Genomic DNA, 249,527 nt, shown 5'->3' with positions numbered 1-249,527 from the left:
ACACACACACACACACACACACACACACACACACACACGCATGCTAGAAATAGACAATCAGAAAACCTGCACAGTGATCTAAGCCACAAGCAAACATAACTGTGTACTTGTTATGACACAATGAAAAGATGAAGTCTTTGGAATCAGGCAGCTCTCCTTTTGCAGTATGTCTCCAGGCCTTATAGCTACTTAGCTTCTCAGAGCACAGTTGATAGGGACATTTGCTTTGTCTGTGATCATCAGAGGGAAAACTTTGTCCTTATCCAATAACTGTCTGAAATCAAAGGGGGGGAGTGGGAGATTGTCACACTGGGAATTCACATGCTTCCTAGATTTTGCCCACCAATCATTCCCTCTCAATAGAAAACTCTACTTTCCTAGAACTGAAAAACTTTGTAGGTACACATACATAAGAGATGTTTGCTGGGTAGTTTTCATGGCTTTTATTATTGAGCTTTCTTCACAGTACAAACCAAATGACACAAGAGTAAGAAATGGCATTTGTGTTCTGGGGTGCAGTTCAAGCATTCGCATTAACCCTTCCCAGGCCACAGTGCTGCCACCGCCCCAGGGGTCACACCTGGAGAGCCACTGGAACAAAGTATTCACCAGATGGGGAGAGGAGGGCACAAGAGGTCAACCAAAAGACATCAGGTCACATTTTGCTCTCAAATAAGCCAAAACCACCTCTGTTATGCTTCCCCAGAGGCAGCATCTTAGCAGGTGCCGAGATGCCCTCTTTCTGTCTGCTGCTAAGGACATGGCAGTCAGTCCCTTCCCTTGCGCTTTCAAGGTCTCGAGGCAGTCCTTTGTTATCTCATGGCTACAGCCATCGTTTGCTTTCGTGATGGTGAAATGCTGGAGCGAGGGCTGCTAGGTGCTTGAAAGATGCGGGGCTGGAGAGATGGCTCAGAGGTCAGAGCACTGGCTGCTGATTCAGAGGAACCGGGTTTGATTCCCAACACCCACATGGGGACTCACAACTGTCTGTAACTCCATTTTCATGGGATCTAGCCTCTCCAACACACACACACACACACACACACACACACAGAGTGCTTCAGGGTGTGGTGATGCATACCTGTAATCCAAGCCCTTCAGGATGCTGAAGTAAAAAGATTCTGAGTTTGAGGCCAGCCTGGGCCTAGTAAGACCATATTTAAAAAGAAAGTGTCAATAGAGCGAATAAATGATGTTTGGGGCCCTGAACACACTAATTCAAAAAGAGATATCAATTACACTGGAAATTATTTTTTAAAAAATCAAGCAAAACAAAAACAATTGGTTCTCAATTGGAACTCATTATAATTTATAACAGGAAGGGCTAAATATCCATCTTGATCTTAGAAATCTACCTTTCAATCAATATAGATATTATTACTTAAACAGTGGATTAAAAGTATGACTCAACAAATAAAACAGATTCAGTGTTCTTATAATGCTGGCCCCAGAGAATGTCCTTATTTCAATTTTTTATTTTGGGAAACTTCAAATATATAAAAATGTGAAGAGGACAGTAAGAATAAACCTTAATGAACCAACCAATCAAATTCATTGATTACTAACTTCCGGGCTATTTTGTTTCTTGTATAACAACGCACTTTCCCAACCCATCTGTCTTGAAAAATTACCAGTGAGATAGTCTTTTATCCATATACATGTTGTGCATATTTCTACCATATATTCTTTTAGAAAATAAATATGCTTCCATTATCATATCTAAATAATAATTCCTTAGTGTCATCAAATATCTGACAACTGTTTACATTTCCTATTACCCCATAAATTTTTAGTGTATTTGTTTAAATTAGAATACAAATAGGATAAGTCCCAACTTGCTAATATGCTCCTTAAGTCTCCTTTAAAAAATCATTAGGTTCCCTTTTCATTTCCTTTACATTTTATTTGTAGAATGAAAAACCAGAGTCAAGCTTAGAAGTACACACCTATAATCCCAGCACTCGCGAGGGTGAGGCAGGAGGATCGAGAGCTTAAGTATGCATTTATGTAGCCTGATCTTCTACAGGAGACTGTCTCAAAACAAAAACAACAGCTAAGCAAACCTGAGGACATAGGTTCAAATCCACAGCACCCATGTGAGAGCCTAAAGCAGTGCTGCATGGGGGAGCAGAGAGAGGTGAACCCCTAGAGCTCACTGGTGAGTCAGATTCACTGAATTGATGAATCCCAGGTTCAGTGAGAGATCCTGTCACAAGGTGGAGAGTGATCAAGGAAGACACATGATTTTGACACTGGCCTCACACACCTGTGTACCCACTTCTCCCCCAACACAAGCCTACACACACAACACGCACGTATGACATATGCACGCATGCACGCACGCGCACACACAGGCCTGCACACATGGAATGTATCTCTTTACTTCTGCCAGGGTATCTTTGGCATAGATTCCTAGAATGAAAATTATAAAACCAAGGAATAATTACCTTTATAATTCTGCTTTGGTTTTAAAGTGCAGTGTGTTTCTGAAACTTATGTCTTCAGAGCAATCTTGAAACAGACTCTTTCAGAGCTATCCTGGTGTCTGACAAATCACCCCTCCCCAAAGTAGTAGCTTAAAACCCAAAGTATCATTATTTCCCAGATTTGCACACTTTGCATGGGAATGTTCAGGGGTGGCTTGCTCCTTCATCATGTGATTGATTGGGACAACTTGGATGGGAATAGAGAATCTAAGAATGTTTTATTCATATTTCGTATGTCACAGCAGCTAGAATGGAGCACAACTCGGTGACTTCCCTCTCTCCGTGTAGTTTCACATATAACCTTCTTTTTTAATTTTTTATTAGACATGCATTTTTAAATGTATTTTGACTGCATGTATGTCTGTAAAGGTGTTAAATCCCCTGGAACTGGAGTTACAGGCAGTTGTGAGCTGCCATGTGGGTGCTGGGAAATGAATCCAGGTCCTCTGGAAGAGCAATCAGTGCTCCCAACCACTAAGTAGTCTCTCTGGGTCCTCACATCTAAGTTTCTTAAGCATGGTGCCTAATCCTGTTGTGTAGTTGGTTTTTATTATTCTTTTCTATTTGGGGGCCCATCACCCAGCTCCCAAACAGATACATGGAAACTTATTCTTACTTATGAATGCCCGCCGTTAGCTTGGCTTGTTTCTAGCCAGTTTTTCTTAAATTATCCCATCTACCTTTTGCCTCTGCGCTTTTTTTTTCTCTATCCTATATATCTTTTTTTACCTCTTACTCCATGATTTACTGTGTAGATGGCTAGGTGGCCCCTGGTGTCCTCTCTCCTCCTTTTCTCAATCCTTGATCTTCTCTTTTTCTCCTTCTGTTTAGTCTCTCTGCATGGCAGGCCTGATGGGGGATATTCTTTGGTATATATGTTTCTCTTCCTGGTTGATGAATAAAACACTGATTGGCCAGTAGCCAGGCAAGAAGTATAGGTGGGGCTACCAGACAAGGAGAATTCTGGGGAGAGGAAGCAGAGAGAGGCCGCCAGGGAGACACCATGTAACAGCTGAAGGAGTAACATGCTGGAGTATTCCTGGTAAGATGAGGCCATGCAGAAATACATAGATTAATAGTTCTGGGTTAATAACTAAGAGAGAGCTGGCCAATAAGCAGCCTGAGCCATTGACCAAACAGTTTACAATTAATATAAGCCTCTGTGTGTTTATTTGGGACCAAACGGCTGCAGGACCCAGTGGGACAGAAAAACTCCCGACTACAAAACAGCCCCACCTGTCCCTCTCCTGCCTAGCTATTGGCCATTCAGCTCTTTATTAGACCAATCAGGTGTTTTAGACAGGCAAAGCAGCACAGACTTATAGAATTAAACAAATGCACCGTAAAAAATGCAACACATCTTTGCATCATTGAACAAATGTTTCACAGAATACACAAATGTAACCTATTTCTAATATTCTACAACACTGTTGTGGGGTATTCAGAAGTCCCAAGGTCTTTGAAGGATCAGGACTTCTACCACATTCTTTTGGTCAAAGCTAACCATGAGGGTGCTCTTGAAATGGCTCAGTGGGTAAAGGCACTTGCCTGGCTGTCTGAGTTCGATTCCTGAGCAGGTAGGGAGAACCAGCTATTGTAGACAGCCCTCTCACCTTTATACACATGTCACCTCCATCCCTGCTGTTACCACATCCTCATACACAAACTAAATAAATGTTATCTTTTTAAAAGCTAGATACAAAACTGTTCAGATTTAAAGGTGGATGGGTAGGGATAGACTCAATAGGAATGAAATAAAATTATTTATTTAAGTAAACAAAACTCCTTTGGAGTTATTTCTCCACAGATCTCAACTATCTTTTATGCAATTATATGCACTTGTCCTTACAAGTGTCCTAAGAATGTAGTTGAACCTCAAATGAAATTGAAAACGTGTGACTGAATGTTCTTTTATATATTTAAAAATACAGGCCTAAAATTGCAATTACAAAGAGATAAATGTTAAAGTATCTCCTTTACTTGCATTATATCCTTCCAAATCTTGATTTTCAATCCAATCTCAACATTATTTTAGACAAGAATTTGTTTCTTTTCTTTTTGTTGTAGTGCTGGGTATTGAAGTCAGGTCTTGTGCATGGTTATCTAGTATTCAACTACTGAACTACATAACCCCAGCCACCAACATGCTAATGTTAAGGGTCAGTGGACCCATTCATTAAGTTAACTGCCAAGGCGTAATTATACCAGAGCAGCGAATGGTTTCTGAATTGAAACACCCATCTTTGCTTCCTGGAAAAATGTATTATTTGGGATTGGATTGATGGCTCGGTGGTTAACAACACTTGCTGCTTTTCCAGAGGACCTAAGTTTGGTTCCCCAAAACTGGAATCTGTAACTCCAGCTCCAGGGGCGCAGATGCCTTTGGCCTTCTCAGGTACCTGAACTCATGTGCACGAACCAACCAACCCACACACACGCTTGCACCCCTGCATTTAATTAAAAATAATAAAAAAGAAACCTTTTTAAAATGTATCATTTCAAGCATGTGTTACCCACTGATGCTCCCATAATGGTTTGCAGTGGTGTCTTCCGTTTCTGCTTCGCCATGCTGTAACATTTCCTTTACTGAACATTTTTTATTATTATTTAAAGTCTTTATCTTCTCGTGTGTGGATTATGAGAGAGAGAAAGGGAGGAAGCGTGGACCTGGAGGACGACCTTGGCTGTCGGTCCTCGTGTTTCCCCTCATTCCGAACACGGTCTTTTGGTTGTTACCGCGGGTCTGTTATTCGAGGAATCTGGTCTGAGAGGTTCCAGGGATTCTCCTCTGCCCGCCTCCCGGTCTCGCAGTGGGAATGCTGGTATTACAGACACGTTTGCCCCACTTGGCTTTACATGAACGCTGGAGATGGAGAGTCACACTCGCATAACAAGCTCCTACCCAGCCCCTGTCACTTACTTTGAATGCGTGCACACATTATCTTCTAGCTAGCGCATTGATTCTTGAGGTTGTTACTGTTTCTTGAAGCGCTGTTCAAACACAAATGCTTATTAGCTGCAGCATTGGTCTTCTATGGCACCATTCTTTGCTGGACTAGTCTCCTAACTTGGCAGTTACTTCCACTCCCTCATAGAAAGCCCTAGAACTTGTTTTGTTTTGTTTTAAATATTTTATTTATTTATTATGTATGCTGTCTTCTGCCTGCATGCCAGAAGAGGGCACCAGGTCTCATTCAAGGTGGTTGTGAGCCACCATGTGGTTGCTGGGAATTGAACTCAGGACCTCTGGAAGAACAGTCAGTGCTCTTAACCTCTGAGCCATCTCTCCAGCCCCTAGAACTTGTTTTGTTGTGGTCTTTCTCTCCACTTTGATCTGTGGCTCGCAGTGTCTTCAACACACACCAAGTAATCTCACTGATGTTTTGCCCACTCCATTCCCTGGTGTTCTCACCTCCAGTATTCTTTTTCTCCGCTCCTTCCCAGCTACCTACTCCCATGCTCTCTCTTTCTTACCCCACGCTCTGACATCCTCTCCTTTCATTATAAAGAGTATTTCCTTCTTTCCTACTTTACCTACTCTTATGAGTCTGTAGTCCCAACAGACCTGGATCTTTTGGCTCCCATCCATTTTCCCCTGACCTTCCTCTCTGCACTCCCCTCCTTATCCAGCTTCTAGTCTACCTCCATCACAGTCATTCTTCCCTTCTGTTCACCCACAAGGCCTCGCCATTGTCTCACATAGCTCCTTTGCTGGCTCTTCTACTAAGAACATATTCCACCAGCTTCCTCTTATTGCAATAATATTTCGTATTATGTAAGTTGATTTTGAGGTATTAAATTCACCTTGTATTCCTTTAATATATCCTATTTGATTAGAACACACATTTGTTTTATGTCACTGATTTCAATTTGATAATATTTGGGAGAATCTTTCTGCAACTTTCCTCATGAGAAATGTTGGTGTATAGTCTTCTGGTTATACTCTCTGCCTTGGATTATCAAGGTAATCCTAGCCTTATAAAGCAAGCTGGGAAATGTCCTATTTTCTGAAAGAGTTTAAGAAGGAGTGTCATGGTTTATTTTTTAAATATTTCATAGATTCACCAGTAAAGCCATTTGGTGTTGGCTTTTCTTCATGAGAAGATTTTGGATCAAAAATTGATGTCTTTTCTCATTATAAGTTTGCTCACTTATTTTGTTTCTTACTGTGTCCATGTAGTGACATACATAATTCTATAAATTTCCTCTAAGTTGCTTAATCTGTTACCATTAAACTATCCATAATATCCCATTGCAATACTTTAAAGGTGTGTTGAGTTGACAGCGATACTCCTGGTTTCATTGGTGCCATTTCTCCAGGGCGTTGACGTGTTTGTTGTGTGTCGTTGCTTTGGGTCTGTCTAGAGAAAGGCATTCGATTTTGTGTCTATGTATTTTGAATATCTGAAATTTCATTTTATCTATCTGCTGGCTTCCTGCTGCACACAGTATTAATTCTTTCATCTGTGTCTCGTGGTTCTTCCGGTTGGACTGGCACCTGGCCCTCTATATCTTGTGTGCAGGTGCAGGTACTGATTTACGGCCTTTCTTGCTTCTGGCACAGGGCTCCCCAGTTTCGAGTTCCCTGCAGGCACTGCTTCCTCTCACCACCCGCATGCTGCTGTGTTCAGTTTGTGTTCAGCCTCATTCATTCCACTCGAGACCTCTTCCACTCACGGGCTACTCAGACATGCTTTAAAATGTCCAAGTACTTGGTGTTTTCCCAGATTTCTCTCTCTGACATGCTTTTGCTTAATTCCATTGTAATCGGAGAATGTGCTTTATATAATGCGTTCTTCTTTATTTTATTGAGATTTATTTGGGGATCTGACATATGGTCTATCCTAGATGATTTTCTATGTACGTTTGAAACGATGTGTTGAGTCTTCGGTGAAATGTTCTATAAAAAACAGCTAAATTGATGGTGGTGTTGTCACTCTCGAATTCCTTAACTCTTCAATCAATTGGGAATGGAATGCTGAAATCACTCCTTCTAAAAATAAATTTTAAGCCAAGTTGTGGTAGCCCACACTTTTAATCCCAGCACTTGGGAGGCAGAGACAGGCGGATCTCTGTGAGTTTGAGGCCAGCCTGGTCTACAAACTGAGTTCCAAGACAGCTTATACTGTTATACAGAGAAACCCTGTCTTGAAAAACCAAATAAATAAAATTTAAAATATATTTAAAATCTAAAACATAATACCAGGACACACATATACAGTAAAATATAGGGAAGCAAATATTTTAATACATTTATCACCTCACATAACTATCTTTTTTTGTGACAAGAACAGCTACAATACTCATCTAGTAAAAGGTCTGAGTACAGTGCTTTCTTACTAATTTCGTACATTCAATTTCTAGGCATACTAATCCTATACATTTGCTCCTTTGTAGTGACTAACTTTCCCATTCTCTCCCCCTCCTGCCTCAGGTAGGTAATGTATTATTTATGTCTATGTATATGTATTTGGCTGGGTTTTGTTGTTGTTTGTATGTTTTTTAGACTCCATTTGAAGGGAAATAATGAAATACTTTTTTCTGTGTCTGGCTTATTTCTCTTAGCATAATGTCTTTCAAGTTCATGCACTGCAAACAGTAGAATCTTCTTAAACTGGTGGTAATGGTGGTGGTGGAGTGTGTGTGTGACTGTGAGTGTGTGTGTGTGAGAGTGTGTGTGTGACTGTGAGTGTGTGTGTAGAGAGAAGCCTTTTCCTTGCCAGCAGCTTTGGTTTATGCCAGTCGCGTGGGCTCTGCCGCGTTGTAGTCCCCAAATAACACACAAGACGCTGTATTAATTATGAAGCTGTTGGCCTTGCTTGTTTCTTACTGGCTAGCTCTGACTTACGTAGTTATCCCATAATTGTTCATCTAAGTATTTCTCTTACCGGAGAAGTTTCCGGGCTTCTTATCCCTATGGCGGTTACATCTTGACTCCCTGTGTTTCTCCTACCCAGAGTCCTCCTGGACTCCTAGTCCCACCTATCTTGCTTCCCTATTGTCCAACAGTGCTTTATTGACATATACACAGGACTCCCCCCATCATGTGTGTGTGTGAGTGTGTGAGTGTGTGTGTGTGTGTGTCCACGCGCATCTGCATGTGGAGGTCAGAGAAGTTAATTGTCCTCTTCAACCACTCTGCATTTTACCTCTTGAGACAGGGTCTCTCACTGAACCCAGAGCTCACTGATTTGGCTAATCTGGGATCCTCCTGTTTCTATGATTTTAAGTGTCCATTGCCCTGGGTGTTTTCACTTTTTAAGTTTGAACACTGGGGTGCCTGAACTCAAGTCTTCATTCTTGCCGAGCAAGCACTTTACTAACAGTACTATCTCCTCAGCCTGAACTCAGTCTTCATTCTTGCCAAGCACGCACTTTACTAACAGTAGTGTCTCCTCAGCCATCTTGCTCATTGAAACACTCCCGTTATTTGTTTTCTTGTGAGTTGTGCAAACTCTTTAAACACCCCTTCATCAGATCATAGCCTATAGATTATGTTTCTGTTAATTTTTTTCCATGAAGAAATGTCTTAGTTGGGTGTAGTTCCATTTATTTCTGCTTTGGTAGACTGAACTTATTGATGGGTCATCCAAATCATTGTCAGTATCAGGGCCAAGGAATTCTCTCTTGTTTTCATCTAACAGTTTTAGGTCTTTTCTCCATTTTGAGTTGATTTTCATATGTGGAATAAGATAGGGAATCAATTTCATTAATTTGGAAATAGAATTACAGTTTCCTCATTATTTATTGAGAAAGTCATCTGTTTCTAATGTGTCTTTTTGGTGCCCCTGTCAGGAATAAGTTGGTCACATGTCTTTAGATTTATCTCTGAGTCCTTCACTCTATTCCACATGCCTGTAGCTGTGCTTATGGGAGTGCCGTACTTCTTTGATTACCATAGCTTTATAATATAACTTTAAATCAGTATGTGTGAGGCCTTGGATGATACTTTCCTTCTTCAGAATCACATATACTGTTTAACATTGTTTTGGTACCACAAAAATTTAGGATTTCAGAAACAATCTCTGTGATGTGTCCTTGGAATTTTGATAAGGATTGTACTGAGTCTGTCTATTGCTTGGGGTAGCATGGAGATTTTTGACAACATTAATCTTTATGATTCACCAGCACATTCTATCTTTCTATTTATTTGTGCCTTTAATTTAATTCAACATCTAATAGTTCACAGTGTATAAGTCTTTCACTCCTTTGGTCAAATTTATTCCAAAGTATTCTATAAGATTTATTTATTTTTAATTATATGTAGGTGTGTGTGTCTGCCTGTGGGTATGTGCAAATGAATGCAGATTGGAGTTGTAGATAGTTACGAGCCAACCTGCCTGACATGGGAACTGGGAACTGAACTCGGGTCCTTTGGAAGAACAGGAAGCATGTTTAACCTCTGAGCCATTTCTCCAGCCACCCAAATACTTTGATACTTTGATGCTATCATAAGTAAGATTGTCTTATGAAATCCCTTCCTCACTGTGTGTGTGTGTGTGTGTGGTGTGTGTGTGTGCATGTGTGTGTATATATGTGTGTGTGGTATGTGTATGTGTGTGTGGTGTGTGTGTGTAAGTGTGTGGTGTGTGTGTATGTGTGTGTGGTGTGTGTGTATGTGTGTGTGTGTGTGTGTGCCTGAACAAGGCATCTTCCACCACTCTGTCCTTTTTTTTTTTTTTTTTTTTGACGTATTGTCTCCATGAACATGTGGTTGAAGGTTTTAACCCCCTTCTCCTCTGTCCATCCTTGAAGCTGTGGTCTATGTGTGCTTTGGATTCGCTTGTTATGTGACTGTTGGGGTCCAAATTCCAGTCTTTAGGGTGCACATCAAGCATCCTGACTGCTGAACGGTACCCCGAGCCTTCCCCTGTCCTTCAGATGAGGACTGAACCTGCTGCAGTCCACAAGCTGTGCAGATGCTCTGCCACTGGTCAGTTCTGGGTCTCCACTTCTACTTTAATTTGCCAGTTTCTGTAGTGGAGCATTTGTTTAACTAGGCAAAAAGGTGTTACTTTTGTTTGTGCTGCATTTGTTTAACTATGTAAAGATGCCCTGCATTTGTGTTAATTAAATTAACCTGGGCTCAGAGAGGCAGGGTTAGCAACCAGTTGACAGGAAGGAGCAGGGAGGAGAGTAGTGTGGGTTTTTCAGTTGGGGTGGTGTGGAAGTGAGTGGCTTCCAGGTATGCCGGAAGAGAGAAAGTTAGCCAGTTGCTATTCCAATTCTTTGAGCAGGCAGGTTTTCACCCTAGCCTTTGAATCTCAGAATTTTATTAGGCTAACAGAGATTTAGTTAAAGCTGCCTTTAATGATAGCAACAGAGCCATTGTCTGGAGGAACAGAATTCCCCCCAGGCTACATCCAGCCTTGGTAGCCTGACCACTAGTAGTTTAAAGTGCAGTCACTTCGAGGAAGGTGAAGCAGCAAGTTTCCTTTAGTCTGTTTTAAAGCTAATTCTTAATATTTACAGTGGTTATGCCTTCTGAGTATATTAACCTTTTATCAGAATGTACAGTGATATTTCTAGTTTTAAGCTTATTTTGTCTGCCATACAATCATCCCAGATCTTATACAGTTACTACTGTATCTTTTCTTCTGCTTTCAGCCTATTTATGTCTGTTATCTTAGGTATTTATGTCAATGTCTTTGCTGTGGGGGCTTTGTTTTGTTGAGATAGAGCCTTGTTATGTAGCCCAGGCTAGTCTTGATTATACTAGCTTCTTGCCTTGGACTTCTAAGTGCTGGGATTACAGGCATGTGCCACTATGCACAATTTAGGTGTTTTTCTGTAGGCAACATAAAATAGGGTCTTGCTGTTTCACTAGTCTGAAAGAATGTACTTAGTGTGTGTGAAGTCATAGGTTTAATTTCCAGGACTTAAAAAAATGTGGGCTAAAATAAATTGTAATTGTAAGCATGTTAGCTATAGGTAGGCTGAATATTCAAAGTATATTCTCTACCTGTGCTATACTCTCTAACCCCTCTTTTTCCATTATAATAGTTTGTTTTATCTTTCCTTATTCTAGTGGATATGATAATTGAATAATATAAATGTACATAGAATCTTGATATATTAAGGAAAATTTGCAAGATAAGGTTTTTCATTAAAAATGTGCAAAATATAGAAAACAAATGGTTCATTTCTGTCATTCATTCATAACTCCAGTTAATATCAGCATACTTTCTGTTTTGTCTTCCCAAAATATTTGCTTGCTTTCTTAGTTTATATCGTATTTGTGTATATAAACATGCAATGTTTATCTCATACAGTCTACTACATGTATTGCTTACGTGTGTCAAACACAGAAGTGCCATCATTATCAGAGGGGAAGCAGTTATGCAAACCCCCTCAGAAGAACTTTGAGTAAATGAAGCAATTCTGAATAGTCTGTTGTTGATACAGGTGGTCACTGGCCAAGAGCAGGATGTCTGCTGGGTAAAACCCTCTGAAACTGTGAGCCCAAAGAGACCTTCTGCCCTCTATAGTCTTCTCTCAAGTATTCGCCAAAGCGATCGAAAGTCTAACACAGCTATTCTAACTCAGCTAAACCTACTGACTTAATGGGGTCAGATCCTTGTGTTAACTTGTACATTAGTTTTGCATGTTGTCTTTGCTGATTTCCTTAAGCAATTCCATAAAATTTTGCTGTAAGTAGTTAAACACACCCATTTTCACAACCATGTATCTTTAAAAATTTTTTTAAACTATGGTGTTTATTGAGTATGGTGTGTACATGTGAGTGCAGTTGCCTGCTGAGGCCAGAGGCCTCAGATCCCTCTAGAGCTGGAATGAAGGCAGTTGTGAGCCGCCCAACATGGGTGTTAAGGATTGAATTTGGGTTCTCTGCAAAAAAGTGCTCTTAACCACCAAGCCATCCCTCCAGCCTACAACTGTATATCTTCTTGACTAATTAATGGTGTCTTTTACTATGATAACGTATTTCATATTTTTTCCTATCGATGTTTATCTTAAATATCTGATGCTGGTATCTAGATGAGCAATCTTTTGTTTAGTATTTTCTTAGTATATAATTCTTTTTCCTTTTCCAAACTTTTTTGATCATGGGTTTTAGCCATACATCTCATGAATAACCCATGGCTATTGTTTTTTATATTGAACCTGAACATGGATGTGTGTGATGTCACTTTTTATAGACAGGTTTGACCTGTTAACTTTTATTATGACTAATTATATACTTGGACTTCTTACCATCATCTTGAGCTAAATATTTGTCTTGGTGTTAATTTGCCCTCCCCACCATGTTTCCCTGTCTTTGTCTTTCTCTCTCTCTCTCCTCTTGATTTATTAGTTAAGTGTTCTTTAGTCCTTGTCTGTCCTTTACAGGTTTGGAAGTTACACATTTTATTTTCCTTATTTTGGTGAGTATCTCCCAGTGTTCCGCATACATTGTTAGTAACAGCTTACTATATTGAAGTCTGTCATCTATTTCAAATAGTCCGATTATAGGATACCTTCCTGGTTATAAATCCTACCTCCCTGGAGTAGAATTCAGAACTCTCGACTCAGTCCAGGAGGGTGGAAGTCACCCACAGGCCAGCCCGTGTCCTCAAGACCTGGGCTGGTAGGGAGACATCCAGAGGCCTGACTGATACCACTCGGCTTAGGTGGGTAGAAGCCACCCACAGGCCACCGTGGGTCCTCAAGGCTTGAGCTGGCCGAAGACATTCACTGGCTCACCTGGCACTGGGCAGAAGGGTGACATGATGAGAAGCACGTGTGTGGTGGAGAAATGGGGGAGAAGGACGCCGGAGGGTTCACGCGCTGTGGAGAGACCGTGGAGCTGATAAGAGAAGGTGGTGAGGAGCAGGATGGTACGGGTAGCCTGTTGTGGGAAATGTGTGCACTGTGTGGAGATATATTGCTGTGATCGGTTGAATAAAGAGCTGAGGGGACAATAGTTAGGCAGGAAGAGGCTAGGTGGGGTTTCTGGGGACAGAGAGGACCCTGGGAAGAAGAACGGCAAAGTCACCAACCAGACACAGAGGAAGCACCATGGACAGTATGGAGAGGTAAGGTAACAAGTCACGCAACAGAATGTAGACTAAAATAAATGGATTAACTTAGCTTTTCTTTCTTTTCTTTTTTTTTTTTTTTTTTTTGGTTTTTATGAGACAGGGTTTCTCTGTATTGTTTCGGAGGCTATCGGTCCAGCCGGGCCTCGAACTCACAGAGATCCGCCTGCCTCTGCCTCCCGAGTGCTGGGATTAAAGGCGTGCGCCACCACCGCCCGGCTGTTAACTTAGCTTTTAAGAGCTAGTGGGACAAGCCTAAGCCAAGGCTAAGCTTTCATAATTAACAAGAAGTCTCCTTGTTGTTATTTGGGAGAAAGACTTGTTACAGTAGCCTGCCTGCCACCCAGGGCCATGGTGATATTCAAGCCTGGGCTGCTGCCAAGGGTCATAAGTGGATCCATGGTCCTATCATAGCCAGGGTCTGTGTTGACATCTGTGGCCCATGTTGCCACCAAAGGCTACAAAGATGCCCAGTGTCTGGACCGTCACCTGGGGCCATGTAGGTGTTGGAGGGTCATGCTGCTGCAGGGGCCTTACTTATCTGTGTGGCTTGCACTGGCACCCAGTGCATGGTAATATCCAGGACTGAGCTATGCCTGAGGGGCATGTCTGGGTTCATGACCCTATTTCAGCCAGGATCTGAGTTGATGTCTTTGGTTCTTGCTACCACCAAGGGCTGTTCTGATGCCTGGGGTCTGGTCTTCCTCCTGAGACCATGTTGGTGTCTGAGAACCATGCTCCATCAGGGCCATACTGATCTGTGTGACCTCAGCTGAGCTGCCACAGGGGCTGCCCCTGTGGGCCATGTCTGGATTTGTGGTCTGTGTTGATGTCTGTGGCTGTGTTACCACAGGGGGCCATAAGAATCATACAAAACAAAAAATCTAGGTTGAGCCTGCCCTGCCCTTCACAGGCCCTGGGAAAGCTGGCTCTGTCTCTTGATGGACACCGCAACGAGAGAGGCCGGGAGAGCTGGTTCTGCCCCAAGCCTGAGGCGGGCAGCTCCAACAGCCAGGCCTGACCAGCTCAACTACCACCCAGGCCCATGTCCAGGGCCTTAGGTTGGTCCACCCTGACATCTACCCCCTCTGTGACCTGCTGGAGCATGTGGAGAGACTGGTCCTGTGGAACAAAACCCAGAGGGTCTCCATGACTCAGGCCAGTCGCCAGATATCCCAGAGAAGTTTCGGTGAGGATCCAGTGATGATGGTGTGCCAGAAACCAAAAGCCTTGAACCAGACTCATTGCAATGAACATTTGCAAGTTAAGCTAACAGGACAAAAGGGTATATTGCATGACACACAGCAACTCCCAATGCCGTAAGACAAATGAAGAGATGTTGGAGAGCTGAAAAAAAAAAAAAAACAGAGGACAAAAGTGGTTTGTTCTAGTTTGGTTTAAATTGTTTTTTCATTTTCTTTTTTTGGGGGTGGGGAGATGTTACAAGGGTGAAGGGAAGATATGGAGAGACTGGGAAATGAATGGAATTGGGGTATATGATGTGAAATTCCCAAAGAATCAATAAATTATGCTGAGAAAAAAATTCAGAATTCTCATTTTCTACTTTTCTTGCAGCTAGCCTGAGGGTTCTGGCATAGGCTATGCAAACCAGAAAGAGCAATGGAAACAGGAGAAACAGACACACATAAGCTGTGCACACAACATCCATTCTGATGGTCTCTGTCAGGGAAATCATCACTGATTCTGAAAGCAGAGGTATTTGATGCTTGACAGAAATAGCAGTGTACCACATCAGTTCTGTTGTGTGGGCTAGGAAGTTTTTTTTCTTCAAAAGCCCAACCATTGTTTTTTTTTTCTAGCTCTCCCAATGACTCTGTACTATTCTCATTTTAAGAAACCCCTGTATGGTACCCTGCCCCCCAAGGAACTTAATGTATATAACTTGTCAAAGTCTAAAGTCATGAATATTTCCATTTTGAGTAAATCCAAAACATCTTAACTACGATCTGTTTCCTAGTATAATCTATTGTATTCCAAAGGTTAGTGGTTTAATTGCATCTCATTTTCAGGTTCTAAAATATTAGAATTTAAAACAAAACAAAAAAACAACAACAAAAAAAACCAAAGCAAAACAAAAACTACAGCTTTAGATTGATCATTTCTTTCTTGGGATTTAACCTCTTTTTTTCTTGTTAGGCTATATTCTTCAGGATTTCTTTCTTCCTTCTTTTTAAGATACAGTTTATAGCCTAGGCTACCCCTGACTCCATAAGTAGCTGGGGATGATCCACTGAAGCTAATCCTCCTGTCTGTACATCCCAAGGACTGGGAGTCTGAATTTTAAAATGTGCTTATTCTTTCTCTTGAAAGATAATTTAACCAAGCCTGGTGGTGGCTGTGGCACAAGACTTTAATCCCAGCATGCAGGAAGCAGAGGCAGGTGTAGGTTTGAATTCGAGGCCAGCCTGGTGTACAGAGTGAGTTCCAAGACAGCCAGGACCACATAGGAAAACCCTAACTCAAGGAAAAAAAAAAAGGAAGGAAGAAAGACAGAGATAGATAGATAAATAGATAGATAGAAAATTTAGCTAGTTTTTCAGTTATGGATGCTCAGTACTTCAGAGACCTTTCCCATCATCTTCATTGTTGCTAAAATGCCTGCTGACAAGTGCACCGCCATGCTCTTAGGTCAGCCTGACTCTCCTCAGTGTGAGCTCTAGCTTGTACACACTCTTGGCTCGCTTTTCTAAACTTTCACTACTACCTGCTTCACTGTATGCTGACTTCTATTGAGACTCAGTTTCTTCCTTTAATTCATGGTTTTCAAGTCTGAAACACTCAGGCATTTTTTTATGCATATTACCCTTCATTCACTCTCTATTCCCTCCCTTCTAAACTCCTTTAATGAAACACTTTGGCACCCAACGCATCTCCTGGGCCTCTGAACTCACCTTTGCTGCTTTAGTAGTCTACTGTTTGAGTCTTATTGGTAGTTCGGGTTCTTCAGAAAAATCATTTTTATGTGATAGGGATTATTTGGCTAAAAAAAAAAAAAAACCTTGTAATTGTTTCCTACCATAACACTGCTTTTCTGATTTTTAAGGGCATTACACATCAGGTCCGCCAGTGGCAAGTTGGGTGACTCTGGGCACAGTTAGCTTCCTTAGGTGGCAATATAAAGAAGTTAATGAAAATTACATTAGGTAAAGAATATAGGGAAGATGCTGCGTGTCTAACATATAGTAGTTAGGAAGTAAACTTTTGTGTGGCTGCTCAGCTATGTAACTTCCCTGGTGACTCTATCTGTGCCACTTATTTCAGACAGCGGTTCTGATGGACACTGCTATCAATTCTTACACTTGGCCGTAGTGAATGGGTTTAAGCCAACCAGCCAGGCTTTACTTGACTCTTGTTAGGAATACTGACTATTTTATGACTGGAAAGAGCTTGTGCAGCAGGCTTGCTGGGCAGTGTCAGTGGTGCACAGGAAAGAGACACAGGATTGGGAGATGGATCGGCGGGTAAAGTGCCGGCTGCACAAGCATGAGAACCTGGGTTTAGATCCCAGACCCTGCTGGCCACACTGTTTAGCCAAGTCAGGGTGCCCCACTTTCTGTGAGAGACCTTGTCTGAAAAAATAAGGTGCAGAGTGATTGAGGAAGACATGCTGTCAAGTCACCAAAGGATGCACACACACACACACACACGCACACACACGTGAATGTACACACACATGCACATACGCACACACGCTCGCGTGCACATGTACACACACAAGCACACAGATGCACACACGCACACAGATTCATGCACACACATGCACACACGTGCATGCACACACACGCGTGCGCACACACAATGCGGGGTGGGGACCATTATGGGTCTCATTTTAGTACTTGGTCCCACTGGTTACTTATGAAGTTAGGAATTTTCAGGAATACAGACTTATTTTTGGAAACAGAGTCTCACTATGTAGCCTCCTGGGCAACCTGGAAGTTACTATGTAGATGAGGATGGCTTCAAACTCCCAGAGCTCCACCTGCCTACTTCCAAGTGCTATGAGTAAAGTCAGATGCTGCCAAACTCCCAGAGCTCCACCTGCCTACTCCCAAGTGCTAGGAGTAAAGTCAGATGCTGCCACAACTGGCTGAGGTCTTTAAAATTTTAACATGAAGGAATTTTAATGTTAATAGAACTTGAATATGAATATTTTCATTTTATTGATAACTGTATAGAAGTTTTATTTCTATTTTTCCAGAATTAACAGTTGTTACTATCTCAACAGCTACAGAAATATAGTTGTTAAAACACTAACATTAAATTTAGATGGCCCTTCAGAATTTCCACAGCCTTTCATACTATTATCCTGCTTTTCTCTTCTCCCTTCCTTCTTTCTTTCGTTTCTCTTTCTCTCTTTCTTTCTAAATAAAGGGTGAGCAAGAGACACAAGACGTTAAACAGTGTTCAAAATCGGAGGAAGGTGAGCCCACGTGGGGCTGAAGCCACCCCTGCGCAGGTAACACCCACTATACTGCAGAGATGGCACGCTGTAAAACACTTCGTCAGTTATTCCTAATTAAAGTTTCATCAGTTCAGTGAAATGCACATTTGGTCCATTCTCTCCATCCACATCCTCAAGACCACTCGTATGCCCCCAAAGTCAATCTGTGCTGTATGCTATACTACTTCCTGTTGGGCTTCCCAGAGAGATTACCGAGGACAGGTGTTTGTTCAGGTGTGTTAATGTCTGGGCCAACCTCCAGTGTTAAACGGGCACGCATCTAACAATGGAGAGCAAGATCTTGCATTCTGGAGGAAGGAAAAGCAGGACTGGAGGCAGTGCTTGGGAAACTGCTGTCCCAAAGCACTGTGGTGATGCTGTCACAACACCTTTGTCTTGGAGAAGTCAGAGGCCTTCATACCATCAACTCATTCACCATCAATGCACTGAACAGGAGGGACGGGCTGAGAGAATCTTTATCTCATCTCCAGAGTTAATGAAGAAAGCATCGGGTACGGAAGAAAATGCAAACCAAGAACCATTTGTCTCTTTGAAGGCCCTTCCATCAGTCAGGAGAACTCCTTCATTTTAAAGTGGTAAATACCATTCATGGTGGAAGATGTAATTTTAGAAAAGAGATTCTTTCAATAAGATTATGGTATGGTTACGTTAAGAGATATCAGAAGCTCATATAGTATTAGTGTGTTTGACCGTGCACTTTGATATTTTCTGTTCTTATGGGGCTAAAGAATTGTTTTTTTTTAAAGTGCAGTATTACAATAAACTGACAGTCCTGACACAGATCCTCGTTTCTCTAGACTGCCATTAGGTTCAGATCGATTCTCTAAATAAAGCCTGTCCCAAGAGACACGCTCATGCAGGGAAAAGGGGAGTTTTGTTTTGTTTTTTTCAAATCAAGCCTGATGTCTCACGTTTGTGTTCTAACTATCTGTACCTTTTATTAACCATGGCCTGGAGCCGCCCAGGCGGACAGACATAGGCGAACTACAATTTTCTCCCACACAAGCCTGGAATGGTAAGTGTGTGGCTGCCTAAGAAAGAAAAGCCTCTTCTGAGCTGTGGGTTGGCGTGGGTGTGTGTGTCATGGTGAGGGAGTCATCCTCTTCTCCATCCAAGGATGCTATTTATTGGCAATCTTGCACATCCTTTTGCAAAAAAAAAGAAAAAATTGATTCCCCTCGAGTGGGAGGCAAAACCCTTTTTATGATAAAGAAAGGGGGGAAATGCATGCAAGATTGAAAAGAGGGCTTTGGAGAGAAATGCTCTGTGTCACAACCTGTTCAGGCTCTGAAGGCCACGCCCTTCCGTTCGTAATGCCAGTAGTCCCCCGTGACCACCTCGCCCCCAGTGCCGCGAAGGCATTCATTCCGGCTCCACGTGCGAGCCCGGCTCCCCAGAGCCTTCGCTACTCTCACGGAAGCAGCACCGGCCCCGAGGCCCCCCCCCTCCGCCCCGCACCCGCTCCTTTATTCACACCTGGCTGCGCGGAACCTGTGCGCTCCGCCTCCACGTGCCATCCCGGGCCGTTACCCGGGTCCCCGGCTGCGGCCCCTCCCCACCTCCCGCCCCGGCCCCGCCCACCGCGCCCGGGGCGCGCGCCCAGCCGCCCCGCCACCTGGCCCGCCCCGCTCCGCGCGCCGCCGCTTCCTGTGCCCCGCCCCTCCCTGGGCGGGGGGGCGGGGCCGGGACGCGAGCGAGCGCGGCGGCGTGGCCAATAGGCGCTCGTCTTACTCTGGCCTCTCCCCCCGCGCGGCCGCCAATCGCGGCGGGCGGTGGTGGTAATATTGTGGAGTGGAGTTTGGATGCCGCCGCTGCCGCGGGCTGGAGCGGCGCGGCGCGGCGGGGCGGCGGGGCTACCGGGGGCTCTCTCGGGCGGGAGGGCGTGAGGCGACGGCGAAGGCTGCGGCTGCGTGCGGAGGCGTCGGAGACGGAGAGAAAGGAAGGAAGAGGGCGGGAGTCCTCGGTGGAGGAGGCGGGACCGGCGGGCTCGCGGCGGCGGCGGCGGCGGCGGCGGGCGGCCGGGGAGGCGGCGCCGCCCCCTGCCCGCGCTCTCCTTAGCGAAGCCGGCCACCGAGCCGCCGGCCCCGGGCAGCGGCCGGACGGCGGCGACCGCCATGGCGTTCCTCAAACTCCGCGACCAGGTAGGTGAGGGGCGGCGGAGCGGGATCGCGGCCACTGCGGAGCCGGAGGAGGAGGAGGAGGAGGGCGGACCGGCGGCGTGGGCCGCCCCGGGCGCTCGCTCAGCGCCGCGGCCGCCAGGGAAGCGGGTGTCCCGGGCCGGGAGCGGCGCGAGGCTGCAGCCTGGGACCGCGGGGCCGGCCGCCTGTCAGTGCAGCCCGGGCCCCGGGAAACCCACGTGCCGCCGGGGGAGCGCGGCCGCCGCCGCCGCACGGGCGGGTTCCGCGCTCGCCGCCCTCGCGCTGCCGGGGAGGCGCCGTCTCTTTCCTGCCAGGTGAGGCTCGGGCCTAACAGGTGGCTCTGCGAGGTGCGGTGGCGGCCGCGGGCGGCCGTGACCCGGGGTCACGACCTTGCTCTCGGGTTTGTGTCCTAGGGTGGCTCACGGCCCCGCGCGCTGCCTCGCCTCTGGAGTGGTGGTGGCGGAAGAAAGCAAACCCCCCGCTCGTGATTGAATCTGCTTGGAGAGACTAGTTGTGACTGTGCAGATCCCCGGACTTGCTTTCTGTTGACATTTTCTGCACCATCTTGGTTAGTTTTCTTGACTTAGGAAGAGCTTGTCAAAGAACACTTGAATCGCTCAAAAGACTCGTTCCGTGGGGCCTGAAAAACAACTTTGTATCTGCCAGTGAGATTGCAACTGTGTCTGGATGCTTGTTACCTTTAAAAAGGAGAGATGAACTATAAAACTTTATAATCTGCATCACGAGATAAACTCTCCCCCCACTGTTCTATGTCTTTTAAGGAAAAGGGAAATTAACGTGTGAAATTTAGGAGTCGTGGGAATCTATTAATGCTGAGTGCTTATTTTGCCATTGTTTGCCTGAATAGGAGATACTGAAGGGAAAGATTCTTGAATGCATTGGGAAACCATTCAAAAAGTGAGCATGGGCTTAGTAAAAATGACAGGGAACAACTTAATATGCACTACATTATTTTCTACTAGTTAAAATTTAAGTTCTGAATCCAGCTAATATCAGTTTTCATTTCAAAACTGAGTATTCCATTTAGGTTGATGGCTGGCTTCATGTATCATTTGGTATCACCATAGTTTTAACTGATATTAGCATTAAGATATGGTCCATTGAAAATCTTTGATAGTTTGTATTTCAAATTATGTGAGTAGCTTTACTGTCCAACATGTTACCATTAGTCACATATAGAATCTTCAATTAAATTAAGAAAACCCATTTTCTTAGTTGCGCCCGTCACTTTTCAAGTGCTCACTAGCCACAGGTAGCTCTTGGTTACTGTGTTAAATACAACAAAACCTTTCATTGTACTGTCAGAAAAAAAAAGCACCGTTAAAGCCTATGTCATCTAATTCTTATATAGTTAATACCATGAAACTCAAGGTCTAGATTTTCCACTAATCTTTATTTTTCTAGTAGCATTTTGTACCTGCGTATTTGGTTCTAGCTCTTCACTTTTGGAAAGATTATTTTGTGATTTGATCATTGTGTGCATTAGGAATCTGGTAGACTTTTAAAATCTTAGTTTATAAAAACCATGAAATACAAATAATCATTTGCAGTTTTGCATTTGAGTATTTAGGAACTACAATTTTGAAGCCTTTGTAATACTGATCCATTGTAATATCCTTTACTACTCAGTGGTGATATTGATTTTTAACATAGCACCTGAAAACTTGAGAATATTTGAGTAAGTTAATGAGATGGCATTGCTGGCGAAAACTTACTGTACTACGAAATAATTGTCTCATCTAGTTTTTGTTTGGTTTTTGTTTTGAAAGACTTTAAGAACTGAGTTTAGTTTGCCTAATTTAAAGGAAATTGCCCTTTTTAGAAATTGGCTTATGGGCCGGGCGTTGGTGACACACTCCTTTAATCCCAGCACTCAGGAGGCAGATGCAGGCGGATCTCTGTGAGTTCAAGGCCAGCCTGGTCTACAGAGCAAGTTCCAGGACAGCTTCCAAAACAATACAGAGAAACCCTGTCTCGAAAAAACAAAACAAAACAAAAAAAAGAAATTGGTTTATGTGTTGATATGTGACAAGCCATTAGAAGTGATGACAGAAACAGTAGAATGCAAGCAGTTTAACCTTTTCCATTTGTAGTAAAAGCACTTCAGCTAATGAAATGCTTTTTGGAGGAAGGATGAGAAGATCTGGATAGGATTTTAAACTTGGAAGGTAGTTGACATAGCTTCGAACTCAAAAGCTTTACATTTGAGCTAGGAAGTAAAGTAATTTGTTGTTGTGTTTTTCCTAACCTTGCAAAGCATAGTACATAGAAGCTAGAAATGAGTAAGGGTTTTTCTTCAGGTTTCTATGTGGTATAGATAGACAATTAGAAATGGAGAGATGGCCCAGTCAGTTAATTGTTTGCCGCCCACATAAGTATGAGGATCTGAGTTTGATCCCCAGAATTCCTATAAAAAACTTGGGCACAATGACACATGCTTGTAATCCCAGTTCCTGGGAGTCAGAGACACATAGATCCCTGGGCTTCCTAATCAGTCAGGCTAGCCTGCTTGGCTTATTCCTGAGGAATGACACTGCAGGTTGACTTCTGGCCTCCACATGTACATATGCACCCATAGGTACAGAAACCAACAATATACACACAAGACACACAGAGAAGACAGATAGAAAATCAGTAAGCAAATAAATGAAATTGTTTTCATCCATTCACTAATCAGAATAGGACATCATTCTCATTTTGTGCCAGTAAGAGGATAAGAAATAATATTTGTGTTACTTTCTGTCTATGAGTAGATGAAAATACTTTTTGAATTGTAAGAAAGTGAGGGCTAGAGAGATTGCTCATTGGTTAAGAGCTCCTGCTGCTCTTCAGAGGACCCAAGTTCAATTTCGAGGACCCATAGATTCAGTTCCCAGAACCCATATAGCAGCTTCCAACTGTCTTTAGCTTCAGTTCAAGGGTATCCAACACCCTTCTGATTTCCTAGGACACTAGACATACATATGGGTACATGCAGGTAAAACACTGAGACACATAAAATATTGTTAGTAAAATGAAGCTTTTGTTTTCTGTTGATAACAGTAGACATGAATTTTCTTTCTTAATTTCTTTGCCTTATATAACATTCATCTGTAACAATGGCAGGATTCTTCCCCCTTAGGTATCACTGTTTATCTCTTTAGCTGATAAAAATTGTTCATTTATGGCTACTTTCTAAGTCATAATCATTATATTCTATTAATAAAGGTGGTTGGTCTTTGTTTAGATTTCCCATTTCAGAAGCTACTGACAGTGGATTCAATCTATAGAACATGAGGAGTGGTGGAGATCATGACCTTGGTATCAGCATGTTAGTAGCTGCTGATCCCCAAACCTTTGTTGTTTTGCAGGCATGTCTAGTATTTATGGAATTCCATTTTCCTTTAAGATGCTAGAAGTCAGCCGGGTGTTAGTGGTGCACGCCTTTAATCCCAGCACTGGGGAGGCAGAGGCAGGGGGATGTCTGTGAGTTCGAGGCCAGCCTGGTCTACAAAGCGAGTTTCAGGACAGTCTCCAAGACAATACAGAGAAACCCTGTCTTGAAAAACAAAACAAAGCAACAACAACAAAGAAAAGATGCTAGAAGTCCAGATTGTTAGGTAAGATCTATTTATAAAAGTTGGTAAATTGGTAGCTACCATAAGAACAATGAATACTCAGGTTATAAGAAAAAAAAACTAGTATGAAACTAGTTTACAGCTGCTAAGTTAGATGTGTTGGAGAAAAGCTACAAAAATGATACTCATTAAACCTAGTGTTCTTTAACATAAAGGGGCTAAAGTGGTCATAAACTCTCTCCTCTCTCCCCTCTCCCTCAGATATGATCAAAATGCTTTGTATATGGATATTCTTGGTTTGCTTTAGAGAGTTTGTTATGTAGCCCTGGTTGCCCTGGAACTTGATGTGCAGACAAGTCTGTCCTTAAACTCACATGCATCTAAGTGATGGAATTAAAGGTGTGCACCACCATGCCATATCCAGCAACTTTGTGAGAGGGTTGCTTGAGACAAGGTCTCTTTCTGTGTCCCTGGATATCCTGGAAATTGGTTTGTAGTCTAGGCTGCCCTATGGTTACAAAGTATAAAAAGAATAGATTAAGAAATCTACATAAAAAATGAAAAACTAACTTTTATTTTGGATAGTAAAAATTCTCACTTAATCAAGGATCTACTAAGAGTGGAACATAAGTTGTCCTTTCATGAATAGGAAAAAAGGAAGATACATTTGTGGAGTAGTTTGAATAAGAATGTCCCCTAGGGCTATATTTGAAAGCTTATTTAAATCATCAGAGAGTGGGACTGTTTGAAAAAAGATTACAAGGATGAGGAGGTGTGGCATTGTTGGAGTTTTGTGGCCCTGTTGGAAGAAGTATGTCACTGAGGGTGGACTTTGAGGTTTCAAAAACCCATGCCAGCTCCAGTCTCTCTCTCTGCCTGTGGATCAGAATGTAGCTCTCAACTCCTGCTCCAGTGCCAGGCTCCCTGCCATGCTGATAAAGGACTAAGCCTCTGAAGCTGCAAACAGCCCCAATAAATGTTTTCTTTTATAAGAGTTGTCTTGGTCATGGTGTCTCTTCCCAGCAGTAGAACAGTGACTGTGGTACTTTGAAATGCCTTGTAATCATGTTTATAAAATATATTAAATGCTGAAGAACACTGATGCTCTTATATTCAATACTCTGTCAGAATTCTCTTTGCTTTGTGTTGAACAGTAACAGTACAGAAGGAAGAGATAGGCATAATCTCTGCCCTTAAGGGTAATATTAGCTAAAAGAGGAGAAAAGGCAACATGAATACACAGTATACTGTATGTGAATTACTTCAAGTGCAAAATTTAGGAGTTGAAGGAAAACATGATATTAAGTGGAAATGTAGCTCATGTACAGTTGAAAATTAAGCTCATCTGTACCAGTGGCTTTTGAATAACTTCTGACATACAAAGTAGCACTTGTTGAGTTCCATAAGAGATGAAGATAACATGTTACAGAATACAGAAAGGATTAGATTGTAGTTAGATAGAAACTCTTGGGGCAAGGGAATGATATTAGGTTCACCAAAAGGATTTGTCAATGTCAAAAGCAAATAGTTATGCTTGAAAGCATCAAGAGGAAAATGAGATGGTAAGCCAGGAAAGAATGTATTAGGGTAATGAGGTTACAGTCCTGATTAGTGTAATTGCAAAGGATGGGTAGATAGATTAGCCAAGTTAAAAGTGACTACATTATGACGTGCTTTGAATATTAGGGTGAGAATTTAGTGGTGGATAGCAATAGCTGAACCCTCTTTAAATAAAGTGATAATTTCAGCAAGATTGTACATGTGTTGTATGTTTACAAAGAGTCTGTGACACTCAACATTTAAATAACAATTGCATTTTAAGTTTTAAGGGAAATGGGGCATGGTGCCTGTAATACAAGCACTTAGATTGTAGAGGCAAGTTTTAGCAGGGCATACTACAAAAGGAAGACAGGTGGACATATATCATAATCTGAGAACATTGAATATGAAAGCAGATGTTGAATGGGAAGAGTATATTTTTTCATTTCAATACTTTTCTGCAGCATGAGTTCTAATAGGTCTTAACAACAAAAGCTTGGATTCAGATGTAGGGGTAAATGCTGAGACATTAGAGAGACAAAGGAGCAAACCACAGCCACACCTTACCTCCTCAACTTCCCACTGGAAAAGAGACTGAGCTCCTACCTTATACTTCTCTCTCTGCATAGTCATATCACTTCCTGTCTGTATGTACAGACCTCCAGACCTCTATGGTTAGTTAGTGACTGGTTCCACCCTCTGATTTTCAGGTAAGCTTTATTTGTTAGAGCATAAACCAGATATCACCTCTTCCCATATACTTGCATATCTTCCTTGGATTTTATTTCCCTTCTAGGTGCCACATACAAGAAAAATATGATACTTATCTTTCTGAGTCTGGCTTCTTTGCATAACATGATATTCTCCATTTGCTGATGGGTACTTAGCCTGATTCCATAACTTAGCTGTTGAGGATAGTGCTGTGATAAACATGAATATTTGTCTGTCTCTTCTGTATGTTCTTATTCCTTTGTGAGTGTATACTTGGAAACATATAGTTTAATTATATGGTAATTCAATTTTTGAGTAGCCTCCATATTGATTTATATGGTAGCTGGACTAATTTACATTCATAACAGTGTTTTTTCCTTCTTCTACATCTTGGTCAGCTTTTTGTTGTTGTTGAGTTGTTCTTTGTTTTCTTTATGATAGTCATTCTGACTGGTTAAGATAGAATTTTACTGTAGATTTGACTTCATTTCCCAGGTGGCCAAAGATGTTCAACATTTTTTCCCATGTATTTATTGGTCATTTGTGCTTCTTTGAGAAATTAATGTTCTGTTTATTTGCCCATTTATTGATTGTATGTTGCCTGGAATCAGGATTCACTAGACTCAGTACAGGTTAAGTGAAGTTTATTTGGGGAGAATGCATTTACATATGAAACACTCTGTAGTTTCCCTCTCTAAGGATCTACACTGGCTGCTCTCTGTGACCCGACTGGCAGCAGCAGAGAGCGAGCTGGGCTCCAGGATACCATATCTAGCCCTCCCTCCGTCACAGCCACACCTCTGACCACGCTGCAGGTGCGGGTTGGGGGTGGCTTGGGATAGGGTGGATATCTCACTATAATTCCCCTTTTGGTCTAACAAAAAGGGATTTAGGCTTGATACAAAACTATATACAAAGATAGCAAATATCAAGTCTGCTCCAGGAGAAGGAAAAGTAAGAACAAACACACTTAAGACCTATCTCCAGTGAAGCAACAAGAGCAAAAGGCAAGAACTACATATCCAGTCCTAGGGTAAAGACATCACAGAGATTGTTATAGAGCTGTCCTAAGCTGGAAAGTTTTAAGTCGTGTACCTAATATTTCTATCTAGGGAGAGAGAACAATAATTGTGAATCTGATCTTCAACCTCATCAAAGATCTGAGAAGGAGGATAACAATACCAGGGTAGGCAGGAAGTGCAGGTGAGCAGCTTCCAAAAGGTGCATGGAAGACAGAAACAGCAGGCTACCTGGGCAGTCACACAGCAATGTAGGGCCAGCCAGCTTTGGCTAAGGCCTAGAGCATCAGAGTGACCAACACAGAAGCAAGGAGGCAGAAAGGCTGTCTTACCCTGACGTGGCAAGGGTTCAGCAGTCTCCTAAGTTTATTTCCTGCAAGCACAGTAGGACAGCATGTCTCAAGTCAGTGCTCAAAGTGGGGGCAGTTCTTTGCCCAAGAGGCCACTAGCCGAGGAGAGAATGGACCCCAGAAGGAGTGACATCAGTGCCCAACATTTTCTCGGAATAGCTTGATGGTGCCAGGAGCAATTGTGCCTCATGTCAACGGAATACTAGTAGTAAAACATTTAAATGCCATATTCTGCAGGTCTATGAAGTGTTTGAAGATCAAATATCTGTGTCTGACTAATCTCCTATGTATAAGAAACTTGGGTGATAATAATATGTAATTCTCAGGAACATAGTTGTACAATGGCTGAAGCTTCCCAAAATAATTTAACAAGGGCAATGACTTCAAAAAATGTAACCATATATATATATATATATATATATATATTATATATATATAATTCTCAATAACAGAACTGAAATGTCTTGACTAGAGGTAGAACTCTAAAGTGCAGTATGATAAAATATCCAAAGTTGTATCAATATGCAAAATGTGTATACATCAAGATAGTTTTATATTTGTGTGCAGAACATCGTAAACAGAAAGAAGACCCAAAACAGTCAACATACAATAATCTAACAATTTAAGGTATCTATAGCTAAGAGTTGCTAAAGTTAGTTCACTAGAAAATATGTTAATCTACCTATTTCCCATCCTAACCATACCTTTCCCATCCATACCCTTAAACTTATCTAAGAGAGATACCCGAGTCTGAACATCACCTTCTTCCCAACCCTAAACAACAAAATACCAACCCTATGTAGGTGAATTGTCCCTTTTTTAGTGATGAGAGAAAGGAAAAAACCCAAAATACTCTTAATGCCAACAGTATGGAAGGAGACGTTGTTTTCTTAGGATTACTTCCTGCTGAAATGGGGCAATGATAACTCCATGGGATCTCGTAGGAAAAAAAAAATAGAGCAACAGAAAGAATTGAGAAGACCAGCTGTAACATTTGTAGCGAGTCTCTGCAGGGTGGAAGATGCTTGACTGAAATTCTTACCTGAAGCTCTGACCAGTGTGTAATAAGAAGGTGCACCATTTCAGCTAGCTAGTCTGGAGTAGTCTAGAGTATTGTAGTCCCAAACCGGTTTTAGGGTGGTGTTTGCCAGTTCAAAGGCATCAAGTTGAGTCGAGTGGAATCGATGAGGTGGGTCCCCATCTTCTTTCCAGGGAGTTCAAAGATTGCTGTTAGGAAATTTTTTGTTCACTGTGGAGGACTTAAACATTAATATCAGCACAGAAAGTTTAACTTCCATAGGCAAACATACAGGGAAAGGTAACAATGAGGATGAAATTAAGAATGAGGAAAATTAGGATTTTAGACAATAGTAGTTTTCTTCTGTCTTACACCAATGGTCTTTTGATATGAGACAGAAACTCTCAATTTTATTTTAACAGCATGTATGAAATTGGAGAAGAAGGGCCAAGTCCAACTCCAAAGTCAGGTTTGATTTTTATGTGAATTGGAACTACAATTGTGCTGGGAAGTAAGAAGACAAGAGTTTAGTATAAATACTTTACCATACATCAGATTCTTCTTTTGTATGATAGTTTTTTTCTGGATATCTATCCTCTCTTCTTTAGGCATCTACGTGTTCAGTGTCTTTTGACTATTTGGAGATGAATTTTTTCTGTTTTCCTGTAAAGACAAGAACAAACATTCCCCCTACCTCTGTGAGGTCTCCATACAGCTCCTGGGATATACCTTGGTGAATGACCTATCATTTCTCCTCATGAACAGGTTTCTCCTGTTCAAACTGGATCTTGATCAGCTTTGATGGTATCCAAAGCTTTCCTTCTCCTGTAGAAAGTAGAAAGAAAGGCAAAACCCTTATCCCAATGTAACGCATAGCCTGGTTTCCATACTGAGATCAATACATCCTTGAAGTACACCGGCTGATTTAGTTCAGAAGCTTTTTTCTATTGTCCAGTGTCTTTCTATGGCTGTTTTTCATTCTCAGCACTGAGAAAGTTAAAAGCATTATGTAATTTGTGTTTGGGGGTATTTGTTCCCCCTGCCTGTTTATAGAGCATTTCCTTTAAAGTGCGATTAGATCTTTTAACCACTGCTTGTCCTATAGGATTGTGTGGTATGTCAGTTATATGCTTTATGTTATAATATTTAAAAAACTTAAAAATTGCTGGAGACATGCTGGAACATTGTCAGTTGTTTTGTTTTTGGTTTTACGAGACAAGGTTTCTCTGTATTGTTTTGGAGGCTGTCGGTCCAGCCTGGCCTCGAACTCACAGAGATCCGCCTGCCTCTGCCAACCGAGTGCCGGGATTAAAGGCATGTGCCACCACCGCCCGGCGGAACATTGTCAGTTTTTATTTGTGCAGGTATACCCATAATAACCATTACCTCTAATAGGTGTGTGATAACAGAATCAGCCTTTTCAGAGCTCAGAGCAGTGGCCCATTGATACCCTGAAAATGGGTCTCTTGTATGGTGCACAAATTTTAATTTTCCAAATTCTGCAAAGTGAAACACATCCATTTGCCAGATTTCATTCCTATGTATACCTTTAGGGTTACTACCTGCTGGTAAAGGATTTTGGCTATAGAAGGAACAAGTAGGACATTTCTTTACTATTTCCTTAGTTTGTTGCCAAGTGATAGAAAAATCCTTTTTTAAACCTTTGCTATTCACATGATTTTTTTTAATGAAGTTCTGAGGCCTCCAGCACACTTCCTATTAATAAACAATCAATTTCATCATTGCCTTGTGCTAGAGTACCTGGCATACCCGTATGGGATCTGATGTATGTTATATATATAGGATGGGTCCTATTCCTGATTGTTTCTTGTAATTGTATAAACAATGAAGATAATTCTGTATCCTCAGGAATGAATTCAGCAGTCTCAATGTGTAAGACGACTGTCTATTGAGAGTCGGTAACTATATTGAGAAGCTCTGTAAAATCTGTAAGTACCATGAGAATGGCATACATTTCTGCCTTTTATACAGTTATAAGGGCTTTGAACTACTTGTATTTCCTGACTTATATCCTGACTTACCTATTTTGTTTGCATCAGTATAGAATTCATAAAGAAAACAAATTGGATCCTTCCACACGTTGTAAGACAAATACCAATCTCTGGAGGGATTCAAGTTGTTTTCCTTATGAATTGTATTCTCTCACTTTTGGGATAATTGTTGTCAATATTCATTATCTTTCCATGAGGACATTTCCTCATTAGTTAAAGGTACTATAATTTCTGCTGGATTCCTTCCTATCAGTTGATAAAGTATTAATTTACCTTTTAAAATAAAATCAGAAGTCTTTTCTATATATGTTTTTAGTTTTTTTATTCTGTTTATGTGGTAAAAATATCCATTCTAATATGCCATCTTCCCTCTGCATCCAAATCCCTGAAGGGTATTCTCTAGATGGTAATATAACCAGAAATCTCTTCTAGTAATTTTTGAAGATCATTAAGAGTCTGCTATCGTTCTCTCCTGATCTGTACTTTTTGTGATATAATTTTCTGTAGACCTATTTTATATCCTAAATAATTGATAGAATCTCCTCTTTGTGTTTTTTCTGGGGCAATTTATAATCCCCAGCGAAGCAAAACTTCCTTTACTTCCTCATACATTTTTTTTCTAACATTTCTGCCTTAGAATCAGCCAACAAGGGCTGGAGAAATGGCTCAGAGGATAAGAGCACTGCCTGCTCTTCCAGAGGTCCTGAGTTCAATTCCCAGCAACCACATGGTGGCTCTCAACCATCTGTAATGAGATCTGGTGCCCTCTTCTGGCCTGTAGGCATACAGATATATGCTGTGTACATAATAAATAAATAAATAAATAAATGTTAAAAAAAAAAGAATCAGCCAACAATATGTCATCCATATAATGGTAAAGTATGTATTGTAGAAATTGTTTATGAATTATTTCTAATGATTTTTGCATAAAATATTGGCACAGGGTTGGACTATTTAACATTTCCTGTGGCAAGACCTTCCATTGATATCTTTTGATTGGCTGAGAATTGTAAGTAGGCGCTATGAAGGCAAATTTTTCCCTGTCTTGTTCTTGTTAAGGTATTGTGAAGAAGCATCTGTTTAAATCAGTAACTATAATAGGCCTATCTTTATGTATCAGAGAAGGCTGAATTACTTTATTGATGGCTCTCAGGTCTGTAAGCATTCTCCATATTCCATATTTCTTTTTGATAATGAATGCAGGAGAATTCCAAGAGCTGTTAGATTCTTTGATATGTCTAGCATGTTCCTGAACCAGCTTTTCTAGAGTCTCTACCTTCTTAGAGGTCATAGGCCATTGCCCTACCCAGACAGGTTAATCTGTTAGCCACTTTAAGGGTAGGACTTTTGGTTCCTCTGTTAGTTTGGCACTTGTATTCTTTTTGTACATCCTGGATATTTGGTATCTCTCTTACAATATTTTCTCCACAACCATGACTTTGTTTATGGTTCCTATCTAATACTGTAGGAATGTGAATCTGGGTATTCCATTGCTGCAATAGATCACATCCCCATAGAATTATCATGATGTCTGTGACATGTGGCCTCAGTCTTCCTCTTTGTCCTTCTGGTCCTATACATTTAACCCATCTCATTCTTCGTTTTCCTTGAGATAGGGTTCCAATTCCTAAGAATTGAGCATTTACCTCCTGCAGGGGCCATTTTGGGGGCCAAGATTTTTGAGTTATAATGCTCATTTTTCTTTTTTATTTGTCGAAATCACTAGATGTGGAACAAAGTTTTTCTGTTAGTTGGTCATTTTTATTTCCCATATTTTGCATTCTGTTTGTCAGATCTCCATTGCCATTTCAATATCCTGAATCCTTTTTTCTAAGTTCTCTTTATTTGTTTGTGAAATCTGTATGGTTTCTATGAATTCCTTATTCTTTGCTCTATTCTCAAACCCTTTATTTAAGAATATTACATGGATTATGAAACTAGTTTGCCATCATTAAGAATAAGTATATTCCAGGTAGGTCATAATCCTATCTAAAATCCAATCCATATAAGAAAGAAAAAGATTCCTCATGTCCTGCATTGTAAGATTATCAGCTATTGGTATAGAATAGTTAATCTTTTTATTATTAGCTTAAAATACAAAGAATGTAGTAATTATCTTCAGTAATATCCTTGTCCCAGAATTTTGTTTGGTGTTCCCTTTCACTTGTAGATCTCAAATTTTAGTAACTGTGTTTGGCCAGCAGATGGCACAGGTGTACTGCCAAATAGAGTCAGTCCAGCAACAGGATATTCTTTTTCTGCCTGAATGGTTTCTAATTTGTTAGAGTCTGTAAATTCTAAGCAAAACTTTAAGCAAATTCAAACTAAGTGAAATTTTGTTAGAAAAGGAGAAAGGCGAGGCTTGCATTAATCGTGGGGACCGTGAGTACATGCGCAGTAATGGAGTAGATCTCAGTAGCTGTCAAATCAAAGCTTAAACTGCAGCTGCGCTTGCCTTTGCGCATGTGCAAGCAAGCGATTGCCGATGTGCAGGGGAACGGGGGCAGGTAGAGCTAGCTGAGTGCCGCATCAGGGGCCAGAATGCGCTAGCAGGAGGATGGGATGCCAACACTAGTGTGCATGCTGGGCGCTGCTAAGCCCCGACTGCTGCAGTTACCAGGGCCAGGGCATGCCAGGTCGGCAGCGACTGTAATGGGAGTAGAGAAATTGCAACGCAGATGCATGGGTTAGCTGTAGGTCCAGTGAATTTGTCCATGTGGGTGCCAGCTGTTGGGTGAGAATCAGGATTCACTAGACTAGTAGAGTTTAAGTGAAATTTGGGGGATGCACTTACACATGAAAGAGATGACTGCGCGGGTTCCTCTCCAAGGATCCACACCGACTGCTCCCCATGCGTGACCCAACTGGCAGCAACAGAGAGCGAGCTGGGCTCTGGGACCCCAGACACAGCCCTCCCTCCATCAAGTCCCAACCTGTGACCATGCCCAAACGGGTGTGGTCAGTGCTACAAGTTCAGAGGGTGGGAGGTTGGATGTCTCACTACAGTTGGATTTTGTGTTCTTGATGGTGCTTTTTGTTTTTTGTGTATATGTATGTAGATATATTTCATTTTATAGTCTGTATATTAACCTTCTGCTAGGTGTTTACCTAGCGATCCTGGAAGAGATTTTTCCTATTGTGTAGCTGTCTCTTCATTTTAATCTTTTTTAAAGTTTATTATTTTATGCGAGTGGTTTGTCCCTATGTACCTCTGTGCACCACCAGTATGCCTGGTGCTTTCAGAAGCCTGCATTGGATCCATGTGGTTGCTGGGAATTGAACTCAGGACCTCTGGAAGAGCAGGCAGTGCTCTTATCCTCTGAGCCATTTCTCCAGCCCTTGTTGGCTGATTCTAAGGCAGAAATGTTAGAGATGGTTGTGAGCCACTATGTGGGTGCTGGGAATTGAACCTGGATCCTTTGCAAAAGCAGCAAGTGCTCTTAACCACTGAACCATCTCTCCAGCACCACTCCTTTTTTTTGGAGACAGGGTTTCTCTAGGTGGTTCTCAATTTGTGAGTCATGACTTATTTGAAGATTGAATGACTCTTTCATGGGGGTCACCTAAGAACATTACAAAACACAGATATTTACATAAAGATTCATAACAGTAAAGTTATAGTTGTGGAATAGCAACCACTATATACTTCAAGACAAGCACAGAAGACAACTTTCTAAACAGGACTCCAATAGTTCAGGAAACAAAAGCAAAAATTGGTAATTGTGATTACATGAAATTAAAAAGATTGTGCACAGCAAAAGAAATAATTTTAATAGACATAGTAACTCACACCTTTAATTCTAGCACTCAGAAGGCAAAGGAAGGCATATCTCTGTGAGTTCAAGGACAACCTAGTCTACATAGCTCCAGAACAGCCAGGACTACCTAGAACAGTATTTCTCAAACTTCCCAATGCTGCGACCCTTTAATATAGTTCCTCACATTGTAGTGACCACCAACCATGGAATTATTTTTGTTGCTACCCCAACTTTTCATTATAGAGATCTAGGTTCCATTTATTATTAATTTGTTGTTGGTAATGCTTTCTTTTTGGCTATATGAGTGGGATTGTTTTCCTGATTGCTTTCTCTCAACATATTATTGATGGATATAGTTTACATTTCCCAGGTGGCTACTAGTTTTAGTATGTAGTATCGTTTTACTAATGTTTACAGTCTGCTATTTTGCTGGAAGCTGTCTCAGATCTCAAGTTTTCTGGTGGAGTCTTGGTCATCCCTTAAGTATAGGATCATGTCACCTGCAAATATGGATAATTTGACTCTTTTACTGTTTCTGTCATTTTTATTTCTTTTTGGTTTATTTATTTTTGGTTGGTTGTTTTTGAGGTAATGTGTTTGGGGACCCACCACCTAGCTCCCAAATAAATACACAGAGACTTATTCTTTCTTATGAATGCTCAGCCTTAGCTTGGCTTGCTTCTAACCAGCTTTTTTAAACTTAAAGTATTCTGTCTACTTTTATCTCTCTATTTTTGCATACCTTTCTTTACTTGCTGTGTAGCTGGGCAGCTGGCCCCTGATGTCCTCTTCTTTCTCTTGATCTTTTTTCCTAGGTTTCTCTTCTATGCATTCTCTCTGCCTGCCAGCCCCCCCGTCCTTTCTGTGCTCTCTTTCTGTTGGCCGTGCAGCTCTTTATTAGACCAGTCGGGCGTTGTATACAGGCAGAGTCACACAGCTTCACAGAGTTAAACACATGTAACATGAATGAATGCAACACATCTTTAAACAAATAATCCACAGCATAACAAATACAGCACATCATTCTACAACAGTAAGGTCTTACTGTTTAGCCCTACCTGACCTGGAACTCTGTGTAGCCACCACCGCCCGGCTGAGTTTTTAAATTTTGCTGCAAATATTTTATTGTTTTTTTAATCAAGGAAATTGGATTGTAGTTTGTTGTTGATTTTACTGTTTTTTAATCTGTGCTGGACTAGTAAAATGAGTATTGTAGTGTTCCTTCCCTTTCTGTTTTTTGGAATAGACTAAAGATCTGGTAGAATTCCGAGGAACAGTCAAGAATTCATGTGGTTGAAGCTCTCTCCTGTAGATAATTTTTATTATTGCAGTAATACTACTTGTTGTTGATCGTTCTTTTGCTTTTTATTGCTTGTTTTGTTTTTACCTTCTTGGGTCAGTTTTGATAAGTCATACATATCTAGAAGTTTGTTCTAGAATTTTCAATTTATTGGAACACAAAATTTCAAGATATTTCTACTGATCCTTTGTATGTCACTAGTATTCTTGTTTAACTTTTCAAAGAGGTAGCCCTTTGTTTTTATTGGTCCTTTTTATTGTTGCTTTAGTTTTCATTTTATTTATTTCTGCCCTGAATTTTTTCCTTCTAATTTGGTTTTACTAGATTATATGATGTATCATTAGGTTACTCTTTTATAATGTTTGGTTTTTTTGTGTGTGCACTCCCATAGCTATAAATTTTCCCATTAAAACTACTTTTGGGCCGGGCGGTGGTGGCACACGCCTTTAATCCCAGCACTCGGGAGGCAGAGGCAGGTGGATCTCTGTTGAGTTCAAGGCCGGGCTGGACCGACAGCCTCCAAAACAATACAGAGAAACCCTGTCTCGTAAAACCAAAAAAACAAAACAAAACAAGAAAAAAAAACTACTTTTGTTGTATCTCATCTACTTTAGTAATTTTTTATTGGGTTTAGGAGATTTTTAATTTCTCCCAAAAGTTTATGGGTTCATTCTCTGTATATTTTCCTGTAGTTTTACTTGGTTTTAATTTGGAAAGATAAAAGAAGCTGTTTCAATATTTTTGGATTCATTAGTAGTTTTATGTCCTAAAATGCAGTCAGTTTTCAGCATGTATTCTGCAACTCTTGGATGGTATATTCTGTAAAGGTTATTAAATTCATTTGGTCTGTGGTATAGTTCAACTCAAAGTTTCTTGATTTCTTTTTTATCTAGATAATCTGTCATGAGAGGAATATTAAAGTTATGTCTTGTAATATGTAGACAATTAGTGCTTGTTTGATAAAATTGAGTGCATGTGTATTTACAGTCATAGCTTGACAGATTGCTGTCTATTAATACTCAGGGATTTTCTTGCTTCTAATTTTGGTATAAAGTCTGCTTTTTAATATACAAGTACAATTTACTCATGCTAATTTGCTTGAGATTCATGCACAGTGAGGTGATTCTTTTGCGCACAGTTGACTCTTTTTTTTTTTTTTGTTTTGTTTTGTTGAGACAGGTTTCTCTGTATTGTTTTAGAACCTGTCCTGAAACTCGAGCTGTAGACCAGCTGTAGTCACGACTTGCTTGCACTTGTGCTTATTGCGGACATTCTTTATTTCTCAGTCTGTTTTTTCTTCATCCAGGCAGTGTTTCTCTGTGTGACCTGGCTGTCCTGTAACTCACTGTAGACCATGCTTGACTTGAACTCCGTGATCCACTTGCTTCTGCCTCCCAAGTGCTGGGATTAAAGGCATGTGCTACCACCATCCCAGTCTCCTTGAATTTTCAAAGATAATTTTGCTAGATACAGAAATCTTGGTTGGCAATTACTTTCAGGTTGTGGACTATATTAGTACATGCTCTCCTAGCTTTCAGGGTTTCTGTTGAGCTTTTTGTTGTTTTGATAGGGTCATAGTAGTAAGAATATAACTTCTGTTTTGAAGCGTTCAATATTTGTTTTGTACTCTGGGCATTGTAACTGTAAGATGATCTAGCAAGGATTTCTGGTCACTTGTGTTAGGTGTTAGGGATTTTAAATGTGTTATGTATTTGGATGTCTTTATCTCTCCTTAGGTCTGGGGAGTTTTCTGGTGTAATTTCTCCTTTCTTCCCTTCCTTCCTTTGGTGATAAGATCTTTCTGTGTATGTTAGGCTGCCTAGAACTTACTTTACCTATTTCCATATTTTTGTATTTGGTTATGGAAGATTTCTGTAGCTTTGTAGGCATTATGCTGCCTTTCTTTTTTATATTGTTTCTCTGCTGTGACTGTGCAGCTATTTGGATAGATCTGTCTTCTGGTTTATATGTGGTTTTAGTAACCTTTTCTTGAGGACTCAATTCCCAGTGCTATTCAGAGGAGAAAGCAAATGGTGGTAACAGCAGCAATACCCAAGCAAGCCAAATATAGAAATACAATAAAACTTAAAGACTGCTATATCACTGTTAACCATAGGGGAAAAAAAAAGGGCAATGTGCAATAAACTATGAAATTAAAACTATGAGGGTAAAGTTAATGAAAGTGAAAAGAAGAAGCAGTTAACAAGGAAAAAAAGGATACAGGAAAAAATACAGAGCAAGAGTTTAAAAATTTGACTACAAAGTAAAAGGATAGGCAAAAGTATTAGATCACAGGAAGAAGAGGTAGGCTTGAGAGAGAACACAGCAGTGGTAGGTCAGCACAGCATGCCAAGGCTCTGCTCTGGGTTTAATCTCCAGGACTGTTAAAACAGCAGGAACAATAAAATCAGCAGTACATAATGAAACAATTTTTTTAATTAAAAAAAAGTACGAAAAGAGGTATAAAGAAAGAAGGTAAAAGAAAGAACTAGATGACTCTTTCTGAATCTGTAATAATTACAGTCTTGCAGGTCTGGAGGGGGAACAGTTAGTTGCCATTCTTCATTGTTCTCACCATATTGGTTGGTGCTCTGAGCTGGTCCTTTAAGTCAGCCCCAATGGTAATTAGTGACAAGACCTCATTTAGTTATCATCCTTCTTTATGTTCCTGAGGCTGGTTCTGGCTCCTATAGGGAAAGGAGATTTCCACTCATACCAGTAGCCCTGAAGTCAATGTGCCTATGGGTGATAGACATCCAAACTGAGGAATGTCTCCAAGTTCACAGGAAAATAGTACTGAGATTGCTGTGGAGAGAACTGAGATACCCCATCAGTCACAGTGCCCGCAGGGTCTTAGCCCACAACAAGTAGTAAACTACCTTGTAGGTGGGAAAGCTACTTATGAGTTTACTGTTCCTTTTGTCAGTAAACTGCTTGTGGCAGTGAGGCAGCTCAGACTATAGGTGAGAATGTCCCATGAAGACAGAAGTAAGTTTACAGTGATGCAGTTCTAAGCCTAGGAATACGTAGAGCCACCACACTGGAGGAGATAAAGAATTTCTTCCCTAACATTTTTGGGGCTTTTGGATTTGAGACTGCCGGCCTCCATGACTGACAGGAAAAACTGTTGATTTTTATTTTAAGATTTATTTAGTCTTTTTGAGACAGGTTTTCTCTGTGTAATATTCTTGGCTGCTATGGAACTCTTTTTGTATAGACCAATTTGGTCTTGAACTCACAGAGATCCACCTGCTTTTGCCTTCTGTGTGCTGGGATTAAAGGTATACACCACCACCATTGCCTGGCTGATTTATTTTTATTTCTTGAGAGAGAGAGAGAGAGAGAGAGAGAGAGAGAGAGAGAGAGAGAGAGAGAGAGAGAGAGAGAGAGAGAGAGAGAGAGAGAGAGAGAGAGAGAGAGAGAGAGAGAGAGAGAGAGAGAGAGAGAGAGAGAGAGAGAGAGAGAGAGAGAGAGAGAGAGAGAGAGAGAGAGAGAGAGAGAGGGAGAGGGAGAGGGAGAGGGAGAGAGAGGGAGAGGGGGAGAGGGGGAGAGGGGGAGAGGGGGAGAGGGGGAGAGGGGGAGAGGGGGAGAGGGGGAGAGGGGGAGAGGGGAGAGAGGGAGAGAGGGGAGAGAGGGGAGAGAGGGGAGAGAGGGAGAGAGAGAGAGAGAGAGAGAGAGAGAGAGAGAGAGAGAGAGAGAGTGAGAGAGTGTGTGTGTGTGTGTGTGTGTGTGTGTGTGTGTGTGTGTGAAGATGTTTGTAAAGACCAGGCTTCAGGTGCCCCTTTAGTTGGAGTTATCAGTGATTGTGAGCTGATCAATAGGGGTACTGGAATCCAAACTTTGGTCCTGAAAGAGCTGTGCATGTTCTTAAGCACTGAGCCATTTCTTTAGCCCAAATTTCTGTCAGTTTAAGTCACTAGGTTTGCCTTCACAGTAGTCTTAAGAAACTAACAAAAAGATCTAATACATTTAGATTTGTAACCCATCTTGAGTCTTGCATATGCAATATGGTAGGAATGAAATTTCATTTTTTATACATATTTAGTTGTGCCTGTACTATTGAATTATTATTATAACATCTTTATAACAAATTAGACAACTATGAGACTTTATTCACTTTCTTTCACTGATCTTTATGTATCTGTGTACCAGTACTGTATAGGTTTGATTTTTGTAGCTTTGTAACATGCTTGAAGTTGGGGAATGAGTCCTAACTTTGTTCTTGTCTTTCAAGAATTTTTCTTTATGGGTCATTTATAATCCTATATTAGTTTTAGCAACAACTTTGAATCTATTCATAGGTATTGTATTTTATATATAAATCAGATTAAAGGCATGTGGTACTGGCCCACCCCAGCTTGTTGGTAAGTTGTTAACCATGAATGTGAATTGTTTCATCTGAGGCATTGTAAATGAGACCTTAGGAAGAAACAAGAATCTTGGTTGGATCCAAGATTGTGTTATTAATAGTTTTTTATCCTTAAGACATTTCATTAATGGCAAGCCCCAAATTTTTTATTATGGCTTTGAGTTTTTATTTAAGCACAAATCTTTCCAGCTTTTTCCTATTTGATAATTTCAGTTAGCTGCATATCACTTCAGATCTTAACGCAGCTTATTATTCCTTTGGCTGATTTTATTTTGCATCAGATTTGTAACCAGACCCTAAAGCATAAAAAATATGTTTGGAGAATTGTGGACAGGGAATGTGGCCAATCATAGTGACTTCTGCCTGCAGTCTCAGCATTTGGGGAGGTTGAGACAAGAGAGTTGCTGCAGATTCAAGGACAATAGCTACAGTTAGTAATAACACTACCTCCCTAGTCCTCTCAGCCAGAGTGCTAGACTAGATGGTTAGAACATAGGGCATATGGACTATGAAGAAGTAACTGTGTTGGAGAGGGGCTAGGTCATGAAGAATCTGTATTCTAAGGAGTTGAAACTTGGTTCTGAAATATCACCAAATAGTTCAAAACAGACAATACAAGATTTATATTTTGAATGAATTCAGAAAAATTGATAATGTTTTTGGTTAGTAAAGTGCAGGAATTGGAAGGAAAAATCCATTTTAAAATGATTTTGACCTTAGCCAGTAAGATAAATTTGATTTTGGAAATATTGATGTTCTAAACATTGAAGTGTCCTTGAGTAAGCTGTTAAACATGAGAGTGATTTCATAGAAGAGTGTTTTAGGAAGTAATCAAAGTAAATGAGCTTATTTAGGGAACGAGAAGGGCTCCATGATCAAGGAAAATGTAATGGAGAAGGTAGGGCAGGTGGAGGAAAGGAATTCTGAGAAATTGTCAGAGGTCAGAAAAAATTATCAGAGACTGCTTATCACAGTCCAAAGGGGAAAGTCTTTGCCAAGTGACAACTATATTCTCTTGGACTTTGTTTAACTTAGGCTTACATTGCTCTGATTAAAGAAATAATGTTCTGGAGTCTGGAGAATAGGAAAGCTATATCTAACATGATCTTGGTTGGAACTAGTTTTCCTTCTTAGGCTTTGATTTTATGAAAATAGTTACAAGATGGGAATTGCTATTGCATGTTGATCATGAGTCAGAACATTGTTTTAAACTTTTCTCTGGAAATGATTTTCCTGTTTGCCCCAAGCTCTTTACTACTTACGCCACTGTCTGCTTATGTTTATAACGGAATCACCTGGCAAACTTAAATACAAATAGTTGGTGTGTTGCAAGAGCACAGTTAGACCCACAAACAAGATCACCTTGGATATCGCTCTAGAATCTGAATCTTACACTTCTTGTGGTAAAGGCTGTTCTGTTCTGTTCTTAGTAGGTAGGCCCCAATTAACTGCTTTTTACTCTCTCTTCATGCATTTGGTGGTGGTGGTGGTGGGTATGTGTGTATGTGTGTGTGTGTGTGTGTGGGCGTTTGTGTTTGTGACATAGCCATAGGAAATTTAGCCCAAATGTTGAGTGTTATTTCATTTCAGGCAAATTTATTTCCTCCCTTGAACACACCTCTTATTTCCTACCTGTTGCCAGAGCAGCTTTAAAAACAATGGATTCAGATCCAGAACTTGTGTCAGCCTGAGTAGATTCCACGAGTCCTTAGTCTCCCAGGTGATCATTCATTAACGTGGAGTTTTCTGAGGGTCAAGATTTGCTAAGTGTTGCCCTCAGCTTGTGCTATTTGTGTTTAAGAACTTATTTGTATAGTATGCATATCTTGAACAGTTGACTTCCAGTTCTTGTATATTGTTTTCTTTGTAATAATTTTAATGGAAATGGGTAAAATAAACACCCAGATTGTTGGATTAAACAAATTGATGTCTACTCTCTGATGGTCCTTGATACTTAGGATATATCTGTATATAAAACAGAATGTTTCCTATTATGGGATAGAATGAAATTAAATAAGGACAGTTATACTAGCCATGAATTGGAGACATTATAGAAGTGGCTAATTGTACCCAAGGGTGAAGTTGGACGGATTCCTTGAAATTTATTTTAATAAAACTTTATTTACTGGTGTTACTTTTTACAGGTCACAGTTCTTTTACTCTCCCTTCCTTGTTGTAGGTATTGAACCCAGGATCTTGTGCATTATAAGCTCAGCCCTCTTGTCTTTATTTTGGTTCAAGGGAATTACTATTCTTTTTTTTTTTCCAGAATGTACTCCTAATCTTATATTAACTGAAATTTAGATACATCATTTATCTCTTGTTTTTGTTTGTTTTGAAAAATTCCCCCCCTTTTCACATATTGTTCCATATTAGTGTCTGGATACACTCTGCCTGTTAGCTAAAATTGCAATAATCAAGTTATACAAAAACCAGATAATGCCTTTAATCCCAGCACTAGGGAGGCAGTAAGTTGAAGGAACTCTGCAAAGTGAGTTCCAGGACAGCCAGGACTGTTACACAAATAAACCCTGTCTGGAAAAACAAACAACACCCCCCCCCCCCAATAATATTGCCCATAAGTATTCAGATTGGTTTTGTTTGGTCTGTTTTGCTTTGTTTGAGACAGGATCTTCACTATGTAGCCTGAGTTGACCTTAAACTTGAGATTCTCCTGTCTCACTGCTCAAGGGCAGTGACCACAGGCATTTCCTACCATGCTTAGCCAGAATTCAGTTTAATGCTTAATTATGCTGTGTATGTAGTACAACTTAAACATACTACTTACTTCATTGATTAATGGAAACATTTCCCACTGTCAAATAAAAAATAGTAAACGATTTGCGTTGGCTGGGAAGGGTGGGTCTGGCTTCATGTCATTTTATGTACATATTTTTTTGTTTCTTTGTTTTGTTTTTTGAGACAGGGTTTCTCTGTAGCTTTGGAGGTTGTCCTGGAATTAGCTCTTGTAGACCAGGCTGGTCTTGAACTCACAGAGATTCACCTGCCTCTGCCTCCCTAGTGCTGGGATTAAAGGCATGCGCCACCACCGCCTGACCCATTTTATATACATATTTTTAAGGTTTAATTATGTTTAAACATTATTTCTTCACTGCTGAATAGTATTCTTTTGTGTGGATATACCACATACAGTAGAGTTGATGGAAACTTGAGTGATTTTCCAATTTTGGAAATTATGAATAATATTGCTCTGAATATTCACATTTAAGTATTTGTAAAGATGTGTTTTAATGGAACTCAGGCCATCAGGTTTGTGCCACAAGTGCTTTCCACCCACTGACCCATCACACTGGCTTCAATTAGACTAAACTTTTAATGGAGTGTTTAATCCATTTGCTTATTTTAAGGTATTTGTTTTATTTTTTAATTATATGTGTATATACATATGTGTTTCTGTGTATCTGTGTGAGTCCATCAGGGGGTGCCACGCCACCTCCCTTGAAGCTGGCATTATGGATGCTTATGAGCTAGCTACTGGTGTGCATGCTGGGAACCAAATTTGGTTTCTCTGCAAGAAAAATATGACTTCTTAACCAATGAGCCTTCATCCTTTATTTTTTTTAATACATGCATGTGTGATTTCTTTCCTCTTCCTATTTTATCATTTTTATTTTTTTGATTTTCAAAAAAATATTTTTCCCAATTTTTTGTTCCACATATCATGTCTTATTTATTGTAATGTCCTTAATATGAATACTGCTAATGCCTCAGTGTAGCTAACTCCATTTCCTCTCCTCCTCTTTGTGCTATCATATATATATATATATATATATATATATATATCCATATATATATATATATAGTATAATGTTCATTAGTGTAATAACCTAATGGCAGTTTTAATTATTTGTTTAATTATTTAATTATTTGTTTCTACAGTATATACCAGTGTAAAGAATAAAACAAGGTTTATATTATTTTTATTAATCTATAGTCTTACCATTTGTAATTCTCTTTGTTCTTAGAGAGTCAAGGTAACCACATAGTGTCATTTTTTTCACTAATACAATTTTATTATATAAATCCTTTTTTTGTGTGCTGTTTCTACATAGTCTTTATTTGTGGAAGGCCCAACAGTATAATTATATTTCTTTCACTCAATAAGCTTTTAAATTAGAGAGAGAATAAAAATAGGAAATATATTTATACTTTTCTTTTATCTGCAGTTTTATATTTTCTTCATATGAATTCCAGTGATGATCTGGTTCCATTTTGAAGAATTTCCTTTACTATTTGATTGTATGTTACTTTTTGTACCTTAGCCTAAAAGGGGACATTTTTCATTGAAGTTACCACACTGGACTCCCCTGGCCCCCATAGGCCCATGGCCTGGCTTCTCATGACAGAATGTATTTAACCCAACTCCCAAAGTTCCCAAAATTTCTAACAGTCTCAGTACTATTCAAAAAGTCAAAATTTTCTTGAGACTCATCAAGTGGCCCTTCAGATTTGAGCCTTGAAGAAAGGGCCAAGCAGACTGGGTATTGAGATTGCATATTCAGAGATGGCTTACTTAGACAAGATACTCTCCCTCTTTCTTTGTGATTTACTTACTGTTTTCACCAGTCTCATCCAAGTAGTTAGTTATTTGAAGGCATAAATGATTACAGACTTGGGAACTGTGGGAAATGCTTCAGGAGGTACAGTATTGCTTTGCAGTAATGAAGATCTAAATTCTATCTCCAGAAGAACTCATGTGAAAATGCCAGGCATGGCAGAGACAGGAACATCTTAAGGGCTTGCTGGCCAGCTAGTTTATTTAGTCTTATTAATGATTTTTGTTTGTTTTGTTTTTTTGAGACAGGGTTTCTCTGTGTAGCTTTGGAAGCTGTCCTGGAATTTGTTCTGTAGACCAGGCTGGCTTCGAACACACAGAGCTCCGCCTGCCTCTGCCTCCTTAGTGCTGGGATTAAAGGCGTGTGCCACCACTGCCCAGCTTATTAATGAATTCTAAGCCAGTAAGAGACCCCATATCTAAGAGATAGGTAACATCCCTGAGGGCGACAACAGAGATTGTTTTCTGGTCTCTGTGTGCACATATGTGCACTCCCACATGGGTGTATGTACACCGGCGTGTACATAAATACATTTATACACAGTCATTAAAAATAAAATAATAAAAATAATGTTTGTATATGTGGATTGAGGGTTGTATGTATTGAAAGATATATCCTTAGATGTTTGATTTTACTCGTTTTCTGATTTAACTCTTAAAGAAAAATGAACATATTAGCAGTACCTTTCAGTAGTTTTGCCATTAACAGGGGAGTGTTACTTAAGTATTGGATGTCCATTATCTTCGCTAGTTTTTACCCATAGAAATGTTTGAGAGGCTTTTCTTTGCTAGTAAGGAAAAACTGATCAGAAAACGTATTAATTCCTAGTTTATACTACCAGTTCTTCACAAGGTAAAGTGAGAGGGGGAAGTGGGCCGTTCTCTGTCAACAGTCCATGTTAATGCTGGTTGTTTGCAGCCCTTCTCCTCCCCAGTGACCTGCAGACGCCCGTGTTCCTGACTACCCTTCTTGTCCACAGTTGCTTGTGACTACATGAGACCTTTTTATCCTTATTCATCAAACCAGTAAGCTTTCCTAGTTGTGAGTTTAGCATACTGGTTTTATTGGACTAATAAAAGTTAGACTTGAAGCTGTGGGGGAATTTGCAAGTTCAGTCCTGAGCTTAAACTTTGTTATGTCAAAGCTGAAGGCAGGTCTTAATTTTGCCCAGCACCAAATACATCACAAAGAAGTTTGAATTTAGACACATAATTATATTGTGCTTTTCCTGTATAGTAAATCAAAATAACATTTTCACCTATCACATTCAGTATTTTAAAGATACTTCTATGGAGAGGATTAAGAACATAGAGAAATATAGCCTATTGTTTTATTTCCTAGTAGCATTTTCTGAGGTGATAATATTTCTTTGACATGTGTATATATGGTCTGTTTTCCTCTCATGAAATGAACTTTCAGAGGGCTGGGACTGCCATATACCATTATCGTTCATAGTTTTATATACAGTGACATTCAGATAGTAGGTAGATGAATGGTGAGTACTTATTAGGGAAGTTTGAGATAGGACGTGGCACCTATGTTTTTTAAAAGGTACCTTGGTTTATCCAAGGATAAGGTGATGCTAGCCTTCCCTCTGTGGCTTACAGTAATGTGCCTAGGGAAAACATGATAACATAATAAACACTGTATCTTTACTAAAAGATCAGTGTTTTACTCCACTTGGAATTGGTAGCCTGTCTGTGTTTCCAGAAGGAAGAGTTAATCACTGTTAACTGAAATACTGCTTGTATGTAGGAACCCATACAATTATCTGATGTTCTCCGTTATCAGATAATTAAGTTGAGGAGAGGTAGACAGATGGACTTAAAATTAGTTTATTCACTTTATTTTTTGATTTTTATGTATATGAATGTTTTGCTTGCATGTATATAAGAGTAGTAATGCGTGCCTGGTGGCTGCAGATGCCAGTAAAGGGTGTTAGATACCCTGGAATTGCACTTACGGACAGTTGTGAGCCACCATTTAAGTGCCAGGAAACAAACCCGGGTCTTCTGCAAGAACAGCCAGTGCTCTTAACCTCTGGCTAGCTGTTAACAGCACTGGCTGCTCTTCCAGAGCCCCTGAGTTCAATTCCCCGCAACCACATGGTGGCTCGCAGCTGGTGTGCAGGCATACGCACAGATAGAGCACGCATATATAAAATAATCTTTTTTTCTAAAGAATGAAGTCAGATCCTATAGACACATTACATCAAGAACACTATTTTTCCCTCTTACTCAAATTTTGCAATATCTGGGGCATTTTTTGATTGTTAAAATGGGTAGAGGAAAAGGTGCAACTAGTATATATTAGGTGGAAGCCAGAAACACTGCTCAAATTTTGCAGTGAATGGGACATTTCCCTTTAGTAAAGAACCATCTGGGAGTGGGGAGATGGCTCAGTAGGTAAAGCGTTTACTACATAAGCATGCGTTCAGATCCCTGGCATTCACATAAAAGCTAGGTGTGGTGGTAAGCATCTATGACCCAGTGTTAAGACAAGCAGTTCCCTGGGGATTACCAGCTAGTCCAGCCAAAATAGTGAGCTAGGTTTAATGATAAATCCTGTCTCAAAAAGTAAGGTGGGCCAGGCGTTGGTGGCGCATGCCCTTAATCCCAGCATTTGGGAGGAAGAGGTAGGCGGATCTTTGTGAGTTCAAGGCCAGCCTGGTCTACAGAAGGAGTGCCAGGACAGCCAGGGCTACACAGAGAAACCCTGTCTCAAAAAACAAAAACAAAAAACAAAAACAGTAAAGTGGAAGAGTCTCTATACTAGCTTAGTGGTTAAGAGCAATGCCTGCTTTTCCAGAGGACCAGCATGCAGTTCCTAGTACGTACACCTGGCAGTTCATAGCGCTCATAACTCTAACTCCAAGGGATCTGACACAATCTTTTGGCCTCCATGGGCACCCTTACACATGGTGCATACTTATACACAGAGTGCATACATAGTCACACATGCACATAAATAAAAATAATGAAGATCTTAAAAACAACACACTTGTTGAGGGTATAGGTAACTGTTTATTTTAGAAATTACTTACAAGAGAAACCGGGCAACCCAGATAGTCAGGTCTTTTGCTACCAAACCAGAAGCCGAAAAGAGAGTGCAGCTCTGCTGCAGTCTTTTATCCTCACCTCCGTACATGCCACTAGTCACACCCAAAAGTTGGCCTGGCTTGCAGGGTAGTTCACCACCTACATCCATATGCGTCTCTAGTGCGCCACGTGGCTAATGGCGGAGTCCTAAATCTCCTCCTACAATTCCACTTTTAGTCTAAAGAAGATACTTGAACTTAAAACAAAACTAACTTGTGTCAATGAACAAAATGTCTCAAACATCTGTCCCATTTAAACCCAAGTTTGAACACCTCCTTCCAATCCCAACTCTAAAATAATTGAAAACTAACACTAACAGGTGTAAACTATCCTACAATATCAATAGGAGGGACAATGCAATCTCATGGGTACCTGTGAGAAGAAAAATGTTAGTGTAACAAAATCTTAAGTAGGTTAGACAGTCTCTGTTTGGCAGGAGATGCTTGATTGAAGTTCCTGACTGGAGTTCTAGTGTTCATTAAAGCTCTCATCTGAAGCTCTGGCCAGATTGTAGATGGTGCACTGTATCATTTCCTTGGCCTGGGGTAGTGATGAGTGCTGTGGTTCCAAGCTAGTTTCAGGATGGTGCGTGTCAGGATGAGTTGATGATGTGGAGCAGTTTAGATGCATCAAGTCGAATCAGGAGTTGTCGATAAAGTAGGGCCCCATTCCCTTTCCGAAGCAGTTGAAGATTGCTGTCAGGAAATCCCTTGTTCTCTGGAAAACTCAAACATCAATGTTAACAAAGAAATTTTCAACTTTTATATTTATGCATACTGGAAAAGGTGACAATAGGGGAGACGGTAAACATGAAGGAGATTAGACTTTTCAGAAAAAGATATCCACAGATGACAGTCCCTAATTTTGTTTTCTTCTGTCTTATATTAATGGGTCTTTGATATAATACAGAAACCCTGAATTTTATTTAAACAATACGCTTGAATTTAGAGTAGGAGAGCCAATCCAACTCCAAAGCCAGCTTCAGTTAAATGAATGGGGACTAAGGCATATTCTGAAACAAAGAGAAATGGGTATTATAAAAAACAATATAGAGAGATTTAGACTTTGATACCACACACTGAGTTATTGTTTGTTTGATGGTCCTCAGGGTAGCTATTCATTCTTCTTCAGGTATCCATATGTCCAGTATTTTTTCATTGAGTTTTCCTGTGAAGACAAAAAACAAAACACTTCTCTTTTCTTTTATGAGGTCACCTTACCCATGGTAGAGTATGACTTTGTAGATGAGCTGTTATCTTTCCTCCTCCTGAGGTGTTTTCTGTTTGGTTTGAATTAATTTCAATGGAACCCAAAGTTTTTCTTCTGTGGAAACAAAGGCAAAACCCCTTCCCCAACGTAACACATATCCTGATTTCCAGACTGAGGTCATAACATGATTAAAATACACCGGTTGGTTCAGTTCAGAAGTTTTCTCTGTAGTACAGTGTCTTTCTGCAACAGTATCCTTTTTTTATTAGCATTAAGAAAATTCAACGTTAGTAAAGCATTATGTAACCTGTGTTTGGGGGTCTTTGTTCCCCCTGGCTGTTTATGAAGCATCTCTTTTAAGGTTTGGTGGGATTGTAAGGTATACCAGTTACATGTTTTATATTATAATATTTGAAAAACTATTCCAATTGACTGGAGACTTATGCTGGAGCATTGTCAGTTTTTATTTGTGCAGGTATACCCATAATAGCCATCACCTCTAAGAGGTGTGTAATAACAGAATTAGCCTTTTCAGAGCTGAGGGCAGTAGCCCATTGGAAGCCTGAGAACATGTCTGTGGTATGGTGTATATACTTCAAACTGCCAAATTCTGGAACGTGAAGAACATCCATCTGCCAAAGTGCATTCCTGGGAATACCTTTGGGATTGCAACCTGCTTGGTAATGGAGTTTGTTTGTAGAATGAGCAGGTGGGACAATTTCTTACTATTTCCTTGGCTTGTTGCCAGGTGATAGGAAAGTCTTTCTTTAAACATGGTGTTTCTTATGAAATTCCGAAGCTTCCAACACACTTCTTATTAATAAGCGATCAATTTCATCATTGTCTTGCGCCAGAGAACATTGCAGAACTATATGGGATCTGATGTGTGTGATATATATATATATATATATATATATATATATATATATATATGAGTCCTGTTTCTGATGGTTTCCTGTAATTGTAAAAACAATGAGGTTAATTCTGTGCCATCAGGAGCAAATTTTGCAGTCTCAATGTGCAAGACAATTCTCTGCATACTGAGAATCTGTGACTATATTGAGAGGCTCTGTAACGTCTTTAAGCACCATGAGAATGGCCCATAACTCTGCCTTTTGTACAGAGTTGTAAGGGCTTTGAACTACTTTACTTATATTTCCTGATTTATACGCTACCTTATCTGATTTGTTTGCATCTGTGTAGAAGGTAAGAACTCCAGAAATAGGTGTTTGTTTCACAATACGCAAAAGAATCCAAATTGTTTTCTTTATGAATTTGATTCTGTTTTGGGAAAATTGTTACTAATAGTTCCCAAAAAGTCACTGCAAGCTATTTGCCAATACTCATTATCCTTCCATAAGGAGGAAATTTCCTCATAGTTAAAGGTACAATAATTTCTGCTGGGTCTCTTCCAGTCAGTTGACGAAGCCTTAACTTACCATTTAATATCAAATCCGAGATATTTTGTTTATGTAGCAGAAATACCCATTCTAGTATGATGTCTTCCTTCTGCATTAAAATTCCTGAGGGGTATTTTCTCGATAGTAAAATAACCAGAATGCAGTCCAGTTTTGGATCCACACGGTCCACATGTGCTTCTAATATTCTCTTTTCCACCCATTCTAATTCCTTTTCAGCCTCAGCTGATAGTACTGGTGGGCTGTTTAGGTCTTTGTCGCCTTTGAAAGTCATTTTCAGGTGTTTTAAATCATACCCTTCTACACCGATAATTGTCTGTAATTGAGAAATTTCTCCTAATAGTTTTTGAAGATCATTTAGCGTTTGGTAACAATCTCTTCTGATCTGTACTTTCTGCGGTCTAATTTTCTGTGAATCTATTTTATAACCTAAATAATTAATATAATCTCATTTTTGTATTTTTCTGGGGCAATTTGTAATCCCCAGCAATGCAAAGTTTCCTTTACTGCTTCAAACATCTTTTCCAAAGTACCTTTATTTGAATCAGACAGTAATATGTTGTGCATATGATGATATATTAACGATTGTGGAAGTTGTTTACAAATTATTTCCAGAGGTTTATGTACAAAGCGCTGACACAAAGTCGGGCTATTTAACATATCTTGAGGCAGAACCTTCCACTGGAATCTCCATACCGGTTGGGAATTATTATTGGTAGGTACTGTAAAGGAAAGCTTTTCTCTTTTTCTTGTAATGGTATAGTGAAGAAGCAATCTTTTAAATCTATAACTATAATTGGCCAATCCTTAGGTATTAGAGAAGGTAGTGGCATCCCAGGTTGTAGAGAGCCCATAGGCTGAATTACCTTGTTGATGGCTCTAAGATGAGTAACCATTCTCCACTTACCAGACTTCTTGATAATAAAAACAGGTGAATTCCATGCAGTAGTTGATTCCTCAATATGTGTAGCATCTAGCTGTTCCTCAACTAATTTCTCTAAAGCCTCTAACTTCTCAGATGTCATAGGCCATTAACCTACCTAGACAGGTTCATCTGTTAGCCATTTTAAGGGTAGAGCTTTTGGTTGTTCTGTAGGTTTGGCACTAGCATCCTGTTTTTGTACAGCCTGTATTTTTGGCATCTGTTTTCTGTAATGCCTTACAATATTCTTTCTACCACTAAGAGCTTGTTTGTAGTTCATATCTGAATGTTAATCTGGATATTCCATTGCTGTAATAGATCACGATCCCAGAGATTTATAGCAATATCTGCAACATATGGTTTTAACCTTTCTCTCTGTCCTTCTTAACCAATAAAGTCAAATCCATCTAGTGCTTTGTTTAATTTGAGATAGGGTTCCAGTCCCTAAAATTGAACGTTTGCCTCTTTTGGAGGCCATATCTGATTTATGATAGTGACATCATCTCTAGTGTCTAAAATGCCATTAATCACTGTATTATTTACTTTAACTGGTAACTTGGGCCTATGATCTTGTATATAAGTTTGCTAGAATATACGTTTTGTATTTCCTCCTGATATAATTGATTCATCCTCTGTGGCTAATTTATTATCCAGTGCCGTATTTGCAGTGGGCAGTGGATCTTCTAATTATCCTGGGAGAGACTGTCTTCTACTGTTACTGGGAATGACCGGATTACCTTGGATCTTGGGGCCTTCATGAGGCCCGTGTATCTGTTTCCCGACTGTAAAGGTCTATCTTGTCTCCATTGTATTTGACATGAATTTTCGAGCACTGCTAAGGCCAATTGGGCCCAATCTCTTGGGGTTATTCTATTTGCAGTGGCCTATGAGGTCAGGAGCTCTCTGAGATAGGGAGAATGTAAACCATATGAAACAATGGCCTCCTTGATTCTCTTTATATCCTTCATCTGTATAGGTTCCCATTGATAAGCAACGAAACTATTTTGGTGCTTTATCGTTGCTGGTTTTTTGGTTACAGATACTAGGAAGACCATAGGAGAGGGCATAACAACCTTAGGGAGGTTATTCCGGCATTTGAGAGGTGTAGGGAAACCTCTGTCCTGACTTGTTGCCTGTATGTCCGATTCTGACGTGTCAGATTAGATGCCTTCTGAGACCTGCAATCTATTTATCATTGTTTCTCTGAGCTCTTGAATTTCTTGAGTCAAATAATTTTCCAAGGATGTCATGGAATCATTTATTTTTTTGCATTCATTATTTATACATGGTCCCAAATATTTAATATTCTCATCCTTAGAAAGTATTTCAGTAGCATGTAAACTGTCTTCCAGAAATAACGTTCTATCAGCTGGTTTGTCATTGCTCTCAGACATGGAACAAATCTTTTCTGTTAGCATTTCAATCTTATGTTCCAGTCTTTGTAGTTTGGTAGTGAAATCATCAAACACGGAACAGTTTTTTTTTTTTTTTGGTTAAACGTTTCAACATTATGTTCCACTTTTTCTATTCTGTCTGTTGAATCAATAGATAAGGAACACATTTTTCCTGAAAGTAATTTAGTTTTATGTTCCGTCTCTTTAAACCTGTTTGTCAGATCCACATTATCATTTTGAATATTCTGAATATTTTTTTACCAAACCTTCCTTAATATCCTGCAATGAATTTTCCATTTTCTGAATTCATTGTACTAGGATTTCATAACCATCTTGCGATGACCGTATGATCTGTATAAGTTTGTCATTTTTTTCCCTATTCTCGAACCATGTCTTTAGTAAAATTATATGGATTATCAAGCTGATAATCACCATTGTGGGTAGAAAGTACCTTCCAGGTAGGTCCTCAACACTTTCTAATGTCCCATCCATACAAAAACCAAGAAAATTCTTAATGTCCTGCATTGCAGTGTTAGTCGCCATTGTAACAAGCGGTTAAGTTTATTACCAGTGGATTTTTATTCAGGCTAACTTCAGCAGGCTGCCAGTAAAGGAGCCAATGGCTGCTAGAGGAATCTCGGAAGACCACATAACCTTCCCGGCAGGTAGAAGGTGCTGGTTCCACGCCGTTAATCCCAGCACTCCAGAGGCAGAGGCAAGTAGATTTCCAAAGAGAAACCCTGTCTCAGAAAAATAAATAAAAGTAGAAGAAATAGAGTAATATAAGCCCCGTAAAGATGGAAAATACACAGAAAGTCTGGATACTGTCTACTTTTGTGTTTTTCAGTGGCTAAGGAAGAATCAACTGCTGAAATATACTTGATTCTCAATGCTGCTGAATTAATCCAACTTTTATATTCCAAAAATGCTTTGACTTCTAACTTTAAGTATAAGGACCGGTTACTTGGGAAAAGAATTTTTGTTTATTTTTCCACAGAAAATGGAAATCTGTGGGTTCCTTCCAGGCGTCTGTGTTTTGATGAACCAAGATCCCTGGAATCAGTGGGCCAGGTGTTCCAACAATTAAGACAGCTAAGATGATGCAGTTTTACAGACCTGGAAAATAAGGCCTTATACAGGCTTCTGTGTTTTGTCATGATCCCCATGGTATGGGCATCGCACCCTTCCAGCAGGAAGCAGTTTGGAATGAGCAACATCCAAATTCCCATATTGTTTATAAATTTTTGTTTTCATTTGAATGGGGTTGCTTATAATTGGTTAATGATCATAGCCAATATCTTTTTAATGGTAAAAGGGGTATTATAGTATGGAAATGAATACTTGGTATGGATATGGTTTTTCATTTATTGATACGGATCCAAGGTCAATTTTGTGATATGTATATTTCTCCTCTTGATTAAGTATTGCGCTTATATTGATCTTTTAAAATGTAATATATAATAAAATACAGATTATAGATAGTTACCTATAATAGTCAGAACTTATAGTTAGGGTAGTTAGGTTTTCTAGATATACAGAAATATATTTGAGATAGATAGTCTCCATACCTTTCAAAGACCTTCAGAAAATTGCATTTAAAATGGTTTAGGTTTTTTTCTTGACAATGAGAAATGTCTGCACCTGACAGCACCAGTTATGTCTGAGAGGAAGATGGGCATCGAAGAAACTCGTTATGGAGTTTGCTTTCAACATGGCAAGTTAGCCATTTGGGAAAGAAATGCTCTTGCCTAGACTGTTTGACTGTTGCTGTATAAACTGGATATGCAGGACCCACAGGAAAGTGACTGTTGAACTCAAACAGTCCTTCAGGGTTCCTGCTTCATGAAAGAGTCTACCAGACTTTCTGCAGGACACAGAAAAATGACTGACAAACTGCCAATGCAGATGGACTGCTTGAAGTTTCCTGCTTTTCTGAGAAGTCTTCCAGACACACTGTGGCCTATGGACTGAAGATAGATGCCCCAAAGTTACAGAGGAACTTCAGGTGACTCTTCAGGCAGCGAGATGTCTCTGTCAGTTCTAGGGTTTATATATTATCCTTCTGTGTTCTTTGATGGAGTTGAAGACAGATAGTTATAATTATAGTTTTCCTTAGTTTTGATAAAAGATAAGCTACATATTAAGACTTTAGACTCACACAGATAGGATAGATAATAAAATACTTTCTTTAAATCTTACTAAATGTTAATGGACAAAATATTGTAACTATGTTCTTACTTGATAACTATTCTGTTATATATAATTTGACTATGTTAAAGTTAAGACCATTCTTTTTGTTTAGACAGAAAAGAGGAGATGATGGGGAAAGTCCTGTGTATATGTCAATAAAACACTGTTGGACAATAGGGAAGCAAGATAGGTGGGACTAGGAGTCGAGGAGGATTCTGGGAAAGAGAGACACAGGCAGACAACAATGTAGCCTGCCAGAGGAGTAAGAGGTCTGGACCCATTTCTCTGGTAAGAGAAATACTTAGATTAACAATTATGGGTTAAATACTTAAGTCAGAGCTAGCCAGTAAGAAAGCAAACAAACGGCCAACAGCTTCATAATTAATATAGACTCCTGGGACTGATGCGGCTCTGGAACCAGGCTGGCGGGAAGACAACACACTACAGACAACTAAGATTTCATACTAGAACAAATACAGGGATTTGTGGACTGCTACCCAGAGATTAAATAATATGGAATCTCTGAAAAAATTAAAGATGGAAAATAATTAAGACTTGGGGCTTAGTTAGAAATGTCTGTGGATTTTCATTGTAAGTTACTAATATCAGTTACCTCAGTTAATCTGGTTGTTTTCTACAAACCTTCTATATTTAAGTGACAAGGCATCAAATATCCCAAATAGGAAATCCTTTCATGTGTACTGTGGGAATTCCTCTGGTGTGAATGCAAGTCAACTTGGGTAAATGTGTTCTTTGAAATGATCAGAAAAAGCTCCAGAAAGGAAGATGATATTTATTGGTACATGAAAGAATAGTGACTACTAAGGATAGTTAGTGACACTGACAGACATGTGATTCGGGATGTCTTGAGGGAGAACTGGAGTTCCCTAGGGGATCTGATGTCCTCTTGTAGCCTCTACAGGTGTGCGTGCGTGTGCGTGTGGGCTTGTGCACGTGCGTGCGCGCTCACACACACACTCACACACACACACGCACGCACGCACCAAACATGGCATACACATGCATAAATAAAGATCTTTTTAAAAAGTAAAATAAGAGGGAGAGGGGATTAAGAAAGATGTCACAGTGTCATGTCTGGCCTCTGTATATGCCCAAACAGGTGAGTACACCTGTTCACACACACAACACACACGAGTGGAGGACGATGACAATGACGATCATCTGGTTTACAGTTCAGTATTGCTGACTTTGAGAATCCTTTCTCTAAACACTCTGCTTGGCCACACAGTTCCCATCTCTATTATTGTGCGGGTATGTATATGGATATGTGTATTCAGGGTACATGCAGATACACTGAGTTTGGGGCCCTGAGCAAAATTGTATGTCTCATGTATACCAGCCTGTAGGTGATTAGCTTTTATATAGTGCGGAGTTCGATTGTGACCAACCTTGTTTTAGAGATGCGCAAGACCATTCAGTAATTTGATTGTGACCGACCTTGTTTTAGAGATGCCCAAGACCATTCAGTAATTTGATTGTGACCAACCTTGTTTTAGAGATGCCCAAGACCATTCAGTAATTTGATTGTGACCGACCTTGTTTTAGAGATGCCCAAGACCATTCAGTAATTTGATTGTGACCGACCTTGTTTTAGAGATGCCCAAGACCATTCAGGAATTTGATTGTGACCGACCTTGTTTTAGAGATGTCCAAGACCATTCAGGAATTTGATTGTGACCGACCTTGTTTTAGAGATGCCCAAGACCATTCAGTAATTTGATTGTGACCAACCTTGTTTTAGAGATGCCCAAGACCATTCAGGAATTTGATTGTGACCGACCTTGTTTTAGAGATGTCCAAGACCATTCAGGAATTTGATTGGACTTAGCGATCTCAGCAAAACAGGTCACTTAATAATGTGCTTTATTATATCAGGGACACGGGTTTAATCCACCACTAGGTGAAGGTGCATAGGCCTGGGTCCAGGATATTTCAGGCACAAGGTAGCAATTGTTCCCTTTTTTGGGGTAGGGTTTGTTGTTTTTGGAGACAGGGTTTTTCTGTAAACAGTCTTGGATGTCTGAAATCACTCTGTAGACCACCAGGCTTGCCTTGAACTCACAGATCTGCCTGCCTTTGCCTCCCAAGTGCTGGGAATAAAGGCATGTACTTCACCACCTGGGCATTTTTAATTTTTTTTAATTTTATATATTATTATTAATACTACCATTATCATCATTATTTTTGGTGTCCTCTTTTATAGTTATGAAATACTAATTTGGAAAAAAACATAGTCTAAGTAGTGAAGTAAGAGGGAATGGGATAGGAAAAAGAATATATGAAGGAGAAGAAAAGTATATGGGTTACAGGTATGAGAACATATTTTATGCTATGTGAAGAGAAAGAAAAGGACATTTGGGCTGAGGCAATGGCTTACAGGGTTGCTGTGCAAAACATTCGAACCTGACTTCGAATCCCTAGCAGGCACGATTATTACACCTGTAGTTTTGGCATTGGAGGGAAGAGACAGGTAGATCTTGGAGCTTACTGACTTACAACCTAGATGGTATTAAGCATCAGGTTCAAGGAGAGAGTATGTTTCAAAGGTAAGTTTTGATGGAGCAGGAAACCTGACATTTTCCTCAGGCTTCTGCATGTGTTCATTCATCCTCCTACACACACACACACACACACACAAGTATATGAAACACGTGTGCACATCACACACATGGAAAAAATTAGAAAGGGCATCCTTAAAAGCCTGTTGGAGCAAGATGCAAGTCAAAACACTAACTGAACAGTTAAAGTACAGAAATATAAATTTTAAAATAAATGAAATAATCTTAGTATTCTTTCCTACTTGTGATAATATGGTTTCTACCTCTCTTTTGTAGTATTACTTGTGAAATGTTCAAGATAAGTCAGCATCTCATGTTGAGGGGTTTACTTGTGGGAAGACTAGTAGAATTTCTAACAACCTTGTCCCTGGTGTCTTTAGAGCTGTGCTTTCCCAGTGCCTGCCTGCCTTTCCCAGTGTATTTCTCTTGTCACCGGGAAATCTTTTCCCAGCCCTGTCCATCAGGAGGTGACACCCAGTTCCCCAGGGTCCTTCTTCATTCCTGTGTAGTTCGTTTATCTAGGCAGTGAGGAGGGTTGTGGCTTTTCCAGCACTTATCTCCATGGCCTCTGTGGAGAAGCTCTCAGCTCTCACACCACACTTGTGTATCTGTCTTCAGAACCTGCTCTGTGTGAGCAGTTATCCTCACAGTGTGTCCAGGCTCTGGTTACATTCCCACAGACTGGACAGTCTTCCCCAACTCTGTCTTTTCCCATTGCCACTGTGTGTACCAAGAGAGTAAGTACCTCCTTAACTGATACCTCTGATGCAGGCTTCCCTGTTGCTTTGTTGAGAAAAACCCCACCTTGGCTTACTCCTTTTACTTTAGCTTGTTCTCTTCTTATTGGAATAGATTCTTTCACTGGGTGCCAGAGACAACTGAGGGTGGATGAAGGAAGTCCACGATCGCCTGAATAAAAGAGTAACAAATGCTTACTTGGGGAGCACTCACACCATGCAGCTAAAGAGCCACCATGGTCTTCTGTCCCTGGATGCAGGATTGCTGGGATCAGGTTTCAGACCACCACCCGACAGAGGGAGAGAGACCCCCTGCTCTTCCTTACAAGTGATCACGTTCACATACCAAAGCCATGCCCTGAGAACCATACCCCAAAACTATTGGTGGAAACAAATTCCCACTACAGACAGCTAATAACCTGCCATCTTACCTGGCACATTCCATTATTACACTTTCTGTTTTGGATTGCTTTAGCCTTATTTAAGATCTTTTGTGTTTCTTTTTGAGTTTTTGTTGTTTGTTTTGTTCTCTAGTTCTGTTGCTATAATCTTGATGCTAATACATTGAATCTGTGAATCACTTTCAATAATGTAGCTATTTTCATAGTATCAATGTAGTATATAACTTAGTACCTGAGCATAGGAGATACTCATTTCATCTAAATGCCTTCAGTGTTTTAAGGCCGTCACTGTAGAGATTTTCTACCTATTTGCTTAATTTATTCCTAGGTCTGTCTTTTTTTTTTTAAGCTAACACAAATGGGATTTGTTTCTTGATTTTTTTTTTTTAAGAAAACCATGAAAGTTTTACATTGATTCTGCACCCAACTACTCTTGCTGAAAGTGTGTTTAATTCTAAAAGTTCTGCTAAGTCTTTAGGCTCTTTTAAATGCAATGTTATGTCTGCAAGTAGGGATTTGACTTATTTTATATTTGTCTATCATGGTTTTTCCTCTCTTGCTGTTTGAGCACTCTGTTAATTTAAGTGGAAAAAGTGGACATCCTTGACAAGCTCCTGATTTGAGAAGAAATGCTTTTAGTCTCCCCCATTTGCTGTAATATTGACGACAGGTCACATGCAACTTTATTATGTTAATTTCTGCTTTTAAGTTCTTAAGTGCTCATATTCTGAAGGAATGTTGAGGTTTGTCAAAGACCTTTTCTGCATTAATTGAGATGGCCATATGATTTCTATCCTTAAGTCACTTACTGATGTATGTATGTTGGACCATCTTTTTGTCTCTGGAATGCAACTGACTTACTCATGGTATATATTATAATATTTTTTATTCAGTATTTTAAATTTTAAATATTTAAGTATTTTAAATATTTTATTGAGACTTTTTTTTTTGGAGTAAGGTCTGTGACCTGGCTATCCTGGAGATTACTATGTAGACCAGGCTGACCTCTAACTCACAGAGGTCTTCCTGCCTCCCAAGGCCTAGTTTGAGGAACACTGGTGTTAGCTCTTCTCTAAAGCTTTGATAGCCTTGACAGTGACTGCTTAGGCAAGGGCCCTTGTTGTGTTACTGCTTCATGTCTAGATCTGAGTTGTTTATCATCTTTATTTCACTTTAGTAGATCCTGTGTGTAGGAATTTATCCATTTCATTTAGATTTTCTAGTTTGGGATAATATATGTTTTCGAAGCATTCCTTTGGATTTCTGTGGTATTTGTTACAATATCCCCCTTCTCAGCTGCTCATTAAGTTGTTGAGTGCTTCTCTTTGTTTTGGTTTGTTTGGTTAGAGTGTGCCAATCATGTTTGTTTTCATAGAGCCAACTATATTGAGTCTTTTATATTCTTTTAGTCTCTATTTTTTTAAATTTCTACCCTGATTTACTTCTGTCTACTGATAATGGATTTGGTTTGTTTTTCTAAGACCTCAAAGTAAATCATGGAGCTATCTATTTCAGATTGTCCTGCTTTTGAATTGTAAGCACGCAAAGCTATTCACTTCCTGTTAGGAAATGCCTTTGCTATATCTAAAAGATTCTGATGATTTGTGCTTTTAATCTAGGAGTTTATAATTGTTTTTCCTTAATTTCAAATATTTGAGAAGTCAGAGAAAATTCCATGAGCTGCTAAGAAGATATTCCCCAGCTGCTGAGTGGAATCTTCTGTAAATATCTGTTAAGTGCATTTAGCATATGGTGTGATTAACTCTGAATTTCTTTTATTGATTTTTTTTAAGCCCTGGAGCAACTATTGATGAGAACAAGATGTTGACCTCACAGACTATTAATGTATCTGTTCTCTTACATTTAGTAGCACTACCTTTATGAAATTGGGAACCCCATCATTTAGTGCATATGCAATTCAAAATGCTCAGTACTAAAAAAAAAATTCAATTTTGTGTGAATGGCTGTTTTGCCCACATGTATGTGTGTATGACTTCTTTGCCTGTCTACTGCCCACAGAGTCTGGAAGAGACAGAGCCCCTGGAACAGGTTGTGAGCTACTTTGTGGGTGCAAGAACAGCCGATGCTCTTAACCACTGAGCCATCTCCCCAGCCCAGTAAAATGTTCTATCTTCTTAATGCTTGTAGTGGCTTTGTCTTTTAATCTCTTGACTAGTTGTGGGTTGAGTTTTTTTATTTTATTGGGGAGCCTTCAGTGAACTTCGTATTTTTCAGGGAGGGCTGGATCTCTAATTCCATTGAGAAGAGAAAACTGCTGTAATGTATAGAAATATAGTATCATCAAACTGAGTAATATATAGAAATAGATTTAAACATTGGTTAAAGGCAAACTTTGTCAGTGATTAAGAGCATGAATGCTGCTCTTGCCGAGGACCCAAGTTTGTTTCCCAGTACCTACATCAGGTAATTCCAGCTCTAGGAAATCCCATACATTTTTTTTTTTTGACCTCCACGGCACCAGCATACAAGTTTGAGTTCACACACATGCAAGCATGAGCCAAATTTAAAAAGAAAAAAATCATATGAAGCTCATTAAGAGATCCCCCAGTGGCCATATAACAGAAAATGACAGTTTATTACTCTAACACTGTAATTTGTAGTGTTTAGTTTTGAGCAAATAGTTCTATAATAGAAATTCTGGTGTATTTTATCTTCAGTATTTCTGAGATTGATATGAAGAAGCAAAGTTATTGGCATATCTATATAAATAGATCTTTATTTAGTTTAAAAGATTTATATATATTTATATAATTATTTTCTTCAAAGTATTATAACAATTATATTGCTATAAAGTGCAGATTCTTTGGCAGACAAGGTTGACTGAGGTGGGGGTGGGGAGGTGATGGGGGGGGTGGACAACAGACAAACATGCCAGGCAGACAGAGCTTAAGTGAGAAGTTTTATGAGAAGAGGGAAGGAAAGAGAAAAAGCAGTAAAGAGACAGAGAGAGGACAGAGGAGAAGAGGAAGGCAGGAAAAGTCCTGCCTGCCCCAGGGGAACAGCAGGAAAGAAGAGGGGGGGAAGAGAGTAAGTGATCCCGGGTTTTTCTTTTAGAAGGGTCCTTTGCACCTGTGGGCAGACTAGTGCTCATGGAACCCTGGGCTGACCAGGATACTGCCTGAGTGCATTCTGCCAGGTGACAGGGGCAGGCTAGCATAATGCCTGAATCCTTACAATAGCCAGTTGTTAATTTCTCTTTACCATTTTTAACTACTTCTGATTTCTTGTAACCATTTGTTAATTTCTCTTTATTCCCAAATTTGCTAAGAATTACTTTACAGTCTATGTGTCTATCAAGTGATATGTTGTAATTTGCATTTCTACATTCCTACTGAGATGGTTGTCTTTGTTTTTGGAGACAGGCTTTATCTATGTAGTCCTGACTGTCCTGGAACTCCCTCTGTAGACCAGGTGGCCTCAAACTCACAGAGATCTGCCTTCCTCTGCCTCCTAAGTGCTGAGTTTAAAGATGTGAACCACCACCACCTGGCTTATTTTCATTTGTTTTTATCTGTGGTAAATTGACTTGTTTATCCTTACAATGTGGTTGCCTGCTTCCAGTCACACACTTGCTCCAACATGGCTGTACCTCGTAATCCTTCCCAAACAGTCCTACCCATTGGGGACCACACACTCACCTGTATTAGCATGTTCGGGCCATTCACATTCAAACCACCCCAGTAGTCATTAATGTCTTTATATTTGTATCTGTATATATAGACTATGAATCTTGTTGGCTTGTCATATCTCAGTAAGTGACTAATTTTCTTATTTTGTTTAGGAGTTTTTTTTGTTCAGAAAATTTTAATTGTAATATAATCTATTACCTGCTTATCTATTTTTTGGTCTGCCATCTTATATAAGACTGCACACCAAGGTTCCCATACTATTCCCATTTCTTCTGAAAATCTTTTCCCAGCTTATATTTTTCTTTTTATATGTGTGTTAAATTGAGCCATCTGTCCATCGACTCTACGCTTTTGTGTTCTATGTAAATTTTAAAATATTATACTGTTATGAATATCTTTCTGAATTTAGCTGATATCCCATTGAGATTATGGATTTAATTTGGAAAACTGATGACACATTCCTGGAAAAAGCAAATGAATTCATATGTTTATTAGCAGCATTATGACTTATGTTCCTCAGTGTTCCCCCACCCCTCCAATAAAGGGTTTCTTTGTGTGGCTCTGGCTGTCCTGGGACTGACTGGTGTCAAACTCACAGAGATCTGCCCACTTCTGCCTCCTGAATGCTGGGCTTAAAGGCATGTGCCACCACTGATTTGCACTTAAATGTTCTTTCTGATGGTAAATTACCTTCTGCATTGTTTGAGTGAAAGCATACCAGATTTTATAAAATGCTTTTTTCTTTGCATCAACTGAGATTGCCAGTTTCCCCCTCATTTAATTAATATAGTGTGGCTTTTTAAAAATGTTAGACCACCCTTACATTCTTGAGATTAAAGTTCCCCTTGGTTATGATATGCAATCTTTCATATGCTGCAATATTTCTTTTGCCAGTATTTTTGCTGAGGATTTTTATATTTATATTCATATGCAATATTGGCATGTGGCTGTATTTTTCTTTTTTCGGCTTGGGTAATGGTAATATTGGCCTCAAGAATTATCAATATATACAAAAAACAATCACGTTTCTTCCTCTGTTTTGACAAGAATTAATGTTAATTTTTGAAAGTTTTGCTAGACTTCATCAGTGAAGCAGTCTATCCTGGTCTGTTTCTTTTTTACAATTTTATTTGTGTGTGCATGTGTGTGCTTGCAGATGCCCCGAAGCTACGATCCACGCCTATGGGTTCTGGGAACTGAGCTCCCATCCTCTGCAAGAGTAGCAGTGCCCTTAAACACAACTGCATAGACTCTCTAAGACATACACCAAAAGCCACGCGTTATTTTGGGCAAACTGAACTTATTTAAATCATCATAATTACAGATTATATTGTACTTTAGGTATTGTTTTTCAATAATTATCACATTTTTATCTACAAAAATTAAACAACTAATTAAACAGTTAAAGTTTCTAGTACTTTTTAAACTCATGGTACTGCATAAAACATTTTCCTCTATGAAAAGATATTACACAAAATTTATGTAAATATCTAGATTCACTCCTTTTTCCATGGGTGGCACAAACTCTGCAGACTCTTGTAGGGATTTTTTTCTTTCAAACAGTATACAAACTCAAGCAACAGTTAGTTGTCTTTGGACAAGGGAATGATTCCATGTAGAGGACATTTAAAATTTTGCATGTACAACCCAGCAAAAATACTGAACTATTGTTTGCTTGCTTGGGTTGAATATGCACAAGTTCACGCTGCTTCATACCACCTGACAGCTTTTGGGTTGGGCTTTACAAGGTGCTCTCCTTGCACCCCGAGGGGAAGGGCTGGGCAGATTTGTCTCTGGTTCCTGAGAACCTTCATTTATGGTCATCCGTTACCCCGTCTCACCACCAGCAGCAGAAAATTTTTATTCTTCATTTTTGCTTGTGGATTGAAGACTTTGTGCACTGTAAATGAATCGAGAACTTCACAGTTTATGTGGTACAGCACTACTTTTTTCAAAAAATTTTTTGGTCCATTTCATTGTTTTCCTTAGACTGGAATAACACGAATTGATCTACATGGTGAATGCCTTTCTTTCATGTGGGCATTGTATTCCTTGATGCAAGTAGGTAGGTTATACAATATTTCCCCTCCCTCCTTCCCTCCCTCCCTCCCTCCCTCCCTCCCTCCCTCCCTCCCTCCCTCCCTCTCTCCTTTTTTGTTGTTGAGACAGATATGTGTGTCATGGATTGTTGATATCATTTGGACAAAAGCCGCTTCTTTTTCCATGCTAGGAAAATATCATGTCATCTTTCTTCATTCTTGATGTTTTCATTTTCAAATTTGGCAGTAAACCTCTACTCTCTCTAATAGTCCCACGGACTCCAGTTTTGTTTTGTAGCAGCAATTTAGCAGTAGAAGTAGCATTGTAATACTTATCCTAGTAAATACGGTGCCATATGCCAATATAGGATCCAAGAACGGAAAGACTAGTTTCTTCTGGTCTCTTCCCTTGAGCAGTGCATGTCTCCATATTGCAGATACAGCCAGTCTCATTCTCACCGTCCGAACAAGTACACAGTATTGTTATTTCCTCTGGGTTGTATGTGGGAAATTTTAAACATCCTCTCCATGCAATCATTCCCTCATCTAAAGACAACTGTTGCTTTGGTTTGTATATTATTTGAAATCTATGCAGGTTGGATCTTGAAAAGTCTTCTTGAGCAACTGTCCAGTTTTGCATTATCATTGAAATGCTGGAATGTCCGTATTTGCTCAAATCTATGGTAACTCATTATCTGTGGAAATATAGGGGTATATATCAAAGGATCTGTTGACCAATAGTCTTTCAAACTCTCTTTTCTTGTTTGACCCATCAGAATAATTAGGTCAAAGAATTTCTTGATGTCCTTCTGTGTAGCCGGAGACCACTTTAGTTTTGCATTTCATTGAGGTTTGATCGTGATAGTTGGACAGCTCTTTGCACAACATTTCAAACAGTTCATCACAAAAAAGAGATTAGAGATGAAATGTAGTGACCCCAGCATGACCTTCAACATTTCTAAGTGTGGTGGTATGTCAGTTTCAGACCAACAATTATCAGTGGCTTCATCAGTGATGGAATCATTTGAAATCACCTCTGATGGGGATGGGATGGGTATTCTGGCACTCGGGAGTCACAGAGCACTGAGTGTTACACAGCTCAGGTGGAAAGGTATCCTGGAGCTCGGTAGACAAGGATACTGAGTGTTACACAGCTCAGGTGGGAAGGTATCCTGGAGCTTGGGAGCCAAGGACCACCACAGGTTGCAGTAAGCTTAGCAGCTCACAGCCTTTCCTCAGGGGAAGGCTTCTCCAGTGTATCAGCTCCGCTGCAGCAGGACAGGGTCTTCCCGCTGGGGATGCGCGCCCAGTGTAGCAGTTTTGCTCGGCAGAAGGTGGTGCATATCCTTACTTTACTCTTTTTGTGTAATATTTTTTCATTGCAAATTGTGGGTGGAAGAAAGCTACAGTCTCTTTTTTCTTTTTTGGGGGTTTTTCTCTCTAGTGAGTCTTTCACCATCTTCACTCTATTCTGTATAATAAAATCTGGGTAAAAGAAATGCATGAAAGATTTTGTATAAGATTCATGAAACAAAAAAAATCTTGTTCGTTACTGTAATTTTATCACTTCACATATAAGTAGCTATTAACAAGCAATAAGTTGAGTAAGTTTGGGGATAGATTGTTAGGTCACCTAATTTGATTAAAATAAGAAAACGAGATTTATGTATTTTTTAATTTTGATGCACATTATTTAATCATCAGAAGAGTTACACACTTTTTGAAGTGACTAAATTGTGTCTGCCACTACTGTAAATTGAAGGCTATTGCTTTTAATTAGAAGTTTAAGCTTGACTGTGAAAGTAGTAAAATCATTATTATCAAAGTTGAGCATGTTGCCAACAATCTTAATAGTCAATAGGTAAGGGGGCTGAGAGAGAAGGGTGAGAAGAGTTCAAGACTGGCTTGGTCTTGTTATGTATAACAAACAACCCCAAACCTCTTAAAGTTGTGCTGGAAAGTGGTGTACATGCCTGTAATCCCAGCACTTTAGAAGCCAAGGCCAGAGGAGGGTTGTGAGTTTGAAGCCAGTTTGAACAACATAATCACATCCTATTGTTCTTTTAAGAAGAATTATAGAGCCCCTCATTCATTTGCAAGTTCTGTTTAAAATAAGATTTGGAAAATTCTTTTGTATTCATAAAATAGAGTACTGAAAATTTTTCTTTTGCATTTGCTGCCACCAAGTGGCAAATTAGTGACATTACCAAGTCTGTTACATATTTAGATAGTGTACAGAAAATAATGTCCTTTTTGTTTTGGCGTGGCTTTGTTTTTGAAGTAGAGACTCGCTATACAGCTCAAGCAGCACTTACAGTGTAGCTCAAATTCACAAAGCCTTGAGTGGTAAGATTGAAAGGCATGTGCTACCATGCCTAGCCACTCTGATACTTTCAAGTAACTTGATTTGTTCATTTTTTTTTGACTTGTTTATATTTTTAACAAAGGCTAAGCAACACAATTTAGTACTTTAAAAGCTGTATCTTACCTTCTTGCACCAGAGTTTCAGAAGATCATTCTGTGTTTCTTGAATTTTGCAAAGGCCTATTAGGGCATTAGCAACTAGTTACCGTTGACAAAGATGATTTTTAAAAAACTGCAGGATTTTTCTAGTATGGTATGAAATATGGTTAATACATACTAGTTTATACAAGTTTACTTCTGACATGTATTTAGTGATATTGCACATGAGAATTATGTCTTAATAATTTTTTAGAACTGATTTTGCCTATTTCGAAAATGAGCAGTTTTGCAACTTATTTTTATTCTAGGAAAACTATTATATAAGATTATATAACATTCTTAAAAAAGAAATGTGAATGTTTAATATTAGGAAATGGGTTGCGTGCAGCATGATGTGCTTTCATGTATAACTAGATGTAATCTTTCACAGTGTTGAGAGAACGGTCTGGAGACATGAGTACACTGTCTTCAGAAGCACATGCCCATTCTTCTTCCCAGCATGCAGCTATCCTTAAGTGTTTGTCCCTTAATGCCCAGTTTAGAATCCCTACTAAAACTCATTCTTAATAAACTCTCACTTTGTATCCTTAAGTGTTTGTCCCTTAATGCCCAGTTTAGAATCCCTACTAAAACTCATTCTTAATAAACTCTCACTTTGTTTTGAAGGGAAGGAGAAAATTAACAAGATATGTAACCAAGTTTTTAGAAGTGTAGGTAGAGAAAATACCTAGCAGTATTTAATTTTAAGAAATATGATAAATGCCCAAATTTATATATTTGAAATTAATGTTTCACATATGAAAAGTAAACAATATTTTATGCATCACTGACAACCTTTTTTTACTTAAGGCAAACCATGTATAAACAAAAGTGGTTGGATATGTTGTCAGAAAATATATTTGGACAGGGTTTTTGCCTGTGTTTATGTATATTTAAGATTGAAGAAGGTCATTTGTTGCCACCAGTTTGAAAAAGAAAGCCCCATACTTTGGGTTTCTTTCAGAATCCAGTAATAATTATCTTTTATATAAAGGCATTCTTTAGAAATATTTTTCTTAAAATGTATATATATAGTATGTGTTTTATATATAAATATGGCATGTATACATCTGTAATCCTCAAAGTTGGAAATCAGGCAGGAGGATTGAGAGTTTGAAACCACCCTGGACTATATAGAAAGGCTTTGTCTCCAAAAAATAACAGGAGATTTTATTATTTAGTTATTATATATCATTATATATATTATTTATAATGTGTATATCCACCCTACACAAATTAGTTTCTTGATAAGATAAAAACTGAATTTTGAATTATTAAAAATAAAGTAAATTTTGTATCAATAACTCAGTGTTTTCTTAAGCCACATAGTCCCTTCATTTTGAAGGTGCATACTCTTGCTTTAGATGTCTGTTTTCTGCCACAGACCTGTGATCGGAGCTGAAACAGCACAGCTACTGCTTCCATAAGAGGAAGAAAATAAGGAGATTGGTGTTGTGTCCTGGTGGTCAGGGTTAGCAATACTGGCAGCTCTTGCAATCAGCGTTTTGTTTTTGTTTTTGCACTACTCACACCTCCTTATGACTTCACCTTGCACACAATGACATGTGAATCAATGCTAAGTGTCAGCCCCAGTTGGAAGCAGTTCATGTATAGTAGTGAGCTCTGTACTGGTAGAAGACTTCGGTGTATAGCAACTTAATAATTTGATAGATTTTTCAGTGGAAAGGGGCCTATGCAAATCTTACTTAGTCATTATCAGCCACAGTAATCAGGAGGAGATTTCAGTTATGTGAATGTCTCCTGTGGTTCTAGTGAAAGTAGTTTAAAGAATCTCTCAGCCTCCAGAGGAGAGGCGTTAGGACCCGGGGTGTTAGAAAGATATGAGTATGGTGTCTGTGCTGTCTGTTGGGTTCGCACTAGAAATGGGAATGTTAAAGATGCTGTATGTAGTCAGTAAAGGAAGACACCGTGCTTCAGCAGGGTTGCTCTGCGGACTCCAGGCTGCACTTGCTGTGTCTCTTTCTGTTAGATGTCTTATGTATGATGTTAAGTAGGCTCAGTCCAAATTGCTTTAAAACAGAAAAATAAAACTAAATTTGCCTTTAGTTTTATTTGCCCCCTCCCCCGTTTTAAAGAAAAAAGCTGTGAAGTTAGAAATGGAAAGCCATTTAAACTGGAGTGAATGTGTCACATTCAAGATCCGTGTTCCCTCGGACAGTTCTGACGTATGAGATGCATAACTGATGGTGAATTTTTACGTGGCCCCTTTTAAAGAAAGTCTAGATTATATTTATTTGTTTGTTTGGTGCTGATATGTACCTGCTAGGAAAGGGCTCTCTAATAGGTCACCACTCCCAGTCCCCATTTCTCTCCCTACTCCCCCCTCCCCTTTGAGACAGGCTGTCACTGTATAGTTCTGGCTAGCCTTGAACTCACTTCAGATCTGCCTGTCTCTACTCTTGCGCACACCCAGCAATCTCTCCTCACCTGTTACTTACTGCCTCTTTTGTTATTACCTGGGATGTTGTGGATAACTAGGTTTTCACTGAAATTCTATGCCTCACCTCTGTTCATAAACGATTTTGTAACTCTTGACTCATAAAGGCTTTGGATAAATCATAAAACATACCTATTCTAGTTCTTTTCTCAACCCAGCATTTGAGAAATGGATTAGCAAAACAGAAAAGCAAGCCATACAAAAGAGAAAGACAAAAAAACTGTAAGACTTTGTGTGGTAAATGATGTTAATTGGAAAAACTGTGACAAATAGCAGATTGCTAATCTCTCTCTCTCTCTCTCTCTCTCTCTCTCTCTCTCTCTCTCTCTCTCTCTCTCTCTCTCTCTCTCTCTCTCTCTCTCTCTCTCTCTCTCTCTCTCTCTCTCTCTCTCTCTCTCTCTCTCTCTCACACACACACCTACACCTTTTCTCTGTTAAGTGTTGGAGACCATACTGAATTTTCAACCCACTTTTTCTGTTTTTTGTAAAAATTGTAGTTCTTAACTTTTGCCACTGGGTGGTGTGTTTGCATTACACAAGCCCTTCCTAAATTTAAAGGAACCATATGAAAATTTACAATAAAATTAACATGGTTGTATAGTTTGTTGTTCAGTCGAGTAAGTTTAAAGTAGTTCCAAAAAAATATCTTAGAGAGAGAGAGAGAGAGAGAGAGAGAGAGAGAGAGAGAGAGAGAGAGAGAGAGAGAGAGAGATGTTGACAATGTCTCAGGTAATTCTAGCATTTGGGAGGCAGAAGCAAGAGGATTTTTGTGAATTAAAGGCCAGCCTGGTATGCATATTGAGTTTCAGGATTATACGGAGAGACCCTGTCTCAATAAAAACAAAACAAAACAAAAAACTAGAGAACTTATACATACTAGGCAAGATGTCCACCCTTGAGCACACAGTTGATATTGTGGTTTAATCAACATCCAAGTTTTAAAAAAAAACACAATTTCTTGTATTATAATGCTCTAAAAACATTAAAAAACAGGAAGCTCTGGTTTTAAAAGGTGTCCTTAATGATCAGTTTGTTTTTTTCTCCTGTCCCATAATCATTCACACATTTATGATAAAAGCTTTACTTTAAAATATAGTTCCAATTATTTACAGTTTGCTTTTAAAGGTATCCAGTGCCTTATTGACATTTTTTGTTTGAGTGAGTTGAGTAGTTAGTTGTCAAGATTTTCTTTGGGGTTATAACAAGGTTCCAGTTCACAGAAGGAAAAAAAAAACATAAAACAAGCATCTTAAATTACCCCATATTGTAGTCTGCTCAGATTATCTGAGTATGTCTGTATTCACATACAAATACAGGTGTTTTCCAAGGTCACAGGTATCAGATTCACAGGCGCTGGAGACAGACAGCTGTGCACAGAGCTTGGGTCTTCTGCAGGAGCAATTTGCCACTCATCCAGTTTCAGGCCTCCTTAGAGCCTTTTTTAAAACACTGAGTTTAGAACAATAGTTCTCAACCTTCCTAATGCTATGACTCTTTAATACTATCCTCATGTTGTGGTGACTCCCCAGCCATAAAACCATTTTCGTTGATACTTCATAACTGTAATTTTGCTACTGCTATGAGTTATAATGTAAATATCTGATAGGCAGGCTTATATGTGACCCCAGTGAAAGGATTGTTCTGCCCCAAAGGGGTTGCTACTCACAGCATAAATGAAAGGTTTTATCTTTGTAAGTTTACTTTTTTGCAGTGAGTCTAAGTTTTGGTAAGGGGAGCTTTTGTTACTTAACCTTTGTGGGCCTTAGTTTTCTTATAGTATGTGTTCAGTTTAGAAAAAAGAGTGTCATGGTTCCAAGAAGTAATGTTACTCAGAAATACACGAGTGAATTATGAAGGTGAGAATAAATAACCCATAATCCTGCTTTGGCTTAATTGGTCTGTTGCTGCTTCCCTCCCTCCCTCCCTCCCTCCCTCCCTCCCTCCCTCCCTCCCTCCCTCCCTCCCTCCCTCCCTCCCTCCCTCCCTCCTTCTGTCTCCTGGGCTAGGGAATCCATCATCTAGCTCATTGTTAGAACACTTCCCTAAACATGTACAAGGCCTGATCAAACCCCAACACTCAAATTTTCTGTTATAATTAGGACTGTATTTTATTCCATGTGACATTTTAATGTATTGTTTTGTGGTTTTAGAAATCCCTTACAGAGAAGCAGGGATGTGGCTTGGTGGATAAGTACTTGCTTAGTGTTTGTAAGGCTCTGGAGGTCAATCTCTAGTATTTTAGGGCAAAGGGGATTTTGAATATCCGATACATGTGCTTTATATTTTAAGTCATTCTTTTATTCAGCATTAAGGTGGTTTTCATGGGGTTTTTTGTTTTGTTTTGTTTTGTTTTTTCCAGACAGGGTTTCTCTGTAGCTTTGGAACCCGTCCTGAAACTTAGGTTGTAAACCATGCTGGCTTCGAACTCACAGAGAGAGATCCACTTCTGGAGTGCTGAGATTAAAGACCCAGCGGTTTTCATGACTTTTAATGTTCTTACTAAGTACTCGTTATAAGCTTCATATTATTTCCTATGTCAATAGTTTTTACAAATGGAAACGATCACCAAAAGGTTTGAAAGGCATATTGATGTTATTGATAGCTGTTGGCAGGTTTTGTTTTGTTTTTTCCTCTAGCTCACTGTCTTAGGTCTTTGGCATAGAGTTTTGTAGTAGCTTACTGGTGGTTATTTCTGCTATAGTGGCAACTCATTTTTAGGTTACCTTTTATTTTATGTCCACAGTAAGTTTTTTAATGTTGTAATGTTTATAATTTGATTTTCACTTTTCAACTTGGTTTTAAAGGTTCAGATTTAAAAAGTTTTTGCTATAATATGACACTCATGGCCCTTCTTGTTTTAGTATTGTAGCAGGTTGGCATATGTGAAACTTGGGGTAGTAGCAGAAAGTGTCATTTTGATTATGCGTGTGCTAGACCTCATAGAGGTCAAAAACAACAGGTTCTGAGAGTCAGGCTTCGCTTGTCAGGCTCGGCTCAAGTGTCTTAACCCAGTGAGCCATGTGACTGGCTCAGACAAATACCCAGATGAGAGGGACAGACAACAAGAAATGGAAAGATCACCTAATTAGATGGCACATGGCTCAGAAGGAGGGATGCTTTTATAGGCAGCACTGCTAACATTTGCAGACTAAAGTGGAGGACTGAAAGAGTGCTGTCTTTCTGTCAGCACACAGACAGGTGCTCTGGAGATGACGATGGGTGTGGACAAAGCAATGGCCAACAGCAAAGAAGACTTCTAGAAAAGCATGAACTTAGTTAGGAAAGCAAGGTAAAATGGCCTTTTTAGGATAGTATAGATTCAATAGTTATGCATACGAATTTATGATCTTAATTCAGAATTCAAATAAACACAATGAAAAGTCTGCCTTTATTTCCTTTCAAAAGACTATAAACAAAAAAATTTAAAAGGGTAAACATCAAGGAAGATTTTTTTTTTAGAATGTGCCTACCATGTCAAAAGTAAAGGATATGAAAAGGAATACTGTTCTAATAATTATGTACTACTACTGTATTTTGGAAAGTAAATTTATTTCTTCATATCTCAACAAATAGGTTGAAGGAAAGCAATGCTACTAATCATTCATACTGACTTGAAAGTCCATTTGAATTAGAGGATCTTTTTCCTCATTAATGTTTTGTTACTCTCAAATCTCCCATTTGATCTGTCTAGTATTACTAGTTTTTTGTTTAGTTTTGGTGGTGGCTTTTTTTTTAACTGTCTTACTGTGTAGCCCAGTCTGGCTTTGAGTTCATAGACATGTACCGCCACAGCAAGCTGAATGTGAATTATTCTAAGCAGGCTCAATTTTGCCCTTTAAAAAACCCTGAAGAGATGGTTCCTTGCTTAAGAGACGTGGCGGCTCACAGCTGCCTGTAGCTCTATTTCCAGGGGCTCTCATATGCTTTTTCTGGCTTCAGTGGGCACCACACACTTACAGGGTACACACACAACGCATACGTACAGGACTTGCACATACACATAAATTAAATTCTTAAAAAAGGACCAAAGAAAGGTTAGTTACAATTCATGTTGGTTTTTGTACTTTGAAAACGCCTGTGTAAATGTAGTATTATATTACTATATTTTAAAAGTTAAGGAAAACAATTTTCAATTTAAAAACAAGTTGCTATGGTTACCGTGTGTTTACTTTTTTAAGTAATAGTTACACCAGACATCCAAAGAATTTCCACTAGTATAGAAAAATCAGTAGCTTATGTGTGTACACTGGTTATTCCATACACAACTTAAAACTGTACATATCACTTCCTTTCTAAAGTAACTATCATTTGGAAAATATTAAAGAAAATGACTCATCCTTTTTGAGTTGTATGTAACAGGGTGGAGACATACTGAACATACTATTTTAAAATTCAAGTAATGACTCAGTGTAGAACATTTTTTTTTTTAAATCAAAGAATACTGTAGTTTGTAGGGTGTGGTGGCACATGCCTTTAATCCCAACAATGGAGAGCCAGAGGCAGGTGGATCTCTGTAGGCCAGCCTGGTCTACAGAGCCAGTTGTAAGACAGCCAGAGAAACCCTGTCTTGAAAGGGGGCGGGAGAATGCTGTATTTCTGCATAACAGTTTTTAATGGCTAAAAGAGGAAGGTGTTTTTTGATGTGTTTGTGGCATGGAGTTTCTTTTTCAGGTACATTTTTATGACTTTAATAAGCTTATGGACTGCTATGATTGTAAACATTAAACAATGTTAATTACATTAATTGTAGCTGATTCTAAACTTCTTAAAGGGGATATCTTTTTAGAATCTATGACTAGTCCATTCTTAGTTAATTTAGTTGTTAACCCTGACAACAGTCATGCTGTAATTTTTATTGTTCATAGTAAACAGCATCACAGGTATACTTAAAAACTTTTGAGCCAATATAAGATTAGTCACTATATTTTGATGACCTTTACTTTTATTCATAATAGAATATTGTTTGTTTTTTAACATTAGGGATATTTTAAACTGAAAATACTTTATATTTAAAATAGAAACAAATAGTAAAGGGTCTTATCATAGCAGTAGGAGTTGAAATAGTGTGCTTTAGCTTGAGTGGTTTAGCTGTGACCATAGGGGTCCCTCACCTTTTCTTTTCAGCTTTTTTATCTGTCAGACTTAGCATGGCCTTCGGAAAAATTCTATTAGATCATAAGATACCCAGCATACTTACCAAACATACTGTTGTCCAGTAAGAGGGCCATCTCCTTCTGTTCCCCCCCCCAAAAAAAGTCTTTCCTAGAAGCACTGCAGCTGACTTTCCCTGGCATGTGACAGAGCAAGCTGGCTCAGATTGCTCATCAGTTACAAGTGAGTCACTTAGAGGTAGAATGGAACACTGTGATCACCCTTACTCCAGTTAGGACTCTCCAAGTCATGTGGAGTATAGAAGTGGACATCCAAACAAAACTGAAGGTAGACTGTGAGAAGGGAGGGGTTAAGATGTTGATAAGTAGGCAACCAATAGTAAGCTGCACATTACATAGAAAAGTTAACCCTACCATTGTCTTCCCATCAGTATACATTATTCACAACACACTAATGGAAAATACTGTGAGGGTTCTATAGGGTTTTTTGTTTTTTCTTTTTTTTAAGAGGGGGCACTCTTAAAACAGACTGAAGGAAACTCCTGTATAAATGTTACTGACATAAGAAAGTATATTTGAGAATATGAAATAGGAAAAATTACTCCTTTAGTTTTGACCAAATACAATGAAAATTTTATCTTCAAATATTTTCTATCAATCTTCCCTATGAAAACAAACCTCCTTTCTGCATCCTTGTGATCATAACTCATCAGTTAATCCCCTTTTAACTGTTGATTGGGCACCTGGGCTTATTCTGCTGCAGCCTGGCTGTTGTTAATGCTGTGATAATGAGGGTGCATAGCGTCTCTGTTACATGCTAACTTTGACGCCTTTGGGCATATACTGCACAGTGGTATAGATGAGTCATCTGGTAGTTCTGTTTTTAATTTTTTTGAGGAACTTCCATGTTGATTTCCATAATGACTGGACTAATTTACAGTATGTAAGAGTTATCAAATTGAAGTTGGATATGGCAACCCGACAGGAAGAAGAGACCCAAGAGTGGGCACAAGAGTCAGAGTTCTCATAGTTAGGAGTCTCATAAAACATAAGGTAATAGCTATAATATACACCCAGAGGACTTGGTGTAGACCCATGTAGGCCCCATGCTTGCTGCTTCAGTCCCTGTGAGCTCATTTGTTCCCCGCTTAGGTGATTCAGGGGCCCTTGTTCTCACCCTCCATCATCTCCTCTGACTCTTACAGTCTTTCTCTCTCTACTTCTGCAGGGTTCTCTAAGGTCTGAAGGTTGGAATTTGGTGGAGGACTCCCTCCCACATTTAGACTCTTTCCAAATAATGCTGTGGGTCTCTGCATCTTATTTTGGACATGTTAAAAATGTAATTTTACCAGTTTTTGTTTATCCTTTTAAAATGTGGTTACTATATAAGAATATTTAAATTACTCATGTAGGTATCTGTATATTTCTATTAGATCATATTGATCTAACATTTGAGCAGGTTATTCGTGCATTCCAAATGATGTTTTTAAAATTCAAAACCCTTTTCCCCAAATGTAAGAATGAGTTCTGATCCTAAAAGCTCCAGCTAGTTGGTATTGGTTTCTTTGTGGGGAAAAAAACCAGTGAGTTAAAACAAGAAAAAAAAAAGTAACAGTGAGGTTTGTGGATAGCTTTATAAAAAGCATTAATTAGTACCTGCCCTCTTCTTTTTAAGAGGCTGGACAGTTGGAAGGTACCTTTCTTGCCTGTACAGTTAATGAATTTGTATGCTGTTTACTTGCTCATCAGTGTGTGGTCTGTATTTCATATGTAAACCTCTGGTATATGTTGCGTTTTAGTACCTTGTGTTCTTGTACTTTGCATTTTTCTTGTTTATGATATAGCACCCTGTTAATATTGTATAATGTCTTAGCAGATGAAGATTTTTATACACACAATATTGATGTGCTGTGCATAGAAGAGATAAGACTTAATATTTGTTCAAATAATGCTATGGCATTTTTTTGGTAAGTGTCTTTAAAATAAATATTCTTGTTCAAGGTGGTTTTATGTGTGTTTTTAGATTATTACAGTATGCTAGACCTTGAGTAGAGTTGGCCAGATCTTGCCATCCTTTATTAATTTTTCTAAATTCATTAGATTTGTGTTGAACTGAACACTTCATTTTCCAGTCATGGTGTAGATGCTGACATTGTAGGATAAATTTTATGTGAAGAATGATTAGGATCCTGGGTAGTGATGGTACACACTCTTAGTTCCAGCACCCAGGAGGCAGAGGCAGGCAGATCTCTGAGTTCAAGGCCAACCTGGTCTACAAAAGCAAGTTCCAGCACAACCAGAGCTATACAATGAAACCCTGTCTCAAATCCCCACCCCAACCCCCCAAAAAATGATTGGGAAAACCTTCAGTGTAGAAGTTGGGCTCAACCAATCAGATGAAACTTCTTCAGTCAAAGTAGGTGAACTTATACATTAGATACTTTGGAATAAGTTAAAATTATTTTTTTTGTGTGTTTGAGTGAGGGGGGGTTCTGTTTTAGAGAAGAACCCTGAAACTTGGGGAGTAGGATGTTACTATAATTTCATTTTTATATGTTTCAAGTATTAGGATGATATATTTGATTCAATTATATAGAGATGGAGAGCATCATTTTTATATGTGCATATTTGTTCTTAAATTTTTTTGTGGGGGATTTTTTTACTAGGGAAAGGGAGACCGGCCTCTGGAGCCTAGAGGAAAGAGGGGACGAGAGAGAGGGAGAGAAAGAGAGCTAAAAGCATTTTACATATTTTAAAGTGACTAGTGGAAGCAGACATGGTGGTATATACATACAGCCCCATCTAATCGGGAGGTTGTTGAAGCAGGCAGATCTGTTCAGTGCAGCAGTTCTAGGCCAGCCTGAGCAACATTGCAAGAGCCCATTCTCCCTCCCCACAGAAGATAACTACTGAACCTACATGAATGTTGGTTTTTCTGTAGATGAGTAATTTATAATTTATAGCAATTTTTGTTTGTAATTTCTGTCATTCTTACCTATATTAAGCACTCCCATGGTTTAATAAGTAAATTGGCTTAAACAAAGAATAGCATTAAAATGCTCATTCAAAAACAACTTATTCACAAATCAAATAGATATTGTTAGAGGTGTTCTTTAATGATCATTTTTACCACATAGAAATTAAAGTTTAAAAAAATCTTAGTGGTAGTAGGAATGTTTTTTGGCATTAAGCATTTTAGGCATTTTGTTGATTGGGTCAAATAATTTCTGGGTTCTTTTTTCCTGTATGAAATGGGAATATCAGAGATGATTATATTAAAGGAGGGTGTGTAGCACCCAGCATAATGTGCTCAAAAGTGGCATGAGGTGGCTTATAAGAATAAGATAATAAAAGGGGAAAATACAGGTCAAGGTTGGGCAGGTGTTTCTTTGTAACAAATTGGGAAATATTCTTAGTCTGGGACAAAGTGGGAAAGGTAATGAAAGCCAGCTTAAAAGTAGTTTGGGTGGTTTTGTTGGCGGTGTTAGGATTAAACCCATGGCCTGCTACATGCTAGACAAGTACTGCAGCCCCAGCCCCCAAATGGTTGGCTTTCACACTTGATTGTAGCTCTTGGGGACTTGTTTGTTTGTTTTCCTCATGAGATTTCTGGGCTCTTTTGACATGTGAGAAATTCAGGACAAGAATTTTCAACAATTGTTTTATACAGCTGCTTAATGGGTTTTTAATATATGAAGGTATTTATTCAATGAAAATTTAAAGGGTTCATAAATTTTAATATTAGGATTTCTACCTTTATGAAATTTTAAGTTTTTTCTTTAAAAAGTTTGAGTCAATAAATGATTGAATCCATTAACTTAGAAGACATAGCAAGCCTTAACTTTTGTTTTCTTTAAACCTCTTTTCATTCTAGAAAATAACATACATCTGAAGGGGGAGAAGAAGGAGAGAAGAGGGGAGGAGAGGAAGGAAAAGGTCTTGAGAAAAATAAGAGAAATGCACTTAGGTTCATGGTTTTAAATCTGATAGAATATTTCTCTTTCCTCTCTTTATGAATTCACAGACATTCTTACTGCAGCTGCTGTCATGGAGTTAAACATTTGCTGTACTGTCGCATATGAAAGCAGTTAATCTGTTTGGGACTGTTTACTTGCTAAAGCCTGTGTTAGTCAGCAGAGGCAGTACACCAGATTTCCTTGTGGCTTTTAGTGGAAAATGTTAAAAGCGCACTTATTTTTCAGTTATAGAATTTTCAGTTTGATCTGAATTAGTCACAGAACTGGCATGAACCCTCTAATTGTGAAGGCTGTCCAAATGCACTATTTTTTTCTCCTGCTAGAGGAAGTTACATCCTGAGCAGCTCAGCTCTCTGGTAAGTGTAACATGTGAGCATTACTAGGCATTTCATCCTGCGGGTCTGCGGGCTTGCTCTTCAGACTGTTGCTCTGCTGAAACGCTTCTGTGGGACCAATTCTGAGGTTATGTGGATATTTCTCAAGAACCTACTCGTTTGAGGATATCAGAGGCCTTTTGAAAGATCATCCGAGGAACAGGAAAGCGTCTGAAATCAACTGAAAAGGGTAACTGCAGCGGTTGTCACCGGGGACGGGAACTGTATTGGCACAGAGGCAAATGACTGAATAAAGTAGTTGGCTCAGAGAAGATGCACAGTCTGCTGTTTTTCCTCTGAATGAAGACTGTTTAATGGAAGCTGTACTCCTGTAGAGATGAAAGGAAATACTGGGGTGATAAACTACTTTCTTCCCTTCTCTTTAAAATGAAAACTCTGAAGCAGTAACTGGAGCTCAAAGGTCTTCTGATTCGTTTGCTGTCTGCTTGTTGTGCTAGGATTCTCCACTGACACCATTTCTGCCTGGTGCCTGTGTCTTTTTACTGGGCAGCCAGAAACGACTGCCTGATGGAGAAAGAATGAAAGCTTTGCCTTGCCCATGTTACTGACAGGATAAAGCTGTCTGCGTTTCATCTCCTCTGTGCGAAGTCTGGATTAATCAACTTGTGTTCTGGTACCAGAAGTCCTGTTGTCTCCTGCGATCTGACTCATCACGTGTAAACGTGCTGCAGCTCTGCTGTTAGTGCAGAGTGGTAGCCGCTTTTCTTTCTTCCCTAAACACAGAGGGCGCTGTCAGCCCCTGAGCTTCATTGTCAGGGTTATGTTAAATTCTATATTTCAGGGTTTGTTGTCTGGATAATATCTGTATGAAGTCAGTGAAGCTGAAAAAATGAAGACAAATTACAAGTGGAAACAGAATAGTGAGAATCTGTTTTATTTTCAGCTACAAGCCGCTCAGCCTACTGGTAACTATATGACCTTGCAGACAAGAGGGGGGATATCGGTGGCCACCTCTATCACAGCAGTTGTTTCTAATTTCATTTTTTATGGTGTGGTGTCGTGTCACCCAAAACAATGATTGTTTTGTACAAGTAAATTTCAGAGCTCATTTTAACAATTTAACTATTTTGGTGAAAGAAAAGTATTTTTGAAAGAATTAGCCCTAGACTTGAATTTTAATTATTGACACATTGTCTGCAGTAACGCGGCAAAAAAAAGAAATAGGTTTTTATTTCTAGGGAGTTATGTTTCATAATTTTAAAGTTCAGTTTCTGTACTATTGCTCACTGTAAACCAGCAGCACTGCTCAGAGAATGTTCATAAGTGGTATACAGAAGAGGAGGAAAAGCTGCTCGCACTCTTCCCACTCTGTCTTCTATCACATAGCTTGAAGCTTAATGTTTTAAAAGAGCGAATGAGTCGAGTGTGTATTGTTGTTTTGGAGGAGGTAGAAGATGATTCTCCTGTATTCATTTCTAACTTGCCCCAGGAAAGTAAATCTCTACATTCTCCACCTTCTGGAAATGTATTGGTAAGCTATGAGAGTTTTTGTTGATTATATTTTATAGAGCTAATTATATAAATTTAATTTTGAAGGAATACACTGAGTTCGATTTTACTAGTTGCATTAGAAGCTCCAGGCTTCTATGATACTTGTATGATGTAGTATTTGTGTGTAAAATGAGCACATTTCTGAGTTCTTCTTTTTCAAATACTTTGGTCCCACTTTAGACTACATCTATTCATCTCCTTATGAGGACTTGAAAATAAACCAAGAAGTAGTTATGAAAGCATGCTCTTGTTTTCTTTTGGTTTTAGAACTGATCTGACAAGAATCAGGGACTTACATACTTTTGAAAAGGTTGATTACTACAACAACGTCAAGGCTTAGCCTTTTCTAGAAAGAATTTTGCCTATTTGCGTGCAAGACTATATTAAAAAGAACCAGAATATATCCTTAACCTTATTTTGAATGCTGTTGTCAGCTAACTCCTTATTTGACTAGTATAATATGAATATGATACCTTGCAGAGTCTTTGTTGCTGATTAGGAAATTATATTTAGACATGCATATGTTTGTCTTTTCATGTTACTCAGATGTATACTGTTTTTTTGGTCTCTGACTAGTAGTTATTTTTTATCAGTTGCTAAATTTCTTTTCTGGGGTTTCTGTCATTTTATACACATAGTGAGAATCCTATGTATGTTATATTCATGCCCTGAACAAACCTTTTCAAAACCTTCTTCTTTCATAGCCTTCAGTGGATTAGGAATTGCTTATTTGGCTGGTTCTATTCCAAAAATAGATTTGAATTATCAGACTTATATTTGTATGTCTTTGTTTTCATCATGTATAAGCAAAGGGCTTTCACATGAGAAATAAAATGAGTGTCTATTCTATTACTTAATTTTGTTCAAATTGCTTTTGAAAAGATTTATTAGTTAGGCTTCTTTACTATTCCCCCAGGATGAACCCTATACTTTGATATGAAATGTCTGATTTATATTCCTTACCCCCTCCAAAATTATGGCTGCAGGGGAGAAAATAAATATTAGACTTATAAATCATGCAAAAATATCTTTAGAATTATACATATGATGTGATTAATGTTTTACTCCTTTTTTTTCAGCCATCACTTGTGCAAGCTATATTTAATGGTGATCCAGATGAAGTTCGAGCACTAATATTTAAGAAAGAAGATGTTAACTTTCAGGTAAAGCAGTTAATTCACTTACACCAACCTTTTTAATTACCACTCCCCCTCCACAAAAGACAAAAAAGCCCTCTTTCTTAATATGTGATTTTGCTTGCATGTTTTTGTTTGAAAACATAATTCTGCAACAGTTGTTTTCAGTCAAGGCAGGAGAGTCTTGTTTGAGATCAAAAGGGGTACACTGGATGTATCTGAAAACCCACAGCTCTTCAAAGCCAATGGAGAAGGGTTTGGCTCCAAACTTTTTTTTTTTAAATTAAATTAAACACAGTCTTATTTTACATAACAGTCCCAGTTCCCTCTCCCTCCCTTCCTCCCATTTCCGTCACCAACCAACCAACCAACCAGCCCCCTGTCCCACTTCACATCTCTTCCTGGGGGGGGGGGCTCCCATGGGGGATCATCAAAGTCTGTCACATCAATTGGGGCAGGACCTAGACCATCCCCTGTGTATCTAGGCTGAGAGAGGATCCCTGCACAGCCCATTAGTGCACTAGGGATAAATACTGGTCCCACTGGCAAAGGCTACATAGACTGTTGAGGCCTCCCAACTGGTCCCTACATTCAGGGCGCCTGGTTCGGTCTTATGCTGGTTCCCCAGCTGCCAGACTGGGGTTAGTGAGCTCCCATTTGCTCAGACTCTAAACTTTTTACTTTGAAAATTTCAAATACAGGAATGTTGAAAAAATAGTCTGAAGACCCTTTCCTTGGTTCAGCATTGATAATATTTTACTGTTTATTCTCATAACAAGGAAGGGGGAGGATGCACATTTTTTCTTTTGTTGAATCATTTTGAAATATCATTCATTGCAAATATGATATTTCATAATTTTTTTTAGATATGTGAGTGCTTTTAAAAACTTGATGGAAAAGATTTTTGTAAAGTTAAGATGTATCTAATTGGATTATGAGATCAGATGTGATTTCTATAAATATGAGAGCTATATGAAGACTTTTTATTAGTGTATATTTGCTATACAAAATGGTGGGCTTTATTAATGACATTTTTGTTCAAATAAATCATGTACTTTCTTCCTATTTACTCTGCATTACCCTTTCCTATTCTCCCTATCTCTTACTCTTTTCAAATAGTCTTTCTATTTTCGTAGGTCGTATTTGTGTGGCTCTGTGTAGGTAGGTAGGTACGTACATACGTACATACATACACACGTACACATACAAAGACTCTTGATTTTTAATTAGACTCAATTACAAGGGGCTAATTGTTTGAAAACGTTTTGAATTTAAGAATATAGTAGATGCAGCTGGTGCACCCCTTTAATCCCAAGCACTCTGGAGGCAGAGGCAGGTGGATCTCTGTGAGTTCGAGGCCAGCCTAGTCTGTTAAGCGAGTTCCAGGACAGGCTCCAAAGGTACAGAGAATCCCTGTCGGGGGTGGGGAGAGAGAGAGAGAGAGAGAGAGAGAGAGAGAGAGAGAGAGAGAGAGAGAGAGAGAGAGAGAGAGAGAGAGAGAGAGAGAGAGAGAGAGAGAGAGAGAGAGAGAGAGAGAGAGAGAGAGAGAGAGAGAGAGAGAGAGAGAGAGAGAGAGAGAGAGAGAGAGAGAGAGAGAGAGAGAGAGAGAGAGAGAGAGAGAGAGAGAGAGAGAGAGAGAGAGAGAGAGAGAGAGAGAGAGAGAGAGAGAGAGAGAGAGAGAGAGAGAGAGAGAGAGAGAGAGAGAGAGAGAGAGAGAGAGAGGATGTGATACTGAAAGCTGACACGCTGGAAAGTGTAAGAAGATATGTAAGAGATATTTACATATATATTATAGGGCTGTTTGTTCTGAAATAGGGTCCTGCTGGCCTTTTTCAACTTATTAAACTTGCTTAAAGAATATAATTTAGTAAGACAAAATAATTTCATTAATTTATAAATATTTTCTGGAAACAAATGTTCCTCTGAGCTAAGGATGGCATGAAAAGACTCATGACTTCTAAGCTGCTGTAACAACACCAAAACTGATATTATAAACTTTTTTTGTAATTATAAGAAAGCATATACTGAAGCACATCTTGAACTCTGATGTTTCTTTTTACCTTTATATAAGAGTACTGTGACCATTTAGTGTTGGTAGATATTTAAAAGTTTATCTTTTTTAAAATTCAGCTTATCTGCATAGATTTGTATTATTGGCTCAAATGGTTGATTTCTAAGAACATGGAGTACTGACCTAGGGACTACTTAAGACCTTTTTTAAGTAAATGACTTCTTGGTTTATATTTAGCTGAAGAAGCATGTACCTAATTCAAGATTTATTTATTTTAAATGGAGTATATGGTTCACTTCACCTAATTAGGCTGTCTTAGCAAATCCACTTTGCCTAGCACAGGAAATAGTTGTAGGGGTATAAATGTATGAGCAGAAGATAAATAAACATACACTATTTTTTTGGTTTTTAATCTTTACCTTTAATAATACTAGCATTTTTTTTAATTTGGTGAGGATCTCAGGAATAATCTAATTACCATGGCTAATTACTCCATCATTACAAAGCTCGTAGGCACCATTGCTTCTCTACTTTATCTAATCAAAATACCTTAAACAAAAAGTCTTTTTTCTCTGTGGCTTTGGAGGCTGTCCTGGAACTAGCTCTTATAGACCAGGCTGGTCTTGAACTCACAGAGATCCTCCTGCCTCTGCCTCCCAAGTGCTGGCATTAAAGGTGTGTGCAGTTAGCAATATAAGAAATATCAGTGACCTTTCTTTGAGGAAACTGTAACAGGTTCCTAGTAATAACAAAGGTTAAGTGTTGAAGAATTCTACTCCTTGAAACTCAGATTTCGTGTTTTTAAAGGTTATTTTGTCCAAGTGTGTATATGGCGTGCTCACGTGTGTGTGTGTGTGTGTGTGTGTGCGCGCGTGCGCGCGCGTGTGCGTGTGTGCGTGCGCGTGTGCATGCTCATGTTTCTGCATGTGGAGATTAGATGTTGACACTGGATGTCTCCTAGAGTTTCTCTTCTCCTTAGATTTTGAGCCAGGGTCTTTTACTTAAGCTAGAGATTTGCCTATCTGGGGTTGCAGCTCTGACTGGGCTTGCAGAAGCTTGCTTCTATCCTTAGCTGTTGCATAGCTCCTGGGGATCTGAACTCAAGGCAATTTAGTGGCTAAGTAAATGGAATCTTATTGTATGCTTAACTTGTTGATGGTAGTTGTTTGTTGTAGTGTCGGTGGTCAAATTCAGGGTCTTAGTATGATAGTTGAATAATTTACTCCAGAGCAAGATGATTGATTATCAGTCCGTCTTCTAACAATACTGAGTTTTGGACCAGAGTCTTGACAGAGTGAAATGAGTAACAACTGCACATACTCAAAACAGACAAAGCAGAGAGAATATTTCTAGATTTCCTTAGGGGCAAACATTTTTCCTAGAATACTGGCAAAACAGCCCCTGACGTCTTGGTGGTTACAGGTGTCAGTCTGTTTGTCTAATTTGCTTATGTCAGTTATGATTTGTTGCCTGCTTTGTTTCTTGGGGAAAGAATAGAGGCTTGTTTTGATTGCTGTGTCTGGAGTGGGTCCAAATTTTCATAGGAAGGAGGAACAGAAAAATAGTGGCTTACATGTGTAACTTAACAAGGATAGCTGGTTCTTTTACAACAGAAATAGCAAACTGTTGGAAAAATGAAAAGTTGTTTATGAAAGAAACACTGTAAACCACTAGGGATAGATAAGAGCAATTAAAGATATATTGGTGTTTATAGTATAAAGAACATTTGGACTATGAATAGAATTTTCTTCATTTTTGACATACAGCTTTGAACAAATCCTATTTACTTAAGCACTAATGTTATGTATACTTTTGTTGTAAATATGTAGGATTACATTAATGAGCTTCAGAGTCATTCTTAAACCCAAATTTAGGATTCTCCAAAAATCTTCAGTGACTTTGAATGCCTTCCTGATTTTACACAGGAAAGTTCATTTGTTTCTCTTGATTTTATATGACCAAAATAATAATAATAAATGTCTTTCCTTAGACTTTATAAGAATTTGACGTCATGTTGTAGTTCTCAAATAATATAATCTGAAATATTGATGGTGCCCCTTTCAGAGAAAAATCTGATCCATTCTTACAGGAAAGCTGTTTTTCTACAAGTAGAAATTGTTTGTCTGTATCTGGAGTGGTAAAAGTTAGTGTTACAAAATTTGACTTTAGAAACTTTTTTTAAAAAATGCTACTTTCTTTTACTCAAAGAACAGTCTTATAATGCTAGCAGAAAAAATATTTATATTTCATCATTCAGTGTCAAAATGATATTCACAATAGTTAAAATCTCTAGGATTGGTAGGCATGCACAATATTTAGATTTTTTTAGCTTATGTATTTAGGCAAGTTTCTTTTGCCAATATTTTATACTTTCATTGAATATTATTTTTGTCAGGTTTTTCTATATTCTATGCTTTTTGTTCCTAATGTAAATGGTGTTTCATTTGAAATGCTTAATTTTTTCCTTTGTACTCAATCTGTTTAACAAGCCCTCTTTCCTGTAACATAGCCATTCTTACTGAAGATGACATTACTTCCAGCTAAGCAAAAAGAGTTTGTGAGTATGTTGGGAAAAGCTTACATGCTCTGGCAGTCTGTGTCAAACAAAAGGCTAAGGTATTTAAATTACAAGTACTGTGACTTTAGCATTTCCATACCTGAGATGAATCATTCACCTGGAGGAAAGTTCTTTATGGTGATGCATATCCACTGGCCAGAATGCACAGCTGCTCCTTTCTGTTGGGGAAGTCCTGTTATTTGCCTGTTATTTGTCAATAAAGTACTGTTGAGCCTATAGGAATCCAGATAGGTGGGGCTAGGTGTCCAGGAGGATTCTGGGAAGGAGAAACACAAGAGAGTCGAGATGTAACGCCATTGGGGTAGGAAGCCCGGAAACCTCTCCGGTAAGAAACATACTGAGATTAACAATTATGGGGTAATTGCTTAAAGCAGAGCTAGCCAGGAAGAAACAAGCAAGGCCAACAGCTTCATAATTAATATAGCGTCTTGTGTGTTATTTGAGGTCTACAAAGCAGCAGAGCCCAGGCAACTGGCGGGGATAAACCGAAGCGGCTAGCAAAGAAAAAGCTTCTCTTAACACCTTTCTGTGGCCCTCACTGTCCTCCTCCTGACTGTAGACGCTCCGGCCCTGCAACCCTCAGTGTCTCCCATGGGGTAAGACTGTCTACAGAGAAGTATCAGATGCTAGGACTCTGAATTTAGAGTCTACCTCTAGCTTTAGTTTTCCACTCAAATAGAAACGGGGCTGCGGAGCACAGATCAAGGGATTAAAGAATGTCATGGGTTCCACTGGGGAAAGTCCTCCTGAGGAATGTCATCCAGCATACAGATGCTCACAATAAGATTCAGGAGGAATCTGATGTGGAAAATCAGAGAACTAGAGAAGCAAATGGAGGATTCTTATCAGGGGACAAGAAGGAACATGGTACCTAGCAGCTCAGGTCGGATGAGGAAAGTCAGACTACTGGAGGCCAAAGAATTAAACGTCTGGGGCCCTAGAAGATGATTTTCTTAAGGCTAAATCCTGGAACAAGAAGTTATATGATTATGAATCTAACATGCCAGACACATGGGGACACAGTGGTTATAAAGAGTTGTATCCTGAAGAGTTTGAAACAGACAGTGACCATCAAGACATTACCAATGGGGAAAAAACATCTTCCCAGGTGAAAGCATCTGCCTGGAAATCAAAAACATAAGAAGTCAAAGAAATCCCATAGAAAGAAGCAGAAAAAATGGTCCCACAAAAGACAGAAGAAAAACAAAAAGGAAGCTATGGATACAACAGCAGATTCCTCAAGTGAGTTCTCAGAAGAAACTGGAACTTCTAGTGCCGGGAAAAGGAAACAGCTACACAAGAGCAAGAAAAAAATCCAGAAAAAAGTCTTTATCTTTGGAGGGAGAAAGGGCTACTTCCCAGTCAGATGATTCAGCAGCTAGCAGCTCTGAGGAAATGGAGGAAAGAGACACTAAGAAAACCAAATGGAAGAAGAAAGAGAATTGTGTTCATGTTCCTGTGGCTAACCCTGAAGAACAAGGGGGGACAGTTGGGAAGTGACTACCGGGATGAAGGAGGAGGAGACAAGGAAACAGTCGCTGTTTATATAGGTGACCTGGTCTCAGCTGTGGTGCTTCGCGCTTCTACAGTTGGGCCCTGCAGGTGTCTAAGTTACTTAGTGGGGAAATGGGTATAAGAACAAGCCTTTTTCCTTCACAGCGGAATGTAGGGTTTGCTGCCTAATTTCCCTGTTGGTCAGGGTCTACAGCTACATTCAGTATAACCTAGACAACAGTAACTGGATAGTAATTGGTTTTCTAGTTCAGTTGCTTTATATTACCCAAAATGGGCTAGTATTTGAAATTATTTAAATGCTCAGTTGTCCTATCTATCAAATGGAAAGAATTAGGAAGTAGTCATGCTGCCCATGATGCTTTCAAAGAGATTCAGGGCAACAGCCATCTATGTGTCTTTTTTTTTTTTAAACCAAGTTGGGGATTGAACTTAACACCTTGCATATACTAGTCAAATGCTCTACCACTGAGCTGTACCCCAGCCCTGTTGTGTTCCTTATTCATTTCTATTTCTATTAATGAATTTTAGATTTTCCCTGAAACAGTTGAATCAATTTGAAAATGAAACACTCTTCTCAGGGACATATCCCCATTCTTCCCAGTTTGACTTTGTGTTATGATTATAAAGAACATATTACTTCTCCCTGCTATACTGTGATCCTGATAGTAAAAGAAACCAAAATACCACTGAAAAGTGACTGTTAGAACAGTTAATTGACTTTTCATTAAGAGGAAAGGTAAAGTGACATTGTCAAGTTTTTTGTTTTTGAGGTTGTCACTTTTGGTAGAAAGCACAAAAACTCAGACCTAAGACTGTGTGGGGGTCATGGTTCTGCCTATTATTGATTGAGTTCTAGAGCAGGTTAAGTTAACCTCCTTGGCCTTGCTTTTTGCATGTGCAATACAAAAATACTTCATGGTTAGCATGACAGACACCAGCAATAGAATACTACTATGCTGGCATTCCATGTAGTGGCATTTTGTAGTTTTAACTAAATTCATGCTCTTTATGGAACACACTTCTAATAAAGTGCTTGTTTTTAAAATACATAGTTGCCCAGATGTGCCCTAGCCCTTAATTATGAGCAGGTGCTATCTTTTGGGATAGTGAAACACTATTTATTAACTTGCTGCTCAAACATCAATGTTCCATGGTGTGTTTCTTCCTTGGGTTTAGTGGGGGTTTAATGAGAGGAGAGTCTAGTCACTACCTTATAACCTTCTTGAAGCAAGTGAAATCTTTGTTGGAGGTAGTTTTGAGCATGTATTTTTAAAGCAGTTTTGTGCTTCAAAAGTACTGATTCTAAGCACAGACTCAGGAAGACGTTCCTGCAGAATAAGGCACTTCCAAGAAGTTGGTTGTTTGGGTCTTCGCCTTTCCTTCCTCCCATACTAACAGGCTTTTTCCTCTTCCCTAAGGTATGCACATTTCGTCTGATTATTTTTGCACCCCTCCCCCAACAATGTTCTTCTTTTCTCGGTGATATAAGCAATAAAATTGTTTTCTGTTCCCAAAAAAAGAAAAGAAAAAGGGGATCCCAGAAGAATCCTCTATGTAGTGCAGTGCTATTTTGGATGAAGTATGATCTAAGCAAAATGGAACTTACTGTACCCTTTTAATATGGTTTCTCAGTTTGTGTTATCCAGCAGGGTCCCTAAACATACAGCAGAGCTTTTTTGGACATTTACAAGGGTAATACTTATGGATAGTTGCTAGGGGTTTTAGTTGCTATTAGTAGTTACTTTTATATGAAGAAAAAAGCTGCTGTCCTTTTAGAGATTAAAATTAATCTCTGTGAGACTTCTGTGTATGTGTGTGTATGCACATGTGTGTATATAAATGGAGATCAAATGTCAGTATTCAGTGCCTTTCTGTCACTCTGCCGTATTCTTTGAGACAAGTCTCACTGATCCTGAAGTTACTTATCCAGCCAAACTGGCTGGCCAGCAAGCTCCAGGAATCTGCATGTTTATGTGCCCCTAACCTATAGTGATGGGATTATAAATGTATGATAAACTCAGATCAGACTTGGCAGCAAGCAGCTTGACCCATTGAGCCATCTTGCTGACTCTCATGAGAATTCTTTATCACCTAATCATATTAGAAATGCCTTACTAAACCCCTTCCCTACTCCCATTCACTGTTCCATTGGCAGCACCTACATTTTGGAGAAATCACATTCAGATTATTTTATGCTCAGTGCTCAGGTCAGGAACTCCAACTTCTAGAAAAGCCATTTACTAAAAGTTCTTATCATTAGAGCTTTTTCTGACAAGCTAGGCTTTTATTATTGTGTTACAGAGAGAAAAGTTAGGATTGTAAGATTATCAAATCAAACACAAGATCATAAAAGTAACTGAAATTATGGAAACCTGGGCAGGGTGAGGGAGTAGAGACAGGATGGATGCTGACCACTGCTTTTGGTAACAAGGGGCTTGCATTTCAGATCATGCTGCTAGATATTGGTACATATGAGCCAAGTCTAAGTAGCTGATACATTCAAAATTGAGTTAGAACTCAAAGGGAAAACTTGCCTGATCAATCCCACTCAAGCTGTATTCACAAAGAAAATATATAGTTGAGATTTTCTACTATGAAATGAATGATTGTAATTATTAAATAAATACAGTTTTTATAAATTTGCTAGGAAGCCTTGAAACAATTTTCATGCCTTATCATCACTTGTAGATTAAATTCATCTGAGTTACATATTTAAAGTAACACTACACAGGCCAGGCTGGACCGACAGCCTCCAAAACAATACAGAGAAACCCTGTCTTGTAAAACCAAAAAAAAAAAAAAAAAAAAAAACCACTACACATAACACTACACTTATTTTCTGTTGTTATCTGGGCACTCAGGTGCCCAAGTGCACAAGCAGCCACGCCTGCTTTTTACGTGGTGGAGGTTTGAATTTAGGTCCTCTTGCTTGTAGAACAGCCACTCTTGCACACTGAACCAGCTTCCCAGCTTTTGTTATTTAGTTTTATAAAGAATCAAGGATTTGAATATATCTCACCAAAGTTATTTCAAAGAGGTTTTCCTTTACCAGTAAAACAGAGTAAGTGAATTGTTTTAGGATGTGTCATACATGCTTTTTAAAAAATCAGGTGCAAAATGTAATTGGCAAGTATTTAACGTTAGTTTGGAAAAGAAATAGCATTCAGGGAATGTTTGTAGAAACTGGGTTGCTTTTTTGCATCTCCAAGATTACTTTACACAAATCTTCAGAATTTCTTTTAGTCTTTAGTGTCCATATAGAATCAAATTGGTATTCAGGGATATAAAGAGTGTGCATAGTATTTTTGTTTTTCTAGCAACAGTCTTGAGCTCAAAATAATAATCTTTCCCAAAGGAATAAAACAACTCAATAGATATGCTTTGTTTTTTGGTGGTAAGAATTGAACATAGAATCTGACATGTACAAAGCAAGAGCTATATCCTCACCTCTCTTATTCACCTCCTTAACTTTTATAAATTTTTTGTTTACTGTTTTATGTATATGAGTGTTTTACCTGCATGTATGTCTGTGAGCCATGGCAGGAAAGGCCAGAAGAGGGTGTTGAATCCTCTGGAACTGGAATTAAAGTTGTGAGCACTATGTCAAATCTTGGTCCTCCAAGAAGAGTAGCAAGTGCTCCTAACCAGAGACATCTCTCCAGCATTCTTAAAACTTTGAAACTTCCTAACCAGTGGTGGCTCACGCCTTTAATCCCAGCACGCAGGAGGCAGAGGCAGGCAGATCTCTGTAAATTCAAGGCCAGCCTGGTCTACAGAGTGAGTTCCAAGACAAAACTACACAGAGAAACGGGGTTGGAGGGGGGCAATGGGAGGCCAGGGCGATGACACAGACCTTGTGTTCTCAGTGAGATTCCCAGGCAAGCCTTGAATTTTCAGTATTCCTGCTCAGACTTCTGAGTATCTAGGATTAGAGGTCTGGTTTTAGCTACTGTTGTTAACTTGAACATCCCATTTTAGAGCCTGCATCTTCTGCCATTACTGGTACACCTCCCCCCCTTAGTTTAAATGGCCCCTAGTTAATATTTTATAAATGTCCAGGTTTTTTCTCCTCTCTTGTTGTTCTGAATATTAGCACCGCAAATTGCCATTTGTGTCTACAGAAAGGTCAAATTTTTACATTTGGGACTAGAGAAATGACTCAGCAGTTACAAGTATGTATTGTTCTTACAGAACCCAAAATTGTTTGTAAGTCTCAATTATCAAATAAATCTTATTTTTAAAATCTTAGTCTTAATTTTTTAAATTTCTGATCATAATATAATCTTTCATATTTTGAATGCAGTAGATCATATACAATCTATTATTAGTTGAGTTTGAGTTGTTTTCTCTTTCTCTCTTTTTCATTTTTATGTTTTTCAAGACAGGGATTCTCTGTGTATCCCTGGCTGTTCTGGAACTCACTGTATAGATCAGGCTGGCCTCAACTCAGAAATCTCAGGGAACTGTCTTTGTTTTCCTCTTGAGTGTTGGGATTAAAGGCTTGCTCTACCACTGCCCTGATCTGAGTTCTTTTCTATAGTAGGCTTATTTTAAGATTTTTGCCTGGTTCCAATAAATATACAACACAGTTTTTACATCCTGCTATTGTTGGGTTATGTTCAGTTTTTGTGTGTTAGGACAATGAAACTTATTTTAAACATGTCTCTGGTATACATAGTATATATACACTTGTGTTTCTATAGGATATTCATGTGGCCTATAGACTGTGTGTGTACATAGCACTTTATAGTGTATATTGTTAATTCGTATCCTCATGAGTGCTGGATAAGAATTGTCAGTGTACATCTTTGGGCCACATTCTTGGCTTTTTAGTAGAATCTGATATTATAAAGTATTTGACTTTCTTCTCATTTGATACATCTTTTAAGTGTGATAGTTAGATAGCTTAAGTGTATGTTAGTTAGATGACTAATCGAAGGACCCCTAAATAGCTTCAAGTAGTTGATCACCTGAAAGACCAAAGCATTATTTGTGGTCTTTCCTGTCCACCTCCTAGCCTCTGGAGAAGAAAGACTGAAGGTCTGTGTGATCACATATAGGAGTCACTGAAGGAATGGCATATTCATAGGAAGACTGGGGGAGGTCTTGGGAACCTTAATTTAGAGTCAGAAGCACAGAAAAAAACACCATGGAGCTTGTTACTAGTTTCTGAATTGTGGGCATTCTTGAGGAACTGAGAGCCCTCTTCTGTGTCATTTAATACTACCTCCCAAGTAGGGAGTGTTAGGACTGAATTTGAATTAAAGGTCATCCAAACAAATTCACAGCAGGACTGATAGCCTGTTTCCTGATGGTAATAGGAAACCTAAATTTGACACATTGGCCACAGACATAGGACAAGCTATGTTTGTTTGTTCCTGTATCGTTAATAAAAAGATAAATAGCCCAATCACACCTCCAATGAAAGTGTACAATGGTTGATAAGCACATGAAGACATTCAGAAGATGATTAGCCATCAGGGAAATGCTAATCAGAATCACAATTACGATGCCATTCACTACACACTGGGATGGAGTTGTATTTTTGTTTGTTTGGTTTGGGTTTTGCTTTTTGTTTTGTTTTAGGCAAGGTCTCATTGTGTTACCCTAGCTGGCCTGGAACTCACTGTGGTACACCAGGAGCACCTTGAACTCAGAGATCTGTTTCCTGAGTGTTGTAATTAAAGACATGTGCCACAGTGCCTGGGTTGATGTAGATAATTCAAAAGGACAGATAGTAGCAAATGATGTCAAAGATATCTAGATATTGGAGTCCTTGTTTGCTCTGCTAAGGATGGAAGGTGGTTCAAGTCTAAATATGAATTGCCATATTACCCAATTGTTTCATTCCTAAGGATATACCTCATTAAAAAATAAAAGTAAAAAACAAGTCTATATAAAGATTTTCTCCTCCCTCCCTCACCCTTTCATTTTTGTTTATGTTGTTACTTTCTGTTTTTTTGAGACAGGGTGTTTCTCTCTGTATCCCTGGCTGTCCTGGAATCCAGCTCTGTAGACCAGGCTGGCCTTCAACTCCCAGAGATCCTCCTGGGTGCTGGGATTAAAAGCATGTGCCACTATCACCCAGCATGATTTCCTACATAAAAATAAATGTCTGTGGCAGTATTACTGGTAATAGACAACAAAAGTGTAAGCAGTTCAATTTCCTTCAACTGAGTGAATAAAAAATGTGGTATAACCTACAGTGGAGTATTATTCATCAATAAAATGAAATACTAGTGATTTTATGGTTATAAACAAACCCTGGAGATAAGTAAGTGAAGGGGCAAACCCACAGAGATAGATTGAATATCTGTCTGTCTGTCTGTCTATCTATCTATCTATCTATCTATCTATCTATCTATCTATCTATCTATCATGAAAGTGAGGAGGATGGTTTAAGACAGTGGTTCTCAATCTTCCTAATGCTTTGATCCTTTAATACAATTCCTTGTGTTGTAGTGACTCCCATCCATAACATTTCATTACTACTTCATAGCTGTGGTTTTGCTACTATTAATGAATCATACTATAAATATCTGCTACACAGAATATCTGATGTTTGGCCCTTGTGGGAATTGTGACTCACAGACCGAGAACTGCTGGTTTAAGAGAAAGAAGCTTCTCTGGCATGATAAGTTGTTCTAAGATTGGTTGTGAAGATATGTGTGTAACCTATTATCACACAGCACTGAATTGTGTATTCAGTATGTTTGCAAATAGCATTTCAATAAAGCTGTTTTTAAAAGAAAATGTTACCAAACTTCTTAATCCAGAAATTAATGCAAAAGAAAAGGCTGCCTCTACAAACTAATGTATGCTTCCTATTATAGCATTTACTTCCTTTTTTAAAATTGCATGTATGCATGCCTTTGTAGAAGACACAGAGCAACTTTGTGAACCATTCTTAGGAATGTCATCCTCCTTTAAGACAGCTTCCTTCGTTAACCATGGGATCACTAATTAGGAGGGACTGGTGGCCCAGAAGTTTCAGGGATCCTATGTCTCCACCTCCCCAACACTGCACACTCGCACATGCACACCCATGCTGGGGTTAGACTTACTCATGCTTACAAGGTCAGTACTTTACAACTGAGACATGTTCCCAGCCCTATTTGAGAACTGTCCCTAGTCCTATTTATATCTTTTGTGGGAATCCCTTTCAGTTCTAGGAAACCAAAGGTAGTATTTAACTATAATAGCTGTTATTGCAAGAGTTCTGTAACAGATAGTTCTTTATGATCCCAAATCCTGAAGAGCAGAAAAGATGGACTTTTTCCAGGCATGGTGGCACATACCTGTAATCCTAGAACTTGGGAGTTAGAAGCGGGAAAATTTTGAGTTCAAAAGCCGGCTGGCTACATTGGAAGTTCCATGTCAGCCTGGGTTACAGACCAAAATTCTGTCTTAGAAAGAAAAAGAAAGGAAACCTTTACATTTATGACAAATTTAGATGAGTGAACCCCTGAAGATTTGTAGATTAAAACAATGAGTTTAAGTCTAGTGTTATAGCTTATGCCTGTAACTGTAGCACTCAAGGGTAGGGCCAGGAGAGTTGTACATAAGTTTGAGAACAGCCTGGAAAACAGACTGAGACTGTCTCAAAACCAAAATTTACAGGAAAAGTGACCTTTCATTGACTGCCAAGTTACACACTGAAGAGTCCTTTTAATACTTTATAAATTAATATTATACAATAAAGTTGAATGGATCTCTTAATTATACAGACGTGGCTCATTTTATTGAACTTTGCAAACATAGTTTCTAAACATTAAAGTAATTTGACAACTGTAAACTGAGCAAGTCAGTAGTGTTTTCAGTAGCTCAAGTAATCATTGGCATCCTTAAGCTATAAAGTATTTTAATTAAGGTTATATCTCATTTTCAGAAATGAAGCTTCTGCACATATAATAGGCTACAGTAAAGTATTATAATGCTATTGCTGCTGCTTTTGCTGTTTTAGTTTATTTTTTTGAGACAGAGTCTCTGTGTAACCCTGGATGTCTCAAACCTTACTATGTGGATCAGGGTGGCCTTAAACTCTGAGACCCCTTGCCGCTGGACGTGCCACATTATATAATAATGTTATTTTTGTGTGTGTGGGAGTGTTGAGTTGCTTCTAATGAGTTTATTTGACATGTGTACACACAGCCAGCCTCCTAAATCTCTTGCCCATTTTCTTTTGAGTTTTCTCTTTGATTTGTAGTAGCTTTTCATATTCTGAATGAGCCCCCTTTGAGTTGTAGGTGCTATAAATTCTATTCTTGCATTCCAGGTTGTCTTAATTCTTTGTGGTATCCTAGAACATGGGGTATTAATTTTAACTTAGTCCAAGTTCTCATTTACAGTTAATGCCTTTGATGGCTTGTTAAAGACATCATCCTGTTCCCCATGTATGTTCTCGCTCTTGTCTGTCTATCTTATCTATCTATCCATCCATGCATCCCTCCATCCATCCATGCATCCATCCATGCATCCATCCATGCATCCATCCATCCATCCATCCATCCATCCATCCATCCATCCATCCATCCATCCATCCATCCACCTATCGTGAAGGCCAGAAAATCCTGTTTGTTTGAAACATGATTCATTGTTCTAGAGCTCACGAATTGGGCTAGTGTGGCTGGCCTGTGAGACCCAGGGATGTCCTGTCTTTGCTTTCCAGATGCTGAGATTGCAAGTATTTGCCACTCGGCCCCAATCTTTTAGAAATGTGTAAATAGTGAAGGGGGAGCAGTTAACACATGGACATTGCTTGCCTGGGACATGGAAATCGTTTGAGCCCTCGAGAGATGTCTGCTTTTTCTTTGAGACAGAATCTCTCATTGAAAGGCTGAGCATTTCCCCAGGGACCCTCTTATCTGCATCCCTCAGCACTCAGCTTACAAGCATATGCCACAGTCCCTTCCTTCATTTAGTGTATGGATGGGGGGATACATTGGTGCAGATGCTTGTCTATGCATGGGAGTCTGTCAGTCCTCAAGAGCTTTCTACCTTTTGATTAAGATAAGGTCTCCAGCTGACCTGAATATTGTCACGTAGGCAAGGCTGCCTAGTCCAGGAACCAGGGATCTGCCTGTCTCTGCCCCCCATGTTACCATCCCTGGAATTTGAATTACTGGCATGGTCTACTGTAGTACTTTTTATGGGTGTTCTGGGGATTGAACTCAGATCCTCATGCATAGTAAATACCAAATGAACAGTCTCCACAAATCATGAACTCTTTTCTAACTTGAGTCAAAGAAAATATTCCATATTTATGAGGACTTTTAAATTTTGCTCTTTATGCCGGACGGTGGTGATGTACACCTTTAATTCCAGGACTTGGGAGGCAGAGGCAGATGGATTGCTTTGAGTTAGAGACCAGCCTGGTATAGAGAGTGAGTTCCAAGACAGGCTCCAAAACTACACAGAGAAACCCTGTCTCGAAAAAAACAGCAACAAAAATTTGCTCTTTACATTTAAAAGCTCTGCAACATACTTAAGATTAAATTTTGCATATAATATAGAGTAGCTAGGAGGATTGTCTTTGAAAAGGTCAGCATATATAAGTATGTATGTGTATGTTCACGTTTATGTGGGACATCATTTCTCTCTCAAGTTTTTGGCTTTATTAAGGTTTTAGCTGTTACTTCATTAAACATATATTCTGTCTCTCCTTCTATATTTTGCTTTGAGACAGAGTTGTCATGTTGAGGATGGCTGCTCTGCATCTTGCAAGTGCTAGTAGTATAGGCATGTACTACCAGCTCAGTTTCTTTGCCTTCTTGAACTCCCATAATGCAATGTTTATTTTCCTGTGACTTACAGTACCGCCCACCCCTTACCCACCTGTCTCTCCCTTTCGTTTTCTCTCCCCGCTCCCCAACTGGGCTAACTCAAAAGATTTGTCCATATTCAGAAATTCTACTTGACCTCTATTCTGTTCTTCAAACTTTTGAATTTAAATTTTTCATTCATTGAAGGTTTTGATTGAAGGCTTTCTATTGGGGGTATTGTTGTTTTGATTTGTTTTTGTTTTTATGAGTGCTTTATTGAATTTTTCATTCAGTCCATGAATTGCTTTCCTGATTGCATTAAATTATCCATCAGATTGTTTGTCTCATGTAATGCTTCAGTATGATCATTATTCTTAATTCCTTTCCCAGACAGTTTGTAAATTTATTTTTTATTTTTGGTCAGATGCTAATAAATATGTTCTTTGACAGGTGTCATGTTTACTTTTTCATGTTTCTGTTGTCCCTAAATAGATATCTGCATCTAATACAAAAATTTACCTTGTTTTATGGTCCCCCCCTCCCCCCACCACCACCATGAGTTTTTCTGCTAGTCCTTCCATTGGGTGTGGTGGGTCAAATTTGATTCTGTTTTAACTCTGTATGGTGTCTGCAGTTTTCTTTAACTGTGGTTCTTGTGCTTATGTTAGTGATCTAGGCTGCACACACACGTCATTGTGTCAGTGTCACAGCTTTACTCCACTTGGGAAAGGCCAGGGTTACTTCTGTTGGCTTTCACTGTATAAAACTCTGTATCCTAGGTGTGGTCACTGAGTTTGGGAGAAAGGGTCTCAGCTTTTCTGCTGAAATTAGATCTGTGCATCATGTACAAGCATGATGGAATAAGGGTTGTCCCTCAAGGGAGAACATGCTCTAACTGTGGGTTCATTCATTAGATCATGGTTGGGGATATAATGATCTCCTCCTCTGGGGATACAGTCACATAAATGCCCAGCAACTTACTAAATTGTAAAGAACCAATGAGGACCACAGGAGTCACCTGTGTCGTCACCTACAGAAGCAGTAGTGTCTATTGCTGTCTATTGGTGTCTATCTCCCTATTTCTTAAGAAGTCAGCGGTCAGACAGCCATGGTGGAGGAAACAGGTCAGAGAAGAGGCAGCATGTCTCATTCTGCTCTCCTTAACTTACAGTTACTTACTCTTCTTATGGTATAGTATGTTTCTTTTGAGAGAAGGGGGAAGGGGCGGGGCTGGCGACAGGGAACATCAGTCAACTCTATTCACTTACTTTGGTTGCATTTGTTTGTTTATTTTATGTGCATTAGTATTTTGCCTGAATGTATGTCTGTCATACAGTTATGAGCTGCCTTGTGGGTACTGGGAATTGAACCCCGTTCCTCTGGAATCAGTGCTCTTAACTGTTGAGTCATCTCTCTTAGCCCTTTTTGTTTTTATTTTTAAAACAAATACATGGATTACTTAAGAATGCTCCTTTTCATACTTCAAACCCTACTCTTCTGGCTTTCTTCCTGTCAGTGTATTATTTCTAAGTAGTATTCCAGAGATACATAATACTTATTCAAGCTTAAGTATCTGTTATACACAGTTGCTCTAGAACTACACCATGTGTTAGAGATTGTTCCATTGATGAGGGATATTGAGATCTGCTCCTTATTTTGATTTTTAAAATACATCTATTTAATCCCCCCCCATGTGTGTGCATGCATATGTGTGTGCACATACGTGGGCGTGCACGCGCAATGTGTATGCGATAACTCATATGTGGAGGTCAGGGAACAACATGTTAGAGTCTAAGGTTCCAGGGATTGAACTCAGGTCATCAGGCTTGATGGCAAATGGTTATACTTTGTTGTGGTGACTGCTTCTCAGTTTAAATTGTAACCACTGTATTTTATTGTGTAGATGTCCAACTTGTAATCTTTTCTAATATATTAAAGTATGATGGTTGCTAAGCATTTCAATATAACAGTATTTTCACCAGGAATTTTTTAAAATTAAGCTTGAGGCTTTTCATTAATAATGTGAGACTCAGTAATAGGAATATTTTTTCTTGGGCTATACCCATAGTATATTATCTGTAACTTCCATTTTGAGTTTCTGTAAGTGGTGTGAGAAATTAAGCCCTTAACTACCCATCGTAAGCCAGGTGTGGCATGTGCCAATAGTCTCATCACCATGGAAGCAGAGCTAGGATGATCTTGAGTTTGAGCTTCCATAGATTACTAAGAGATCTAGACCGGCCTTCGGTATACAGGGAAATGCTCTTTAAGGCAAAATTAGTCCTTTTCACTTTTAGTCTCTACTGAGGCACAGAGCCTAGTGTTTCAGATGTCTCTCCCTCTTCAGTTCTGCAGCAAGTTAAATGTTTTCATAACTTTCCCTTATTAAATTGTTAAAATACTGTTTAGCCAGTTCATCTTAGAAATATTTGGTTCATTCCTGATTGTATTTTAAATGCTATTTAAATAAACCACATATACATAAGTTATAAACACAGTTCACCCTTAGTAAATACAGACCCCACTGTATGATCAAGAGTGTGTGCATTTGTTAGTAGAAGACTGTATGAGTCAAAGAACCTCATGTGCAAAAAGTAACTATTCATTTTATCCCGTAAATCGAGAATATTGGTTAATCATTTGAGTCAGTTAAATAAAGATTGATGAAGAGCTTCTTGTGTCCCATTATTTAAGTAACCAGTTAGTTTTCAGTATTTTGCTTCCCACAGTGATTCAATAAACTCTTATTTATTCTAAAAACAGGCTGGAATTCCTTAATTTTAAGAAAGAAGTAATTTTAAAAGCCATATTTTGCTAATGGGAATTTTAGCTTTTGCCTAATTTTCAGTGTTTAATTGTAGTAAAGTAAGATCTGTATTTTTTGTTATTAATTAGTTCCCTCCTTTTATTTTGATTTACATAGAGGAGTATTATGTTCATATGAGTCATTCATAGCTTCACAGTAGTCCAAGCACTGAGTCATAGGATTCCAGGCATGACACAGATGACTCACTTTGTGTGTCATTGTGCTTTCTGTCATGTTTATTCATTGTAATAGAGATGGTTTTCTATTTGACTAGATCTGTTACATCTTTACTTTAGCAGAGTTTGTTTGGTTAACGAGTAGCACCAAAATCTCTAAATTAGTATTCAACTTTCAGTAAATCTTTATCTCTCAATGTTTGCTAGATATTGCGTTAGCTTTCCAACAGTTGTTTAGTGTGTGATTTCTCTCAGTCTATTCCGTTTCCTGGGATGAAAATTAAAATAAAAACCTGATGCAGTAGATTCTAACTCTGATCATAGAGGTAAGGACTCTTAGCTTACTAACTCCTTTAACATAATTTCCCATTATAGTATTTTTATATGATATTGCTAAGCCCCCCCCATACACACACCTTTTCTCAGCTATTCTTAAAGTAATTTAGGGATTCTCAAACTAAAATATTATTCCAAATTCAAGTAAATTTATTATCTTTTACAGTCTTGAGGCTGAGGTGATACATCAGTGGGTAAAATACTTTCTGGACAGGTATGAGGAGCAGAGTTTGAGCACTCACATAAGAACTGGATGTGGTGGTACATGCTTGTAATACTGTTAACACTAGGAAGGCACAGATTCCTGGGGATCACTGGCCAACCAAACTAGCCTAATCAGTAAGCCTCAGGTCCCAGTGATTGAGCCTGTCTGAACAAAGGGGACAGTTCTTGAGGAATGAGTACTGAGGTTGACATGTGGCCTCTACATGCACACATACACACCCATGTATCTACACATACAAACCATTCTCCTGTAACATGCGGTTTTTCTGGCCCCGCCAGTGTCCCCCACCCTTCTCTGCCCCAGTTAAACACATGATGCTTCATTAGCATAAAGCTGTTGGCCTTTGGCTAAGGTTTCTTTCTTTTTTTTTTTTTTTGTCTCTTGGTTTTTTTGAAACAAGATTTCTCTGTATTGTTTTGTAGGCTTCCTAGAATTCACTCTATAGACCAGGCTGGCCTTGAACTCACAGAGGTCGGCCTGCCTCTGCCTCCCGAGTGCTGGGACTAAAGGTGTGCTCCACCAATGCCTGGCATATTAACCCATTTCTATAAATCTAAGTATCTCCATGTGGCTGTATCTTACTGGAGAAAAGGTTCAGGTTTCTTACTCTGTTGGGATCTACATCGTGTCTTTTTGGTGACTCTACAGAAAAAAAGCACAATTTCCTGTTTGTTCTTGCTTATATACTGTTACTGCATGCTTCATCACTTTCTGCCTGGATCACGTGTCAACTTCTCTTTGCTACATTTTCCAGAAATCTCCTTGTCTCCTAGTCTTGCCTATCTTGCTTCTCTATTGGCCAACAATGTTTTATTCATCAACCAATAAGAGAAACATGTACAGAAGAACATTCCCCATCATTCTCCCCCCACTTCCCCTACCCTCCCCGGGGGTGGGGGGTGAACTATGAAGACCAGAGGTTATTTTACTTTATATAAGCATATTTTTCCAAGTAGTCTAGAAGTCAGTGTTCCAAGATGGTGGCTTGGTTCTTATGAAATGATTCACAGTCGTGTTTGGCAGTCTGCTGCACTACTGGCCTTATGTCTACATGTTCAAAGCTGGCTTGGTTCACATCTGCCTTTTAGCCTGTGGGAGGTGGGAAAATACTCCAGCTGTAAGCTAGTTTTGGTTCTTTTCAGACAGGATCTTGCTGTCGCTTAACCTGGTATGGAATCCCTCAGTGTAGCCCAGGATAGAGCTATGGTATTTCTGCCTCAGCTTCCCATATGCTGCTATTAGGCATGTGTAGTCACCCAGCTTGACAGTTACCTTTTAAAATGATCAACACTAATTATAGATAACATAACTAGGTAATCTAGGGATGTAACCTCTTATCATACAGTAAATGACAAATTTTAGCTTGTTTTCTCTTTCTCTCTCTCTCTCTCTCTCTCTCTCTCTCTCTCTCTCTCTCTCTCTCTCTCTCTCTCTCTCTCTCTCCCCACCCTCCCTCCCTGTCTCTCTCTGTCTCTGTCTCTCTCTGTTAATACAGGGTGTCTTAGGGTTTCTATAGCTGTGAAGAGACACTATGACGACTCTCATAAAGGAAAATATTTAATTGTGAGGCTTAGGTTCAGTCCATTATCGTTATGGTGAGACATGGCAGCATGCAGGCAGACATGGTGGCAGAGAAGGAGTTAAGAATTCTACATCTTGATCCAAAGGCAACCGGAAGTGAACTGGAACTCTAGGCATGCCTTTAGCATGTATGAGACCTCAAAGCCCTCCCCACAATGACACACTTCCTCTAACAAGGCCATATCTATTGCAACAAAGCCACACCTCCCAATAGTGCCACTCCCTATGAGTTTACAGGGGTCAGTTACATTTGAACTACCACATAGGGTGTCTCTGTGTAACAGCCCTAGCTGTTACACACCGTAGACTAGGCTGGCCTCAAACTCACAGATGCCTGCCTCTGTGATTAAATGAGTGCACTACTATGCCTGGCTTGAGCAAATACTTTTGTTTTGATTTCAATTACAATGGTTTTATTGTCTTAAAAATAACTTGGCTGCTATAGCAGCTGCCATGGGGAGCCCGGCCTCCAAGGAGGAAGGTTTCTAACCATCAGTCCAGTCTCATCCCCCAGTTACTGACAGTGAGACCCTGTCTTGAAAAAAACTGTATGTGTATGTATGTACATACTTCTTCCTAATTTGCATTGTAATTTTTATTTATTATTTGATGAACTTTATATAGGTTGAATGTCCTTTATCTAAAATTCTTGGGAGGAGAGTATGTTGTTTTGAGGATGGGATTCAAGTTTAATCATAAGACTTGTGATTTTACATATGCCTTATACACATCAGCTGAGGATAATTGTGCTTAATATCTTTATTTTCCATTTGTGGTATCATGTCCTCAAAACCTTTTGGATTTTGGTTTGTTGCAGATTTTCAAAGTAGGACCAAACCATTCAACTCAAACTATGGTTTTATAGTCGACTGCGTTTGTAAAGACTTTTTCTCTTTGTAGCAGTTGAAACACCCAATATTTTTTGTTGAGACTTGCAGGGTAGAGTTGTAGAAATAATTATTGGGTAGTTAATAATGTTTACATTTTATTCAAACTATATTTTTTGTTATTTTAAAAGTGGTATTTCATCTTTTCACAGGACAATGAAAAGAGAACTCCGTTACATGCTGCTGCCTATCTTGGAGATGCAGAAATCATTGAACTGCTTATTTTATCTGGTAGGACAACTCCTGTGATGAGTTCATAATGTTAGGTTTTGTCATAATTATTGTTTCTCAAGCCTGACTGCCTACTGTTTCTTACTAGTGGTTTTGTAGTTGAGACCAATTGATTCACTCTACAAATTCTGATCACATAGCCTGTTAGGTGCTTAAAGTATTTAAAAAAGTAGAACAAAGGTTGCTGTCCTTGCAGGAGAAATGGGAAGGAAATAAATGTTACAAAAGACCATATATATTGTAATTTTCATATAGAGTTACAAGGAACCAATTACATCTCTCCAAAGGTGACTTCTCCAAAGGAGAGATAATAGTGGTAATAGCGGCTCAGCAGCTAGGTAGAAAGAAGCAAATCCTATTGTGTACAGAAATTTAAGGCGTGCCAACAGAATTTATTTCTGTAAGTGACTCTTATTTTGAGCTGAGGATATGATTCAGTTGGTAAAGTGCTTGTTGTGTAAGCATGCAACTTAAGTTTAGATCTCTAGCACCCACATAAGAATCCAGGTGCAACAGTTCACAACTGCAATCTCAGTACTGAGGAAGCAGAGACAGGTAGATATCTGGAGTTCGATGGCCAGCCAAACTGCCTAGCAAAAGAAGTGAGTTCTAGGTTCAATGAGAGACTTTGTTTCCAAAAGTACTTAAGGAAGACAGCCCAACATTGGCTTCTGGGTTCCACATGTACATATATACCACATGTACCTACATAGGAAAATACATACATACACTCCCAAAAGAAAATAGTTTTATTTCAATTTCTTGACGGTCTTTAAAATACCTTGTTAGAAATTATGCTTTATGGCCTGAGTGCATACTCAGTTGGTCTAGCATATAGAAAACCCTGGTTTCCATACCCAGCTCCCTAGCACTGCCTAAACGGGACATGACAGCGCACATGTTACTGTAATCCCAGCTCTTGAGAGACAGCAGCAGGAGAATGAGGAGTTCAGGGTAATAATAAGTTCAGCGACATAACAAGTTTGCAGCCAGCTTACAGTGTATAATACCTGTTGTGTATTCATGAGCGGGGGGATTCTAGCTTATTTCTATTTTTTAACTTCTAATGTTTTCAATGAAGTCTTTTATTACATAACACTAGAACTTACTCTTAATAAATAGCTATTATTGACACCAGACTGGCTATGAATGCCAAAGCAGGCAGTCAAATGGCTTAGGAATATTTTTATTATAGCCAGATTTTTTTATGTGTATGAATACACATATGTATGTTCACCACATCTATGCCTGTACCTATAGAGGTTACAAGATGGCCTCCAATGCCTTGGAACTAGAGTTATATATGGTTGTGAGTGACCACACAGGTGCCGAGAATTGAACCCAGGCACCCTGCAAGAGTAGCAAGTGCTCTAAGTTGCCAAGCTCTCTCTCCAGCCTCATAACTAGATTATTTTACTGATTTGTTTGTAGAGGATATGAGACACTGAATTGTTCTTGTATTGTTAGATTGAACATATAGTTGATAGAAAGAAATTTTGTAATGTAATCTCCTTAAAAATTAACTTTGGAGAGATGGCTCAGTGATTATGGGCACTGGCTGCTCTTCCAGAAGAACCAGGTTTAATTTCCAACACCTACATGGCAGCTCACCTGTAACTCCAAATTTGACACCCCCATACAGACATATATGTAGGCAAAACTCGAATGTACATAAAATAAAAATAATGGATTATAAAATACAGATTCAAAAAATACTTCATTAAAATTTTGCCATCATACATATATTTAAAATTTTTAAATCTGGCTCTTATAACACATTTTACAGAATTAGATATGATGTCGTATGGGCCTATCTAATATTGATAGCTTCGTTATGAATTATTCCATCTGTGTTTACTCATTAGTTTACAGCTAAAACTTAATGAAATTAAGAACAAGAAGTTCAAGAGAAAAGATCCTGCTGCCTCTTATCTAAGGCACCTTTTTAACAGAATATGTTGATGAGTCAAAACTTAATGCATGGAATTTTTGCCACAAAATTATTGAAAAATCATTCTTTTCATGTTGAAAAATATCTGTGGTAGGTCTAGAGAGATGACTCAGTGAGCAAAGTGCTGGTCACATAAGCACCAAGAACCCATGAAAAACCAGGCGTGATAGCATGCTTCCGATCCCAGTGTGCCCATGTGAGATGGGAGGCAGAGACAAGAGAACCCTTAAAAGCTGCGGTGTGTGGTGTTGAGCAACAAAGACAACTGTTTCAAACACAGTGGAAGGAAAGTTCCAGCCCATGAGGTCGTTTCCCGACTTACACACATACATCATATGGGCACATGCATGGCATACACGAAAAGATAAAAGAGGAAGAGAGCTGTGGAAGAAGTTTACTTTAATGCCTGTGACTTTTGATAACCACTGCTGTGAGGTTTTTGTTTTTTAAGATTCTATTATTTGTTATTATTTTAATATACACACTATTTTATATGGTACTGATTTCACATACACACACCCACTTTAACACACACCCACTTAACTAAGATTTTTATACTCAGAAGAAACTTCAGATGCTGGGGTTGAGTCAGACTCACTCCCTTCCTTTTAAAAGTGCGTATTTCCAGTAAGAACTTTTAGTTACCTTAAGGAAACCACTTCATGTCTAAATGGCACCAGGAGCATTCTTGTTTAACATGACTGAATCAAGAGATGGACTTTAAAGCTTGACACACTCTGAGTCTTGTCTCTAGAAGTGAACAAATGCCAAACAGTCCTATAGCTTATGACTGACAGAGCTCTTAACAAATAAAAATAAGTATAATTACTAAAGTTTAAGTGGGTTTATTCAAACCACGTGTACTTTTTTTTGAGCAGCGTGGTCTCCTTTATTAAATAATACTATTGAAACTTAAGGTGGCTCTTCCCCTCAAGTCTGTAGACTTTTATGGAGTGATCTGTTGCTGATTGACTGTTACTCTCTCCATCATCACCACTAGTGTCAAACCTAACCACATTGTCTGTTTGATCTCTTCTTTAGCATCGTGTTCTTTTGTGGAGAGATGACCTAGACAGCTCCAGATCATATGAAAGATTGCTTGGGATTTTAGAGCACATAGCCAAGAGAAAGGAACACATTGACACTAGCACAAAATGTTCTTTTAGAGAGCTCAGTAGCATTTCCTGTATCTGAAGAGGCTTTACTTAAGCCAGTGTCCATCCTCATTGGGCACATATTTTCATATAATAGGTAGAAATTTTTTATATTTTGGTTTATGGGAGTGCTGTTTTATTACTATTATTTCTGTGATAAAACACAATAATCAATGTATAGAAGGAAGGGTTTATTTGGGGCTTATGGTTCCAGTAGGGTCCATAATGATGGAGACAGAATGAGAGCAACAATCAGACATGGAGTCTGGAGTCTGAGGGTTCATATCTCAAACATCAAACAAGAAGTAGAGAAAGTGCACTGGAAACCCCACATGGCTTTTAAAACCTCAAAGTCAGCTCTCAGTGACACACTTCCTCCAACAAGGCCACACCTCCTAAGCCTTTCCCAAACGACTGGGAACTAAGTATTCGAATGCATGATGCTTATAGGGCATCTCAGGTGAGCCACCACATTCCCCTTGCAGACTCAACACCGTTCTAAAGTCTCTTCTGAGATTCAAGACAGTCTCTTAGCTGTAACCCGTATAAAACCAAAAAACAAATTGCATACTTCCAACATACAGTGGTACAAGATACATATTGCCATTCAAAAAGGGAAAAATAGAAGCATGGTGGGGAAAATAGGAGATCAAAGCAATACTGAAACCCCGTAGGGCAAACTCTAGACTCTGTAGCTTCCTGCTTGATGTCACAGTGCCTTAGATGACACTGTCCTTCCAGTTTCACTGCCTGCAAGACTACCCCACCATGGGGACTCCTCATATCTGGGTCTCCCAACACAATCCAGATTTTACTTTCCACAGCTTCAGACAATTGCCCCTTTAGGCCTCCATGCAGGGGACACTCCCACTCACCCCTCACCCCTCTGCCACATATCTAGCCTCAATGACTCAAACTGCAGAGGAAGTTTATCTTCCATGTATGCTTCAGGACGAAGCCACACCGTGCGGAGACACTGCAAGCAGAGCTGCAGACATGGGCGTCATTCTGCCCCCAGCCTTTAAGCGCATTAGACCACCTATTTGTTGCTTTTTGAGAGCAGAAATTTTTTCACAAGTTGGAAACTTGGTTAGGTGGGGTCATGTCCTATGCGCACTCTTCCCTTTACTCTGAAGCAGATTTGGCCTCTCCTTAATGTTGTGAATCTTCTTAACAGTTACAGCCCTCTTCCAGTACAAGCCACAGCAGTAACATTTAGCTTGCCAGTGTCTTTTTCTCACCAACCTGTGCATTTTGTGTTTCTTTCTACCCAATTTGCTCCTTTTCATTGTAGACCTACAAATGATTGCTAATAACCATACACCAAGCTGATTAGGCTATCTTGAAATCTCCACCAAAGAAATTAGTTCATTACTTTTGAATTTAGTCTTAGGAAAGTTCTTAGGACAAAGTAAAAAAACCAGACACATTATTTGCCAAAATATCAGGACTGCTCTCTAGCCCAGCTGCTAATATTATTCCATCTGAAATCTCTTGAGCTGAGCCTCTACTTTTCACATAGCTCAAATCACCACTGTCTTCCAAGCTCCTAGTAAGGTGGGCCACTAAGCTCCCATCAAGCTTTGATTAAGTGTTCAACTCCTTTCCTAGTTTAAAGTTCCAAGCTCCTCCATATTCTTCCAAAAGCAGCATGGTTAAGTCTGTCACAGCAGTCGCCCACTTGTTGGTCCCGGTTTCTGCTTAGTTATTTTTCTATTGCTGTGGTAAAACACCATGACCAAGACAACTTGCAGAAAGAAGGGTTTATTTCGTTCGGGCTTACAGCTCCAGAGGGTTAGGGCTCATAGTGATGGTGACAACTTGATAGCAGGTTGCAGACATGACAGCTGGTAGCTGAGAGCTGAGAGGACTCACATCCTAAACCACAGACAGGAAGCAGAGTGAACTAGGGTGTTGCCTTTGAAACCACGAAGCCTGCCTCCAGTGACACGCTTCATCCAGCAAGCCAACATCTAAACCTCTAACAGGACTACCAACTAGGGACCAAGTATTCAAATGCCCAAGGCTTATGGGAAACATCTCATTCAAACCACCACAGCTAATAGTAACTATTTCCTCATTGAAAGTGGTGTTTCTTCATATTATTTTATTATAATAATTGTTATTTCATAATAATTTGTTATTGCTTATTCATATTATTTTGGTGAATTGTTTTAAGAAAACTATTAAATTTGTAGTCAAGTTAAATTCATTTGAAAATAAATACTTCTGCGTGATGCAGCTACAGGATTTGTAAGTAAATAGTGTTTTTGACATCACACATATAGTCAAGCTTTCTTAGATCTATAATTAAGCTGAGATCCACTGGAACTAATAATTGTTTTAGAGGGAGTAAAATAATAACAATAAGCTACAATTACTTAATGTATATCTTTAGTACTATACAAAAAATTAGCCTTTTACCATATTTTAGCCTCAGTTCTATGAAAGTATTGCAAAACTTTAGCAGCGTGACTTACAACTAAAGCCTGTACTATTGTAGCTGAGAAGCTAGAGGCAGAATTCAGACTCACATTCTGTTGAATTCACATTAACTCTGCCATAATCTGAATCTCTCCTCTGCCCCTGTACCTACCCTTCTTCATTACAACTATTGCTTCACACTGAGTAAGATTTGTATACACATTATTTTTTATTCTAGCATATTTGTCCAAAAGACTAAATTTTCTCATCACTTAAGAATAGATATTTTGTGTGGAAGCTGTTAATTTAAAGTTTCCATTCAAATCATGTTAGCAGACTGCTGATTTATTACCTTGCTGGCATATGGAAGGCATTACTCAAAAATTCTTTCATTGTCCTCTTATAGAAAACAGTTCTTAGTGCAGAACAGGAATCTGATATTTCTGCCCTTAAGAATTAGAGTATGAGCCCCTTGAAAGCTTGTACACCAGGTGTATCAATTAGCCAGGGCTGTTGATTTTGTTTTTTTTTTTTTTTTTTAAAGGTCTTATCAAGCACACTTCTGGTCAGAAACATGAGATCAAGGCAGGAGCAGGATTACTTCCTTTTTAAAAGCAAAGGCTCTGTTCTGTGCCTGTTTCCTTGGCTTATGAGTGAGGTCTTCTCCCTCTACTTTAAGTATGTCTATATCTGTGCTTACATTTCTTATTCTTTTAAAAAATATTTTTATTAATTCTTTGAGAACTCTATTAGGGACTGGAGAAATGGCCCGGCAGTTAAAATAGCATTCAATGCCATCTTCCTTAAACTGCTCTTTTGTCTTGTTTGTAGTGATTTCTCTACCAAAACATCTACCAGTAGCTGAGCATTAGCAGTCAGTGGAGATGAGGTTGCTAGTGGCTAGTTTCTGTTTGAATGACCAGGACATAGAGAAGCGGTTAATCTTTCCTTAGTGACTTAGCATCTTTATAGACTTTTATCTTTTGTCATGTGTGGGGCCAGTGATGGTACTGCTGAAGGCTGGTACAGGTTTGTCTGTCTTATTCTCTCTACAAAGAAAGGCTATGGGGATACAATGCTCTTCTTCTCCCTCTCCTCCTGTTCCTTTTTATTTTGCTTCTTTCTCCTCATCTTCCCTGTTAACCTTTCTGACTAGCTCTTGCACTACCAACTTCACTCTAGCTGTGTCTTGTGTTACTATATTGACTTTGCTGTGTAATGCCTGTCTTAATGTACAGCTGATCTAGAGTTCTTTGTAGAACAAAAATCAAAAATGTGCTGCTTTGCTTGTGGCTCTTACATCATTATTATTGTTGTTATTTCCTTTTGTAGGAACACAGCCAACTACTGTTCTTGGAAATGTGTATTACTGTATCGTGTTTGTTAGTTTGCAAATCACATCAAATTAATGCATGTGTGTAAGAAAAAGACCTTTTCATTGATGCCTGCAGTGTTTTTCATAAACTGGCATTTATATTACAAGAAGTCAAAACATTTGGTTAGTGCTTCTGTTTTTTTAACTAATTTTTTTTTTTGGTTTTTATGAGACAGGGTTTCTCTGTATTGTTTTGGAGGCTATCGGTCCAGCCCAGCCTTGAACTCACAGAGATCCGCCTGCCTCTGCCTCCCGAGTGCTGGGATTAAAGGCGTGAGCCACCACCGCCCGGCTTAACTAATATTTTTACGTGATTATTTGGAATTTTACGTAATGTACCACTGATGACTCCACTTCCCAGGCCTCCCACGTCCGCCCCTCACCCTTGTGGTTTCTCTGCTCCAAAAAGATTTTTTTTTGAAGTCCAATTTATGTTGTCCATATAGTCTGTGGAGCTGGTCAAACTCCCCGTGATGAGCCCCGTAAAGAAAATTGAGTCCTTTCCCCCTCCCACACCTCCACTCTTAGCCTTCTGATGTGGAGAACTACATGTTACCACTTCATGCTACACGGAGCACACACTTATCACAATTTTTAAGAGTTCTCTTAGATGGGTTCCTGTCTAGGTTATTATTTTTGGGGTGGGGTGGGGGATGCTGTTTGATTAGTGCTTTTCAAAGAAGCATAGGATGTAACAAGATAGCCATCTTAAAAAAGATGATAATCAAAATCCCATCATTGAACAAGCCCTATATTTTTTAGTATTATTTGTTATAAGTAGCAGTGTGATGTCCCTCAGTTAACTTTTAATGGTTTCTTTATTGTAGTTATTTGTGATAAATCAATTTTGATTGTTATTAAACATAAGAAAAAAGACTGTCAGAACAAAACAGAAAGAACAGGGAGTGTTCTTTTGAATTTTGATCTTCTTGGTGCACTTATAATTAGATTGTTTCCATTTAGTTATGTATCTGATAACCTATATCCAAAAGAAATACTTAAAAAAATAGAAAAAAGAAATTCTTGGAATGTTTCATGATTGTCCTTTAATTTCTTCTGGAATATGTTTTATTTTTTGAATAGGCCAACAAAGATTATTCTGTACATAAATAGAAAATAGCAGGAGCTATCATAATAAAGAATATCAATGAAGTAGCTCTTTTCTCCCAACCTCCTGTGTTCGGTGTACCCCATAACCAACCAGTCAGGTACTTATTCTTCTAATATGTTGAATATAATATAATATGAATATAGGCTTATCTCTTCTTATTTCTAATTAAAGGTAAAACATTATTTTAGTTATTGCTTTTTTTACTTTATTTCTCAAAGCTGTATCAGCACATGAGGCACCTCCTTGTTTTTTGTGGCAGCCACATTCTGTTCTCTTGTTGTTACTTTAAGGCTGACTTCTTGAAGGCATTTATGAGATCTCATCTTTTTGCCTTTGTTGACCCAGGTACCTCCTCTTCTAGTTGTCTGTCTATACCTTCAGGCTTGTATTTCTACTATGTACAGATACATTTGTGGACATAAGTATTTATGTAGAAAGAGTCGTGAGAATAATAGAAAACCATGGAATGTAGGGGCAAATGAGAGAATGACAGACCCTATTATACTTCACTAACTCCAGGACTTGAGGCTTCCAAAGACAGGAAATTTTCAAATATTTGTACCTAGACTCAACACAGAGTCTGATTTACTATGGCCAGGTTGTATGCCTTAACCATCTTGGCCTCCACAGGCCTAACAGGTAGTTGCCTAAATACTTATTACGTAAATATACTCTTGTCTGACGTGTGCTTTGTTGGTAGAACACTGTGTACCATGTACAAGATCCTGAGTTAGATTCCCTAGCACTACAATTGGGGGGGGGGGCGGGTTGTTCAAGACAGAGTTTTTCTGTGCCTTTGGAGCCTGTCCTGGAACTCACTCTGAAGATCAGGCTGGCCTACTACCCGGCCATATATATATATATTTTTTAAGGTACACACTACTCTCTTTGATTAGTTCTTTATTTTGTTGACTTTACTCCTTCCTTCCCATTGTTGAAAGCTCTCCCATTGGCTCTTGGGTGTGTTATTGTTGTCGATGTTGATGCCTACAAAGAACTCTACTCTCAGATTTTTAATACATTTGTTTTCTGCATGTTTTATAGTCGCTTGTGTTCAGGACTTCGAAATCTACCATCAACATTTATTAGATTGTGATCTTTGTACAAATGTATTATGAAATCTTTTATAGATGAAGAAACTTAGGTTCAGAGGGGTCACACAACTACATTAGAGCTATAATATGAAGTCCCTGCACGTGATTATCTGTCCCCTAGATGCTCACACTTAAAGACAGAAGAAATGTAAACATTAGGAAGTACGAATTCTAGCAATACTTGACTCTGATTTGTGTACATAAGTATAAAACTGCAGAAATTTATTAAGGATTATTCATCATATATTTTTTAATCATCTAGGAAATTAGGAATTGGGGTTTGCAGCATAAGTCTAGAGTGATGTATATAGAGCAGAACCTAATGACCAGTTGAATAGCCACAGAAATTTCTTAACCTTGTAATGTAATATCTCTATCTTGTTGGATGTATTTGTATTTTGTTGATACTTTTGTCTGTTGACTTAATTTTTTTAATTACACATAACTTGATTTTTTAAAAAATCCTTCTTTAACTTTAGGTATAACCAAGAAAGACATGTAAATTGGTTTGTTCTTTGTTTTCCTACATTTGTAAACATTGAATCCATTTTGTGAAATAACCTTATAGTATGAGGTATAGTATAGTATTTATAGTTAGACCTATATAAGTAACTTTATATTACTTTATGACCTAATATATTCATTAGTAAAGAAATGCAATGAAGAAACTTAATATACACATCTTGAAGTAATATTGTGTTTTTCTTTTAAGTATTTGAGGTTAACATATACTTTAAGTAGGATTTGATTTTTTTTCTTGAATGTGCTCTGTATAAAGGTGGCTTTTCTAACCTAGATTTAAAATGGTGTTTATTTTATTTTTAATAAAAAGCACTGATTCCTTTTTGGATAATTACATCAATTTAAAAGAATAATTTTGTTTTATAACCTAAGGTTAATTTATTGGCAGAAAGTATACAAGTAATTTTTCAATTGTTATCTGATTGGGACTACATCTAACTTTAGGTTTATTAAAAATAGTTCGTGTAAAATATTTCAATTATTTTTTCTTCTTGTTGCAGGAGCTAGAGTTAATGCCAAAGACAGCAAATGGTTGACACCTTTACACAGAGCAGTTGCATCTTGTAGTGAGGTATGACATTTCTCTTAGTTAATGCATGTAAAGAAGCATTAAGTAAGCCTGTGTGGGTCTAGCCTAAAACTGCATTTTTAACAGGAATAAAAACCTACTAAAATAACTAGACTGGTCATTTTATATCAAAATTTGTATAAATTAAGCTAATTTTTACCTTTGTGTGTAAGGCTCTTAGGGTCTGAAGTGAACAACAGTAGAAACCCTATTTCTGTCCCTCCAAGAGAAAGTAGTTTTCCTTTTTTTTTTTTTAAAACTTATCTTTCAAAATTTTTATCAGTGTTTTGCCTGCCTGTATGTCTGTGTGAGAATGTTGGATACTGGAAGAGTAGTCAGTGCTCTTTACTCCAGCTTGAGAAAGTGTTTTTCTGTCCTTTTAATTATTTTTATTTATTTATTTATTTTTATTTTTCGAGTCAGGGTTTCTCTGTATAGCTTTGTAGACCAGGCCAGCCTCAAACTGGCAGAGATCCACTATCCTCCTGAGTTCTGGGATTAAAGGCGTGTGCTACCACTGCTGGCTGAGAAAGTGTTTTTCTATCACATAATCCTCCTTTGGGTCTTTTCTTTACTGGCTTGTAATACTCTGTCCCACCGTTCTGCTGAACATATTGTCATCGGTATATAATGATTAACTTGTAGGATTTATTTGAATATTGACATTAATTTTAGGAATAGTTCTTGTAAGTATATTTTTATGAATGTCTTTGTGTGTGCCTCCACATTCATGTTCACATATGTTTGGGCACACCTGTGTATGTATGTGAGTGTGATTGCATTTGTATGCTCATGCAGATATTTTTCTGGTCATTACCCACTTTATTCACTGAAATAGGGTCTTTTGCTGAAGTCAGAGCTCACCAAGTCTAGCAGGGCAACTAGCCAGTGTGCCCTTAGTATTTGCTGTTTCTGCCTCCAACGTGCTGGGATTACAGGTGGCTGCCACACCTACCTGGCGTTTTCACAAGGGTTTTGAGAGTCCAAACCTGGGTCCACACACACACACACTTACTCCTTATCAGACACAGTGCCGTTTCTCTAGCCATTCATGTCCATTTCAGTTGGGAAGTATTGTATTAAAGAATGTGAGATTTCTCCCGTGAATAAAAGACTCTTTCCTGTTTATAATCCTATATACTGTTTGTCCATTAAGATAACTGACATTTTTAGAAACTATTTTTAGTATGTTTGCCATCTTCTAGACCTTATAACACCTTTATAAGAACAGATGTTTGAAGAAGTGACCGAGACCCCGGTCCTCACTTTTTCTGTCATTTTACTGCTTCATTTAAGTATAGGAGATACTTAATTTGCTCTTTCATGTCTCTTTTTATTCAATTTTCTGTATCTCCAGAGGAAGCTACAGTTATGATTGATATCACTATTGTTTTCCCTGTTGTAGAATTTTGTAAAAATTGAAACAAACAATATGTATGATTTTGTTTTGATTTCTGCAACATAACCTTTTTATGATTTGTTGATGCTGCCTATGTTAATGAGTTTCCTTTTATTGCTGAGTAATATTATACGTTGCCTTTCCAATTTCTTATTGATAGATATTTGAATATTTGATTTTATGACTATTCAAAACAAATTGATATGATCATTTGTCCTGGTTGGGTTTGTTTTGTTTGTTTCTCCAACTTGATACAACTTGTCATCCAAAAAGAGAATTTTTTCTTTTCTTTTTTTCCTGTAATGTAGGCTGATATCAAACTTCTGATTCTCCTGTTTCATCCTCCCAAGTGCCAAGATTATAGATGTGTATCACTATGCCCAGCTTGGTCTACGGGTGTGTGTATGTGTGCGTGTGTGTGTCCCTGTCCGTGTGTGTGTGTGTGTGTCTGTGCACATGTGTTCATATGCATGTGTGTGTGTTTTGCCTGTATGTATATCTTTGTACCATATACATGATTGTGCCCCTGGGTGCCAGATCTCCTGGGACTGGAGTTATAGATGATTGTAAACTTCTGTGTGTCCTGTAAATTGAACCCTGGTCCTTTTCAAGAGCAGCCAGCACTCTGAACTGCTCAGGCATCCCTCCAGTCCCAGAAGAGAGAATCTCTAATGAGAAAATGGTGCTATTAAGATTTTTGGCTTGTAGGCAAGTCTGTGAGATGTTGTCTTGATAAATGATTGATGGGACAGGTGGTTCTTGGTTATAGAAAAAAACACACTGAGCAAGTTGGGAAGAGCAAGCCAGGAAGCAGCAGCCTCCATGGTTTCTGCTTGCTGCCTCCAGGCTCCAGCCTTGAGTTCCTGCCCTGACTTTCTTTCATAAGTTCTAAGATGAAACAAGCCCTTTCCTCACTAAAATGCGTTTTAGTCATGGTGTTTTATTACATCAGTAGAAACCCTAACTAAGACAGCGTTCTTAAAGAGGTCTGTTTATTTTCTCTAACTAGAACGGAATTGTAGGGTCAGAGGCCTCTAAGTATCTTTGATTTACTGCCTGACTTCCTCAGCAAGTTAGTAGATTCCTGAGCATCTCTTCAGTCTTTTTTGCCAACCCTACTAAATACTAGCTCTGTTCCCTACATTTCAGACTGTCCTGATTGCTTTCATTTCAAAGACCAAAGTTGTACCTATGCCACTCAGTCATCCCCGAACCCTTGAAGCTTTATAAATGCTCCCCATGTGCACTAGTTAGTTGTATCTTACAGCAGTCTTGAAAAGAGTAGTGGTCAGTTAGTGTCCTCTTTCTCCTAGATAAGAGCACCAAGGGGCAGTTTTAGACATTTTGAGTGTCTTGTAATTATGTGCCCCGGAGGGAAAGTTGAGTCATGTAGTAGTTCTATTTTTAATTTTTTAAGGAGCCTCCAAGTTAGTTTCCATGATGACAGTATTAATTTTTACCTCCAGCAGTGAATATGTGTTCCTCTTTCTCCACATCCTCCCCAACATTTGTTAACTGTGACAAGCAGAGCCAGTGAGCTGTGAGCTTGATTAGCATCTGCTGGGAGGTCCTTCAGTTAGATCACACCTGGGGGATGGCACTCTTGGTAATTCCAGAAGATCCTTAAGAGCATTTATTGACCAGTGGCCAGTTTCCAAGTCCCTTTGCAGATGGGAAAGTGTAATGGCTTGGAGCGCCCTGTCTCAGGAGCACAGCAGTGAGCTCTGGGGCCGCCTCCAAAGTTGCAGTTTCTATTTGTGCTGTCCCAGTTGGCGTTACCTTGCACTGTCAGAGCTCACAGTTTAGGGTTGTTTCATTAATACACCAGAGAGTCTACCTTAGGCTTGGCTCCTATCTGAGCTGCCTTATGACTGGCCCCGTAACACAGCTTGCAAACATTACAATTTCAAAGTCACACAGAATGATTTTACACAAAATTATTTTGGTTGTGTTCCCAGTACTGTCAGGTTTATTTATTTATTTGCTTACTTTGATTTTATGACTTGAGTGTTTTGCCTGCAGAGACCAGATAAGAGCCCTTGGTCTCCTGGAACTGAAGATATAGATGACTGTAAGCTGCACTGTGGGTGCCTGGAACCAAACCTGGGTTTCCTACAAGAGTAGCAAATACTCTTTAACCTCTGGTCTTTCCAGCCCCTGTTGTTTGAATTCTTGTTGATAAGCCATTTTGAATAAGATAAGAGTAATTTGTGTTTGTATTGTAGTTTGTGTTTGTATTTATATTTGATAGATACTTTGTATTTCCCTGACCGTTAGAGATATTGAATACTTTTAAAGTCAGTTACTAGTCATTTGTGTGTCTCGTTTTAAAGTCAGTTACAGTCATTTGTGTGTCTCTTTTTGAAAACTGTTTGATTCACTTGCCCATTAGTTGATTGGCAGTTTCTTATCCTTCTTGATATTTAATTCTTCAGTTCTTTGTAAATTCTGGATATTAGCTCCTTGTATAAAGTGTAGCTGAAAAGATTTTCTATCTATGCTGTTTCCTCTATAGGTAGTTTGTGTTGCTGATAGTTACATTTTCATATAGTTTCATCTGTTGATATTTATGGCTGCTTCCTGTGCTGATGGTATTTATTCAGAAAGTTCTCACTGAACCTAGTGTCTTCAAGAGTATTGTCTGTTTTATTTCAGTGTTTCAGGTTTTAAATTAAGGAGTTAATTCATTTTGAATTTTTAACAAGGTTCAAAATTAATCTGATTTCATTTTACTGCAGATAGATATCCAGTTTTGAGAGCACCATTTGTTGAATGAGCTATCTTTTTTCAGATGTGTGCTTTTTGTCTCCATTGTCAAAATTAAGTGGGCATAGCTATGTCTTTTATTTCTTGAACCTCCTTTCCATTGATCCTCCTACCTGTTTTCCCCCAGTACTAGGCTGTCTTCATCACTATACTGATAGTGTAGTTTGGGATCAGGTATTGTAGTACTCCAGCAGTGTTCTTACTCCTTAGGATTACTTTGGCATTTTGTGGTCTTTGGTGGTCCCATATGATTCTTTTTCCCCCTAAATATATTCAGTGGAATAGTACACTTACTGATTTGTTTGTGTGATCTGTGGAACATGGCATCAGAGTTTTTGGTAGTTAATTGCAGTAAATCTGTATATTTTTGATAATACAGCCATTCCTGCAATGTTAATACTGCCAGTCCAAGAATATAGAAGGTCTTTCCATCATCTACTACCTTCTGTGATTTCCTTTTTCAGTGTCTTGACGTCTTTGTGTCTACAGGTGTTTTTATTCTTAGATTGGATAATATTCCTAAATATTTCAGGGGTTTTTTTGGAGTTATTTTGAACAGAATATTTTTATAATTTATTTCTCTGAGAGTGCATTGTTGATATATATGAAGGTCATTGAGGTATTTTAATGTTGGTTTTTGTATTCTGCAACTTTACTGTGTTTATTAGATCACAGAGTTTTCTAGTAAACTATATAGGGTCTTTTAAGTCAAATATCGATGCCATCTTAAATAAAAATAGTTTGATTTCTTTCTTACCTTTATCCATTCTCTGTGTCTTTCTTTTACTATAGCTAAGACTTGGAGTACTGTATCAAATGAGAGAGGGGAGAGTGGGCATTCTTATGTCTTGTTCCTAATTTTAGAAGAAATGCTTTCAGTTTGTCTCCATTTACTGTATGTATGTTATAGGTTTGTTATGTGCTCTGTTATTTTGAAGTATATTCCATCTATTACTAATATCTGCAAAACTTTATCATGAAAGTTTAATGTATTTTGTCAAATGCTTTTTTAAACACCAATCAAAATGATTATGTAGTTTCTATCCTTAAATTCATTTATATGGTATATTATATTCATTAATTTATGTATGTGAACCAACATGTTGCCTTTCTGGGATGACACCCACTTGGTCATACTATATAATCTCCTCCATGTGTTCCTGAATTCGATTTGCAAGTATTTTGCTGAAATTTTTTGCAACTGTGTTCATTAAAGAAACTGGTCAGTAGTTTTCTTACTTTTGTTCTTGTGTCTTTACCTGGTTTTGGCATCAGAATAATACTTCATGGATGAATTTGGTAGTGCTTCTTCATCTTCTATTTTATGGAACAAGTTAAGAATTGGTATGAAATTTTTCTTGCAAGTTTGATAGAATTCAGCTGTGAAATCTATGTAGTTCTGGGCATTTTTTTTTTTTTTTTGATGGGAGGCCTTTGACTATGGTTTCAGTCTCTTGTAGTGGGTCTGTCTATATTATTGATATCTTCTAAGTTTAATTTTTTGGGTGCTATACATTTAGAAGATCTCATTTCTTCTGGGTTATAGAGTATAATTTTTCATAATAGTCACTAGTAAAGCTCTGCATTTTTCAGGGGTCTGTTTTAATGACAATCTTTTGATTTAAGAACCAACTCTGGTTGATTTTGTGTTTTGTTATTTTAATATTTATTTCTTTAATTTACTCTCTAATCTTTATTATTTCTTGCCTTCCACAGAGATAGTTGCACTCCCATGTTTATTGCTGTCTTATTCACTATAGCAGGGAAACGAAATGAACCTAGTTGTTTATCAAAAAATGAATGGATAGTAAAATCTGGCATAAGTGGAATATTGGTCAGCTTTAAAGAAAAATGAAATCACAATTTGCAGAAAAATTGATGGACTTAGAATATATAATACTAACTGAGGTCACATAGTTTCAGAAAGAAAAAAATACTGCATGTTTTTCCTCGTGTGGACTATGGTCTATAATTTACATATTTATATATATTCATATATAATGTATATAAGCAAACAAATATGTGTATACAATATAACATGTAAAAAGGAGAACAAGACAAGGAAGAGTGCTAAGCAGGTATTGTATACGATTTATGAAAGGATATAAAGCTCTGTTTTTCTAGTTTTAACTCTCATGGATTTGAGGTAGGGGCTGTGGTAGATTAAATGCATAGAAGATAATTGATAGTGAAAGTATGATCCAGTGTATGAAGTTCCACAGCTTCAGGATGACACTTCTTAATATACTGCCGTTTTGGGTCTGGCTGATTTCTTTATTTGCAACTTCTGTATAATAAAGTTAATTATTATTTAAAAAGTCATAGTATTGAGATTCTGTTGCTTTTCATTTTCATATGTGGTTTTGTACTTACCTACCAAAGATAGGATTATCACTGTAAGGAGACAATTTTGCTGTTTAATTCTGATTATATTGCTTAATGCCAACGACATACTTAAATTCTAGGAACTCTGGCAATCCTAGGAATCCTGGCAGACACTTCTTTATAAAAGTGTTGGTGTAAGGTTTCTAAGGAGATGAATTTTTTGAGACAGTAACCCTTACATTGCTTCACTAGTAACATTCACATTAAATAGAATTACAGTAGAAGACCTTGATGTACTAATGTAATGAACCAGACCTAGTGATTCTTTTTTAGCTTGATAAAATGTAATGCATAATTCTTTGCAAGATGAGAAATGTTTTTTTAAGTTTTTGTATATTTAATTTCAAAATAATGAATTTTATTAAAGCTATGTAATGTACATACTATTTCTGTTTTTCTGATATAAACATTAAATGAAAAACATGCATTTTTTTGCTTTTTTATTAAAAGTACATTTTAATGGAGCGTGTTGAATTTACTGAGAAAAGAGAATATTTTTACCAAAATACATCTTTTATGGCTCTAAGTACTATTTTTAAATTCAAAATACATTCTTAAATTCCCATTACTCATAGTGGGCTCTTTCCACACATTTATTTCCTCCATATGTGTGCATCTTTATAAATTTCTAAAGTATTCACTCCTCTTGTTTATATTTTAGGAAGCAGTTCAGATACTTTTGAAGCATTCTGCCGATGTTAATGCTCGAGACAAAAATTGGCAGACCCCTTTACATATAGCTGCTGCTAATAAAGCTGTAAAGTGTGCTGAGTCTTTGGTGCCTCTTCTGAGTAATGTGAACGTATCGGATCGAGCAGGGAGAACTGCATTGCATCATGCAGCTTTCAGTGGGCATGGTGAGGTAGGTGCATTCAATTAGAAACTGATGTCTTTTTTCCAACTTTTGTTTGTTAATGAATTTGCTGTCTTTTAATTCATTGAATTCATAGAAAAAGCAAACAAAATATCCCAGCATTTTTCTTTTTCAGTGATACAAGTGTTCTCAGATTTAAAATTTATTTAGTTTATAATACACATTCACTAGAATTTCATAATGACCTAAAATGACAGCACTGTTGGCTATAGGCTAACATAAGAGATACATTCTGTTGTTGTCAAGAAAGTGCAGAGAGACAGCAATCATTGTTTTGAGGTTTTGTTGTTGTTGTTGTTGCTGTTGTTTTTTGAGACAGGATTTCTCTGTATTACTTTGAACCCTGTCCTAAAACTTGTTCTGTAGACCAGGCTGACCTTAAAAGAAAGGCGATGTTTAGAAACTATGCTTTCTTATAGTTTATCTTTAAGAAAATTAGTTGGGCTGGAGAGATGGCCTAGAGGTTAAGAGCACCAAAGGCTCTTCCATAGGTTCTGAGTTCAATTCCCAGCAACCACATGGTGGCTCACAACTACCTATAATGAGGTCTGGTGCCCTCTTCTGGCTTGCAGGAATACATGCTAGCAGAACGCAGTATACATAATAAGTAAATCTTAGTAAAAGAGAAAAGCAGTCACCACCAGTTGGGAAGATGAGTCAGTCCATAAAGTGTTTTCTGTGCAAGCATGAGAGGACCTGAGTTCAGATCCCCAGCACCCATAGAAAGGACTAGGTGTGGTAGTGCACAACTGTAATCCCAGCCAGATCTCTGCAACTTGTTGGTCAGCCTGCCTGCCCAAACTGATGAACTGCAGGTAAGAGACCCTGTCTCAAAAATAAGGTTGAAGTGCTGTGCAATTCTGGCATATGCATTTAATCCCAGAACTCAAGGAAGCAGAGACAAGCAGATCTCTGAGTTTGAGGACAGCCAGGCTACACAGAGAAACCCTGTCTCCAAAAGAAAAAAAAAAGTAAAACAAAATATAAAATAAGGTGAAGCATGATGGAGGAGAACACCCAGTATTAACCTCTGATCGTCCCCACATATACATATGCACTTTTACACACACAAAATAATGAAGCATTGGCAAGCCTCGTTGAACCAGGGTTAGAAGAACCTTTTCTAGCTTCCCCTTCCCAGATACGGCTGCCTTCTTTCTTTGTATTTTATATTCTTCAATTCCCATTCTTAATTTAAGATGAAATGTTACTATGTTCCGAACTCCTGAACTCCAGGCTGTCCTCCTACCTTGTCTTCTTCTAAGCAACTGAAGCAAGTTGCACCCCAGTGCACCCAGATCCTAGTCCTTCAGTGTGCAGACACAAACACAGGGTTAGAATGGCATTCGCAAGACTTTGCAGCTGGAAACCTAGTGACCTCATTGTTCTTTTCATTGTAATGCTCTAAAGCATTGCATCGACTGTAGTATAGAACACAAAATAGAGAAACAATTATAAATATGAGATAATTGACTTTGTAATTTAATTAAACATAGTTGATCTACCATAAGGGTTAAAATTAAGTTTCAAACATTACAAGTGTGAGACAGTTCTTTACATTCTAATAACACTTTAGGTTATAAATAGCAATACAGTTTCTATTTAGGTATTCCAACTTTAGACTTTCAAGGTTTGTACTTACTTAAATAGTCTTAAGATACTGAGTTGCAAAGTGGTATCTTAAAAGAGGCCATAGCCTGACCAGTAACACAGTGAACTCCGTCCTGTGTTATCATATTAAGTGTCCTTCAATGTTTTAGTTCCTTTCTACAAATGCAGCAATTCAGTGCCAGAGAGAGCAAGTTAAATAATCACAAGGCATATTTATAAACTCCATGAAACTTACTTTTATTCCAGATGGTCAAACTGCTACTGTCTAGAGGTGCCAATATTAATGCTTTTGACAAGAAAGATAGGCGTGCCATCCACTGGGCAGCGTATATGGGTATGTACTTTTTAAATTTACTTTTGACAGTGTATTTATGGGAAATAATGATTTTGGTTTTTTGGCATTTATGTAATTTTTAAAAAGTATAACAATAAATTATACAATATCTCTGAGATTGTTGCCCAAGCAGAACAAGTTGAAGAGGTTTACTACACTGGATCCAGTTTATAAAAACTGAATAAAATAAGAGACAGCTTAGATGGTGACCTGGTATATTTTACTTAAGATGACTGTTTGCTAAAAACGCATTTGCATATCCATTCTTCTTTTTATTGTGTTATTAAAGTATAAGTTGTGAAGACACATTGAGAAGCATCTTACTAAACTGAAAGTTTAGCTGAAGTGATACTGTGTTTGCCTTGTATACACAAGGCCTTGGGTTCAATCTCCATCACTGCAAAAAAACAAAAAACAAAAACCTAAGCATATTATTATGAGCTAGAGTGTAAGTGTGTGTGTCTGTGTGTGTGTGTGTGTGTGTGTGTGTGTGTGTGTGTGTGTTCGTGTTCATGTATTTGTACATGCACGTGTACATGTGTGTCAGGTCAACTTTCAGTGTCATTCCTCTGGAGCTATCTGCCTTATTTTCTGAGTCAGGGCCTCTGACCGGAACCCAGGGATATAGTAAACTGACCAGAAAACCCTAGAGATTTGCCCGTTTCTACATCCCTGACACTGAAATTATAAGTGTATACTTCCACACCTAAGGGAACCATTTTTGGTCACATACCCTATTATGATGACCAAAACTTGAAAATGTCATATTTACTACCAAAAATATGTGCCTCCTATAGAAATAAAGTTTTTCTTGTGTTAAAGGTAAAATAGCCTAAAGGAGTTCTGTTTCGTTCTAAAGTACATCACACTGTGGAATTTTATATCCTTAAGTTCTGAAGACTTTCCTTCATACTCTATTGTAGTTTATTCATTGGGACAGTTTAAAACAGTGTACGTGATTTAAAACAACAAATTTTGTATTTAAAAGGTTTGCATAGTCAGTGAAGTATAGTAAGCCTTTCACTTTGAAGGAACTAGGTTTGACTTAACAGTTATTTTCATTAAATGAAGGCCAGAATAATTTTGTGGCTTGCTTGAAGGTGAACTTCTAAAAGAGGTTAGTGTGTACATCTTGGTTTGTATGCCCTGGATACACTTGATTATGATTAAAAAGGTATTCTGTGTTTTTGAGTTAGCTGTCCATTCTTGATCTTCCTTGTGTTACTCTAACAATGTGTGATATTGGGTAATTTATCCTGAGAAGAATTTCTTTTCCTTCAAATTTTGGAGCTTTGGAAGTCCAAGATGAAGGTTCTGTCATCTGGTGTCTTCCTTCCTACTATGTCATGTCATAACGGAAGACATCACAAAGTAAAAGAGAAAGAAAGAGATGTTAAATGACCTTTGGGTAGAGGAACAAGATCTAGTCAAGATTAACACTAGATAAAATAGTACGTTGTATTGTTTTTAGTTCTTTCTACCTACATTTTCAAAATTATTCTGAATTCTTAGATTTTTTTCATTCCTGCCTTGAATTACAGCGTGAATTAGTCATCATGTATTATAAACTTAATGTGCTGCTTACATTTGTTAAAAGGAATTCAGGATCTATTTAGTAATTTCTATGAACTGATCTGTTTGGGTTTGTTTGTCTTTTCAGGTCACATTGAAGTAGTGAAATTGCTTGTCTCTCATGGAGCCGAAGTTACATGCAAGGATAAAAAGTCTTATACACCTCTTCATGCAGCAGCCTCTAGTGGAATGATCAGTGTAGTCAAGTACCTTCTAGATCTTGGAGTTGATGTAGGTGTTTAGATTGAACAGTATAAATTAAAGTATTGTTCTGTTTTTTACCATATTGTCAGAACTTAGGTTTGAAAGATAGCAATAATATCTTTGTCTTTTTACCAAATTTTTCGAACCATTTAATTAGCTAGTATTGTGATATGACCAGCATATGTGTCTTAGTTAGGGTTACTATTGGGTGGGATGAAACCCTGTGACCAAAGCAAGTTGGGGAAGAAAGGGTTTATGTGGTTTATGCTTCCACATCACCATTCATCACTGAAGGGAGTCAGGGCTGGAATATGGAGGGTGCTACTTACTGCTTACAACTTGCTCAGTTCTCTTTCTATAGCACCCAGGACCACCACCTAGGAATGGCATCGCCCACAGTGGCCTGGGCCCTCCACATCCATCATTAAATAAGAAAATGCCCTATAGGTTTGTCTGCAGCCTGATCTTATGGAGACATTTTGTCAGTTGAGGTTCCTTCTTCTTATATGACACAGATGTGTCTAGTTGACATAAAACTAGCCAATACAATAGGTAATTAGTGAAAAATATATAGCGTTAAAACCCATTCAAAGATGAGTGGTGTGCCCAAAGTTTTTCTTTTCCATCACATTTCAGATCCTGTAGCTGTGTTTCTTCCAGGTCTCTGGGAACCAGCAGATCAGAAATGTGTTGACTAGGCAGTTGTGTTATTGTCGGTTTTCTAAATTTATTTAAGTGACTATAGCAGATCACATTATGAGATACTGACAAAAGCAGTGGAGGAAGACAAAGTACTTATTAACCAAATGTACATATGAGTACTGTAAACACTATATAATAATACCATTCCTTTTGATTAGGAAGGAATACTGTTCTCTCGGTATATATTGGATCCCTGGGTAAGAATACATGGAGCTTTTATATGCTATTTTTTAAATACACATCTTTTACTCCTTCTTTTATTATATTAACTCTTTTGGTTTTGGGAATAGTCTCACTGTAGAGCCCAAGTTGACTTCAAATTTGAAATCTTCCAGTCTCATCTTTCAAGTGCTTGGGTTACGGTACATGACATAATCCCTGCCCTAGTGTTATTTACTCTTACCGCGGCGGCATGTGGATCAAACTTAGTGATTTTTCAAATCCGTGAACAAGAAGAAAGGAGAATGCAAAGAGAGGGAGACAGTCAAGTTAGTTAGTTGTAAAAGCTGTCAGAAGTATGTGATTGTTGTTAGATAAGACACGACAGGACGATAGAGCTACATTAGTTGGTTGATGACTGTGAGAAAGACTGTACTGGAAAACAAGGAAGGGAGAAAGTGGAAATGTGAGAATTAGAAGTTGCAAAACATCCAGACATATTGTTGAGTGGGATCCTGAAAAGTACAAGATGGCTAAAAGTTTCATTTTGTGCAAAAGGTCCTGTAGCTCTTTTTCAACCAATTTGCATAATGGCCTTAAAATATCTCTGAAATTGATGAATGAGACATCCTTGTTTTGGCTTACCATTTATAATAAATATCCCTTAACTCAAAGACTTTTGAAAATTCATTTTTTTATTTTCTTAAATAACTCTTGTGGAGGAATTTAACATTGTATTGTAAAGCACATGCTCTAAATGTATGTAACCCATTTAACACTAAATTGCTTATTTTTATATTTATTATTATAAAAGAACCTTAACGTCATAAACTTCATCTTGGTATTTATTCCTTTTTCTATAACTAAAGATTTAAAATAGCTTATACTGGAAGAAGTATTAAGAGTCACATTTTTTCCCTATAGATGAATGAACCAAATGCCTATGGAAACACACCTCTTCATGTGGCCTGTTACAATGGACAAGATGTTGTTGTGAACGAGCTCATAGACTGTGGTGCTAATGTAAATCAGAAGAATGAAAAAGGGTTCACTCCTCTGCACTTTGCTGCTGCGTCAACACATGGAGCACTGTGTTTAGAACTCCTGGTTGGCAATGGGGCTGACGTCAATATGAAGGTATGAAACAGTTAGAATCCGTGCTGTCAGTGCTTAGTTAACTGTCTAAAATAATATTCATAACACAGACTACTCAGAGTTACAATGACCTGTTGGTAAACTTAAAAACATGGATAAGGCCAGAAATGGTGGTGCACACTTTAATCCAGCTCTCTGGAGGCAGAAGCAGGCGGATCTCTGAGTTGAGGCCCACAGAGCTACACAGTGAGCCACCATCTCCAACCCTGCCAAAGAACATGGCTAAATAAACCTCTAACAGAGAAAGAATTTATTATATTTTCTTCTATGCAAGATTCTAGAACAGATGGAATTCTGCTTATGTGGAGTTCCAGAATTTATTTTTATAGTCAGGGGGAAAATAACAGATCAGTTGTTGCCCATGGGAAGGAAGACTCTCCTGGGCAAGGGGCATGAGGAGACCTTACAGGGTAATGGTGCTGTTTAGTACTTGGCAGGTCTTGCATAATGTAGATAATCACCTGTGGAAACACAGGGGCTCTTTAGACAGTACACTTTGTTATGTGTAAACTTTGTGTTATAAGGGAAACTGTAGGTGTTGAGTTATGAATGATACATCCTGATTGTCACAATGTGAAATAAACCTGTGACTAACTCTAAAGCATCAAGTACTTGTATGGTAATGTGATAAAAACATGGAGTAAAATGTTGATGGTGGAATCCATATATGTATATGGATATCCATGCTACAATACTATTTTGAAATTGTTCTCTTTTCTGAAATTTCTGTTATAAAAATTTTCATAGTGTTATCATAGAAACATTATCTGTCTTTTATACATAAAGAATAGTCACTTGGCTTTTTGTTCATAATTGCTTTCAGGAGTAAGCATTTTAGAAATATGTTAAAATTCTGGAGTCAAAATGTATTTTCACTACGTAATTCTATGTGAAACACAGATAACTAAGACTTCAAGAGTTGATGTTTCACAGTACACACTCACTTTATATTGTTAAAAGGTGTTTTACTGTTTGCGCCTGTATTCATCAGTTTATCATTCAGGGTACTTGACAATCCCCATCTTGTGTTAGGAAGAACCCTAAGTCAATCAAATTTGAATCATGTAGGATTAGTAGAACCATGGAAGCTTACAAAAAATGTTGGCAGAGAATTTCAACTCCTTTTGAACGTGGATGTAGAAGAGCACTGCCTTGCCTAACTCGAGAACACTATCCTACATTAGAAACGTGAAATAGAATTAAGTCTAGCAGCGTTGGTTCATTGTTTTCTTTCTCAACTGAGGGACAAATTTATTTGCTTCATACTTAAGGAAGACCAAAAAGTATCAAGATTTTCTGTTATGCTTTGGGCTAGGTTGTCTTTTTAAAGTTCTTTTAAATTTCAAATTACCAGCCAGGCGTTGGTGGCGCACGCCTTTAATCCCAGCACTTGGGAGGCAGAGGCAGGCGGATCTCTGTGAGTTCGAGGCCAGGCTGGACCGACAGCCTCCAAAACAGAGAAACCCTGTCTCGTAAAACCAAAAAAAAAAAAAAAATTCAAATTATCTTACAATTTTATATAAAGTGACTTGCCTAGCAGGCCTGAGGACTCGAGGTCAATGATAAACCCTCTCTTAAAAACAAAGTGGGTGGCTCTTGAAGAACAGCCCGATGCTGGTCTTTTGGCTTCCAGGTGCATGCACACTCATATTCCTTTGCACACATACACGTACAAAGTGTATACATTTGAAGATAAGCATAATGGCACATACTGTAATCCTAACACTTGGGAGCTAAGACAGGAAGATGGTGATTTTGAGGCCACCCTGGGGTATACAGTAATACCCTGTCTGAATTAAAAACAAAGCATGCATGTATATGTGTGTTTGCATTCGTATATGTATGTAACTAAAATGTGTTGATGACATTTTGCAGGTTTTCATTGACTGACCTAGAACGGTCTGTGTAGACCAGGCTGGCCTGAACTCTTCAGACACTCCTGCCTCTGTCTTGGGAGTGCCGAGTTTAAAGGCATTCACCACCGTGCCAGTTGATCATTTTAACTTGAATTTTTAACCCAAGCCAGAAAAATTTGTGTTGTAGGAATTGCTTTTTTCCTCCTAAAGAGAAAATCTTTTAGTTTATCTGAATGGACCTCAGAGGCAAAGATAAAATCTAGTTTTGTTTTTTGTTTTTTCCAAGACAGAGTTTCTCTGTGTAAATCTAATTTTTTAAAAAGTCTCTGTGATATGTGTGTGTGGTAAAATATCTAAAATTAATTTGTATCACCTTACGTGTTTCATGGAAATATTGAAGGCTTATTTATACCATTAATTATTATAAACATCTCAGTTATGTGCAGCTATATTTAAAGGACAAAATTGGATTTTTGAAAATGTCATTAATACTCTTATGTTTAGACATGATATTTCATGCAGTTTGATAATAATTAGTCCCTTGGTTCATAAAAGTATCTTTGTAGTTGTCTCTAGTACTTACGATTAGTTGTTTCTTTTTCTTTGAAATTTAGATTGAGAATCTGTTCTCTAAGAGATTTTACTTATAAAAATGGTCAAAACTGGACCTACATCCTAAATAATCTATAAAACTCAGTATTTTATATATTAAATGGTGATTTTTTTTTGTTGGCAAAGGGTACATTTTAGTGATTAAGTATATTTGAAGCCTACACTAAATATAAAATTTGCCTAATGATATATAATAGTTGTCTGAATTATATTAGTTACTGAATTACATTGACATATGTTTCTTGTGTTTTCTTGTGTTGTCAGAAGTTGCACTTTGCTCTGAACCTGTACAAAGATTGTTGATAGCGCTAGGTTTTCAACCAACAGGAATATTAATTCTCAATGCCTTATATTTCTTATATTTGTTGAGTCAGTATTTATTGACTAAGGAGTCAAGTCCTTAACATTTGGCCTGTTAGGAAAACCATTTTACTGATCGTTTACTCCCTCCCTGCTACTGCTATTCTTCCTACCCTTCTGTCTATGTTGTTGTTTCTGGCCTTAACTTGAAAATACAGAAATTGAAATATGAATTTATAATAATTCACTTTCTAAACATTGGATTTTACGAGAGCAGTAGAATTAAATGAGCTTTAAAACATAATTGTCTGGTTTTTATAATTTTTCTTAGCATGAGCCTGACTACATTGATTGTTTTGGTTGCATACACACACAGCTTTTCCCATGTGCTGTTTTACTCTTACGTCCTCTGTCCCTCCCTTCCCTTCTCTTCTTTCTGTACTGGCTGCTGTTATATGAAAAGAGGGAACCTCACTTGAGAAAATGCCTCCATGAGATCCAGCTGTAAGGCATTTTCTTAATTAGTGATTGATGGGGGAGCCCAGCCCACTGTGTGTGGTGCCATACCTGGGCTGGAGGTCCTGGGTTCTATAAGAAAGCAGGCTGAACAAGCCAGGGAAGCAAGCCCCTAAGTAGCATCCATCCATGGCTTCTACATCAGCTCCGGCTTCTAGGATCTTGCCTTGACTTCCTTCAATGATGAACCGTGCTGTGAAAATGTAAACTAAATAAATAAACAAACTATTTCCTCCCAAGTTTTGGGCATGGTGCTTTAGCACAGCAGTAGTAACCCTAACTAAGGCAATTTCCCTCCCTGTTTATGGAGACAGGCTCTCATGTAGCCCAGAAAGACCTTTAACTTGCTATATGCTGAGGTTGGCCTTGCATCTACATCATTAATTGCAAGGATCATTTATAGGTGAGTATAGCCTCATTGCCTGACTGTCTTTATTTTGAGACACTTTCTTACTACATACCCTAGCATGCCCTCAGTGTTCTCCCTATTCAACCTCTTGAGTGCTGGGATTGTGTACAAGACCACATGTTCTGTTTATCCTTAAGAATAAATTTTTCAGCTGGACTGCAATCCCAGCAACTCAGGAGGCAGAGGCAGGCAGATCTCTGTGAGTTCAAGGCCAGCCCAGTCTACTTAGTGAGTTCCAGGACAAACAGCATTATGTAAAGAGACCCTGTCTTAAAAAATATATCACACTAACATTTAAGCCTAAAACTACTATAAAATGTATGGCTTTTGTTGTATTACTGGGTGCTGATAACAACTCCCAGAATGTTGGTGATATTTATTTATTTGCTGGCAAGAAGGCGCAGCAAATCCGGGCACTTAGTGCCAAGGCAAACAACTTAAGTTTGATCTCTGGAACCCACATAATGGAAGAAGAGAACCAACTCCTGCAGGTTGTCCTTTGGCCTCCACATTTGCACGTGACACATGCATATATGCAAAAAATAAGTAATACATTAAAATGTAAAAAATATTAACTCCTAGCTTGATCCTAATATGATTTTAGATGGTTAAAAATAATTTCCTTTTTTTCTCTAATTCAAAGAAAAATAAATGTACTCTCCTACTAGTGTTAAGGTATATTTTTCAACTGGTAATTTTATTCTCTTCTTCCTTTGTATATTTAGAATACCTTCTATGATCAGTATGAAGAAAGTAAGAACATCCTAATTAATGTTCTCTATAGACTTTTAGAGGGCCATCTCTTACTAGCTAGAAGACAAAGTGAAATTTCTTTAATCTCAGGCTGTATGTTTCCTCACTTATAAAACAGAAATAGTAGTATATTTTTATATACATTTTTATACATTTCTTTATTTTATATACTTAAAGTGTGTATGTGTGTGTACATGAATGTGAAGGTTGGAGAACAACTTGCAGGTTTGGGTTCTCTCCTTCCAGTATGTGTGTCCAGAGATCAAACCTAAGTCATCACACTAGGCAGCAAGTTATTTTTCCAAGTAGGCCATCTCACTGGCCTAAAATAATACTCTATCTCATAAGGCTGTGAGGATTAAGTGACAGGCATATATGAACTATTTCAAACTTACACCTAAAATATGTTTTAAAATCTTAAATGTTAACTGAAGTCATATCTTTCAAATTTCACTGTATTATGAATCCTGTTTTCATTATACATTTTTATTTGCTATGCTTTGTGTCTACAAAAGAAATGGATTGTAAAATATTAACACTGAGTTGGAATTTGCCACTTAGTGAACATTTTAGGAAACATGAAACTAGAATGCTTTTGTTAAATATCTTTGTGCTTTTATTTCCCCTCCTAGTTAAAGGAATAAAATACCAAATAAAACAAGTATGCTATGTAAGTGGCTTACAGAGGTTGTTATATTTAGAGCGTGTAACAGACCTATAAGGTCTAGATAATATTATCCTCATTTTCAGTTGAAGAAGTAAAGGCTCAAGAAAGTTAGACAACTTGTCCAAATTCTTGTCTCAACAATCTGAGCTGAGATTCATTGCCTGACATTGCTGTGGTTCTGGAGTCTGCAGGCATGCATGCAAGCTTTCTCATCCTTTCTTCCATTACCTCCAGAGTATTAGAAAATCCTCGGGGTTACTAGATGGTTTATGCTTCAAAAAAAATCATAAAATAAAAGAACAAACTGGGCATGGTAGTGCATCCCTGTAGTCTAGCACTCAGGAAGATCACACGCTCAAAGCCATTCTTGGATATGTAGTGAAATTTAGGTGACATAGTATAACCCTGTCCTAAAACTAGGTAGCAAATAATAGAATCAAAGACCTTGATAACTATTTCTGTCCATACAGCAGGAAGATTAGTACAAACTTGGAACATTTGTTACATTACATATATGAAAGACAGCAGCAAGATTAGTACAAACTTGGAACATTTGTTATATTACATATATAAAAGATATGCTGAAGGATTAGGAGAGCAAGACAGTTTCTTTTCTCTGTATAATTTAACCCACCACAAAGATTTTAGAGATAAAGATATCATTTAACTAGAAAGAAAATAACATCCTGTCAGTCAGACATTGTTTTTCACATTTGGAATTTCTTCTGAACTATAGAAATGTACAGCCAGCCAGTCTGATTATCTTAAACAATTCAAGAAAATAGCTAACAATATTGATTGCAAGTAATTATAAACAAATGAAGACAACGGTCTTTTTAAATGACTTACAGTGACTACAGATGGGAGGTTTCTGGGTTTCATTAAATGAAGCATTGGTGCAAGGTGAGACTTTGAATGTTAGCGTTGGGAGGCACATCATGACTGTACCACCTGAGAATATGGTGCCCTTGGTTGAATCATTAAATACCCTATGTTTTAATTTTCCTACCTGTAGAATAGGAATGTTAAGATTATGTTTTACAATGCCATACGGGATTTGTATAAATAGTAAGCATGGGGAATTGTGTGCGTGTGCGTGTGTGTGTGTGTGTGTGTGTGTGTGTGTGTGTATTTGTTATACATGCTAAGAAATAAGAAGCCAGTTTATACTTTAGAAAGCTGACTTACCTCTGGAAGACTTGATTCTTGAGTAATCTTTATAAAATTTATGTAAGAAGATATCTAAAATAAAATTGAGGAATGCATAATCTGGCAAAACATAGTAATTAACCATTTTGTTGTTGTCTCATTATTTCAGAGTAAAGATGGGAAAACCCCACTACACATGACTGCTCTCCATGGTAGATTCTCCAGATCACAAACCATTATCCAGAGTGGTAAAAAGTATTTCTGTTTGTTTCTTTTATTTCTTCAATGTAGTTTTTTTTTTTAAACCAAATCTAAGTGCATGGCACTGTGGAATCGCCATAGCAGTGTGTATACTATTAAGATTTTATTTCAAATCTCTTGAAAATCGGCAGAGGATAAAATACCACAAATACATATCATTCAGTTATTTCTATTCTTCCGAATTGTTAATTTCATTTCTTCTCTTTAGAGTAGATAGGAAGGGAAGAGTCTCCCTGTGTAGCTTTTGCTTGCCTTGAATTCATGACCTTCACCACATACACCACTTGGCTCAGCTGTGAATTTTATTTCTATAGCCGTTAGTGTTGACCTTTTACCCCTCAATATTGGTAATTGTGAAACTGCCTTTCTATATGTAATATGTATTAATATGCACTTTATTGAATTTTTCATTTTTCCCTGTATGAGTGCTTTGGAATGAATTCTTTAGTGTTTTAGTTTACTTTCTGAACTTTATTCTTTTGCGTTTGAATTATTACTAGGTAAATTAAACTTTTAAATAGAATAATTTTTACGGCTATTAATGTAAATCTGTATTTCTCAGACCATGTTCTAAAGGACTGTTTGTTAATAGTCCTTAATATATAATTTTTTATTAAAGATTTTGTTCTTTTTAAGATTTCATTGATTTTATTTTATGTACATGAATGTATGTCAGTGCTCCGCGTGCATGTGATGCACCTGATGACCAGAGAGGGCATCAGACTCCCTGGACTCAAGTTACAGACTGTTGTAGACTTGGGTGTCAGTGCTGGGAAGTGAGTCTAGGTCTTCTGCAAGGATATCCTGTGCTGTTAACCAATGAGCCATCTCTCCAGCCCCTTGTTGGCATTGAAAAACAAAACCGTCTGTGGGTACATATGGTGGGTGCACATGACAGAGAGTGTGAAAGAAGGCGTACACATGCTATGGTGTACATGTGAGGGTCAGGGCAGCCTCAGATGTTCGTCCTTTCCTTCTACCTTGTTTAACATAGTTCTCGATGTTAGCAGCAGACTGATGGCCCACTGGCTTCTGGGAATTCTTTCATTCCCACCTCCTAACTCATCATTTGGGCATTTGACTTACACAGATGGGCACTCCCAACCCAACTTTACATGAGCTCTGTTCCTCGTGTTTAGTAGCAGGCATTTTACTCACTGAACCATCTCCCAAAGAACCCCTTTGCTAGCTTTTTGTTGATAGAGCTCTGCAAGGGGAAAATAATAATAAATTCATTATCCAAAGATTTGTAAAGCACTGTGTCTGAGCAGTCAACTTCATGAAGCACAGGATTGCTGTAAAGTGCTGCTCTAAATCGGTGTCTTTTGCCTAGTAGTCTTTAGACACATTGCACTGTAGAACGCTTCTATTAGTTTAAAATGTTTAAATCCTATGCTCAATTCAAAAATCTGTTTTAAATATGAAATTGATAACTCCAATCAATGTGCTGTGAATGAAATTAGTTAGAATTGCAACATCCATTAGTTTATGCTTAAACAGCATTCTATATTACATTACATTTTACAGTATTGGCCAGTATGTATATAACCTGACACTATGTCCTTTATCCTAGGAGCTGTAATTGACTGTGAAGATAAAAATGGAAACACCCCTTTGCATATAGCAGCCCGGTATGGCCATGAACTGCTAATCAACACTCTTATTACGAGTGGTGCTGACACAGCAAAGTAAGTAGTACTTTACTTAGAGGTGGTGGTTGTTCTCTGGTAGGCACAGAAGCAAGTGCACTGAAGGTTTCTAGAGATTTCCAGTGGGAGTGTGGGTTTTATCTTCCAACATTGTAGTAATTGACATGTTTGCTTGCTTTTTTTCTTACCTTTTTTTTTGACACTGGTAGATTTCATATGTTTTATGTATAATTTTGTTTGATTAGCCAGTTTGTCATGTCTTTATATTTCTGTTCCTTTTTTCTACAGCATAAATAATACACTGTTTTGATAAGAAATTTAACTTTTATGATCCCTTTGATTTCAGTCTAGAAGTTACAAAAATTGTACACACTAATGCATTTCTTGGACCATCTGTAGACAGTGGTTTCAGACTGTGCTGTGCAGAGTCCAGGGACTCCCTAGTTGCTGATACAAAGGGGCCCCTGCATCCTCAACCCCATATTAAAGTTACCTTATGAATTTTAAAATATCAATTATTTTGTATATATTCTGTGAAAGTCAAGACCATAACCAAATTGGTGTTTCTAATTCCTGAATGTCACTAATGAACAAATTGTAAACTTTTATATACTCATAAATGATAAGTTATTGTATTTTAGGGGATTTAATTTTACCGCATACAAATACATACAATATTGTCCTTATTTATAATCAAGTTGCTTTCAAACTTTTGCCATTACAAAATGACTGGGATGAGCATTCTTGAGCACAGCACCTTGCAGAAATAGTTTTAAAAGGTGAGGTGAGATAGCGAAGAAGCTTGCTCCCTGAGCAAGTAAATACCTAGAAACATTTTGGTTAGGGAGAAAGGGGTCAAAGATATAAACTGAAGGTGCTGCTGAGCATTCAGCATTTAGAATATAGACCTCAAATACACAGTGAGTCGTGCTGGGTGGTGATGGTGCACACCTTTAATCCCTAGCGTTAGGGAGGCAGAGGCAGATCTTTGTGAGTTCGAGGACAGCCAGGGCTATACACAGAAGCCCTGTCTCAGAAAACCCAAAGATAAAGCAGACAGTGAGTCTAAGCCGGTGGTAGTCTGAGGTTAGAAAGACAAGCTTTGGAAAAATACAGCTGGATAGTTAGGTTAGCACTTTTCGATGACTGGCCAGATTTTTCTCCAAAGCATTAAGAGATTTCTATTCAACTAATTTTTACTTAAGTAATGTTTTATATTTGTATTATTATATTTTTGTGTGTTTAATGAACTTTCTGTCCTATTAATCTAAGGCGTGGTATACATGGAATGTTCCCGCTCCATTTGGCAGCCTTAAGTGGTTTTTCGGACTGCTGCAGGAAACTTCTTTCTTCGGGTAAGTGGACCTCACAGACTGGCCCGTGCCTGCTCACACCTCCCCCCTTGCCCTCCTCCCTCGCTCGCTCTCCCCTGTCACAGTTGTCAGCTCCGGGAAATGCTTTGCTCTTAGAATTACTAGTTGGTGACATGGGATGTCAAGTGTCTAGGCAGCAGCTTCTGTCCAGTGATGGTGGTCTTGTTAACCTGTCCTACAAGCAGACTACCTGAGTTACCTTATTTCATTGGTTTCAGTCTTTATTTTGAGAGTTAAAAGTCCTAATATCTTATAGGCTCATGAAATTATTAATACATAGCTTAAAATGCTATAGCTATAGTTGGCATGAATTCTTGTCAGTATTACTGCAAACTATGATCATTATTCATTGCAATGAATTATTGACTATGTAGCATTTAAATGTTTTTAAATTACTTTGTATGTCTCAGCATATAAGAAAGTTAAATATTAATACTCATGATTACTGAAATAAATTAATGCGGTTTTGGTGAAAATATTATAGAGTGAAACGGATACTCTTCTGAGGTGTGGGGGGGTTGTTGGTGTGTTCATAATACATTTTTATGTGAGTAACTTGTTGTGGTTGTTTTATTTAAGTCTGTATCAATAAGTATTCATATGAAACTGTCGACTCCCACTTTGCATGAAAAGGAATATGAAAATCTCTCCCCAGTATTAATAATAACCACATGGAATGAAGTACATGTGCGATTTTGGAAGGGAGGGAGATGATGAGTGGAAAATCTAAAACCCAGACTGACCTTGAACTTGCAATTGTACTGTTTCTGCTTCCCATGTGCTCAGATGATGGATGTATGTGAGCTATTATGCCTGGCTAAAATGCTTTGAGATATCTGTATGCTGTACACTTATAAATTGACTTATTTAATGTATACAGTTCAGTATTTTTAATATGTTCATGTGGGTATATAACTATAAATTGCATCCTTTGTGGAATCTTTAATTCCTATAAAAGAAATGCCATAATGTTTAGTCACCACTCGTTCAATCTGTATAAAATTACCTAACAAAGTCTTTTATGACTGGCCTTCTACACTTCATGATCATCTGGCCTAGTGCACTTCATGATCGGAAGGCTTCTGTTTGTGTCTGTTACTCATTTCTTTTTCTTGTTGCCTATTATCCCCATTGCACCTTATAGCCTTTTAGACATTAGGGTGGTTTTGCTTTCCTGCTTGCTTACTTGTGGCAGGTTTTATACCATGTTGCCAAGGCTAGCCAAGACTCAAGGGATCTCCTGCCATAGTCTTCTGTGCCGCTGGGGTCTATGAGATGAAAGATGTGAGCCATCACTCCTCGCATAGCCTTTCAAACAAGCAATACAGTACTTGTAAAGTTGCTAGACCTTTTTAGTGAAATTATTTGTAATACTGTGCACTGCTAGTGTTTTTTATTCTTTTTGTACTTAATAAGAATATATAGGTTTGCTTGGGGTTGAAAAGAACAATGTGATATTATTTTTTGATAATACTATCTTAATGCAAAGTAATACATCTATAATATATAAGAGAAGGAACATATTCATTCTTACAGGGTTTGACATAGATACCCCAGATGATTTTGGCAGGACCTGTCTGCATGCAGCTGCAGCTGGAGGGTATGTTAATACTATTCCTATTTCTTTCATGGAAGTCAGGGTTAGAATACACACTTAGTATCCCAAGAACGCCTGGGTTCATTCCAGAGAGAACATAGCTGGAGTTTAACAAAAGACAGTCCAGGGTAGCAAACCTCCCCCCCCTTCTTTCAACTACATCATAAGCATTAAATAGGAAAGAGCAAACCTACAAAAGGAATGTTAACTTTTTATAAGAGAAAATAATCCTTAAACAAAAATGTTTATGAAGTATGGGAACATTCAAAATATTGAAAGTATTGTGAGTGTTCTAAATAGTACTATGTACTCTGCTGTAAATAATTGTATCTTCAGAGGAAAAAAACTTGATGATATACTTGTATCTTGGCTCAGAAGAAGAAATGTTTTGGTTAGGACATTTTAGACTAAATTTTATTTATATTGTTTTAGTTTTGGGGGGTGTGTCTGTGTGTGTTTCTATGTAACCAAGGCTGGCTTAACACTTAAGTCTCCAGCCTCTGCCTCTGAAGTGCTGGTAATATAGGCACACAACACCCTCCTTGTTTGGATTAAGTTTTAAGAAGCACTAGAGGGAAAGCCAGTCAGTTAGTTCTATCTAGTGACCAGAACTCCTAGTCTCTGAAAACATTGTTACCTTAATGCTTCTGATAACTTGTATTTGTGTTAAGTCATTTAATTTATGACTTATCAAAAGGGACATTTTGTGAGCACTTTATTTCTAATGATAGTTCCTTAATATTTCCCTGTTATTTCAAAGAACAAGTGTGCTGAACCAAGAATGTCACCCAGCAAGTCTTAAGTTATAGAGAGGAATTGAGAGTACATGCAACTCACTCCCTTGTTCTTCTAAGTCATTTCAGTTAAAACCTACTCTGTGTGTTACTTGCTCACAGAAGGCAGCAGGCACGGTTTTCATTATAATATACAAAGTTGTTCAGGTTTATAAAAACTAAGTTATAATAAGCATGGGAGCATGTCCTACAATTTTAACTAAGGTTCATTCTGAATTAATAGTGATAATATAGGAGACGGTGGAAGAAATTGACTTACTATGTGTTTTAAAGGTAAAGGAATTTTTTTGTTGTTGTTTTAGTTAATTTGAATTGAGGTTTTTTTTTTTTTTTTTTTTTTTTGGTTTTACAAGACAGGGTTTCTCTGTTTTGGAGGCTGTCGGTCCAGCCTGGCCTCGAACTCACAGAGATCCGCCTGCCTCTGCCTCCCGAGTGCTGGGATTAAAGGCGTGCGCCACCAACGCCCAGCCTTAATTGACTATTTTAAAACATGTAATTCTCCTTTAAAAATATGCATTTATGCTTATTTAAGCCTACCATTTTTATTATAAAAGCACTGATAATTATACTTTCAAACTTTTTTTTCCTGACTAGAAATTTGGAGTGCCTAAACCTTCTGCTGAATACGGGTGCAGACTTCAACAAGAAGGATAAATTTGGGAGGTAACCTATAATACAGTTCCTCTTTAAAGCTAGGTGAAATTTGCTTACTTAATGGCTTGCTTGACCTTTAGCTGTCTTCTGAAATTTAGCTTCATGTGTCACACATCATCATTTGATGGAATCATGATTTGTGGAGTCTGGAGTAGAGCTGGGGCCGGGGCTTATCTTCCCCAATGCACAGGGTTGGATATGACCCTGGCCTTGCCACAAGGAGAAGAGCACACGAGTGCCACCAGTCAGCTAAAGTCAGTGGTTCTAAGTGTCTCTTCTCAGCCCATCTTTCCATTGGGTTCCTCCGATAGTCCTAGCTACCTCTGCCCACCCACCATCCCCCTCTTTTTTTTCTTTAGGATTTATTTGGTTTTTTTGTTTTGTTTTCTTGGGTCTGTCCTGGAATCAGCTTTGTAGACCAGGCTGGCTTCAAACTCACAGAGATCTGCCTGCCTCTGCCTCCCGAGTGCTGGGATTAAAGGTGAGCGGCCACCACTGTCCAGCTAGAATTTATTTATGTTTGTAGGTGTTTTGCCTGCTTATACTCTCATGGAGGTCAAAAGAGAAACATCAAATCCCCTGGAACTGGAGAGTTACAGAACATTGTGATCTCATCATGTGAGGGCTGAGCATTGAACCCAGGTCCTCTGGAAGAGCAGCCAGTGCTCTTAACTGCTGAGCCATCTCTCCAGCTCCATCTTTACCCTTCTTGATACTAATTGTCCTTTTCCCATAATTAAGGTATAGAAATTTAAAACTCCATTGTAGGGCGGGGGAGGAGGGGAGGGAGAGGGAGCTGGGATTGACATGTGAAGCAAGTTTGTTTCTAACATACATTAAAAAAAAAAAACTCCATTGTACCCAAGTGCCTTCAAAAAATTCCTAGTAGAGGCAGGTGGATCTCTGTGAGTTCAAGGCCAGCCTGATCTACAGTACAAGTTCCAGGACAGCCTCCAAAGCTACACAGGAAACCCTGCCTTGAAGAACCAAAAGGGGGAGAAAAAAAAAAAAAGGTGGGCATTCGTGGCACAAGCCTTTAATCCCAGCAATCAGAGGCAAAGGCAGGCGGATCTCTGTGAGTTCAAGGCCAGCCTGGTGTATAGAACGAGTTCCAGGACAACCTCCAAAGCAATACAGAGAAATCCAAAAAATTCCTCCTCCTCGGATTTTTCCAAGTCATTCTTTTGTGAAAGTTCCTACTTCCCATACCTACTTCCCACTACTAAAAAGGAAAAATCGGAAACAAATCTGTGGGTTTTTTCCCCTCATTCTCTCATACATATCCATATAACCCAGTCTACAGGAAGTCAGCTGTAGAAGGATAAAAATCCCATTGTCTATCTAGCCTTATTGTCACTAGCATTTGTAGTAATTGCACTTGAAGCTTCTATTACCTTCCATTCCTACTTATAGTATGATTAGACATACAAAGTACATTAAAACCATTCAGGAAGGAATTATGAAGTTTGAATTTGTTTGAAAGATGTAGGTGACAATATAAGCACTATGTGTCAGCAGGTAAAAACTATGTAAGACTGTGTTTTAGGAAGGGTATAAATCAGCAGGAAATGTGTGCGTGTGTATTGATGCATATGGTAGTACCAATGCAGATGGAAAGTAAAGGATTGTGCATGGTAGGAAGAAATGAATAGAGGAAAACTAAATGCTGTTTAACCCTTAATACTTTGAAGAATAGACTAAGCTCATAAATGTACAAATAGAAGGAACAAATGGCCAACAAAATAAATTTAAAGCTAATTTTTATTTGTAGTAATTTGCGCATTCCATGCAACAAATAAGAAAAGAGGGTTTTTGAAGCATATTCTAATATGAGTTTAAAAGCGTTGTCTTTCCAGGGTTAACTACATTTTAAAAATCCCTGTAATAGCTGGGCATCATGGCACATGCCTTTAATTCTAGCATTGGGGAGGTAGATCTGTGAGAGTTCTATCCACAGCTACATAGTGAGACCCTGTCTCAAACTAATAAACAAAAAACACTATAATATTATCCAATAAGACAAAATAATGTTTTGCTATCATTTTCCTGATAAATGTATTAGACGGGGAAAATACACTATAAGGAACTCTGAACTGAACTTACCATATTTTTTGTTTTTCATTTAATGAAACCATAGAATCATCTTCATTTTATCATCCTGAAATAGTTTCTCTTATGTTTCATAATGAGAGAGAAATTAGCTATGATTATTGAGTCTTTAGAGATTAAACCAGTACATTAGCTCTTCTGAATAGGAAGTTAGTCTGTAAGACTGTCTAGTTTATGCTTCAGTATGGTATTACTGCTGAGGCCCGTGTGGTGTGGATAATGACCACTCCCGTGTGCCTCTGTGGTTTTCCTCTTTGCTTATATTACTCGAGACATGGACTGTGGGGCATTTTGGTTAGTTTAAGGCATATACTTTTATCAAAGTTTTTAGGTTTCTAAATAGAATATGAAGGTTCTGGTTGACTTAGGACTGTTCTGTAACTGAATGTGTGGAACAAGGGTCAGCTATGTTTATGTTTACAAATGTATGTTCCTGCCTTTTATATTTCCTGTATTAATTTGTTCACAAAAGATCTCCACTGCACTATGCTGCTGCCAATTGCAATTACCAGTGCCTGTTTGCTCTTGTGGGATCAGGAGCGAGTGTGAATGACCTTGATGAAAGAGGCTGTACACCCCTGCACTATGCAGCGACGGCAGACACAGATGGCAAGTAAGTACCATGAGGTTAGGAGAAGAGGGTTCTGTACAGTGGCATCTTTATATGGGGATTGTTTCCCTGCACATCTATATCTCCTTTTATATTTTTATCATTCCCTGCATCTATAGTTTATAAAGCCATTTCATAGTTATTATTAAATCCTATCTCCCACGCATCTGGCCTTTACTTGAAAGATCTGATAGAAGATGGTCTTTTCTAATTCTTCTTACAAAAGTGTTTTGTTTTTTGGTTTTTTGTTTGTTTCATTACAGGGTTTTTCTGTGCAGTGCTGGCCAATCTGGCCAACCTGGAACTCCCTCTGTAGACCAGGCTGGCCTCAAACTCAGAGATCTGCCTGCCTCTGCCTCCAGAATGTTGAGATTGACCTGTAGTATAGGTATATATTGCTTAAATAGATGCTACTAGATAGCAAGGCAGGTAAACATTGGTCAAGAGTGATGAGTGGGAAGAAAAGACTAAATGACGTGTAAACTGGTGTAAGATGTCCCATCACTACATCCACTCGTAGTGCTTCAGTATAATACTTTTCTTATTAGACGAATAAACTCACTAAAGACAGCAAGTTAGATCTTCAGTGTTTCCAGTGTTCTCCACGTGTCTGAGTCAGCAAAGAGTAAACATGTTAGAAAGAATAATGATGCCTAGGGAAAGATGCTTTAAAAAAACCTCTGGGAAGTTACATTTAACATAAAAGTCTATCTGTTGTTTTTTCACTTTTTTATCCTTTTTAAAAATGCATGTAATTCAGGCTGGGGAGATGATTCAGTAAATGAAGTACATGACCTCACAAGATTGAGGACTCAACCTATGTAGATTCAGATTAGTAGTAGACATGTGAAATTCTAACACTTGTACCTTGTGAATGGGAATCAGATACTGAAGAATCCCAGGAGTTCCCTAGCCAGCTAGACTGAGGTACATAGTCACAAACCACAAGAAACCTATCTCAATAGTACAAGTGAGGTCTGATACCCAAGGGTGTCTTCTGACTCCCACATACCTCCTGTGACATGCACAACCACACACGTGTGTATACACACAAAACTTTTTTGTTATTATTATTGTGAATGTGTATTATGATGTATATGTAGATAATGGACACACATGCCACAGTGTACATATATATGTCAAGAAAATTTTTAGGAGCCTATTTTCCTTTTACTTGGGAACCAGACAATTTAACTCAGATTACCAGACAATTCTGGCTTAAAAGGATGCTATTTGCCACTATTGGGAGTATTATAATGTATAAAAGTTCTGGAAGTAATTCCTGAGAGACCTAAAGGTTTTAGACCATTCAGCCTAAAAGGGAATTGAGGGTTAGGGTTAGAAGCTGGGGAAATGGGCTTGTAGGGAAGAATGCTTTCTATGCAAGCATGAGAGCCTGAGTTAGGATCCCTAGCACTGAGGTAAAAAGTTAGACATGGCTACATACACCAATAACCAGCACTGGGGGTGGAGGGCAGAGACAGGTGGATCAATAGAGCTTGCTGGCCAGCAGCCTAGCTGAACAATAGTAAGCTCCAGATTCAGTGAGAGATCAAAGGAATAAGGCAGACAAGAGCAAAGTGTCTTCCTCTGGTCACTGTATACACATGTGTGTGCACTCCTGCACAAGACTTGTGTATGTATACATAAATTGGGAAAAAATAAGGGTTAGCATCAGAGTGTGCATTACCTACACATAGACACACATAATTAAAAATACTTTTTAAAACTACAGAGCTAAGGTATCAAGAACTACAACCTGATTCTGGCTATCTTATGAGTGTATATTGACTCTTATTATCTGAATGAGTAAATAACATCTCCTACGCGCGCGCGCGCACACACACACACACACACTCACACACTCGTACACATACACAGGAGGGAGTGAGGTTGTATTCAGTCAGTACTCAAAAAGAGTACTCAGAGACCCTTTGTAGCCACATTTTTTTTGTTTGTTTGGGGTTTGTTTGTTTGTTGTTGTTGGTTTTTCAAGACAGGGTTTCTCTGTATTGTTTTTGGAGGCTGTCCTGGAACTCGCTCTGTAGATCAGGCTGGCCTCGAACTCACAAAGATCCTCCTGCCTCTGCCTCCCGAGTGCTGAGATTAAAGGCATGCGCCACCAATGCCCAGCTTTTAGCAAGACCAATTTTAGTCCTAACAGAGCACTGTTTGAATTATCAGAAACATGTTCCTTTATAATGTTAATAAATAATAGTTTACAAATTTGTTGTGTATGGCTTAACAGCTTACAAAACCAGCTGTAGTTTGGAAAATATCAGGTTGGTAAACTTTTGTGAGTTTTATGTTGTTAAAAGCCTTGTATCTTGAAGATTTATCAAACACAAAAGCATTAGTATTATAGTTACATAGAATTTTATATATTAATTTAGCCTGCACTTTTGAAACAAAATTAGGTTTTTAGGTTTAGAAATTTAGACCAAATTAAGAAAATGGTAGTAAAGACCAGAGACTTACTACCTAATGTATCTAACACATATAATAGCCCTATTGTATGAAACTGGTGATCATTTAGACTTCTTCCCAAATAGTTAAGTAAACAAGCCCTTTTATGTTAAAAGCCTGACAAAATTAACAAAGAACACAAGCAATTATATCTTGGATATAATACTTACATTATGTAATAACGCATATAAAATTTTAATGACAAGAAGAGAACAATTACCAGTATTTAGTTATTTGTTTAAAATATAGGTGGAAAGGCCAGGTGAGGTAGGAGGCAGAGACAGGAAGATCTCTAAGTTCAGACTAGCCTGGTCTATGTAGAGAGTTCCAGGACTGCCACATCTACAGAGTTCCCATCCCAAACAAGTAAATAAACAAAATGTAGGCAGTAAGTTTCAAAAATATATTCAGTACTAAAAGTATAAAGTCCAGCATGAAGCTCCAGCTTTCACCAAATGGTTATTATTACTGTGTAGTGTAGGTTTCTGTCCTGCCAGCCATTCCCCTAATAACTACACAGAGACTTACTGTCAGTTACAGGTGCTTGACCAATAGCTCAAGCTCTATACCTTAAATTAACCCGTTTCTGTTGATCTATGGACTGCCCCAGGCTCATTTACTTCATTTACATATTTCCATCCTGTTTGTTCTGCATCTGGTGGCGTCCCCTTGAAATTCCTCAAGACTCTCCCCCTCCTTTCCAGAATTCTTAGTCTGGTTCTCCTGCCTATTCTTATTCTGAGATTAGGCCATACAGCTTCTTTAGGAAACCAATCATAGTGACATGTGTCCACACAGTGCAAAGGGAATTCCACAGCATAGGAAAGTGTTTTGAGTTTCATAGTATTTCTTTAGGTCCGATTAATTTTAGCATGTGATTTTTTTTGCAATATTTTTTATAATAAAGTATTTAAATGTAAAATTTTGAATTTTCATGTTGTTGCTGCTATTGTGTATAGGTGCCTGGAATACTTGCTAAGAAACGATGCAAATCCCGGGATCCGGGACAAGCAAGGGTATAATGCAGTTCATTACTCGGCCGCATATGGTCACCGTCTGTGTCTTCAGCTGGTAAGAGTTCTGAATTCTCATGACAGGACTGATGTGAGTTTTAGTTTGGACATCACTAAAATAAGACTAAATGATCCAGGAAACATTTACTTTTGTTCTTTAACATTTTCATAATCCATGTACATCTTAAATTCATAGTTGCTTAAGTAAGGTATCTCTCATTCTCTACTTTCTTTTTGAAAAAGGGAAAAAAATTAAATCACTAACCCCAATGTGGTAGGAAATACCTATAATCCTAGTCCTTGAGAGGTTACTATTGCAAGTTCTGAGCTACAGTGAGATGTTGTCTAAATGGTGGGGGAGTCAAGCACAGTGGTGCATCCCTGCAGTCTGTTATGGAAGCTGAGGAAGGAAGGAAGGAAGGAAGGAAGGAAGGAAGGAAGGAAGGAAGGAAGGAAGGAAGGAAGGAAGGACGGACACTGTCTTGGGTCTAGAACAACATGGTGAGACAGTGCTTCAGAAACAAACAAACAAACAAAAAACAGATAAATCTCTGAAGAAGGCTCCTAAAAATCATTGTTTCTTGAGACAGTCACACGTAGAAAGGCTGACCTCAAGCCAGCTGTGTACCTGAGGATGACCTTGAGCTTCTGAGCCTCCACTTCTGACGCCTGAGGATGCAGCATTACACTAGTTTATGTGTTACTGGGGATTCAATTCATATGAACACACTACCAACTAAGCTATACACTAGCAGCTTCCAAATCCTCGCATCATTTAGTGTCTGTGTCTATTGTATTTATTTCTACCCCTTTAAATAAATATTTTCCATACATTTTTTAAGTTGTAACCACATCTTACTTGAAGAAAAAAATAAAAGCCCAAGATAGTTATATTTCCCTCATATGTTTAGAGAACTCCGTAAGATCCTTTTATTTCCCAGTTCTTCTCGATAAAGGGTAATCTGCTTCTACAAAGAAAGCTTACATTTTAACTGTGATTCAGAGCCCTATTTTGCCAAACTGGAAAGGAAGGGATGAGTTAAAATCCACTTCTGTGTGGCATCATGTTCAGGCTAAAGCTTCATTTATAGACATGTACATTAAGCATTGCTTCCCTTCAGTAGGAAATAAAACTCAAAAAAGGTATATAAGAAGGTCATTTAGTGTGCTACTATAAAAATAACCCTTAATCTCATGGGTTACTATGCATCTTTAGAATAAAATTTTAGGCTTTGTATCTAGATGTGTTGTCTACTGACCTTTGTAAAAGACATCTTTTCTGAACTGGAGAGATGACTCAGAGGTTAAGACCACTGACTGCTCTTCCAGAGATCCTGAGTTCAATTCCCAGCAACCACACATTGGCTTACAACCGTCTGTCAAGATCTGGTGACCTCTTCAGGCCTGCAGCCATATGTGCAGGAGGAATACTTTATACATCATAAATAAAAATTTTAAAAAAATTAAAGAAAAAGACTTCTTTTCTGGAGGTAGAGAAATCATGGATTTAAAACAGAAACTACAAAGCTCTATATCAATAAAGATGTCAAATATATTAATATACATGAGTAACTTCGTAAAATTTTATTTCAGATTGCAAGTGAAACTCCTTTGGATGTTGTAAGTATTCATTGACACCCCCCCCAACATTCAAAATAGTGTATTTCTTTATTCTCACTAAAACTAGAGTTAGGCATGTTTTTACATCATATCCCTGAGACCAAAGTGGTAAGAACAGATGTTCAGGAAGGGGAAGTTTTTACCTGATGGAAGAATGTTTCCCCAAATGCCTGGTAATCGGTGATTCTTACATACTTTCGTGATTTTCCTGTCCTGTGCACTTGCTGAGTTACCGACACTAAAGATGAGGTGAGGGGTGGGAGGGATAACTGCTCTGGTGTATTTAAAAGTGTCATTTCTAACATTTGTAAACACCTCTTTTCAGTTAATGGAAACCTCGGGAACAGACATGCTGAGTGACTCAGATAATAGAGCAACAATAAGCCCTTTACATTTGGCTGTAAGTACTGCCTTCATAGTCAATTTGATAGTTGTTTCACTACAGATCTCTAGTATTTACTTGTGTTGACTCAAACTAGTACCCTAGATACTTAATTGGTATAGTAATTATCATGGAATTAAAACTTTAAGAACTTGTTTAACCCAGAAAGTTCTTTAGTGCACTCTTGGTTATCTGCTAATCGCTTTCCTTTAAGTGGTGGTCCTTGGCTCCCTCAAACCCTGCTTTTAAGTGAGAGAATCTGACTTTAACATGAATTTAAAATGTGCTGACCTAATAGAAGAACTGTAATTTGTTAAGCAGATTATATAAACCACACAATTTCTGTAAATTTCATCAATTGTTGGCTTGCTCGTGACCATGGGTGCTGGCTAATTATAGAGTTAATGCTGTTTTACTTGCTCATTGTTATAGGATTTAGGTACATGCTCTATAATTTCCCATTCATTTTCAGATTACTCTTCATAGCAGTCACTAAAACAAAGAGGTTAGAAAATATTAAGTAAAACCCCTCTTAGCTTTTCTGTACTGAAAGAATTTAGTTTTTAAGCAAGTTTGGGTAGAGGACTTTAATCACCAAGAGACTAGAATACATCCCTAGCTACTTATGTGACCTCTGGTGTTAGGAATAGTACTTCATTTAACATAATCACTAACAGTTCAGTAATCCATTTATTTCTTTTCATGTATTCTGTAACTTTTTACCTTACTGTTCTCCTTGCACATGGTCAAGCACTAACATACTGAATTGATCTTTCCCCTCTTTCTCCTCTTCCCCAGCATAGTACTACTTCCTAGTTACTAAATAACTAAGAAGGTGCCTGGCTTAGTTAAGGTTTCTATTGCTGTGATAAAACAATGACCAAAAGCTAATATGGGGATATCTTAGTTACTTTTGCTATTGCTGTGAAAAGACACCATGACTAAGGCATTTTGTAGAAGAAAGCATTTAATTGGGTACTTGCTTACAGTTTCAAAGGTAAGTCCATGACCCATCATGACAGGGAGCATGGTGGCAGGCAGGCAGGCATGGCACTGGAGCACTAGGTAAGTGCTTGTGTACTGATCTGCAGGCAGAGAGAGGAAGAGGAAGAGGGAGAGGGAGAGGAGAGGAGAGAGAGAGAGAGAGAGGAGAGAGAGGGAGAGGGAGGGGGAGGGGGAGGGAGAGAGAGAGAGAGAGAGAGAGAGAGAGAGAGAGAGAGAGAGAGAGAGAGAGAGAGAGAGAGAGAGAGAGAGAGAGAGAGAGAGAGAGAGAGAGAGAGAGAGAGAGAGAGAGAGAGAGAGAGCGCGCGCAAGACTGGGCCTGGTGTGGGCTTTACCTTCTCCAACTAGAACACACCTCCTAATCCTTCCTAAATAGTTCAGCAGCTGGGGAGCAAGCATTTAAACATCTGAGTTTATGGGGGCCATTCTCATTTAAACATCTGAGTTTATGGGGGCCGTTCTCATTTAAAATGCCACAGAGAGGAAAGGGTTATTTTATTTTGCTCATACTTCCACAGTTCATTATTGAAGGCAATCAGAGCAGGAACTCAAACAGGGAATCTGGAGAGGGGAGCTGTAAAGAGAAGCTTTTTCCTTGAGAGAAGCCTTCCCGCCAGCCTGGTTCTAGAGCCGCATCAGTCCCAAATAAACACACAGGAGGCTATATTAGTTATGAAGCTGTTGGCCTTGCTTGTTTCTTACTGGCTAGCTCTGACCTAAGTAATTACCCCATAATTGTTAATCTAAGTATTTCTCTTACCGGAGAATAGTTCCGGGCTTCCTACCCCATGGCGTTACATCTTGACTCTCTGTTTCTCCTTCCCAGAGTCCTCCTGGACTCCTAGTCCCACCTATCTAGATTCCTATTGGCCAACAGTGCTTTATTGACATAATCACAGGACTTCCCCAACAGGGAGCAGATGCAAAGACAAGGAGGGATGCTGCTTACTGGATTTCACCTTTGGCGGGCTCATCATGCTTTGTTAGGACCCCTACGATGGGCTTGACCTTCACATATCAACCACTGATTAAGAAAATGCCCCTCAGACTTGCCTATAACCAGATTTTACTCTAGCATTTTCTGAGGTTCACTCCTCTCAGATAACTCTAGTTTGAGCCAAGTTGACATAAACCCAAGCTAGCACGGTAGATTCTAAAGTCTTCTGCTTCCTCATCTCCTTTACCAGACTTGAGTTGTAAGTACTAAGTCTGTAGATGTAAAGTCGGTGTGGAGAAAGTAGCTGTTGGTGACAAGAAAGGAACTTTGAGCAGATGGCTAGGCATTTTTTGCATTGTTACTGTCACTCATTTCATTTCTTGAGTATTTGCTAGGTGTTAGATTCACCCTTTGGTAAGGATTTAACACGTTAGCAACAGTGGTTTTTGAAAATCTTGCAGTCTGTCATAGAACTATCTTACTAACTAACTGGTATTACTTTTCTGCTCTCTAATTTGACAAGCTCTTCCTTCCCTCCGCCTTTCCCCTTCTTACTCATAGGGTCTTTGTAGCCTAGGCTAGCTTTAAGCTCACAGTTCCTTATTTTAGCCTCCAATATGCTGCAATTACAGCCACGCGTACCATATGAAATGTACGTTCTTAAGTGTCTCTTAGAGTACTGTTCAGTAGCATTAGATCTCTAGAACTCTTCTGTCTCAAGAATTGAAACTCTAAATTCATTGGAACAACAGCTATGCATTTTCCTCTCCCTCTAGCTATTTTCATAAATTTGACTAACCTATATGCCACATTAAAATGGAATCATAGTATTTCTCTTTTGAGTTTGTTTGGAGTGTCTTATTTCATTTAATATACTTTCCCTATGCTGTTCCTCACTTTTGAGCTTACATATGTGCACACTGTAGTTTGTATTCAGTTAGTTTACCAATGGACACTCACTGTTGTTTCATCTCTTAGTAAGTGCTGCTGTGTTCCTTTTTCTAAACTGAAATGAACGTAGTTTTGCAGTTTAATGATTAAACTCAGTGAAATGTGATTATATTGCAATGTTAGCATTTTATATCCAATCCTAAAAGCTTTCAGAAATTTAGTTGAACTAGTTTTTTTTTTTTTATTTCAACTCACATTGTCAGACAGCCTGATCCAGTGGAATACTGGAGTGAGTCCTAAAGAAAGTATTATTTCTTCCTAATGCTGGTGCTAGATATTGGGTTGTTTTTTTTCCTTTGTTCCTGTAGCAGAGGTGATGAGAAAGAGCCCTATAACAAAGCATGATGCTTCCTAGTCTTCATTTTCTCTCCTCTTGATTTTTTTTGTCTAAATACTGTCTTCTGTGTATCCCATGAGATTCGTCAAAGCTCATTCTTGGGGTAGCATGAGTTTTCCCACTTAATATTGCCAAATAAAGTTGGGTGTGATCCTAAAATGAATTCTCTTGTCTACACTCACCTTCTCCTTAAGATAATTAAACTTGTAGATAAATCAGCCTCCCATACAGATATCAGCAAAGCCAAGCTTTCTCTTTGCTTCCACTTTCTGACTTATTTTCCCTTCTTTTAGAGTGGACACCCTGAACCCTGTGTACCTCATTTTCAGTCCATCGCCTAAATGATTTTGACTGTCCTACCTTACATGAGTTCTGGAAATTGGACTTAGGGCAGCAGGCTTGCTCAGCAAGTGCTGTCACACACTGAGCCATTTCACCAGCCCACCTTTTGAACATGCTGCACATGTGCTTTATCATCCTTTGATACTTACTGCTTTAGTCCATCCCTATACACTGTGTGGTCCAGTGTAAATGTATGTGCCATTGACATCAGGGTTTTTAAGGTGAACTGTCTGGAAAGCTTCCTTATTATTAGCCTTACAGCCACAGCTTCAGGGACTCCAGTTCACATCCATTTTTTGATGCATGCCATAATTCAGGCATTGTTACCACCTGTCATTTGAGGCTTTATTATTTACAGAATATGTATTCCTTAATATGGGAGACTGCTGGTGATTGTTACAAGGGGAAAAAAATCTATGATTTAAATTCTCTGGCTTCTTATTATAAAAGTCTCTATTATCTCAGATATAACAATAAAAAACTGAATTTGCTTACTTTACACTTTCCATAGCAGTGGGGTATTGTGCATTTAACTCAGTGGTAAAACTTGCTTACTTTCTTACTTACCTGGTGGTTTCCATTCCCGGAACCACAAGAGAAACAGAAACATACTTGGGGAGTCAGTCTAAATACTATTTTTTTAATTTATGTATTTTTAATTCTAGGCTTATCATGGTCATCACCAGGCCCTGGAAGTGTTGGTACAGTCTTTGTTAGATCTTGATGTAAGAAATAGTAGTGGTAGAACACCCTTAGACCTCGCAGCATTTAAGGGCCATGTTGAGTGTGTGGATGTGCTCATTAATCAGGGAGCTTCAATCCTCGTAAAAGATTACGTTTTGAAGAGAACGCCTATCCATGCAGCAGGTATGCCAGATGTCGTTTATAATCTTAATGTACGTTTTCATACTACTACTGGTAATTGTGTGTACTTTTTATGTTAAGTAGTCAAATGATTGTATTCTGAAGGAAAAGCAATACTTCTTAAAAATCGTATACCAGCTGGGAATTGGTGGCGCACACATTTAATCCCAGCACTCAGGAGGCACAGGCAGGCGGATCTCTGTGAGGCCAGGCTGATCTACCGAGCGAGTTCCAGGACACCCTCCAAAACAATACAGAGAATCCCTGTCTAGAAAAGCAAAAAAAAAAAAAAAAAAAAATCATATACCTCGAAATTGGATTTATGAAATAAAATATTTACATTATCACCATAGTTCAGTGTTCTTTTACTTCTTTATTTTGTTTGTTTTGTTTGGGGTTTGTTTTTTGTTTTGTTTGGGGTTTTGAGACAGGGTTTCTCTGTGTAGCCCTGGCTGTCCTGGAACTAGCTCTGTAGACCAGGCTGGCCTTAAACTCACAGAGATCGGCATGCCTCTACCTCCCAAGTATGTTTACTTCTTTTTAATGGAAGTTTTAATTAACATGTACTTTCATGGCAACCATTAATGTCTTAAGAATAATTTTTAAGACTTATTTGAATTTCATGTGTATGAGTGTTTTACCTGCATATATATGTATATGCCATATGTGTGCCTGGTGCTTGAGAAAGCCAGAAAGGTGTCAGACCCCCAGAACTGGAGTTGTGGATGGTGGTGAGTCGTCATGTCGGTATTAGGAATCAAACCTGGCGTCTTTGTAAGAGCAGGAGCTCTCCTAGCTACTGATCCATCTCTCCAGTCCCAAAAGTCACTTTATTTTACTGGTATACTGCATTAAACACTTAGGAAAAGCTTACAGATGTTAACTTCTGTAAGAACTACCCCAAGTTGTAGTTTCATAATTTTGCCAATGTACCAAAAAAATGCAGGGATGTGTAATCAAGTTATTGGTATGTAGGAAAAGACTGGCAAAGGGGAAGGAACAATCATAGAAATGACTCAGTACTAGCAGTATACCAATAGAAGACACAAAACTGGAACAATTGAAAAATAGTAGTCAAGTGTTTTTATTAGTTCCGATCTTTATGTGTTCTGATTCAGTTCACCTTGTGTTTATGGAATAATCCGTAAGAACAGCTTTTTAAAACTATTGGATATTCAGACAAGGCTGAGGGACAAATATTCTAATGAGCATTTAAACTCTTTAAAGATGTTTGTAGAAACTATCAAGTAGTATGAATAAGAAGTCATTTTCTATAAGAATGGAGTCAGCCAGGCAGTGGTGGCACATCTTTAATTCCAGCCCTGGGGAAGCAGAGGCAGGAGGATCTCTCTGAGTTTGAGGCCAGCCTGGTCTATGGAGTGAGTTCCAGGACAGCCAGGACTATTACACAGAGAAACCCCTCTTGAAAAAAAAAAAAAAAGTAGTGTAGAAAGGGGGGTGTGTTGCCTTAGCTGGTAGAGTGCTTGCCTACCGTGTGTGAAGCCCTGGGTTCAACTCCAGTACCACACGAAAGGGGAATGGTAGTACATGCTTACAACCTCAGCACGAAGGTCAGCAGTCCATCCCCAGAACCATACAAAGAAGGTCTGGTGGTTCTCACCTGTAATCTCTGCACTTAGGAAGTAGAAGCAGAAAGATCAGGAGTTCAGGGTCATGCTTTGATAAACAATGAATCCGAGGCTTGCTTAGGCTACATGAGACCCTGCCTCCAAAAGAAAAAGAAAAGAAAAGACTATAGACAATTAGGCATCTATTTTTCTGTCATTACTTTTTCTTTCTTTTTCTGACTTAGAAATAGTGGAAGACTTTCCTTTCTGAACCATGTTGTCACTTACATATTTCCATATACTTCAAGTTTATTACTTGAGACAGGACCTGAATTTTGAAGGAGATATATTTTGAAAGCTCCTATTGAGATGGAAGGAGGGGTTGTTCTTCTGTTTGCCAGTAAGGCTTTTGGGCTTATAATAACATTTCTTTGCAAGATATGTTTCATTTATCACACATGTACCATCTCAAAATCTTTTCAGGTATAAATCACCCAAGCAAATGTGTCCTAAATTGGTGGGTTTAGTCTCATCCCTGTTAGAGTGTGGCGCAGTTCTACAGTGACTGATCCCACAGTGTCAGTCAGCACTCCACTAGATTCTTTATTGCCTCCTGATTTGCATTCGCATCACCCTGTGGAGGGTCACATCCACAACTGGGATTTTAGAAAGAAGGCTTTTCATTATCAAAATTAAAATTATGTGCCAAAAGCTCTCTAGACTTCTCAATGTCTTACTGTTTGGCTCTGGACCTTGTACTCATCATGCAGCAAATCTCTTTCAAAGGAAAATGAAATTAATATGATTGACTTGGTTTGTGACTGACATAGTCTAATATGGTTGATTGGACCCCTTAACAGGAGACAGGTCACTCTTCCTCGTGGCAAGCTAAATAAAATGAGGATTCTGTTAACATGAGAGAGGATGAAGGGATAGGTGTCAATGTGCATTCTGCTTACTGTGTGCATACATGAGTCTCTTAACAGCAAATATAGCACAAAACCTGCTTTGTACATGTAGTTGGCCTTCTGATTATTGAATTCAGTGAAGTTGTCCCAGAATTATATTATAAAAGATGTGCTTACTCTAAGATATTTTTTGTTTTGTTGTATATAATAAAGTTTTTTTTTTTACTTTACAGCAACAAATGGTCATTCAGAATGCTTACGGTTATTAATAGGAAATGCAGAACCACAGAATGCAGTAGATATTCAAGATGGAAATGGACAGTAAGTTTTAATAATTTTTAAATAAGCCTTTTGTTTGTTTGTTTGTTTTTGAGACATCTCATGATGTAACCCAGGCAATTCTCCACTCCACAATCTCACTACTTCACCCTTTTTGGTGTTGGAATTACAGGCATGTGCCACTATACTTTAAAATGCTAGATATTCTAATATTTTGACCCCTATCTTAGTAAATATGTCATAGTTTGTAACTGAACCATAAATACATAACAAAGTTATGTCACAAGTGAATATATAGAAAATAATCCAACCCATCATTGCTGTTTTATTGAGTTTTGTAAGTGATAGCACTAAACCTACTTCTGTTATTATTCAGGACACCTCTTATGCTGTCTGTTCTCAACGGACACACGGACTGTGTATACTCACTACTGAACAAAGGAGCAAATGTAGATGCCAAAGATAAGTGGGGAAGGACAGCATTGCATAGGGGGGTAAGCCAAAATTAAATTAACTAAAGATGGTCCATGGTGCCCCACATGATGGATTTAATACACCCAAATTGTTTTTGCAGGCAGTTACAGGCCATGAAGAATGTGTAGATGCATTACTTCAACATGGTGCTAAGTGCTTACTACGGGACAGCAGGGGTCGGACACCTATACACTTGTCAGCTGCCTGTGGACACATTGGAGTTCTTGGAGCCCTTTTGCAGTCAGCAGCATCCATGGATGCAAATCCAGCCATAGTAGACAATCATGGGTATACAGCACTTCACTGGGCTTGCTACAATGGTTAAGTATCCCATAAAAACCTGGTGAAGGCAAAATTTTTTATTGGCTGATTTTTTTTTAATGTTATCAGTGACAACTATTTAAAAACCATGTCACACAGAAGTGTATTTCCAAAGGTAGAGCATTTACTTGTCTTTTGGAGGTTCACTTTCATAACATTTCTTATCTTGCCTGGCCATGGTGGCATACACCTTTAATCCCAGCATTTGGGAGGCAGAGGCAGGCAGATCTCTGTGAGTTTGAGGGCAGCCTGGTCTACAAAGCAAGTTCAGGACAGCCAGGGCTGTTACACAGAGAAACCCTGTCTCAAAAGAAAAAAGAAAAAAAAATCCTATCTTGTACATTTTGTACAAGAAACAGAATTTACACAAAGAGCATACCTGGTTACCATTAAAAAACAGGTGTGTCTGATTTTTTTTTTCCATAGAAGTAAAATTGTAGTGTCAGAATTGAACTGGAAGAATGTATGTTAGTTCGTGCAATAAAAGACCATACAGTCTAAAATTAAATTAATGTCATATTTTTAGCCAAATGCCTGCTAATTTGTGGAATATATTAAATGGTTTTATTCTGATTAGTAATTTTTGTACAGAAAGTACTCAGGGGCTGGAGAGATGGCTCAGCAATTAAGAGGACTGGCTATTCTTCTAGAGGACCTGGGTTCAATTCCCAGCACCCACATGGCAGCTCACAACTGTCTGTAACTCCAGTTCCAGGGTACCTGACACCCTCATAAGGATATATGTGCAGGGAAGCCACCAATGCACATAAATTTTTTGAAAAATGGAATTACTCTAATTAAATCAAAACAAGCTTGTCTCTCAAAAGGAAATGATGACTAGGTTTTAGAAAAGAACTGGCTCTATAAAGTCCAGAATTTCAAATTATAGTAATTTTCTTGTATACGTTTGAGTATTTTGATTTTCTTATTTATTTCTTTCAAAAGCTGATCAACTTTTCTTGACATTCTTAAGCACCTTTAGAAATAACTTTCTGAGCTGGGCAGTGGTAATGCACAACTTTAAACCCAGCACTTGAGGCAATGGGGATCTTTGTGAGTTTGAGGCCAGCCTGGTCTACAGAGCTAATATAGCCAGGGCTACACAAAGAAACCCTGTCTCAAAAAACAAAACAGAAAAATAATTTTCTGAACTATTAAGAGAAATGCTGAGGTTGTCATCTTGGTTCTACCCAGTGCTGGTCCCTGGATAGCAGATGAAGCACTCCATACACAGCTCAGATAGTGGGTCTCTAACCCTGGGTCTCAGGGCTACTGATAACATGTGCATTGTTAATGGGACCTGAGAAGTTTAAAGGTCTTTATAAGAGCAACTTTTTGAGGAACTGGAACATGGCTCAGCAAGTAAAGTGCCTGCCACTGTGCCTGACAGCCTGGATTCGCTTCCTGGGAACCAACTCCTAAGCTAAGAAAATCTGAAGTTTTGATTGGGATTTATTATTTTTATTTATTGTTGAGTGTTATTTTTTGTTTCTGTTTTTAAAGTGGCTTTTAAAAAAGCTATCTACCTACTTCTTGTATCAGTCAATATAGTTTTCCTTTTTCACAACCGTGTTTTAAGAAATTGTCCTTTGCTTGTTATTATAGAAAGATAATACAGTTCATTAATTGAAAAGGAAATTTGCAGAACAAAATATACCATTTGAGGTATAAAAAGAAAGAAAATAAGTTTGTACAGGCACTTTGTAGAGCTATTGAGATCTCTGGTTATGGTCTAAAGAGTAGATATGGGATGGAGCAGAGTCTTGAACGTTCTCCTTCTAGATACTTCTGTGTATTTGAGATTGTTGCAAGTATCTCTTGGATTTTAATATCCAGTTCTTATGTACCCATTAGGTCATGAGACATGTGTGGAACTACTGTTAGAACAGGATGTTTTCCAGAAAATTGATGGAAATGCTTTCAGTCCATTGCATTGTGCTGTGTAAGTAAAGTCATAGTGAGTCAAGTTCCCTGGGGTGTTTTAGAAAACACTGTGGCGGTGAGACTGATCGCCTTGTACCTTGTCTAGGATCAATGACAATGAAGGTGCTGCTGAGATGCTTATCGATACCTTAGGAGCCAGCATTGTGAATGCCACAGATTCAAAGGGAAGGTAAGAAAGCCCTGTAACTATTGACCTTCTATTCGGGTGCTTACAGAGAACTCAAATCTAACTGAAAACAGGATTTTGCAGATGTTGTAAATTATTGTAAAGTCTTAAGTTCTCTGCATTATTATGACATTTCATTTTTTGTCATTTTATTTTAAAATATAAACATTACTTCTAATTTAAGAAGTATGATTTTAAACCCAAAGAAAATTGCTTAAAAATGTAATAGTTTTCTAAACTGAATTAAAAACTGAAAGAAGAGTCTAACCATTGTAATAAGTAATAGTTTGGGAGTAAACTATTACCCCTTTTAAGTTTTCTTTAACAATATAATATATTTTAACAGTACTATATTATATAGTTCATCCTTATTTTAGGCATTATAGTTTAAGATTATATTAAATATACATACCTAAAAGTAGAAATTTGTGAGTTTCGATTTGTATCTTAACAATACTTTTATAACTAAATTCAGGAGTAATATTTCCAGTGTATGTGCTGTTCAGCTTTTGTTCTATATTTCCCTGTGTCCCAGAACGCCTCTCCATGCCGCTGCCTTCACAGACCATGTAGAGTGTTTACAGCTGCTGCTCAGCCATAATGCTCAAGTCAATTCCGTGGACTCTAGTGGAAAAACACCGCTCATGATGGCTGCAGAAAACGGACAAACCAATACAGTTGGTAAAGAAACTGTTTAGAGAAGGCTGAGGCAGTAGGACTGCCTTGAGTATGAGGTCTGCCTTGGCTACATAATGTCTCCATAAGAAAAGAGAAATTGTGTAGCACCTGCTTAGTGTGCACCTATAACTCAGCTACCCAAGAGCCTGCCAGAAGATCGCAAGCGTAAGGCTACTCTGGGCTGGGTAGTAAAGCACAGCCCATGTTGCTTTATTTATTTTTTTTCAATTGTTCTATGTGTGTAACTTAGATTCCCAGCCCTTCTGACTTCCATGAATTCTCTCACCATTCCACATTTTCATTTTGGAGCATTGCCTTTACTGACTGAAAATTTTTCTTTATCAAGGTACTTTAACCTCGCGGTTTGGCAACACTGACTCTGGGGTCAGAGCATGACTCTAAGTCCTAGATTTTAAGTGACCTCCTGCCTCAGTTCTTTCACTTGTGAAGTGAAAAAAATTATAGCATCTACCAAAAGATTGATGTGAGGGTTAAATATAACCCATAAATCCAGGCATATAAAACTTTGAGATTTATTAACACTCCAAAATACTAATTATTGTTGCTACCATCTGATTTGCACAAGAATAGAAAAGTCTCTTATTATATGGTAATATATTGTGTTTGTTGTGTATTATAGTGTTTTTCTTGCAATTAAGTATTTGCAAGAGAGGTATTTTTTGCTGTATGTCTTCATTTCTCTATACTGAGTTATTGGTAGTCTCAGAAACATGTTCATAAACATAATAATTGATGCCCTTTTCCCTCCCAGAGATGCTGGTTAGCAGTGCTAGTGCAGATCTAACTTTACAAGATAAGAGTAAAAATACCGCCCTTCACTTGGCTTGCGGCAAGGTATGGTTATAGTTTAAGGATGTATTTTCATGGCTACTATTGAGTGAAATTCAGTTTTTCCAGCTCACTAAAATGAGCAGAAGTCAATACCAAACCTAAGTTTCTTGGGTGGGTGGTGGGGGGCGTGTTGGCATACTAGGTTTTGATATACAAGCTTAACACTTAACTATTATTGGCCTGTCTTATTCTCATTTCTGATATCTTTGAACAAATATTTCAGACATTAGCTTATAAAAATCATGAGCTATGTAATTTTGTACATATGTTAGAGATGGTTTATTCTTAATAGTGTGCTGTTTTTAAGAGCTATTTGTCCCAATTTTAGGGTCATGAAACTAGTGCCTTGTTAATACTGGAAAAGATAACAGATAGAAACCTCATCAATGCAACCAACGCAGCCTTGCAAACGTAAGTACTTTGAGAATCTGAGTAAACTTTGTGCTCTCTATAATTCTAAAAAAGGATAAATGAACTTTTTAAAATGTGACCAGTAATATAGATCAGTTACAAACTGTTTAAACAATAACTCACTTATGAAATCATACAACTGAAAGCTCTACTACTTTAAAATATTTTGAACTGAAACTTTATTACAACTTTGAATTTTTACTTATATAATTTTAAAAGGGAAGTAGTGCTATTTTGTGTAATATCAAAATCAGCTGAAAAGTGCCATTTTATACTAGCAGCAAATGAGGTAAGAAGCTCTCTCTCTCTCTCTCTCTCTCTCTCTCTCTCTCTCTCTCTCTCTCTGTGTGTGTGTGTTTATATAAATTTAAAGAGGTTTCAGAACGAATTGGTCTCTTAGTATAAGCAGTAAACTTTGAGTTTAACTGACAGAGATCTTAGTTAGGCCCATGTCTCCCATTTTCATCTTCCAGTTTCCATTGGTTATAAAAAAGAAAAAAAATGCTTGAAATAGTTCACATTCTGGGTTCAGTCAAATCCCTCAGACCCAAATGTTAGTCATGGGCCAATAAACATCTTTTAAAGATTATTAGAATTTATGGTATTATAGGTTATAGTTTTTATTATGTATTTGTTAACCTCATTTCTTACTAAGTTAAGACTGTAGTTCACCCAGTCACAGTGGGTATCTAGTTACACCTAAGATTCAGGGAACATTGTGGAAGAGGGAATCAAAAGATGGGAATTTTTTGTGAAACTGCATCTTCTGGTAAAGTCAGAAGCTACCCCTGTAAAGTCTTAACAACATGACCCAAATAAGGACAGTAACAATAGCCTTTCCAGAGTGGACCAGGGAAAGCCCAGGGAGAGCCTCACAAAGAACTACTGGTACCTCAGAAATGCTGAGAGTAAGAAATAGTCTTTTCCAAGGAAGAGTACACTAATGTAATACCAGTGGTTGACCAGAAAAGGCACATGCAGTATATACAAGTAGCATGATACAGACTGAACAGGTTATATTTAGAAATATACATATATATGAATGGGATAACAATAAGTAAAAAGAGGCCATGAATTTGAAGAGAGCAAAAAGGAGTATATGGGAGGGTTTAGAAGAAGGGAAGAATAAATTATGTAATTATATTAAAACCTCAAAAGTACAAGAAATTATTAAAAAAAAAAGAGTAGTTCATTTGGTTAACTCTTTTTAAATATGGAATCTTAGAAGGTACAAAGTTTTCAGTGAGGCTTGGAAACTACTTCTGATGTCTAAGCCGGACTCTCTATGGAGGCACTGCTGCCCCTCTCATCTGTATTGGTTGAGAATTGGATGTCTTAATGTTGTGGGATATTTGTACATTACATGAATATGTAGTGCAGTGATTGGTGTAAAAAAAAAAATCTCAATGGCCAGTAACTAGGCAAGAGAGTATATGCGGGATTTGCCAGCAGAGAGAGAACTTTGGGAAGAAGAAAGGCAGAGTCGGCAGCCACACAGAGGAAGCAGGATGGGCCGTATGGAGATGAGTCTAGTGGTACTGAGAAGAAAGTATTGGTACGCGTGGTACCCAATGTGGGACACAAATTCTTATCTTTAGGTCTTCACAACTTGGCCAGATGCTCTTTGTAGCCAGATATGTGTCTGTGCATGAACTACACATATATGTACAATTTTTTCCCACAGGCCTCTGCATGTTGCTGCCCGAAATGGGCTAACAATGGTTGTTCAAGAGCTTCTGGGGAAAGGAGCTAGCGTTCTTGCCGTCGATGAAAATGGTAAGGGAGCACTGTGTACCCTGCCCTTGGCCAACTTCTTGGTAGTTTTCCTCTTGATGGTGCATCTTTGAAGTAAAATGAAGTTTGGTGCTATTTGTATTGGGCAAAGAAGAGCACTGAAATTAATACTGAGTTTTTTGTAACAAGAAATAAGAGCAAAAGAAACAAGGAAAGTCCATCTGAATTTATGTATTGTCTGTTAAGCCAGATGTGATGTTTGCTATTTGATCATTACTATTATTTATTTTGGTAGCCAAAGATTTTGTTTTTTCAACAAATATTTACCAAGACCCTACTAAAACGTATTCTTAGACAAAGCCTTCTACTCTTACATTAGGTTCTGTAACCTTTTTCCTGTCAGAGACTATGACTTTAACAATTACTCCCTATCGATATATCACTATGTGTTTGCGGTGTTGGAATCAAATCTAGGGCCTGTGCATATTCTACAAGTGCTCTACCCGGCCTCCCCAGTCAGCATAAAGATACTAGTTGTGTACCTCAGCAGCCAACCTCACAACTTTTTCAGCCACCACTGTAGACGGGCCTTTGTCCCCACCACACTGTAGAACTCTTCTCATCAAGGTTCTTGGTTCTCCACAGTATTAAGTCAGTTCTTGTTTCACTTGGCAGGTCAGCTTTTAGTATGTGACTCCTTTTGTCTTGATAAACTTCCTTTACTTGGCTTTTAAGGGCTCTACACTAATAGTTCTAATATCTAATTATTTAATGATGCCCTAAATTTATGTTGCCTGCCCACAACTTCCCCAGTGTTTGCATTCATATATCCAACTGCTTTATTAATAATAACATATAGATGTCTAATAAATAGAACTGTCAATGTTTTTCCTTACCGACTCCAAACTTTCCCTTCCAGCCGTGATTTCAGTTGAAAACCAGTCCTTTCTTTATAGCTCAAGGCAGGAGTTTGAATTGTCTTTGGTTCCTCTCTCATGGCTACTGCACCAGCAAAAGCTACTCATTACCTTTAAAGTAAATCCAGTGTTTGTCTCTTTCTCTCTGCTTACTACCCTCACAGATATTTTTAAAACACATCGTATTTCTCCTGTCAGCTTGTTCATAGTTCTCACAGTGACCTACAAAGTGATCTGCTCTTAAGACCTTTCTGCCTTGTTTCGCTCCTCCAGCAAAACTACCATAGAGTCTCTGTGTACATTATAGTTTTGTTTTAGCTCTGTCTTCTGCCTGGAACACTCTGACCTGCAAGTATTCTTTGACTAAATCCTTCACCTCTTTCAAATCATTGCTTAGTTTTTATCCTCTCCATGAAGCTAATTAACTGTATTACAGCATTCATATTCCCAGTTAGCCTGTTCATCTCTCATTCTGGGTAAAGCTTATTATAGTCTAACTTACTGAATATGGTGTACTTTTTGTGTTGATGTGTCTCTCCATAAAAGCAGAGAATCTTTGTCATCCGTGTTCACTGATGTTTCCTAAGTATCAGAAGAGTTCGGGAAATCAGTGGGTGTTTGTTGCATGTTTAATTATGTCAAAACTGTTAAGGCTGAGGCTTCTGTGTGGAATAAGTATGATGTAGTCTACTCCCTGTCAAGGAACATTAAAGAATCTTAACCCTTCCTTACAAGATCTGATCAAAGACACTCCAAAACATCAGCAAGTGGGAAGGGGACCTTTTTTATTGATGATTTTTTCATGTAATGTATTTTGATCATGTTTTTCCTTCCCAATTCCTCCCAGACCCTCCCTACCTCCCTACTCATGGAATCTTATGTGCTCTCTTGCTCCTCTTCCCTTCTTCCCTCCTCCCCCTCTCTCCCTCTCTCTTCCTCTCCACCTTATCCCCTGTCTCCTTAAAAATAAACAGAAAAGACACACACACAATGGAAATCAAAACAAATAAGCAAAAGAACAATAAGACACACACACACACACACACACACACACACAAAAGGTTCAAAGCAAATACTCAAGAGGAAACTGCAGCAGAGGTATCTGAAACATTGTAAGTCTGGGCCATCCATTCCCAGGGGAGATTTTTCAGGGGTCTTCCTCCATCAAACCTTATTTTTCTTAACCCAGAATGAATTTCAACCAGCCTCTCATTTCTTGTGGAAACAAAAGCATATCCTCTTCTCCAAAGTAATATATCTTTTTATTTAAATTTCGAAGCCAAGGCATTTTCAAAATATATAGGCTGAGTTACCAGCAACATTTATAATCAAATGTCTCTTTGCAGCTGTGCCCCTTCCTCGCTAGTCAAGCATTTCAAAGACAACATGATAACATATGGTGTCCAGACTCTCTGTGTCTTTTCCATCTTTACACGGCTTTTTCATATTACTTCATTTTAAGGACTTTATTATTTTAAGACCATATATTTCTTTTTTATGACTGTCTATACCTTCTCTTTTATCTCCCAAGCCTAGGTATATTTTTAAGCACACTGTAAACCATTTAGAGGTTTTGGGGCTTTTGCGGGGTTTTTTGGGCTGAATCTAACTTTATTCCGTATCTTTTTCTGACCACATGAGCATTTAAACTGATGAGTGGGTGTGGCTAGGACTAAAGTAGAGGCTTTGGGAGCTGGCTTTGCCCAGCTCCTTGGTTTATGAGAGCTTAGCTTCATGGCAGAGGTACTGATGGGAGCCATGTTTGTCACCTCAACTCTGGGGAGTTTCTGTGTCCACACTGCCACCAAGCAGCATGCCACTGGCCGCTTATGAACACCTTGTAAGTGTTTGGTAGCAGGGCCTCTTAAAAGAGCTGCACAGTTTTCTCCACTGACGCTGAGTCTCTTAAAGGAGCCAGGCCTCTGCTTGCCACCAGCAACAAAGTCTACCCAAGAAAAACCTGTTGCCAAGAAGGTGGGCTTGATTCTGTTCTTTTGTGTGTTTAGAATTCTGTTTTTTTCTTTTCAGAGTAGATGAGACAACTAGTATTTCAGCAAATGAGACAAAGAGGTCTACAAAATATAAAAAATATTTTTATATTTAATAATACAGAAATAATGGTTGTTGACCAGCTAGCTATCCATGGGCATGGGGCCTGCCCTGAAATGTGGTTAGTACACTGAGTGGAACTGGTGGAAAAAAATAATTTTCCTTTTGTCAGAGGATATAAATTGCGGGTCACTTCTTGGCTAGAGGTGGGAGCCCTGTCTACTTTCCCCTGTCAGTGCTGATACCCCATTTGTCTTGAAATGTGCAGGCTTTGTGCATTTACACACAGTACAAGATAAGAAAAAAATCTTATCTTGTACATTTTGTGCAAGAAACAGAATTTACACAAAGAGCATGTGTACTAGTTCTGTTGTGTCTGGAAGACATGTTCCATGGAGTTATCCATCTTTTTTGGGTGGGCGGGGGGTTGCAATAGGGATTTTCTGTATAACAGCTTTGGCTGTCCTGGAACTCCCGCTGTAGGCCAGGCTGGCTCCTCTTCCAGCCTCTCCCTCCTCTTTCACAGAGATCCGTGAGCCTCTGCGGGAAGAGGTTTGAAGAAGACATCCCATTTAGTATTAAGTCCTCTACAGTCTCACTTTGCATACTGTCCAGTCCCAAGTATCTGTGTTAGTTTGGGAGAGTTGAGATGAGTGCAGATGCTAGATCAGGTTGTGAGGAGTCTAAACATTACAAAGATGGCACCTAGTCTGCAAGGAGAGCAGCAAGACCAGAATGGGGATAAGACTTAGAGGCATAAATGGCCACCAGCATTGGGATGAGGTACTTAGAATGAAAAATAGTGTGTTTTTTTTCTAGAGTCTATGATCATAGGTTCTTTGGGATTTCGTGAAGGAGTGATGAGGTTTTGTAGTGAAGTCATAGCCACTGTGACTTGGGAAACTTGTGTGGCATTGAACCAAGAATACCCTGTGTTAAGTTTATCTGGGGACATATGGAAAGCTGAATGAAACTGAGCAATTAAATGTGTGGGTCTGAATCATAAAAGCAAAATCTAGGTATTTCTCCTTGTATAGATTAAAATAAGGAGCATTCCTGCAGACAACACGCCAAACCCTCTAAAAATTCCTCCCAAGTTGCCCTTAGCAGTCACGGCCTGCTCCACCACAGCAATAGAAAGTTAACCAGAAGAAGAGGCAGACTACCTCGGTTAAGTACTGAGCTGAACTCAAGAAAGCCAGTAACAGAGAGGGAGGACTGATGACCAAAGGGATTAAAACTGGGCTGGTTTAACCCCCAGAAACAGCTGACCTGACAAAGGTTAACTCTTGAATCCCAGGCATCAGCCTGGGAATCCAGCATGGGACTGATCAAGACCTCCTGAATGTGGGTGTCAGTGAGGAGGCCTAGGGAATCTATTGAGCCTTGGGCAGAAGATCAGTACCCATCCCGAGTATACACACGGACTTTGGACTCCCATCCTACAATGTGAGGTGCACTCTCACCCTGAACTCTTGGGGAAGGGTCTAGGCCCTGCCCTGTATGAAATGACAGACTATGGACACCCCCATGGAGGGCCTCATCCTCCCTGGGGAAATGAGGGGATAATGGGGGGGTTGGGAGGAGGGCACGGGAAGAGGGGAGGGATAGGGAGAGGGACCTGGATCTGACTTGTGAAGCAACCTTGTTTCTTATCTAAATTTAAACTGAAAAATAAATAAATAAATTTAAGAAAAATAAAATGAGGGATACATAGTTCACGTTATGTGTGTCTTTGTAGACTGTTGTAGGAATTCATCTTGTCTTTGTAAGAAATGAAAAAGTGAGGCAGTGGTGGTGCACGCCTTAAATCCCAACACTCAGAGGCAGAGGCAGATGGATCTCTGAGTTTGGGGCCAGCCTGGTCTACAGAGTGAGTTCCAGGACAGCCTCCAAAGCAATACAGAAAAACCCTGTCTCGAAAGAAGACAGAAAAGGGTGTGCATGTTTTAATTAAATTACTTTCTCAAAATGTGTGAGCAAGTGCTTCATTTTTAAGGCTCTTCTGAAAACGTGAAGATGCCAGCTATTGTTACCCTGATGCTAAGCAGAGTCATCATAGACAGGACATGATGTCCTGAATGCGTGGGAACACATCTCTCATCATTATTTGTAGGCTCAGGAACCAGAAACCCCTCTTCTACATGTGTGGTTACATGAGAAACTCCTTGAGAACATTCCACACATATATATCCCACAAATATGTAACACATTCCTTCTTTTTCAGAAAACCCACCTCAACATCACTAATCCCATTCTTGGGAGTAAACAAAGGCACAGAATGTGCTGGCCTCTTCACCTTGTCTGTTTAGTCTTCAGAACATAATTGTCATCGACCTGTTGTCACTAGACTGATGTCCATCTACCACAACACACAATCATAAAATGAGGTGACATCTATTTAACTTGTGAACTGAAGCCACATTGCCGTGAAACATGTCCAGGGGTGTTAGAGGATAACTAGGTCACCAGTGGGGAACCTTCAGCAGAGTTATCCTCCTGTTTTATGATTGTGTCTCTTTCTGCTCACCAGAAAACTGTGAATCAATCTGTCGGAATAATTTGTTGTAAGCCGTAGAATCTATGTGTAAAGTTTAAGACCTTTAGACTTAACTACCTCATGCTTCATAGATCTTAGGATATTAACTTTTACATTTTAAATTGAATCCTAGGTTACACCCCAGCTTTGGCCTGTGCTCCCAATAAGGATGTGGCTGACTGCCTGGCTCTCATTTTGGCCACCATGATGCCTGTCTCGTCAAGTAGTCCATTGTCATCCCTGACATTCAATGCCATTAACCGTTATACCAACACCTCAAAAACTGTTAGCTTTGAAGCCTTGCCTATCATGAGGAATGAACCTAGCTCCTATTGCAGTTTCAACAACATTGGTGGGGAACAAGAGTACTTGTACACTGATGTAGACGAGCTCAACGACTCTGATTCTGAGACCTACTGAAAGGCTGAGTTAGAGGTCTAAGGAAGTTCTGACACTGAAACTTCAAACTGGGCTTTTTCAGGAAAAAAGCACTTTTCTTACCCATGCACCATTCATCCTAAAGAAAAATCACGCAGTGAACGAATAGAAGAAATGTGATGACATTAGGAAGAATCTCAAAGGCAAGTTTTGCAAAAGGAACTTCTAGAATCTTAATAATGACTTGACCAGTGGAAAACACATTGATGTCCATTGCTCTGTGGGATTGTTTAATTGGCTTTGCAGTGCCAGAAATTTGGGACACTGCCCCCTGATCTGCTTATACGGGCACCACTGCTGTAAAGGAAGAGATAAAGACACTAGGTTAAATTTTACCCATAAAATTACAGCTAAATTTAAATGCAATAAAAGTTTGGTATAGTAGGCATTATGTATACACAGAATTGCCAAAGGACCAAATAACGTACAGATTTTTTTTTTATTAGAGCGCCATTTTGTGGAAACAGGAATAGGTGAAATGAACCATCAAAAGCAACTTCAGTACTTCTGAAAATGAAGCTACGATTTGGTTTGGTGTTGGTTTTTGTAAGGAAAATATCTGAAAGCCTTCCAGTGCTATATTAAACCATGAGAGAAAGAAGATGTCTTTTTATGTTTTTTAACATAAAAGTTTTAAGATTCCAGTTTTTGTAGAATTCGGACCCAGCTGACTAGGTGCAGTGTGAGTAAGAGTACTTGTGACAAAGATGAAGCTTAGGTCTGCTGCCTGCTCTTGAGTGGCTCCCTTTTAAATTGAACTATCTTTGTTTAAGGAATTCCATAGGGGAAACTCTTTTTGATGAAATTAAAAATCAGATTATTTTACATATTGTATCCCAGTGGTCCTGGGAAATGGGACTGTTTGAGCCTCTGCTTGGGTGGCACACTTTGGGCTGGAGGACTTTGTTGTCATTTATTAATCTTTGAGCTTTGCAAAGCAAGAATCAAACTAAAAACTTTTAAACTTTTGTTATGAGACATCATCTAAAGCTGGTTTTAGATTGTATAAAAACTGGAATTTAAAATTTTTTTATATAAAAGAAAAAAGACATCTGCTCTCTTTTATGGTTTAATGCAGCAGGAAGGCTTTTTTTTGTTTCAAATAGGGTTTCTCTGTGTAGCTGTGGCTGTCCTGGAATTTACTGTGTAGACCAGGCTGGCCTTGAACTCAGAGATCAACCTGCCTCTGCCTCCTTAGTGCTGGGATTAAAGGTGTACACTACTGTTTAGCTCTTTTCTTTATGAAAATCAACAACAAACCATTTGGCTTCATTTTCAGAAGTTTTGAAGTTTGCTGTAGATGATATTTCATAACATAAACAGAATCAAGTCACTTGGAAGGCATTTCTATATTGGGCAAAATTTAAACTACTTCAGGCTTTAGGTTTGACTCAGATCTAGAGTAGCATGTTTGCAGCTTGTTACTGTTGGAGAGAGATTGCCTGCCAACTTGAAGACTGCCTTTCAGGTAATAGAGAAGGGGCTGAATTAGGCTTTTAAACACTTCTCTGGTTCTGCTTTTACTGTAACTGTCACTTTCTCAGTAAAAATGATTTCACATGGGGGGGTCTTAATAGAGCTGGATAAAGTTCCATACATTGCAACAAAATGATACCCAATTCATCTTAACCTTTTTGTATTGTGAAACTGGAACTTTATGACATTGTAAATTATCAGCTGGTTTTTCTGAATATAAAGTGTGAAAACACAGAACAGTATTTTGATCTATTTGATAATTTTGTGGATTTTTTGAAGAATTAATGAGCATGTACATAGAAATAGTGACTGCTTGAATACTGTATTTACTTGCACTCTTTCAGTACATCAAGATTCCTGTATATTTTAGAGTATAATAAAACACAGATGTGAGTTGTATTTAATGAATAATGTATTTGTATCTGTGCATATTACTTAAAATCTATAAAGTTTCTAGGGCATTGACTACTAGATTTTAAGCATTTTTTTCTAAAATATTTACAAAATTATAAATATAATCTCCATCTTTTCTTTATAATATAAAGAAGTTGTAATGCACCCTTCCTAATTAATAGTGGTAGAAGGGTAAATATGCATTTTAAAGAACGCAGACTACATTTTCTATTGTACCTTTTTAAAAAAAACTCAAGAGAATTCTAAAAGTATACCATATGTGTGCTTTCTCTTTCCTTTTAGGAATTCTCTTCTGAATTCCCTGAGGGAATTTTCTAGAATCTCAGAATTGAAAGAGACCTGAGGTTCATCCAGTCTAACCTCTTAACAAATGCAGGCGTCCCTTCTCCAAGGTTGTCTTTCCACCTTGAACACTTGCAGTGACTACCTCACAAGCAGTGCATTCATTGTTGAGCAGCTCTGTTAGGAAGGGCTCCTTAACGGAGTCGAAGCCTCCCTCCTGGTAACTTCTGTCCTGGGCCCAGCCCTGTCCTCCAAGACAGTGTTGGAAAAGTGAGTCCTCCACCCTCTGCCGTCTTCTCTTTCATAGGCTGTTGACTCATTTGCTGAAGTGATTTCCAGAAGGACTCATTAGACACATTGTCTCCACATCTAATGCAATCTAAGGTGTAGCTATAAAGTAACAAACTCATCTTTTAATTTATCCTCCTATGTATGTAGAGACCATAGATCCTGCCTCACTTTCTGTAGATGATGCCATAATGGAAAACATTTGGGAGGTGGTTTGTGCTGTTGCTGGCCAACTAGGAAAGCTATTCCTTTGCTATGTGGTAGTTTGTCCCTAGCTTGAGCAACCCACTTCCTTTGGTGTGCTTTGCACTAGAAGGGGGAATTCTGAAGTACTGTCACAGAAAGTGTTGACCAACTCCAGTATTTGGAATAAATACACAGCAAAGCACAGCACCGTAAGTTACTTTATAGTTACATACACCTAGTGTGCAGAAAAGCCTGGACCTGGTTCTATGGTGTTTTTATCCCCACCCAGAAGGGAAAAGCCTGTCAGCCTTTAACTTCTGTGTGAATGATAATAATCTGAAATACGTGTATTACAGTAATACCAGCTTTTGCTCAAAAACAACTTTGGGGAAATAGTGATGATAGGTGACCTCGAACAGTGCCATTAGTTCAGGAGATCTCTAAATGTAGCTGTAAATTTGGGGTTAATTTGGCTTCATATATTGGATCTTTTAAATGAAATAAAAATTTTTAATGCAAAAATCAAGTGTCTTTCTTTTTTAAACATAAAAAAACGTTTCCCTTTAAAATATGTAGCGGTAAATTATGGCAGGTTTTCAGACACGTGTTTTGCAGGTTGTTTCGGGTGTCAAATAAGCCCAGGCTGGGTTCCTGGTCATTCTTCTTCACCTCTGAGGACTGGCATTACAGGTACGTGCCTCCATACCCACCTCTGACTTCTGTCCTTAAAAATTCAGTGACTTTTAAATAAAGTTATCTTAGAGTTTTGAACTTACCTGAATGAATCTTTCAAATGTATTAAGTGTTTATTCCTTACCTGCCATGTCCCTGGGGGTAGCAATGAGCAGAATAGTGTTGGTATCCTTCAATGACTAATAATTGGATCTTGAGACCGTGTGAGCAGAAAGTGATGAAATGGAGTTAGATAAACGGCTAAGGAAGACAGAACGAGCTGCACGGAAGGGTGGGTGGCCCGGAGGCTGGACATGCGGAGCGGGGGATTAGAGCAAGGGAAGACAGGCCACGGGACTCCTTGGGGTGCAGGGCGAAGCGCTATGGGGCTGCGGTGCTCTTTAACACTCAGTACTCTGAGTGGATAGAGACTGTAAGAAAGAATAGAGAGGAGTGTAAGAAACTATAGGAGCTTAGTAACAGGCATAAAAACCATATAGACATTAACAGCTGGTTGGAGCAACAGATAAAGGGAGCTTTAATCTTTCTTGAAATCATCTCTGCAGGTAAAACTAATAGGAAAAGGCCAGTACAACATTTATCATGTGTCAGGCAGAGTAGTAAATGCTTGAAATACATTATTTCATAATCCCCATAACTGTCCTATGAGGTAGGCACTACTAACAGAATTTAACTTGTGGAAAGGGATGAAATAACTTTTTACCGGGGTGTTAATTTTTAAAACCTGAATTCAAATGCAGGCAGTCCTCCTGTGTCATGATCCTTTAGTAGTCTCTTAACATGTTTGTGGATTTTCTTCTTTTTATCTTGACTTCAAAACTGTTACGTTCCCTTTAGTTTATTTCTCACAGGTCACCGTTTTTAGAACAAACAGAAATTTGGTCACAACTGGTACTGAACACCTGGAACTTGCAAAGGAGCTGAGGCTCTGGGTGTGGACAGGTAAGGGAGGGTGTACTGTCATTTACCCTGTGATGAGGAGGACGCGCTGTCATTTACCCTGTGATGAGGAGGACGCGCTGTCTGCCTTTGCAGGTTGGCTGGCAGAGGCTTATTAGAGGGACTGCTTTTAGCTCAGGCCTCTGCAGGGCTTTTCCACCTTTTAGTCCTCACGTTGTTGTATCTGTGTTCACCCTTGAGCCTGAGTTGAAATATAGGAAGTGACATGGAAGTTTTCATGAGCCTCGAAAGAATTCTGACCACACCAACATGATACATAATCTTACTACCACCCCACTAAGCTTAACAAGTGGCATGGCAAGCCCAGCCGTTAGGATAGGGGAGAATGGTTTGGGTAGTATCCACACCTTGCAGTTCTAAAATGGTGTGTCAGCTGCTTGGCTGCGCTTAAGGTCTTCGTTTCCTGCCTGTTTCTTGTAGCTTTGTTTTCGTGCTCACCTTCCTGTCTGTCTCCTTTGAAACAGTTTCGCTGTGTAGCTAACTTGATACTAAACTTGCAGTCCCCCTACTCCCACTGAGGGCTTGAGTTAGAAACGTGCACTGCTGCCCTGCTCAGTTCTTGGTTCCCTTCTAGTGTGGGTAGGCGCTGAAGGTCGGAGAGCTTTGGGGAAGTCAGATTGACTGACTATTGTTGGGTTTACTTTTTTCCGAAGGTAGAGCACAAATTTCTGACTATCAACCTCCAGAAGAACCTAGTCTTCTCTTCAGTTCTTACAGTGATCATCCTTTCCAAAGCAGAAGCTAGACTAAAGGAGGAATATAAGGTTTGCCTGGCGGCTGCTGTTAAAAAGACGGCGATGGACAGTGCTGGCTACTGCCAGTTTCCACCCTTCAGCTCTGCTGTGTCTGGCCCTGCTTCATCTCCTCAGCTGTTTCTCGTTTCCTTCTGGTTACTCTTGCATTCTGCCTCCTGGGGTTGTTTTCGTTTTTAATTTTTTTATTTAATTTAGAAACAGTCTTATTTTACTCATCAATCCCAGTTCCCTCTCCCATACCCCTCCCACCCCAACCCCACTCCTCATCCACTCCCCTGGGAGGGTGAGGCCTTCCGTGGGGGAATCATCATAGTCTGTCACATCATTTGAGGCAGGGCCTAGGCCCTCCCCCATGTATCTAGACTGAGAGAGTATCCCTCCATAGGGAATGGGCTCACAAAGTCCATTTGTGCACTAGGGATAAATACTGGTTCCACCGCAAGAGGCCCCATAGACTGCCCAGGCCTGCTAACTGACATTCACATTCAGGGGGCCTAGTTCAGTCCTTTGCTGGTTCCTCCGCTGTCTGGCAGGATCCATGAGCTCCCCCTTGCTCAGGTCAGCTGTTTCTCCAGCCTGCTCACGACCCCTTTGCTCATCACTCGTTCCTCTCTACAACTGGATTCCAGGAGCTCGGCTCAGTGCTTAGCTGTGGTGTCTGTTTCTGCTTCCATCAGCTACTGGATGAAGACTCTAGGATGGCATTTAAGGGTGTTTAAGGTAGCCTCTCCATTATTGCTTAGATTCTTGCTTTTGTTTTTAAAGAAAGGAGAACAAAAGGCCTTTTAATTTTTTTTAAGAAAACTGCCTTTTAGCAATAATTGTAGGTGATGGGTTTACTATATTTCTGCCTGCTGTTTTTATTAGAATTTGAAACAAAATTTGAATAATGATTTAAGCTCAAAATATTTCTTCCTCTTTTTATAAAAACTCAAATAAGGTTTTAATTTTAATGCTTATTTTCCACGCTCAAGAGACTTTTTTTTTTTTTTTTGAGACAGGGTTTCTCTGTATTGTTTTGGAGGCTGTGCTGGAACTCACTGTGTAGACCAGGCTGGCCTAGAACTCAGAGATCCACCTGCCTCTGCCTCCGGAGTGCTGGGATAAAAGGTGTGTGCCACCAACACCCAGCTTCAGACATTTTTTTTTAAAGCACAAAGTATATCGGAAGCATGTTCCAAAATGCAGGAGACACACTGGGATGGTGGTGTCCTTGCCCTCAGAGTGCTTATGCTTTGATCAGCCAGACAGAAAAGTTCAGATACATAACTTGCCAGAAGAAATTGGAGAGTAATGCTGACTGAGTCCTGGTATGTGAGAGAAGCCCTTGAGGATGAGAGAGGGTCACTTGTTTACACACTAAGGATTGTACAAACATTTCAGGGGTAAGGTGACAGACAGACGATGTTATTGAATATGTAGAAGAATGTTCAGACTCATGGTAGCAGCAGAGGATGGAAGTCGCCTTTTTTTTTTTTTTGATGTGTTTGTTTTTAAGTATTTATTATGTACACAGCGCTCTGCCCGCAGGCAGAAGAGGGCACCAAATTGAATGACGGATGGCTGTGAGCCACCGTGTGCGGGCTGGGACTTGAACTTGGAACCTCAGGGAAAGCAGCTGGTGCTCTTTTAAGTGATGAGCAGTCTCTCCAGCCCAGCAGTAGAGGATGGAAATGCTGAGCTAGCCTGTCAGTTCCAGCCACAGTATGTTACAGATTCACCCAAGAGCCTTTATCTTTTGCTTTGTTGTTGAGTTTTTGTTGTTTGGGGTTTTTGTTCATTTGTTTGAGCTGTTGTGGGTTGAGCACAAGGCCTCAGATACACTAGACAAATGCTCTACCACAAAGCCCTATCTACAGGCCTTCGATTTTCTTTTTGAGCTAGTTTGTTGTGTATAAGCCCTCTTTGAATGCCTGTTGACTGTACAGCATTAACTTGCTTTGTCTCCAGGTAGCCTTAAGGATGGCACACCACTGGAGTTGGAGAACTGTTTCCAAATGCATGAATGTTACACAAATAAAGGATTAGAGGTGTGAACCACCGCTGGCCAGCTACTAACATCGGGTAAAGTGATCCTTTTCTGATACTCAAAAGTAACAGCAAGCACTGTAACTAACAGACAAAATGCATATTGCATATGAACAGGAAAACTTGCTGCTTATCCTCTGTTGCCTTGGTAGCCTGGCATGAGCCCACATTTTGGTCACTAAGGCACAACATACATGAAAGAAGAGTTCTTTGTGGTTCTGATGGTGAAGCCTCAAAACAGGAAATTCCAAAACCCAAGAGAAAGAAGGAAGAGAACCCAAGGCAGAGTTGCTTCTGGAATAATGGTCTTTCAGCTGAGCAGCCATGAATGTTAGTAGCATGTTAGTAGCTGGCCAGCGGTGGTGCACACCTTTGATCACAGCACTAGGGGCATGGAATGAGGGAAAAGCCTGCAGTTGCCTGCAACTCTGATGTAAAAACTGAACATGAGAACTGCAGTCAGATGTTGAGCATCAGGGTACATGTTCGGGACTCCCAGCTCCATTCTTCCTCAGTGTTAAGCTGCTGTGAAGCTGTGTGCCCAGAGCCTGCTAGAGGCTCTATATCCAGGGAAGGGGCCTATGCTTCACTGCAAGTTTCCAAGCCATGGGAAGAAGGATGGCTGGGGCCATAGTGTCTAGTCCAGGTACCCAAGGGGCTTGAATGTGTAAGGTAGCTGCCTTACCCGAACCCTCGACAGGTACCTCACCAATTGAGTGAAGAGAAGACTTAGGATAGGCTTTCTCATTGCTGGCTTAGAGAACTAGTCTGTTGCTTGCATTCTGACTCCAGCAAAGATAGGTAAAACAGGTAGTAAGAAAAGGAAGGGCCGGTCTCCGACAAGGAGGTGGTGACCAGAGGGTAAGCCTTCATGCTCACTAGCACGTCCTTGGAGTGGACTTCAAGAAGCATGCCTCTGGTCTCAGAAAGTTCAAATCATTTGCTGTCAAGTGTGGAAACTCCAATGTGGACATTAATGCCAGGCCGAACAAAGATCCAGGCCAAAAGAATAATGTATTTGTGTTCGTCTTCAGAACTCTGTAGACAGTATGGAGAACTGTCTATGTCAGATACAGTCATGAAACTGCACACATGATGACAGTGAAAATGACAGAATAAGCAGTTTTGAAATTTACCTCCACAGAAGCAGTGATAAAACTAAGTATGTCAAAAGTGTCCTCAAAAGTAGACATACTAATTGGCTGCCAGCAACCTCCAGAATGTATAAGAACAGCAAGTGTCCCAGCCTTTGACTGGTTGGATCCCTTACTCCGTAGTAAATTGAAAACCAGCAACCCACATCTCTGGTGCAACCTGGCAACCACTAGTCAGCAAAACTAATGCTCTTTCAAAGCAACATTCCTACTCTTGCCCTGTGCTCAAATCTCTAATCTTGTTCTTTGACACAACAATAGGACATCAGAACCAATGATGCAAAAATTGAAGTTGAGGCATCCACTTTTACACTGATCTCCCTACCTGTTAACCAGTAACAGGAGACTAGCAGGTGAGAATGAGCAGTCATAGTTGATCTCAGCAGCAACATCAACAGCTGCACATAGTGGACAATTTCTGTAATTACTTCATAACAGCAAAATACACATCCATTGGAAACACCAAGTAGACTGCATTCTGGAGTATAGAACATGCCTTAGACTTAAAGCAGCAGTAAATACAGAGTCTGCTCTTGGATACTGATAGCATTAAGTTAGAAACCAATACAACAGAAAACATTAGAAGACTAGCACATATAAACCAAGCATGTCTAATGCTGCAACAATAAATGGCACACTTACTGAAAGTAAAAATAAGTATTTATTGTAGAAATTACTCACAAGAGGCCGGGCGTTGGTGGCGCACGCCTTTAATCCCAGCACTCGGGAGGCAGAGGCAGGTGGATCTCTGAGAGTTCGAGGCCAGCCTGGTCTACAGAGCTAGTTCCAGGACAGCCTCCAAAACAATACAGAGAAACCCTGTCTCGAAAAAAAAAAAAAAAAGAAATTACTCACAAGAGACAAACAAGTAACCCAGATGAGCCAAGTAGTTTTCTGCCGCCAAACTAGAAGCTGGAAAAAGAGCTATACTTTGGTTGTTCAGTCTTTTATACCCTCCAAAAGTGGGCCTGGCTAGTGACGTAGTTCACCGCCTACCTCCATATACATCTTTAGTCATGCGTAAAGTGGGTGTGGTTAGTGGTGCGGTAAACCGCCCTTTTATTACCTCATCTGTATGCGCCTCCAATAAGTCACATGGTTAATGGCGGAACACCGTTTCCTCCTACCATGTCAACAACGTAATGAAATGTAAAGAACTTTCTGTGTTGCTACTCAAGTGTTTAAGCATAGAAGTTCCTGGCACTGACTGTTCATACCAAGGGGGGAAAAGTTCTGAGATCCATGTGAGCATTCCACCTTAAGAGACTAGGAAAAGCAGAGCAAGTTAAATCCAAAGTAATTAAAAAGCAACAACTAAAAGTGGAGGCTCACACCAGCAAGCGGGAGGCAGAGGCAGATGGATCTCTGTGGGTTCCAGGACAGCAAGGGCTACACAGAAATCCTGTCTGGAAAAGCACAACCAAAACTAGAAATTGAAAGTAACTGCATTAGCAAGACAGGAAATCTAACAACTGGGGCTTTGCAAAGATGGATAGAAGTCTTTATCACCCCCCTCCCAAAGTCACAGTGAGAAGATCTGACTACCGAGCCCATGGACATGAATAATAAAAGATTGCCAAGAGCAACTTCCTGCAGATTTTATAATCTAGATTAAATAGACCAGTTCTTGAAAGACAATTTGTGAAAAGCTGCAAAAGAAAAATGTGTATGTGCTACATGAAATGAATTTATAAAACTAACAAGAAGTTAAACTGGAATATTTCATGTTCATATATCATCAGTATGAAGATACCATATCCCCCATGTGTAGAGTCAATACAGCCCAAATGAAAATCCCAGCCAGTTTATCTTGTAAGCAAGTTGATTCTAAATCTTGTGTAGAGGGAAAAGACCAGAACCACTCACAGAACATTGGAGAATAGAGAGCTGACAGGAGTTGACTGCATAGCACAATATAAAGCTATGGTAGACTACAGACTACTAACTAGAGAGTATGACACTGGGGGGAGAAACTGGAACAGAATAGAGTTCAGGTATAAGAGTCACAACATCATCAGGTGAGTTAGGGTGATGTGGTAGAGTCAAAGAAAACCATTGAGACAAACTACTGCGATTCATGAACATCTTATGAAAGGCAGTGTAGGCCCGGAGTGTACACACTTGGAACCTACTTAAATTGATTGCAGGTCTAAATGTAAAATTTTAGGCGATGTCATAGGCAAAATTGCAATTGCCTTGGGGTTTGGCAGTGACTTTAGGTACAATGCCAAAGGCACAATATGTGGAAAGAAGCTAGACCGCAATAAAGTTATTAAATTCTGCTTTGCAAAAGTTGACTGTAACAGTATGAAAGGCAAGCCACTGACTGATAAAAACTAACAAAAGACACAGCAGATATAGGAATGTTACTCAAAATATACAAGTGACTTCAAAATCAACTGTAACCCTTGGAAAACAGATCACAGACTTTGCCGAACATCTCACCCAACCAGATAAACAATATTCTCTCCTTATTTGTGGTTTCATTGTAAGCCAGAAAATTTGTCAAAAAGTAGAAGTAAGCGATCCTCAAGCCATTCTTTAGTGTGGTGAAGCAGCTCCCAATCCTGCTCTATCCCAGGAGGGACACAGATCATCCCCATGCCCTACATACCCATGCTGGACACACTAACGCCTGCTGATCACTTAGCCATCCTGGCCATCAGACAGACTGCTACAGTCTCGGTGCTGGTGGTGTTCAACTAAGCTCAACTGTGCCTAATAATGGCCCCCGAGCTAGTGCCGTGCCCTGAAAAGCAGCCATACGATGTTTCCTGCAGCAAAAAGTGAAACTTGCTCAGTGGTGAAGAGTGCTTGCTCTTCCAAAGTTTGGCTCCCCACACCCATATTAGGTGGCTAAGAACTGCATTATAACCCATCTCCAAGGGATCGATCCCTTTTCTGGCCTCTCTGGGCACCTGCATTATAACCCCATCTGCTAGTAAAGGTGATTCCCCACAGTTGGACCTCGTGGTTTTGATCCTTGGGAGTCTAATGAGGAAGAAGAAAGAAGAATCAACTCCCACACACTGCCCTGGCCTCCATGTGTGCACGGTGCATCCACACAGGAGTTTTTTAATACATTGGACGTGAGGATGCGCAACAGCAGGCAGATCTCTGCGCTCGAGGCCAGCCTGGGCTACAGAGCGAGCTCTAGGGCAGCCAGGGCTACACAGAAACCCCGTCTCAGACAGAAAAGAAAAGAATGGGAGTGTCTGAGGGCACTGGCTCGCTTAGCCACCTTCCCAGAAACAGGAACCTTGAGTCCAAAGAAGTAAAGAGATGTATGAAGCCAAAGTCACACAGCAATTTTGTAAGACACCAAGCCTCCTCTCAACTCCCCAAACAGTTCTCTTAAGATCTGGTGTGTCATTTAACTTCTTAATTTTTCATAATGTTACTTTTCAGGGTATTTATGCTTGTTTGGTGTTTTGAGAGGGGGAACTCACTCTGTAGACCAGGCTGGCCATGAACTCACAGAGATCCGCCTGCCTCTGCTTCCCAAGTGCTGGGATTAAAGCGTGCGCCACCACTGTCCAGCTACATATGTCCATTTTACATGTTCAACATACATTGCTTATTCCTTGGAAAGATTTGAGATAGAGCATTCAGGATTTGTAGAATGTAAGGCTCATATTGTATACTTTCTACAAAAAAAAAAAACAATGCTCTTGTGCATTTTAAGTTCAGTTATACTAAACTAATGGTTGACATAAAACTCCATCTTTGTGTTTATAGTTTATCAAAACAGTCATTTGCTTCATATATATGTCGAACACTTTTTTAAATAAGTTTCCTTTAAATTAGAAATAACCTTATTTTACATATCAATCCCAGTTCCCTCTCCCATCCTCCCATGCTCCCCACTGCCCCCCCCATCCCATCCACCATCCACTCCCCAGGGAGAGTGAAACCTTCTATGAGATATCATCAAAATCTGTCAAGTAATTTGAGGGCAGGGCCTAGGCCCTCCCCCATGTATGTAGGCTAAGAGAGTATTCCTCCACAGGGAATGGGCTCCCAAAGCCCATTCCTGCACTAGGGATACATCCTGGTTCCACTGCCAGAGGCCCCATGGACTGCCCAGTCCTCCTAGCTCACATCCATGTTCAGGGGCCTGGTTTGGTCCTATGTTGGTTCCCCTTGGTCCTATGTTGGTTCCCCAGCTGTCAGACTGGGGTTCATGAGTTCGCACTTGTTCAGGTCAGCTGTTTCTGTGAATTTCCCCAGCATGATCTTGACCCCTTTGCTCAGCACTCCTCCCTCTCTGCAACTGGATTCCAGGAGTTTGGTTCAGTGCTTAGTTGTGGGTGTCTGCTTCTGCTTCCATCAGCCACTGGGTGAAGGCTCTAGGATGGCATTTAAGGTAGTCATCAATCTCATTATAGGAGAAGGGCATTTAATAGCCTCTCCACTATTGCTTAGAATCCTACTGGGGGTCATCCTTGTGGATGTCTGTACAATTCCCTAGTGCCAGATTTCTCTTTAAACCTATAGTGGCTCCCTCTAGTGACATGCCTCTTCTTGCTCTCCGCCATTCCTCTCCACTCAGTCTTCCTGCTCCCCCATGCTCTCCCCTCGCCTTTGCCCTCCTCTTTCTCCTACCTCCCTCCCCCATGCTCCCAATTAGCTCAGGAGCTCTTGTCCCTTTCCCTTCACCATGGGACCATGCATGTCTCTCTTAGGGTCCTCCCTGTTTCCTAGCTTCTCTGGAGGTGTGGATTGTAGTCCGGTAATACTTTGCTCTATGTCTAATATTGTATGTCAGACTCTTGGCACAATTCAGCCCCATTTGCAACAGTTCCCCTAAAAGCACATCATGGCCCAGAGGACACATCCTTCTATGTTCTTTTAATGTTTTCAGAAAACTCTGAATTGCAACTCTTCTTTGAAGATACATCAGTTTTTACTGAAAATATCTTCGTTGTTTCTGCATTTGCGGTATTGTTTGTCTTGGTGGTGATGGGCTTGTGAGGGGGCTCAGAGGATGAAGGTGCTTGCCTCCAGGTCTGAGAACCTGAGTTCAGTCCCCAGAGCCTACATGACAGAGGAGAATGAGCTCCTGCAGGTCGTCCTCTGGCTTTCACGTGTAACGGGTTACATGTGCCCCACCCAATTCAATATAGGATTGTTGTTTTTCACTGACTGTTAGCAATGTAAGAGGAAAACAGCATAGTCATGGAAAGAAACTGACCTAGATTACCCTTCGGAATGTGCTTTCTTATGAGAGAGAGCTTGACCACCATAGGAGCCTTGATGGGGCCTAGAGGGGAAAAGCATTAGAAGAGATGTATCATACCTTAATGCCATGGGCAGCACACTGGGACCTCCAAGGGAGAGAGAAGAGCCTTCCGTCCAGATCCCACAGAAAGGGGGCTGGTGACTTCCAGCTCTGCAGCAGGGTAGGTATCTTCATTCCATTTAATCCTGCCTAGGCTGGCTCAGATCTGAGGAGCACAGAGGCAGGCACTCAATAAGACCACAAACTAGATTTGCGGCGGAAAGCTGGGAAGAGGGGTAGAGCAAGGGCAGCTAGAGGGTCTGTGACCTAACAGTGGAGCATGCCTGCAAGCCCAATCTGGGGAGGCTGGGAGCAGAAGACTCAGGGACTCTAAGCCAGCCTGGCATAGTACTACATGTAATCAGTAAGAGTAACTCCAAAAAAATCTTAACTCTCTCTCTTCTTCCCTCCTCCCTCCCCCTTCCCTCTCTCTGTCCCTCTTCCCTCCCTCAAACTGTACTGCATTGTGGAATATTATTTTAACTGGGCAAAGATGGCTTACATTTGTTTCTCTGCTGCCTTTGTTCATGATGTAAGGCTGTGTTATACTTTTTTTTGTGCTGCGTTTGTCTAATTATGAAAAGATGTGTTGCATCTGTTTCACCTAGCCTGCCTAAGGCACCTGATTGGTCTAATAAAACTGAATGGCCAGTAGCTAGGCAGGGCTGGCAGGCAGTGAGAATAAATAGGAGGAGAAATCTAGGCTTGAGAAGAATGAGAAGAAGGATAAGAGAGAAAGGGAGTCACCCAGGGCCAGTCAGGCAGCTGCCAGCTAGAAGAAGCAGTGAGTGCAGGGCATACAGAAGGAAAGGAGAGTAGGAAGCCCTAAAGCAAAGGTAGATAAAGAGAAACAGGTTAAGTCAAAAGATCTACCCAGAAACGAGCCTAAGCTAGACTGAGCATTCAAAGCTAATACTAAGTCTCAGTGTTATGATTTGGAAGCTGGTTGGTGGCCAAAAAGAAAAGGCCTGATACAGTTCTTTATTCTGAATTCCAGCAGTTGCTGCTTTTCCGAAAATGACTGTAGTTTTGCACTCTGCTGTGGTGAGCCCACTAGCTGGCTGTAAGATATGCATGACTTAGAGGGGACCAGGGCCTCTGGAACTCAGCAGCAACCAGGAGAATCATTTCAAACGGGGTCACTCCAGCTTCACAGCACCACTGTTGTGCGGGGACCCACAGTGCTCCGCAGCCAGCAGGGACACAGACAGTAACCTCTAATGTCTCCTCGTTGACCTCTTACAGTTTTAATTTCTTTAAGACTGTCAAGCATGGCCGGGCGGTGGTGGTGCACGCCTTTAATCCCAGCACTTGGAAGGCAGAGGCAAGTGGATCTCTGTGAGTTCGAGACCAAGTCTGGTCTACCAAGCGAGTTCCAGAACAGGCTCCAAAGCCACAGAGAAACCCTGTCTCAAAAAACAAAAAAAAAAAACAAAAAAAAAAAAAAAAAAAAAGACTGTCAAGCAGCCCAAACCATATGGTTCACTGATGCTGACTCTGATTGGTTGCTGCATAACAAGCCATCCCAGAGCCCTGTGGTTCCAAACCAGTCACTTCTTTTCTATGACCAGTCTGCAGCCCGGGCTGGGCAAAACGGAGATGGCCTGCCTCTTGCCTTTAGATACTGCGGTGCCTCTGGGGCCGTGGAGTCTGTTTCTCAGAGGGCAGCGGAGTATTTGCTGGGGCTATAAGTTGGCTGAGGCTGGGGGCCACATTTTCTCACCCTGTGAGTCTGCACATATGGCCTGCATTTTTGAGGAGCTCTTTGTGGCCACAGTAGGAGTGTAGCCTCCACAGTCCTCACGGATGTCATGCTGTGCACCCCAGCTCTGAGTTTAAACAAGCTTTTTGTTGGTTCATGCTTGTATGTTTTTGAGACAAGACTGCACCATGTAGCCTAGGCAGACCTCAGTCTTTCAGTCCCTTGCCTCAGCCTCCTTTGTGCTGGGATTGCGGGTGTGTGCCACCGAGGCTGGTTGAAACCTAGCCCTTTTGGACAGCACTGTAACTGTAGAATCCATTTGGTATTTACTTGAAAGCTATTAAGTTTGTGAATTTGTTACAGTAGCCACAGTTAATCAACATAGTCTCATGCTGTTTCACCCATGAAGTGGTTGCTCGGGCAGGTTTTCCTGGGTGTCAGCAGTAGGCAGTTTTGTCCCTGTGGCATGGGTGGTAGATACTGGAACTGGGCCAGTCTTCAAGAAGGATTTCTTTTCCTTTCTTTCTTTCTTTCTTTCTTTCTTTCTTTTTTTTTTTTTTTTTTTGCTTCTCTAGGGTCCCAGTGTTAAGCTCGGTGTGAATACATCTCATTGTGCTCTTCCTTCCTTTGTGAGAGAAGCCAGCTAGGCACAGCTGCACCTCCAGAGGAGCCCACACAGACTAAGCAAGCCACTTCCCCCAAGCCTGCCTCCACCAACAGTACACTTGGCTTCCTGCCTGCAAGCTGTGGTCAGGATTGCCATTTGCATCCTGAGCTTCAGGATCGTAGTTAACAAAAGCATATCACAGCCATTAGTCATCGGCACATTTTTACCCAGAAATGGTTGCTCTTACTCATTTTCCCATTCTTCCCTTTGTCCTGCCATCTGGCAGCTTCTTTCAATTGTGAGAGTCTTTTTTTGTTTGCTGCTGCCCTTCAGTCTACAAGAGCGATTCATTCTGAATTGTCATGAGAGAGTGACTTTCAGAAGGTTCTGGGCTCCAGTCAGCATAACACAATGCAGATTTGACAGGTGCCCAGGACTGTCACTTACTGAGGGTGGCAGCAGGTCTGCATTCAGGACGAGCCTCTCTTTCACCTGCTTCTCATGCGGGTTTGGGTCATCTTGGCATGAAGTAGTGATACGCATCTGTAAGAGACTTCCTGTCTCTAGGTTTGGGGGCAGGGAAGCCTCATAGGCCGGACAGCCACATCTGGGACCACATCTGCAGCCATGTCCGGCCTGGCAGCTCCTGCCTCCTGGCAAGGCCTGCACTGAGAGGGCAGGAGGAGACTGTCTTCTGGTGGGAGAGGTCCTGCACCATCCCTAGGGGACTTCCCCGGGTGCAGGAATCCCAGGGCTTCCTGAGGGACTCTGAATTGCTCATCACTGCTCATTTTCTCAAGACTTGACTCATCCCAAGCCTGTGCAAGCAGTGAGTCAACCAGGGCTGGGGCCACCGGGTGCATTTCCCTTTTGGCACGATGGCTTGCCTGGGGACGAGACAACGCGTGGGGACTTAATCGCACTGCCTAGCCCTGTGCAGTTTCAGAGGACATCGAGGTGATATTGCAAGAGCTGTCCACCAGAACCCAGGATACATACTCAAGGTTCCCCATCAAGGGCATGAAGAGGACATCCCTGCCAGAGAAAGGGAAGAGCTGAGTTTTCATATCATACAGTTTAGTGATTTTTATTGTTTTTTTGGGACGGGGTCTCACTATGTATTCCTGGCTGTCCTGGAACTTCCTATGTAGACTAAGCTGGCCTGGGACTCACAGAAATCTGCCTGCCTCTACATCTGCCTTGCACGTGACCCCATGGCACATGTGCCCACACACATCATGGGCACACTGGCATGTACACACACACATCTCACACTTTTAAAGTAATTAAGTAGCAACATTTAAGAGGCAAATTTCAGAAGACTATCCATTCTGCACTCAAAAAAATTATAATCAAAACAATTACTATGTATGGAAGTAAAATATTTTTTAAATGGCTTTGAAACACTAGATGCAAATTAGGTATCAGTGGCCTATAAATGTCTTCGCCATACTCCCCATAGTTTCTCAGTTTCTGGTGTGCAGCTGTTACTGTGGGCAGCCCTTGCCCTGTGCTTCTGTGGGCCCTTGGGAAACACCTGCTGTGACAGGCTGAGCAAAAGTGTGTGTCTGTAGCAGGCTCACCAGGCAGCTCCCACCGCTTAGGCTGTCTAGGGCACCCAACCTCTCTACATGAGGGAGACCTATTGGGTGCACATTCAACTAGAGCAGTCTCGCTGTATCTCACACAGTTGAGCAATGGAGTAAGGTCTCTGGAACCCCTGGATGAGACGCCTTGGACGGAGTAATCCTATTACTCATGTTTTCCTAGCCTGGCCTTGCTCAACATTTTCCAGCCTCTTCCCCGCTCCCTGAGTACCACATTCCTCTGGTTATTCCGAGGCCTGCCTACACATCGAGCTACTGACAGCAAGGCACACGAGAGACAGCCTGTCTTCTGTTTTGAAGAGCTGTTTGTAGGGCTACATTTCTGACAGTGCTGGTGGCTCTGGCACCGCCACGTCATCTGGACCAGTCACCACGGCAGCCCTTCAGCCGGCTTTTGCTTCAAGAGTCTGTTTCTTACCACAGAAAGTGTCTGAGGGTTAGAGAATGTTAACATTCCCACCCACGATGTGTCACTAGATCAACAATGAAAAACAAGACAAACCAACCAGTGCTCTGTGGAATTGTAAAATAGCAACTAATGTTTATTTTTATTTTAGCATTTAAAACCAATTGTGTAGTGGGAAGAGGGTGTGACTTGAAAAAGAATGTGAATAGAAAGTACCAGAAAATGTCTCTCAGTCATTATGTAGAAAGGAAGATGGAACTGCCTCTCCCGTCTTCTTACCGTCCCCAGGGTGAGATATGGAAGTGGTTTTCTACCCTCTGGTCAGAGTCGGTTGGTCCCAGCACTTAGCATCTGTGGCCTGTGGAAAGGCATGCTGGTAGAGCCCATCCCGCTGACCACACGCTTTTCCTAGTCCCTCTCATACAACCGCCCATAGAGAGATGCCGTCACCAGGCCAGAGGACAGTCCACTCTTCCTCAAGAAATAGTGGTCGTTCTCCCACCCAAGCTGGTTAGGGGTTTCCAGAGTCATCCCCGAGGAGAGAAGTAAAGGGAAGATGTAGGGAGTGCTGAAGTTGCCCCACAGGTGGAACTCAAACAGGCCCTGCGCCTCCGTGATCTCCTGGCCGCAAGTGTCAAAGCCAAGACCCCCACACTTGACCAGGGCACAGACTTGAATGTAGTACGTGCCATGCACTGTGTGCAGCCCATCAAAGACACCCAGGGCATACAGCTCTCGGGACAGGGTGGGCCTTTCGTAGAGTAAGTGACAACAGAGGCTGTTGGAGCAGACCTGGAGATGGCCTTCCTTCCCCCAGACGGGGACCAAGGTGAAGTTGTCATACATCATCTCCGAGTGGAAAGCAGGGGGTGCGCTCACGGTCCACTTGGCAGCCTCATCACAGCGCACTCCCTGGGCATCCTTTGCGCAGTGTGGGTCAGCCGACAGGATTCTTAAGAACTTACTATGGGATGGGTCCGTCTCACTAGTTGCATTCTCTGTCCCAGTAAGGCCCTGTGGGTTTGTGGCTACCTGGGCAATTATAAGGCGGCCTTCGGGGTTGTCCATGTCGTGGTACCAGAAGGACTGCAGAGGGGTGTGTATGCCGCTGCCAGTCATCCCCAGAGTCGGGTGGTGGATGTTGGCTGCCAGAACGCTGACACCAAAGGCAGTGGCCAATGCTTTCTGAATTTCAATGGCTGCCAAGAGTGGCAGCTGGTTCATCCAGGCCGTGGGGTACACAATGTGCTTCACCTCAGAGTCTCTGAGAAGACGGATGGTGGGGTCAAAGAACAGGATGTCAAAGCACGTGAACACGCCAAACTTGCCGGCAAAGGGGGTGTCAAAGGTGATGAGGTCCACGTCAGCCGGGGTGTCAAAGGCTGCCTCAAAGTACAGGTTGTGCTTACGGTAGCGGTCAACAAGGGTCCCATTGCTGCTGAACACCACGTTTGTATTAAACTGGTATCTGCCATCATCTGGGCACTTGGGGTCACTGCTAAGGCAAGGCTGTTTTGTTCCGAGATTGGCCACCAAGAACATCTGTCCCTTCATGGCCATACAGCTCAGGCGCTGGAGGACCTGAGGCGGGGAGTAAATAAGACAGGTTTAAACCTGCCTTTTGTATCACATTTTCAGTAGAAAAGTTCCTGTGCTGTGCCTATCATGTATAAAGAGCTGTCATAAGTCAGAACTAACTTGTGAGAGCATAAAACGGATATGAGCAAATATAAGAAGCACTCGCAACAGTGCTTAAACCGAATAGTGACAACAAAATGCAAATTAAGTGAGATAGTTTTCATCTTTGTTAGAATGGCGAGAGCTCAAGGGAGTATTCCATCTCTCTTTCTCTCTCTCTCTCTTTTTGTTTGGTTTTTCAGTACAGGGTTTCTCTGTGTAGCCCTGGCCGTCATGGAACTCACTTTGTAGACCAGGCTGGCCTGGAACTCACAAAGATTTTGCCTGCCAAGTGCTGAGATTGAAGGGTTGCACCACCGCCAACCAGGGAGTATTCCATTCTGTTGACCCAAGGGAAGAAAAACAGTCTCGTAAACTAGTACTAGAGATATATAAAGTGAGATAAACATCTTTTCATCTCTCAATTTAGCATTTGAAAAATGCGCTAAACGTGTGTAGCCTTTGAGAAAATCAATTTCTAAGAGTTTTACAGGAAAACTTGAACATCCTTACAAAAATATATGTACAGGATATTCATTGGAACAGTGCTTAAAATAGCAAGAGTTAAAAAGAAAGGAGCTTGTCTCCTATTAGACAGGATGTCAGTGAAGGGGGAAGACGAGGAGACATGGGCACACCATTGTTAGAAGCCTCCAGAAAGGGGAGTGGTGAGGGCCAGGCATTGGTGGGAGTGAACTTTGACAGGGTTTTGTTTAAACGTGTTTAATATGTTTCAGTTCATGTGTTTCTTATGCAGTGCACCAATGAAAAGACACAGAACTGAGTAATGTCCCCTAAACTATCAGCCCAGGGCCTGGGAGTTTGGGTTTGGCAGTCTGGATCCTACAACTCCTTCAGACCTCAGGCAGCATGCTGTGGCTTTTGGCCACGGGCCTGGCTCTGCTCAGCCTGCTGTGCCCCTCACCTACCTCCGTGTCGTTGAACCGAAAGGGCTCCAGACATGGGTTCCACCTGGCCAGCCTGGGAGATGGCATGAAATCCAAGAATGGGTAAATGGATGTTCTTGTGAAGTTGAACCCATGGATGCCATCTTCTGGGAACACGATGATCTGCACACCCTGTCAGGGGAAAGACAGGAGAGACCATGAGGGAAGGAAGCGCTGTGTCCTTTGCTGCAAACACCAGCAAGCTGACTGACGGGCTGTGAAGGCGACGGCTGGACTATCGGCTGGGATGGTAAACGGGAAGGCTCGCTCTCGGCCATCAGCTGACTGGCCAAGTGCTGGACAGGGCTGCACATGTTGTCAGTGCCCTCTAAGAGGAACCATGAGCATGTGGGGATGGGCAGGGCGTGAGCAGCTCTCCTGAAGGCCCTCCGAGCTCACCAAGTGAACACGTAGGCTGCTGCCTTGTGACCAATTGCGAAGGACCTAGAAAACCAGGCCTGCTCACGGATGAGCGTCTCCAGTCAGCAGTCCTCGCCTGGCATCGCATGTCTAAGCCAACTGGGGGCTTCTGGACAAACAGCTGACTGGAATGTGGGTGCGTCCTGGTATTTGTTTGAAAGATTCCTGAGTAGCCACAGTTGGACTCTGGGGGCCATGGCTGAGCAGCAGGTGGGCTCTGGCTGCTCTGTGGGCCTCCTCCCACACTGAGGCATCTACAGCACCCTAGGAAGATAGAGACAAATATGGGGGGCCACAGCTCTCTTCCCACCCCATTCTCCCAGGGCTCCGAGGTTCCTCGGATTAAAATGTCAAGCCTAGAACATCCGAATGCAGAGGGCGGAGGCGGCAGGCAGTGACTGTGTGCTGTCTACAATAGCAGGCGTGAGAGCACTTAACTTCCTCAGGGAACTCTTTATTTAGGTTTGTTTTCTCCTTCTAGTTATAAAAGCTCCAAATTTTAACCATAAAAATTTTGGAAGAGCCGGGCGTTGGTGGCGCACGCCTTTAACAAGAGCTAGTTCCAGGACAGCCTCCAAAGCCACAGAGAAACCCTGTCTGGAAAAAAAAAACCAAACAAACAAAAAAAGAATTCCCATCCTCTAACAAAGATGCTTGTTAATTTCCCTCTGCATACGTGGGTATAGACGAGATGGTGTATCGGGTAGCGTGTGTCTTTCCCACAGAGAACATTCAGGAATGCCATCTGTAATGGCCACCTCATGTTATCATGCCGCTGTGTCTCCTCCATTAATCATCTGAATCCAACCTCGTAATAAAACAAACATGGGCAGTTACTGAGTGAGGTGTGGTCTCTATCCTCAGAGGTGTTTGTGTCTTTCTTTAGTTGACTCCCTGATCATTTCCTTAGGATAAAGTGGAATTCACACGTGAAACCACTGGGTTAAAGCAGGGAACGGTTTTTAAACATTTTTTTTGTTTTTTTTGAGACAGGGTTTCTCTGCGTAGCCCTAGCTGTCCTGGAACTAGCTTTGTAGACCAGGCTGTCCTCAAACTCAAGAGATCCTCCTGCCTCTGCCTCCCGAGTGCTGGGAATAAGGGCGTGCGCCACCAGCCCACAAATTTTATATTCTTAAAACACATTGGAAAACCGGTGTGGCTGCCCGTGGCACAGAGGCCTAACAACCTTCCCATTGCTCACTCATCCGAGACTGCAAACAAACGGATCACAAACTCAGAAACCAGCAATGAAGATGGCCGCCCTCGCAGGAGAGCAGGCTCGCCACAGCTATGGGATTTGACTGTGTACAGAATGTGCCTCTGTTGGCTTTTGTTACTTAGACTGTCCTAGGGAGGTGGAGGACAGAGGCTCTAGAGCTCAAGGCTGGCCTAGCTAACAGTTCAGTCCTGCTTCATCAAAATCAAAATGGAACAAGTTCTTACACTAAAGGCTACACCTGTGACTTGTGGGACACTAGCCAGTATTTTAGCTAACAAATTCTCCTGGCCATTGCTAGGCTGACTGGCAATATTCCCATTTCTCATTATCTACTGAGTTAAATAAAAACTATTAGTTCTGTCTTTCAGTTAAGTCTACACATTGACTTCATGGCTTTGGGTGAGTCCTGACAGGCCTAACGAGGTCAAGAACTGAGGAACGAAGGTCACCAACCCTTGGGACTGCACGGTCTAAATCATCTCCTCCCTTGTCTTGTCAGAGGAGCCTGTGAGCTCCTGCCTCCAGTGAGGCTGATGCCAAACTCACAAACATGGCAGAGGAGCTGAGGCGCTGGATAGCGCAAAAGCCACCCTGTGAGCAGCTGGCATGACTGGCGGGTCCATGTCCGCAGGGGATTGGGTAGTCTCCACTGACAGACGGCGAGCCTGCAGGTGCTGTGGTGACGCCTGACGTTAACGCCTCCACCACAGGGCTTGCCCTTGTCTGGGTCATTGCTGGTAGGAGGCCTGAAGGTGCAGCTGGGATTTATTTTACACTGACTTCAGCAGAGACATAAATGGGATAAGGATCAAATGCATGAATGCTATGTGGATGTCAGTAAAGATCCCCAAATAGCCCAACAGGCTGGAGCAGCGAGCAGCTCCGGGAAGGCGTGCTCGGTTGCCCAGCTGCAGAGGGGCAGCGCCTGGACAGTGTGCATAAGGGAACAGGAGTCTTAAGGGCCTTGGAAACCGAGGTTACTGCCAAAAGTCTGCTGGGAACAGCATCTGGAAGAACGCCGAGAGAAGCCTGCCACGCAGCACTGGGAGGGCGCCCACAGTTCTTTCTAAGTAGAAGCCTGGAGAGGACTCTGGAAGCCCGGCCTTTTCCTGCGGGACTGGGGCAGCAAAACTGTCCCCAGCATGCAGAAGATGGACTTCAGCTGCTTTTCCTGAGCTCAAGGCCAGAGCTGTGGTTAAAACCTCCCCAGAGGTTGCACAATGGAACACGGGAACCTGGGAAATAGTGTGTCCTGAGCTACTGAGGGTAGCCAGGAAGCCAGGTGCCAGGCTGGAGCGAGAGGGCAGCGCCATCCACGGGGGGGGGGGGGTAACTGGGTCCTACGCACTGACTCGCCCAGGACTTTAAATGCACCAAGTGGTAGCTGTGTCCTTTCAGGTCTTGAGGCGTGGGCAGGAAGGTGATGGGATCTCCTGGCATGGCCAGCTCTACACCAGGAGCGGAGGCATGGCCAGGGTCTACACCAGGAGCGGAGGCATGGCCAGGGTCTACACCAGGAGCGGAGGCATGGCCAGGGTCTACACCAGCTGCAGAAGCAAGGCCAGGGTCTACACCAGGAGCGGAGGCATGGCCAGGTCTACACCAGCTGCAGAGACAGAGGTCTGGCTCACATGAGCAGGCCTTCCTCAAGCAGTGGGCACTTACAAGTTCCCATACGCTTTGAACGCCTTTCGGAGCGTGGAGTTCACTCTGCTCAGTGGTTTGCGAGGTTTTGTTTTTTCTAAATATCATAATCCCCTGGGGGCGGGCTGTGCAAATTCCCACTGCCTAAACCGCACCCATTCTGGACCAGACCTAAAGCCCAGCTCCCGTTTGCAATTCATCCTGGAATCCCAGGCAAAGGCACGAGGGTCAGCGACCTCGGCAGGGCCTCTTTCTCTTGGGGAAAACGCCCCTGAGGTGACCTTGCTGGCTCTGGAGGTCAGGGGCGGGGCCTGACTGAAGAAGCTGCCATGTGCGGTTGGTTAGTTGGTCCCTGACTAACTTGGGAGTGGCGGGATGCCAGTCAGCTGACCCATCAACTGGGATCTGCAAGCTGACCCGCTTTCTCAGGGAGACCTTGCGAGCCTGGGGTTTCTCCCGGTTCGGGGCCGCTGGCTCTGCGACAGCACGACGCAGCTGCTCTTGCCTTCTGGGCTGCAGCCATCACTTGCTGTTCATAGACGTCGAGGTTCTGCGCCATGAGCTCCAGGGCCTGCTGGCGGCTGCTGAGCTCCAGGGGGTTTGGGCTCAGGACCGAGCGGTGCTCGTACACTGCGGCCACGTAGTACTCAGCCTCGCGGTGCTCGGGGGAGCCCGGGCCGACGTCCAGCGCAAGCGCAGAACAGCCGAGGAGGAGGAGGAGGAGGGCAGGCGCGGTGCGGGCTCCAGACATAATGCAGACCATAAATCTGGAATGAACCGGCAAGGGGAGAAGAGCTGAATAAGGAAGGCTGCCAAAGACTGAACTTTCGCAGCTGTGATTTATTAATCCTGGCAATTACACTCGCCCGCAGCGATGCTAGGCTCAAAGAGTTTGTTTCATGTCCCTAATAAAAGCCCGTGTGTTTCTCTCCAAACACGCAGAGCTGCATTTCAAACGGCTCGCTGTGTTAATAGACTGGTTTCAGAACATTTCCAAAACAGACTCGGTGTTTGCGTCTGTTTTCTCACGCGGCGTGCAGGAAGCCCGCAGAGCGCCGCTGCCTTGCTAGCCAGGCGCCTACACTGCGCGCTGCCGGAACTGTGCGGAATTTTGGACACAATTTCGGTGATATATCTGACGTTCTGTCGGAGTTTGGTTTTTTTAAAACTCAGCTCTACAGGTCAGCCCCCTAGGACAGCCGTGATGGTCCTGAGACTCCTGAACGCAGAGCAGCTTCCTAGCTGACATTCTTTAGTCTATTTGGGGGCCGGCTGGAATCCCAGCTGGCATCTGCCGTCACCACCTTGAAGAGTTCTCCCAGTCAGAGCCCAGCAGGGCTTTCCCCTTGGAGCTAAGTGAGCCCTGCCGGCCTCTGCTTTCTCCGCCTTGTCTGTGCCTCTCCAAGTCACTTGCTTAAAAACATGCCTGCTGGGAAATAAAATCTTTCTTGCAGTGCAGTGATAGCATGGAATTTTCTAGGAAATACATTGGAATTTTGTATCGAGTAGACTCTACTTACCATAAGAAACGAGACACAAGAAGTGAATGACCCTTCTGTATCCCTCCCTGACACAGAAATGGTTACACCCCATAACTGGGTGTTTTTCAGTGAATGGCCCAATTCTGCCTTGAAAAGACACCCTGGCCTCCTGGCTAAGTCCCTCCCCTGGCAGTGTAACACAGCCAGCGGCTGACAACTGCCCAAGAAGAATCTTGGTTCCATACCAAGGTAACAGTGACAAATCAAGGAATCAACACTGCTGTTCTTTAAGAAGAAAATGGCACCCCATCCAAAAAGACATCTATCCCAACCTCAACTCAGGATGTTTATGTTTATATTCCCAAACAAACTCCCTGGGCTACTCGCTTTCTTTTTATTGTTTGGCTGAAAGTTGTAGAAATAAACTGTAAGCCACAGAACAGACGGAGGAAGGATCCTCATTCAAAACCCTTCAGCATCAAATGCTCCTCAGGGAGAAGCCTTTTCCCTCCCACCCCCGTCCCATCTCAAACCGCCATTTGTTTCCTCAGGGAATAAATGTACCATACAAAGCTGCCACTCATCTGGACACTGTAAGCAATGTTCTATGGCAGGAACAAGGGGCCTTTGAGTGAGCAGTCATGAGTTTTGGAGTGGAAACAAAAGTATAATTCATAAGGTTTCTTATTGGAACTTTGTCTCCAAAGACACCAAGGAATAGTTTTACATGCCTCATTCCATTTTGAAAGGGTGATGATGGGCAGCTTGGGTGAGGTCACAGTCGCAGTGAGACAGGGCCCGAGCTCTGAGGCCCTCTTGAAGAGGTGTGGAAACAGGCTGAGGTAGACACACACACACACACACACACACACACACACACACACACACACACACGAGGAAGGCCTTCGTGGTGGTGGTCAGGAACTCCCAGGCTAGGACAGGCCCTCATAGTTTCTGTACAGCATATGTGGACACACAGGGCTCTCTGTGATTTGGGGAACTCACATACGGCAGCCTACAGCTGTATCACTGAACCTTAGCCCCAGCCCTGAGATACAGAACATCTAACTCTAATCCAGAACATCTAACTCTAATCCAGAACATCTAACTCTAACCCAGAACATCTAACTCTAACCCAGAACATCTAACTCTAACCCAGAACATCTAACTCTAACCCAGAACATCTAACTCTAACCCAGAACATCTAACTCAAATCCAGAACATCTAACTGTAATCTAGAACATGTTACTCTAATCCAGCACATCTAACTCAAATCCAGAACATCTAACTCAAATCCAGAACATCTAACTGTAATCCAGAACATCTAACTCTAACCCAGAACATCTAACTCAAATCCAGAACATCTAACTCTAACCCAGAACATGTAACTCTAACCCAGAACATCTAACTCAAATCCAGAACATCTAACTCTAACCCAGAACATCTAACTCTAACCCAGAACATGTAACTCTAATCCAGAACATCTAACTGTAATCCAGAACATCTAACTCTAACCCAGAACATCTAACTCAAATCCAGAACATCTAACTGTAATCCAGAACATCTAACTCTAACCCAGAACATGTAACTCTAATCCAGAACATCTAACTGTAATCCAGAACATCTAACTCAAATCCAGAACATCTAACTGTAATCCAGAACATCTAACTCTAACCCAGAACATGTAACTCTAACCCAGAACATGTAACTCAAATCCAGAACATCTAACTGTAATCCAGCAAAACAAGGAAACCGCTGAACCAGTAGTACACCACATTCCTTTCTATTTTCAGGGGGGAAAAATTGTATTCTTTGCAGAAGTCATCCAGTAGGAAAGCCCTAAGTGAAAATCATTCGTGTGTGTGAACACAGGTAGATCAATAATTAGAGGCTGTGCACATTTAACCAGGTATTCATGCTTCAAAGATTCGGGCTTAATGAAGTAGGAGAGAATGAGTAATTACCACGAAAATAGCTGCAAGAGTTTGCCCTTCCCAAACGGCAGTGGAGCAGGAGACGTTTGCGCTAATGCTGTGAAGCTGGCTCTCTCTCTGCACTTGGCATCACGAGCAGTCTCAGGAAAAACCTAACACGGCTGAGCAAGGACACGGAGGGCTCCCCAGCAGCAGAAGGGGTGCTCAGTTTAAAGTGACAGGACTGGGGACTAGGGATGTCACTCAGCTGCACAAACCAGACAGGTGCTGTACGCCTGCGAGCCCAACACCCGAGAGGGGGAACCATTAGTGCAAGGTCGTGAACCAGGGCAGCACTCGGGAGGCAGAGCCAGGGGGATCTCTGTGAGTTCAAGGCCAGCCTGGTCTACAAAAGCGAGTTCCAGGACAGCCTCCAAAGCTACACAGAGAAACCCTGTCTTGAAAAACCAAAAAAACAAAACAAACCAAAAAAACAAAAACAAAATAAAAACACGAAAACCAAAGAACGCTAGAGGAGGTCTGCTGACACCAATGCACACACATGGGCACATTCGTCACATATACCATACCACAAACACAAGGACATTCAAGGTCATCCTTACAGGGTGAGCTCAAGGCCAGCTTGTGCTAAGGGGGAGGGAGGCAGGGAGGAGGGGAAGGACCGGAGCGGCCAGCACTCCCAGACAGGTGCAGATGCCATGTGCTGGCTTGTGGTATACTGGGACACAGGGCTCTGAAGCCAAGGGGTTCTTGGAAACCCAACCAGTAGCCCATCTTTGGAGTAAGAGAACAACTAGAAGTAAGTGTTTTGGCCCAACATAGTAACACAGTCCTTTTGCCGAAGGACCCAGAGGACCGAAGTGTAGCAGGCCTGGACCAATACACAGCGGTAGGGACAATGTACCTGCTCCCTGTGGGCACGCTCCTCTCTGAGACAGGGCCTGAGCTCTGAGACACCCCTCTTTTCAGAGGGTACTCACGTCAGACATGCACATATTAGCCAACTGAGTCAGGCGCAGGCACATGTCTGGAATGCAGCAAGGAGCAAACAGGGCCTCCCGGAGCTCATCGCTGAATGCGATGGACGCCGGACGTGACGAGATCAATCTGTGTGTGTCAAGCGTGCACAGAGGAGAAGCAGGCAGTGAACGTGGACAGCTTGTGACCTTGTGGAGAAGGAAACGTTGAGATGGTGATTCCAAGCAAAGACCTGACCTCAGGTGGCTGTAGAAGGCAGAGCATCCAGGCAGAGGGCCTGGGGTAGCCGCATGCCCTGCATCCAAGAGATGGCAAAAGGGGTCGTACGGCCGGAGCACAGGAGGCAGGGGGAAGGTGGCCAGGGGAGTTACGGGGAGAAGAGCAGCATCTACTGGCTGGACTGAAGGCCTGCATGCACGGCACCTGCCCTCCACCCACACCCATTAGAGGAGTTAAGCACAGTTACGGTTTTCATTTGGAAATTATCCATGACGTAAGGAGACGTGATGTGTGTCAGTTGACAAGGGGTGGACTTGCTATGACTAATCTTGGTTGTCAACTTGACTACATCTGCAATCAACTAAAACCCAAGCTGCCGGACACTCCTTCCAGGGATTTTTAAACATTACTTGAAGTGGGAAGATCTGTGTCTGGGCCCCACCTTCTTGAGGCAGGCCACATAAACGGACACAGAGGGAGGAAACTGCCTTCTGCCCGCTTGCCCTCAGCCTGCCTGGCCAGATCACATACCCTGTGGCTGCTGGTGTTAAATCGACTTCTTCAGGGTCCCACCGTAGACTGAAAACCAGCAGTTCTCCAGCAACCTCCCCGACCCGTCTCAGATTGGGGCTGCAGGGACAACCAGCCTCATGGACGGACAATTAGCTGATTCTTGGTTTTTCTGTTGCGACACAGCCAATGCTGGGCTACCTGGACGTTGGAGAAATCCAATGACCATGACATGTTAATCCAAATGCTGTCTCTTTCTCTCAGATGGGGAATACCGTCACGATTTCAACAGAGTAAAACCTCCTGGAGCCGGGCGTTGGTGGCACACGCCTTTAATCCCAGCACTAGGGAGGCAGAGGCAGGCGGATCTCTGTAAGTTCGAGACCAGCCTGGACTACCAAGCGAGTTCCAGGACAGCCTCCAAAGCCACAGAGAAACCCTGTCTCTAAAAAAAAAAAAAAACAAAACAAAAAAACCTCCCGGATGTGACTCTGTGAGACAGCATTTGGCCAGTTTGTGCAAGGACGTAGGTCCAGGCCCGTTACTGTAAGCAGTAACCAAAGGGTTTCTGTAAGAGAGCCGTGTTGTTGCTTGTTCATTGCATACGAATTAAAATCTTGGAGTCTTTGTGTGTACCGCGGGGGTGGGGTGGGGGGGTGAACCCAGCTGACTGATTTTGTGGGTGTGACTGCCACCTGGTGGACCGCCCGAGAATGACTGCCACCGTGGGTCTTTGACAGGCAGTAACGATGGGGCTTTGTTTCCCTCCTCCCCTCTCCTTTCTCTTCTGATAGCTCACTATCTACTTCATAATGAAAGGAGACTTAATACGCCCGATTTTTCTAGGACCCGGTCTTCCTGAAGCACAGTCAGAAGCGGCGCCTTTATTTCTCAGGTGCTTTTCCCACAAGGCTGACAGGATCTGGGTGGATTTCCAAGGGAATGGTGCTCAGGAGGCTGACCTAGTTCAAAACCAGTCTGGGCAATATATCGAGAATTTATCTTAAAATGAAACGACAGCAGTGCGCCTCAGTAGACTTCAGTGGGGAACTGTGGACATCTTCCTCTCCCTGTTGAACTAATTAAAATTTAAGTCGTCAGAACCACCCCTAAAGGACCCAAAGGAGTCAACCCAACTGGCCTGGAGCCACCTGTCCACCTTGGCAGGGACGACACGCTCAGAAGATGGCACGCAGGCTGCCTTTTCTATGAAACGCTTGCTGGGCACCCGGTCTCTAACTGAACGATGGGCACAGTGTCTCTAGGTATGTGGCTGCAGTCGGTCCCACCACCATGTGCTCCTGTCTGCCATGCTCAGGGGGAGAGGGGAACACAGAGAGGCAGACAGTAGGTAATAGGGCCAAAGAATCCTGCTCCTCACATCAAAATGATAGTCCTTCAAAGGACAGTCTTTAACAAACTCTACAACTAAGTGACAGTTGCTAAGGCAAGAGTCCCACAGGAAACTACAAAGCCCCTTCTCCCAGGGAGGGGTGAGGGGTGCATATTGGCAAAGGTAACTAGGTCCAGCAAGAGAGGAACAGAAAACCTCATACATCCTGATGCTGCCAGCTCCTGGATCCGGAGGCGAAGGAAGCATGTGGCAGCATCGTGTGGGACTTAGGCGAGCCACACTGAGAGAGGCCGGTGGTGTCCACTGGGCACATTTTCTCACCAACTGAAATGCAGGTATGAAGGAGTGACTCACACCTGCACCTCTGCCCAGGGGCACTGAGCATCTGTCTGGTCAGGAATGATGTGGGAGCTTCTTTTTATGAAGCAGAGGTCCCGGTCCCCACCCCATGCTGCATCTTGACCCTAATACAAGCCCCACTGCCCTACACTTTGCAGACTCTTAGCAGACCTGCAAATGCTGCAGCTTTACCGAGCTCGAGGGACCACGTCCTCCAGACCTGGGGCATGCCGAGGGTGCCAGAGACACAGCTGGGAGGGGACTCAGAGCCTCACACAGAAGCTGTAGGTTCTACAGGGCTTAGCGTTAACTGCAGAGAAGATGAAGGCATCCCGGTTCCAAGGTTGGAGAGTGGTTTCCCTTTAGCTAAAAAGGGTCTTAAAAGTCACCGCCAGGAGCTCACACATGTCAAAGCTCACACAGTCTTTTTATGCCTCACTCAAAAAATGGAGGGAAGGTTAATAGAAGAAGTGAACCTGGGGCGACCAAGTGACAGTTTGGAAATAAGCTCAAACAGCTTGTGACATGTACAAACCACTCCTGGACATCGGATATTTGGGACAGTCACCTGCAGAGCTGAAGCAGTTAAAACGATCAAAAGAACAGACTGACAAAATCTACATGCAAAATAGAAACATCAAGGCCACACTTAACAGACAATGGAGATCCGATTTTTAACAAGAAAGTGAATCATGGCACAAGAAAATCCTTTGAATTTACCTAGAAAACAAAAAATTCAAACGTATCTTCCCAAGTGACATGATAAGCCATCTCTAACTGGCATAAACAAATCTGAAAGTTTGTACTCTGAGTCACGGTTTGCTTCTGGGACTTTATCTTCAGGAGGCATTCAAATGAAGGAGGAGGAGGCTACAGTGAATAACAGCCCAGCACTGAAATAAACATAATGGACTTTCAAGTTTCAATACACAGGAGTTTAAAAACCAGCTCTGATCCTGGTAATACAATAAGGTTAGTGATGAGTCCTTCAACGTACAGCAGGAAGAAAGTCGTGGAAGCCAAGGCATGTCAGCCCCACGGGCTAGCAAGCACAAGTTTAAACGTAATTAAGAAGAAGCTTGATAGTGAAATATACTTAGTATGTGCTATGGTGGGAAACTGTCCACAGCGCCTGTGATGCCGGCCGCTAGGTAACTGTACATGTCAACAAAGACTGCAGATGATGGCGGATGAGAGAAAGAGCGCATACCATTATCTTATGGTGACTCACCACGCTTGGTGGTTGTGCTGTGAGACAGGGTCTCACTATGTAGATGGGGCTGGCCTTGAACTTGGCAGTGATCCTCCTGCCTCTGCCTTCTTTGCTGAGATTGCTTAAAATATTTTTGGGTTTTTTTTAAACTGGGACATGGTGATGCACATTTTTAATCCCAGCACTGGGGAGGCAGAGGCAGGTGAATCACCATGATTTTGAGGCCAGCTGGTCTACATAGAGAGATGTTATCTTAAAAAAAAGTTTTCTTAAATGTTACACTGCTTTTCTAATAAATCAAAACTATTTAAAAACAGCAAAGAGAGATGGGCATGGTGGCACATGCCTTTAATCCCAGCAACTCAAGAGGCAGAGGCAGGGGCATCTATGTGAGTTTGAGCCCAGCCTGGTCTACAAAGTGAGTTTCAAGACAGCTAAGGCTACACAGAGAAATCCTGTCTCATGAAACCAAAAACAAAAAAAAAAAAACAAAAAACAAAAAACAAAAAACAAAAAAAAAGTTTCTAGTTTGGCCCACGGGAAGCGTAGACACTCGGCCTTATCCTAATATAAACTGGGGATCAGGGTCTCTACTCAGATACAGCAGAGAACGGAAGACCTGGAGCAGCCGCTACATTAACATATGGGTGAATGCAGAGAACTTCACCACAGGGAAAGCCCCTTGGCCCCCTGAACCTGGCAGGAAGCCTAACTGGTAACTGAGGATTGCAGAAGGCTCCACACGGGTGAGGCTGAGACAGACCGGCCCAGGAAGCAGTCTGACATGTCGCTAAGAGTTCTAGCGGTTTCACAGGGAAGACTAGAGAAAAAGCCTTCTTCCCACTTCTCACAGGGTCAGGGGAAGTCACCAGAGGTTCTGTCCTTCCGCAGGCCCACCATGGTAAGAAACCACTTCATCAGAGCTTAACCTTAGGGAGTTTTATCTGAACCTAATTGACCTGGAGGAAGAGAAATGCTAACTCTAGCCTTCCCCTGCTGCTCATGGGAGAGGGAAATGTTTACTATTAGCTCCTTCTGGCCTTTTCACCTCACCTGGTGGGAGAACCCTGAGTCCAAGGTCAAAAGTACAAGGATACAGACAGTCCAAGGCATACCTGTCAACTCCAGGGCACCTCTCTTGGTACTGTGACAGAGTAAGACAGAGGTTCCTCCACCTAGTAATCTTGCTTTCATTTTAGATTTAAATGGAATTTGATCTCCTTGTTGGTAAGCTCTGTGGAAAATTACCCAACTCTATTCTAGGAACCCAAGGTCAAGATGCCCCAGTTAATTTACCTAAGCTTCCATTAAACTGCCTGCATATGGAAACCTTCCCTCCAGCCGACTGCTTATCTTAGCTTCTGTTAAACTGCTTATTTGCACAAAACCTCCCCCTGCAGCTGCTGAGAGTGATACCAGAATGTGGTTTTTGCTTTTAAAAACCCCTTACTCTAATCGCTGGGTCCTGAATACCTGAGTGTCCCAGCATTTATTGGCAATAGACTGTGTCTGAGTGTTCTTCTCTGGTGGGCTCCCTGAAACACCACCCCATTACTAAATGCTTGCTCTGCAGGACATAATGTCATCTCTAACAACAACAACAAAGATTAACAACAAAGATTCAGTTACTATGTATACAGTGTTCTGCATGCACACCCAAAAAGGGCACCAGATCTCATTACAGATGGTTGTGAGCCACCGTGTGGGTGCTGGGAATTGAACTCAGAACCTCTGGAAGAGCAGTCAGTGCTCTTAACCTCTGAGCCATCTCTCCAGTCGTCTCAACAAAAATTTACAAGAACACTAAATGGCTGAAACCAAAGCTTGCAAAGACAGCAAGTATCAGAACAGCACTTACAATAAATAACTACCACAGCCACACTAAGAGCTCAGCTGAGAGAAAAAGACACTGTGGAAAAACAGGTGGGCAATATAAGCCAAAGAGGGAAACTCTAAGAAGGTATTTTAAAAAAGCACTGAAATAAAAACAACAAAGGCAAACAAACTGTAACAGAGATGACTCCCTCGGCTGCTCCTTATAGAGAAGATGTGACTAGGAAGAGAATCACTTATCCTACCTGGCAACAGGAACCTCAAAGAAAAGGACTCAGGAGGTTAAGAAAGGGAGAACCGTCCGAGGAAAACCCTGCAATACATCAAGACTGTCTGTCAAGCAAGCAAGCAAACAAAAAAACCTTCAAAAAGAATACACAGACGCACAGTCTAAGGGACGGTTACAAGGATGTGAACACACGGATCGGATGCCTTACTCATGGAGAGGAAGGAGCAGGACAGGGCTCAGAGCTGTGACTGACAATTCCTAGGTGATGACTACATGACACTAAAGTCACCGGTCAGGGCAGCTTAGCAGACACAGCAGGAGCTTCCGGGGAACTTGGGCTAGCACTCTGAGCAGCATTCAAGGGAGGAACTACATGCCAAGGATGGAGAAACACAAAGCTGCCGCAGAGAAAAGCAGCCAGCCTCGGCTCGGGCCCTGTCTCCCTGACGCAGAAAGGGGCACGAGGCAAGCCTGGTAGTCCTGGTGTCCCAGCCTGCGATCCTAGCCCCAGAAGAAACCCTCTGTTCCCCGAGCCTTGAATCCAGGACAAGCATTCGCCAGTACAGGCCAGCACTGGCGAAGGTCCTGCCACGGGTTCCCAGAGACTCGGAACGCTGTAGCCAGGCGCCAGCTTGAGGGACTCCAGTGCTTGAAACAGAGCCGCAGGGGAGGCAAGAACAATGCGGGCGCCTGGAGGCGTCGCTGCAGAGTCTGCGTGGGAAATGGCGATGGGAGTCAGCCATGGGTAACGGTCTGAATGAGGATACACCCCCTTGGCTTCAGGATTTGAACACTTGGTGCCCAGGTGGTGTCGCAGTTTGGGGAGGTGGCGCAACCTTGATGAAGGAAATCCCTCACTGAGGGAGTGGAGCTTTGAGAGGTCAGAGTCAGCACTGCTTCCCGCTTTGTCTTTGTGGCTGGAGACTGGATGGCTCAGCTTCCTGCTCCGGATGGCTGCTTCCAGGCTGTCCCATCATTATGGACTCTTGTTGAGTGAAGCCTTTTCCTTGCCAGCCGCTTTGGTTTTTCCCCCCAGTCGCCTGGCTCTGCCACGTTGTAGTTCCCAAATAACACACAAGACGCCGTATTAATTATGAAGCTGTTGGCCTTGCTTGTTTCTTACTGGCTATCTCTGACTTAAGTATTTACTCCATAATTGTTAATCTAAGTGTTTCCCTTACCGGACTTCTTACCCCTATGGCGGTTACATCTTGACTCCCTGTGTCTCTCTTTCCCACAGTCCTCCTGGACTCCTAGTCCCACCTATCTTGCTTCCCTATTGGCCACCAGTGCTTTATTGACATATACACAGGACTTCCCCATCAGACTCTAACTCTTTAGAAGTGGAAGCCAAAATCAACACTGCTATACGTTGCTTTGGTCGTGGTGCAGATAGAGCACCATATACATATAATAAATAAATCTTTAAAAGAGAAAAAAAAAAGATGGAAAAAAAAATCACACACCAGACTGCCTGGAAAGTAACTGCTAGACCTGAGGCCCTGTGTCTCATCCTCTGCTCTGACTGGAAATAAAATGGCACCAGTGCCCCACCCCCACTCCAGTATGATCTCGAGAATTAACCCATTTCTGACCCCAAGGATCCTTCAAGAAAAAAGAGACAGTGAAGGAGGGACAAGACCAGAATGCTCTTGTAAGTGCTTTCTGGAAACGCATACACCATGCATACACATACAACACACACACACACACACTATATATATATATATATATATATATATATATATATATATATATACACCACACACACATACACACACCACACACCATACATACACACCACACACTGTACATACAACAAATAAAATACAGCACTGAGGGCTGGAGAGACACTGGTTAAGAGCACTCGTTGCTTTTGAAGAGGACCTAGGTTTGGGTCCCAGCACCCACAAGGTTGCTAACAACCATCTGCAACTCCCATTACAGGGGATCTAGAACCCTCTTTTGACCTCCTTGGGCAATGCTGCACAGACATACTCAGGCAAAACAGCTACACACAGAGTAAAGTTAAAACACAAATCTTCAAATTAAACAAAAAATACACAGCACAAAATGACAGAAAGAAAGAGGGTAGGAGACAGGGGCAGTCCCTATGGTGCCCACAATGTTCCTAAGAAGAAAGTACAGAAAGGAGTAGGAGCCTGGAGTTCGATAATGAAGCGCAGAAAGAGTCAGCTCAGGGCGAGGAAGAAGAGCCCTCCAGCAAACCACGTGCTACGGAAAGCTCGGTGCTATGGAACTCTGGCCTAAGAAGGGAGTGCAGGAGCAGCTGTTTGGGATCATTGATGGGGCAGTGGGGAAAGCTGTGGCAACCTGAGTTCACACCACAAACACCGACTAAAGGTGGGAGAGAACCAATCTCGGGGCTGTTCTCAGACTTCCACACGTGCGCCCGGCATATGCTCCCCCACCCCACACCACAATCTTAATGTGATAAAAAGGTACAATGATTTTTTTATGGTGATCTGAACAATAGTAGACTTTTCAATGCCAGAGAAAGAAATGAGACATCCTCAAAGTGCTGAGAGAGGGGAATTATCAACCAACAGCCTTGTTTACCTCCCATGCAAACGCCTACAAGTAAACCCAAACAGCACTGCAAGGATTCACACGCTCTGAAATGAGTAAACAAAAAGCTGGAGATATTTTGAAAATACTATAAGAAATTGAAGGTTACTCACCAGAAAATTACCACGAGCAAGATTGTAACTGAACACTCTGTTATGAATGATTGTAACTGAACACTGTTATGAATGAAAACAAAGTAACAACTGCTTATTTCGTATTTAAAACCCAGCACAAAGTAGACAAGAGATAAAAGCATTAAAAGGAAGGGGAGAAGGAAGGAAGGAAGGAAGGAAGGAAGGAAGGATGGATGGAAGGAAGGATGGAAGTATGGAAGGAAGGAAGGAAGGAAGGAAGGAAGGAAGGAAGGAAGGAAGGAAGGAAGGAAGAGACTGAGGAAGGAAGAGAGAGAGGAAGGAAGGAAGGAAGGAGGAAGGAAGGAAGAGACTGAGGAAGGAAGAGAGAGAGGAAGGAAGGAAGGATGGAGGAAGGAAGGAAGGAAGAGACTGAGGAAGGAAGAGAGAGAGGAAGGGAAATGAAACGTCACCTGACAGGGATTCAAAAAGAAGTAGGGGGAAAATACTACAGCTAGAGAAACAGCTTTGCGGGTAAAGCAGCTGTGTGCAAGCAGGAGGCCCCAGTTCAAATCTCAGCTCCACACAAGACCCAAGAGTGCTGGTTTGCATCTGTAAGGCCAGCGTTGACAGAGTGGATCCCAGGTGCTTCCTGTCCAGCCAGTGTAGCTGAATCTGTAAGTTCCAGGCTCAGGAGAGATTTTTGGACAGCAACTGATACTCCTAATGTCTGCCTCCGGCCTCCACATGTGCCCACAAAGGCTGGGGCACACCCCTCCATACACACACACACACACAATCAAGGTAAATATGGAAACAGCCAAAGGAACCAGATAATGCTGTAAATAAAGACAGAAATGTTCAACAATTAGAAAAGTGAGCAACACGAATGGGAATAAAGACCTGAAGAGGGGTCTGAAGTAGATGACCAGTAAGGAGGACAGCTGGATGAGCTCCAAAGAGAGGGTAATGGGAAATCCAGGAAGACTCAGGCCCTGTGTGGTGGGCATAACCACAGGGACCCCCTGTACAATCACGTCATTCTTCAAACAAGCAGTAGAACTTGGAACTCTGGCTGACACTGTCCCTGCAGCCTGCTCAGACTCCGACCCACACACGCTTTCAGATAGCAAAGAGTCTTATTTTAACCCGTTAAGTGGGGGCTCAGGCAATTTTTAATACAATGGATACTTCCCAACAGATCAGAAAAACCTTAAGGATCTACTTGGAGAATGTCCTCTAGGGACACAAGTATTCGGATGACCAAAGAGCACAAAACTCACAGGAAGGCAACGCCCAGGGAAGTTCTTCACACCCCAGACAAGGATCATGGGGGCCAAGTCAAAAGAAGAAAGGCATTTTCATTTGCTCTGTGAGGCAAGATCTCTCTCTTCTGTTGTTGTTTTGTTTGTTTGTCTGTCTGGTCCCCCCCTCCCCCCAGACAGGGTTTCTCTGTGGCTTTGGAGCCTGTGCTGGAACTCAATCTGTAAACCAGGCTGGCCTCAAACTCACAGAGATCCGTGCTGGTCTTCAGGCTTGCTTGGCTAAAGACAATTTTAATACATATTTATTTAATTGTATGAGTATGGGTATTTGCCTGCATGTATGTCTACACATCCAATGTGTGCAGTGTCTGTGGAAGGTACCAGATCCCCTGGAACTGGAGTTACAGGTGGACATGAGCTGCCATGTGGGTGCTGAGAATCAAACCCAGGTCCTCTGCAACAGCGGCCCCTGCTCTAAACACTGAGCATCCCTCCAGCCCCGGAAGAGGCGTTTTTAAGGGCAAAACTCCAGGCTGCTCTCACACTTCATCGCAATAACGTTAATGTTAGCAAAAGCCCACGGGAGCGTCTCTGAAAAGGGAAATATGACTAAGAACTGTTATAAGATGTCAAGATTTGGTTGAAATTTAAAAGTAACTAATAACAAGTTTGAAAATGTAAGAATTAAAAAAAAGAAAGTGTAAGATTTGGAAGTGTCAGTCTCATCAGTTTCATCCGCCTTTCTTGGAGAAAAGCACTGAAGCTAGAGTTCTGCTGAGCAGAAGTGAGTGGAAAACTCTGGCGGGAGCCTCGGATGTAAAACAAACACGAGGGTGAAGATTCTGCTCACAGAACAGGAGCAATGTTGTAGAACTGAGAAAAGTAGCCGAAGGCCCACGAGAGAGGGACGAGCAGTGTTAGCAGTGCTCACAGAAGCAGACAGCAGAAACAAATGGGAAGTGAGAGAGTGAAAACCGAGAGAATAAAGAAAGGAGATAGAACCTTGTCAGCTGACCTCACTAGGGAGAAAAGCGAGAAATGTAAAAATAAGCAATGATAAAGTAGAAATAATGACTACAGAAAAATGAAAATGATGAAAAATGTAGCTAAAATAAGGAAGCGCCCAGAAAACATCTCCAGCACTTGGTAGGTTGAGGCAGGATAATAAATGAGTTCAGGGTCAGCAAGAGCTGCTACATAGTGAGGTCCATAGCTGCCTACACGGTCAGACCCTTCCCAGAAAAAAATAGGAACACACACACATTCGTGTGCATACACGTGAGCACACACATACATTCGTGTGCATACACGTGAGCACACACACACACACACACACACACACACACACACACACACACACACACACACACGCCACCCAAACTTCAGCCAAAGAAGAAAACTGAGCAAAGGCAACACTCACAGAAGAAATGGTTCTGAAACAACCACTACCTGAATCCTGTCATCATCCCACCACCCCTCACCCCAGCTGCCCACCCCCTCCAACCTCTCTTCCAATCTCAGAATAGGCCCAGATGGTTCCTGGAGGAATTCTACAGAGAAGCAGAGCATCCCAATGCTACTGGAAGCATCCCAGGACTCAGAAGAATGTTTTTCCCGGGACGTAGGACTCAGATCTTCCCACCTCCATCTGCAGGATGTGTCTCCATCTGTGGGATCACCCTGTGGGTGGCAAGATGACAGCTCTGACTCTGGACACCACATGGTGCAGAAGCAGGGGGTGCTTGTCAGTTCCATGGACTTCCCCTGAGCCTGTCTAGCACCCTCTTTCAGCTATGAGGAAGACTGGCTAATGTAAACTACTTTACCAACTTCAATAAAATCATGGCTTTTGTCAGAAGAGGAAACCCAGTTAGATATGAATTTCACATTAAAAAATGTTAAGAGTATCTTTATACTAAAACTTTTTTCCCACGGAGACTCTAAAGCTAAAATTTAAATATGTATCTAGGTGTAGAGGTTTTCTTTTGTTAAACCAGACGACCTTATCCATAAATGTTCCTGTAATCAAAACACTGGCTTTTAGAATCACCACTTTTCTCTCCTTCCTTCCTTCCTTCCTTCCTTCCTTCCTTCCTTCCTTCCTTCCTTCCTTCCTTTCTCCCTCCCTCCCTCTCTCCCTCCCTCCCTCCCTCCCTTCCTTTCCAGCTTTGTTTGGGCTGGAGAGATGGCTCAGTGCTTAAGCGCATTAGCTGCCCTTCCAGGGGACCTGGGTTCATTTCCCAGCAGCCACATGGCAGCTCATGGCGGTCTGTAACTCCAGTTGCAGGGGATCTGACACCTGCACACAGACTTACATGCAGGCAAAATGCTAATATGCATAAAATAAAAATAAATAAGTATTAAATAAAATAAAACAGCTTTGTCACCCACTGTACGTTAATTTATTGTTGCCCATTTGAAAAAAATTTGATCTTTTAAGTGTCTTTTAGTCTATGGGCTCCTCTTTCCTCTTTATTTCCTTAAAACTAATAAAGAAGACGCTTTCAGGAGATGCCTTGGTCTATCAAGTGCCTGCCATGCACGTCACAGTTCAGATCTCCAGTGCTCACGTGAATATGGGGAGCAGCGGTGCACGGTTTTAATCACAACACTGGGGAGGAATGGGGGGCTCCCTAGATCTCACTGGCCAGCCAGTCTAGCTAAATTGATGAGTTCCAGGTTCAGAGAGACACAAAGTCTCAAAAATAACACGGAAAGCAATCGAAAAAGACACTCAACATCTACCTCAACACATAACCGCACACTCCACACAATATGCACATACAAAATACACACACACAAAGAGGTGTGGTGTCTCAGATCTGTAATCCTTGTACCTGGGAGGCTGGGCTGGAGGGTTGTGAGATCAAGGCCAGTCTGGGGCTATATAACAAATTCCAGGCCAACCTTGGTACATAGAAAAACCCTGTCTGAACAAAATAAACAAGAACTACGAAGATACTGTCAAAATAGACAAAAAAAATAGTATGATATAGGTGTTAGAAGAGGAAATGGAAAGTTTTATTTGGTATATGCATGGTGGAAATAGACCAAATGCTCGCATATGTATGGAATATACGTATGTAGCAGATATGTAATAGTTTCAATTAGAAATGTCCTCCATAGGCTCTTGTGTCTGCCCGCTTGGCCCCTTGTTGGTGACACAGTTTGGGGAGGTGGAGTCTTCCCAGATAAAGCATGTCATCTGGGGGTCACCTTAAGGGTTTATAGCCTCACTCTGCTCCTTGCACACGGGAACCACTCCACCCTGCCCACCCCGTCTTCCCATGGGGATGAGAATGTGACCAGCTTCCTGTTCCTGCCACCCTGCCATGCCTTCCCTGCCACGATGGACTCTCCCTCTGGAACTGCAAACCAAAATACACTCTTTCTTTTTGAACTTACTTTTGGTCATGGTATTTTATCACAACAACAGAAAAAAAGAATACATATATGAAACTTGACATGTATCTAAAGTGACATAATATTGGAATAAGAATGAACTGTTACAAATGGTGCTGGAGCAACTATTATGGTAAATTGGCCATTACAAAAAGCAATAAATTAGTTCTCTATTTCCTCATAATGTAATTTATCTCAGAGTCTAGTCTAAGTTCTTATTGTATCGAGTGGGATATTACAAAACATGCAAAGGCTTACACAATGGGTCTATTTCCACTCTACAGCTACGAAGAAACCAGGTGTCTCACAGAGATGTCTCTCAGTGGTAGATATGCCAGATGCCCAGGCAACCCTGTCTGTCAACTGCCAGTGGAAGAATCACCTAGGTTACAGGCAAATGCTCACGGACTCATGAATGAGCCCAGCTGAACCTGGGTCCTCAGACTTGTGAAGTAGATGGTAGTCCTTTCACCTCTAAATCTGGATGGGTAGATATCTAAGCAAACCTAATTGAGAAAGCTATTATAGAAATGACAAATGCAGGTTCCACACCCCCCTCCCCATGTGTATGTGTATTGCCTGGTTGTTGGGAGCCAGGCCAAGCCAAGGTTTTCTCAGAGGCCCTGATGAAATAACAAAGAGAACATTAGTTCTGTGTCCCTGCCCAGGAGCAGACTTGGCAAGATCTGGTCTGGGCTGGGTTGAAGGCACAAAGGCATTAAGGCTTTGGTTGCTGGGAACCTGACTTTTCCCCTGAAGAGACTGGGGTTATCATTCTCAAAGTTGCCATGGGCCCGCTACACACTTGAGATATCATGTGTTCTTTTCTTTCCCCTCATCCCTGGGCTTCCCCCTCAGGAGACTGTCACTGAAGAATGATTTGCTGGTCCAAGACTAGAGACTTAAGTATGAAGAATGAGCTTGGCCTAGTGGTGGTACACATTGATGATCCCAGCACCCAGGAAGCTAGGGCAGAAGGATACAGTTCAAAGCCAGCTTAGACTATACAGTGAATCCAAGCAAGGTCAAAGGAAATCAAACAAATACAAAAGAGAAAACAAACTTTCTGATACAGGAAAAAGCTTAATAACCTCAAATTAGGGACCGTTATAAAATGAAATACTAGAAATAAAACATAAAGGAAAACCAATTGTCACAGATAATTATAAAAATCAGTATATCAAAGGTAACAACCAGGCAGATCTCTGGTTTAAGACTGGCCTGGGTTAAGTAGGGAAAGTTTTTCTCAAAAAGAAAAAAAAAAGCAACTGTAAACAAAAATAAAGACAAATAATTTGCATTTAGATATATAAAAGATGTCTATAAACCAGTAAGAAAAAGATAAGTAATCCAGTAAAGAAATTGGCAAAATATATAAATTGGTAATTAACAGACAAACAGCCTTCATAACTACAGTTTGCTTCACTCATAATCAGAGTGTCTTGGAAAAAAGAAGTCATTTTATACCCACCAAATTGGCAGAAAATTATAATTTTATTAATGTTTTATTAGAGTATCTTAATTATGCATAATAATGGGTTTGTTATGAGATTTTATACATGTACATAATGCATTTCAATCATATTCTTCCTCATTACCCTTCTTTGTTCCCTGCTACTAATCTTCCTAACTAGCCCTCCTCAATTGTAATGTCTTTAGCTTTATTTACTCACTCACTCATTTATTTATTTTGAGACGGGACACCATGTAGCTCAGTCTAGCCTTGAACTCATGATGTGGCTGAGGATGAACTTGAACTCATCCCTTTGCTCTGTCTCCCACGGGTCAGAATTAGATGTGTACTATCATGCCAGGATAGACAGTAAGTTTCCAATAGATGGAGAAAAAGGGCAGTTCTCACACAATGATGGTATGAATGTAAGTTCTTGCAGTGACTTTGGAGAACCATTTGGCAATTTCTGATAAAAGTGGTAATACCCCACACCAGTATTATACACAGAAACTCTCACATGGGGGTAAACACACAAAAATCTTCACAGAGTACACTATTCATACCCCAAGAAACCAAGCAACCTAAATGTCTACTCTGTTAGCCTGTGGTCTCCTAAATGTTATCACCTCAACACAGCCATGCTGGACGGTGGGGTCGAGTGGAAGCTGTCTGTCATTCACCCTCATGAGCTGTTTAGGAATGGGTTAGTCACCTCTGGTTTGCCCTTCCAAACCCTCTTCCTCACAGTCCTGCTTGTCTTTCTACTCTGAGACCCTCACCAAAAACAGACGCAGGCCATGGGCTCCCAGACTTCTGAGCTGCTAAACGGTGGATAAAACTAAGTGTCTTTATAACCACTGGGCAGTGTCCAGGATTGGTAAAGCAGACTCCATAATCCCCAGCTGTTTGGGAAGCTGAAGCAAAAAGGCTCACCAGTTCAAGGCCTGCCTGGGCTACAGAGTGAGTTCAAGGCCAGGCTAGGCCACTCACGGCCCTAACTAAAAGTAAGAAGCAGGGGAAGGACAGGGACGGAGCAGGACAAGTGCCCCCTCCCCAGCACCACAGAGCACATAGATGACGCCTAGTCCAGTGTACTCCTTCACAACAGCAAATGGATGAAGCCGCTTTTCAAAATGGGTAACAAAGACACCATAGACATTAAGTGCAAAGTAATGGCTCCCTCTACAGAGTGGGAAAAGAGACGCATCCAGGGAGGGCCACACAGGAGGCCCTCTGTGTGTGTTTACTGAGCTAGAAGCTGGTCTACGGGTATGTAGAGACTTCTTTCTGATCCTTTCATGTGTGTGAAAGACATCACAAATATTAACTGTAAGAAAACAATACGTTGTTCATAAGCCCCGAGAAGGAGCTCAAAGGTTATGATGAAGAAACCAGGTAATGGGCTTAACTAAGTTTTCCCCTATGACTTAATTAACATAATCAATGACATACGCTCCAGTTCAACCCTACACCCTGGGAACTTTGCAGTTTTGTCCCAAGGAGAAGCACTGTGTTGCTAAGCCATGTGTCTTCATAGCACACATGTCACTGTGGTGGTTGTTGCTCATGCTAAACTCTTTCAGATTTACTTGAAAAGGAAAACGGAAACAAACCCATGATGGATAAAACAGGAAACCCTTCTTTCTGTTTCCTTTCCATACTGCTCCCTGCTTCAGTTCTAGGTTGCAGCTGCAGTACACTGGTAAGCAAAGCCCAGGCCTTGTCGGGAATCAGCGCTCTCTAGGTCAGAGGGTACCAGGGCAACGTTTCAGTGCCTTTCAACAAAACAGGGACCAGCAGCTTTTACTACTGAGTTATTACTGAGCTGTCCCTGATAGCTCCAGAATATAACGCTGTTTTCCATTGTTTTTTTCTTCTTCAAGCCTACCTCTAAACTTTGCTACTACACAGATCATAAATTTAATGAGAAGCAGACAAAATCCACTTAACCTGTTTCACTCGACCAACCATTTTATTACATTATTTTATGCCTGCTCTGTCTCTGTTGACATGTTTCCTACAGCACATTTCCTGCTGTATAGTTTAAGGGTTGTTTTTAAAAATAGCCCTTTATGTAGATTTCCTTCTTATTTTTGTTCCCGGCCTTTTACTTGCAGAGCTTTATACTCTCAGCTACTCAGAAGGCTGAGCCAAGAAGAAGCAAAGTTCAAGGCCTACCTGGATGACTTGGTAAACCCTGGTCTCAACATAAAAAAGTGGAAGCGGGGCTTAGTGACATGAGGGGCCTGGAGTAGGCCTGAACGTGAGTCCTACCAAGCTTCTTCCATTGCTTGACCCTTGCCCTGTAGTCAGCCACAGGGAGAACAGTTGGTTAAAAATTAAGACAAGCTCCCAATTGTGTTAAGATAGCCACAGACTTGTGTAAACAAGCTTCCACAACCCCCCTTTAAGCTTGTACAAATACCTTGTTATCACAAATTGTACTGCTAATTATAAAATGGTATCACAAGTTGTAAATTCCCAGAATGTACCATCGCCCAGGACTTAACCTCAAATTTTCTTGTATCACCCCTGACCCCTCTCTGCACTTAGGGCTGTTGCTTTAAAAAGGACCCCAGCTGCTCCCTGTTCTGGGTCACAGTGCAGATCCCAAACTGCCTGTGGCCCTAACTACTTAGAAGTTCTGGTAACCACGGAGATGGAATAAAGTCGCTTCCGCTCGTCTAACTTTGGTGGCCTTGATTCAGTATTTGCTCGACTCCCAGCCCCAACAGGTGTAGTAGCTGCCTAGCACACACAAGACCCTGAGTTTAACCCTGACGCCAGAAAAGAACAGACACACTATTTCCTTTGTCGCCTATTGTGAGCCAGTTTGATTTTAGCCATTCTACAATCCGTCACAAATTTCCTAGTTAGCACTGATTGTCAACTTGAAACAGAAAAATGAGTCTCTATAAAGTAACTCAGTCTCTGAGCATTCCTTTGTGAATCAAGATGAGTATTAATCAATGCAGGAGGGCCTAGCTTACAAGGCAGGTGGTCCCAGGCTGTACAAAAAAGCTACTTAAGCACCAGGCTGGGAGTAAGTCAGAGAATGAGCCGGCAAGGAGGTTCCTCCATGGCTCCTGTCTTGCGTTCCTACCCTGACAACCTTCTTCAAAAGTGGACTATGACTTGGAAGAGTAAGATAAGATAAACCTTCCTCGCCCAACATGCATGGTGTCTGTCACAACAAAATGAAGTCAGAATAACAAATAAACCTGACTCATTCCTTGTTTAACAACTGAGCACTACATTTTAGCAAAGCATGGTCTGTTTTTCACAAGTTCAGCTAGGGTTGTGCTTAGATTCCTAATTTTCTTGTGAACATTAAAAAAATCACAATCTGGGGGCCATGGAATTACTGTTTATAGAAGCTGCCATCTTCTGAAAGTTAATCTCTGGACATAATGTTACAACTCTCTTTTTTAAAATCATTTATTTTTGAGTCAGGGTCACTCTGCAGCCCAGGCTGGCCTTTGGCTTGTAATCCTCCTGCCTCAGCCCCTGAGTACAGGTATTACAGGCATGCCTACTGACACCCTGGTTAAAGCTCTAAGCAAATCACACAGTTACCTAGGTATTATCTTTAGCTACTTGGAAGAAAGTTGTCAAGACGCCCCTCATAATCTCAGATCTAGATTCCCCTAATAATCACTATTTAGACTCTGATGATTGGATCTGACCTTTGGAAAGCTTGTTGTCAACATTGCCTCGTCTTTTTTTTTTTTTTTTTATATTACTTCATGTGTTTTGCCTGCCTGCATGTCTATTGCACAATGTGTGTGCCAGGTGCCCTCAGAGGCCGGAGGAGGACATCGGTTTCCCTGAAACTAGAGTTACAGATGGCTGTGAGACACCATGTGGGTGCTGGGAATCAAACTCAGGTCCTCTGGAGGAGCAGCCAGTGCTCTCAACCACTGAACCATCTCTCCAGCCCCCTAGCCTTCTGGGTTTTTAAGAAAGTTAAATTTTAGGGCTGGGGATATAGGTCAGCGGTAGAACACTTGTTTGATATGCACAAGGTCTTAGGTTCAATCCCTAGCCCTTTTTATTCTTCCTTTGAGTAATAAGCGAATGTAAAAGCAATGCCAATTCTCTCTCTCTCTCTCTCTGTCTCTCTCTGTCTCTCTCTGTCTCTGTCTCTCTCTCTGTCTCTCTCTCTCTGTCTCTCTCTCTCTGTCTCTCTCTCTCTCTCTCTCTCTCTCTCTCTCTCTCTCTCTCTCTCTCTCTCTCTCTCTCTCTCTCTCTCTCTCTCTCTCTCTCTCTCTCTCTCCTTCCTGTTTGTTTCTTGAGACAGGGTCTCTCTACATAGTCCCGGCTGTCGTGGAACACACTAGGTAAACTAGCTGGCTTCGAACTCAGAGATTCCCAAGCGCTGGGATTTAAAGGCCTTGTGGTTAGGGTTCACATCACCTCTGAATCGCGACGGGCATGGGAAGCCCGTGAACTGCAAGGTGAACACGAGAACCAGCTCAGCGACTTCTGTTTGCGAAATGGCAAACCATGGCCGGTGAAAACTGATCCTTAAAAAAAAAAAAAAAAAAGACTGTTGTCTCTACAGCACGTGCTGCCAGCGTCAAGCAGGCTTAGCTTTGAACTAGGAAGCAACCAGCATTGTTACTTCGGTAAAAGCTACGCAATCATACACTTAATTGTTAACTTATGGCTCTAACAGACCTTATTGATATTCAACTGGAACAAACATAAATTAAAAACCAGGGCGGAGGTCAGGGGCAGCCGCGGTGTGAAGAATGCTCTGGACAACTTTCTCTCTCAACAAGCAAGCTTGGTGTCCTCTGTGGCAAAGCGCAGACCTTTGCCCCCAGACTTAAGTAACGTGCACGTTCTGTGGAGTGGAAAACCACAAAGCTACCAAACCAGAGGGCGCCGAAGAGTGACAACACGACCCACGGGCCGTCCCGCTCGACTTGAAACCCGCCCCAAGCCACTAGGGTCTCAGCAGCCTTAGCGCGGCTCGCCCCACCAGCAAGAACCCCCGGCGGGGGGGGGCGGGGACGCGCGCCGGGGCCACGCCCCTCCCCCTGGCCTCTGGAAGTGCGCATGTGCCACCCCGCCCGCCGGCCGACGCGGGCCTGAAGCAGGAGGGGCCGAGCGGAGACGGAAGCCATGGCGAGCCCCCCCTTCTCCCCAGGAGCTGGGCGTCTCACCTGCTCGGCGCAGGCCGCGGCCTCGGGTTCGTCCCGCCTCAGCCGACCGCGGGCCCGGGGAAAGTCACCGGGGAGAGTGGGCGTGTCCACGGCGCCGCCGCCCGGAGGACGGGCTCCGCCCCGCCCCGCCCCTCTCCCCTTCGCTAAAAGCGGTTGGCTGCGCTCCTGTCCGTCAGCGGGTGTCTCCCACGGCGACCGGCCGGCCCAGGAGCTTGTGAGGCCGCCGCAGCGCGCTGGAGAAGATGCCGGGTGGCGGCGGTAGCGGGGGGCAGGTGTCTGGTGCTGAAGTCATCGCCCAGGCCCTGAAGACGCAAGTACGGCGGGCGCTAGGGAGCGGAAGGCTCAGCGGGAGCGGCGGGGGAGGGCGTGACCACGGCGGTCCCTCCTTTGGACCCCCGGGAAGGACGGGGAGACTGGGTAGCCCACCCTCCTGCTGGCCGGCGTTCATTCCTCTGTTTCCACCCCCTGTCCCCAGAATGTGAAGTACATGTTCGGCGTCGTAGGCATCCCCGTGACCGACATCGCCCTTGCCGCGCAGGAGCTGGGCATCAGGTTCATCGGGATGCGGAACGAGCAAGCGGTGAGTGCGGACGCAGCCTCCCGTCACTCCTATTTCCCGCTTGGCAGCACACTAAGTCAACACTTGCCCGGCGTGAGTCACTGCGTCCCGGCATCTGAACTCGGATATTGTGGAGTTAGGATCGGTGCTCCTACAGTTAGCCTAGTGAGCCCGGCCTTGTCCGAAGGTCAGGTTTGGAAGGATGGGCTTTCTTCTCTGTGGGGCTGGAAGTCCCAGCAGGGCAGCTGTGCTGTCCTGTCAGTACCTCGGGTGGTTCCTGTCCGTGAGAGCACCTGTGAGGTGAATGAGTGAAGACCAGGTACTGGAACTCGGGTTGCATCTGGAATCCGAAAAAGCAAAGCACGCACTTGCACTTTTTGATCCCGCTCACAGCATTTCCTCTGACCACCCAGTCCCCAGTCTTACCCTCTCAGCCATACCGGCTTAAGAATGGCAAGAATCCGGTGCAGAGGTGGTGGTTCAGGGGTGCTGATAACCTGAGGTCAGTCTCCAGGACCTACATGGAAGAAGGAAGGAGTTAACTTAGTCACGATGTGCTCTGAACACACACACACACACACACACACACACACACACACACACACACACACACACACAGCAGATGTGAGCCCCAGGGCAGCAGGAGTTGTGGTTCATTTTTCATACCCACGCAGTGCTGGTGTGATGGAGGCCTTTGTGTAATACTGACGCTTACCATGTTATTTACCAGTTGAAAGGTATTTATCAACAAGGTTTGGAATGTGTAGGCAGTGTTTTTAATCTGAAAGCTGGTAGGTATTGAATTTGTGTTGCTTACACTCCTCCACGCCCCCACATACACCTTTTTTTTTTCGGTGCTGGGAATTGTGCATACTAAACCCTGCCACTGAGCTCTGTACACTTACCTCTCAGTTTTCTTACCTGGAGCAGCTTTCTGTCCTTTTACCTGCATGGGGAAGTATAGCTGTTGATCTACATTTGGCTGTGTCTCTAAAGGCCGTGTACACTGCTCTCCTTTTCTTACGTTAGATGTGCTGAGTCTGTGCTATTATATGCTTGGTGTGTGCTGCATAAGCAGTGGAAGAAGGAGTGTAAAGAAGAAAAGAAGTTTGTTCTTAATCTCCACGTTTGTCAGTTGGGAAAAGTGAGGGCAAGACACAAAAAAGACAATCTAGAACGCTGGTCCTCACGGAAGAAATACATGCAAGAGACAGTGCAGTGGAGGATGTGACTGCTTCTCTGATAGGACAGGGAAGCTTGCTCATGGAAGAAATGTTTGTTCATGCAGCATCAATACAGCCTAAAGTCAAGGCAAGCCGTGAGAGTGGATAGGTAGGCCAAAGGATACGTATGGAAAATCACAACTGTAGTCTCTGTATCTACTCAAGCGAAAAAAAAGATCTCAAGTCTGCAGCCAGCCCAGTCAACTGAGACTGGGTTATCTTTCAGTGGTAGGAGTACTTGCCTAACATGCCCGGTGCCCTGGATTTCCCTAGTAAACAACAACAGAATTAAATAAACAAATATAATCTTCCGAGAAAGCGTCCCACAGAAGATGATGCCAGAGCTATCTTGAAGAGGAGGAAAAAGCTAGCTCTGCTGAAGGTGATTGCTAGGTTAGGGACTCAGATGACTAAATGATAAGGCTACTGCCTGAGGCTGAGAAGAGAGAGGAGAAACAACCTAGAAGGGAAGGTGGTGTGTTTAATAATGGAGTTGTTCAAAAGGAGCGTACGAGAAGGCTCAGGATACAAGAGCATGTTTGTTCAAAAGGAGCCTACAAGAAGGCTCAGGATATAAGAGCATGTTTGCGCTAAAACGAAAGGTACACCTGGGTACCGTTTGATTATCATTCCTCTGATCATGTGACCAGAAAATAGGCAGATTGTCAGCAAATTAGCTGTATCCTAAGTACTTTACATGGCTGAGATCCCTGATTCATTCTGCTAGCAGTGTTCCGGATTACATTCATTTTGTAGATGAGGAAGCCAGGGTCCCAAGTCATTTGTCAAAACCACAGCAGAATGGAGGGGAACTGGGATCAGAGTCAGAACACTTTGATTCCAGACTTTCCAGTCTTAAGAACTATGAGTAGTAGACCAGTGTGGTAGTGCCCACCTTTAATCCTAGCACTCGGGAGCTTAAGGCCAGCCTGGTGTACAGAGCTAGTTCCAGGACAGCCAGGAAACCCTGTCTTGAAGAACCAAAAGAAAAACAAAAGATTAAGTAATACTATAATGTCCTAGACAAAGAATAATTTTTAAATGCACTCAGCATTTTTCCTGGGCATCTTGTATTTGATTTAACTTGGTGTTTCCTATCTTCCTTATAAGCTGGATGGAAGACAGTTCAGTGAAAAGTGGCCTGGCGTAGTGACTCCCAGCTGTACCCTGTAGCTCACAAGGCTTATGAGGCTTCCTTACATTCAAGGTCAGCCTAGGCTACAGGGTGAGATCTCATCTCAAAACCAAACAGACAAAAACCATGTTGGCCTTAAGGAAATTTTCAACAGATTGCTTGCTAAGAATCGAAAACATACAGTAAATAATGTGTAACCAGACCATGTGGAAGTAACAGAAGGGTAACTGAAAAATCATTTATTTTTAAAATGTCTTATTATTTTTCTAAGATTCATTTATTTATTTTATGTATGAGTGCTCTATCTGTATGTCTGACTTTATGCCAGAAGATGACATCATAGCCCGCTACAGATGGTTTTGAGTGACCATGTGGTTGTTGGGAATTGAACTCAGGACTTCTGGAAGAACAGTCAGTGCTCTTGACCAATGAGGCATCTCTCCAGCCCTCTCCCCCCCCCAAAAAAAAACCACATTTACAATACAGTAACATGGGGCTAGAGAGATGGCTCAGTGGTTAAGAGCACTGGCTGCTCGTCCAGAGGACCCGAGTTCAATTCCCAGCAACCACATGGAAGTGCACAGTGATCTTTAACTCCAGCTCTAGGGATCTGACACCTTCGCATGAAAGCACATAAAATAAAGTTAAATAAATTAAAAAGAAAGAAAAAAGAAACAACACTCTCACTGGCTCCTATATTTATCTGAAAACTCCAAACCAAATTGATCAGGAATAAAAGAGAAAGCACAGATTACCAATGTGAGGAATGGAATACAGACCTAAATACAGACCCTAATTTGCAAGTGGGTTGAAGAAATCACAGTAGAAAATACAAAATATTTTTAATCAATGATAATGAAAAGATCAATGTCAAATATATTTCATAATATATAGCTAAGATAGTTTTAGGCAAAATAGTTGAAAGTGAATCTGTTAGTAAAGATTTAAAACAGATTCTGTCAGCTTATTTTTCAAGACTCTAGGACAGGAAAATCAAATCAAATTCAAGGGAAGAATCTAAATAATTAATGCATAAGCAGAAATTAGTGATGTAGGAGACAGCATAGAAAAACTAAAAGCTTTAAAACCCCAGGACTTGGAAAGCTAATCACCATGGGCTAATAGCAAATTCAAGGCTAGCAAGACTAGCCTGAGGTAATGAGACCAGGCTCTGAACAAATCAACTAACCCTGTATAGGTAGAGTGACAGACATAAATGACTGATAAGAAGAAAGAGGACATTCCCTTCTGATCCTTTTTTTTTTTAAGATTTATTTATTTATTATGTATACAATGTTCTGCATGTACACCTGCAGGCCAGAAGAGGGCACCAGATCTCATTACAGATGGTTGTGAGCCACCATGTGGGTGCTGGGAATTGAACTCAGGACCTCTGGAAAAGCAACCAGTGTTCTTAACCACCAAGCTATCTCTCCAGCCCCCCCATTCCTTTTGATTCTAAAGATACTTAAGCAGTTGTAAGATGATACTATGAATAGCAGTAATGAAACTTTCCCCAAAAAACTAAAATTTAGATACCTAGATTCTTAGTCCATTCCTTGAAATTTATGGCTATCACATCTCATAAAAAACAAGTAGTGTTCCAGTTCTTCCTTTCCTTTAATATATAAATCCTCATCTGTTTTTGTTTTGTTTTGTTTTTGAGACAGGGTTTCTCTGTGTAGTCCTGGCTGTCCAGGAACTCGCTTTGTAGACCAGGCTGGCCTCAAATAAGTGAATGCTGGGATTTAAGGCAAGCACCACTATGACCAGCTCAAATTCTCATTTTTTATTAATAGATGTTCATGTATGTATAGCACGTATGCATGTTTCATTCAGTCCCTGTCCTTTCTCTGTAGGCTTGTTACGCTGCCTCTGCAGTTGGATACCTAACGGGCAGGTAAATTAAAGTCCACTTCATTTGAGTACATTGGAAGTTTGGGGTAGAAATATAAATGTCAACTGAAAGCGTAGTAGCCTTGGAAAGATTGTAGAAGATAGTATTAATAAGAAATAAGAGCTCTAACTTCCTTAGGTCACTTTATATAAAAGGCTTCGTTCCAAAATGAGGTTGCTAGAACATATTCCTGTCTATTTATGTTAGCCAGTTACCCTCATTTTTACTAAAAGTAATGCCTCTTAAAAATAACCTTTCTAGAAAACGTAGACTGTATAAGATTACTGTAATTCTACAACCATTAAGGTTTTTTGCATATAGTCTACTTTTTTTCTACATTCACTGATTTTTTTTTTTTTAGGTAGAATTTGGGCCTCTGATAAAATTTCTACCATACATTTTTGGCACTTACATAAAAGCTTTAGTAAGTTTTTTTTAATTTCTAAAAGTGAAGTAGTAATTAAATTCTAAGAAATAAAAACAAGCAAACTCTCACAATCCTTTCTTTTTAATGGGAACCTTCTGAATTTGAGCCTGAAGAAAACCAGGCCATCTGAAACAGCCTGTGAACCACTCTGTTGCTTTATTTACATGTAAACAGTGTGTTAATCTTTTTGTTGACCCTGAAAAGCATTGAAATTACAGTCACTGGTGCCTTAATTGATTCTTGAATTATGATTATTTTAACAAGCTAAAAGTTTCATTTGAAATTTTTATTTTGAACACCCTAGTATTGTAGCATTATCCATGTATAGGTATTTACATTTAATTAGAAATAAGTAATATGCTAAGTAGAGACCCCCCCCCCCCCCCGCCGTTTGTAGTGGCCACATTTGTAAGTGTTGAGTGACCTTGTGGAGTCCATATCACGTCAGATTGCACAGGGAGTATGACGACTACTGTAGAACATTCTAGGAATGGTACTGTTCTAGATACTGTTAGTGTTATTTTAAGTCTAAAAGATTCTAAAATTTGAAATGTAAAGCAGTAAATTAAATTATATATTATTGAATGGTTTAGGCTCAGGAAGTATGTCAAAAGAAAGCATTCAGAAAGATGTAGAGGAAAACCATGTCCTCACAGAGATTTTAGTATGTTATATTTATTTGTTAGAAAATTAAAAAAAAATAATGTACATACACTATATGGGACTGTCAGAAATTTACTTCTGTAATCAGTCAACTTGTTTTAATCCAAGTATGACTGGAAAAAATATGAAGAGGTTAGTAAAATACAAATAATTAAATAAAATACAAGTAATAGTTATATATATATTAAAAGAAACTTGATGTTACTCTTTCATAATTAAGATATTCTAGCAATTGATTGTCAATTATATTAAAGGCCTACCTGTCTTTCCTCTGACCACCAAGACGTTTCCATGGAAACCCTAACATAATACTAATTACCTGGTAGTTGGTATGTTCCACGCTAAGATAGACTGCACCTCTTCTTTTCAGTTATTAGTTTGATCTGCTGTTGATAAGCTCTGCTTTACTTCCAGACCAGGAGTATGCCTTGTCGTTTCCGGCCCAGGTCTCATCCACGCCTTGGGTGGCATGGCAAATGCAAACATGAACTGTTGGTAATTAAATCATTCTTGCTGAAAACATTTTTAATATGTCTTTGCATAAGGGTGGAAGGTCATTAACTGGGAAGTGGGCTGGAGATCGGGAGGAGGGGGTCAAGGGTGCAAAGTCGGATGTTCAGTGTGCAGTCTGACGCCAAGAGTTAGCAACGTTGTACTGAATGTTGGAAATTTGCTGCAAGAGTAGACTGGGTCCTTTTATGACATATTAAAAAACTGTGACATGATGAATGTTAAGTTGCTTGACCATAGCCTCAGTTCACTATGGATATCAAAGTGTAATGTTGTAGCCTTTAAATATACGCAATGTGAGGAAGAAACAGTTAACATTTTAGAGTTTCATTCTGTGTATGTATGTATTTATGTTTGTGTATGTGAGCATGCATGTAGTTCTAAATAAAGAACTGTTTTTTAAATTTGTTAATTACTGAACCTAAGACCTCACTATGTTATGTAAGTCAGGCTAGTCATGAATTATTATTATTATTATTTAGTTTTTCAAGACAGGGTTTCTCTGTGTAGCCCTGGCTGTCCTGGAACTAATTTGCTTTGTAGACCAGGCTTGCTTGGAACTTACAGAGATCCACCTGCCTCTGCCTCCCGAGTGCTGGGATTAAAGGCATGCATTACCTCAACCTATAAATAAACCTTAAAAAAGAAAAACTTTAAAAGTTTGATGTATTTTTGTTTAGTCTTGAGAAATAAAAATTGAGAACTATTACTCATTTTGCCATTTCCAAATAGGTTTACTTAGGAAAATGTAAATGCCTTCTCTCCATAAAATTGATTTTCTGTCACTCCACCTGCAAACGTAGCATTAACATCTAGAAGGGGTGAAGCTCGTGTAAGAAAAGCATTTACTAACATGTTCCATCTTTTTGATTTTGAGGACAGCTACATCTTAAATTCTTTTAACCTCCATCTTTTTAAGGAAGATGTAGTTTTCTCATCTAGTCTGTCTTAGTTGCTCACAATTGTTTATGATGTATTGGACACTGCTGAATGTTTTATATATTCTCATTTGTGACTATCTTTTTGAAAAATTACTATTTCAGGCCCTTGATTGTGATTGGTGGTTCTTCTGAAAGAAATCAAGAAACCATGGGAGCCTTCCAGGAATTTCCTCAGGTATTCAGTTCTACCATCCAAGCAAGGATTAAACACACAAAAGTGAAAGCACTGTCTTAGCCGGGTTCCTATTGCAGTGATGAGACACTGACCAAAGCTATCTGGGGATGAGGGACGTTATTTCCTCATGCAGGGGGGTCAGGCCGGCACTGGGGATGAAGGACGTTATTTCCTCATGCAGGGGGGTCAGGCCGGCACTGGTGCCGAGGCCGTGGGGACACCGCAAGTCAATAAGGCTTACTCCTTGTATGCACTCGGCCTGTTTTCTTGTACAACGCGGCCACCTGCCCAGACGTGGTCTGTAGGCTTGGCCTACCCACATCCATTTTTAACCAATAATGCCCCACGGACTTGTCTACAGGCAATCTGATTTTCTCAGTTAAGGTTCTTTTCCCCATACAACTCTAGCTGTGTCAAATTGGGAAGAAACTATCACAAACACAATTTATAAAAACTGCAAAAAAACATATACTAAAAATCTGTATTGCAAGTACAGATGGCTCAGTGGATAAAGGCACAAGCCTGAGGAGTAGTGCTCTACCCCCAGAACACACATGACAGGAGAAAGACTGATTCCCACATGTGCCACGACATGTATGCATATAGCATACACTAAATACATGTAACACATTTTTAATCTATAAAATAAAAACAACAAAAAGGGAAAACTACAAGTGTGTGAAGAGATTCTCTGAACAAGGCAGTATCAGGTTGTTAAGGGCTGAGGGTCTAGAGAGAAGGGTCAACAGTTAGGAGCACAGACTGCTCTCACAGAGACGGGAGGACAGTTCCCAGTACCCTCTTTGGGTGGCTCCCAACCACAGGCAACTCCAGCTCTAGGGGAATCTGATGCCCCTTGTGGCTCCTGTGGGTACTGCATGCAGATACACAAAAACACATACAGAATTAAAAATAAAAAGATCTAGAGCAGTGGTTTCTCAACCTTCCTAATGCTGTGACCCTTTAACACAGCTCCTCATGCTGCGGTGACCCCCAACCATAAAACTATTTCATTGCTGCTTCATGACTAATTTTGCTACTGTTATAGATCATAATGTAAATGCTTGGGTTTTCCAGTGGTCTTAGGTGTCCCTGTGAAAGGGTCATTTGACCTACAAAGAAGGAGTGGCAATCTACAACTTGAGAACTGCTCATCTAAAGAAAAATACCAAAACTGACATGCCTTAAATTCTTCATTTATTTATTTATCTGGTGCTTTGCCACATATATTTCTGGCCACTGTGTGTATAGTACTTGTGAAGGCCAGAAAGGGCATTGGATCCCCTGGAACTGGAATTTCAGATGGCTGTGGTCTACCATGTGGGTGATGGGAATCTAACCTGGGTCCTTTAGAAGAGCTGCCATTGCTCTTAACCACTGAGCCCTTTCTCTAGCTCTTATAGATATATTTTATTCATTTATTTATTTATTTATTTTGGTTTTTTGAAACAGCATTTCTCTGTGTAACAGATCTGGCTGTCCTGGAACTCATTCTGTAAACCAGGCTGACCATGAGCTCACAAAGATCTGCTCTCCCGAGTTCTGGGATTAAAGGTGTGAGCTACCACCGCCAGGCTATTCTTATTATTTTTAAGAGTGAGTGTGTGTGTGTGCATGTGGGTATGTACAGATGCCCACAGAGACCATAGGGGTGCCAGACCTCTGAAGCTGGAGTTACAGTTGTGAGATACTTCATATGGGTGCTAGGAACCAAACTTGGGTCCTCTGGAAGAGCAGCAGGTACTTTTAACCTCTGAGCCATATCTCCAGTCCCTTCTGGTTTTTGAACTGAAATTTTAAGTTCTTTACATAGTAATAAACATGTGAGAATTAAAAAAAAACCAGCAGAGTGGTGGTAGTACACACCTTTAATCCTCAGGAGGCAGAGGCAGGAGAATCTCTGAGTTTGAAGCCAGCCTGGTCTACAGAGCGAGTTCTAGGACAGCCAGGGCTACACAAAGAAACTGTCTCAAAAACCAAAACAAACAAAGAGATGTAAGAATAAAAATGGCTTTGGGGTATAACCCTCAGACTCTAGAAATAGTTAAAAGAAAAAAATTCTTCTCAAGATTATCAGACTTGGTATACATTTTAATTTAGGAGAAAAGTATTTCAAAAGTTGAAAAATAAATTTGTCAGCAAAATGTTACAGCTTCAAAAATAATTTGCAGAAGGGTTAAAGAGAAGGCTCAGTAGTTAAGAGCACTTGTACTTGTAGGTCCTGGGTTCAGTTCCTAGCACCTGCACTGTCACTCACAGCTGTCCATAACTCCAGTCCCAAGGGATCTGACCTTCTCTTCTGACCTCCACAGGCACTGTGCACATACATGGTGTACTTACATATATGCAGGCAGAACACTCGTGTGCACAGAGTTAAGTAAATGGTCACAGAATACCAGTAGCTGAGAGCAAATGGCTGACACGTAACATGAATGCGTAGGAACCGTACATGCCAGGCAAGTTTTCTACCACTGAGCCATACTCAAAGTTTCAGAGAATTTTGTAACGTAAACTGATATAAAACACTACCCTTTGTATAAGTTAATGAAAAAATTATGACCTTATACTCTTCAAAAACAAAGTTTCACTGGATAATTGTAACAGTAACAAAAGTATTCAGATGATGCTAATATATCCAGAAAAGTAGAACTGATAAATCATTGAAAGGAAATTTAGGTATAGACTTGGATATGGTGGCCCACAGCAATATTCTCAACAGTCAGGAGGCTGAGGCAGGGAGATCATGAACCTAAGACTATTGAGGCAAGCAAAACCCTATCTCAGAACAAAACAAGAAGAAAAAGAAAATTTAGGACTGGCAAGATAGCCCAGTGGGTAAGGGTACTTGCCATCAAGCCTGACGGCCTGATTTCATCCTCAGAAGCACATGGTAGGAGACTCCGCTCTACAAGTTGTCTTATCACCACCACACTCCACACAGTGTCTTATGTGGGTGTCTATTGCTGTGAAGAGACATCGTGACCACAGCAGCTCTAATAAAGCAAGACTTTTAATTGGGGCTGGCTTACAGGTCAGAGTTCATTACCTTCACGGCAGGAAGCATGGTAGTGTACGGGCAGACGGGGTGCTGGAGAAGGAGCTGAGAGCTCTACATCCGGGTCTCAGACAGTCGGAGCGCAGAGCGACACTGGCCTGGCTTGAGTGCTTGAAACCTCAAAGCCTAATCTCAGTGACACACTTCCTCCAACAGGGCCACACATCCTAATACACAGTGCCAGTCCCTGTGGGCCTATGGGGGCCACTGTCATTCAACCACCACACACAGAGAGGAAATAAAAGTGTAAGTTTTTAAAGTTACTTCAAAAATATTGATATGAAGCAGGGAGCACAGCATTAATGTCAATGATTAAAGTATATTTTCCTAAAAGTAATAAGTTTATTAGATTAAAAATTAAAGCACACTTTGATTTAAAATTCAAATATCTTTTTCTTCTTGGAAGTTCTTAAAACTGAAGGACATGACCATAAGAATCTGAAAACTGAAGGCTGATCTTCGGCCTGTCAGGCCTGTGTGACTAAGGCTGTCATCTTTTCCATAGATTTCATACTGAAAAGTATCAAGAGGAAGTTTCTCCATGTTTCTTCAAGTAGGTTAGACAATGTAGAGGTAGCACCCCAACTCCCATGTTACCACAACAGATATGTGAAAGGAAGCGCAGCAGAGATGGCAGACAAAGAAAGATGGACGGGTGAATTCACATAGTCCTCACTGAGCACCTGCTTTAGTAGGCCTGGCCAGCTTCCCTTCTGTTTAAACTCTAGTTTGCCTGTGTTGTGGTACATGGTGCATGGTGTATATTATCTTCAGCTTTGACAACCTGAGAAAGGAAAATAATGTGTTGTTTTGTTTCCAGAATCATCCTGAGGAAGGATTTTCTGGTTTGAATATTTTTTGAGGTAATCTCAAAAAACAAATAAAAATAAAACCCACATTTTTCTGTCTTGCCTCTAAATGTAATAAGAAGTAATGACTTTAATGTTTTGTCTTCCTTTATGAAAGCAATATGATTGTGAGCTGAGTTGAAATGATCTTCATTTTCTGTATAGGTTGAAGCTTGCAGATTATATAGCAAGTTCTCTGCCCGACCAACAAGCATAGAACATATTCCTGTTGTTATTGAAAAGGTACAGTATTTACTGAAAAGCTCTTCAGGGATTGGACCCAGCATCTCATATATGCCAAACACGCGCTCCTCTAAAGAGCTACGCCTTCAGCACTGCTGTTTTTGTTCTTAAAACAATGGCAATATACCCAGACTGTTAACAATGACATTGTTAAAGAGCTATTTACATTCTAATGTTCACTGCCGTTATATTTAATTATTGAAATAGAGATAAAGTCAGCTATTTTTGGAAAAAGTTTCTCCTGTATGTTAGTTCTTAAATTATCTTTTTAGTTAAACCAAAGTGTATAATAAGCCCTTGGGTTCTGATCTCTTAAGCATTTGCAGAAATATTGGGAAGAATGCATATAAGATTCTCGTTTAGTTAATTAAATAGTGCTTGTAAATTAATGTTAGCTAACAAGAGTTTTATGTGAAATTATATTTGAGCTATTTCTTTTTTTAATTTTATTTATTTATTGTGTATACAGCTTTCTGCCTATAGGCCAGCAGAGAGTACCAGATCTCATTCAAGGTGGTTGTGATCCACCATATGGTTGCTGGGAATTGAACTCAGGACCTCTGGAAGAACAGTCAGTGCTCTTAACCGCTGAGCCATCTCTCCAGCTCCATATTTGAGCTATTTCAAAACCACACATTTCAGAATCAAAATTTGACACATAATACATTGTCACAGTTTCTGAAAACTGCCAAATGATTAAGGTTAAGAAGTGGGTGAAAGTTCATGTTCCAACATAAACAGCAAGCAGAGCCTAGTGGAAATTCTTCAAGTGTAATAGAATATGAATTTCAGAGCCCTACAGGAACTCTGCATCCCCTTTAGATGAACACATCTTTCAAAATATAGTTAATGGAGGACATTTCAATTTTAATTATGACTTTTTCATCCAACTAAGAATACCTCAAGAAAACTTAGTGTTCATTTCACATTTTTAGACTGCCTTTGAGAAGAGTATGGCAATTGAGGCATCTTGTTTGTCATAACACAGGCAGTGAGGAGCAGTATCTATGGTCGTCCAGGCGCTTGTTACATTGACGTTCCTGCAGATTTCGTGACCCTCCAGGGGAATGTGAATTCTATAAAGTAAGATTTATTCAAAATTCTTCCTTAACATTGTGTTATCATACTTAGTCTTTGTGAAGAGTTTATCTAGCAGTGTGTCAATTTCTAAGTGTCTCAATATTTTTTGATGATTTTGTAATTAAGCTGAATCCTAGCCAGAAGACTTAGTTCTCTTCATTTAGATTACTTAATAACTGTCTGTGGGCTTAATTACTAAATCAAATACTTGGAACTTCGTGATTCCTCATTCAAAGTTATTCACCCAGTAACCTCAGATACGTGTCTGCCTTAGTGTATATGTTATTACAAGCATCTTACTGTAAGCCAAAAGCCAAGGTGGATGATGGGTGAAAACTTACTAGGACTCAGAATAAAAAGTGTTTTTTCTAGCACCCATGTAGCTTTAACATGTTCTGAAGTGTGTGTCTGTGATTTGTCCTGCACTTTATTTCTTCAGTAAGCACTGAGTGAAAAGAAGTACAGAAAAGTCACACTTGATTGTCTTTCACCTTGATACAGATGCTGCTGTAGTCCATCCAGTCCCTAAGTGGTATTGCTTTAGTTTTAGGAACAAAATATGCTTTTTCTATTAACAACATTTTAAGAAAATCCAGAAATGTATAAACAAGTCTTTTTAAAAAAAAGATTTATTTATACGTGTGTGTGTGTGCGCGCGCGCGCGCGCCACACGTGTAGGGGTGTCTGTGGAGGACAGAAGAAGGTATCACATCCCCTGAAGCTGAAGTTACAGGCAATTATAAGCTACCTGCTGTGAGTACTGGGAACACTCATGAGGTCCAGGAAGAGCAGCAAGTACTCTTGACCACTGAGTCTTCCTCCAGCCTTTTCTCTAAGCCTTTCCTCTAAGAAATCCATTTTAAACATTTAGTACCGTTCCTTTTTATCATGCATACTGAGTCAACATGTTGAATTTTATATTTAGAGATTTTGAAGACTGAATTTCATTGTATAGTCCAAGCTGGTTTCAAACTCAATCCTTTTGCCTGCACTTCCCAAGTACTGGGTTTACTGTTGTGCATATATGTTGCATTTCTGCTGTAGTTTTCTTATTGAACATCATAACATGCTTCATTGTTGTGTGTGTGTGTGTGTGTGTGTGTGTGTGTGTGTGTGTGTGTGTGTTGAGACAGCATCTTACTGCAAAGCCTTGACTGGAACTCACTGTGTAGACCAGGATGACCTCAAACTCAGAGATCCGCCTGCCTCTACCTCCCAAGGGCTGGGATTATAGGCGTGTGCCACCACCGCCCACCATGTCTCATTGTTTTAAAGTTATTTCTTAAATGCCAAGTTTTGTGGCCTTTGCTATTATGGAAATGGCTATGTAGTGACTACAGACAGTAGTCAGTGTATTCAGTGTAGTGGGTAGTTTCTGTCTGTGAGAGACAGACATGAGGGCATCTATTGTGTATGTGTATGAATATGACAGACAGGATAATATTGAGGGATGAAGCATAGTGAGCCTTAGGGAGATTTAAAAATCTGCAGCCTTCCTTTCAATTGTGTTCAGGTTAATGCCCCTCTTTTATTTTGTGTCCAGATATTTGGATAATATAGATCCCAATTTTTAAATGTGAGAATAAATGCCATGTAACAGCGAGGACTTGTTATACAGAAATATTTAACTATGATGGTTGTAATAGTTCTTGTAGTAAGACCTGGTATGATCTTAGTTTACTAGTGAGTGAATACGGAATGTCGAGGTGACAACAGCAGGGACTTTGGCAGCAGGCTCCTGCTACAGTGCATCTCTGCCATCTGCCATCTGGAACCTGGCAAATGAGCTCACAGTAATACCTTACCTTGTTGTTTTGAACATCAAATGAGAATTAATGGGATATAGTATTGCATACTGGTTTGTAATAGTCTTTCTATTTTAGCTACTACTGTTTTCCATTTTACTGTTCCTGCTGTGATGCTATTGGTCCAGATTTTCTGTCAATGAATTAACCATTTGACTGGCTATTAGATAATTTTAAAGAGTACTTCTGATTTTCTAGATGTGATGAGAATTTTATAGTTGTATAAAAGAAAATCCTCATCTTTTAGAGAGCTGTGTTTGCAAGCTTTTTAAAGGTCTGATTCCTGCAGTGAATTTAAAAAGATTCAAGGGAGTGTGGTGGGTACTCTGTGTGTATGAGTTATGCAAATATGGTAAAGTGATAGTCTCATTGAATTGTCATATTGAGTTTTCGGAGTATTTTTCTAGGTAGGGTCTATGTATCCCAGACTGACCTGGAACTACACCTGTGTTGAACAGGCTGGCCTCAAACTCATAGAGATGTGCCTTCCTCTGCGTCCTGAGTGCTGGAATTAAAAGTGTGTATCACCATGCCTGGCCAAGTATATGTATTATACCTTTTTATGTAAAATTTGAAATTTTCACAGAAATTTTTAAAGTTGCCTCTTTGTTTTTAAATATTTGTTTATATAGTTTATCTATATGAGTGTTTTGTCTGTATGTATGCTTGCAGATCTCATTATAGATGGTTGTGAGCCACCAAGTGGTTGCTGGGAATTGAACTCAGGACCTCTGGAAGAGCAGCCAGTGCTCTTACCTCTGAGCCATCTCTCCAGCCCCCCAAATATTTTTTTAAAGCTCTGGCTGTCCTGAAACTCACTCTGTAGACCAGGCTGGCCCCAGGCTCACAGAGAACCACCTGCCTCTGCCTCCTGAGTGCTGGGATTAGAGGTGTGCACACGACATGCTTTAGTGGTCACAGGACAATTTGCTGGAGTCGGCTGTCTTCCTCCACCAGTCCAGGGATTGAACTTGGGTCCTCAGGTCATCAGACTTAGTAGTAAGTGCCTTTGCTTGTTGAGCAGTCTCCTAGCCCCTAGCCTCTCTTAATTTTAGCATCATTTTTCTTTCCAGGTACAAAGAGTGCTGCCTGCCACCTCCAGTTAGCATGGCTGACACCCCGGCTGTATGTATGGCAGCATCTGTTATTAGAAATGCCAAGCAGCCCCTGCTCATCGTCGGGAAAGGTAGCACAAGAGCTCTAACTCACAGGCCGTGGGAATGTTGACTCTCTTTAGACACTATCTTCATTGTTTGTTTTTTTGTGCTCTAGTGTTTGTAATCAGAATAAGTGGTCTTTTCATCCATTTTCAAATCACAGAATTTATCCTCAGTCACCCAGAGACCTCACTTTTACAAAGAATAGTTTCATTTCTTGACTTAGAAGTAAATGTATTTTTTCTATTAGAAATATTTTGGAAAATCTAGAAAAGTTTTAGAAAAAAGAAATCTCTCCATCCAAGGAGAGATTTGGCCTTCAGCAATTTATTTTTATGTCCATTTTACATACTGTGATGATGTTATATAGACAGTTTTATATTTGCTAAACTATTTTTCTTAAAATTATTTAAACACAATTTTAACATTGAATGATATACATTGACACTTGCTGTCAAATGTTTGTTTATAGTAGCTGTAATAAACATTCTTATGCAAATGTTTTTTCCATAGTTAGGATTTATGGTAGAGCTTCAAAAAGAACTAACTAAATTAAAAGGTGGGGGTATCTGGAAGACTTTTGGGACAGTTGATAAATTGCTTACTCCTTAGGTGCCATAGAAACAATTTATATTCCTGTTAATAATTTATTATTATTGTTTTTACTTCTTTCTTTTATTTTGTATTATTTTTTGAGACAGGATTTCCTACATAGCTCAGGTTTGCCTCAAACTTACCATGTACCCTGGGCTGATTTTGAACTCACCATTGTCCTGCCTTGACCTCCAAAAAGGGTGGTTATAGGCAAGGTTGGGAATACATTCTTGTATCTGCTTGCTGCTCTAGAACCAATAGGACTACCTATGACTATGCTCATCAAGTATCACCTTCTAGGAGCCAACTGTAGAGAAACTGGAGATAGTCTTAAGAAGGTGGTGGTACTGAGGGTGTAGCCCGGTACTAGAATGTCTGCTCTTGTGCCCTGGGTTCTCGTTCCAGAGGCAGAGAAGCAAAGAAGGAAAAATCTTGAGGTCAGTGCTGAGTTCAAGGCTTTGTATGATGCATTGGTTTTTCACTGGCAAGTAACTGCTTTGAGTCTCATCACCTGACTTACAAAGGATAGCAGCTGCCTAAATAGGATATAATTAATAGCAAAGATTCGAGGTGAATTCTAGTTTTCATTCTTCCTTGAAAAGCATTTACTGACTAGTGCCTACAATAAGGCAGCAGCTGTAGGAAATATTCATGAAGGATACAGTGAAATAATAATTTCTATCCAAAGGGAATGCACTTGCTAACAAATAAGTACAGTATGCTGCTGTTTTGTTTGATTTTGTTTTGTTTGAGACAGGGTCTCTCTCTATATTCCTGACTGGCCTAGAACTTACTATGTAGACCACACTGTCCTCGAAATCACAGAGATCCACCTGCCTCTGCCTCTTCAGTGTTAGGATTAAATGTGTACACCACCATCTGAGCTAGTATATTCTTAACTTTTTATTAATACTATTTCTTTTATTTTTGAGACAGTGCCTTTCTACATAGCCCTAGCTGTCTGGAAATTACTCTGTAGACCAGGCTGGCCTTGAACTCACAGAGATCTACCTGCCTCTGCCTCCTTAGAGGATAAAAGGAGTTCAGTTTTAAATTCTTTTCAATTCTTGTATATGGTATATGTGTGTAATTTTCTTGCATGTGGATACCAAAAGTTGATACTAGGTCTCTTCTTCTGTAGCTTTCCATTAAAGGTGGGGTCTCTTACTGAACCCGGAATTCACGATGCAGCTAGAGCATCTGGCCAGTGATTCCTGGGATCCACCAGTCTGCACTTTTCCCATGCTAGGATTACATATGTGCCACCATCCTTGGGTCTGGGCTCTCCAGTGCTAGGGCTACAGATGTGTGACCACTATGCCTAGATCCAGACTTGAGTCCTCATGCTCAAGAGAGGGAGTTTTTTTTGTATGGGCGTTGGGAAAAAGAATCCAGACATGATACCCACAGCTGTACCATGAAAAAGCAGTAGTTCCCCAAGTATGTAAGGGAAACAAAGGAAGTCCAGGAAGAAAGAACTGAGTATACAAAGACATCAAGACAAGAAAAAGAGTAAGGAAACTTTCTGGCTGAAATAAAAGGGACTATTTTTCATCGCATGTGCATAGTAAACAATTCTAAGATGGCCTTTTAGTGCTGTGTGTGATACTGAATCTGAATGTACACTGTACTATTTAGTAGGATTGCATAGAGAAATGGACAGCATGCTATTAGCTCTAAAGAATATAAAATTAAAGCTGGGCAGTGATGGCACACGCCTTTAATCCCAGCACTCGAGAAATAGATGCAGGCAGATCTCTGAGCCTAGTCTACAAAGCAAGCTCCAGAACAGCCAGGACTGTTACATAGAGAAACTCTTGTCTCAAAAAACCCAAAACAACAACAAAAGAATATAAAATTAAATAACGAAAAATAATAGTGGTCATGATGACTTCAGAAGTGAAATTATTCCTACATTGTCAAAACAGTAAGTTGCTTTCAATGTCATTGAGGACATGTTTTATCTGTAGCACACAGTTGTAAAACAGGTATGTGCTCACTCAGGTAATCCTGTTACAGGTGCAGCCTTATAGAGATTCTAGAGAGATCTGCAGAGCTTTTGAAACTCACGCATCCTGCACAGTATACTGCAGAGGAGGCTTACAGGTAATATAGAGCAATTAGAGAAAGTACAGCCTTAGTTTTTCAGTGCCAAGGTCTTCTCTGCTCACTTATGTTCATGGAATTGTGGGTAGTAGTTTAGTAGGCCCCAAGCATAAAGCAGGAAAGTGAAAGCAGCAGGAGATACAAGATACAGTTTTCGTTAGGAGGTAGTCCTTCAGAATACTCACCACTATTTGTTTTCCTTTCAAGCTGATGCTTATGCAGAGAGAGTATTTGGGGTCATCTAAAAGCAAATTCACGTGATATGTTAGAGGTTCTCAGTGCCAAGTGTAACTGAATCATCCAGTGAGTTGCATTTCTTGTAGGTGCTGCTTATTCCCATGCAGAGGACAGTATCAAGAAACTGGTAGAACAGTGCAATTTGCCATTTTTGCCTACACCTATGGGGAAGGGTGTTGTCCCTGACGATCATCCAAACTGTGTGAGCGCAGCCAGATCCAGGTACGTGGTATCCCAGGTGTTTGTTTGTTTTGTTTTGTTGGCTTTTCAAAACAGGGTTTCTCTTTGTAGCCCTGACCTCGAACTCAGAGATCCTCCTGCCTCTGCCTCCTGAGTGCTGGGACTAAACGTGTGCACATCACTGCCTGGCAGTTGTTTGGAATCTTAACCAATTTCCATTTTTTCAATATTTGTAGAAATTCTTCAATTAGAATCATACTACCTAATATCTGCCTTCTGATACTAGAGTAATATGCTTACAGGACTGTCTGTAGAATCGTTGGATTCTACACAAAACAAAAGACCCAAATTTAGATGATCAAGTTACTCAAAATTTGTGAAAACACAAGTTGGTCTCAGTTATTTGGACACTAGGTGAAAATGCTTATAGGATATTTTAGAAAGCTTTTCCATACTGAGGATGGAGCTCAGTTGGGTGAGTGCTTACCTAGCAGCTCCTGCATTGCATAAATTGGGCATGGTGGCACATGTCATTAATCCCATCCCTGAGGAGGTAGATATAAGAAAATCAGAAGTTTGAAGTCATCCTCCTACATAGAGAATTTGAGGCTAACCTGGGCAACATGAGACCGTGCCTTGGGGAAAAAAGAGTGAGATTCTGGAATACAAATGATGTTTATAATACGTGCTCTACTCCTAGAAATCAGTGTGAAGTATGCAGTGAGATACAAGTACAGGGGTTGGGAGACTGGGTGTGGCTCCCCAGGGTGCTTTTCTAGCATGCATGAGGTCCTGGCTCCATCCCCAGAAACACCTACAAACCAAAACCTACCGAGGCGTAATAGTGCATACATGTAATAGTGCATACATGTAATAGTGCATACATGTAATAGTGCATACATGTAACCCCAGCATTTGGAGGCCGAGGGAAGAGGATCACAAGTTGTTAAAAAAATAAAACAAACCAATATCCTATCTTCAAAACAAAACAAAACAGCAGCATATTATGTCCTTGTGTGTGTGTGAGATGGGGTATGTCTTGGGGGAGGTGCACACATGCAGGTGTGAATGCCAAAGCGTCCTTAGGCTTCTTCTCAGTCACATTCCCCCTTAGCTGGGAGACAGGGTCTCTCACTGAGCCTTAAGCTTGCCAGTTTGACGAGGCACCTGGCTTCTGCCTCTCCCCACCTGGCCCACCCCAGTGTCCAGGTGGGGACTGCACCACAGCAGTCAGTCTTTACTGAGGGTCCAAACTCAGGTCCTGATGCCTGCGCAGCAAGCATTGTCACTGAGCCATCTCCCAGTCTTCCAAACTATTTTAACTTACTCTAGAAGCTGCAAATTATTTAGACTTCAAAAATATTTTATAACAGTTCAAGCAAAAATCATCAGTATGTTTGTTGTTCTTGTTAAGTGTTTTTCTTTCTTTTTATATAGGGCTTTGCAGTTTGCTGATGTGATTGTGTTATTTGGTGCGAGACTAAACTGGATATTACATTTTGGACTGCCTCCAAGATACCAGGCAGATGTGAAGTTTATTCAGGTACTGAGGGCCTCGGATCAGCTCTGTGCTTCTTTGTTCTCCTGGGCTTTTGTGAAGAACCCTTTCTCTCACAGAAATAGATTTCACAAATTACCTAACTTAATTACAGGTACCAAACCTACAAAGTGTCTTGTGCTAATTCTAATGAGAAAAGCTCTCAAGGTTACGTTTGAAACACTTTGAAAAGCATAATTTACCTCTTCACAGTTGGGGTGTATTTAAAGACAGAAAAAGAGGGGCTTAAGGGGGGTGGTAGACTGAAGTCACACCCTCAGCCTTGTGAGGAGGTGAATTTTTCTCTTAGATGCCAAACTTCTGTCAGCCTTTGGAAATCTCTAAGTGCTTTCACTGCCTTCAACCTGAATGTCTGGGAAGTACCCTAACCTGTGCTGTGACACTACATGTATGTGCCTGGCACCTGCTGAGGCCACAAGAGGGCACCACATACCATGCAACAGGGTAACAGATGATTGTGAGCCTCCCGGAGAGTGCTGGGACTCAGCTGAGGTCCTCAAAGAGCAGCCAGGGATCTTAACTTCTGAGTCATCTCTCTAGCCCTTCTCAAGTTTTTGTTGTTGTTTGGCTGTATTTTTTATTTCTAATTTTTTTGTTTGTTTCTTTTGTTTTGTTTTTGTTTTTGTTTTTCCAGACAGGGTTTCTCTGTGTAGTCCCAGCTGTCCTGGAACTCACTTTGTAGACCAGGCTGGCCTGGAACTCAGAGCTCCACCTGCCTCTGCCTCCCAAGTGCAGGATTAAAGGCTTCACCACCACTGGCTGCAACAGCCTTTCTTAAAGGTTTTTAAGAGCTTGCTGCTCTTCCAGAGGACCAGGGTTCAATTCTCAGCATTGCATGGCAGCTCACAACCATCTGTTACTCCTGTCTAAAGTACTTAATGCTCTCTTCTGCCTTCTTTGCTTACCAGGCACACATGTGATATGCCGACATACATGCAGGCAAAACACTCATGCACAGAAAATAGATTGTAAGATAAAAATCATTTTTAAAGTTTGTTCAAAACAAAAAAAGACCAAACATGGCTTGTACTTCAGGTTTTTCTCTTTTTTAGATTGATATCTGTGCAGAAGAATTGGGGAATAATGTAAGACCTTCTGTGACTTTGCTGGGAGACATAAATGCTGTTTCTAAACAGGTAAAGCCTTTCTCTGAGTTTTAGTTTTGGTCTCTGCGGGCAGTCAACTCTGGATTTCTCTTGATTTAGTTGGTGGCATGTCTAGTGACATCAGTTTTAAACTAAGTTTATGATAGAAAACTAACTTTAACTTTGGGACTTAGTAAATTCAGCTTCTTGTACATTGTTGAAATTTGTGGAAGCCAAGCATTTTAGAACACTAATTTAATATCATGAAAATTTAAGGTCATTCAAACCAGAATTCAGTAAGTAGAGTCCTGCCTGCTTTCTGAAAAAATTACAATATGGCTTTAGTTAAACTTGACTTATATAATGGAAAAACCTGACAGTATATTTTTTAGGTACTAAAATGATTTTTACTCTTCAAGCTATAATCAGGGACTTGTCTGGCTTTCTACTTATGTGTAATCTCTAGATATCATTGTGGCAGGAGGTAAAATGGTCACATTTGTCACTTGATTTGTATGATGCTGCTTATCTTGAGTGCTCAGCATTGAGGAGCAGATGCAGTCCCTGTCACATGTGCAGTAACTCTCAGCACTTGGTCGTGTCACTTGCTCACCATCCCCCCCCGTCAGCTGCTCGCCCTCACTGAAGGAGAAAAGAAGAGGGAGCCAGGCAAAGCGCAGAGCAGAGCAGTGACTGTCCTTCTTTAGGAAGGTGACTCTACACAGGAGAGAAGACAGCAGTGACTGTCCTTCTTTAGGAAGGTGACTTTACACAGGAGAGAAGACAGCAGTGACTGTCCTTCTTTAGGAAGGTGACTTTACACAGGAGAGAAGACAGCAGTGACTGTCCTTCTTTAGGAAGGTGACTTTACACAGGAGAGAAGAGAGCAGTGACTGTCCTTCTTTAGGAAGGTGACTTTACACAGGAGAGAAGAGAGCAGTGACTGTCCTTCTTTAGGAAGGTGACTCTACACAGGAGAGAAGAGAGCAGTGACTGTCCTTCTTTAGGAAGGTGACTTTACACAGGAGAGAAGAGAGCAGTGACTGTCCTTCTTTAGGAAGGTGACTTTACACAGGAGAGAAGAGAGCAGTGACTGTCCTTCTTTAGGAAGGTGACTTTACACAGGAGAGAAGAGAGCAGTGACTGTCCTTCTTTAGGAAGGTGACTCTACACAGGAGAGAAGAGAGCAGTGACTGTCCTTCTTTAGGAAGGTGACTTTACACAGGAGAGAAGAGAGCAGTGACTGTCCTTCTTTAGGAAGGTGACTTTACACAGGAGAGAAGAGAGCAGTGACTGTCCTTCTTTAGGAAGGTGACTTTACACAGGAGAGAAGAGAGCAGTGACTGTCCTTCTTTAGGAAGGTGACTTTACACAGGAGAGAAGAGAGCAGTGACTGTCCTTCTTTAGGAAGGTGACTTTACACAGGAGAGAAGAGAGCAGTGACTGTCCTTCTTTAGGAAGGTGACTTTACACAGGAGAGAAGAGAGCAGTGACTGTCCTTCTTTAGGAAGGTGACTTTACACAGGAGAGAAGAGAGCAGTGACTGTCCTTCTTTAGGAAGGTGACTCTACACAGGAGAGAAGAGAGCAGTGACTGTCCTTCTTTAGGAAGGTGACTCTACACAGGAGAGAAGAGAGCAGTGACTGTCCTTCTTTAGGAAGGTGACTCTACACAGGAGAGAAGAGAGCAGTGACTGTCCTTCTTTAGGAAGGTGACTTTACACAGGAGAGAAGAGAGCAGTGACTGTCCTTCTTTAGGAAGGTAACTCTACACAGGAGAGAAGAGAGCAGTGACTGTCCTTCTTTAGGAAGGTGACTTTACACAGGAGAGAAGAGAGCAGTGACTGTCCTTCTTTAGGAAGGTGACTTTACACAGGAGAGAAGAGAGCAGTGACTGTCCTTCTTTAGGAAGGTAACTCTACACAGGAGAGAAGAGAGCAGTGACTGTCCTTCTTTAGGAAGGTGACTTTACACAGGAGAGAAGAGAGCAGTGACTGTCCTTCTTTAGGAAGGTGACTCTACACAGGAGAGAAGACAGCAGTGACTGTCCTTCTTTAGGAAGGTGACTCTACACAGGAGAGAAGAGAGCAGTGACTGTCCTTCTTTAGGAAAGGTGACTTTACACAGGAGAGAAGAGAGCAGTGACTGTCCTTCTTTAGGAAGGTGACTTTACACAGGAGAGAAGAGAGCAGTGACTGTCCTTCTTTAGGAAGGTGACTTTACACAGGAGAGAAGAGCGCAGTGACTGTCCTTCTTTAGGAAAGGTGACTTTACACAGGAGAGAAAAGCTTTTTGGTTTTGTTTTCTTGTTTTTAGCTTTTGGAACAGTTTGACAAAACCCCATGGCAGTTCCCCACAGACAGCAGGTGGTGGGAGACTCTGAGAGAGAAAATGAAGAGCAATGAAGCTGTTTCCAAGGTAACGTGGGGCCACTTGGCACTCAAGACCCTGCAGGTTGGGGAGTCGCTTGGTCCTCCCGTAGTGAGGCCTAGGCAGTTTTAGGAAGCACAGCATTGTGTATGCTTAGGGATCAGCAAGGGTGCTGCTGGGCACAGCTCTCAAGAGAGCCACAAACCAGAAGTCAGATCAGAGCCCGTGAAAACTGGTAGTGAAGCCAGGCATGCTGGGCACGCCTTCCATCCCAGCACTCAGGAGGCAGAGGCAGACGGAGCTCTGTGAGTTCAAGACCAGCCTGGTCTACAGAGTGAGTTACAGGACAACCAGAGCTACACAGAGAAACCCAATGTTGGAAAAAGAAAGATATTAAAGTTTCAACCATGTAAACAGTTAAGAAAAAAACATGTGTATGCCCATGTGGATGTTTGTACTTTACCTTGAAAAAGGCCTCAAGCTCCTTGCATAATTGAGCATCCAGAGGGTTATGGTTCTTGAGTTGCAGTGAAGTGATAGAAAAAAGCAGTCTGTCCTTGCAAAGTTTTCAGTTTGATTTTGGTCGATAATATCACAGTTAAATCCTAGGGCATAGAAAAATTGATGCAGAAATGTCACCTTACATCCTAGGGCATGTTAGATATGGTTATCTGCGCTAAAGTTTCAAGGCATGTGGGTGTAATAAACAGTTAGTTCCTTCAGTAAAGTGGGAAGTTTGATCCGTGTATATGATCTACCCCCACACACTGCCACTTATCTTTTCTGTCGCCGCTGGAAACTCTTGCAGCTTTCACGTCTGCCCTTGTGACTTTGCCTCATAATGAAGGTTTGGAGAGTTTTGAAATCACCACTAATCCTTACCAGTCAGTATTACAGTGAGTTACTTTGGCGGTGTTGGTGTTTTCTGTTAGCATCATTGTAAATAAGCACTTCTCTTTGACTGTCAGATGAGATGTTGGATTTTCTTCTTTTTACTGTTTTGTGTATTCATGTGTATCTTGGGTGCAGTGTTCAGTATACACCTAGGGTTTCTTCTGTTTAAGTTAATTCATTTTATTTTTTGTAAGTATGTATATATGTGTACCATGGGTGCCTAGTGCCCTCGGAGGTAAGGTGGAACTGAAATTTTGGATAGTTGTGAACTACCATATGTGTGCAGGGAGCCCATCCTGAGTCCTCTGTAAGAGCAAGTGCCTGTATCACAAATAATAAAATGCAGAGACAGACATTGGGGTTAAAGCTGAAGATCAGAGAAACAAAGTGTCCGCCACTAGAGTTCTCACCTCTGCCAATGCTCAGACCAAAGGGCGATCCGCTGAACCTCAGACTCATCTCTAGACTGCATCTGTCTCCATCAAACCTCAGACTGCACTGAGCTGTCTCCTCCTGCTGTTTAGTCCTCTCTAGTGCTGGGATTAAATGTGTGGAATCCCAAGTGCTGAGATCATCTTTGTGTGAGCTCTGTTTCTCTTTTAGACTGGCCAATTTTGTGTAGCTCAGTGTGGCCTTGAACTCACAGAGATCCGTCTGCCTCTATCTCCCGAGTGCTGGGCTTAAAGTTGTGCACCACCACTGCCTGGCCTCTATGACTGTGGCTGGTTTTGCACTCTGATCTTCAGGCAAACTTTACTTGTTAGATATAAGCAGAGTATTGCCACAAGTGCCCTTGACCACTGAACTATCTCTCCAGCCCAACCTAGGATTTCCTCCTGATAGAATGATACATTTGCAAATTTGAAATCTGTCATCATAGAGTAAGTTTGTAATTTCCACCAAACATTATAGCAGAACTGATGTGGCTAACTCCACGATGCAGGAAAATCTTAATCGGTGACTATTTCTACTGCCAAGAGTCAGTCTCAGTTCTGTTTTCTGTTACTGTAAATAATGCACCTTGTCCCTAGGATCCCCTTGGGGTTTGCTCCTGTCTGCTCTAGGGTGTGGGGGTCTTTCCTGGATCGTGGTGAAGCCTCCAGCAGAGCAGGGTAGACAGGTGAGGCTGGGAGCTGGGGACCAAAGAGAGCATTTTAGTTTTAAATTTAGGACCATACTTCAGGTAAAATTGTTCTGAAAATAGTTAATACAGTGTTTTTCTAAGAGTGTCAGGCGAGATTGTTCTGTTGGTTTGACCCAGTGCTGCTCAGCCATCTCTAGGTTACCAGCAGGTCATGGGCAATTCCCCAGCTTATTCATTGTGTCCCAAACTTGTACTCTATAGACATTGTTCTTAGCTTGGTCCTGGGTTGTTCACAGTTCAAACAGTAGCCACTGTTCAGCTATTTGGGGATCTTCTAGCTTATTGGTGGTATTGAATTGTTCCAAAATAACTTTGGTAATAGCTTATTGACATTGGTTGTTTTCATCATGTCCCAATATAATTTAGTATATATTTACCTCTATTTTTAGGAATTAGCTTCCAAAAAATCCCTCCCTATGAATTATTACACAGTATTCTACCATGTTCAAGAGCAGTTGCCCAGAGACTGTTTTATAGTAAGCGAGGGAGCAAATACTATGGACATTGGCCGGACTGTGCTTCAGAACTACCTTCCTCGTCACAGGTAAGACTCTAAGAAAGAAATGACAGTGCAATTTCATTTGAAACCACAGTAATGCCGATTAAGAAAAATATTTGAGAACTGTATGTGTCTAGTGTATAAGAACATTTCATAAGTGTATTTTTAAATTTTCTTTAGATTTATTTAGTTTATCTTATGTGTGTGTTTTCCTGCATACATGTATGTGCCTGCCTGGTGTCCTCAGAGGCCAGAAGAGGGTTTTCGGATCCTCTGGCACTGAAGTTACAGGCAGTTGTAAGCCTCTATGTGGATACTAGGAATCAAACTCAGGTCTTCTGGAAAAACAACAAGTGCTCCTAATCTCTGAGCCATCTCTCTAGCCCTACATAAGTGTATTCTTGTTTTGCTTTGTTTTTTTGAGACAGGGTTTCTCTGTGTAACCCTGGCTGTCCTGAAACTCACTCTGTAGACCAGGCTGGCCTCAAACTCAGAGAGATTCACTTGCCTCTGCCTCCCAAGTGCTGGGATTAAAGATGTGCACCACCACCACCACCTGTCTCAAGTATATTTTTAAGTGAGATTTTATAGTTTTATACTTTTAATGCTTCATAATTCTTGGTATAATGTAATGATTTCTGTTCTCAGTGTTCTAAGATTATATTTGCATTCATCTAAGCAATTTTGAGTGACTTTTTCCTTTCATGCCACTATCCTTAACAAATTCCTTCCTTATATTCCCAAAAGTTTATATTAAAGAAAAATGTCTATTAAGCTTTTCCATATAGACTGAAAGGTTCGTGCCCTCTCTACCCTGTGTGACCTGTGCAAGACTGTTTGATCTTGGCTTTGCTCCTAACAGGCTGGATGCTGGTACCTTTGGAACAATGGGCGTTGGTTTGGGGTTTGCTATTGCAGCTGCTGTAGTGGCTAGAGACAGAAGTCCTGGGAAGCGGGTCATCTGTGTGGAAGGAGACAGTGCTTTCGGATTTTCTGGCATGGAAGTGGAAACCATCTGCAGGTAAGACAGCATAAATCATAGCATCTTACACTCATAAATATGAGAATCTATAATTCTTACTTGCTTCACAAACAGGTGTCCTGGCACAGCAGTGTTTTGAGGTTCCTAGTTACAAACTTTCTTGTACAAACCCCCACTCTATCAGCATGAGGACTCCCCCAAACACTTTCCCCAGGCGTATTTAAGTTATAATGAAACTGTTCTGTATAGTGCTCTTAGCAGGGTTTTTGTGAGACGTGTTTTGGGACTTTCAAAGCTTTCGTATATAAAACCAACAAGGTCAAACCAGGCTTGGCAATGCACTCCTGTAATCCCAGCATTGGGGTTAGAGATGGCAGTGAAGGCAGAAGGATCTGGAGTTCAAGGTTATCCTCAGCCGCATAACAAGGTCAAGGCCAGCCTGGGCTACATGAACCCGTGTGTTAGGGGAAGCACCGTCTGTTAGAAGTCTGTATTGTCAACCACTTGACATATGCCAAAAAGATGATGTATGAAGAGAATTTAGCCTTTTAGAGGGTGATAAGTCTCTTCTAGCTTGGAGAACAAATAGTTGGCGCATTCATGTTATTTAGTTTTGTCGTTACCACAAGCCCTCACCGGGGGGGGGGGTGTATGACATACATACATGCATACATATATGCTTTCCATCTTTGCTCTACTGCTTGAGACATTTGGATGCTTGTGTTCTGTACTGATCATGCCTTGCTGCTGTGATTGAGATGCAGACTGGGGATTAGTGGCTGTGTCTGTCACAGCGTCCAGCGTGAGCTGACTGTCATTGAGGCACTCAGCAACAGGATGAGACTCTTCAGACAGTGTCCTGGGAACTGTGTACAAATAGGCCTGGGAGGGTAGGGAATGGAGAAGGTGTTTCCCTTGTAACTGTCTGGAAAAGGTTAGTGATTTCAGGTCCATAGCTAAGCAGACTACCAGCCCCTAGTCTTGAATACATCCTACAGCTGCGATGCTTCTATCATGGCTTGAGGTTTTTTATTAGGATAAGAAATGCCTAATTTCCTTCTTAATATTGAAAAAACTTATTAAAATGTCTATTTTAAGTAAAAGTTTCAGTTTTAAGAAAAGAAATTGCTTTAGAAAGAATGATGTCTTCATAGTTTACTTTTACTTTTAGGTACAACTTGCCAATCATACTCTTGGTTGTAAACAATAATGGAATCTACCAAGGTTTGGATGCAGACACTTGGGAAAAAACGTTAAATTTTCAAGAAGCTGTTACAGCGTGAGTATAGTTACATTCTGTAACAACAATGCATAGTTACATTCTGTTGGATATTTAGTCTGTCTTTTAGAAGTTTGCTGGATTGGAATGTGCCTACATGCTATAAACTGGTTAGTTTGTCAGCCCTTTTAAAGGGCAGAAGCCTCCTCTTCATGGTCCCTTTTTATACAACTACCCATGATTGTTTACATCAGGGAGCCACTGAGGACTCAGATCACAATCTGCGATGTCTACACTAGGGCAGCAACAGTGCTGTTATTTATACCAGGGAGGACTGTTGATGCTGTATTAATCCAGAGTGAGGGCAAGCAGACGAGACCAGCTTTCCTTCTGTCGCGTCCTGTCATGAGGACTGCCCTGGGGAGGTGTGGCCCCGAGGTGGGTCTTCCCACTCAAGTGATCCAGTTCCGAGAACACCCTCGAGACATGCCCAGCTGCTTGGGTGTCAGCCTTCACGGGAGCTGGCATGTCACTTGTCATTTACAGACCTTCCTTTCTTTCCCGCAAGGCTAACCCTTCGTCATCTGATGGCAGAGTCAAACGAAGACTGTTAGAACTGCCATGGGATTGACAAATAAAAATCACCGAGAAAGCTGAGGATAGAGAAGAGTTCCAGGAAATGTTTTTCCATAACCATTTGTACTAACTACTTTTCAGTGTTGTGATAAACACTATGACCAAGGCAACTTATATATAAGCAGAGTTCAGCTGGACGACAGCCCTAGAGGGCCACAGTTATGATGATGGGGCGAAGGCATGGCACTGGAGCAACAGTGGAGCTCACATTTTTAATATTTTCGTTCTTTAGTTGGTTTTACATACCAACCACAGTTCCACCTCCTCCCCTTCCCCCACTGCCCTGTAACCCACCCCACCCACTCCTCAGACAGGGTAAGGCCCCCAAGGCCCCAAGGGCAGTCAGCAAAGCCTGGCACATTCAGTTGAGGCAGGACAAAGACCCCTCCCCCCATATCAAGGATCCCACCGTATGGAATGGGCTTCCAAAAGCCAGCTCATGCACTAGGCATAGATCCTGGTCCAACCGCCAGGGATCCACAAACAGACCAACCTTCACAACTGTCGCCCACAGTCAGAGGGCCTGTTTCGGTCCCTTGCAGGATCCCCAGCTGTTAGTCTAGAGTCTGTGAGAGAGGCAGAGAGAGCACACTGGGAATGGCATAGTGTTTTGAAACCTCAAAGCCTGTCCCCAGTGGCACACCTTCCAACAAGGCCTCACTTCATAATTCTTCCCAGATAGTTCCACCGTGGGGACCAAGCATCCAGGCATAGGCATCTATCATCCAGGCATAGGCATCTATCATCCAGGCATAGGCATCTATCATCCAGGCATAGGCATCTATCATCCAGGCATAGGCATCTATCATCCAGGCATAGGCATCTATCATCCAGGCATAGGCATCTATCATCCAGGCATAGGCATCTATCATCCAGGCATAGGCATCTATCATCCAGGCATAGGCATCTATCATCCAGGCATAGGCATCTATCATCCAGGCATAGGCATCTATGGAGGCCCTTCTCATTCAAACCACCATGCCACGCCTCTCGGTTTCATTCTAGTTGATAATGTAAACTACTATCTGGTGCAGTAGCCCCAATCAAGTTACTACTTAATTTAGTTAAAAATAAGTAAAGTGAAAAGTCTAGTTTCTGGGCTGAGGGTGTGGTTCGGTTGGGAGATTACTTGCTTCTTAAGCACAAAGCTCTAAATTTGATCACCATCATGTCTTACTTTGGGAGTGTTGGAGCACACCTATCATTCAGAATGTAGATACAAGAAGATCAGCAATTCAAGGCCGTCCTTGGCTGCATAGTAAGTCTAGGCCAGCTTGAGTTACATAAAACTTTGTCAGTTGATGGCACTACTTGCAGATAATCTGATGCCCTCTTCTGGCTTCCTTGGGCACATCACACCTCTGGTACACAGACTTACATGCCAGCAAAACACCCGTATACATATAAAATAAAAATAAATCTTTTGTTGCTGGGCATAGTGGCATGCACCTTTAATCCCAGCACTCGAGAGGCAAAGGCAAACAGATCTCTGAGTTTGAGTTCAGGCCAGCCTGCTCAACAAACTGAGTTCTGGGACAACCAGGGCTACACAGAGAAACCCTGCCTTAAAATCAATCAATCAATTATCAGTCAGTCTTTTAAAAAAGTCTAGTTAAAAAAATCCAAATACAGTATGGCTGCCATATTATATATGAAACATTCTTATCATTTCTGAAAGTTGCCATATAAACAGTAAGAATTAACAGAGAGCCAGGTGTAGCAACATATACTTGTAGTCCACCTATTCTATCTGGAAATTGGAACAGAGAATCATTTGAGCTGATGAGTCTAAGACATGTCAGGACTCCATCATATACAAAAAAAAAAAAGACTCAGTTGAAAATATGGGGGAGACTAATGAGTGCTTGGGAGGCTGAGACGAGAGGATCCAGAGTTGAGTTTGCCATCCTGAGCTATACACTGAGCTCCAGGCCAATCTCTGCTGCACAGCAAGGTCCTGTCTCAGATCAAGCAACACTAAGCAGAAAGTCATGTGCCGGCGTCTGAGCTCTGATGGTGCTGCCTCCATACCATGCCCTCTGCTGGTTCTGAGTGCTAAGCAGCCAGCTGTATCAAGGGACACATGACGTGGGCCAGACTGCCCCATGACCTTGCCAGTTAGCACCCTGAAGATTTACATGACCACACACATCACAGCCTGCAGCCACGGGACTTTTATTTATTGTTTATATGAGATGGAGTAAGGGAAAGACAGGGTAAACTACATTTGTTTTACATACTTCTTACATAGAGCTGTTCTGAAAGAAAAGTATGCCTGTGGGTAGGTCAGCTTACATTTTTCACAGATAATGTTGAGAATTTCTCTTTTCTATAAGCTGAAAGGTTTAAATTTTGTGGGTTTACAATTGCTTTTCAGTGTCCCTCCAATGTGTCTCTTGCCAAACTCACATTATGAGCAGGTCATGACTGCATTTGGAGGCAAAGGGTATTTTGTAAAAACACCAGAAGAACTCCAAAACTCTCTGAGGCAGACACTGGAAGACACAAGTAAACCCTGTCTTATCAACATCATGATTGAACCACAGAGCACACGGAAGGCCCAGGTAAGTTCAGTTGCTAGGCAGAAAGCAAGAAACGAATATTCTCTCCCTGAAAGGCACACCCCCTGCTGTCCAGAGTTCCTCCTCAGTTTGTTTCTGAGTTTGAGATTTTGTTACGTGTGCTTGTTAGAGTGACAAGTGAGCAAAGCCAGCCTCAGTCCCCACCACAGGAGCTCACAGATCAGCAGGGGAAGTGGACAGACAGTAGGGTGCCTCACAGCTCAGTGCTACTCGACAGAGCAAGGATGTGACCGGACCCAAGAAATGCATAGGTGTCACAGGCAAAGCTTAAGTTATAGTAGTGCTTAAGCTGAGATCTGAAGAGTTAGCGAGGAGGAGATGGAGAGGCGGGGCTCTGTGTGGAGGGGAGCAGGCCAGGACAGAGGGCGGAAAGAGAAGAAAACGCATCAGCAGTGTAGGTGACCTGCACTCGGTGCGTCGGTTGTGTGGCCTCTTGTGCGTAGTGACTCAGTGGCTAGTACCCTCCCTTGGTTCCTAGACACAGATCTGCTGTCAGTCTCTCTCTTCTTTGAGCAAGATGGGCACCCATGGGCAGATACTGAGCAGTCAATAAAACACAGCAACTAATTTGAAAACTGTTGCATATAAGTTCTGCTTAAATTCTGTTTGTGTAAAGGTAGACATCAGAGACTTCAGAATTTATCTTAAAGCCAAGAGAAAGGGTACCAGGAACAGAGCCCACTGGTCAGGCAGATGAACACACATAGGATAAGCCGGGGAGCGGGCAGGTGGCCTTGGCTGGGGTCTTTCCAATCCTTGTAAGGCTCTCCTTCAAATCTGTTCTACAGTTTTCCTCTGAATGTCATTTGGGTGTTTCTGGAGAAGTATAAACTATCACCCCCATTAGTCATTCTGTAGGATTCTTTTTCTTCATTTTTCTAATCTTTTTTTTAATTTAAATTAGAAACAATCTTTTTTCACATGTCAATCCCAGCTCCCTCTCCTTCCCCTCCTCCCCCACTCTCCACCAACCCCTAAGACCCCCTGCCCAATTCCCACTCTACTCCCCAGGGAGGGTGAGGCTTTCCATGGGTAATCTCCAGAGTCTGTCATTTCATCCAGGGCAAGGCCTGGACCCTCCCCCATGTGTCCAGGCTGAAAGCATCCCTCAATGTGGGATGGGCACCCAAAGTCCATTTGTATGCCAGGGATAAATACTGATATGCTACTCAAGACATCATAGATTACCTAGGCCTCCTCACTGACACCCACGTTCAGGGGGTCTGGATCAGTCCCATGCTGGCCTCTCAGCCATCAGTCTGGGGTCCATGAGCTCCCCCTTGTTCAGGTCAGCTGTCTCTGTGGGTTTCACCAGCCCGGTCTTGACCCCTTTGCTCATCACTCCTCCCTCTCTGCAACTGGGTTCCAGGAGTTCAGTTCAGTGTTTAGCTGTGAGTGTCTGCCTCTGCTTCCATCAGCCACTGGATGAAGGTTCTAGATTGGCATATAAGGTAGTCATCAATCTCATTATCAGGGAAGGGCATTTAAGGTAGCCTCTCCACTATTGCTTAGTTTGCCAGTTGGTGTCATAGAATTATTCTTATATTAAATACTTTAACATTTTTTACCTTCATTCCAGTGGAATTCTGACACATTTTCATTTCCAAGCTTTTTTTAAATAAATGTTTGTCCATCACCACTTGCCACTGATTCACAATGCAGGCTGTTTCCTACTTTGTGAAGAATGTCTCTGTGGCAGTGGTTCTCAACCTTCCTAATGCTGCGACCCTTTAATACAGTTCATCATGTTGTGGTGACCCCAACCATAAATTTTTTTGCTACTTCATAACCGTAATTTTGCTATTGTTATGTATCATAATGTAAATATTTTTGGAAGTAGGGGTTTGCTGAAGGGGCCATGACCCCAGGTTGAGAACCATTGTTCTATGGTAACTGTGTGTTAGCCAAGTGGGGAGGACAATGTTAGTCCTATAAAACGCTCTGCAGTTCCTCCTGTTTGTGCTTCTCAGACTTGGGATCATGGTCTCATCTTCTCTGCTGAGTAAATTTTGTTTCTTTCTAATTCTGGTTTTCTGTGTCCTGATTACTGTTAGTGGAAGAAGAATCAGAAAAAAATGAGTTTCCTAGGCTGCTTTATACAAGACCAATTAATTTTTAGCTCCTTTTGACTAGACCAAACACAAACCTGATTTTACCACAATTGTATAGTTCTTCTAGATTTTAAAGCAATTACAGTGAGTCTAATGCAATTATTTCTTCTGACTGAATGTTGTCCTTTTTTTTTTCTCTAGGATTTTCACTGGCTCACCCGTTCTAACATGTGAATAAACTAGTTGATAGTTTTGAGGAATTTTCTCTTTCCAGCAAGGTAGAATTTACTTTCTCTAGCAAAATTACCACACTGCTAAAATTGTATCTTAAAATGTTTTAAATTAAGTTTTATTGTAAAGAATTTGATTAAAAACAGAAAAGATTTCTATAATTTGTTATGGCTTTGGGTCTTATTGAATGATCCTGAAGGCCAATGCTAAAGGCTTGGTCACAAGCTGGTGGCCCTGCTGGAGGTGGTGGAGTCTTTAGGAAGTGGCCTGGAGTAGAGACGTTGCTGGACGTGCACCCCCATCCCCCCAAGCCCATTTCCCAGATACCTGAGATGAGCAAGCCCCCTCATGAGTTCCCTATCATGATAGACCCCAGGCCCAAAAACAAAAGGGCCAAGTGCCAAACTGAAACCTTCACAACTGAGCCAGGAGCTGGAGAGACGACTCAGCACTTAAGAGTACAAGCTACCCTTGCAGAATACATGATGAGATGGGTTCTCATAACCATCTGTAATTGAAACTCCATGGACACCAGCTTCTGTGAGCACCTACACTCATATGCACACACCCACACACAGATACACATATACACATAATTAAAAGTA

General features: G+C 40.6%; 3 protein-coding genes, 1 long non-coding RNA gene and 1 pseudogene across 15 annotated transcripts; 3 read left to right on the top strand and 2 right to left on the bottom strand.

Annotated features, from left to right (window-relative positions):
- Positions 1-20,028: 20,028 nt before the first annotated feature.
- Ankrd28 (ankyrin repeat domain 28) lies at positions 20,029-170,218 on the top strand. 6 transcript variants are annotated; one of them, XM_040747752.1, is made up of 29 exons: positions 20,029-20,146; positions 81,025-81,108; positions 103,111-103,189; positions 113,321-113,391; positions 120,600-120,800; positions 122,670-122,757; positions 124,418-124,560; positions 125,394-125,432; positions 126,319-126,531; positions 132,981-133,059; positions 134,646-134,760; positions 135,994-136,076; positions 137,631-137,694; positions 139,080-139,148; positions 141,721-141,861; positions 145,284-145,395; positions 146,931-146,957; positions 147,283-147,357; positions 151,574-151,775; positions 154,482-154,569; positions 154,904-155,021; positions 155,102-155,321; positions 157,177-157,264; positions 157,352-157,435; positions 157,968-158,113; positions 158,883-158,965; positions 159,291-159,373; positions 161,058-161,149; positions 166,746-170,218. In XM_040747752.1, the coding sequence occupies exons 1-29, from the start codon at positions 20,120-20,122 to the stop codon at positions 167,030-167,032; spliced, it is 3,201 nt and encodes a 1,066-aa protein (XP_040603686.1). In that variant the 5' UTR covers positions 20,029-20,119; the 3' UTR covers positions 167,033-170,218. The 6 variants fall into 6 exon arrangements, with proteins under 6 accessions (XP_040603686.1, XP_040603687.1, XP_040603689.1 ...); XM_040747750.1 differs by lacking the exon at positions 20,029-20,146 and adding an exon at positions 78,052-79,925; XM_040747753.1 differs by lacking the exon at positions 113,321-113,391 and having other exon boundaries at positions 20,039-20,146.
- Positions 86,121-91,385, top strand: LOC121140946 (annotated as a pseudogene).
- Positions 169,460-180,973, bottom strand: LOC121140947. Its single transcript, XR_005877901.1, has 3 exons — positions 180,586-180,973; positions 170,514-170,799; positions 169,460-169,545 (listed from the first exon to the last, which is right to left on the bottom strand). It is a non-coding gene; the product is annotated as an uncharacterized LOC121140947 (long non-coding RNA).
- A 4,024-nt stretch (positions 180,974-184,997) lies between these two features.
- Btd (biotinidase) lies at positions 184,998-214,953 on the bottom strand. 6 transcript variants are annotated; one of them, XM_013118823.3, is made up of 5 exons: positions 214,838-214,949; positions 195,940-196,119; positions 191,302-191,563; positions 187,496-187,645; positions 184,998-186,470 (listed from the first exon to the last, which is right to left on the bottom strand). In XM_013118823.3, the coding sequence occupies exons 3-5, from the start codon at positions 191,557-191,559 to the stop codon at positions 185,298-185,300; spliced, it is 1,581 nt and encodes a 526-aa protein (XP_012974277.1). In that variant the 5' UTR covers positions 191,560-191,563; positions 195,940-196,119; positions 214,838-214,949; the 3' UTR covers positions 184,998-185,297. The 6 variants fall into 6 exon arrangements, with proteins under 6 accessions (XP_012974277.1, XP_012974275.1, XP_040603682.1 ...); XM_013118821.3 differs by lacking the exon at positions 195,940-196,119 and adding an exon at positions 214,083-214,192 and having other exon boundaries at positions 214,838-214,908; XM_040747748.1 differs by lacking the exon at positions 214,838-214,949 and adding an exon at positions 214,083-214,192.
- Hacl1 (2-hydroxyacyl-CoA lyase 1) lies at positions 214,954-249,083 on the top strand. 2 transcript variants are annotated; one of them, XM_040747746.1, is made up of 17 exons: positions 214,954-215,151; positions 215,313-215,417; positions 219,614-219,654; positions 221,156-221,236; positions 222,295-222,367; positions 226,436-226,513; positions 227,502-227,596; positions 230,472-230,584; positions 233,579-233,714; positions 235,110-235,215; positions 236,283-236,366; positions 238,631-238,732; positions 241,112-241,266; positions 242,084-242,242; positions 243,375-243,482; positions 246,436-246,622; positions 248,893-249,083. In XM_040747746.1, exons 1-17 carry the CDS (start codon positions 215,080-215,082, stop codon positions 248,923-248,925), a joined length of 1,728 nt encoding a protein of 575 aa, XP_040603680.1. In that variant the 5' UTR covers positions 214,954-215,079; the 3' UTR covers positions 248,926-249,083. The 2 variants fall into 2 exon arrangements, with proteins under 2 accessions (XP_040603680.1, XP_040603681.1); XM_040747747.1 differs by lacking the exons at positions 214,954-215,151; positions 219,614-219,654.
- The last annotated feature ends 444 nt before the right edge of the window (positions 249,084-249,527 follow it).

The sequence above is a fragment of the Mesocricetus auratus genome, unplaced genomic scaffold (assembly GCF_017639785.1).
Source record: "Mesocricetus auratus isolate SY011 unplaced genomic scaffold, BCM_Maur_2.0 Super-Scaffold_100006, whole genome shotgun sequence".
NCBI classification, from domain to species: Eukaryota; Metazoa; Chordata; class Mammalia; order Rodentia; family Cricetidae; genus Mesocricetus; species Mesocricetus auratus.
Note: the sequence above shows the minus strand (reverse complement) of the source record. Positions and strands in the feature narration are given on the sequence as shown.

Excerpts from the sequence above, each read along its gene's own strand:
- Ankrd28 (XM_040747750.1), top strand. The coding sequence starts at position 79,809 with ATGAGTCGAGTGTGTATTGTTGTTTTGGAGGAGGTAGAAGATGATTCT. Across the intron at positions 120,801-122,669 it reads CTTTCAGTGGGCATGGTGAG|ATGGTCAAACTGCTACTGTC; the intron begins GTAGGTGCATTC and ends CTTTTATTCCAG. Across the intron at positions 158,966-159,290 it reads TTCACTTGGCTTGCGGCAAG|GGTCATGAAACTAGTGCCTT; the intron begins GTATGGTTATAG and ends TCCCAATTTTAG.
- Btd (XM_013118821.3), bottom strand. The coding sequence starts at position 214,102 with ATGCCCGTCGCGATTCAGAG. Across the intron at positions 191,564-214,082 it reads ATGCCCGTCGCGATTCAGAG|ATTTATGGTCTGCATTATGT; the intron begins GTGATGTGAACC and ends GGTTCATTCCAG. Across the intron at positions 186,471-187,495 it reads TTCGGTTCAACGACACGGAG|GTCCTCCAGCGCCTGAGCTG; the intron begins GTAGGTGAGGGG and ends TCCCCGCCTCAG.
- Hacl1 (XM_040747746.1), top strand. The coding sequence starts at position 215,080 with ATGCCGGGTGGCGGCGGTAGCGGGGGGCAGGTGTCTGGTGCTGAAGTC. Across the intron at positions 235,216-236,282 it reads CAGATGTGAAGTTTATTCAG|ATTGATATCTGTGCAGAAGA; the intron begins GTACTGAGGGCC and ends TCTCTTTTTTAG. Across the intron at positions 236,367-238,630 it reads TAAATGCTGTTTCTAAACAG|CTTTTGGAACAGTTTGACAA; the intron begins GTAAAGCCTTTC and ends TCTTGTTTTTAG.